The 286,764-nt window shown below is 38.6% G+C and overlaps 8 protein-coding genes and 1 non-coding gene across 13 annotated transcripts; 6 read left to right on the top strand and 3 right to left on the bottom strand.

The window, feature by feature from the left end:
- Positions 1-49,199: 49,199 nt before the first annotated feature.
- On the bottom strand, positions 49,200-56,136 carry RPL3 (ribosomal protein L3). The gene is made up of 10 exons (XM_070946826.1): positions 56,066-56,136; positions 54,730-54,922; positions 54,086-54,254; positions 53,253-53,388; positions 52,526-52,712; positions 52,007-52,167; positions 51,340-51,441; positions 50,953-51,048; positions 50,302-50,421; positions 49,200-49,321 (listed from the first exon to the last, which is right to left on the bottom strand). The coding sequence occupies exons 1-10, from the start codon at positions 56,066-56,068 to the stop codon at positions 49,277-49,279; spliced, it is 1,212 nt and encodes a 403-aa protein (XP_070802927.1). The 5' UTR covers positions 56,069-56,136; the 3' UTR covers positions 49,200-49,276.
- On the bottom strand, positions 52,317-52,410 carry LOC139320002 (small nucleolar RNA U83B). Its single transcript, XR_011600669.1, has one exon. It is a non-coding gene; the product is annotated as a small nucleolar RNA U83B (small nucleolar RNA).
- Positions 56,137-63,602: 7,466 nt separating the features above from the next.
- SYNGR1 (synaptogyrin 1) lies at positions 63,603-88,248 on the top strand. Of its 2 annotated transcripts, none has more exons than XM_070947969.1 (4): positions 63,603-64,142; positions 78,925-79,162; positions 83,690-83,835; positions 87,225-88,248. In XM_070947969.1, the coding sequence occupies exons 1-4, from the start codon at positions 64,044-64,046 to the stop codon at positions 87,438-87,440; spliced, it is 699 nt and encodes a 232-aa protein (XP_070804070.1). In that variant the 5' UTR covers positions 63,603-64,043; the 3' UTR covers positions 87,441-88,248. The 2 variants fall into 2 exon arrangements, with proteins under 2 accessions (XP_070804070.1, XP_070804071.1); XM_070947970.1 differs by having other exon boundaries at positions 85,967-87,308.
- Positions 88,249-96,499: 8,251 nt separating this feature from the next.
- TAB1 (TGF-beta activated kinase 1 (MAP3K7) binding protein 1) lies at positions 96,500-110,500 on the top strand. 2 transcript variants are annotated; one of them, XM_070947968.1, is made up of 11 exons: positions 96,500-96,604; positions 99,480-99,616; positions 100,135-100,288; positions 102,283-102,369; positions 103,216-103,354; positions 103,604-103,717; positions 106,549-106,660; positions 106,772-106,916; positions 107,994-108,216; positions 109,015-109,171; positions 109,865-110,500. In XM_070947968.1, the coding sequence occupies exons 1-11, from the start codon at positions 96,572-96,574 to the stop codon at positions 110,070-110,072; spliced, it is 1,509 nt and encodes a 502-aa protein (XP_070804069.1). In that variant the 5' UTR covers positions 96,500-96,571; the 3' UTR covers positions 110,073-110,500. The 2 variants fall into 2 exon arrangements, with proteins under 2 accessions (XP_070804069.1, XP_070804068.1); XM_070947967.1 differs by having other exon boundaries at positions 96,523-96,604; positions 100,135-100,267.
- Positions 110,501-155,678: 45,178 nt separating this feature from the next.
- On the top strand, positions 155,679-211,357 carry MGAT3 (beta-1,4-mannosyl-glycoprotein 4-beta-N-acetylglucosaminyltransferase). Its single transcript, XM_070947437.1, has 2 exons — positions 155,679-155,687; positions 209,815-211,357. The coding sequence occupies exon 2, from the start codon at positions 209,816-209,818 to the stop codon at positions 211,319-211,321; it is 1,506 nt and encodes a 501-aa protein (XP_070803538.1). The 5' UTR covers positions 155,679-155,687; position 209,815; the 3' UTR covers positions 211,322-211,357.
- A 29,832-nt stretch (positions 211,358-241,189) lies between these two features.
- Positions 241,190-242,498, top strand: MIURF (mitochondrial elongation factor 1 upstream open reading frame). Its single transcript, XM_070947477.1, has 2 exons — positions 241,190-241,282; positions 242,261-242,498. The coding sequence occupies exon 2, from the start codon at positions 242,286-242,288 to the stop codon at positions 242,496-242,498; it is 213 nt and encodes a 70-aa protein (XP_070803578.1). The 5' UTR covers positions 241,190-241,282; positions 242,261-242,285.
- Positions 242,499-242,589: 91 nt separating this feature from the next.
- MIEF1 (mitochondrial elongation factor 1) lies at positions 242,590-249,822 on the top strand. Of its 2 annotated transcripts, XM_070947476.1 has the most exons (5): positions 242,590-242,678; positions 243,934-244,082; positions 244,297-244,477; positions 244,781-245,043; positions 245,625-249,822. In XM_070947476.1, exons 2-5 carry the CDS (start codon positions 243,939-243,941, stop codon positions 246,429-246,431), a joined length of 1,395 nt encoding a protein of 464 aa, XP_070803577.1. In that variant the 5' UTR covers positions 242,590-242,678; positions 243,934-243,938; the 3' UTR covers positions 246,432-249,822. The 2 variants fall into 2 exon arrangements, with proteins under 2 accessions (XP_070803577.1, XP_070803576.1); XM_070947475.1 differs by lacking the exon at positions 242,590-242,678 and having other exon boundaries at positions 243,815-244,082.
- Positions 249,823-259,193: 9,371 nt separating this feature from the next.
- Positions 259,194-262,141, top strand: ATF4 (activating transcription factor 4). The gene is made up of 3 exons (XM_070946701.1): positions 259,194-259,591; positions 260,741-261,055; positions 261,220-262,141. Exons 2-3 carry the CDS (start codon positions 260,839-260,841, stop codon positions 262,056-262,058), a joined length of 1,056 nt encoding a protein of 351 aa, XP_070802802.1. The 5' UTR covers positions 259,194-259,591; positions 260,741-260,838; the 3' UTR covers positions 262,059-262,141.
- RPS19BP1 (ribosomal protein S19 binding protein 1) lies at positions 260,521-271,841 on the bottom strand. 2 transcript variants are annotated; one of them, XM_070946703.1, is made up of 4 exons: positions 271,760-271,841; positions 271,532-271,666; positions 269,686-269,783; positions 260,521-260,604 (listed from the first exon to the last, which is right to left on the bottom strand). In XM_070946703.1, exons 1-4 carry the CDS (start codon positions 271,809-271,811, stop codon positions 260,533-260,535), a joined length of 357 nt encoding a protein of 118 aa, XP_070802804.1. In that variant the 5' UTR covers positions 271,812-271,841; the 3' UTR covers positions 260,521-260,532. The 2 variants fall into 2 exon arrangements, with proteins under 2 accessions (XP_070802804.1, XP_070802803.1); XM_070946702.1 differs by lacking the exon at positions 260,521-260,604 and adding an exon at positions 267,803-269,493.
- Positions 271,842-286,764: the final 14,923 nt, after the last annotated feature.

The following is a 286,764-nucleotide window of genomic DNA, read 5'->3' as shown; positions in this document are numbered from 1 at the left end:
TTGGCCTCCTCATTAGTGAATTAGTTTTAAAACACAATACTGCTCATATGAGGATTTCAGTGAAATTCACTTTTTTGCTGTAAAATATTTATACAATAAATTTTGTATTATCAAATTGAATCAAACTCATGGGAAAAATACATACTAATTCTACTACATGGTAGTAACAATGTAATAGGCCAGATAACTTCCTGAAGCAGTTTTACTTAATGTTATAGTTCCAAATTGGCCGTTGTTGTTGTTGTTGATGTTGTTGTTGTTGTTGTTGTTGTTGTTGTTGTTGTTGTTGTTGTTCTTCTTCTTCTTCTTCTTCTTCTTCTTCTTCTTCTTCTTCTTCTTCTTCTTCTTCTCCTCCTCCTCCTCCTCCTCCTCCTCCTCCTCCTCCTCCACCTCCTCCTCCTTCTCCTTCTCCTTCTCCTTCTCCTTCTCCTTCCTCCTCCACCTCCACCTCCATCTCTACCTCCACTTCCACCATTTTACCATCTAGTAGAAGTCACAGAAAATAATTAGCTTTTTTTTTTACTTCAAAGACTGTCCTGCATAGCTACTGTTCAGATCGAGTTTCATTGCCACATAACATGAACCATAGTGTTCTGTTCAATAAAGTCTGTTCAACCAATATCCATGACCTGGGCATTTCATGAGAAAGCAATCTCCATGCAGAAGACAATTAATGGCTATTAAATTTCTTGAATTCCATTACTTAGGAACTACATACATAGAACTACATCTTACCATCCTACAGTGGTAGGATGACAATAGCAAAAATAGCTTGAGCTCCCCTAGGCCTATGCAGTCCCTCCCTGATAAAAAGGGAAGAGGAAACTATGCATCCCCTTGGGGGTAGTGTGTGTACAATATGTGGGTGAGGGCAGTAAAGTCCAGTCATTCCCTTGTCTTTGTTAATATGCAATAGGAATCACATTATTATATGTAAAAGGCATTCTCTGCATTCCAAGGCTTGCAGCTCATAGTCAAGCTTTATGGTTCATTGGTCAGTCTGCTTCTGAAGAAACATTTCCATCCTAGGAGGAGAAACCTCTCTGCCTGCAATACGAACCTTTAAGACTAAGACTAAAACTTCCTGCTTCTAGCCTGCTGCCATTAACCAAGCACCAAACACCTCTCATTCCTTAGTATTACTTTTCTGCTTCAATAATGTCAGTGCCATGTTATCTTATTCTCACCCATTTGTACCAGAGGTGGGTTTCAACAGGTTCTGACCAGTTCTGGAAAACCAGTAGTGGAAATTTTGAGTAGTTCGGAGAACCAGTAAATATCACTTCTGACTGGCCCCGCCCCCATCTATTCTCTGCTTCCTGAGTCCCAGCTGATTGGGAGGAAATGGGGATTTTGCAGTATCCTTCCCCTGGAGTGGGGAGGAAATGGAGATTTTACAGTATCCTTCCCCTGCCACACCCATCAAGCCGCACCCACAGAACCGGTAGTAAAAAAAATTTGAAACCCACCACTGATTTGTACACCTCTGCATCTCTGTTTGATACTACTTTTCTCAAATTGGAGAAGCAACACCTACTACATTTCTGTTCAATATACAGAGGAGTATGGAAGGGTTGAGGATAATCGCAAGTAACATGTTTTCTACTGTCAATGAAGTTTCTCCATTTGCCTTCCTTTTAATTTCCAAGTCCACCCCCCCCCCGTTACTCCTCTTCCCCTAACCATCTCCAAAAAATAAAATCCATAACAAAAGGCAGAAAATGTGTTTTCTACTCCTCTGTTCTAGCTAAAATACACTAATTAAATTTCAACCATGGATTGTTGTTGAAAGCAGCCAAAACACATAATCGGTTTTGAGAGATAAAATATAAAATTGTGTAGGTTTAAGAAAAGTTGTTAGGGTTCTAATTTCTAACCAATGTAAACATGTTAAATTAATTCATTAAATATGTATATATTTGCATATAGCTAAAACTAAAAATATTTGTTTAAAAATAAGGAAAAAACATGATACATCATAATAGGTGCCACCTTAGAAGAAGCATGTACTTCCCATAAGAAAGATGGAATGCGTCTTCTAAAAGGATAGCTATCATACAAGAATATATTTCCAGACTTTACGAAGGATTAATTTAAGAAGGCAGCTCCAGAATTTTCACAAAAGTATGCTGTTTTGCCATTTTGGGGAAGTTTTTTAGCAAAGGGAGAAATTCTGCTTTCACTGAAATTTCAACTTTTAAATGTATCTGTCCACTCAGGCTTTTGCTTACCCCAGAACTGCTCAGTGGTGTTGCCCTCTGTTGACATCGTCAATTTCCATTGTACCCACCTTAATTGAGTGTTTTTACATTTTTAAAATAGTTTTACTACTTTGACAGTGTTAAAAATGTAGGCTATAATTTTATTAAATAAATAGCTGTACTACAGAAGTGTTGCTTTGTTATAACATCACTTTGTAATAAAATCTTCAATCAAGATTATGTGATACAACCAACCAGTATCATTGCTAATTCAATGCCAGAGAATACATTCCAACCTTCAGATTTCTCTTATTGGGTTCGTAATCACTTATTTTTGCTGCCTCTTAGATTTTCATTGAGAAAGAAAGAAAGAGAAAAGAAAGGAAGAGAAAGAAAGAAAGAAAGAGGAAGGAAGGAAGGAAGGAAGGAAGGAAGGAAAGAAAGAAAGAAAGAAAGAAAGAAAGAAAGAAAGAAAGAAAGAAAGAAAGAAAGAAAGAAAGAAAGAATAACTTTATTATCACTTGTAATGCACACTAATCGGCATACATTAAAATGAAATTTCATTGCATACAGCTCTCAAAGGATCACCTCCATTATACACTACATAGACATGACAAAATAAATACATACATACATACAAATTATGCATATATCCACATATATTATATGACAAAAGAAAGAAAAAAAGGAAGGAAGGAAGGAAGGAAGGAGAAAGAAAGAAAGAAAAATATGTAATCGAGTTCTAGCTGACAAGAGAAAAATATGTAATCGAGTTCTAGCTGGCAAGAGAATGGAAGAATAAGTGGTTGAGTTTTTCTCCAGCATGAAAGATGGTCGCACTATAGTGGAGCAATTCTAGTCTCAGGACAGGAGTCCACCCGACCCCACCCCGCCAATTATAGCTTATGATGTAGACAAATAAGTAGCTAGACCAAATTTCATTTCTTCCATTGGAACCAAATTTGCTAGAGAAGAGAGAATAGCATAACGAAGATGGGTGACATCAGTTTGACCCCAAAATCATTGGCATAAGGAACCGAGAAGCCTGAGAAATTGGGTTCAAATGAAAGGGAAAACTTCCTTTTCTTTTTTTTTTCTCCACACGATCTCCCCCCCACCCCCCGGCTCCCATTTCCCAACTGTATTGAAGCAAAGCAGAACCTCATGGTCTTGTCATGTCCAAGACCAAGATCAATGCCTTTGTCTTGACACTCACATTTGGCATTCCCAATCAATTTCAAAGGGAGCTATTGTCCTTGGGAAAGGTCATCAGTTTTTTCCAGACATTTTGGCTGGGCCCAGAGCTGTAGAAGAAGCTTGTCTGGGAAAGATATTTGACTGGAAAAATATAACTGGAACTAAATATATCATTAATCCTGTTACTCCATATGATAGCCATTCAAATTCCAATCTGCGGTTTTCAAGATTCACTGCATTTAAATTTTTCTTCTTTATTAGTTGTAATATTTACCCTCTGCAAAACAAAAGCTTAGTCCTTTGAGCCACACTGCATAGTTGCCTCCCTATCTCTCTCTCTCTCTCTCTCTCTCTCCCTCCCTCTCTCTCTCTCTCTCTCTCTCTCTCTCTCTCTCTCTCATCTCTCTATCTATCATCTTCTATCTACTTATAAATAAATAAAATTTATTGCTCACCCATCTAACCACCAAGGTAACTCTAAGCAACTTACAATGTTACCTCTACTGTGATCCTCCCCCATTGGAGCCCCAAGCTAACTGGAAGAGCCAGGTCTTTAGGTACTGATGAAAGGTCAGGAGGGTTGGGGCCTATCTCAAATCCAGAGACTAGATCAGGGGTGCTATTCAGCAGGTTCTGACAGGTTCTGGAAAACTGGTAGCAGAAATTTTGAGTAGTTCAGAGAACCGGCTGGCCCCAGAGTGGGGTGAGAATGGGGATTTTGCAGTATCCTTCCCCTGGAGTGGGGTGGGAATGGAGATTTTGCAGTATCCTTCCCCTGCCATGCCCACCAAGCCACACCACCAAGCCACACCACGCCCACCCACAGAACCAGTAGTAAAAAAAAATTGAATTCCACCACTAGGCTAGATCCTCCAGAGGGCAGATTCAACAGCAGAGAAGACCTTTCTTCTGGACCCTGCTAGTCAGAGTAATCGGGCCAACAGGGTCGGTCCACAGCATGCCTCCTCTGCCGGCATGGGTGGGATGGGCCAACCCAGTGGAATGAGATGGTCCTTCAAGTAGCTTGGACCTATGATTGCTTCCAAAAGTCCTGATGTAATATTCATTTGAAGCAATGTTTCACAATGTAATGGTGCTTAGCTCCTCAGAGATACACAGTGGCATCTGAAATCTACTAAAATTGGAGGATATCTCTATAGACCAAGATCAGGACATCACTGTATTGGCAAAAGCAAAGGGAATTTGATTTCTACCTACCCTTCTCCCCCACAAAAACACTTATTTCATGCTGAAAAAATAATATTTAGAAAAATAGTCAAGAATCATATTTTCTCTGCCCCAAAAGGCTTAAAAGAACAAAAAAGACATAGGGAAAGAGATTAATCAGGAAGTGTGCATATATATGTATACGCACATAAACCAGTGGCGTGTTTCAAAATTTTTCACTACCGGTTTGGTGGGTGTGGCTAGGTGGGGGCATGTGACAGAGTGGGCCAACTTGACATCACTCACGCCCACGCCCACTCAGTCACATAACCCACCCCCAGCCATGCCCAGGAAAATTTTTGGAACTTCCACCTATCTACCCCCACACTCCCTTTGCCAGTCACCCCCGTTTCCCCTCCTTTAGCGGCTCCGGCCCTAGCCCCACTTCCTCCCCCACCACTGCCTTTTTGTTCAGGCTGCTTACGTTCCGCAGCGGCTAGTCCAGAGTTTGGAAGGCAAGCTGACCGGAGTTTTTGGTGGCCTCCAGCCAGCCACCACTGCTGGAAAGCGGTTGACAAAGAAACCACCCAGGCCACCGAAAAGTACCAGAGGTCACGGAAAAAGCTGCTGCCGTCGCCGCCATGTTCTTCGCGCATGCACATCCCATTGGATTTGCAAGGCAATGGGATGCATGTGCACAAAGAACATGGCGGCAATGAACATGGTGGGCAGCGAGCGTAGGACTGGTTCAGGGGCGTGGCCAGCTGGCCATCGCTACTGGTTCAGTGACCTCGGCCAAATTTCCGCCATGGCTCACGCAAACCGGTGCAAACCGGCTGAATACCACCTCTGACATAAACATCCATGCCTGTGCCTATTAACACTGACATTTAAACATACATATAGATACAAACCGAAATTTATAATTTTTAAAAGATTTTGAACAAAAAGTAGACATCTGTTTAGAGAATCCATAATAATTAATGGCAATCTTTCAGGCAACTTAAACATGAAGCATACACAGCAATGGTTTTCTTTTAGAGGAGGAAGGATGCATAGAATGAATCTCACTCCTGTATCCTGTGCTGCAGACAAATATATTTGATGCTTACTCAGAAGTCAGCATATCCTGGAGCTGTGCAAAAAGACTCTAAAACATTTAAAAGGCATTATTAAAAAGGGGTAATTTCTGCTTCCCAATACCAAGGAACAATAAGAGGCTTCGAGAGATTTGCAGTTCCCAGGAATTAAATGTATATATCTAATTATTCACATGTCTTTTGCGTATGGATACAAGATCAGGGCTACAAAAATCCTAATGAGTTCTAGTAGCAACAAACAGGGCTGTCCAGATTTTTGCAACCCAGATCTGGTAGACCTGAACTGTATAAATATTGCTGAAACGTTGGATTTCTGTGAAATGTATTTTTAAATACATAACTCTTCTGTTTGGGAGAGGAGAGAAAACGAAATGAAATAACAAGAGCAGTACAAGAAAGTATTTGGGAGGCGTCAAATGCCTTTGATCCAAGCGTGTTTGTTTTGTACTTGTTCTGCTGATATATTTTTCTTTCTTATTCATTCTTTATCTGAAACCCAATTAAGATTCTGGCAAGTCTGTCAACCTGATGGGAAGTCGTTGCATCTCAACCACTTATATCGTAGCCTCTCGCTTAATTTCAGCCCCCTCAACTTTCAAATACTGGATTAATAGCTATGGGTCCCATGCATGCCGTCTACTGCCTGGGAGAGAATGAAGAAAAGATAAGAATAAAGAAAAACAAAATAAAGTATCATGTGCCAGAGAGAAAATGGACATCTCCATTTATTTTTCATTTCTTTCATCCCAGTTTGCCAAGTGGCTCCCAAGGGATTGTCCTAGAGGTAATACAGCTCTCAACACCCATTCTGGCATATGTTCTCTACATCTAGGCTTTGAAAGGGATAGAAAAAGGGATACAAAACACTACTCTGAAAAGGATTGCACTGCAGAGCTAATTAGTAGAAAGCTCACTCACAAACATAAACTGTACATTTAGTTTATTGAGACTCATTTTTCAGTGTTGAAGAGCAATTCATATTGTTCAGTTTTATGCTTGGGTTTTTTTTTTAAAAAAATTATACAGTATATTCAGAAAGTGCACCCTTAACATCTGGTTCTTGGTATCTTGCATAAGGTACCACAAGTCTAAATGTTCACTTCTTGAGTTCAGAGTAGCCTGATACTGGCCCTTGTAAGCTTAGCTAGCAAGGTTTTCATATTTTTCATATTAAAAAAGAAGAGGAACAACAGCAGGGCTGTCTGTTGCTGAATACAGAAATAAAATCAGAAATAGTATGGCTGATCCATATTGCTGTGAAGAAATGTCAAAATGCTGGGGACTTGTTAATTTAGGAAAACAAAAAGAGAGTTTGATACAACATGATGATTTATTTATGCAATGTGTATTATGCCTTTCAGTCTCTAGAGCTCAGAGTATTATGTTTTAGATTAAACTGAACTGTTTAAGCAACTCATCACAGTTGATTTTGCAACCATGCTGTTGCCAGCTATCCACAGTCTGGAACTCTTGATGCACCTTATCCAGCCAAAAAGTACATAACTATCAGCCAAACCCTCTGAGAGGGAAACATCCATTTTCCTGATGACTTATAGCTCATTGTTGGTATCTTTGAGAAATTTTAGTTGAGAATTGTAAATGACAGGCATTCAATTTGCTTCTTTTTCTATCTGTATCTGTTATAGGTATATGCATGCATCTATTTGGGTGATTAATGTATTTTGAAATTTAAATCATTAAGATGTAAATCAGGGTTCAATGAGTCTGCACCAATGTAGCTATATTATAAGGTCTAGATGTAGGCACTTCATATAATCTTCCTCAGGGAAGATTGCAAGCTATTCAGATATATAAACCTGTTTGTATATTTACAGGATATTAGTTGTACAATATTATCCAGAAAATAAACCTGTCACGTGGCCTGGTTGGCTCTGAATGTGCAAACTTTTTTGGACTAGGGACATACTCAGTCTTTGGCTGCGAGAAGGGTACATTCCAAAAAAGAAATAGCTGAATGAAATTTGATTTGCGTTATACTTAATTAGTAGCACAGTAATTAAATAAAGCTAATATGATTGCATCATTGCTCCCTGTATAGAGGTAATCATTTCCCCCTCTGGCCACATTAAAAAGATTGTTTGAAACCCAACACATCTAGAGCCCAGTTGGGGGAGCACCATTGGGTAAAGAAGGAAGGTTTCATTTGAAAGTCAAAGTCACCTAGGGAAAACAGTTCCAGAGCTGAGTTGGTCCCTTACTTTGTAACCCTTCCGCAAAGAGTAAGTGTACATTGTCAAAATTGAACTCTTTAAGAAGCTGAATTATTTCCAGAAACTAGATGCCTATGTGCCTCTAAATTTACTGAAAATGTTTAGCACAGCAGTTAGCCTAGAAGTAATCAAGTAGGATTCGGGAGAACAAGGGAAAGTGCTGTGGGACAAGAACTGTGTGTTGAGCGACAATTGAGTTGCTCAGGTAAAAAGAGAGGGAGGAGGAAGACCTCTTCAAGGAACAACAGCCCACTGAGACTACGGTATCTCTCTGGGGCAAAGGAAACGGAAAATAGATAAGGAACTGTTTTGGATCAAGAATTCCTTCTCACTTTCCACTTTCTGTTTGTCTTTCACCACAGATAAAAACCTGTACAATTTACCTGTATTCAAAGCTGCCAAGTCTAATGTACTTTCTGTTATACTTTCCTTAAGATGAGGGATTGTTGTTTTAATCAAAAGAATAGGCACTCCTAGGCTTTGGAAATAGTGGTTGAGGGTGATGGGAGTTAGAATCCACAATGGTTGGAGGTCACCAGATTGGGGAAAGACAACTGCTGTGTGCCCTGCACTTGCATTTCCTCTCTCAGTGTCCTCTTGAACCCTCCATCATGCCCAACTAATTTATCTTGAGCTGCAGTAACTGGAGGAGTGATTCGGAAAAAAAACAGAAGCAAAGCAAGATAGCAGGCAAGGAAATAGGGAGAACTGGAAAGCCAAAAGCCTCATCCAGAAGGGAGAATATTTGGGTAGAGTTTTATTTGTCACCTGTATTGGCTGTTGCAAGGGGGCATACAAGAAAGGGTACTGTGAAGCTCTACCGAGAGGAAAAGGGGAACTTGATTATTCAGGAGGCCAGGCCAAAGGCTCCTCTCTTTGTTTTGAAATGGGCTGTTCACTGGTTTAAACTCATAATGGGCCACATATTGCTTCTATTTCCACTTTGACTACTGCTCTGAATTTCACAGCTTTATTTTTTGCCATCTCGAGGTGGAAATAATTACTTCCAAGTTGAAATGATAGATTTTCTAACAGTGGATTAAAGAACAGGTAGAAAATTCCTTCTATTCTAAAATGGAATCTTCCATTTTTTCTTAGTTCTCAAACTCTACTAATCTGTAATTTTTTTTTCTTCTGTTCCTGTTATTATAGATAAAGAACTATAGTTTGGACAAGTTTTTTGGACAAGTTTCTTTTACTGTTTGTGGGACAGCTTCTATTCCATCAGTTCAGGTATCCTTTCACTGATGCCATTAACAAAATCTTTTATAAGCTTCTGATTCTGTAACAGCAGAGTTATTTAATGCCAAAAATTCATATGCAGTTTGTAACTTCAATAAAACTTTATCATCGGCATGAAATATGTTTGCTTTGTGCAGCAAATGAACCTGAGCTAGCCCTCTTGAAATGATGTAGGGTAGATAAATATATAATTTTTTTCTAAAAAGCAAATATGAAGGCTTGCTTCACATTATTGTTTCCTCACCCCATAGATAGATGAAAGGATTTAAGCTTGGCAGGGCTCTTATGGAAAAATTCAGTATTTGGTCCTTCTAGAAGCATAAATGCAACTCATAGGAGATTTCTTCATTCAATTTATTTATTACAATGTTGTAACAAACCAATATGTTAATGGTTTTCTTTGAGAACATGCTCCACTAGGAAGTTGATGGACTACTGCATTTTTTGACTTCCACTTAAACTAGAGAAAATGACAGACTTCTCAATTTTATTTTTGGCTTGTTTGCCACTGTTCTAGTTGACGTAGACAGTCTAGAAGTTAAGGGAACACAGGAAGGCAGATGAGTCAGCTCCAATGGCCAGATGGTGGTTCTAGCTAAAGTACACCTGAAGAACTCCAGAGTGACAGGAAAGAGATCGGAAGGGTGAATACTCCTAAGGGATGCATTTGGGAACTCCAAAATAATAAGGATTTCCCTACTTTATTGTTTGCCTTTGCATCTGGAAAACTCATCAAGCCAATGCATTGAACTGAGCTCATAGAAAAGCAGGCAATGGAGGCCTTGTATTGTACAAGGATGTAAAAGGATGAGAATACCCTGATGGAAATACAGACATAGGTTACATGTTCGCATTCTCATTGTTTACTGATCTGCATGAGCTAAGCAAAATCCGTTATTTGGCGTTACGATGCTTTTTTCTTTCTGAAATGCTCTTATGAGATTTGATACACAGAAATGTAGTAAATTGAAATCTCCCTAATTTAACAATGCATCTAATTTCCATGAATTTGTCAGCCTTCCCAAGTTGACCAGAGGGGAAACACAACCAGGTGAGCTAATTCTACTTCTATATTAACAGAATCTTGCAAGATAGAAAGTGCAAATCTCCCACCATCTCCTTTATGCACTTAGGGGTTAGAAAGGATCCCTTCTGAGCATTTCTCCCCACTCCCATTATGCAACTGTGAGTTAACTTATGGCCTCTCTTATCTGACCGTTCCTTAGGCAACATTTCTTAGCCTCATACTCAAGGTCTATCTCACATGCCATTGCAGAATTAAACTAGACAAAGAAAAGTAGGAAACTGACCCAGCTATCTTGTCTTTATTGTGCTACAGAATAATAAAAGTTAGCAAATGGTATTTGGACTCAGCATTCTACCATATATCCGTAGTTCACCCTTGATAAACTCATGCTTTATCTCCAGATATCATCCAATCCAGTTTCCCATATGGCTTTGATAACTCATCTTCCCATGCCTCAAGCAGCTCCTTGTCATATAATGTCAAAACCCTGGGGTGGAGCAATGATTTTCGAATTATCTTCAGGCATCCTAAGTTCTTTGGAAAGTTATCAAAGGTTTTGCCATGAGAAAAGTTTCCATGAAAAACAAAATTGTCCCACTTTATCAATCTCTCCTATAATGAAAAGCCTTGGAGGAATGCTGGGAACATTTTAGCAGGTAGGTGGGGATTTTATGTTTCAGCAAACAGCTCATTCATCCTGGGTGATCTCTTCTGTCTTAAAAAATGCAAGGTAATTTCAACAGACTTTGAATGTCTCTTCATTCAGGCAATCAAGAACTAATTAAATGAAAACCAATTCTCTCTTGAAAAATGTACCAGAAATTCCACATAGCCACCTACTGTATACCGGTATGTACTATTAAAGTTCTGCAAATCAGTTCTAGTGGTATATTTCAAAACTGTCTTTTGGCATCTGACTCTCCGACCTGGCATTTCCCAGTTGTATGCAATAACAGCTATTAGCCTAACCCAAATTGTAGGAGGCTAATATAAATGTGAAGAACTTTCTTTCCAATTATCCGCATTAGTTTGCTGTAAATTCTGTATTTTCTAATAAATGCTTTCAAAATACAGTTTAGCAAGGGATAAGAAGGGGAGATATGCCAGAAGCCAGTGAAAAGAGCATGTCATTTGACTGAAGAATTCTCCTGATGCCCTATATACTATAGAAACAGAAATTTTTCATTTCTTGGCTCAAGAAAGAGATGGGATATCCTTCGCATCTTGTCTAGTATCCGGCCTCTTCTTGCCCTTGCTGAGTTCCTGTGCCCTGGAATGTAGGTGATGATCTAATCTTTCATAATACCACAATGATACCGGAGCTTCGACTGCTGTCCTCGGCAAATCAGTGCCATCCTGAGCCGGAAATAAATCTGCTACTTCAGAGGAGCTTTCTTTTTCTCTGGCTTAGTTTCTTCTAGACTAGCAGCTTCCTGTGATTAAATTATAACTGAACTCTATTTATGCACTGAATTTGACTTTCTTATTTGAAGCAGCAATCTGGCCCTAATCCCAAAGGATACTTACTATGAAAATTGTGATTACTCCAGCATGCAATTGCTAATGTAATTCAGCTGCTCCCACTTGCAAAACTTGTGACCTATGGTTTTGTGGCCTATGGTCTTGGAGATCCTAGATTCTTAAGTGTTTTCTTATATTTCTATAAATTCTATTGCTAATGTATTTCATCTTGCAGTTTTCCTCTTCTCTCTAGTTTTCATGCTACCTGAACAAAAATATATAACCATATAACATTGTGTTGCATATCTTATGTTTTCTTCTATGATTCTGTTTCCTTGTCTGTATACCTCCACTAAAAGTTTTTTTTTTAGTTCTACCTGGAGATTTGGGTACTGAATCTCAAATTTTCTGAATGCAAAGAAAATGCTCCATCATGAGTTGAGGGTTTTTTCCCCCCTACAAAAATAAGAGTGTAGAATATTGCCTACTTTCAAGTTGAACTACTGACACACTAGGCCCAATATTATTGATACTGATTTACAGTGATTCAGCTAATTTCTGAACAAATTTACTCCCACTGTTCAGATTTCATGTTGATGTTCAGGTTCATATTTCAGGTTCAAAGAAAATGCTCCACCATCGAGTTGAGGCTCATTTCTGCAAAAACAGGAATTCAGAGCGTTATCTATTTTTAAGTTAAACTGCAGACACACTAGGCCCAATATTATTGATACTGATTTATTTTGCTGGATTTCTAAACAAAATTACTCTGACCATTCAGATTGCATGCTGGTGTATTTCAGGTTCGCTGCACTTTCTAACTTCCTATTCTTTGTTATGTAGCACCCCACACCCACCAGTAAACAGGCTGTTACATTTTGCATGAACTACAGTTTCTGGGTAGCCTTTAAATACAGTCCCAGATAAAGAACATAGATATACAGTATCTGTCTATGAAGATTCTCAGTCATCCAGGTCATGGTTGTCCCAAAGGTGTTGTTCAAGAGGTAACTGGACTTTCTTGTTTTTCTTTGAAGATGGATTGCTTCTCATCCAAGAAACTTCTTCAGCTCTGACTGGATGGTGGAAATGGAAGGATTTATAGGAAGACAACTGTTCATTTGCATTGTTTTAAAGAGTCCTTGAGGCCTCTTGGAGGTTTGTCTATGTCTTCAGGGTCACCTGTGGAGTGCAAATGGGTGTGGAGCCTTCTTGGAACTGCTGAAAGGACTGTGTTGTGGAGCTGTGTTTTTTGCAGGATATTTTTTATCCTGTGTCCCTTCACTGTTAAACACAGGGGCAGGCTGCTGGTGATGAGTCTGTGTTGTCTGCATTTCAAACTGAAGTGCAAATGGTTCCATTCCCTACAATCTAGCCAGAGCTGAAGAAGCTTCTTGGATGAGAAGTGAAATGTCTTCAAAAATAAGTTCAGTTGCCTCCTGAAAAAGCACCTTTGGGACACATAGATGTATCTTACTAATGCCTTCAAATACTAGTTCCTACTGTTCAACTCTTTGCCATTACAAATTTCAGTCCCTTTAACCTTTTATCACATTTCATTCTCCTTTGTCATGTTTATAACTCAAGCACTGAAGAAAATGTGGTGAGTACCATATAAAGATTGTTATTCTCACTAATTGCTCCTCTAGTAAAGGCAAAAACAGTTTTACAGACTTAGTATGGAACTATGTAGTGCTTTATATCAAGGTTACTGAAGAAAGTAACCTTGGGGCTGTTTGTAGATCTCAATTTCTGATTTGCAATGTCACTAGTAGCTCATTTTGTTTAGCTTTGTACTTCTGTCACCGGATCATGTTCTGAAATCCATGGAACAACCAATTTGATGGTGGCTGTTTGTCAAACATGCAAATGCTCTTCTGGACTCTAGCATGAATATTCTATTCATGAATATAATATAGCAATAAATGCTATGAATGCTTTATAGAGGTATACCTTGCTCACAACAGTTTGAATGGGGTCAAAGAGGGTCAAGGAAGAGGATTGTTAAGTAATTTGGATACTTTTCCTTGTGTTATATATTTCCATATTACATTTCCTGCTCCATATGTGAGTATATATTTAACCGTTTTGTGTTTAATTTACCCATCATATTTGTATTATAATTATTATCCTGGCACTTTAGATCTCATCCTTTCAAATACGGTCACTCGTGCTTGTTTTGACTTTAATAACTAGACACCCACAATGAAATGGCATCTTCTTCTCCTCAATTATGTTTGCTGAAATGAAGAAGCATATCTAACCTGGCAAGGCCAACCCTATTATTAGGCAGGGTGAGGTGGCTGCCTCAGGGTGCAGATGCTGGGTGTCTATATGTAAAACAATGGAAGCTGTTATGGCTGTTCCTTTCCCTTTCCTACTACAGTTCTTTCCCTCTCTTGAAGTAAGGAGTGACGTACTGTACGGTAAGTGGGCTGCCTGGTGCTCACAAAGCTACTTCATTTATTGCTCAATGGACTTGCCTGGTATTACGCTGTCAGTCAGAAAGAGCAGAACCTTTTAATTTACCTAATTTTGTGAGATTTTTATGCATGTAAATGGTTCCCTAACTAAAGCCTTCTGGGTGGGCCTGACTATACATTTCAACACAAACAAACCCATAAATCTTTCTTTGTCATAAAGAGGAGAATATATGAAATGAGCTATTACCAAGTGCCATGGTTCTTCATGCTGCATTAGAACCATTTATTTCTGTTTTCTTCACTCTCCTGTCAATTTTTCAATATATGTCAAAACATCCTAATAATAAATTTATTTTTTTAATGGGGATCCTTATGACCCATCAGTTTCAGGAGGGAGAATTTAAGCAGCTTCAATGTGGAAAAAGAAATGTATCATACAGGTGGTGCTCATGTTTTGGCCAACTAATGAGAAGAGAGGACTCATTGGAAAAGACCCTGTTGTTGGAAAAGTTTGAAGGCAAAAAGAGAAGGAGACGACAAAGGGTGAGATGGTTAGATAATGTCATTGACACAATGAACGTGAATTTGGGCAAATTCTGGGAGACAGTGTAGGATGTGGGGGGCACATGGTGTGCTATGGTCCATTGAGTGACAAAATGTCAGACACAATTTAGCGACTGAACAACAATAAAAAGTGCTCATTTAACAACTGCCCTATTTAGCAACCATTCAAAGTTGCAATGGCACTAAAAAAATATAACTTTACAACCAGACCACACACTTAAAACCATTGCAGCATCTCTGCAGTCACAAGATCACCATTTTCATGCTTTGTTGCTGGCTTCTAACAATGGACAAAGTCAATGGAAAAGACAGCAGTAAAATCATAAATTGCAGTGACATGATTATTTGCTTAACAACTGTTTTCCAATGGAAAAGCTGGTCCCACTTGTAGGGGTTATGTGAGGTCTACCTACATAGAAGTTACTTTGTGTTCAATGATTTTGTAGTCATCTTAGTGTTTATCCCAATTTTTTTAGCACAGTTATGGTCTATCTCTGGTTGGGCCACCTTGGCTCTAGTTACATTCAGTCAAACTCACATAGCAACTTTGACAATCATTCAGCTATAAGCATGAAGATTAAAAAAAAAGATGGACAATGTAGGACATTGGAACAGGACTTAACTTTTGCACCCAGATTTTTTCCCCTCTAGTTTAGGCCTACTTATGACCTTTTTATGAGCTAGCAAAACTGTTTATTTAGTAATGTTTGCATGTGTGCAGGGGGGAAAAAACAGAAAAGATCACACTTTGGTGAAACATGTAATCTGCGCTCTGAACAAATTCTTGGCAAGCTTAGAATCTCAGAGTGGCAAGAAAGTGGGAAGAGCCAGAAACGGTTCTTTAGGCCCCAGGAAACCAGCTGCAGCTGTTATTTATCCCAAGCAGGAGGTAGAAAGGACTCTCTTGAAGGAAGTGATGCAACCCAGCAACTAACGGAAGTCCGTTTAATTGAGTTGCAGCCAAAATGAGGTCAAGGGAGACAACCGGAACAATCCTTGAAGCTGCCAAATTCCCCATATGGTAATTTCTGGCTTTCTTGAAATTGCACAAGAAAGGGCAAAATCTTTCCTATGTTGTCCACATTTTCTGAAACATTGAGATTTCAATTGTAGGCCACCACCAAAGAACAGCGGGAAATTGATAGGAACAGGCATAGGATGAATTGCTCAGTTGTTTCATTGGCAGCCAATGTAACCGGAGTTGTTGCAGAAGCTGCTAAAGATAAGAACTTTGTGAAGCTCAAGGTCAAGTCTACACTACATGATACCTTAGGTAATCCCTCAGTTCAACTTTTGGAGAAGCTTTAGAGACTTGTGATACAGCACATGCTTTCACTTTCTCAAGCCTTGCTTAATTGCAATCAGTCAGTGTAAGTGGATAAGTGAAGAAGATGCTTTACTATCAATTTTCTATACATAGAATTGTTTCTTGGAGATGTAAGATGCTACTAACTGAATGTTGGGAGGTAGAAAAAGAAAGGAAGGAAGGAAGGAAAGGGAGGGAGGGAAGGAAGGAAGGAAGGAAGGAAGGAAGGAAGGAAGGAAAGAAAGAAAGAAAGAAAGAAAGAAAGAAAGAAAGAAAGAAAGAAAGAAAAAAAGGAAAAGAAAAAGAAAAAGAAAAAGAAAAAGAAAGAAAAAAGCCTCAGTTAGCTGAGCCACTGGGTGCTTCCATAAGCAAAGGCTGAACTGGAAATTGAAGGCTGATTTTACTCCTGGCTCAGTTTCTGCACCAGAATAAACTCTTTGCAACATTTCCTCTCCAGCTATGGGGCAAGCAATTAGTGGAAATGCATTGATTGTCCTGTCACTTGGGATTCCTCCCCACACAAGCCTAAGTCCCCCCCCCCCAAAAAAAAAACTTGCTGCCATTTCCCCTGGATTTTCTCTGGCCATTCTGACAAATGGCATAGCCATTCCAATGAGCAGTGACCAATTATTGTTTTAAAAATTGTTCTTCCCATCTGAAAAAGTAAGCATGAAAGAACAATTAGAAGAAGGATGTAGTGTCATTTTATACCCACTCAGTGACCAACAGAAGAGGATACTCATTAACGACTTGGAGGAATTGAACAGAATGATGGGGACAGCAGTAGAAAGTTCCTAACATGAAAATGTTTTGTATCATGAAAACAGAATAGCTCTATATAGATGTATATATCAAAGAGACAGAGACAAGTGAGACTGTTTTCCTAAACGTTTTGTGAGAAAAATTAGTTAGACTTTTTTGTAGCGTTTCTGCTCAAAGTTTTCCTTTGTGCACACAGGACAGAGAACTTGTTGTATGCCTCCGGCTTATGAACAAGATAGCTGTTTTGGCACAGTGAAGTGGAAAGCAGAGCCCTTTGAAATGGCAGAGAGACCTTCGCCCACACCCTAAAGAAGGGCTACGAGTTATTATTCCCATCTCTATTCCAGCTGTGATTGGCCAGTCTGTGGTTTTGTGGTTGGTTTTGTTTTGTTTTGTTTTGTTTTGTTTTTTGTCTCTGGTAACAGCTGCATACAAGCTATAAACTCTTAGGGGTCTCCTGTTCCCAGTCCAAATTTGCAACTGGACCTCTAATAAAATTAGGGAAGTCCAACACTGGAAAATTAATGCTGATCTAATAATTGTATCTATTGGTTAGATGCAAGAAGATATATAAGGATTGATTCCCATGCTCTGTAATTTGCAGAACTTCTGAATATATAGAATGTCTTTCTTGTCTGCAATAAGGTATTGATTTTTGAGACTTGTTAATTGTTTACTGAAAGCGGGTTCAATTTCTGATGCGTTGAAATGCCTGGCATGAGGCCTGAATAGGCTGGAACAGGCTGGCCAAATGGAGTCTGTGATGTTTCTTATCCTGGACAGCTGCTTCTAGACCTCTATTTTTCCTTCTGTCTCACCCACCCTCCCGTCAGATCAGGCAAACATAGAACAGTGTCCTAGGGGGGAATAGTCTGTGATCAATCCATATCACTCTTCAGTATTAGTTTGGCCTAAAAAAAATAGACCTGCTACAGAAATGTCATGGTACATACAAAAATAATGCATTCAAATATTTACAGGTGCATATTTGGATACAACCAAAAGATACAGATATTTGATTTTCAGATTTTTGCAAATATCAGCAGTGTAGCAAATATCACCACATGGTCTTAAACTGGGTTGGTCAACCATGAGGTATTACCTTTTTGCCTTCAATTTCTTCCTTTGGATATTTTTAAAGCATATATATACAGTATGTGTATGTGTATGTGTATGTGTATGTGTATGTGTATGTGTATGTGTATGTGTATGTGTATGTGTATGTGTATGTGTATGTGTATATATATATATATATAATTTTGATGCCTATATCAAAGGTATATATATATATATATATATATAATTTTGATACCTTCATTTAAGCAGAGGATATTTCTACTGTCAGCATCCAACTAGAAAGAATTTGGAGAGGTGGGGGAATCCCATACTAGTATGCCCTAAAAAGGAAAGAGAGTACTGGACATTTTGTGAACAAAATTGTGAATATGATTCAAACCTGCCTAGTTTAGATCTTTCTGAATCACATTGTTTCTTGTTGGCATCTTTGAGCAACAATTCAATTTTTGTCCTGTAACTTCCTGTATTTCCGATTCTCCCCATCTCCTTTAGTACACAAGCAAAACAGTAGCATAAAAACAGGATCTGAGCTTTTTGAGAAGTCTCCTGCTGCTAATCTACTGCCTCAAGGTCATGAATATCAATGATATCACAGCCATCTCTGTGGATACCAGATGTGTGCGGATCCACACGGGCGCACTCAGTAATTTTGCAGAAGAGAAAAGATGGCTGAAATCTAAAGAGTAAATGTCCAAACACTCTTCCTCTTAGCAATGCAATAAATGGACAGAGCTGTGCTGAGAGAATTTTCGTCTCAAGAGTACTGGAAACAGTAGAGCAGCAAGTATAAAGTGTATAATGTTTAACTCTTCTTCATAGCTCAGCCTTATGGAAATACTAAAACTGCAGGAAAATCTATTGTTCAGGCATGAAAGTTTTGTTTCCCTGATATGATGAATATTAACAATAATGCCTAGTGTTCATTTTTCACTAAAATATTAAACACTCGCTGGATACCCATACTTCACTATGAAACTATGTAATTGGGCTTGATAAATTAAACTAACCGGTTCTGGAGTAACACCTGGATAGATTCCACAACAGATGTCCCTCTCATTGTCATCATCACCAACAAAGTATATCTGAAGAAATGAAGGCTGTTGCTGAGGCTCCGCCATGATACTCCCTATCCTGTGGTAGACCTGCCCTGCACTTTGAATGTTGGCCTATTTAGCTATAGCTGCCTGATTAACATAGGGGTTATTAGATGAATATTTTTTTACAGCCTCCCGCCGACTTGAGTTTGGAAGCAGGTCCATAGGTGGAAGGCGTAGACATTTTGGTGAGCTAGGGACATTTATTACTATAAGGAGCCCCAGACTGGTCCTGAGTGAAGGAGTGGAACATCTGCCAGTTTGAACTGAGGTAACGGAATGTGAGGAAGTTGGAACTTTTCAGATGGGGAGGGGGAGTAGAACGTCTAACTCCTTAGCATCAGAGAGTATTAATATACTGTATATGAATATACTGTGTATGAAATACTAATGATCTGATAGTCATTTTGAAAAATCCTTTCTTAGTGAGCACCTAGAAACCAAGAGGAACCTACGTGCCAAATTTCAAGTTTGTAGGCTTTACCATTCTGGAGATTTCATGATGAGTGAGTGGATTTCAGTTTTATATATATATAGATGGACTTATTTTCAACATGCCTAAATTGTTCTTAGCATCCTCCACTCATTTTACCTTATCTGAGCTTCTTGATAGATTCACATATCTTTATGTAGCTCTTCTTTAGTGACTAATCCAGCTTTCTGTCTCCTATTTCTGTCATCTATTGTTTGGGAATCTTCATTAAGATTTTGCTGTAGCCATATTGGTTTCTGCTCTCCTCCTTTTCCCTCTCATTAAAATGTTTGCTGTTGTCATTTTAATTTTTTTTAATTACCTTCTGTTCCAGTGTTGAGCTCCTGCTCCCAATAATTTCTTCTCCATACAATGCAACTTATAACTGTTTTGAGCGTATCAAAACTTGATTTTTTTCTTTAAAATTCAAGATTCAGACATGATAACATGGCTTGATTTTCCTTTAAAAATCAAGAACTTCAGCAGTCATCAGTTTTCTTCAATGTTTCTGCCATGTCAGCTTCCTCAACCATGTAAACCTTCCCCATTAATTCATGTGAAGTCAAGGATAGCTCAGCCTTTATGTTTTTCCCTATCTCTGAAAGCTGTCAGTAAGACAAATCAGAAATGTCTTGAAAATGCTTGACTGCATTTGCCTCCCAACAAATTTTGATTATTAAAGACCCCTCTTTTAAACAAACTCCACTTTGTTTTTGGAAAGCATTATTTACAAGTTGACTAGATGGGCAATAATTAATGAGCCCTGGTGGCGCGGCAGACTAAAGCACTGTTATTAACATCAGCTGCCTGCAATTACTGCAAGTTCAAATCTCACCAGGCTCAAGGTTGACTCAGCCTTCCATCCTTTCTAAGGTAGGTAAAATGAGGACCCGGATTATGGGGGCAATAAACTGACTTTGTATAAATATACAAAAGTATGAAGGCTATTGCTTAATGCTTTGTAAGCCACCCTGAGTCTCCGGAGAAGGGCGGCATATAAATCAAATTAAAAAAAAAAAGCAACATAATACACTTTAATTTGTTTATTCATTTCTTTATTAAGGAGCCCTGGTGGTATAGTGGGTAGAATCCAATATTGCAAGCTAACTCTGCCTACAGCTTGGAATTCGATCCTGATGGGGCTTGAGGTTGACTCAGCCTTCCATCCTTTCTAAGCTAGGTAAAATGAGGACCCGGATTGTGGGGGCAATAAGCTGACTTTGTATAAATATACAAAAGTATGAAGGCTATTGCTCAATGCATTGTAAGCCGCCCTGAGTCTCCGGAGAAGGGCGGCATATAAATCAATTTTTTTTTTAAAAAGCAACATAATACACTTTAATTTGTTTATTCATTTCTTTATTAAGGAGCCCTGGTGGTATAGTGGGTAGAATCCAGTATTGCAAGCTAACTCTGCCTACAGCTTGGAATTCGATCCTGATGGGGCTTGAGGTTGACTCAGCCTTCCATCCTTCAAAGGTCAGTAAAATGAGGACCACGATTGATGGTCACACACACACACACACACACACACACACACACACACACGATCCAGGTCACCATGCTTTGCCCAATCACGTTTCCAATCTTTGCCTATCTTTGTAAGATGTAACCATCTCACATCACAATCCATTATAAAAATACTGTAACTAAGACTGTAGTCCAATATATCTCCTGCGGACCATTTGTATATTCAACCATTCATTTTCAGTATTCTAGTTTCTCTTTCTGATCCTCTTCCATAGGATGGAATAAAGAATGAGAACAACACCTGAGGGTAAAGGTTTGAGCTAGGTGTTCTAGGTGTTCAAACCCATGAGGCTATGTTTGTAAGTATTCTATATCCACATATGAACTGTAAAGAAGGTATAATTATCGGTTGACTTAAGTCCTAAAAGTTGTCCCAAAGGTGCTTTTTGAAAAAAACCATGACATGGATGACTGAGAATTTCCATAGACGTCCTAAAAGTTGTTGTGTCACATTCCCAGTCCTTGCTTTTGGAAGATAATACACTTCATGAGCCAATGGTTTCTGTCTCATGTTCAGTTACAATATTGCTTTTATTTGATTTGATAAGATGAACTGAATACAAACTTCTGATTAGAGAGAGACAATATATTAAGGACTCTCCAAGTCAGGTCCTATTAGCTCTCCCTAGTAGGACTCAGTATGTTCACTCTTTTGGATCTGGCTACCTTATATTCTAATAAGCGCCTATTTAAAAGATTACGTTTTCATTCCTTATAGCTGATAAACTGTTCTTCATGTTCCCTGTCCAGTTCCTCAATGAGCTACTATACTGCCTTAAAGAAACAAAAATGCATTATAATACCTTGATTCACAGATATTATAATAAAGGCCCTGCTCCCTTTCTGAATACATGACCTCTGCTATCACTCCCTGACAATGCTAACCAATATTTGGGGAAGAAAAGGATCTCCAAGAATACAGCAGCAAGTTAGAATTAGAATAACAGAGTTGGAAGGGACCTTGGAGGTTTTCTAGTCCAACCCCTTGTTACAGGCAGGAAACCTTATACTATTTCAGACAAATAGTTGTCCAATCTCTTCTTAAAAATTTCCAGTGTTGGAGCATTCACAACTTCATATCACAAGTTCATATCAGTCTTCTAAGACTTCAGTGTTATGTGTAGCACATTAAGTTGTTTTAATGCCTTAAATAAGTTCACTAAAATATTATTCAACTGCACATCTTAAAAATAGTCTGTTACCTGATACTAGATGCACGAAATTGCACAGAAGAGCAGCTGCTTGAACTGGTCCATTGCAATGATAATTACTTCTTTTTTGATAAAAGGCAAAGGGGTCATGCATGATGCAATCCAAAACCTGGATATAAGCATATCCCACTCCTTCCCCTTAAAAAACAAAATAGCAAAACACATACATGCAGTGTGGAAGAAACTTGGACGTCTTATTTTTATGCACAGATTGTCTCTCACTAGAGTGGATGTGTGACTTATGAGTCAGCTAATAAAGGTGAAAAAACATGTTTCAGTTTTTTAAAATGAAAAATAGGCTAGTCATTTGTCCTACTTAGCAAAGGCCCATCATCTCTATTTAAATAAAGCTCCATAAAAGGAGGGAGAGAATTGCTCCTTACTTTACCCATCAATTCTAAGCACAGGGGCTATAGCTTGAGCTGGCAAAAATGCTACCTGTTTGCAGTCTTTCCCTTTGTTAAGCACACTATATTTTGGTCACATTTCAGAAATGACTTTCAAATGTATGCCAGTATGTATAAATGAACACATGTAAGTTTATGCAAATCAATCTCTAGGGGTGGCTGATCCTTTTTTTTTTTTTACATTGCACTCTTAAGATATATGAAGAGTCTTGGTGGTGCAGCGGACTAAGTACTGTTAAGTGCTAGCACTTAGCTGCCAGCTGCCTGCAATTAGTGCGAGTTCAAATCTCACCAGGCTCAAGGTTGACTCAGCTTCCATCCTTTCGAGGTAGGTAAATTGAGGACCCAGATTGTGGGGGCAATAAACCAGCTTTGTATAGAACAACACCACTTAGGGGGGGCCGAAAGCCCTAATAAGCAGGTATATACATAAAAGTATGCAGGCTATTGCTATAATGCATTGTAAGCCGCCCTGAGTCTACGGAGAAGGGCAGCATATAAATTGGACTAATATATATATTATGAGGGCTCCTGGATTGGAGCTGAAAGGCGAAAGGGAAGCAGTATTCTCCCTCCCATATTGGGGTAGATCATGTGCTTCGACAGAAAAACACCATATAGATAGATAGATAGATAGATAGATAGATAGATAGATAGATAGATAGATAGATTTTCTGAGGTTTTTGCGGGTGTTTGTATGTAGGTCTTTGGTTATTCGGGTTTTCTCCCGCGTAAAATTGGAAGTGTCTTGGTGACGTTTCGATGAAGTCTCATTCGTCATCTTCAGGCTGGTGTTTTCGGCTTCGTGCTTCTAGGAGCAATGTGTGATCGCAGCTGTTTCTTCCTTTTAACTGCCAGTGGGGGTGTGAACTGATTGGGTGGGAGCTTGGCTGTGTTCTGATTGGGTGGAGGTGTGTTCTGATTGCTTGGCGAAACATCACCAAGACACTTCCAATTTTACACGGAAGAAAACCCGAATAACCAAAGACCTACATAAACCAAGATTTTTATGCAGTCCTAGTTCAGTGAAATCACAATCCACTAGTTTCTAGGCTTTTTTCAGGCAGCCAGCAAGCACCCTGTTGCCCATTGGGAGACTAAGGAGACTTATTAGTCCTCATCAGTTAGCCACACCCTCATCCCATGTATCCTCCCTGTAAAGGTACAGTATTTGTTTTCTTTACAGGGAGGATTATGTTATGTTATGTTATGTTATGTTATGTTATGTTATGTTATGTTATGTTATGTTATGTTATGTTATGTTATGTTATGTTATGTTATATTAGTACAAATACTGTAAAGGTACAGTATTTGTACCTTTACAGGGAGGATTATGTTATGTTATGTTATGTTATGTTATGTTATGTTATGTTATGTTATGTTATGTTATGTTATGTTATGTTATATTAGTACAAATACTGTAAAGGTACAGTATTTGTACCTTTACAGGGAGGATACATGGGATGAGGGTGTGGCTAACTGATGAGGACTAATAAGTCCGAAATAGATCTATCTTAGTCTCCTTAGTCTCCCAATGGGCAGCAGAGTGCTTGCTGGCTACCTGAAAAAAGCCTGAAAACTAGTGGATTGTGATTTCACTGGACTAGGGCTGCATAAAAATCTTGGTTTACGTAGGAAGAACCTGGGCAAAGAGAAATACATACATGTATGTATGTATGTATGTATGTATGTATGTATGTATTCGTTCATTCATTTGCTCAAAGTATATAGCCTCCCATTTCTCTTTTGTGACGCTGGGCACCTTACAATTAAAACATAAACAGTACCCAGGAAATAAAATATTCCCAAACATGAAATGGCATGAGAACTGCATTTGTATCTTCTGTATCTGCATTCTGTATCTGTATTCTGTATTTTCTGTATCTGCTTGTTCAGTATTGGCAGAGCTGTTGATAACACCTTGCTCGTGCTGAGAAGGCTAAATTTATCTTTTACTGGAAGTAAATATATACCTCACATTCAGACTGTCCCTCTCTCATGGTTTACTACTGCACTTGAAAGCAAAGTTCAGCGAGCTCAGGACAAGGGCTGGACTGTTCCAGCTATTGCCACAATAAATGAATTGCAACATGATATTTTAAAACTTCTTTCCATTCCCTCCTTCATGCAGCTATCTTTTAGTTTTTGTTGTATCAGATAACCCTTCACTGAATTATCTTGGATGAATTTAATATAGCCAACAAACCAAATGAAATGGAATTGAAAGCAAAATATGCAACTACTTTGCTCCTTCCTTCATGTGAGTTGCTATTAAATTAGTGCAGATTTACACAGGGCTTACATCCCATCATATGTGACAAATGACTCACACAGGGCTTCTTCCAAACTATGGTCTTGGTCCTATTTCCTGAGTGGTTTTGTGGTATATTTTTTAGGCAATCAGAGGTTCCATTTGCTATTAAGTACTATAGAATATGTTTCAGATTAATGATGTTACCAGTGTTGTTTGTGAAAGGCTATTAGAAATGGATGTATACAATTTTTGTATAAGCAGAGTGGAGCTTTTTTTATCAGAATTCCAGAATTGATTAGAAGATGATGAAACTATTTCTAGTTCTCTGATGAGGAATGAAACAACTATAGAATGACCAAATCATCACAAAATAATGTGAGAGCATTTCATTGTTTATTCCAAGGGAGTACTAAGTAGAAACACACTATTGTCTTTAAAGATCTGTATCCAATGTGCAGCAGCAAAATAAGTACAGTTCAAGTGTAAATTCATTCAGAAATGAGATACAGACAAATAAATAAAGCAGTGATTAAAGCCTGCCCTGCAAGGCTGTTGTCATCAAAAACATATTATTTTTGTAGCATATGCTATTTCTCCTATAGTTTTACTATGCATGTTCTTTATCTTAATTATATCTGTTCAACCTTAATATTTTAGATAAATATTTTTCCTCTTTAAGAAAAATCAATAAAGTTTAGAAGCATCCTGATTCCAAATTAGTCTGGGCAGCTCATAATTTAAAAAGAAGGAACAACAAAGCAATAGATCATAAGTGTCTAGAAAGCAAATCACATCTTTAACTAACCAACTGTTCCAATTTCATATCAACTGGGTGAGTATGATTAACAATTCTGGTAGAAATCAGGATATGATATTACAATTTTCTATAAAAAATATAAGTATGAAAAAAGTGTGAGAGGTGTTAGCTAGTGCTTAGCTCACTGAAAAACAAGCATGTATATATCAAAGATACATTGCTAAATGTAGATGCATATATCATGCTTAGCATGTAAAAAAAGACGCTTGCAAAATTATGACATTTCCTCTTGTGTGCAGAACTCTTGATGGAATAACATCCTGGAAAAATGAGGTATCTGGACAAGCCCACTTCCCAAGAGTGCCTCCTCCTGGGAAAACCTAGTGCTACAATACTTCCAAACTCCACCCTTAAAAAGCTCTTTGTTGCCTATCTACCAACACTTTCTCTACAATTTTCCTCCGTGGCAGCCTAGCCTCCCCCAAACAAAGCCATTAACAGCTCAAAGGAGGAGGAAAATAAAGGTGACAAATAAATCAGGTGGGTGAGGTTGATGACATGATCCCACTATAGATACCACTATATGCAATTAGCAATGGGGATGACCAAGTGTCCTGTTATAAATTAGTTATATATTAACCCCAGGAATGTGTCAACAGTATTGAATCTGATAAGGTGCTTAACACTATAGAATAAAAGAAAAGAAAAATGGAAATGCATCCTTAAAGTCATATTAAGATAATAAAATAATGATTAAGATAATAACAGATGCTAACTTGGCTAGGCAGTGTCCAAATCTGATTAAATAAATATATATTCTATGACCACTTTAACTCTGATGTGGAGTTCTATGCCACCATTGTCTGGATGTGCATAAAAGACAGCTACATACTGAGGTTTACAGCAGCTGTGTTTATCTAACACGCTGAGCCAAAATCACCATATAGCACAGCATATTGCGTGATTCAGGTTGTACTTATTTATGTGGTTCAATAGCTTCATAAATGAGTTACAGTTAAGACCAAACTTTATGTTCCTCAAGAAAAGTCTGAAGAGTCTCCCATTGCTTTGGTGTTTCTCTTGAAATAAAAAGCCAGCTTAGAGGTTGTTATTAGGAGTGGTAGAATAGTGATAATACAGGCAAAAAGACCTGTGCTTCTACAAAGAAAATCTAGCTTGGAAGAGCGCACAGTTAGTTAGAAGGGCAAGGCAATAACTAGTCCTTCTCCTACTTTTTTGGCTCATATTAGCAGTGTCATTTTGCTACTTTTGGTCACTAATAGTTTCTATATGAAATTCTTTGAAAAGTTTACTAGGATGGTAAAAGCTTGGGGAGGGGACATAGAATCAGTAGCAATGGGTTTTTGCAGTTGGATAGATGCTTTTTCTGACCTGGGAGCCACCTTTGGCCAAAACATATACTGGTACCTGCAAAATGACCACTGTTTACTACCTCCTTCCATGCCCCATATAATTGTAGGGCTACAGTGATGATTCTTTAATCCAGTCTAACTTGCTTTAAAGAATTGATTAATTTCCCCTTATATGGTAGACCACCTAATTTAAGTTTGAAATTAGAGTTATGTATTACTGATTAAATTTGTTGCATGCATAAACCGAAATGCTGGTCTTTAAAATTCTAAATATCTCCTTGTTTTAGTATATAGAATGTATCGTGCTACCAAGTGAAGACTTACAAATGTAAATCAACTGTCATATAATAGTCACTAAACAGAGCTCACACGTCTTCTAAGATCACTTCAACCTAATATCTGCAAGTTCAATTATTATTATCAAGTAGTATGTCACAGACTGATGTGACTTGTGAATCAGTTTTTAATGTTCTCTTACATATCTCTTTTCAGATTAGTATAGGAGAATTCACATGGTACTGGCAGATTCACATACTTTTCATCTGGAGCTTTTTGGAAGTAAGACAGCCAAGCTACTTTCTTTCCACATATGTGGAATAGAGGTGCTAACATCTAAAGGGGTTTGGTTTTGGATTTTGGCAGCATTATGGTTTCAGCATTATGGTTTATAATTTAGTAGCTGATATTACTTGTGGCTTATTCCGCAAATCCTGATTAAAACAATCCTCAGTAGACAGTGTGAACCCACACCAATAACCACAATGAATAGATTTTACGGCTCTCATTAGGACAAGCTACACTAAACAAAGGGATTCAGTTGGAACTGTGCCAAAAACAATTTTGTCCCTACCTTTGCACACGTTTCTTCCTCATATCTCTTGACAACTCTTTGTCTGAGATCCAAATTTATAAATGTGGCAGGGAGGAGACTGCAGATAGATAATCTAGTCTTGGCAGGCCATGCAGATGACATTTTGAAGGCAAAACTGAGGTGACTGTGCAATCAAAAGCTGCATTGTAGTGAAGTCCCTATCAACATGTGAGACTCTAGGCAATATTGTCTGATGGAAAAAGTATACCTTCTTCATCGTATGAGTCAGGCCTGCCTTGCTGACCTGACTAACACCTGGATAGCAGAGTGAGGCAAGGCTCTTTCAGAAGCAATTTCTCCTGAGGCCATGAAATTGTCTCTTAGGTTTCCTTTTTTGGCTTTGCTAAACTTGTTTAGCCCTCGAGACACTTCCACAGAGACTATGTTAGAAGAAAGCTCCAAGAGAAAAGGCTAGTTTGCTTGATATTATTTAAAATGACATAAGGATTACTTTACTCTTTCAAATTTTTAAAGGAGGTACAGATTGAACATATACGGTAATATTGTGAGTAGCTGAATATTGCTTTCCACTCAAAAACAAATTAATTTTGTGCTACTTTTCAAATCTTTTCTCTCCTGCCATATATTATACAGCTTTAAACATCCATTGTGATTTTACAGATAACTTATAGCGAAAGAGAAACAACTGTCATAAAATCCAGTTTGCAAGCATTCATAGCACACCAATAGCAATTTCACCACTTGTACGGGCCCCTCTGAACCTGCCCTTAGGAATTTAAAGCTTTTTTCAACCCATTCCAAAATGGATACCCTCCAGAATGAATTACAACTCCCATTATTTCCAGACATTTTGAAAGCAAAACTTGGCACAAAGTTGGAGAAGGTTGGTTTATCTAATGCTGCGTTTGGACGTTCATAAGTCTAAGGAAATAGTTGGAGTTGAAGCATTCTTCTATCTGACAGATGTGACTTCAGTTTGTTGTAATAAACTTTAAAAGTTGAATATTGAGATTTGATAATCTATAGTCCTTTCCACCAAGCATTGGATGTTGTATCACCACTCCCTAAGTCCTGGCCAGATTTCAGGATAATTTGATTATTTGCTTTTGATGCACATGGGGCTGAAGTTGTTGAATCTATACATGTATAATTTAGCAGTGCAGGCCAAAAGCCAGAATGTTCTGTCCCTGCAGGGAATAATAGAGAGGGATGGAAGTATATTTTTAGTGAAGTGGGATTGGGCCCAGGCTTGCCTGCTGATGTGGAATAGCTGCAGGCATTAAAAGAGGATGGACCATGGCTATGATGTCACCTAAGCAAGTCCCATCTCATGTTGTCATGGGAGCGGGTGGGACAGCAAAGACAAGAATACTGACAAAACAGGGGGACTCTAAGGCAAGAACAAATCATTTCCAGTAGTCATCACATTCAGTGCATTCATAACTTTGTTTAGAACCCTACTTAGGCCAGAATTATTCTCAGATAACTAGTATAAAGTGGAGTTATTAGACTTTTCAGTAAAGCTACAGGGAAAACTCCTAAGTTCACATATTCTACTCTTATAACATGTCCTTCCAGATATGTGTCAGAATTATGTTTCCTGTGTTCTGTCCTATTAAACAAGCTGATTGCAATGGATACTATATGGGTTGTAGCATAGTAATATCGGAAGGGTCTTAAGTTATGTACCAATCTCCTATTATAATTCAATTAAGGATATAATAAGACTAAGCATATACTGCTGAGACATCCAAAACCATTTTTTCCTTTCTCTGTTGAATTCCAGGTTGTAAGCAAAAAGACAGAGGTAAGACCAGTGGCCTTTAATCTTTAGTGAACAGTTAATAAGTAAACATGACCAAGTCCAAGAAAACGCAACATCATCAAATGGTTTAATTTCAAACAGTTGTAGGACCAGATGTCTATATGGTTGTCTTAAATTAACAAGGAGTTTGAAATAAAAAGTGGCTTCTATCTTACGGCTAGCCTTCTAACCTTTGTTTCAGAGATGAATTAACTCATAGGTCTACTAAAGAGATGTGTTCCAATATGAAAAGCAGAAAGATGACATGAATTGGAAAAAAACATAATGCCTCATTTCCTTGCCTTAAAAAAGAAACAAGGGGGGTAAAAAAACCCTCAGAATTGTAGCCAAGGAGAATTGTACAGTACTTGGATCTTAATCTTTGCAGCACACATTTATTTAATGAGTAATGAAATAGACTCTGCTGTTCTATACCTGCAAGAGGTGCTCAGGAAGCAGAGCAATGACTGAAGCAGACATTAGTAAAGGCTGAGTCATGACAACCTCACCATCTGTGCTCAGAGGCAAGGGGAATTCTGATATTCTGAAACCATAAATCAATCTACCTGCCTGGTGAAAAGGAATATTACATATTCTATTTTACACTATTAAGGGAATTGCTTGAAAGAGGGTAAATCTGCTGCCTGGCTAGCTAGACAGCTAGTCAACCTTTAGTAGAAGGGTATTTCCTTTCTATTGCACATTTATACCTTATGTCACATATCTGGAAAAATGTACACAGCTGTCTGGGAATGTGACTTCACTCCTTCTGATATATCTCTTCTTTCCTTCCTTCCTCTTGGCTAGTTGCTTTATCCTCGTGCTGTGGGCATTTCTAAGATTAGGTAAGGTTGTTTCCAGCCATTCAGAAATGCCAAGGTATCTCTCTGCAATTCTCCATCCGTCCAGAAGAGGAAAAGAACTTTGGTTGAAGTTTGTATTCCTGAATGCCAGTTTCTTTATGTCCAAAAATGTATTTTAACAAAATATAAGACTTCTTTGGCCCCAGGAGGGCATGGAAAATAGGAAAGCAATTTCATCTGACATTGGGACTGATGCCAAAGGCTGTCCTTGATTGTATTGCAATTTTTCCTTCAACAACGATTGTTCAAGCCAAAGAAATGGCAATCTGGTCTAAGTATACTGTACATTTAGAAGAACTTGGAAAAATCTGTCAGCTTTTAATTGGATGCTGGTTTTTTTTTCTTTTTTTTCTTTTGAGATTTGTATTTGTGTTGAGTAGCATTTTGTTTTTAAAAGTTTTAGCAATTCTATTACATAAACTGAAATATAGGTCAGCCTTCCCTGCAACAAGGTTTCAACACCTCTGAAGGCACCGTCTGGCAAAGGCTGATGCACAAAGGGACAGTTGACTAAACAGGTTTCATATTGTGCTGAGTCATATTTTCTTTGAAGCTTGAATAAACCATAATAACTCAGTTAACACATCATACAATGGCATAAATCATGATTTACAAATCACAATAGTTAGATTCACACAGCCCATTAAACCAAAACAAAACCATATTTTGACTTACTGGCAAAACTACACTCTACATTAGGGTAGAATGGTGATACTATATATAGATATTTATTTTTAAAATCTAAAACTTTAACTCTCAGCATCCTTTTTAGTTATAGAAATTGTGGGGGGAGGAAATGGGTTAGTCTAGGGTGGCAAAAAAAAAAACAGGAGTCATCTGATAGCACCTTTTTTCAACTAACAAATTTTATTAAAGGTATAAGTTTTCATCTGATACGTAGATCAATCTGTTTTTTCTTCAATCCCCCACAATCCGCCTGATACCAGTTTAAATCTTATATCAATCTAGAAACTATGTATGAAGAAAGCTGCAGCTGATGAATTCTTCTGCTTTTTCATAAAATCTGGCAATTGGGAAGATGCTGCCAGACTCCTTCTTGTTATAAGTTATGTTTCCTGGGGCTACTGGAAATTGAAGTTTGAAAAAACAGGAGGAGGAGAAAAAAAAAGCACTAAGGATATATATATATTGCATATTAAGTTAAGCAAACTTTTCTTAAAAGAAGAAACTGCTCACCTAGGCTAGATAGGTCCAGATCAAAAATTTCCCAAGCTGTTATTTGCCTCCAACCCAAAAATGTACTTGCAACTAAGTTTGGAGTTCCACGTAAGTAGATGCCATACTCATTGAGTTGTTGGCCACATCGTTCATTCCAGACTGCTCCTCACAAGTCCATTATGGTCCCTAATCAAAAAATAAATTTTATCACAGATATGATCATTTAAAGCCACAACATTCATTCCAGACCACTCCCTGCAAGTTCATTATGGTCCCTTATAAAAAAATAAATTTTGTCACAGACATGTTTGATCAAGTCTTGCCTTTTTATGTTTCCATCCTAGCTAAGACCTTTTTTTCCCCTCATGATCAAGAGGCCTCTTTCAACTCACTGATAGGGTCTATCATTTTCCACTGCTATAGACTCAACCCGTGGTTAAAGGGGAAAATGGTTGAATATGAATGCAGAAATGAGGGAAGTGTGAAAAGTAGCACCTACTTCTTGCACAGGCCTGGTTTCCCCCAAACTTTATCCAAAATAGGAGGGTTCTATGGCAACAAGGTCACCTGGGAAAATCATCTTTCAGCACTTCACATACACTTCTTTGTAAAAAGAGACAAATTTGCAAAGCAGGAGCAGAGCCAATGTGGTTTGTCACAACATGTTCAGAACAGGAGGGTCCCTTTCCTACTACATTTCTAATGCAATTTTTCTTACAAAGGCTCCTAATACCAACGAGAGTGTCCGATGTTCCCTTTTTGGTCTTATAATCTTTTCTAATTGTTATCTCCCTATAGGTGTCTTTTAGACAACTTTTTAATGTAGATTCTAAACTATATGCATGTGAATACAGATAGTATATTCAAAATCCTGTTTCATTGTCAGTAAACGCCATCCCAAGAAAAGATGGATTCCGAAATATTGTAAATTGTGCAACAAAATTGAGAGATTATTATACAGGTGTGTAACTCTACATTTCAGATCTATTTTGACTTTAACAGGATGTCCGTTAACACTACAACTCCTAAGATTCCCTGGGAAGAAGAGAGACATAAACAAAAACAAGTATGGGCAAAGGGGAATAATTTGTAAAATTAATACATAATGCAGCATCAATTTTTTCTTGTTCAGCTATATGCCAGGAGCGTGGTAACTTGTATAACGGTGTAATAGTGTACTGCCTTAGAATAGGGGAGACTCCAGGACAAATCCCTACTCATATACAGAATTCATTAGGTAGCTAATCTCCATCTCTCATAATGAAGATATCCTGCACCTTAAGTTCTCAGAAGTATAGAGGAGATAGCATCTTTTTTCTCCCATGAGCTATTTTAATCACTAGAGAAACAACATAAGTAGATACAGGAAGGGAAGGGATTTTCACACACCATCCTTGTATCTATTTCTTCTCTGGCTTATTGTTAGTTTAATGAGTTTCTGTGTTTAAGAGTCAAAAGAGAACTTCCTATTTTTCTCTCAATTCAAGATGTAACAATATTTTACTGTCCTATGTATTGCCTAATAAATTTAACTGCTTCAAATATAATGGATAACATTCATTAGTAGCTGGATGCAGCCCACACTCAAGGCAATTATAGTATGAACATTTAATTTTTTTAACAGGATGTTCTAAAATTGAATTATTCAGTATCAACCAATCAAATCATTATTATGGTGATATATCAGCATAAGCGATTCAGTATTGTTTTGTACTCTGGATATGCCCAGTTGCCCATCCTATAACAAGAGCTCCTGCTGAATTCCAATTTTTAGCAGAGTAAGAAGATAAGTGCAATTAATAATCTCCCACATCTTTCTGAAATATCACCTCTGATATTATAGAGCTGTACCAGACATGGTGGCAAGCACATTCACACATCTATCTTCCAACCTTCATTTTCCATTGGAGAGAAAGACTCAGCAGATGATGCATTGCAAATTGCATGAGCAATGCAGAGACTCAGTGGCATGAATTTGCTGTTTGTAGGAATAGTTTGCAAACCCAGAGCACTGAGGTTAATAAACATGCCTAAAGGCTCAATGAGTTGGGCTCAAAGACTCACACAACTTCTCACAAGAGAAAGTGGGTGCTAAACGGGTACTAAGAGATCCTTAGTGCTTTCTTGAGCTTGATTGTTTTCTTGCAGATATTTCATTACCCAAACTAGGTAATATCATCAGTGTCAGAATGATGTTACCTATTTTGGATAACAAAACTTCTGCAAGAAAACATGCTCAAACCAGCACCAAGGACCCCTCATTTCAGCAAGGACCTGAACTACAAATATTCTCCTTTATTGGTAAACAGGTCCTCCTGCTCACTGTGGAGTCTCTGACCACATACCAACTCTCTGCGTATGGCATCCTGCAATCTATATTTCTTCGTCTGCTCTCAGGTCTGTCAGTCTATCAGAGCAGACAACCATTTGTTTGAAACACAGGAGAGCCTAAAATGTCCAATTCTTTCAATCCCTTTCTTGCTCTAAGGTTCTTCAGATTTCTCATTTTACTTCTGTCTGTAAGATGGCAGGAAGCCTTTCCGTGATGAGTTTCTGCTATGCATCATTTTCCTGGCTTCTTGAAGATCATTGGGCTTTTGTCCCAGGTCAAATCTCTTGCTGCTGCTTCCCCACCTTCCATCTTCACTCCCTCTTTGGGCCCAGGGAGAATGGGTGTGAAAAATTCCTGGCCCAGCTTCAGAGAAGAAGCCTGTTCAGGCAACAGCAGTCAGGAGTACACGTTGGGGCTGCTCTGAATTCCACTTCCAAGAGGCAGAAATGGGAATAGAGCCAAAAGGGACTTGTCAGCTGGAGAGGGAAGCACCAGACCACCTCCCCTAATTTCTTCAATGTCCATGCAGAGGCCCAGAATTGCAGCAAATGATATTCAAGAAGAAGCCATGGGAAAGGCTGGGAAGAAAATATAGAACAATTTATTGTAGAGAGCAGGCAGGCGTTGAAGTACAAAGATGAGGAATGAAGGGAGAGAAATAGATACATGCCTAGGAGGGGGTCTTCAGTGCATCCAGATGGCAAAGACAGGTGTGAAATGAAGACATCACAGGCAACAAGGTTTGCATAAGATAAATGAATTCCTTATGTTCCATCCCTGGATATGTGTCAATTGGCAGATGATTAAAATTATAGAACTCAGTCTCAATAATATTTACCCGGTTCAGACTGATGCTGCCTATAATCCATGGTAACATCTTAGTCCCATTTCTTTACCTGAACTAGAAGCAGCAGCCAGCTAAGATGCCATTCTGAATATTTTTCTTATTCCTGTCAATAAAATAACTTAATTGGAGATGTAAGGAATAGATTCAGGGATTCCATGACAGAACTGGACAGAATTCAGACTCTATTGATCTGCTCCACAGTGCAAAAGCATTAAAAGCATTCTGAGTTGAAGAATTAGTTTAGTTATCCAAAGTACCAAAACTTTCCATATGAAAATCAATTAGTGGCTAACCTCTATTTTCTTCATTTCAGCATGATTTTTAGGGAGAAACATTATCCTGCTGATCTTCTAATAGCTACTGGCATGAATATGAGTTGCAGATCAGTAGAACACAGTGGCTTTTAATAGCAGGTCTTACCTTGGTCATCAATGCTGATGCAATCGGCCAGTATCCATCACTAAAATGCTGACAATTGCAATATAATATAGAAGGGCCAAAAAGTACATAGAAGAATGTTTTGAGATCAACACTCTAAAGCTCTACTGTAATATAACCATTAAAAGAATTGAGAACATAACACTGTCTATAATCCATTATTGTAGTTTAACTTTCCTGAACCTAATATCCCTGCTGTCTGGGGATAACTACAGTAGCAGTCCAACACATCTGAAGGTCATTAAAAGTTGGAGAAAGCTGATGGAGGTGGAAAGGTGTGGGTCAGAAAATTAGCTATACTATATTTATTCATTATTCTTGACCTCCAATTCCAGATGGTAACAAACCATTCAAACTTTACTCCCTTAGAGGGAAAAAAAAATCCCATGGCATTTCAAGTATTGTGTAATCAGGGGTCTCCAACCTCGGCAACTTTAAGCCTGGAGGACTTCAACTCCCAGAATTCCCCAGCCAGCAAAGCAAAACTGGCTGGAATCCTGGGAGTTGAAGTCCTCCAGGCTTAAAATTGCCAAGGTTGGAGACCCCTGTCTAACTGGCTTTTTCAGATGCTTATAGAAGTTTACATGTCTCTAAGTCATAGAAAAAATAAAACATAATTCAAAAAAGAAGAGAAACTGGAATCAGGTATTTCAACTATGAGGAAATAAACAACTTCTTGTACTATATTGAGTCTTGATTGTTGAGTTTCTTTGTTATCTTTTAGCTTGAAAGAATAAGGGAGGATAGTAAATGTCTTCTCCATCTATCTATATACAACTTCTCTCAGTGGAACTGAATACAGTGTAAACATCCCTCCCTCCTCTTCCCTTTAAAAAAATGGAAAAGACGATGGCATTGTTACATTTGAGAAATTCCCATTGTGGCTAGGAATCAATAAGAATGCCTTCCCTTTTCAAGAATTTTAGAAAGCAGTTTAGATTGTTAACTTATGGGACCAACTGGATGATAGTAGAATACATTCTTTGTCCTGTGAAAGTCCTTGATTCAGTCTCTGATTATCTTCAGTTAAAAATATTGGGTAACAGGAGATGGAAAAGGTCATTCTTTTCCCAGGACTTCCAGAGGTGCTGTCAATTAGAATAGGTAACGTTGGACTACATAAACAAATTAGGAGATGAGTTTACATGAACCTTTCTGCACACCCAGAGTATATGCAATTGATGATTAAACAATCCATGAGATCTAGGCTGAAATCCTTGTTCAAACATGATGCTCCACTGCAGCCTTGGGCAAGCAGATTATTTCAACAATTTTATAACAATTTTAAAGTTATAAGAAGAATATGGGAGAACTCCAACTATGCCACCCAGAACTTCTTTTGGGAAGGAAGATTGAAATGCAAGCAGGATAGAAGTCTCTGTTTAGGTAAAATAGGCAAGAGGCCAGGTAATAATTGTTAAGGAAAAAAAAAATCCCACCCAAGTGTTAAATGTTACATGGCGAAATAACAGGTAGTCCTCGACTTACGACCACAATTGAGCCCAACATTTAAGTTGCTAAGAGAGGCAGTTGTAAAGTAAATTTTGCCCCATTTTATGACCTTTCTTGCCACAGTTGTTAAGTGAATCACTGCAGCTGTTAAATTAGTAACGCGGTTAAGTAAATCTGGCTTCCCCGTTGACTTTGCTTGTCAGAAAGTCACCCAAAAAATGATCGCATGACTCTGGGACATTGCAACCATCATAAATATGATCCAGTTGCCAAGTATCTGAATTTCAATCAAGTGATTATAGGGATGCTGCAACAGTCATAAGTGTGAAAAACAGCCATAAGTCACTTTTTTCAGTGCTATTGTAACTTTGAACAGTCACTAAATGAACTGTTGTTAGGCGAGGACTACCTGTATACCTACATTACACCTATTCAGCCCTGGATGGCCTTCCACAATCTGCGAATTGTAGATGCATTAAACCACAATTGTTATCAGCTCCAGACAATATAGCCATTGTCCAATATAGCTATTGGGAAAAAGAACAAGGGGAGAAGTGAAGAAACAAAACCAAGTGCCAACAATTGATGCAATATAGGGAGCTGTATAATTTTTTTCAGTCTGAGCAATAATTTCTGCTTTTTTGTGAGGTTTCTGGGACTGTACTTTGAACCAGGTAAGGGAATAATAAAGACCAAGGGAAAGAAAATGAAATTCAATGTAGAGAAAAGTAAGATTTTATATTTAGGCAAGAAAACCAAATGCACAAGTATAGGCTTGGGTATGGCTAGTTTAACAAAGAGAAGGATTGGGGTGACATTGGATTAGAGAAATAATAAAAGAAAATTTTGATTTTTTGATTTCGACCCAAAAGCCTTTCTCCTGGGAATTTTGAAAACTGAATATGAAAAAAAGAAAAAGTATTTAATTATACATATTCTGACAGCCGCTAGAATTTCCTTTGCCCAGTATTGGAAAGAAAAACAAATACCACCTCAAGAACATATTATTGGAAAAATATTGGAGTGTGCCGAAATGAACAAATTGACTTCAGAAATTAATGACAGAGAAGATTCGGAATTTTATAGCGTGTGGGACATGTGGTACGAATGGATGGGGAAAAGAAATAAAGAAGGAAATAGAAATTAAATATTAACTAATTAACAAAATCTATATGAATAGTATTATATTTAGTCTTAGAGAGTTGAGCACTATTATCTTTAAGTGTTTTGAAATTAAATCTAGCTTTAAGAAACAATATCAAATAAAAGACAAGTAATAATGCATGTAGATGTATATATGTATATAATTGCACCAATGAACCAAAAATGTACCGATTGTATCACTATATGTTATAATAAAAATCATTTATTTTTTTTTAAAAAGGAAACTAGTCAGGGAGAGAAAAAACCTAGAACTAAAGAGAAATTTCCTGACATTAGAACAATTAATCAGTGGAATGACTTGCCTCCAGAAGTTGTGGGTGCTCCAACACTGGAGTTTTTTAAAGAAGAAATTGGACAACCACTTGTCTGAAATGGTATACTAAAGGATTTCCTGCTTGAGCAGGGATTTGGACTAGAAGACCTCCAAGGTCCCTTCCAATTCTGTTATTCTGTCAACTCTAAGAACGTTTTTTATTTAAATTTTAAATGCTAAATTGCTTAATTCTCATGTGTTTAATATTTGCCATTTATGGTTTAGTGCTATTTTTAGTAGGATGTGGGCTGCTCTCAAAGCTATAAGGATCCACCTGTGCTCTGGGACCTTAAATTGTGCACTTCTACTCTATTATCTCAAGAATCTCAAGAATATCATTTGATCTGAGCAGTTGGGCCTTCCTTTGATGTATATTCTTAGCATCTGAACCCCCAAACTAAGAAGAAACTGGAGTGAAATGTTCTTTCTGGGAAGAAACTGCAACTCTTCAATAACGAATGAATGATCCGGTCGTAGATTGGTCTTCTGCTGGAAGCCTTCCTTTCAGCAGCTTTGAATTCATGGAATGTGTTATTTCATAGCACTTCCAGAAAACCCCCTTCCATCACAAAAACTTAAGTAGGCTGTATCTTGACAGTATTTTGAGGGAAGTTAAGCTTTCAAGACGGGGAGACTATATTAAGTTAGTGTACCTTAAAATCTGTCAATGATGGCAATGAAACTCGTGATAGTTCTTCACTGGGAGGAGACAAACCACTTCCCATAAAATATCACATGAAACAGTGGCTTTTTCTAGGAAGCCCAATGAACTCATAGTTCAACAGTTCTGCTGACAGAGCCCAATGCATGGTCCCATGGTCTCTTCTGTTAAAAGATACAGGAAGTTGTGATCGTGTAGAATGTATTTTGCTTTGATTCCTAACCTCTTTCTAACATCTCTTACTCTTCTGTTATAGTCTTTACTCCTTTGTTACAGTTTATTTTAGGGCAAAATAAACATATAAAATTATAATGGTCACCGTGAATGTAGACTCCACCTGCCAGAACCTACTATACATTAAAAACAGCATTTTGGGATTGTTGCCAGCACATGGAAAAATATTCTCTGCTTTGACCACTCTACTGCATTTCATTGTGGGGAAACATGTCTGTTACAATAGGTTCCTGTGTGAATTTGTTCTCCTATGATCATTGGTGGATGCCCTCCATAAACCTTTTGTGCCAGGCTGCCTGTCTGCTTCTGAAGAAACCTCGGCTCACTGCTGAACCTCTAAGCATTTTCCCTCCATTTTATTAGTGGACCAATATAATAGAGGATTTTATTTTGTTTGCTTACCAGTTCACCAGTGGAAGGATGAATGATAGAACTTCTTTTCAATCAAGTGAAATTAACAGACATTCTGTCAGTTTCCCCTTGTAGTTCAAATGACTGGAATAATAATAAAACTGTGGTCCGTTTGTTTTTAAACCGGTCCACTGTTAGACACATCAGATGTCTGGTGCAAGGGGATGACACCACAGGGGGGTTCATACACAAATTATATCAATGGAAACCACACATCCTCAAGGATCTGCCCACAGGAAGGAAAGCAATTGGTGCTTGCTTTCTCAGCTTGTGTGGGACGGGCAAAATGCAGGGAAATGCACCAATTAGAACCATGGATAGTCCCTCCTGTCACACCATGACTAATGCAGAGATACTGCCAGAAAGCTTAACTTAATCCATCTCAAATCAATACTTGTTATGGGGAAATTATTTTTGTCATAATGTAATTTTGCAACATTATTCCAATTCAGAATACTTCATAGTTTTTTTGAATGAAAATTTTTAATTTTAAAATATTATAGAACTACCCTCCCAAAGGTACCATCTTCCAAATGGGTAGGGAATACTAGGCATCTGTGCTCCCCAACCAACCTCACCCAAGCCAAGAAATGAGTTTTGTGAGTCCCATGAAGAAAGGAGCCCCAGACAAGAGTGTGAGCTGAACATTGGATATATGAGACTCTTTCCCAAGAAATTTGCTCTTTTCACCAATTTATAGAAGCTTAATATAGTTAGTTAGTTAGATAGATAGAAGATATAAAGATAGTACATATATGCCTATAAATATACACATACAAACATATGTATTTTATTACTCCCTGGATTATTTTCTTTGCCATTCCTTTGCCACCCCAGATTATATGTTCCTGAATTGCTGTTGCTTAGGATCCCCATTATAGTCAACAGATCTAAATGGATTCAACAGCTCTGTTTTCTTATATATGCATACAGTAATTCTTTTAAAATAAAAATAGAAACAGAAGTAGAGGAGTACATCATTTTCACTTCTCAAGATTTTTTTTCCTTCTCAGCACTTTTTCAGTACTGTTTAGCTACAAGCCTGATGAATCTCTCTCAATTTTCATTCTAATGGGAAAACAGACAAAATAATGAAGAACTTTAAGAAGAAGGTAATGAGCAAGAGTGAACCTGAGTCTCTGGAGAGGGACGGCATATTAATTAATTAATTAATTAATTAATTAATTAAATAAGAAAGATAAGGAGAGGCCTCTGTCCTGTGCACAGGGACAGGAGAAAAAGCATGAGAATCTTTTTTAAACTTTGCTGCAAACTGGTTGTGAAAGAAAGAATGTGCAAACCTTGAACAAATCATTCAAGTATGTTATGATATAAAACAGGGTCATAATGCCTCTTTTATCCCTACTATTCAGGGATTTTTTTTAAAAAAATCACATTATTACATTTTTATGGTGACTCATCTGAGGCCTCCAATTGCTGCTGTCATAAACCAATAAATAATAGTTAAACTGACTGGGATGCAGCAATTTGAAACTTGCCTGAATCACAAATCAAACCAAGCTACCATTAAAAAAAAAAGAAAGAAAGAGAAAGAAGCAATTTGAAATGTACATTTTCAGGTTCAATTTCCAGCACCAAAATGGCAAAAAGTACAGAATGGAGGCAGGAATAACAAAATGCATTTTAGGAGAATATGAAGTTGAAGCACTGACTCATAGACCTGCAGGATAAATACTACACCTTCACCCCTACTGGGCATATTAATAAACTACTTTCTCATGTTATGCATACTTGAAGTGCCCCCCCCCCTTGTCAACCTGATCAAAGGGAGAGGCCCACTTCTGTGTAGAAGTGTCAGGTGGGTCACTTGTGAAGCTAATTGTGTGCATAGAGAATATCAAAACCCAACCTCCTTCAATGCCTCCGGCAGCTCTGAACATCACTAACTGTTCCATAACTGCTTTCCAGCTCAAATCTGAAAGTTAACAATAAGCAAATTGGGAACACAAAGTTTCTTAGGAAGATCTATTATTGTAATGCTATTACTGGGAAAATACCATTACAACAGAATTTTAGGGCCAGGATCCCACTCAGCAGAATGATCAGGAAGGCATCCAACACAACAGGATGACAAATACTGCTTTTTGAAGTAAGTGAAATCATGTACATCAGCTGAAAATGAACCATTTCTATGTCTCCCTTAATTAATTTTAGAGCCTAAATTTACCTAGTAGCTCTGCAGGTGAAGCAGACTAGAAAGTTGCCTGTTCTCTGAATTTTTAAAAATACTATATATAACTCTCTAGAGCTACAGAGAAGCCAATCTGTCTGCTTTCATTTTTCTCCATGTTTCATTATTGTGAAGAGAAAAGAGAAGAGACTGCTATGCTGTCTCACCAAGATGGAGGGTAGGGTGGGGATGTGGTTCTGGGACAGATGAGTGAAGAACACCAGAAGTATATGCCAAGAATATGTAATCCCAGCAGGATCACCTCCAGCATGAAAATCACCCCTGCTAAAGCAAGCCAGCACCTATATTGGTCAACATGTAAAAGAATCCTGGAGGGAGTTGTTAAAAGGACAAGATCAACTTTGGACACATCAATACATTCTGGAAAATTACAGAAGTGATTTAGTCTGTGGCTCCTAGGCTTTTAAAAAAACTCTCTAAACTTATAGCCTGAAATTTTCTTGTGTTCTCTTACTAACCAGGTTTCTGAGATCAGCCTAGGATAGTTAGATGCTGCCTCCTGCTGCAAATGCAACTATTCTCAATCTGGCAACCTCCAGATCAGTGATTTGGCAATTTTAAGACGTGTGGATTTCAGCATGCTCTCTGGAGAATTATGAGAGTTGAAGTCCACACATCTTCAAGTTGTCAGGTTTGAAAAAGTCTGCTCCAGATGAACTGGGACTGCACCTTCCACAATTTCAAAGGCCGGGGATAAAAGATTGATACTCTGTCATGTACTGTATGAAGCATACTAGGGTGGAGCTGCATCCCTCAACCAACTTTGGAAGGCTGTGGTAAGAAAAATGAAGAGACCCTGCTCCCCTCAAGATTTATTTGAGGAAAACTGGCTCCAGACACAGTGTAAAGAAAAAACAGATGAAGCTCTTGTTTCTGAATAAATATGTAATGTAGGCAAAACCACCAACCATAAAATTTGACCTTCAGATGCTATCCTTTTTTTTCTTACTTAAAAGCATTCATACCATAGAAGCATACAAAGAAAAGAATGCTATATAAAGGTAAGGTCTAAAAGTACTGTATATTTTAAAATGTGCCTTCTGTTTCCTTTGTCTAAAATACTGATCTCAGATACTTCGAAAGAAGTCATTTTTGCTGACAGCCAAGCCTTTTCCAGACTGAGCCCATGGCAAAGGCCAGCCCTGTGACATCACTCAATTGTTACTGGTTGCTTTGGAGATGGTGTCCTAAACACAGGATGCAGCCTTCATTTCTGCAGGAATAGAAAGGCAGAGATATCATTCCATGGATCTGAGCAAGCAAAAAGAGACCACCACCTACTGGTCCACTCACTCAGCAACAGTATTGGTGTCTTCAAGGACATCTTCTGTAGGTACACTGTTAAGTCAACTTTCTCAGCCAATTGATCCTGCCAGACGTGTTGGACAACAGTTTCTCTTAAACTAGCCAGCTTTGCCTTTGGGATTCTGTGTTGCAAATTCTGCAAAAAAGCTAAGACCAGAAACCCATTGAATGTGCAAGGACAAATTTAATCTGTTCAATGGCAGTTCAGATCTTAAGATGGTTAGTTATGTATACATTTCTGATATGCTTCTGTCAAAGATTTCAAGAAAATGTGTTCTACCTTGTGCACTGATTCTGCAGTTCGTTGGCCTGAAGGTCAACCCTCCAACCCATCCTGTGGCTAGAGTGAAACATTGGCCTAGATATACTGTATATTTAATAAACAAATTTCCCTCTTGAGGTGAGAAGAAAGCTTATGTTTGCTCAATCTCATTTTTGAACTGATGCCATAGATCGAAGTAAAAATTAATTGCATAACACATTAGGCTATAAAATTAGGCACAGGGTGCCACATAAACAGAAACAGTGACTATAGTGGTCGAGGAGCTGGGCTGGCATAGCAGAAATCCAAGTTCAAGTCCACCATAGTCATGGAAATTCATTGGGTGATTCTGAGCCAGTCACATACTCCCAAGATATTGATGTGGAGTAAAATGAGAGGAAAGAGCATTATGTATTCCACCTTCAACTTCTGAAGAAAATACAGAATATATATTTAATAAATTACATGGCTCCCTGTTATTTGGTAAAGTCAGTCAGTTTTTTCAGGTGCCAGTTGCTGGGGATGGGGAGACAGTGCAAAGAGGAAGATACCACAATCTGTTTTTTGACAAACCCCTCCCCCCAAGTCAGCTAGCTGCCCAAAGTTAAGGTGGAAAGATTGCACTAATCCTAACAAACACTTGTTTAAAAAGTTGGTTTATGAAGTATAATTGGCATAGGCATATCAATGTAGAATTTTTAAAGTTTTAAATATTTAAATACTTAAATTTATTAATGACTTCCACATCAAACTGCTTTGTTCCATTTTCCCAATGCATTAAGCAATTTTAATTCAAAAGCTCCCCCATTTATCCATAACATTCTGGCCATGCTACTGCCTTACGGTAGCTGAGCAAATGCAAAACTTTCCTCCTGCAGAAATAAAGTATATTGACTAACTTTAAATGATTATTATGAAACTAAGATAATAGATGGGAAATACTTTTTAGCATCCACTGTTATTTTGTACAGATTAGAGGTGATGCCTGAATGCACCACATAGTAGTGCATTATGGGGATATGCTGCAAATTCATAGTAATGCTATTCAAGGACTTTATGAACATGGATGGATGGATGGATGGTAAATTTTTGAAGGGATCAAGATTGCAGTTCAGGCTTTATTGGAAGTTCTCTGCCAGTATGTGGTTCAAGATTATTGATGCCACTGTGTTTTCCATTCACGTCTGCTATATAAAAACAATGTAATGAATGGTTTTTCAGTGATCATCCGATCTCAATTGTAAAATAGTATAACAAATATTTTTATCCACCTCAATTCCTCCTATATCCCTGTAAGTTGAGGATGATAGGACTATTAAGATCTGGTCAATAATTTGCAATATACAGTAACTATTGAATGAGAGCAAATGCTGTTTTGACATTTATGCATTCACTTGCATATTCAACCAGCTTGTCCTTCTGCATCCCTTCTATAGAAAGGGATGTTTATATCACACGTTTCCAGAATCACTGCATCATGCTGGTGGAAATTCCTTTGGTTTATTCATATTTCCCATCCATTGTATATTCCATTATTCCAGCCCTTCAGCATCAGTCTTTCCAATCACAATGAATACAGTAATAATCATACAGTGGTGAAAGTTTGCAAATTCTTTAGAATTATCCATGTTCCTACAGAGTATTGTGACCTCGTGTCATCTGAGCAATATCTAATTCCTGTTAACAAAATGATATGAAGATTCTGGTAAGAGCATAGTCTCCTATCTATGCAGAACATGAGCCAACATTCACTGTCTTTGCTGGAAAAATTATCTGATGCTTTTGACTTACTAATTGATGGCATCTCCTTTAGCAATAAATGACCTAAAACTTATCCTATACGTGTATTTGTTGATCAATCCTCTATATTGACTTGAAGGTATTTTGACTTATTCCTCTTTATAAAACTATTTCACTTTGTTGATATCGTTTTACTATCTTGCATGAACTTCTTGATTCAGACATACCACAAAGATTACTGGTAAATTGGTATGAAGTCAGGGCTTTAATTTAACCAATCATTCTAGAGCAAATTTATGGATTACTGGATTGCACAAATTGTTTTAGCTTTAACCCATAATTGACATCCTACAGAATTTTGCCGGTAGAATTTAGAATTCTTCTTCTCTCAATAATTTATGAGCTGAGGCTACAAAGCTGCTTCAAACCCCATTAACAGTATTCTCATCATCACGCTTCATGGTTGTTGGGATAGGTTTAAATTTCCTCCAATTAGCCAATGCCATAAGGTTCTATTTTAATCTGTCCACAGAACGCTATCATGAAAGCCTACTGAACCATTAAAATGGTCATTAGCAAGCATGAGACAGGCAGCACTAATGACAAGCATGTTTTTTGACCTCCCCCTTATTCCTCCCCCTGCTGTCCCATTTCATTCTTTTGTTCATTCTTCTTAAAATGTTGACTTTAGAAAATGCAAATATGCCTTGCAGATTCTTTGCTGTTATTCTGGAATACTTTGTAACATCCCATTTTTAAAATATTTTTTATTCTTGGATTTTTGTTGGGACTACCATTCCTGAGGAGAATGTGACTGATCATTTTTAGTAATTGTTTTATATCTCTTCCTAGCCTCGCACTGAGCTTTTATGAGATCCTCAAAGAACCTATTGCCAAATTATTATGCCTGTTAAGGGCAGGCTTGGCAAATAAGAAAAGAGGTCTTGTCATGTCACCTCATTGATATGAAACACCTACACCCAATCCAAGAGACCTCCTTATCCAATGGCTTCAGTACTTTTCTCCCCCCAAAAGATGTTGATTTATTGAGCTCAAAGAAGACAGGACACAGCACATTTTATGTAAAAGTTAATAGTTCACATGGTATCAATGAGGCAAGCTCAAATTATCCTACTATGGCCACATTATGCAGACTTAGCTCTCTGGAGAAGGCTGTAATGGGAAAGACAGACATGACCATTATCAAAGCAGAAGAACTCCATTACAAGCAGGAGTAAGTGCACCCTTGAAAGACCTGAAATACTAAGTTAGGGGCATCTATCTAGTTGCTAAGAGTCATGACTTGATGGCACATAATAAATCAAGATAAATGGTAGTTGGTTATTTTCTGTAAAATGCCTATTTTCTACATCTATACCATGCTAGGGATGCGCTGAATGGAAAATGCTTGGTTTCAAGTACAAAACATAGGCTTTAGAAATCCATCAAAAACACGAAGACGGGTTTTTCTGAACTTTGGCTTGAAGAAAATGTAGAAGGGTATTGTAGTTATCTAGCATAAAGCGGCCCACCATCTTTTTTCCAACTGTACTCCCAGCAGCCTCCCTTTTCCTAATGTGACCCCAGTGTTCACCAAGTACAGCCTATTTATTTGTTCATTTGTATCCGGCCTTTATTTTTACAAATACCGTATTTTCCGGCGTATAAGACGACTGGGCGTATAAGACGACCCCTGACTTTTCCTGTTAAAATATAGGGTTTGGGCTATACTCGCCGTATAAGACTGCCCCTCTTCCAACGCACACCAAATAAAAATTAAAAAACATCAACTGGCTCACCCACAATGTAAAAACAGCTGTGCTAGACCCAAAATGGCCCCTGAAACAAGCAGGAACCTCACACAGCCACAAAAAGCCCCCCAAAAAACTACTTTCACACTTTACACACACACAACACAACACAACACAACACAACACAACTGGCTCACCCACAATGTAAAAGCAGCTGTGCTAGACCCAAAATGGCCCCTGCAACAAGCAGGAACCTCACACAGCCACAAAAAGCCCAAAAAAACAACTTTCACACTTTACACACACACAACACAACAGGCTCACCCACAATGTAAAAGCAGCTGTGCTAGACTCAAAATGGCCCCTGCAACAAGCAGGAACCTCACACAGCCACAAAAAGCCCAAAAAACCAACTTTCACACTTTACACACACAAAATTCCACATACAGCTTTGTGAGATTTTGTGTGTTTGTGTAGTTAGAGTGAAACACTACAGAAACACACTAAATCTCAGAAAGCTGCACAAATATTACTTTATTTTATTTTATTTTTATTTTTATATGAAAGCTAAATTTAAAACTTCCTAAACTTTAAATGGCTAGGTCTAAAAAAGAAGAACTAAAAAAACCCCAATTGACTATTTTTTTTAAAGCTCCCAAAGGGGAAAAAAACTTACCCAATAGAACAGGGATCTCCAACCTTGGCAACTTTAAGACTTGTAGACTTCAACTCCCAGAATTCCTCAGCCAGCTTTGTTTTGCTGGCTGAGGAATTCTGGGAGTTGAAGTCCACAACTCCTGCTTGCATGATTGCAGGCAGGGAGTGGCTTGCTGATGGAATGGATTCAGGCAAGCGAAGCAAGGCAAGCGTTGCGATTAGCAGCTAAGGTAAGCAAGCTGGAGGGGGAAAACTTTTCCTTTTACAGGGCTCTGGGCTCTGGCGATCCCAGCTGAGTTGCCTGATTAGCAGGCAACGCAGCTGGGATCGTCAGAGCTTGAATCGATGGCTCTGGCGATCCCAGCTGCGTTGCCTGATCGGCAGGCAACGCAGCTGGGATCGTCAGAGCTTGCAGAGCCACGTAAAAAGAAAAAAGTTTTTTCCTTTAACATGGCTCTGGCATCCCAGCTGAGTTGCCTGATTAGCAAGCAAAGCTGGGATCCTCAGAGCTTCGATCGCCAGAGCCATTTAAGGCTCGTCAGAGTCTTTTGGTTACAGGAGCCTGGTTACAGGAGAACGACACCCGGCGTATAAGACGACCCCCGACTTTTGAGAAGATTTTCATGTGTTAAAAAGTCGTCTTATACGCCGGAAAATACGGTAGCTCAAGGCAGCAAACACGTCCAACACACCTTCCTCCTTCTGTTTTCCCACAACCATCCAGGGCTGAGTGTGATTGGCCAAAAGTCACCCAGCTGGCTTTCATGACTAAGGCAGGATTTGAACTCGGTTGCCTGCTTTCTAGCCCGGTGCCTTAACCACTTGACCAAACTGGTTCTTCTCAATTGGCCACCTATCCCTTCTTTCCCAGATCTTCCTAATATTTTATTCCTTTTTGAACTGCCACCCGCCCCAAAATGTCTGACCATAATATGCATATTTTATTTCAAACATATCCCAATCCACAATCCACCTGAAACTAGTGATCTCATTGTTTCATTTACTAGTTTATATGTGGAAAATTTCACACATTTCCAGTTGCAGAACTTTGGTTGGAAGGGAAAAGCCTCCCTCAACTCAGACAAAGTGCCTACATCCATGTTTTATTTGGCAACAATGCAATAATTATTTGTCCTTTTTATTATTTTTTATCTTTTCCTGAAATGCTATTACTATCCACCCTACAACCTTTGGATTTCCTGGCTATCTCCCTTCAAAGCATCAAGCTTTTAGAGATCAAGGCTGCAAAGCGATTTCTAAGTTATCAACTCTGGCTACACATTCATATCAATCTTTTTAGTTGCTGGATTGTTTTTAAAACGCAAGGAAGCTGCCAAGTGCAAAAATAAGTCACTTCAGGTTTTGACATCTGTTCCAAGGAATCACCAATATTTTGGAACACAAAGTAGAGATCAGCATGCTTCACTCTAATTTGGGCACTGCTGAAGCATAACACGTCACCATTAAAATGTCTTGGTTCGATGAGTCTCAGCTTCTTCAATCACATTAAGAACAAAATATGCCAGGGGGATTGACTTTGCCTCCATTGATTCTTTCTGGAGAACTTCCTTTACAATATCACACATTATATGTCTGTTTCAAATATCTTCCTTAATGAAATGCAGGAGATTGTTTCAGGTACAAAAGCTGTCAAAATCAATTGCAAATATTTCCACTCTCTGAGTGTAGAGAGTCTTTCCTAAACACTGGAAAGCCAAATAATTTTCGATTAATTTAGCTCAATGGCTTCCAGTATCAGGTATCAACTACTCCTTTATTTTTTCCTTGACAGTACAACAACTTAACATATAGATCAATACTTACTGGTATTAAGCAATCTGCTATTAAAGCCTAATTTAACACTGATAAACAGCAACAATTCAATATAAAAAAAAAGGCAAAATAAAGACTTTATTTGTAGTTTTATTATAAACTACAGATGAAAATCACAATACGCCAGATATTAAGCAGTCTCCTCTTTGGCAATACGGTCTTTCTTGAGTGGTCCCTGAAAAGAGAGAGGAAAAAAAAAACCATAGTAGATACCAGTAAGGATACTTTAGGTGGGGTTTTTCCTTTTTGGAAAGACACAAAAAATACTCCATTGAACAGCAATTACTGAGAGCATGTTGCCACCTACTGGACACCTGATGTAGCACTGTCTGAAGTTTAGTTATGTGGTTAGTGAACTACTTCTAATGTATGTTGGTTTTGGAAATTTTTAAACATGCTAGATGGAGTCCTATAAAAACAACTTCAGAAACTATATTTACATAGCAAGTTTAACACCTTTACACCTCCAATAGTTAAAATACTGGAAGTTTAAATATGTTAAACTTGCCAAGGAAGGCAAAGAGAATAAATTTGCTTTGGGATTTGGACCAAATCAACTCCCATTTTAAGATCTCAAACTCATGCAGGTTCCTCTATATAAATCTATGTCAGTTTTAAAGACAAACTCTTAAAAATGTAACTTTTAATTTTGCACATAGCAGAGAATCTTAGTAAGAGAATGGACATGCAAACTGTATGTACAGCTCTAAATTTTTATACTGCTATGAAAACTATAGGAAAAATTCGAAAGCAGCCAACAAATAAGAAAGTAATGTTGTCTACCCCATAATGGCTTGCAAATCTAAAAATGGAAAACCTGAGTCAAGTATAACTGTATTGAGTTAAAAGAGTTTTCAGATATAGAACCACTTCCTTCCTCTTGTCACAATTTAAGTTATGCACTATCATACAGAAATGGTAAGAAAGCCATATGGGCATCTATTCCAGATAATCTTCACTAGAATAACATTATAGCTTCCAATTTATTATCTTTATCAATGGTGAAAGCAGAATTTCACCATTGATGAGTCTCAACTCATCTAGGTAGTAAATTTTACATAAGCCTTTATTATTGTCCAGACCCTCAACAGTTACTTCTCTACACAAAGCAAAACTATTACTTGAGGTAACAAGTTGAAAGGAAATAACTCTTACCATGAAAGCTTTCTTCTCTTCTGCTGTCTGGAAACGGCCATGGCCAAATTTGGAAGTGGTATCAATAAACTTCAGGACAATCTTCTCCAGGGCCCTACGTTTGGTCTGCACAAGCAAGGACTACACAGGAAAGTGGAAAGGATTAGGAAAAAAAACCCCAATTAACAGTCAATTTGAAATCTCATTAGCCCCTATTCAAAACTCAACAGTTAATGTTACAGCAAACCTACAACTTCCACTGAACATATCAGCCCTCTAGATCTTAAGAGCTCTCCAATTCTTGGCTACAAATTTCAGAATTCTAGGTAGCATCCCTCCTGGCTGTACATTACTGAACATGCAGGAGTCCGCATTAGAAAGAGCTGCATTATATGTTACATATGCAAACTGTATAGTAACTGCTTGATGCTATTTGAGTGCTCCACTCAATCCTAGTACAAGAGGGATGAATGCAGATATAAAAGAAATGAGCAGCCTAGGAATGCTTCCATGCTTGAATCAGGGTTTTTTCCCCTTACAGACATGATTAGAATTAGACTATGTAACTAAATCAGTTATTGTCTGTCTAGGAGGTGTTTCTGCAGATGGTAAATGCTTGTTGGAAAACTTTCTGGACAAGGAAGCAGAGGAACTTCACTTTGAAACACTCACCTTGCGCAGAGTGAGAACTCTCTTCTTGGTCCCAACGACACATCCTTTCAACATAATGAAATCATTGGTAACTTCACCATAATGGACAAATCCACCCTGTGTGGTAAAGAAGCAATATTTTAAGTTGTTTCCACTATTTAAGCCAGTTTCCCTTATTCCCAGTGGGATTCTACCAAAAATTCAGTTCCCCCCCCCCAAGGCAAAGAATCCAGAGCAACTAATGATCAAACAAAAGCTACCAAAATACATTCTAAGGCAAAGGGATAATAAAAACTATTATAGTGCAGATCTAACAGTACAGATCACCATTCTGCTCCATTAAACCATGATTACCCGATCTTTACTATTCAAAGGTTGCTTAATTTCCAACATTTAAACACAACTCACCAGAGGGTTAATGCTCTTGTCAGATTGATCATATTCTGTTGAAGCATTGTTTTTGATTAGCTTGCCATCTTTGATCTGGTAACCTTGTCCAATCTTGTAGATCTAAAAAATTAATACATGGCAAAGAAGATTCACCAATACAGAAATACTTCCTAAAGAACAGTACATACTTATTGTTACCCATCTGGGTAAAAGACTTTACTATTTGTTCCAAGTATTGTGTGTGTCTATCAGCAAATATGGAGTGAAAACTGCAAATTAAAATGCAGCTGAAAGTTATTAACATTCATTGGATTTTTTTGTCAATTGCTACCAAAGATTTGATATTAGCCAAACATTTTACACACCTACACATAATTACATTTCATCTACAGCAATTTAACTATGAATATTTTGATCCTTTTTGATACCAACAAGTGACACTGCACTGTAACTCTTCAATTAACAATATAAGTCAATTGTCTTATGCCTTTCAAAAGTATAAATCCAAGCCCACTCAATATGCCAGTATTCTCCCAAACCAAATAGAAGCTTTTAAAGTAGAAGTAATACTTCAACTCATACTAACTGTAATGAGTACAGCCAATGCCAAGAGACTGTGGAAATAATGCTTCAACCTGGGTGGGCACCAACTGAAGGCTGTAAAATGTTAAGCACGCCCACTTACCTTTTTATTTATTTCTGTACGGTGATGGTACCCCTTCTGACCAGCACGAGCCACAGAGAAGGCCACACGAGCAGGATGCCATGCACCAATGCAAGCTACTTTACGTAGTCCCCTATGAGTTTTGCGGGGCAATTTTTTTGTATGCCATCGGCTAGTGACACCTAAGAATAAGAACACAGAACTTGTCAAGTTACTCTGTTAATTACTAGTTCTTTGAGGAAAAAGTACTAAAAATAAAACTAAACTACCCAGGAAGCCTCTGCATTATCTTTTACTGACCACCCTGTTCCCTTCCATCCTTCATTATCATGCTGCTCTCAGAAGGAAGGCAGCATGGAATAAACTCCTCATGGGTCTCAGGCACCGTGCCCAGTGCATATTCCATGTCCTCATCACTGAGCAGTACTTTAGTGCAGATCAGTTTGCTCTTGTTACAAGGGTAACATAAAATCGTTACCCCAGAACCTACATAGGTTTGAAAAACCAGCATCACTAGTTTTACCTAAAAGCAATAGTTACCTTTATATCCCTTGCCCTTTGTGACTCCAATGACATCTATCATTTCATCCTGGCCAAAAACAGTGGATACAGGCACCTGCTGTTCCAGCTTTCCTCGGGCCCATTCCACTTTCTCAGCTATGGTACCACCATTCACCTGGATCTCCATCAGGTGAGATTTCTTTTGCCGGAGTGGAAGCATGCGCATCTAATGGACCAACAGAAGCAATATTATAGTTTGTACAATATGCTTCATTTTTTATTCACCTGTGAATTTTTCCTACCATCAGATTAACATCTTCAATGAAATCATCCAAAGATGAAGAGTGTTTGTTCTCAGAATAGGCCACACTCAAGGAGTGTGCTAAAAAGCAAAAATAAAGTACCAGCAATCCCAACTACTTTTCCTTATCAAAATCGATAGTTTGTTTATAAGTGAGACCCCAGATGAATAACAACTAGAAGAATAAGTAACAAAATAGATCATGTGAAATACTCAACAAAATTGAAATCCTTCAGGGAAATCAAATATTTTACAATGAAATGTCCAATTGGACAATTTAGTTCATATAGAACATATGGCTGTGTTTTACGAAGTGTTTAGTAATATTAGAAGTTAAGCAAATATTAGAAGTTTAGTAAATATTAGAAGTTACAATTTAATAATAGTAATAATAGTAACAATTCCTTGGATAAGACTTCAGTGTCTGTAAATCCACGTGTGGAAGGAAAAAAGATAAGTACTCACCTGAGTATGGGCAATAACCCTGATGACCTGGCAATACTTCTTCATGCTGTTGAAGTCTTTCTCCAGCTGTTTCTTGCCTTCCTCATCCTGCCACTTCTTGCAGTACTTGGTAAAGGCCTTCTTCTTGGACTTATGCCTTCAAGGAGCAGAGCACAGAGGGGGATTGGCACAGTCCTTCATCAGTCCACCCAGGGAGGTGGCTGAGTGGAAGGAACCGCCAGGGGGTTGAATAGGCTCATTGCCAGCTTCTAAGGAGTCTTTTCCACCGGCAAGCGGAGCCTGGAGCTCATCAGACAGTGGCCAACCTGCCAATGCTGAGCGGAGCTGCCACAAATGCCAAAGAACATTAATATGTACAAAAAATAATACTGTCTTACATTACATGTCAGGTTCACTTTAACATGAACTTCTTTACATGTATAGGTAGGAATTGCACTTCATATGCAAGACTCCAAATGTACTAGTGAAAATGATTTCCTGAATCATCATTCATTTGCCAATTATAACATATGGAAGAAATCAGAGAATATGTCAGAAATTCTTAAACTACACCACCCTGAAATCATTCTGATGATGGAAACTACACTCAGTATACTCGACAATCAGCAATAAACGCCAAAGGCGATTCCTTATGTCCGCCCGTCGAGAAAATCATCATGTGTAGTGCAGATAATGAATGCTTCATGTCTAAATCTCAATAGGAACAGACCCTTCAGTATAGTTTTCAGTGCTCTAGTTCCAGACTCAGATTGTGTAATCCCTGCCAGAAGTATCATACAGCCAAATCTTATAAACTTTGTACTTTCCCACATAGGAAAATTCAGTTATCTTACCAGTTCTTGTAGAAACGACGCTTGCACTCATCACTGATGTGTTCTGCAAACACAGTCTTGAAGGTGCGAAGGCCACGGGGAGTTTGCACATAGCCAACAATCCCAACGATGACCATAGGCGGGGTTTCCACCACAGTAACTGCTTCCACAACTTCTTTCTTGTTCACCTCTGTGAATCAGATGTTACAGAAGTCATCTTTAAAGCACCAAGTTTTGTTTTCTTATAATTAATGGAAAATGCAAAAGGCTATACCCAGAAATAATCTAATCTTTCAGTTCTGCACAGTTCAGTTCTGCAAATTATTTTTTATTCATAAAATTTATAGGCTGCCCATCTTAACTTAAAACATCTTAGTGAAAACTACCATAGGAAACTCAAAGGGATTAAAAGATATTTTCTTATACCTATATGAAAGTCAAATCATTACACAATCAGAAAGAGAAGACAGAACATAAGTCAGACTTCCCAACTGTACTCCAACTGCAGTCCAACTGGTTAAGCAACTGTAGTCTAACTAGTCTCCATCAGAAAGATGAGTTGTTTTGATGCTACATCTTAATCATATACATCTTAAGCACTAGTGGCAAATATCAGTTTCACTCCCACCCCAACACCCAAATCCACAGAGTAAAGGAATACTTACTGGATCCAACTCTATCAACTTCTCGAACAATATGGGTCATGCCTGCCTTGTATCCAAGAAATGCAGTGAGATGGATAGGCTGGCTAACATCATCTTTAGGAAAGCTCTTCACTTTTCCTCGATGGCGAGAACTGCGCTTACGTGGCAGAAAGCCCAAAGAGCCATGCCTGGGAGCTGAAAATTTGCGGTGCGACTAGAAAAAAAAATTTTTTTTTCTCATAAGTGTATCTTGAACAAGTTATTTCATATCATAGACCCCATTTAAGCAGAAAACAAGCCTCCACTGAGTAAGAAAGTAGGTTGTATTCCACTCATTAAAATCCTTCCTCTAAAATAATTTTAAGATTTGAGGCATAAAGCAACATAAGCATTATTAGGCTCCCAGGAGCTAATAAACTAACCCATAAAGAAAATTTATACATTTTACTTCAAAAGACTCACTTCTCCTATCAATTCTTATTAGGGATATGTTTTGAGAAAAAGGCCAAGTTGGCTATACTATGTTTTCCCTATACCAATTCTACCCTTTTAAATAGCATTTGGGAATCTGGAAAGGTTTATTTTTGGTAGACAAGAATTGCACCCATACAAATGCTTCTCCGATAGTCTGTTTTTCTCATCCCTATGAACAGAGTATGTGGATAACTTTAGAAAGAATCATAATCACATTCAAAATTGAGACTTTCCCCCCTCATGTGTTAAAATTCTTTTTGGGGAAAAACAGATAATCCTACAAGGGGTTTCACATATTTAATCAATCTAAAGGATAGTAACACTTGGGCAAGTACCTTACTGGGACTTTGGCCATGCAAATGATACCCCATCACGACACAGCATTTTAAATAATATTCATACAACTGGAAGAAAACCTTATTCTATAACTACTAATCCCATCCATTAATGGACAGACTCAGTAAACGCAGAAATCACCTTATTCCAAAGGCTTTATAAAGTGGCCTTGACACTCACTTTCCACGTGGCCTTGACAAATAAACTAAGCCCCAATTTGAATAGCTTTTTGTTGCATTATATCCTGACTAACTAGGCCAGGTTCTTCAAATAATCCAGCCAGCTTCCATAAAGGAACGTCTTAATTTAAATCCTTAATTCTGTGCGTTTCAAGGGAGAAAAAACTAATTATTTCACAGTAGGCCAATCCTTAGAACCTTAACAAGCCCGGGTCTCTCATCTAATGAGAACATAAGAACTCCCAAAATACTTATCCGGGGACCTTTAATCAAATATAAGTAAGGAAAACCTGGCTTTTTACACGTGAGAGACACCCTCGAAGCGATGGCAGTAGATTACATATCGCAGGCCCCGTTCAACCACCTACCATTTTCTCTCCGAGCCGACGCAGAAGGGAAGACAAAGGCCGCGCATGCGCTATTTATCTCCTTTACGCGGGGAGGTACGGCGAAACGCCTTTCTGGACTTTTACGCATGCGCCTTTCAAGTCCTTCGTACGTCAGCATAGGGAATTCGCCAGGTTACAAGGAAGTGATACCATTGCTGGTGGGGCGGGACTACGGGTGCTGATAGAGCTTCAATAATACAGAAAACGGGCTTGCATAGCGAAGGACGGATTAGGAATGTCATTCGTATTAAAGCTGACGTGGAATTGCTTGTGAATGAACGCACCTTCGGAATGAAGCTCTTCGAAAATTATGTCTTGGTCTTAATCGTGCACTGGGCGGGGCTGGTGGCAGCAGTGGCCCTCCAAGACAGTTCCAGTTTCTCATGTGGTTCCTTAAGAAAATGTCCACTCCTGATCTAGCACAACCAAAAGTTCCAAGGTCCAGCCCAAACTTGTAACCTCAGACTTATTTGGAAGGTCTTCTTTGATGGCCTTCTACGTTACCAGCATTTTAGTATTCAAAGATATACAGCTTCTGGACTTGCTTTCATTAAGCTATCTAAGTACACAACTCTCTAAACTTAATCAATTTTTAAAATCTAAAGATCTAAGCTTGTATAAACTCTTGATTATTTCAAAGTCTTATGCTGAAGCGCACTCACCAAAATCTGTGTGAAGCATGCTTTTAAAAATCAAAATGTCAGTTTTATAGTAGGATGTTCCATAGAGATATGTAATATGTAATATGTAATGGATAGGAAAACTACATGTTCTCTGTAATATGTTAAAAAAAGAATATCAATGAAAATTAGCATTCACTTCTCTTGGTAACTTCCATAACTAAATAACAAATGAGATCAAATTTATTTAAGGCAGTTCCATATGTAGACACACCCACATACACAGTGGGACATGATGAATGTAATTTATCATATCCTCATTTTTTAAGATAGTAAATTTTTAAACTTTGTAGTAAAGTTTAAAACTTTGGAAACCAAGATTTCCTGAAGAACTGGGCACAAATATTCACAGGGAACAAGATGGGAGAATGAAAATACTGTTGAGGTGAAAAAGTGTGAATGAGGAAAACTGAGGGATCACCACTTCCTGATTATGTCTACCTGTCCCTAGGTCTGGCAAAAGAGAAATGCTCCGGGTTCTTCCTGCTAAGCAATGTCATCTGGCACAACCCAGGAAAAGAGCCTTTTCTGTTGTAGTGCCTGCCCTTTGGAATATCATTCTCCTAGAATCTAGATTGGCCCTGACCCCATCTGCCTTTCATAAGGCTTTAACAACTTGGTTTGTCCTCAGGACTAGAGTCAGAAGATGAGGTTGAGCCTTTATGCTGACCTGTGATTATTGGGCCTGTTTTTACCTCAGCTGATGTTTCTAAATGTGGGTTTTTTTCTCCCTATTTTTTATGATTTTATAGTTTCTTTTACATTATTAGTTTCCCAGGAACATGACTTTGAGATGGGTAGCCACATAAATTGAAATAATGAATTTATTAAAAAATCAAATACTTCCTGTCAATATTCTGTCCAACTATCACATAACCTAGAGTTCATTTTAATTTTCTACTAGAATAAAGTTTTAAAGTCCCCATTGTATCTTGTATCTTCTTAATTCTCAACTTCCTAGACACCCATATCTTCCCCCTTTACAGAGGTGAAGAAAAACCATGCATCTGAATTGTGTTCAAGTTATTTTTAAGACTGATGTCATAAAATGCCTGGAGTTCAACCTGGCAAGTCTACTTCAGTATGCCCATATTTGGCTCTCTTTCTGATGTAATAGCTTGTTGGTGAGATATCTAGTTACTTAGAAGGAATCTTACAACAGATGCAAAGGGAAGGGAAGACATTTGTGCTGGAATGAATGTGGCCTTACATATCAGGTGCCCAATTTAACAACATGTTGGGCAATAAAGGATGCGCAGTTTACCAGCCATTGGGAAAGCAAATTATGACTCAGAGAGCAGAACAGACCTTACGGCTTCCCCAAGCCCAGCTCATGGTACTTTGCTTCTTGATATATTCTTTTTTTGTAAAACTGTACAAGATGCTGCTGCATCCTTTGGCCACAATAGGGAGGCTGATCTTCTATTGGATCACTGTCCATGTGACTGGGATTCTCATTCTGTGTCACTTCAGCCAAAAGATATCAAGCACAGTGCATTGCATTCTGCTTAGGAAGCTCTGGAAAGATGTGTTAGCCCCAACAGTCCGGATCTTGTGGTGTTTTCAGGCAGTAATAAAGAACTTATGCTTTTATTGGGCCGATACTTTTCAATATTATGCTGCCAAATGGACTCTAGGACTGCTGTTTGTACTTCTGAAACAAAGAATGTTGCCAGGTGCTTCATCTACAGACCGACAACTTTATCACTCTGTGCACAACTGTCCCAAAGAAAACAGTGAATTTTATCAGATAATGCTACGACCAGTCATGAAGCAAATTGTGACCTCTCTCTTCCTGGGATTCTTGGATGGAGTTCAGGAAGCTGCCTGCTTGTCAATAGGAGTATTGAAATATGCACTGACCCAACTTTTTAATTACATCGAGCCCATACAGCATTCAGCCCACAACAAGGACATTTTAGGTGATATTACCTGTGTCCTTCCATGTATCCAAGTTCCCTTGTGCACCCGTTTTAAGGGCCCTGCTACTTCTATTCTTAAAGACATACCCCAGCATTTTTACGTGCTAAAATTTGTTGTGGCCACGGAGCACATAGTCAGTGGACCAGGCAAGTACGGTTTAGATAGCACCAATATTCCTCTGCATGAAAGGTTCCAGAACAACAGAATGAAGAATGGGTTTACTTCGGTGAAAAAAACAGGTACAACCGTGAAGCGAATGAAGGTGGCTTGCATGGTCTTCATTGCACTCTACCTTTCCATGTTCTCCAGTGTTATAAAGATTATCAGATAAAAGAAGTCAAGGTTGTTATATGCTGACATTTTTTAATACCATTGCCTTGGCACTTGCACTGTGGTGTTCCCAGTTATATGGGGATGTATGCGTGCTTTTAGCACACAACTGCAAAAATCCCTCATGTATTTTGCTAATATAGCGTGGTAGGAACAAATAACTATATTTCAGATTTTTCTATGTAAAATTTTCAAGAGGGATCTAAGGACAAAATCGGCGCTTTAAGGATTAAACTTCTAGATGTTTTCCATTCTTGGCATATTAATATGAAGTAATTAAATTCTTCAATAAGAATTGTCTACATGCAAAACTAGTTCACAATACATAAATGAATATGTAGGGGGGGTTTTTGTTTCGGTTTGCTGTATTGTTCAAACTGTTTGAATTGCTTGATACTTTTTATAGTGTGATGTATTGGCTGGCATGAAGTATGAACTTTGTGTTGTGTGGATTGCTAAGTAAACCATAGTTTACTGGCCATACAAGCATAGACCTTGACAGGATTTATATACTGCACTAACCTATAACATAGCTTATTTGCAGTTTACGTGAATTCCAGCTTTTCCACCCTCCAAATCCCAACTGACAATTCATATTTTTTTGTAAGGTTACTGGATATTTAGCATGTTTTAAGTTTAGAGGAGTGCGAGAAAGAAGGGGAAAAACATCAAGTTTAGAATGAAGCAATCAGAGCAACAGGGTATCATCCTCCATTATAAAATAAAATTGCTACAACATCATCACATTTTCCTTATAATAACAAAACTGAGGTGGCATCTATCAACAGTATCCCTAATTGTTATTCAGTATAAAGGTCACTCATTGATTTAAACAGATTCTTTTCTCTATAAGTCATTTCATATTCTGGCTAAGAAGATCGGTGTAAATTTGAACAGGTATTGAGAACAGAACTAGTGATAAATTAATGAAAGACTATTAGGATTTTCAGAACCATTTTTTTCCAGCCTAAGTTCACAATTCCACTACTAATCATTCTTATAGTGCACATTTATATATTTTGTAGTATAGTACTACAGGTTGGCTAGAAATTCAGGAAGATCATAATCATAAGTTTATTTGTCAAGCATATATAAGATAACAGGTAAAAGTATAAACATAATTTGAATACATGAAAAGAATAAGTAAAAAGGAATATTAGGACAGGGACAGTAGGCACTCTGATGCACTTATGCATGCCCCTTAATGTACAATTCATTTGGAGGGTATTAAGATGAGGAACATTGCTTTATAATGAACACAATTTTGATATCTGTTGCTGTACATGGCAAAGATTAAGGATGCTATTTTCATTAATACTCACATACTTGGTGTAATATATTCTTATTTGCCAAATGCAGGTCAGCAACCTTTTTGGGTCAGTATGTACAGCATGGATTTAACAAAATGTACATATTGCATAAAGTCACAGTAGTGTTTTAGAGATTTAACATGTTATGAACCCAGTCTACTGGTACTTTCTGAACAAACAGCAAGGAACTAAATTATGGCTTTTCAATATGAGCGATATCAGACTATTTTGTGGAGACTCTTACAAAATAATTTATGTGAACAAGTTTTCCTATAATAAATGGGCATTATTTCAAAAAAGTATATGCTGATCCACAATTGCTAATTTCTATTGTGTAAGCCTAACAACATAGGCTTATGTCCTGATTCTGTAATTAAATGTTAAATTCACAGCACATGTCTACATTGGAAAAAAACTTATTTAACTCTTTATTTACCTCTTTGTTATTAATAAGACTTGGATCAATGCCTCCATTTGTTAAATAGGAAAATATTTCAGAGTATGGCTCAGCCTTACAGCATGGGCTGATGTTGGAGGACATATCAAGAATAAGTGTGTCACTTTCTATTGCCTCAGATAAAACTTTTCCTGGTGTGGATGTGGCTAAAAGCAATTATAATGAAAAATAGAGGGGCAAAGCATGCACAAATTAACAGTCCTGTTCGACAGGCAGCAATTTCCCCCCCTATAAATAAATATATATATATAACTATAGAATACATTTAGCAGAGTTCATAATCAAAACTATGCTTAAAAAGCTAATCACGGTTTAGGTTGTTCTATATGTGCATTAGTTTTCAGAATGAGATAGGTAAGAGTGATGGACTGTTTCTTGCAAGTTTCTAACACTGCCATTGCTTTGTAAACCAAACAGTGACTGAATGACAAATCAGACTTTTGTTTAGTTTTGCAACTTGGAAAGTTTTGCAACTTTCTCAGCAATTTTATCTGGAAAAATTATCTGGTTTTTAATGAAAAATCATCTAGATAATGTGCTACTCCAAAGTCATCAGGGAGTTTCCTAAAGGTGTACCTTGAATTTATTTGCATTTTCATGGCTGTTCCCAACAATCCTGATGAATATCTTCAGTGTGTGTAAACAGGACACATATTGTCATCTGCAATAATTTATCTTTTCCTTTCCCTAATACTTAAAATTTTCCAGAAATGGGATCTAGATTATTTTATCAAACAAGAGCATGCACAAAAATGTTTTTTCTGATTGTTCCAGAGCTATTGAAATTCCAGGTATCAAAATAATTTTAGCTAATATAAATTCTCATTATTTTAAACATTCTAGAAGGTTGGAAAGGAACTATTTACCTCTAATTGTAAAATATAAGCTCATTTCAGTTTAATGCAGCATGACCAATTGGCTAACTGGTTTTTCAGGGCCATTCTAATTCCTCAGCAAATAATTGCTGAACTGAATGATGAAAGCAAAATTATGCAAAACACTGCTGAGCCAAGTTCTGCTGTTATGTATAATTTACATATTGGCCAGTCTCTGCCATCACTGATGTTGAAAATGAACAAATATATACAGAGGCAGTTATGTTTCTAGAAATGATTTTATTAGTTTTGTTGCCATTGTTATTTTAAATTTGGTAAAAGGCATCTTCTATTTTCCTGACAAATGCTTAGTCGTAATGAGTGCCCCGTCATCTAAAAATTCTGCAAGTAGCAAGAATTAAAAATCTCTTAATGCTGCAATTTTTGGGACTTATCATGAAATAAGCCCGCTGAATTCTGCAGGAGTTATTTTGGATCACCTTATCAGGTAAAGTGATGACAGAAATGAAGAGGCAATTCTTCCCAAAATTCTCACAATAAATATAACCTACAATTGGATATCCCCAAAAGTACTTTTTCAAAAGGCAACTGGACTTTCTTAGTGTTTTCCTTGAAGATGTTTCGCTTCTCATCCAAGAAACTTCAGTTCAGAACTGAAGAAGCTTCTTGGATGAGAAGCGAAACATCTTCAAGGAAAAACAAAGAAAGTCCAGTTGCCTTTTGAAAAAACACCTTTGGGACAACCATGACCTGGATGACGAGAATCTCCATAGACTACAACTGGATACCTTTCTTAGGAATACCTCAAGTGAAACAAAAGGCATCCTTTCAACTTCTCCCAACCTCTCTCATGTTGGAAGGAAAAAGTCACCTTTCCCTTTAAGGATTGTTGGAAGGCAGAGCTTTCCCTTCTTAAATTCAAAACTCCCGGCTGGGAGATTACTTCCCCAATGATTGGAGGTCAGCTGCTTGAGAGCAGAATTAGTTTATTGTTTATAGGAAGGCAGGCAAGAAACAAATAAAAGCACAGCGTTCTGAAGCTAGCCTGTTTGAACTGTAAGAGTAACCCTTTTTTATATCCTAAAACGTCTTTTGATTTTCTATGTGACCCTTTAAAGTCTTTTGAAATTCTTTTAATTTGGCGTGTGAATCCTTTGATTTGTGTGTGTGATTGTTTTATGGTGTTGAAATCCTTTTTTTGTTTGTGATTGGGTTCTTCCGTCCTGGATCTGGCAAATAAATAATTGTTTTATAGTCCACTCTCTGTTTTTCCCAGCCCTTTGTAGTTGTTCGTTCCCTATAATTATTCAGCGTGCTATTTCTGTGTTTTCTCCTTTTTCTCATGTGTTTAAATTACTTTGGCTTGATTTTTTTTCCTTTTTGGGTGTTTGTTTTTCTTTCCTGTGTCCCATATCTGTTTGGATGTTGCAGGCCCCTGTAATTTTGTCCTTCCTTTGTTGTGGAAAATAGGGTGGCTTCAGCTTCTTAATGGCCCATTGATAAAGGTGGGGGCTGAAACTCTGCCTGAGTTTCTGCTTATTTCTTTTAGGGGAATTTCCCTGCTCTTTTAATATTGAATTTCTCATATCTTCCAACACTCACAAGCCAATTGCTGTAAAAAAAATGGTACACAAGGAAAACGTAAGAAAGTTTCATTTAACCCAGGAGGTCTCTACGTCTTGTGTCTTCTGTATCTTGTTTTGGTAAGATATAAGAAGAGCGCATGTTTAATTAACATCTTCACGAAGACCAACGCAGACCTATTTATTCCCCGTCTATCTGGAAAAAATAGCCCGCTGCGTTCACTGGGTTACGTAAACTGTGTAGTGTTTCGAAGGACTGCAGTTCGTTCCTAAAATAGGCCTCCGTCCGGATCCGAAACCGCCTCGTTAAAAGAAGACCGCATTCCCTGGAAAGGCCTTCACGGCCGAGGGAAGCAGAGCTCCGCAGCTCCCTCCTCCCCCCCCCCCTCCAAGTTGCTAGGTGGACGTAAGCGCCTGCCGTCACTAGGACTCGCGGCCGCCCCTCGACTGCTGCGGATCGGGAGCGCGCCTGACTGCCTTTGGCAACCCTGTACCGTATGTAGGTTGCTTTCCCACCCCGGCCTTAGTTGTCGCCCGCGAGTTTTTCTTCCTTCAGCGCGGCAAGTAAGGCCGGGAGCAAGAAGCGAGGGCGGGGCCGTCAGGCAGAACTAATTCCCAACCAGAACCTCCCGGCATCGCACGCAGCTTCGCCGTCCCCTCCGCTGACACCGCTGCCTCCTTTTCTGCGGGCTGCGCTCTCGGATGCTGGACGGCTCAGCCTGCTTTCCGCCCCCTCCGTGAGCATCCATCCCGGGTGCGGTAAACTTTGATCGCCGAGGGAAATAAGCTCAGAGGGAAAGGCAGCTCGGCAGGTCTTGCCAGCGGGCTGCTCCCGAGGATGGAACCGGCCGCGTACGGAGCTGGCAAAGCCGGAGGCGCCTTTGACCCCCAGACCTTCATCCGGCAACCTCACACCATCCTCCGGATAGTTTCTTGGGTAAGGAGGCGCTCCTGGAGGCCGTCAGGTTATGAAGGAAGGCCGAGCTTTCCGGATCGAGGGGGCTTATTAGCCCAGCGCGTTCAAATCCACCTGCAACGCTTGGAAATTCGCCTCCAAAATGTGGCGTAGATGGCTCGCATGCGAAGAGCCGGGCTGGGTGCGAATGTAAGCAAACCTGGCGTTAAGGTTTAAAGAGGGAGCCGCTCGAGCAGCAGCTATTGACACTTGGGCTTTTTTTAAGCCGTGTCCTTTTTCATGTGGGCGGCGCGAAGCACATTATGGAGGCGATTAAGGATGCCCGGTGGGGCTGGCTTGGATTGCAAAGGCCACGGACGGTCTCGAACGCCTTCCTCTTGAAGAGCCTGCAGGGCAAACAGGAGATCTGGGCTTTGGGCGAGCGGCAGAATTAGACGGCACTTGATGACCTTTAAGATGGCAGGGAGGCGGGATCACCTTCCAGCTGGGATTGCTGCCTCTTCTGCTTTCTCTCGTTTCTGCTGTGCAGCCCCTACCTAGCAAGGGTTGTTTTGGCTGGGTGCAATGTATGTAAAGGGATACTATGTGTTATGCAGCAAGTGGTAAGGAGGATGAAAAATAGCACAAGGATTTGGTTCCCCTCTTTCTTCCCGTGCCTAGAAATGGGTCTTAATGATTTTGTATGTGGGAAAGAAAATGGCAAAAGTTTTATTTCTTTTGAATATTGGGATCTGTCCTTTGCCTTTCTCAAAAACTTTTTAAAAGAGGTGATTCAACTGGTTTTCCCCACCCTTCATGCTGACACCACTATTAATTTTGATCAAAATAAGGAAAACAGAGAAGTTTTAAATAAGAAAGAGCTAGCTGTCTTATGAACAAAGAAGGTTGGAGAGGGAATTAAGAGAATAATGGTGAATTTTCCGTCCTCTGTGAATCCCATCTTTAGTGGTTTAGTTTCCTGTTTTATTTCCCCAACATTTGCAAGGAGGATTGGGATAAGGAACTGAGGAGGAGGAATATATGAGGGATGAAAATGTGTGTAATTCTCTAAATCCTCAGTTCCCTTAGCTTCAATTTAAATATTCCTCCCCCCCCATTTATGTATTTATGTATGTATGTATGTATGTATGTATGTATGTATGTATCTATCTATCTATCTATCTATCTATCTATCTATCCTGCACTTTTTATGTTAAGAGCCTGTAAATGTAATGGGGAAAGTGATGGAGATATAGCCAACCAGTCAAAGGAGAAGAATTCCTTCCTGTACATGGTTTTTCCCCCCTTTTGGAACAGCTGAATCAGGGGGAGGTCATTCCATCTTGTGACACTTTGCCATGGCTGCTGTGGACCTATAGTGTTTGCAAGAAGGTCATTTAGATTAGGAGAGCAAACTGCAAACAGAAACCTAGAGAGAGCTTTTATCTCCTGTGAGTGTCACAAGGAGAGAAAAGGAGGACACTGTGACAAGGAAGAAATTACAGAAATGGAATGGTTTCCTCCCCCTCCCCCAACTGATCAAGGAAGGCAGACTGAGCTGAGGATGACACAGATATAGCTTAGGGCCTGGAAACCTGAGAGATGATTTATCTCAGGGATGAAATCCAACAGGTTCTGACAGGTTCTGGAGAACTGGTAGCGGAAATTTTGAGCAGTTCGGAGAACTGGCAAATATCATCTCTGGCTGGCCCCTGAGTGGGGTGGGAATGGGGATTTTGCAGTATTCTTCCCCTGGAGTGGGGTGGGAATGGAGATTTTGCAGTATCCTTCCCAAGCCACGCCCACCAAGCCACACCATGCTCACCAAGCCATGCCCACAGAACTGGAAGTAAAAAAAATTGGATTTCACCACTGATTTATCTCCAATTATTTTTGCCTGCCCAATAGGTTCCACCACAGTGGATGTACTCCAGGTCCCCTCCATTAAACATTGTCATATTGTGGGATCTAGGAAGCATGATTTGTCTGTTGCAGCCTTCACCCTCTGGAACAACAACAACACCCTCCCCCAAGAGAGGAAGGTCTTCTCTCCTAAGATCCAGAAAGCTATAAAAACCTGGCTTTGGTCTCAGGTGAAGGGTTGATGTTTTTCATTGTTAAATGACCCCTGTTTTGTTTTGTAGATTTTGTTAGCATTCTGTTAGTTTAATGTATTTCCTTTTTTAATGTTTTTTTTTTTAGTTTTGTATGTATGCCACCCAGAGTCTACTGGGGTTGGGCAGCCAATGAATATAAATAAACAAACAAACAAATAAATATTAAGCATAGCCTTTTACTTGTTATCCATTCAGATCTTCAGGAGGAAGCCAAAACAGTAAGGACTATGTGTTTTCCGTCTAATCCATTCTTTATTGGAGTTTTCGCATGTTTCCTAGAGAAAACAAGGACTGGGGCCTCTTGTCTAAAAACCTCTCCTCTGTTATTAATTATGAGCCATAGCTTAAAACTGCAGCAACGAAAAAGGCCAGTGCAGTCTTGGGTTAGCATTGCATCTACATCGCAGGAGATAGTAGTTGCTGTCCTCTGTAATGAGTAGATTGCACTTGGAGTGTTGTGTCCAGTTCTGGGTGCTGCATTTTAAAAGGGCAACGGGGAAGCTGGAGTAAGTTCAGAGAACTGAGGGGTGTTTAAGCTCCAAATAAGATGAGTTGGGTGAAATGATAATGTTCTACAACAGGGGTATCAAACTCAAAGCCTGGAGCCCGGATTCGGCCCATGGGGTGCTTAGATCTGGCCCACGGGGCTGCCCCGGGAACAGCAAAGGACCAGCCCACGGTGCATCTGCCAGTGAAAATAGACTCCTGAGCTCCACAGGCGGCCCTCCCAAGCTCCATTTTCTCTGGCAGAGGGTTGCAGGAAGCCGTCGCAGCTGGAAATGGAGCTCAGGAGCCCATTTTCACTGGCAGAGTGCTCAGGTCACCACAGGCACCCTCGACACGAGTGACGTCAAGCTGGCTATGCCGACATGGCCCCTCAAGGTCAAACACAACTGTGATGTGGCCCTCAATGAAATCAATGAAACCCTGTTCTACAATATTCAAAAGCTTGTCATATGCAAGAATGAGTCAACTCTACCCTACTCTATTGAATACCACATCAAGGAGCGATAATTGGATATTTAAAGAAAAACAGTTCATGGTGAACATTATATGGAATTTATGATAAGAACTGTTAAAAGTAATGAAACAGTTTGCCCTAACCCAGAAGTGGGCAACTCTGGCCCTTTTATGACTTGTGGACTTCAATTCCCAGAATTCCTGAGCTAACATGGCTGGCTCAGGAATTCTGGGAGTTGAAGTCCACAAGTCATAAAAGGGCCAGAGTTGCCCACCCCTACCCTAATCAGTACTAAAATCTTCCTCTGGGAATTTTTTTGAAACATTTGCCCCTAATTCCTTCTCTGTCTATGGGATTGGACTAGATGACCTATAAAGTACTTCTCAACTCATGCATTCAATGAAGATTTAAAAAAAAAATTACTTATTTTAATAAGTGAGTGATTGCCACTCATTTCCCCAGAAGCCATGGAAAGTACTGAAAGAAAAGGGGAGTTATGAATGAAAAGCTTAAGAAATCTTAGAAAATTTCTATAGATAATTAATGTGACTAGTAGGAATGTCTGTATCCGGAGAGATTTTACAGTACAGCATGTTTACTGTTCTTATTAGAAGGGGGAAGGCAGTTGGCTCCCAGCTGCTGCTGGAATTCATGAATCCATGAAGTGATAGGAAGAACCTTGTGTTGCATGAAAGCTTGAAACCTGCATGAGGCAAAGTGACAGACAGCCCAGGTGACAACACAGCAGTGGTCAATTACTGTTGACAGAATTGACAGGATGTGTCCTGAGATGGATGTTTTGGTTCTTGAGAATCTAGGACAGAACATTCTCTGCTTTTTTACTTCATTATTACAGGGCTTCACTAAGTCAAGGAGAAGAGTTTTTGCAGCATGTTGGTTTCTGTTCCAGAGTGCTACTTGTTGACTTCTTCATGAAATGAACTCCCAGTTGTAGAAAGATGCTTAGCATCTTTTCTTAAATTTTCCCCTTGGATGTGTCCACGTTTCCCCAGAGTCATTAACTGCATATTGTACCTTGACCTTGGAAGTGACTTTGATACTGTAGGTCTCTAATTCTTGTTAGAATTCTGTTGATAAACAAGTGAATTATAGAATAGCAGTAACATTTCCAGACTATTCTCTGTATGTTTATCTGGGATGAATTCCTCCTGGGTTTGTGGGCTTATCCAATTTACATGCTTGTAGGACAAACATTTCATAAATTGGAGCACAAGCTTAAAGGAACAAATTAGATAAATGGCTACTGAAACACAACTTCTTTTCCTTCTTGTTTGGATTTTCTTTTCTCTTTTGTGGCAATAGAATTCTTCTCCTACCCAGTTCAGCTACCATGCTCTTTGTCACAAATTTATAATCAGTGCAAATTTAAGCATATTTACTGATAATAAGTCTCAATAAGCTTCATGCAACTTGCTTCCAAGCAGATATTTATACCTCTCCACCCCTATTTTAGAATTATATCAATGTTATAAAAAAATACTGATGTAAACATTACATGGCCAAAACAGGTGACAGCTATCCGTTCAGAATTGTTGAACAAATCAAGTGAAAAATATCAACCCTATTATATTTTTATAATAGGCTTTATAATAGTGATGGGCTACACAGAATTTGTAACCTATGTACTGTTTCTAGAGTTTGCAGATTCTTTTATTTATTTCCCTGCATCTCTAGTGTTGCGAATTAAGGCATTTAAAATGAATGAGTGCTAAGAATGAGTTTATTTATAACAGAGTACAAAAAATGTTGCCTGAAATCAACTAGCATTCATTTTATGAGGCCAAACCTAACAGAATGATGGGAACCAAATATTGGGTTCCTTTTTGCCTTGGTGGTAGTTCTGGTGGAGCTGGGAAGGGATTACCTCTTTAATCTTTCAGAAAAATATATCCTAAATTCTATTAGTAACAGATAGACTTGGACTAAATGCAGGAAGCAGAAGAAGACAATCTTGGTTAGTACAACCTAGTCAGTTTTCCAGAGCAGTTCATTATCTTGAATGCAGTTATTGTAGTAATAAGCAGACAGAGGATAAAAATGTTAAGTCTGATGACCAACTTATATGTGGCCTATTAGATGATGGACCTTGAAATTCTATGTATTAAACTGACAACTATATTAAACTGGCAAAACGGTTGTTGTATAGCAGGGCTTTTTCGGAAGACCAATGTACCAAATCTAAATTCAAGAATGCTTTTCTGTGATGTTGGAATTTTGACAGTTATTCAGTTGTGAAACATACACTAGTCCCATAGGAATAACATTGTTGTGCTAAATTAAGTAGCTAAAAGCATCATTGATTTTGATAGGATTACTTTAGGTGTGCTTAGTAAACATAACTAGGAATGGGCAGCAAAATATATAATATAATTACCAGCTTTATTCATGGTGTGAAAAAGTTTAAAAACTGATTTTTGCTCTGCAAGCTATGTATAGAATTTGGCCAGGCTAATGTTATAGTTGGTTTGCAATTTTCATTTCTGCAGATGCAATATCAGATGCTGTTAGGTTGCTGTTAGGAAGCTTCAGTGAAGTATGATTGATAACAGTTCCTTTATGACTTATAACAGTTCCTTTATGACTTATATTCCAATTGAAAGCCATATTTAGAAACTACTGAAATTAGTGGCTCTTCCAAGCATGTATATGTTGAGATGACATTCACTACCAGTATTCATTATTCATGAGGTTTATAGCTATATTCTAGTTACGGAGCAGAAAATAATACTTACCTGCATATAAACCATGGAGATCTCCTTGACCTCTTCTCATTCATTTTAAAGGTACTTTGGAGAATGGTGGAGCCAAGCCTTAATAAGAGCACACCTAGAATACTGCATCCAGTTTTGGTCACCACACTATAAAAAAGATGTTGAGACTCTAGAAAAAGTGCAGAGAAGAGCAACCAGGATGATTAGGAGACTGGAGACTAAACATATGAAGAAAGGTTACAGGAACTGGACATAGCTAGTCTAGTGAAGAGAAGGACCAGGGGCGACATGATAGCAGTGTTCCAATTTTTGAGGGGCTGCCACAGAGAGGAAGGGGTCAAGCTATTTTCCAAGGCACCTGAAGGCCAGACAAAGAATAATGGATGGAAACTGATCAAGGAGAGATTCAACCTAGAAATAAGAAGAAATTTTCTGACAGTGAGAACAATCAACCAATGGAACAGTTTGCCTTCGGAAGTTATGGGAGCTTCATCACTGGAAGAGATTGGGTTGCCATTTGTCAGAAATGGTGTAGTGGCTCCTGCTTGGGTGGGTGGTTGGACTAGATGATCTACCAGGCCCCTTCCAACTCTGTTAATCTGTTAAAGACAATGAATAGAAGTCTCTGTAAAAAGATTGCAAATATATGAGAAACAGAAAATTTTAGAAGGCAAAATAGATCCTGTGCTTTCAAGAATTCACTCTCTCTAAGGAACTCATAAATACTTTTTGCTAGGCGTCTCCATTAAGGTTTAAAGAAAGCTTTGCTGTGTATAATTTAGTCTACTTTATTTACCCTAATATTCTGATTATGATCTAACATGTATTTTTTTTAAATCTAATACATACAGTGTTTGTATTGAGTTTTCTATCATTGGATTCTATGGGTAACAAAGTTTTCTTGATTATTAGCAATTCAATGCTGTCTTAGATTTTGCTTAGGATCTTCAAATTTTAAATATTTTCTGTGCATTTTTCACCCCAGGAAATGGGGTCTATAATTTTATGAGTTTTATCCCTGAATGTTTTAAAGTTTCACTCCTTAAACACCAAAAGAATGTTGGTGTTATTTTTAATTATCTTTGCATGGTTTTTAATATCCTAATAGAGCAATAACAGCTTGATCTCCCTAGTCATGTGCTCTGAAAGATATAAGGCCAAGAATTGGAACTACAAAATTTATTACTGTTATTATTTTGCTGTAAATACTGTAAAGCAGTTGTGAGATCCTTCTCTGTCCCACATACTAGGGTTGGGGGAAAGGATATCAAGTAAAAGGACCAGTAGTGGGCAGTAGTGGGTTTCTACCAGTTCTCCCTGGTTCGGACGAGCCGGTAGTCACGGTGGCGGAAAGCTTCACCCACCCACCCGGACGTCATCACGGACGGTAGTGGGTTCCACTTACCTTCACTACCGGTTTGGAACTGTGCACGTGCGCAGAACCTTCTATCCAATCTGCAGAGTGTCCGTGATGACGTCCGGGCAGGTGGGCAGAGCCTCCCGCCACCGCCACTACCAGTTCACCAAAACTGGGGCGAACCGGTAGAAACCCACCACTGAAAAGGACCTTCCCTGACAGATTGGTGACGGCAGCACAATCTACAAAATGTACCATAGCAGTGGGAGGGAGGGGGACATTCCAGAGGACTTTGGGGAAGGAAGTAGGGACTTCAGACTTTCATCCTATGGGCATAATTCTGTGCTATTACACAATATTCTTTAACTTTTATTTTTAAATTAGTGGTATACCTGTAAAGAGATGCCATAAGAGACAAAACTCTAGTAATGTTCATATCTTTAGGGGAAAGCAAAGCCTGTTTTATATTATTTCAGATCAATTTGAGTATTGAATTTTTTTAATTATCTTTGAATGGTTTTTAATATCCTAATAGAGCAATAACAGCTTGATCTCCCTAGTCATGTGCTCTGAAAGATATAAGGCCAAGGCTGAACCACAACTAAAAACTGGAATCATCCGAACAACTTTTGTATACAATCACTACTTTGTTCACTTTTAATCCCTGAAATAGAATAGCAGTAACTATAGTTTTTGAAAATGACATTCCTGTTTTCCAGACCTTCAATCTACAATATTTAGGTGAGTGTGGAATGCAGCATATTGCTTGGATTCTTTGAGAGATGCATATTAAATATTTGCTGTAATAAGATATGTCTGTGGCATGTTCAGGTTTCCTAGATTCCCTGGAGAGTTGTTCATCTTCCATTTAGAAAGTGAACATGGTCTGCAACTTTTTAAAGCATCTTTATCATCCAGTTCTTGTGTTGTCCTCTGCAAATGCCATGAGATCCCAGGAAAAGATGTCACTGTTTCCCAGGCAGATGCTACTGCATACTTGGTAGTACCTTTTAGGAATCAATTCCAAACTGTTTCACAGCCATACAAAATATTTCTTAGATTAGTATTTAAATGCAAGATACTGGAAAGAGAGTGGAATTGCTTTCACTGTAAGTGACCTTCATGTGGATAAAAGTTTCCAAAGGTTAAATCTGTGCACATTTATTTCTCTATATGTTTTCTACTAGAAACCAGCTGTGTTAAAAAAAGCCTTCAAAACTGCTAATAAAATAATTAAAACAATATTACAGCATTCATCTAAATATTAATTTATACATTTAAAAACAGTATGTATTTATCAAAGAAGATGCCCGTTTTGTGGGAAGAAAGGGAGTGTGTTCCAAAAGGTAAGCTTGATAGCATTTCTTCCAGTAGAAATTTCTCTTCAACATCTTGTGGCATGAAGAAATTCAACAGATTATTGGCACACTACATAATGAGAATTTTTTTTCCTTTCCCTATTGCCAAAAAACAGTTTATATGTCAAATAAATGCCTGTCATGCTGCTGTTAAAGACAAAGGAATGTATTGGGAGGGAGAAGGTTGGCAACCTATCACTTGACATGCCACCTGCCATTACCCACCATCCTTATTTTTTGTCTTTTTTTCCCCTGAGTACTAGGCAAACTATACTGTCTGCCATGCATATACTGTACATTTTATGAAAGCACTTTCCTTGATAATTCTTATTCCTACCATTCATTCAAAAGTTCTTAGACAGGAATTGGGGCATGTGAGAGTAGGAAAATGATTAGCAGGGGGGGGAAAGCATGGTGATTACATTATGATTAAAAATGTAAAAGAAAGTTCTGTTTCTCAAAGATTTGCAGAACAGGATTTCATAGAAGCGGGAAGTAGGAAAGGGCTGTTTAATCTGCTAAATTCAACTCCCTGCTCAGTTGTAAGAATCCAAATTACAGAAAAGTCTGAACAGATGAAAACATGCAGTAAAGGGGAATTCATGAATTCTCTGGGTAACTGACTTTTGCAGGATGGGAGGTGGGGGGTGGGGTTAGGAAGGGTTTTCCAACATTCAGTTTGAATCTACATTCCTGTCACTTTTACTTTGTGTCCTGACTTCTAGAATAAGAAAAAATAAGTCCTAATCTCTTAAATTATATCCTTTCAGATATTTGAAGAATTCCTTCATATGCCCTTCAATTGTCTTTTCTCACAGTTAAACAGTCCAGTCCCTTCAATTTCCCTTCAAGAGCCTTAGCTTCTAGTCCTTTGATCATGTACATTGATCTTTTGTGAATCTTTTCCAATTTCTCTATATATCCTTTTAAAAGTGTAGTTCCAAGAACCAGACAAGATAGAATCTGATCAGTGCAGAATAAAATAGAACAAATACTCCTAATTTGGAAATTATACTTCTATTGATGTAAGCTAAAATTGCATTTGTTTGTTTTACAGTCACTTCACACTGCTGGATCGTATTCAGTTTGCAAGCTACTCTTCTAAAATATTTTTCTTAAGTACCTAAATATGTATCTCTATATCTGAATAGTGTTTGCTTTGAGTTTTATCTTCTGGAATAAAAATTATTCTACCCAATTTTGAATAATACACAAATTTGATAAGCATTCCATCCACTTCTTATCCAAATTATTTATGTTGCCTTGTGACCATAATAAAGATCTGATTGATTGATTGATTGATTGACATCCAAATCAATAAATGAAAATGTGAAATGTAAAGGTAGAGCATCACACAGGAGAAGGTCCTATATAAGAAATAGGCGAGCACGTACAAGCATGATCAGGTAAGGCTTTAGTTAGTTAGACTTTAAGCTGTAATCAGCAACACCTTAAATTGTGCCTAGTAGATAAAAGGCAACCAGTAAAGACCTTTTTGTACAAATATTGTATGATCCTTGTATTTTCTGCTGTCATGTTTTGCACCAACTGCAATTTTTGGACACTTTTTAGGGCAATCCCAGGTTAAGTGAAATGCAATTGTCAAGCCACAATATAAGCAAAGCATGGAGAAAGTCTCTCTCTTATTTAAAAGCACTGAAACATAATATGGGTGAGATATCCAAGTTATATGTTAAATTGTGCAGAACTGAGTATAGTAATAATACAGAGGCATCAATTTTCAAGCAAACAGGCGTGCATTGAATTCATTTTCAGGAATGGCAGAGAAAGCATTTCTGTAGAAAAGCATGAGAATTGCACGTTGCATGAAACTGAAATGTCAAAAAAGACTGGAGCTGGCAGCTGGCAGCATGTAAAATACAAATATATGACAGCAAAGGTACCACTTATTATTCCAAGTTACAAACAATATTAAAAGTGAAAAGTGCCAACAACATGATTCATCTTGACCTTCCTAGGCAGTGGTTCTGTCTATAGTTATCTAGGATTTAGTCCATTGTGAATAGGATTTGCTTATTAATGGGCATGTAGAAGGTTGGTTTTATTAAATTCAGAAGCAGTGTAAGATATTCTGAACATTTTTAAGAATAGGTTAGATGAATAGGTCTTATATGAAAAAGACTCAGAATAATTTGTGCTCCGTTTGAATAACTGCCTCTCACAAAAAAGGTGAAGTTGCAAGTCCAAATGGAAAGAGATTCCTTCAATTATAGGTAGTTCTCAACTTACGACAATAATTGGGACCGGAGTTCTGTTGCTAAGCGAGGCGGTTGTTAAGCACATTCGATTTTATGACTTTTTTTTGCCACAGTTTTAAGTCAATCATTGAATTTGTTAAGTGAATATCATTATTATGTGACAGGCGCAAAAGATCAGGACCACACCTGAAGTTCCAATTAAACTGATGTAGCTCATGCCTGTCTGTGCACAGGAATCTACTCAACTAATGGTTAGCACTATTTTGGTGCCAGATAAGGGTTAATAGAGCTCAAGAGGAAGTCCCCCAGCTGTTTTTGCTTGCAATTGTTCCTCAAATGTAAAGAAAAAAAACCTGCTTTATTCTTTTCTGAGATCAATTCTAGTATAAACCTGGTGAGAAATTTGATGGTTTAGCTGCAGCATTTCTGGGAGGGGAAGGATTCATAATGAGCAAAGTACTAGAAATAAAAAGAATTCAAGGCACAGAGGGTGGTTTCAAAAATTAAATAATACACTGGTTAAGGAGAATGGCAGCTTCCGTTGTCTGGTGCTCAAGTGGCATCTGGGGCCTGAGATGCCAGCACATCACATGATACTTAAGAGAGCTTAATAGACCACTGGAAATGAGTATCATGCTGCAGGCATCACATGGCAGTCAAGAGATCTATTGTGTAAGCTATCTGCTCAATTTACTTTGCAACATTGGGAATAAGGGAGATGAGGGTAATCTTTGATTACTGACTGACTTTATGGAGAAAATATCCAGTGAAAATAACAAGTGAAGCTTTAAAATCACAGGAGTTCTGAGAAAATATTTTTAGTGTTTAATCTAGTGTCTATCAGGTCTCTGTGCCTTGCACTCTCTTATCATTCTTTCTTCATTTTCTTGGAAATGCTTTGCCTAAAGCCATGTTTGTCTGTCCGTCCTCTATATCTATAAATAGAAGTGACCTGAAACATTATAAAACAGTTGTTAATTCCGATTTTCCTGCTATCAATCCTACATGCTATACAATTTATTTCAGATGGAAATGTAATCAGATCCTAGGTTTAAAGAAATGGTCCTAAATTGTGGCACATGCTGATAAGTACATGAAATTTTTCAGAAGCTTCCTAATCACATCTTAACTGGGATTGTTTTCTTCCACCGCTAATAAGGCTCTTTATTGTCCCTAAACTATAATATGAGTTAGACTTCTTTTAGTTTTATTAGTAAGACTTTAGTATGGAAGTGGTTCAAAAGAAAAAGTATACTGATGTTTTAATGAATGCTCCATGGTTAGAGAGGTTGCCTAATGAAGTATCTGTTTAAGATGTGTGACTTCCAGCATGTTTTAAATCTTTTAAAAATATTGATATTTCATATTGATATGAAACATGTGTATCATCATTTTTTATACCATAACAATTTATTTTAAAATATTTTAAATAAAAATAATAAAGGAATTATAAATACTGTTGGTTATGGTAAACAGTTCTGTAAACTGCCATGCACCACCCTTATTCAAGGTAGTCACTATAGAGCATAAACATTACGTGGCATAGGCCAAATTATCTGCAGACCACCTGTTTTTATTCATTTTGTCTTTCAGTCTTAGGTCCAGGTTCTTAATATGTTAAATATCAGCACAAATATGTTTAATATCTACATGCAGGGGTGTCAAACTGGCGGCCCACGGGCCGGATACTTCATGCACAGGCCACACCCACCCCAGTTCAGCGAAGGGGAAAAGCATCATGAAATGTCACGTGACAGCAACGTGATGCGGAGAGTTTGACACCTGTGATTTACAGGAATTTCTGGTTTTTTTTCTGTTACACTCTGTGAAATTAATTGTTACAGGAACTAAAGCTCCTAAATACAATACAATTTAGGAGAGGGCTTAAAATATACTTGTTACAGTTTTAGTACTTTCCATTTTGTTTTTAAATATTTTAAATGTACAGCTATTAGAATGTATTATTTAGAAAAATTATGTGGCTACTCATCTTGAATGCATAACTCTGGGTGGTTCACAGCAAACCACAAAAATAGATTTTAAAAAGCTCATAAAGTGTAAATATAATATACTGCCAATGCAACTATGCTTATGTTGTATGTTATTGATATATTCCTGGAGGTCACCTTGACCTATCCGAATGGACAGTATATAATTTTTTTTTTTAAAAAGGAAAATAATGAATTTGTGCATAAATAAACATCTGATTAAAGTAGAGATAGGTGATTGAGGATGATGATTACTTTTGAAAACATTAGCTTCCACTCAGAAAGAAAAATTTAGCAAACCATCATGCAGATTTAACCATATGTTAGTTTTCAGATTGGAAATATTTGCAATTCTTGATTAATATAATTCTATCCCACAAGAACAACTACAGGATATTTGGAAAATGAGCAGGCTTTCAAAACTTGCTGCCCTTCAGGTATGCTGTTTGGTAGGTCTGTGTGCAAGGTTAAATTCTGCAGTTGAATGCAGAGGTCTGAATGGAATTATCTTACAGTGTGTCTATGGAGATTCTCAATCATCCAGGTCATGGTTCTTGAAAAGTCACCTTTGGGATATCTTACAGTGTATGTTGGAAACATATTTCTCCCTTCCTAGTGATCTTTGGTTTTCTTTTGCTATATCAGTATGTTTACCAAAGGATTTATACATTCTTGTGTTTAGACCATGAAAAACTATTGTGATAGAGCACAGGGTTAGGAAATCAGAAAGGGTTAGGTAATGAAATTCCCTGAATCATTCTGAAGAATAGATTTGAACGCTACCTTTAGCTGGTTCTTATTTTATGACTATCTTGGTATTATGTAAATATTATGTAGCTGCATTAAATAGATTGGGAAAAAGATAAAGAAGTCTGAAGAAATGAATTAATGAATGAACAACGAAGCAAAAATATAATTGAACAAGTAAATGAAAAGTCAAGAATGCTAATGATGGAATATAATTTCTGAATGTTATTCATGTATTTTTTCTTGATTTGAAAAAAATAAGGAATTTAAAAAATGGTATACATATTCAATATTCTAAGTATGGTCTTTATAAAGCTTTAGTAAGACCACACTTAGAATATTGCACCAAATTATAAAAAAGATGTTGAGACTCTGGAAAGAATGCAGAAAAGAGCAACAAAGATGATTAGGGGGCTGGAGGCTAAAACATGAAGAACGGTTGCAGGAACTGGGTATGTCTAGTCAAGTGAAAAGAAGGACTAGGGGTGACATGATAGCAGTGTTCTAATATTTGAGGGGCTGCCACAGAGAAGAGGGAATTAACCTATCTTCCAAAGAACCAGAAAGCAAGACAAGAAGTAATGGATGAGAACTAATGAAGGAGAGAAGCAACCTACAACTAAGGAGAAATGTCCAGCTTGTCTTCAGAAGTTGTGGATGCTTCATCACTGGAAGCTTTCAGGAAGAGACTGGAAAGCCACTTGTCTGAAATGGTATAGGCAGTGGTGGGTTCCTCCCGGTTCAGTCCGGTTCGGTCGAGCCGGTAGCGGTGATGATATGATGTCCTACCCCCAATCTATTGCTGCCTCCTGAGTCCCAGCTGATGACTAGAGGGAAAAAAACTGTTTAAACTCTTGCCGTGGGGCTTCAAAGGGCCGTCCTACAGCTGATCAGTGTTAAAAGCAAACAAATGTGTCGGGTCGTAAGTGCGAGGACTGGTCGTAAGTCTGAGGACCTTCCAGAAATGTCTCTGACCAGCTAGCCACGCCCACCTAGTCACATGACCTCCAAGCCACACCCACAAAATAAGCCACGCCCACAGAACCGGTAGTAAAAAAATTTAGAACCCACCTGTGGGTATAGGGTCTCCTGCTTGAGCAGGGGGTTGGGCTAGAAGATCTCCAACGTCCCTTCCAACTCTGTTATTCTGTTATATGAAAGCCTAAGTGGATGGATGGGTTGCGATAATATAAATCACTAGATCTTGAGTTCTTATGGCTGCTCTGTTGATCTATTTGCTAAGTGCCAACACCAACCTGATGATCCATAACCAGTCTGCCTCATGTGAATTTTGTATTTGTATAATGAATTCTTTTAACTCTTTTCTCACTTTTCTGTATCCCAGCTTTTTTCCATTGTTGTGTTTGGCTGCATTGTGAATGAAGGCTATTTCAACCAACCCAACACACCAGAACAGTTCTGCATCTACAATCGCAACCAGAATGCCTGCAACTATGGTATCACCGTGGGAGTCCTTGCATTTCTCACCTGCCTTCTTTACTTAGCCCTAGATGTCTACTTCCCGCAGATAAGCAGCGTCAAGGATCGCAAGAAAGCTGTGCTTTCAGACATTGGAGTATCTGGTGAGTTTCTGGTGAATGTATATGGGTTTCTATAGGGACAGTGTGTATGCCTGTTGGTGAATATGGATCCAGCCTTACATTTGTATACATGATTTAAATGACTTTTTATTAACCAGAGATGGAATTGCATTGCTTTGGAATCTGCTTTATTAAATAAACTGATCACTGATTCAAATTAAAAGCATTTTTTTGTTCTCTTGCATCATCTTGCTTACCCTTTCTCCTATTCTTAAATTCATCAGTTATACTCTTTTTAGCTTATAAATTAACCCATTTTAATTAATTAACTGTGAATAGAAGGTGTTGCCTTTGCTGTAATGGAGAACAACTGTCATGCAGGGTGTCCTCTGTCTATGATGACTCTCAATGCAAATGAGGACTCTGGAAAACGATGGAGTCACGTGGCTGCTTTTCCTTAACATCATTCAGAAATGCACAAATAAAAGTAACCAGAAGGATTCTTGGCACCACTTTGTAAAAAAGAAAAAATATTCCTAGAAATACCCTGTTGAAGGGAGAGCTGGTGGGTATAATGGAGAAAGGGAACAGAACACCCACTTTCAGATATTATCTATAATATTATGATATGCTAGCTTTACAGCTAGCCAGTCTTTCAAATTACTAACTTTCCACCAAATAAATATTAATACTAAAACAAGCTAATTCCAAATTAAACTAAAAAGATGTCACTGCCATTTGTTTTGGCTCTAAAGGATACAGTAAGACTCAGAATCTTCTCTACTTCTTATGAAACTGAAGACCAAATTAAAAGGAATTGGGGCTGGCTTATGCAGGATGTAATCGGCTTAGGAGAGTGATCTACCCATACAGAGAATATTCTGCAAGAGCACCAGCCAGGAGCTTTGAACCAGCAGCATCCATGGGTGGGTGGGTTTCGAAGCATGCAAGTTGGTGAATAAAGAATCTAAGACCCAACATGGAGATACTGCTGTTCTGAACTATTAGAAATATTTTTTAAAAACCCTCTTGATTTAAACTTTTCTTTAATTGGTCTCATTGTTCTATTCAGCTATTTCAAGACTGGTTCCAAAGCAAATTGATATATAAACCTTAAAGCAATCACAACTTATTTAAGTTACTTTTATTTCAGTGAATTTCTACACTTGAATTACACATCTTTCTTAAAAACGTATTTTTTTCCTGAGATGCTGATTTGTTCCTACAGTTTTTCCAAGCATCATAATTTGCTACTGCTAGTAATTGTCTCCAATTGTTTCTGCCTTTCTGGTATGCTTGGGCATAGTGGGCACAGTAGAGGTCTGCTCAATTAAATGTTGTTATCTCATGGGACCAAAGGGGTCCCATGAACAACATTCCTCCAGAGACACATAAGCCCCAACGCTTCAAGCCGCCTGGAAGCCTCTTAAGACCTGGCCCTTTCCCAGACCTGAAGTTAGGATGTTTGTGGAGCTCCAACAGTTTTTTAGGAGTGTTATTTATGTGGTTTTGTGTGGGCAACTTAATGAAACATTAACCTTTCATTCTAGAATTTTATGGAGTCAGAGAGCCTAGAATCCAATAAATAAATCTGACAAGGCAACGGTTGTCCAGTGGACAGGGTTATTCGGTGAATTATTTGTCACAATTGCGGGGTTTAAATGTTATTTTTATAGTTGAGAAGTGATTCCATACTGATTCTTCCTTCAAGGAAGCCTTCTCTGAAAATTTTCAAGCATGAGCTAATGCAGTCTAACCTAACATTGTATGGCTTTCCCCAGCCGCAACTCTTTAGATAATGTGGAGGCTGGTTTGACTGAGAATCTTGGAAACTGGCACTCTTGCACGTTTGAAAAAAAATGCACTTGTGCTTTCAGAGAAAATAAAGCACATTGCTGTACTGGAGCATCAGGCATCCATTCTCTTCCATTGACGTGCAGATTGTTTCTGTTGAGAGATGTTAGAGGTGGCTTCCTCCTCCCCGCTTCCATTCAATCATGGAAATTACCTGCACAAGTCCCTGCAGTTTTCATTCATTCATCCATTCTTCTTGGAGATTGACAAGTCCCTGCAGTTTTATTGACAGAGTTTTTTTAGAAGCGATTTATCATTGCCTCCTTCCTAGGGCTGAGAGAAAGTGACTAGTTCAAGGTCACCGAGGTAGCTTTGTGCCTAAAGCGAGATTAGAACTCACAATTTCCTCCTTTCTAGACTGATGTTTTAACCACTACACCAAATGGCTCTATAAGATGGCACAATTTGATTATAAATCCATTAAGGTATAATATTTAGATGCATCTGTTAATGATGTCAGGATAGAAAAGAACAGCCAGGGAGATATTTGCATAATGCCTGCTCATTTTTGTTTTGTTTTGCTTTGTTTCTTCTATGTTAGCAAATTCTATAGCAGAGCTAGCTAGTGTCAGCTTTGGAAGCCATATTAAGCCGGAAGCTTCCATGCTGCCACCTTCTCATATGTGGGAAAATAGGAGGGGGGATTTAGTAGAGGGGTTGTCTTTAGACATAATAGCATTCTTCCTGTCGGTCAAGGTCAGGCCGATCCTGCATCTAGAGAAGGAGTGGTCGGAGTGATGTCTCGAGATGGGACGGCAGCTGATTGGCGCATGTGATCGACTGAGGATTGAGGGGATGGTTTGGGGGATTTTGATTTACTGAGGGAAAACTCGGACCTCTCAGATTCAGGTTTTCCCAGATGTGCCAGTTTGCCTATTCTAGTAAATAGAACTTTAAAAAATGCTTGCTTTAGGGTTTTCACTTGGAGTTGGGGTTTTTTTTTCTGGAATGCTGACAGCTAGCTTACTAGCATGGAAATGCTACATAAATAATGGAAGAAAGGAAATACATGTTGGAGTTATTACTCCAGTTCTCTTAGCAATGATTACTTAAAAGCAAAACTTAGTAATTAAAAAACTGTGTTTCAAGGCAGTCAGAGTCAGTTTAACTCTTGGTTCCTGCTTTGACTCAGAATGAGGCCAAAATCACATTGTTCTCTCCAGAGGTGGGTTTCACCAGATTCTGACCAGTTCTGGAAAACTGGTAGTGGAAAATTTGAGTAGTTTGGAGAACCGGTAAATACCACCTGTGACTGGTCTGCCCCCATCTTTTCTTTGCCTCCCAAGTCCCAGCTGATCGGGAGGAAATGGGGATTTTGCCGTAACCTTCCCCTGGATTGGGGAGGGAATGGAGATTTTACAGTAACCTTCCCCTGCCACGCCCAGCAAGCCACGCGCACCAAGCCATGCCATGCCCACTAAGCCACACCCACAGAACCGGTAGTAAAAAAATTAGAAACCCATCACTGGTTCTCTCCCTCACCCCATCTATGCAGGAATAATAACTCTGCCTCTGACTTTCAACAATCCAGCACTTCCTTCAAGATAGGGCTCTTTCTACATCTGTCCTCCTTCTCAGCTGAGCCTGTGTTCCATTGTATGGTTCAGTTCTGAAGAATTGCTACAATTCAAGAATAAGTGAGCAAGTGACTCCACTGTTGTGAGGCCAGGAGATTTCATTTATACAATGGAAATGAACTTACTCTTGATGACTAAGCCTTGCCATTCCACAGCATGTTCCTTGCTTAGGGCAGAACTGAATGCTAACCCAACAAACTTGATTTGCTGGGTAAATATGCTGAATATGTATCCTCTCCCTTCTTCCTCCTTTTCCTAAACGTCCTCTGTGATACAGCTACGTTCCTTACCAGTTGAAAAGAAAAAGATGCTATTGCTGCTGGCTTGCAAAGCATGAAAGAGGAGAAGATTACCAGGATAGAAAATTGCTGTGTGTTTGTGTGTGTAGAACTTGATAATTGTGACCACAATTTTCTTTGCTAACCAAGATGGTTGTTAAGCAAGTCACACCCAATGTTACAATCTTTTTGCCATGGTTGTTAAATGAATCACACGATCATTAAGTGAATCCAACTTCCCTATTGACTTTGCTTGTTGGAAGCCAGCCAGGAAGGGTGCAATTGGCAACCACATGACTCTGGGATGCTGCAATTGTCATAAATATATGCTAATCTCCAAGCACCCAAATTTTGATCCTGTGATGATCGGAATGCTGCAATGGTTGTAAGCTCAAGGATTGATCATAAATCACTTTTTCCACTGCCATTGTAACTTCATATGGCTGCTAAATGAATTGTAGTAAATCAAGGACTACCTGCATGGAGAACAACAAGAGGACTTACTATAATATTTTCACAGCTAGAATTGCATCAGAGTGCCGATCCTGGCCAAATGAAAGATGCTAAAATGACCAATCCCATATTTGCCAGAGATAGATAGCAGAGAGGGAAAGGGCTCTCTTAACCACTAATTCTCTTAAAATTCTTTGAGTCCCTCAAATTTGGGAAATGTAGGACTTGGGAATAATATGTTTGGATTTAACTTGCAATTCCATGCTATAAAGAACTGGAATTTATCCCAACTTGCAAATCACTTTGAGATGTTACAGGGAAAAATTTCTGAACACGTGTGAGAATTAAAATTCTTGGGTGTGTATTCTTTCATCCTTTCTTCTTGTTTTGATGGTGATCTCCTATAGGCTTTTGGGCATTTCTCTGGTTTGTCGGTTTTTGTTTCTTGGCTGACCAATGGCGTGTTTCGAAGGAAGAGGATAGTCCACTGAATGAAGGATCAGATGCAGCCCGAGCAGCCATTGCCTTCTCTTTTTTCTCCATCTTCACCTGGGTAAGTTATGCAGTCTTGAGCCTTGTCTAATAATGAGGAATGTTATTTATAAGCATCTTATTGCCCCAGTTTCCATTTGTAAAAGGGAGAGCTCCTCTGTGGCAGTCTTTAGCCTTAGAAAATCTGCTTATATGATCTGAATAATCAGTGACTTGATTCTAGAGAAAAAAAAAAAGAGTTAGTTGGTCAAAAACATTGTTATTTACATACTATACCTGTTTTCTTTCCATTACTTTCCTACTGGAGATGAAGTTGCAGCAAAGAAAACCGTCTTAACCTGACTTTTACAGCTCTGTATCTCAATGAACTAGGGGAGGCCTTTGAGGCATCTAATCCAACTTGTTTTTCAAATTAAGCTTTGTAATGCAAAATGGTTCCATGACAGTTTTCTCCAACCTGATGCTCATCACATAAGCTGGACTTCCTTTCATGGATTTAATTGCCATTTTCAAAACATTTTAAAGGTTCTCATTGGCTACTTAAGAAAGGAATGCTTATTTCATTTGGCACTAGCACCTTTTAAAAAAGAAAATCACCAAATTTGATGATACAATAGCTAATTCATTGATTTAGCACTACATTTCCCCCCCCCCCCATAAATATGAGAAGCAATGCAGAAATTTTTAGATAAATAAAATCATTGTTGGAATAGTTAGATATAATAACTAAAGCAAACTAGACTTGCCATTTCTACAGTGTGAATGAGAATACATCATATTTTGTTCATCTGTAAATATTCATTTAATGTCTTTAAATTTAAAATTACCCACAGTTTGACTGGTGGATTACAAAAAAGAATATTCTGCCTCTGATAATGGAAGGAACAAAAAGTGCAGAGTGGATTACAATTGACACTGATTACTGGCCTGATACAGACTTATATTACATTTTAGAGATATAGTATCATACGGCATATTTGCCTTATATATTGTCACATGGTGAGAATTTGGAAGAGCTGCAAGAAAGCTATTACCATACAAGATTATTGCTTTTCATAGAGAAGAAGAGAATTCTCTACTACTTATTTTTATTTACATTTAAATATAACCAAATTTTAAGTGTTCCTTCGGAAGAGAACTCCAAAAGAAAATCAAGAAATGAAAGGGTGAGAGACAACCCAGAATAGTACAGAAAATGATTTTATCTAAAAGAAATTCCTCTATTTGTTGATGCAGTTGATTTTTATTTTAGTTAGAAACAAAGCTTCAGGAGTTTTTTGGCATTTTATGAAATCCTTTCCTTTTCCCCCTGGGTTTTGGTATTTGTTTTCTTCCAGATGCTGTTTAAATGTTAGACTGTCGCTCCTAAATGAGGGGCCATGGCTTTTCTCCCCAGCCTTTTGGAGGGATTTTGGAGGTTGCACAGTGATTCTGTCATTTAATTTCCATCAAAACATTTTTGTGGGGATTAGGGTGGGAATGGAAAGACTGGGAGAAGCAAACTGCTCCCTTCCCCCTCACTAATCTTCCCAAGCATTCCAAAATTCTGCCATTTAAATCTGGCCACTTTGTTGGCAAATCTCAATGGTTTTATCTGGGGATGCTGTCCTGGAGGGCTGAGGTTACCCCACCCAGTATAGCTTATTGCTTTTATCATTGGCAGCACTGATAGAAGAGTATCTCCAAGCTCACAGGGTACCAAGGACCCCATCACTGACAGCTTTTAATCAGGGGTGAAATTCACTTACCTTCCATACTGGTTCGCCAATATGCGTGCTCCACTCGTGTGCACTGTCGTCTGCGCATGCACAAAGCCTTCTCCGCATGCGCAGAGGCTTAAAATGTCACCAAAAAAAACGACATCATGACGTCTGTGTGGGTGGGTGGAGCCTCCTGCAGCTGCTGCTACTGGTTCGCCCGAGCCGGATAGAACCAGCTGGATTTCACCCCTGCTTTTAATCTTGGGATGGATTAAGTCCTTTTCTGGTCCAAACAGAAAAAAAAAATCTATCTACAGGAGAAATTTGCTGTCAAATGAAGTCCTTTATTATAAATGCCGCCACTTCACATTTCTCTTCTGCTAAATGGAAGTTAGACATCCAGCTGTTTTTCCATGTTATTTTTAATTTCAATAAGGCCTTGAATTCACATCATGTCTAATGCCCTTTGTCCATCCTATTCTTTTCCTACAGAGCTTCCTGACTTTTCTGGCCTTTCGCAGACTTGGAGAAATTACTTTTCAGGAAGAATACAACACACTGTTTCCTAATTCTTCACCAGTTCTCCCCTAAACTTGGGTGCATAAAATTGACATATCAGAGAGAAAATGTTTAGAGCAAATGTTTCTGATGCTTAAAGTGCAAGGAAGGAAGGATAAAATAGCTGCCCTAGTTTTATCCAGCAAATAAAACAGCATGTTTTGGGGAAAAAGGAAAATTCTGGAAACATTGAGATACTTAAGGAAATATTTGAGGTTGTCTTCTTTTGAAACCTCAAATAGTTGAAAGTAGAATATGTCCTATTCAATTTCTTTTCTTTTGTTTCTTTTTCTACCCTCAGTTCTAGATAACACTATTGTGCCTTTTTGGTTGACTTGGTTAACAATTTTAACACTAATGACAAAATGTGTTTTCTATTTCTAATCACCCTCATATTGCCACAACTTGCTCTTCTGTTGTATAACTTACATGTTGATGGTATCAAAAGGCAGTTTAGTAACTGTGACAGCTTCCCACACTCTTTCTTTAGCATTGTTACTAAAGACTATTTCACAAATAAGAAATTTATGACGGGGCTGGACCTCTTATAACCACTACTTCGATTAATCATGAACATATGGTTCACCTTTATTTCTACTTGTCAGCTTCCATAGATCTTCAGAACTAATAGAGGTGGAGTTGCATGGATATTAGGAAGCTAATATTGTTTCAAACTCTACCTCCATAGCCCAGTCAGCATTGAAAAGCTTGGCTGCACAGCCTTGTGTCATCCTTCTGTTACCTGCCTCAGGTATATGAATATGAAATATTGAATATGAAAGAGGTCCGACTAATGCCTTCCACATATTTGACCTGGCCTTGTTGGGTTTGGATATGCTAAAAAAAGCACTCCAGAACCATATCTTCTACTGTAGCTTTGTTTTCGCCAGTCTTTTACCCAAGTAAATAAGTCATAGGATCTCTCCTAAAAGTTTATTCTTCCCTTGCTTACTCTGCAGTTTCTTTCTTGAACTCGCTTGTCTTGGTGAGCTGTACCAGATCACCTGGTCTTTAGAATGTATTTGCATTTAATTAAGTAATTGCAACATGTCTCTTTCCCTAATTTATGTCTTGTTCACTAACCATTATTAACACAGCTTCTATTTGTTTCTTCCTGGTATGTTTCTCTCTCTTTTTTTTCCCCATCCCATTTTCCAAAATCTCCCCCATGCCACCATATCCTCCTTTAAAGGTGGGCCAGTCTTTTCTGGCATTCCAGCGATATCAACTTGGAGCGGATTCAGCACTCTTCTCCCAGGACTACACAGATCCAAGCCAGGAGGCTGGCATGCCTTATGCACCCTACACAAATGAGGATACCACAGATAGCATGGCGACCTACCAGCAGCCCCTTTCCGCAGATGCTTTTGATGCTGGGACACAGGGGTACCAAACGCAAGACTACTGAAAGCTGTTGGAGACCTCCTATTTCCCTTCCCTTTACCCACTCTCTTCTGCCACTGAGAAGTCAGCGTGCAAAGCAGACCAGAGCAACAGGTGACTCTTGGCCCATTCTGGCCTTCTAGGTTCTCTTTTTTAATTTCTTCTTTACAGAAAATGCCTCCTCCTCCGAAATTCTCCATCATAACTAGATTGCTCATTGCAAAACATTTTATTGTTTGTGTTGCAGTGATAGATTCTTTGTATGGGAAGCTCAAACTGTCTTTCAGAGGGAAAGAGGGAAAGAATCTCAAAATGCTGTTGGTGGAAAGCATAACCACTGGGATGTGAATGAATTCTAGTTAAGATGCCAGTGTGTAAATGTAAGTGCTGAGAAATGAGAATAAGAACTGGACAGATGAGTAGAGCATCCTATAAATGAGTAGTGAAAGTGGGCGAGCAAAGGTGATTGCTATACAAAGCAGCAAGGAAAAATATAGAGATGGCAAACAGAAAAGGATCTCAGGTAGGTGAGAATGGAATCATAAAGTGTTGGATGTGGAATCTACAATAAGACAGATTGGATTTGATAACAGGGAGCTTTAAAAATATCCCGGATTTTCATGAAATACTAAAATGTTTTGTTTTGTGCACTCTATTATTATTATTTTTTATTTTCATTTTATCTGCTTCAGGTTGATAATACATGGTTTCCTTCACAAACTGTTCCACTGTTTGATCACTTGCAATTGGCTTTTTGGAGAATTGAGAAGTATTACATGATTCTCTGATCAAACTCAAAAAGCAAAATGTTAAATACAGGCTGAAAAATGAGACACAGAGTGGTTACATTTGTTTCTGAATATGAGGCAGCTGTTTACAACAGAATCACATCTGTTCATTCTACTGTAGGCTAAACCAAATCTGATGAAGTGGCTTTGTTTAGTTGACAAAATAGCATATGAGAAGAGGCCCAGTCACAATCCACAAAATTTAAACTAACTAAATACTGATAATTTCATTCAATTATTTTTTTTCTCCAAAAATGGTTATGAAGACAAGTGTGCAAATTATGACCATGAAATCTCCTTCAAATTCAGACTCATAGTTAATAGACTGTCATCAGGATTATATTATGCAAATCACAATTCAGTTGGAAAAATAGTGAGTGCCAATAACAGTCTGGAAAATCCTGTGACAACACAACCATATTGAGATGTAATTCAAGTACCACTGAACAAAATTACCTGTATCAGTGGACAATCCTCTTTTCCAGTTTTTTTAAAAAAATAAAGCTGATTTCCAATTGGAGAAATGCCAATGTTGATAAAATTATAGTGAGTAGAGGAACTCTAATGAGGAATGGACATAAAAATAAGCAAAAATAGCTTTGAATAAGACAATACTTCTGCCCAGTATGTTATATGGAATACAGTCAGGATAAACATAAAAATAACTTCAATGCAATGGAAATGAATTACTTAAGAAGTGTATGAGGTAAAGCATGGTCAAGAATGAATAGCTAGAAAATGAATGTGGACTGAATATAAAAGTGAGTCACCAGTATTGTACAAAAGAAATATATTAAAATGGTTTGGTCCTATAAAAAGAACAAATGAAGATTGATTTGCGGACTAAGTACATGAAGAAAGAGTGTGTTGAGAGGTAGGGGAAGACCAAGAAAGTCATGTGGAATGAAACTCAAATTCTCCTAAGGAGAGAAGTTTCTTTTTCTTATCTCATGCCTTAACTTTCTTCAGTATACTATTTCTTGCTTCTTTACTGAACTGTTCAGTATGTTGATTAACCCAAAATGGAATAGTGTGATGGATACATAATATATGTATACTATTCATATATTCATGATTCAAGCAATTAATAGGATAAATAAGGAACAAGTGATACAAGTCTAATCAGACAAAAGATTATTCAGAAGTAAACTCCATCTAGTTCAATGGGACTTGCTCCAGTGAATTGTGTCTAGAAGTTTAAAAATATTTATTCATGAATTTCTAAAGAAAAGTGCTTGGACCAAATGTTGTCTGGAAACCACATTCATTGTATTAAATGATAATGTCTTACAAGAAAACATTAACATTTTGTATAGAGTGTAACAAAACAGAATTCTTCTATCTTTTAAGCTCGTGTACAGTGATCAGAGCTAAGAAAATACCATTGAGTTCTATACCAAGAACATTTGTAAAAAAACTCATCTACTCTTAGTGATATGTTACCCAAAGTAACTCCAAAAGTTAGTGATTTGAAAGTTGCTAGTACAAATACCTGCCTGTCTTTCCTTAACTATCTTTTCATTCAGCAAGCTTTTAATGACCATTTCTCCTCTAAAGGAAACTATAGAATTATTTTCATTTAAGAGGTTTGCCTTAAGTGTACAAAGATCACAACATTTAGTGGAATAAGTCTGTTGCTAAGCAATACAAAACACTAAGCCAAAAGTGAAGATGCAGTATTCAGTCTCAATATTTAGCTAATTTCCAAAATCATATTTTCTTAATTGTATGTCAGGGAGCCAAAGATGGATCTTTTGTCATGAATGATAGGAGCTGTAGCTCAAATTATGCTCCCACATTGCCCTTATTCTGATATACCTACAGATAACCTTCCCAATATCACAGCAGTACATCATCAGGGCCACTGTATAAAATAAGGCTATGCAGCATTTGAAATGCCATTTGACTATGGGCATCTACAAGGGGACGTGTCAAAATCTGCAAGATGGCAGACACAGTATTGCATTTTTTTTTTTTATATGGCAAGTCAGTGGGCATACAAAAGCGTAGGACCTGGATCCCAACATTACACCTGCCTTCTTGCGGATATTGACCTCTTTCCCCAGTGGATATTGCGGCTTTTAACCTTCTCTGTTTTTATTAAATCAAGCTGGTATAAACAGACAGTTCTTGCACAAAGAGGAAAAAAAATCTCCATATAATTAATTCAGGCTTTGAAAGCAGAGAGCAATGAAATGAAAAGAAAACGCACACTGTGGTGTTTGGTCTTCCCCTCGTGTGGCTGGTATGATGTTTTTTGTATGTAGAGTGACTTCAGTAAGTTTTCTATTGTCTATTTTTCTCTCGAAATACACTGTGAAGAAGGTGTGGCTACTAGGCAGAATTAAGAGGATGTGATCATCTGTAGCAGGGGTCTTCAAACCTTGGCAACTTTTAGACTTGTGGACTTCAACTCCCAGATCCTCAGCCAGTGAAGCAACTCTGGGAGTTGAAGTCCACAAGTCTTAAAGTTGCCAAGGTTGGAGACCCCTGATCTGTAACACTGAAGCACAAAGAACTTGGTCCTCTTATGGTTCCAGGTAAAAGCAATATTGTATAGGCTTGAGGGGGGGGGGTTCTCTTTCAAAGCCTCTGTTATTGGAGTAGCCTTATATTTAGGCATATGGGAAAGGGGAGGAGGGGGTTCTTACTAAATCAGGCCAGGGGTGCTTGATTATAGAATTGGACAGGAGGCTAGAAAATCTAGTGGTATAGAATTGCGAAGCTTTGTGAATGTCACTTGCATTCATTCATGTCAAGTTCACCTAGCAAAAACGACAACTGGGTTTTGGCTTGTAGGATAGGCCAAGCTACATTAAACTCTATTTACAAACTGAACTCTACATTCGTGTAGTAATGGACATTAATCCATGCCACTTTTCCTTTCCCACATGGATATAATTTTAAATCCAAATAGGAGCTTACCTCAACCATTCAGTATCTATTACAAAGTCTAGAAAAGGGGCACACCTGACAATGGTGAAAATGTTAGCTCATTTCTGTCATTCTGCAAACCAGGATTGCAGTTAAGGGTATTGAATCTTTCACTTTATAATAAACATTATACTCTCAGATCTGGGCATGGCCAATGCCTGTCTTAAATCTTCTTTCTTACAAAAAGTTCAATAATGATTTCTTTTTTGAAACATTTTCTGTTTCATTCAAAGAGGATCAGATGTCAGTCTGGCTTACTTCCATTTAATTCCATTTAATTGAAGTACCCAAACAGTGACACTGGCTACTGTTTGGGTAATACAAGCCTTTTATTTGAACAATAAAAGGGTTTTCTGTAGAAAAAGTCCACCATCAAGGGAGACATTTTGGCTACTCAGAAGCTATATTATTTATTTATTTATTTAAATATTTATATGGCTGCCCAATTTGCAAAACTGCAACTCCAGGCAACCAATAACCATAATATAAATAGTAATCCTCCCTGACAAAGGCCCAGTAACAAGAACAATTCACACAATTGGGGCATAACAACATATGCTTCCTCCCCCACAGGACGAGTTCACTGTTATCTCACTGAACTCAGCATTGTGATGATTGCTCTTTGATACACCACTGGAATCTTTGCATTAATTTCTGACACAAGATTGCAGCCATTTCATACTGAATTATAAAGCAACTGAATTACCTCAGTGTTTAGCTCAGTTTCCACATAAAGCGTGAGGAATGGATAACACTTATGCATAGAGGTCATGCTCAATGAGTTATCACTTAACTTAGCTTCCTGGCAGATGGCTCTGCCTCTTTAGAACCATACAGAGCCCCTTTACGCTAATGTATTCCTTGCAGGGCAATTGTAGTATAATTTGGCTGCTTGACCTAATGTGAAACAGTTTGGAAATACAATACTGGCCTGGAACATTGCATTATATTTCTGAAGTTGAAGTTGTTATCTTCCTCAGATTTTAATTGTTCAGAGGGAATATAAGCCACATAAAAGTTGACAATTAGATTGATCAGCATATAGGGATTTCCTTGTTTAATGATATCTTTGTTTACATCTACAAAACTTCTGAGCCACTGCAGAGAGAAAGAAAGATGACCTTGACAGAGATGTGCAAGCTCCATTACCAAAGCAATGAGGGGTGAAGCGTATCTTAAATGTACAGTAAATAGTATTTGGCTCAGATAGACACCTCCCTAATTCATTGGAGTGTAAGAAGGAGGAGGTGCAGTACAATCAGACTTGCAAGATTCTGTTATTATAGCCAACCACAATAAAAGTAATTTTAGCCTTCCTGTGGAATTGATTTCCTAATCTGGTCTATCTGGTGAGGTTGAAAGCCCCCAAAGTAAATATCCAGATGAAGAAGATCACTAGGCAATAGTGTAGGTTGTTTACTGAGGTGAGTTGTCTTATATTGTTCTAGAGCTATGTGTAGGCTAATGGTTCATAAAGGTTGACTTTAATTTTTTTGTGCCCAGCAAATAGGGAAGTACTTGCATACATATCTCACCTGAAGACCATTATCATTGATGTCCAAGGAAGAATGGATATACAGTCCAATTATTTATTATTGAATACTGAAATCAAACAAATGTTTCTCTAACCTTTGTTAGAGAAACATTTTTCCCTAGTTTTTTCAATAATAGTGGACAATGGTTCTTGGTATTTGATGCTGCTAGATCTCTGTACATTCCCAAGCATGATTTCAGTTGCAAAGAAAAGACTACTTTTGGTGATTTTATGAAATTAAGCTGGAAGAGAGTAAGAAATCATAGGCCAGTTCATTTTACATCATGCAATACATACAGTTCTGACAATCTCTTTGTCCCAGAATCATTGACTCAGGAGTATATCCTTAATCTATTGCATTACTGCCCGTGTATAGTATATATATATATATTATATATAAAGATGTATAATATAGAACTCTATATACACACATATACACATATCTGGCAATGAAAGAGTGGCTTGCTCCATACAGGATCCCCCAAATGTTCAGTGAATTCTTAGCTCCACTCATTTTATCCTCTTCAGTGTATCTCCTCCTACCAACTAATAGAAGAAACCCTGACCTCTTGGCATCTCTGTTTATGACGTCCTATATGTTTGTGGTTATTTAAAAAAAAAAGTGAAGGTGATAATTACTGATATCTTATCAATAAAATTGTTACATTGAAAATTGTAACAGGAGTGTTCTGAAATTTTCATTCTGTCAAATTTAAGTTATTACATTAGTTCAAATGACTGCACAATTTGTGGTCTCAAGGCCACATGCAGCCCCTGAAAACCTTGAAACAGTCCTCAGAAACCTTTCAAAAACTGTTACAGAATTGTAATCTTTAAGGTGACAGGCAATCATTTTGGCACCAAAATCTAGTTTTAATCATATTTGTTAGATGTATATTCCACCTTTCCTCCAGGAGCTGAAGCTGGCATAAACAGTACTCCTTCCTTTTTATTTTATTTTTCTGTAGAGTAAAGTGGACTGAAAGTAGTGTGCCAAATCAGCGTGCTAGGTGTCACAGCTCAGCTCTGCTCTTACTGTTTCTGAAAATTTAACCAGTGGTTCTTGCAAGCTGGTACAAGCCAGTTCCAGTACACCGCTGGCTTGAATCCAGATCTTCCATATATCAGCTCAACACCGTCATCTCTCTTCACCTAACTGGTTCTACCATCTGTTTTCCCCAACCTTGTCTGATTTTTGAAGCAGGCCTCAAGGAAAGTGCGGCTCTTGATGTGAGAAAAGATGCATAATCTTAATTTATGTAATTTTTAAAATCTCATTTTCCAACCTGAAAGCTTTTCAGGGCAGTTCACACAATACTAAAATGTCCTTTGTTTTCTGAGAAAATGGGGAAAGAACCAAGAGCACCCATCTGCAGGTCTTGCTTTTTTATGTGGCTTATACCAGCCAGCAAGTGACAGAAAAAGGACTTCTCAAGGTAACCTTTCTGGATCGGGACTCCCTACGCACTGTCACTCAAGCACTCGTCACTTTCCGCCTGGACTACTGCAATGCTCTCTACATGGGGCTCCCCTTGGGGTGCACCCAGAGGCTACAGTTAGTCCAGAATGCGGCCGCACGGGGGATTATGGGAGCGACGGGTCGCTCACATATGACACCTCTCCTGCACGAGCTGCACTGGCTTCCTGTGGTCTTCCAGGTGTGCTTCAAGGTGTTGGTGACCACCTTTAAAGCGCTCCATGGCTTAGGGCCGGGTTATCTGCGAGACCGCCTTCTGCTGCCAATAGCCTCCCACCGACCGGTTCGCTCGCACAGAGAGGGCCTGCTCAGGGTGCGGTCGGCCAGACAGTGTCGGCTGGCGACCCCCAGGGGGAGAGCCTTCTCTGTGGCAGCACCCGCCCTCTGGAATGACCTACCCCCTGAGATACGCACGATATCAGACCTCCGGACTTTTCGTCGGGCCCTGAAAACACACCTATTCCATCTAGCTGGGCTGGCTTGATCCCATCCTCTCAGTTTTAATTGAATTTGGTTTTAATTGGGTTGTTTTTAATATCTTGGGCCGAAATTATTTAATTGTTTTTTAAATTGTTTTTAAATTTTATATGCAATGTTTTATCTTGGCTGTACACCGCCCTGAGTCCCGCAGGAGAAGGGCGGTATAGAAATAAAATAAAATAAAATAAAATAAAATAAAATAAAATAAAATAATAATAATAATAATAATAATAATAATAATAATAATAATAATAATAACCTAAAACAGAGGCTCCTCCATTCAAAGGTCTGGCTGCTTGTCTTCACAAGGCAGTTGCTTCTAGTCATTAGCATGGTGAGCTAATACTTTATACCTGCACTAACAAACCTTGTCAGCCCATTGTGTGCAGAATCATTTGGGTACAATCCAGGGGGAAAAGATGACAAACCACTGGATTCATTTCATCATATGATTTTTCCAATGGATAAGATTTCTCAAATACATTCTTGCTGGGACATTAATAGATTTCTATTAGGAAGTGGCTAGTTCTCAATCTACGACCAAAATTAAGCTCAACATTTCTGTTGGTAAATAAGACATTTGTTAAGTGTGTTTCGCTCCATTTTATGACCTTTCTTGCCATAGTTGTCAAATGAATCACTGAAATTTTTAGTAACATGGTTGTTAAATGAATCTGGCTTTTTCGTGGACTTGTCAAAAGGTTGCAAAATGTGATCACATGACCTTGGGACACTACAAGCATCATAACTGAGTCAGTTGCCAAGCATCTGAATTTTGATCATGTGACCATGGGGATGCTACAATGGTCCTAAGTGTGAAAAACAGTCATAATCACTTTTTTCAGTGCCTTTGTAATTTCGAATGGTTACTAAACCAACTGTTGTAAGTTGAGGACTACCTGTACTGTATGACACTGAATAGCTAGGGTACTGTAATGGCAAGAAGCCTTCTCTTACCAATTTTCAAAGCATTTCAGCACAGATCTCAGGTTCACAGTCAGCTGGTCCATCTACTAACCCTTTCCAAGCCATTCAAGAAATAATCCAGTTAATTTACAGTTCTGCAACTTTCACATTGGGGTCTTTTGGGGACAACCCTAAAAGAGAGGCCATCTTGAATGTAAAACCTGGCTTGGCTGTTCTAAGGTCTGTCACATTCATTCATCTCCCTTCTCCAGGAGCTCATGGGGAACTCCCCTCATTTAATCCTTTTATCCTTACAACTTTGGCAGGTGGGTCAGGCTGAAAGTGACTGACCTTAAACCATCTAGGGAGTTCTATGAAAGGCACCTGGAATCGATCTCTCCAGACTAAAGCCAGGACCTTAAACACTAACATTACAAATTGGTGCCACTTTGAAAATGAGTGGTAAACTTAAAACTTTAGCAAAATTGCAGTAAGAGAAGAAGGCACCAAAAGTAACATTCAATTATCACAAGATAATATTTTGCAGGCTACTGAAATTTCTCAAGAGATGATGTAAGATGTGGATTCGCAGGCTTAAAAGCCCCCAATTCTGTCAAAATGTACAATATACAGCCGTTGCCGATCAAATAGTCCGGTTCAGTACAAGGCTTAGAAATATATGATCAATTGAATATAGAAAGCCAGTTGGTGCTGATGTCCGCGGCGCTCCTCCTGTTTTATCTGCAAAATACAGCATTAACCGCTATGGTAGCCGAGGACTACATTGACAAATTTCTTGCTGCAAATAGATAGTGTATATTTAAAAAAACAAAAAACAACCAATACGCAGGACAAAATGTAGAAGAGCAAAGCAACGAGCCTCAATACTTCCTCCCGTCCTCTCGAGGGCGCTGTCGTCCGAGGAAAATCGGACCCAATTCCGCAGGCTAAAACTACATCCGATGGCCGTCCTGCAGCCCGAGCCTACCTCTCTCGCCCGCCGGTGGGTGGGAGGAGGGAATTGCTTCTGCGTAAAGATGGCGGCAGTGAGGAGGAGTCTTTTGCAGAGTGTGAGCGGCTCCCCTTTTTCTATGGGATCACGGGAGGAGCGCGGCGGCTGCGGGTGGGTGGGGGAGAACGGACAGAGGAAAGTACCCCTCCCGGATTTAAGGGAAGAGTCGGGTGGCTCCCGGGCTTCTTCTTCCCCTGCCTTGCCCACGCACGGAGGGATGCTTTCCTGCAACCTTAATGGAAGGGATGGGCGTTGCAGGCAGAGGATGCACGGTGTTCTCCCTTTCAGCCGTGGAAGTAATCGGAGCCAAAGGCATAGAGAGGTTCCCCTTTAATGACGCCGTAATCGAGGCAGCATTTTGGGATGCGTAGTTTTCTATGCGCCAAGTTACCTGCCGCGGTAGGCTGGGCTGATTTGGAAATATAGGCATTGAAGACAACACAGCCGGAAGAGGCACCGTTGCCAAAGGCGGGTGCGCCCTATTCCCATAAAATGCAAAATCTAGGGCGTGTAAATAGGCTACATCAGGGTTGAAATCTAGCAGGTTCTGACAGGTTCTGGAGAACCGGTAGCGGAAATTTTGAGTACCACCTCTGGCTGGCCCCAGAGTGAGGTGGGAACGGAGATTTTGCAATATCCTTCCCCTGAATGGGGTGGGAATGGAGTTTTTGCAGTATCCTTCCCCTGGAGTGGGGTGGGAACGGAGATTTTGCAGTATCCTTCCCCTGGAGTGGGGTGGGAATGGAGATTTTGCAGTATCCTTCCCCTAGAGTGGGGTGGGAATGGAGATTTTGCAGTATCCTTCCCCTGGAGTGGGGTGGGAATGGAGATTTTGCAGTATCCTTCCCCTGGAGTGGGGTGGGAATGGAGATTTTGCAGTATCCTTCCCCTGGAGTGGGGTGGGAACGGAGATTTTGCAGTATCCTTCCCCTGGAGTGGGGTGGGAACGGAGATTTTGCAGTGTCCTTCCCCTGGAGTGGGGTGGGAACGGAGATTTTGCAGTATCCTTCCCCTAGAGTGGGGTGGGAAGCGAGATTTTGCAGTATCCTTCCCCTGGAGTGGGGTGGGAATGGAGATTTTGCAGTATCCTTCCCCTGGAGCGGGGTGGGAATGGAGATTTTGCAATATCCTTTCCCTGGAGTGGGGTGGGAACGGAGATTTTGCAATATCCTTCCCCTAGAGTGGAGTGGGAAGCGAGATTTTGCAGTATCCTTCCCCTAGAGTGGGGTGGGAAGCGAGATTTTGCAGTATCCTTCCCCTGGAGTGGGATGGGAATGGAGATTTTGCAGTATCCTTCCCCTGGAGTGGGGTGGGAATGGAGATTTTGCAGTATCCTTCCCCTGGAGCGGGGTGGGAATGGAGATTTTGCAGTATCCTTCCCCTGGAGTGGGGTGGGAATGGAGATTTTGCAGTATCCTTCCCCTGGAGTGGGTGGGAATGGAGATTTTGCAGTATCCTTCCCCTGCCACACCGACCAAGCCACGCCCATAGAACCAGTAGTAAAAAAAATTGGATTTCACCACTGGACTACATCCTAAACGTCTGTAGAGATTCTCAGTCATCCAGATCATGGTTGTCCCAAAGGTGCTTCCCCCCAAAAGGCAACTGGACATAATCAAAATTCAACAGCCCTCTCTCAACAGAGGGGGAGGGATATGATCTATCTCTAATCTACCACACAGTCCTTTCAACAGTTCCGAGAAGGCTCCACATCCACACTAATTTGCACCACTCAGGTGACCCTAATGTCACAGATAAACATCCAGGTGACCTTAATAACCCGCTGAACGAATGCAAACATCTAGCTGTCTGCAAGGAGTATAAATCCTTCCATTCCCCACCCCCTCCTTTTTTTTTTCTTCTGGATACAGTTGGCAATAAAACTTGCAAATTAGAGACTAACCAAATCGGAGCAACTTCATGCTTATAATTTTCACAAAATATGCATGAGAATGAAAAACTGTGTTTTTTCACTTCAACTATCCCCCGGAATATATAGCTATTTTATTACTTTATCAAGGAAAAAATTAGGTGAAATCAAAACATGGTTGCTCTCATAAGATGCAGCATATGAATAAGATACTCCAGTTGCACTATTCATGTACTTTGTGCATTAATATATTATTCTACAATCCTATTTTGCATCAGCTTTATTGAGATAATTTTTTCAGTATAAAGAGTAAAGGAAAAACACTGATAATAAAATAGCTTCTGGTGCTCTTATGATATTAATAATGTAGCAAGATAATTATATTTCTGGCTCTTGCATCTGTAAACAATATAGTCAAACTCAATTCAGCATTAGTCACGAGTGGCACCTATCAAGATGAATGAAGGATTTTGCAGATTTCAGTTACCGGTAGCTTGCAGCTTCCAACCTGCACTATTTGCACTCTTGCCCTTAGACCCATGTTAAAAAAAAGGAATTGCTTTATAAATACTTATGCAATGTTTCTAGGGAAGATTATTCCAAATGAACATCTTACAATTCTGTGGTGGATAGACAAATATGACCTCTGCAATCCATGTATATACTGGGGGAGAAGAGTTGTGGCTTTCTGAAGGATAAGTGTTTTAGAAATGCAAGAGGAGTATTATTGTCTGAACTATGCATGGAAAAAAACCCTAAATGATGGTAATTAAAATGTATCCCTCTTACTAGTTTTGCAGGACAAGTTATGTATATTCAGACAGTAGATTAGAGCATGCATACATGGGCATTTAATATCTGGAGTTAAGTTTCAAGGAGCAAGAGTAAGTAAGAGTGATGTAATAGCAGAGAAAATATGGTTGAAGTGGCAAGATCTATGTAAGTATGAAAAGGATCTTAAGTGTTTTAACTGCTAGCACTCTGATAAGGCATTCTGATTAGTATGCCATTTATTCCATTTGCTTTTATTGAGAAATGGAGCTTTTTTCTTGTAAATATTTAGGAGCAGCTTTCAAGCTGGACAGATGACTTGCCGCTATGTCAGCTCTCTGGTGTCGGTTCAGCTTCTAATCGTTCCTACACTACTGATGGAAAGGGCACTGAAATTCATCCCTTAGAGGATAACTGGTTAAAATTCAGGTAAGTAGCCACAGATTTGAATGGAACTGTTCAACTGAACAAGTCAGGGGTGTCAAACTCGATTTCATTGAGGGCTGCATCAGGGTTGTGTTTGACCTCTAGGGGCTGGGGTGGGCGTGGCCAGGGTGGGTGTGGTCAGCTCAATGTCACCTGAGTCAGGGGCACCTGTGGTGGCCTGAACACTGCCAGTGAAAATGGGCTCCTGAGCTCAGTTTTTGGCTGCGATGGCCTCCTGCAACCCTCTGCCAGCAAAAACGGAGCTCGGGAGGGCTGCCTGTGGCCCTCCCAAGCTCTGTTTTCTCTGGCAGAGGCACTGCGGGCCGGTTATTCGCTGTTTCCAGGACGGCCCTGCGGGCCAGATCTAAGTACCCCATGGGCTGACCTGGCCTGCAGGTCTTGAGTTTGATACCCCTCGAACAAGGGTACAATTTTCTCATTCTTTCATTTGGTTTTCTCTGGCTGTTACTCTGATTACATAAGAAAGAGCACTGCTTACCTATCCTAACTCATTTTGGCAGAAGTGAGAATAATTGCTACCTCTATGGAGTCTTTAACGGTTATGATGGTAACCGAATCACAAACTTTGTGGGAGAGCGGCTTTCTGCAGAACTCCTGTTGGGCCAGCTGAATGCAGAGCAGGATGAGGCAGAGGTGCGCAGAATCTTGTTACAGGTAATAGAACCTTCTCTCTATGTATAATTGTATTAGAATTTGTAAATGAAAAATAAAAGAATAGGAAAGAAAACAATAATATCCAACAAATTATGAAATTGTATTCTTCCAAAACCAGACATTTTTCTATAACACCAACAATTTATTGCCTATGCTTTCTGATACATACTCTGAGGACTTCAGTAGGCTTGGAATAAAATCTTTTGAAGGTTTGATTTCAACTTTAAAGAAGTTTCAAATTTAAAGAAGTAATATCTAAATATTTTGACCCATTGATAATTCATTATTAAGTATTCAACTCTTTATTCCATAACTTAGAAATATCAGTAAATTCAACTTCAGTTTTTCAATTTCTGATATGGACCTGGTTTAATTTCAATAACAGACAGTATAAAAATGAGATTGAGATGTCTCTGAAGCAGCCGTCTGATCCATACTGAGAAATCAAAACATGCTAAGTTGAATATATTGCTACTGATGTATGTTAGCAAAGAAAAATGTTATCTGCAGTTATTAAAAATCCTTAATTTAAAGAATTATTCCAGGATCTTCCCATGTTTTTTAATAGAACATATTCTCAATTGTTTTTTAATTATTCCACAAATTTATATATTCATGAGACTTAGCATCAAAATCCAATATAACTTCAATGAAGCCCAAATATGTTTTAGTTTCACATAAGCCAGGAAATAAAAAAATGTTTTTGCAATACAAATATAAAAGTAATTGCTGGGTTCTTAAAAGAGATACCTAAATCACTTTCCAATACAATTGTTAGGGGTTTATATTCGGTTCTCATTTCATAAATGAACAAGTAAACGCCCAATCGTGGAAACACTGATAAATTAAAACCTTCAAGAAATAATTTCAAGTTAGCCAATGAAATTCTTTGGTGGCTGTCTCTTCTTTAGAAAAATCATGCTCTTCTTTTCTAGGGTACATCTTTAAATTAAAACTATTCAAGTTCAGCATTCTTTTCATGTAACGAGAATCCTTATTGTATGATACTGTGCTAAGAACTCTAAAATAGTAGTAGTAGCAATAGAAAGTTCCTTAAAATATATAAGTTTTTAAAATGGGGCCAAGTACCATTTAGTAAAGTCACAAAGACCTTAGTAGACATGGATGCCCCATTTCTATCTCTTGATATGTTAAAAATGCAAAATCAGTTTAAAAAGAAATCTATGACAAAACCCACAAATATTCTAAAGGGTTTGATAAAAAAAAGAATTTGTGGGTTTAGAGGATCCCAGAAAATAGATATACTTTTGTGTGATATCAGAAAAGGCAGTAGAAGTGTTCTGGAGGGACCATTTAATAATTGACACTTCTGGATTGGCAGATCCCTCTTCCTGTTCACCTTGTACCTTTTGTCAGAAAGCAAATACGCTCTCAAAAGTTTAAACTAGAGACTGCAGCTTGAACAGTTAGTCAAAATGCTACAGTGGTGCTTAAAAGTTTGTGAACTCTTTTGAATTTTCAATATCTCTGCATAGATATAACTTCAGATGTGATCTGTTTTTCATACAAGTCCTAAAACTAGATAAAGAGAATCCAATTAAATGAGTTGAAAACCTTACGCTTGCTCATTTATTTATTGAAGAAAATGACTGGTTTTGAATCTCTGAAGCCAACCCTCAAACCTTGTAGTTATTTTTTCATGCTCCTACTTTCTTTATCTGTCTGTTTCATTTATTTATACTGGCAATTAGAAATGTCAGTCTATTTGTCCAGTGGAAGAGAAAATAAGTGTAGAATGAAACCGTGCTGATGAGAGTAGTGGCATGTTTTGGCACAAACAAAGATGTAACATGTATTCCCACAGATGTATTCTCTTTGGTATGAACATATCAGTATGAGCACATTTAGGGAATTCCTAGAAAATGATACAATATTTGACAAAAAGAATCATCTGATCATTTCTATATAGCTAGCTATAAATATTTGGGTTCTAATAGGCTATTTCTATTAATCTATTTCTGGTACTTTCTCAGGCCTTTGATGTGGTAGAAAGAAGTTTTTTGGAGTCCATTGATGATGCATTGGCAGAAAAAGCCAGCCTCCAATCCCAGTTACCAGAGGTAACTCCATATCTTACTAGGCAATTCCAGGAATGTTGACTTCACATTTTATTTTTGGAAACTCTAATTGCTTATATGTTATTTTAGAATGTGGGTAGATGAGTGCTATGTGAGTCGAAGCTGGAATAATAGAATATAAATACTGTATGCACAAAACTGGGCCCTTGTAGTCTGTTAAATAATTTAGTAATAATGCAGTCCTTTGAGAGGTGTAGTGGTTAAAGCTCCAAGCTAGAAGCTTGTGAGTTTTAGTATTGCCTTAGATATGAAGCAAACTGGGTGATCTTGAATCAATCATTCTCTCCGAACCCTAAAAAGGAAGCAGTGGCAAATTACTTCTAAAATCTTGTCAAGAGAACTGCAAGGACTTGTCTGGGCAGTCACCAGGAGTCAACACTTACTCAAAAGCACACACAAAAAATCCTTTAATGTCCTATGTTTGTAACGATTATAACTATTAAATTAATTGGAAATTCTGTTTCATGCATAGCACAGGTATTTTGAGAGGGAAATGTTTTAACAATCCTGACCTAATATAGAGATGATTAGCCTAAATATGATTGAATGCCTTTGTTTGTTAGTTTGTTTTGCTACCTAACAGCTGTCAAATGCTGTTATGTGATTGTTCTTTTTATATTAAAAATGTGCTAGCATTTTAGAAGAGTAGTATATTATGACATAAACTTTGTGGACTGGAGTGACTTTTGTCAAATGCATGATGCATTTTCCTTTGACAGGTATATATGTATGTAGGTGAAGAAAAATATAAACACAGCAATTCTTTTGGTACATAGAAGATTCCCAAAGTATATTGCTGATAAGCTTAGTTATGGCTTTGTTTTATAGGGGGTTCCCCATCACCAGCTGCCTCCTCAGTACCAGAAAATTTTGGAGAGGTTGAAGTCTGTAGAAAAGGAAATCTCTGGAGGAGCCATGGCCATTGTGGCAGTGATTCTTAACAACAAACTTTATATCGCTAATGTAGGTGTGTTCCTCTTTTATGCTCTTTTGACGTGGCACTTTCTTGAGTCCAACATTAAGTGATGAGAGTTGGTTGATTGGATTTATCCAAGGAAAATGCTTCTCTGACTTCTCAAATGACCACAAAAAATAGCTTTGTGAAACAGCTTGGAATTGTACAGTTTCCTAGCAAGAAACAAAAAGATTTTTGGTCATAGGGCAGTAGTGGTCAGTTACAGTTTCTGACTTTGCATTGTACATTCTCTCTTTACAGGAACAAACCGTGCACTTTTGTGCAAATCTACCATGGATGGATTGCAAGTGACACAGCTCAATATGGATCACACTACCGAGAATGAAGATGAATTATTCCGCTTTTCACAACTGGGTAAGAAATGTTCCCCTGACAGTTACTAAGAACACCATGACCCACAACAAATCAAGTCAATCAGTCTTGGATCAAATAAAGACTGATTTCATATAATGTGAGGTGAATATATGCTGAACTAGTTAAAATGAGTATGCTTGACAAAGTGGAAAGAAATAAACCATGGATATGGTACATTGGATTACTGGAACTCTCTTGAAAACTATGAGTTGTTATTGGGAACATTAGTAGGTAGCCTTTAAACACCTAGTAACCCAGAGTCATGCGCAAGCCTATGATTCTTAATTAATTAAAAATAATCGCACAAGAAGTTGGCTGAAGCGATGATGCAGAAGTAGGTAAAGCCACGGAGGAAAAAAAAATTATAGAAGAATGTTTTAAAAGCCCCCACCATCCTCAAGAATTGGCATTTTAACTTGAAACAAACTGGATAAAACAAAATATATGAGGGTTTTTTGGAGCAGTTCATACTATCAAAGTATTGTGAGTTTTGTAAGTAGATCCCAGATTACTTCCTGCAGTAGGGGGAAGAGATTCCAAAATAAGATTTTTTATTTTTTTTTTGCTGAGGTTTTTCTTTTTCTTTTGTTTCCCTACAGAGTATCACTGTTTATTGATGGGTTCTCTGGTTAGCAGTGTCAAGCTAAAGCATGCCCAATTGAAGGTGAAGGTAGTAATCTCTCTCCTTCCCACTATAGGAAATATATAATTGAATATCTGAATATCGGAGTAGTTGAAAAAGGGCTTTTGTTGCCACCACAGGTTGCAAAACTAATATTTTATTTAGTCTCAGCTGTAGTATTCCCGGTTACAGAGAATGGATAGTTAAACCAAATACATAAACCAAATATTTAAATTTGTTCCAATATGTGTTATATGTGGTGCAGAAAAACATTCACCAAAGAACCTAGTTGTCTTCAGTAGGTGAGCTGTTATCTATGCAGCCACTAGGAGTGAAAGCCAGGTTAATTAAATGGCTTTCTGTTGTATTCAGAAATTCCCAAGGTCAGGCATTTATTGATCTCTGGAAAAGCAGACATTCAACAATTGGCAAAAAAACCCAAACCCTTGCTGTATTTGCCTTTCCTTTTCCTTTTCCTTTTCCTTTTCCTTTTCCTTTTCCCCTTTCCCCTTTCCCTTCCCCTCTTCCCCTCCCCTCCTGTCCTCTCCTTTCCTTTTCTTGGGCATCCAGAGAACACTATTAAATGGCTGCTCACATCTAAATTGTTAAGAGGATAGCAAGTAAAATTCCTAAATTATTGGTAGAAGAGCTTTCTGCTAAACGTTATTAATCACTATAGGTGTATTTGGAAATCATTTTGTATGATGTGTTCTTTTGAGAGGTAAATTATGGTAACAAATTATTCTCTCCCACTCCCCCTTATCTAGGTATTGTTTTGACCTGTAGAGGTTTTGAGTCAGGTGTCTTTTACCTCCTTTCCTTCCTGAATCTTTCAGTTGAAGATTATAAATATTGAATCCATGGCTTACTCTGTACAAAACCGATGCTCTATAGTTAAGCTTTGGCCTCTCCCAAACATTTTTTTTTTAATTTGATTTATATGCCGCCCTTCTCCGGAGACTCAGGGCGGCTTACAATGCGTTAAGCAATAGCCTTCATTCTTTTGTATATTTTATACAAAGTCAGCTTATTGCCCCCACAAACTGGGTCCTCATTTCACCTATCTTAGAAAGGATGGAAGGCTGAGTTAACCTTGAGCCTTGGAGAGATTTGAACCAGCAGAAATTGCAGGCAGCTGTGTTAATAACAGGGTGCACTAAACCACTGTACTATCAAGGCTGTACATTGTTTTTTCATCTATGTTTGCTTTCTAAGTAAAATAAATAATTCAAAATGAAGATTAGCCCAAGATTAGAGAACATTATCCCATTTTCTTCTGCTTGGCAGGAAGCACACTTGTTTTTATGTTGTGCTGGTTTGCTCTGCTATTCACAGCCTTGGCAGCCTGTTGCTACACCTAGATTTTAACTAATTTTCAGAATTAGTAATTCAGATTTAAAAAATTTCACAAAGAAGTTGTTGGAATTATTTAAAAGAACAATCAGGTGTTGGAAATAAACCTGATTAATTATATCATTGCATTGGACACAGGAAATTTCAATGTTCTGTTCCCCTCAAAACTGATTAGAGTAAGTAAATTATTCTAGATTTTATTTGCATCTCAGTCTAAGATTTCTTAGATAGCTCTCAATTTTTCCTTTGTAGTAATCAAGTCAACATACAGCTCTTACAATGGGGTAGAAAAATGAATGATAAATCTGAAGAAAATCTTATAAATATTTTGATTACATTGCTGTATGAACTGAACTGAGATACGTTTAAAGTATTTTGAAGTATATTAATTTTTTTCCTGAGTTCTCTGATTTATAATTGTTTTAATTTATGAAGGCAATGAAAGCTGATTTATATATTATGTTTTCAGAAAAAATGGTTGACTAACCGTTTATAAATGCAGTGATACTAGATGGTATAAGAACATCCAGGGTAAGAAACAGTGTCTAGAACAGAAGTGTCAAATGAGACTTTTTTCCCCTTCGCTAAACCAGACGTGGGTGTGGCCAGCAAGTGATGCATCCGGTTCGCGGGCCGGGAATTCGACAGCCCTGCTGTAGAATATGAGTCTGCCCTTTCTTTCCAATAAATAACTAAAGATGAAAGTCAGTTCTCTGTCTCCTTAAGTTCATGATCTCTTCCCTCATTGGTTAGCTAATTTTCCAGCTGACATTGCTGTCCCCTGACTTGGAATGCAAATGTAACTTCTTAGCACATGAACCTAAATCAATGAGGCTTTTATTTTATACCCCGGCAGGTTTAGATGCAGCAAAAATAAAGCAAGTAGGAACCATAGGTGGGCAAGAAAGTACTCGGCGTATTGGAGATTATAAGGTCAAATATGGCTACAGTGATATTGAATTTCTTAGGTAAGGGAAAGCTTGTTTGTATCTTACTCTTATTTCCCTATTTGATTTTATTGTATTGCCAAATCCTTTTCCACTGCATTATATAGTACTAATTGAGGTTTCTCTTTGAAGTGCTGCGAAATCTAAGCCAATCATAGCAGAGCCTGAAATCCATGGTGGGCACCCATTAGATGGCGTCACAGGCTTTCTTGTGCTTATGTCAGAAGGACTCTACAAAGCTCTAGAAGCTGCTCATGGACCTGGACAAGCCAATCAGGTAGTGACTCCACAGCAATGAAAAACTGTTCTTTTGCACCACATTATTGTCTTCAGATCTAAACTGAAAGGGGTTTCAATTCTGAGTGCTTATTATTTGTGGATAACAGTACAGCATTATAGATGAGCCATTCTTGTAGATACATAGCCAATAATGTAGAGAGAATTGAACATTCTCTTTAAGATGTGCAGTATATACAGAGCAAAATCTGGTGTTTTATTGTTATATTTAAAATGTAGGAAACAGATTTCATATTCTAAAGTGCAACCACCATTGATTTATTGGTTTATCTTGGGCACGATAAGCTTTTATACGATAAACCAAAAAAAGTATGATGTATGGTTTTGACAACCAAATAGGAAAGATTATAGAAAGAAGAGAGTTGTTATGTAATTTAAGAAGTAAATTTATAATCAAACTTACAGCTGCTCTAAGATTGGAAGCACTTTTTATCTTTTTTTCTATTTTTCTTCTACCATTTTTTCTTTTGCACTTTAGTTTTCTTTTATTTCTTTTTTCTTTCTGATTATGTTTTCGTTTCTATTCATTTTTATTCCTTGTTTTTAAAACTGTCAGTAAGATTATATTAAAAAATGAAAGGGTTATATTGGAAGAGAAAATATATGGGGCAACCTACAAGTAAACCATGTCCATATCACTGCTGATAGAAGGTTTTCTGTATGTACGCACATAATTGCAGGAAGAATGTGCAGTCCTTTCAAGTAATCTGACAAAAAGCTTATTAGGTTTTATACCTTTCCACTTCAGATGGATTACTAGGATGTCCTCCTAGTGTTTATCCAGATCTTTGAGAACTGTTCAGCCATGAGCAGCTTTCCTATAATGCCGCTTTAAGAGCCCAGCCATGATCCGATTCTCAGGGTTTTGATCATAGGATACTTGTTCTGGTTGGTGCCTGTTTTGGGGCAGGATCCCCCACAGTTGTCTAAGCTGCAGCTGCGTTGGGGCTGCTCACAAATAAGTAACTCCCTAAGTGATGGGAGCAACATCTTCAGGGCTTTCCATGAATCACATTTAGTGCCAACATATTTTTTTGTAAACTTCTTCCTTTTCTAGGAAATTGCAGCCATGATTGCCACAGAGTTTGCCAAACAAACGTTATTGGATTCTGTGGCTCAAGCAGTTGTAGATCGAGTTAAGCGTATTCACTGTGATACCTATGCCAGTGGTGGTGAACGGTCCAAATTCTGCTCTCGGCATGAAGACATGACAGTCCTAGTAAGAAATTTTGGGTACCCGCTAGGGGAGATGAGCCAGCCCACACTGACTCCAACACAAGGTATGGGAAAATTAAATATTTCTATGACAGAAATTGTGTGTGAAAGGCAGCAGCAGATTTAGACCTGTACTCTCCCCCAGTTGGTCGTGTAAAAGAGAAGCATATAAAGAAAGAGGTGCACATAAAAAGAAGCATTATAAACATCTTGTGAGATTTTGATTTGGCTTAGGATGGTATGAAGCAGCCATAATGCTATTTTTTTTATTAACAATATAAGCTATTCATCATTGGATTAAAGGGCCATGCTTTTGTTAAGGAATTAGCAGAGCAACCCTTGAGTAGCAAGGGTGTGCACATGAAAGCGATTGAGAGTAGTTATGAATAAACACAGCCAACACACAGATACACTGAGTTGTGTTTACTTTCAGGAAATAGTAATAAGACACAGTCCAATAAACAGTCCAGGTCATACACAGATAAAGCAGTAGATGGTAAAACAATAGTCCAGGGATAATCCAATAACAAAGTCTTCTTACCAGTCGTTGTAGTCATACACAATAAACAGTTGCAAACAGTAGCAAACACAGCAAAGAGCAGTAACGATCAGCAAAGAGAATCAAAGAGAAACAAACCATGTTTCTAGCTCCCTCTTAAGGACATTGGCTACAAAGCTAACCAATCAGGACACAGTATGGTGCAATACAGCAGTCTTAAAGCTATATTGATTGTTTATATATTACCAACCCAACAAGTTAGATAATAATCATTTCCTAACATCTGGGGGGGAAATTTTAGAAGAAAGCTACTGGCATTTCCCAATTTACCCATTCTTTTCATGATATATTTCTGTACCTCTAGGTGGCCGTGTCTATCCTGTGTCAGTGCCATACTCTAGTACTCAGAGCACAAGCAAGACCAGTGTGACTTTATCACTTGTGATGCCTTCTCAAGGTCAGATGGTCAATGGTGCCCACAGTAGCTCTACGCTGGATGAAGCCACGCCCACACTTACCAAGTAAATGTTCCCTGTTAAGTTTTATTCCCTATTACCCTTTATTCCTGTTATCCATGGAATATTGGATGTGTTACATTATTTTTTTCTAGATGCTGCTTAATGTAAACTTCCAAGCCCTGTGCTGTTCAACATTTTTGTTAATGACCTCAGATTGACCTCTTCTCTCAAAGAATTGAGAGAATAATTACATAATTTTCCAGTGACACAAAACTAGAAATGGCTAACACAAAAGAAAAAGAAGATTCCAAAGACAAGCTTAGACAAGCTTGAACAAGTAGCCAAAATGAACAAAGGAGAAATTAGTCCTGCATGGGGGGAAGGGATGAAAGTCACAGGCATGGGATTAGGGAAAACCTGGTTTGCAGTGGTACATATGAAAAGAGCCCAGAGTGTTTCATCAGCTAAAAACTGATAAGGACAGTGACAACGTTAAATCTAAAAAGCCTTTCAGAATCTAAACCTACTCTCCGAGGATCTCCAAACAAGTTAAGTGAGATATCTATGTGATCACCTTCCTCAATTATCACAATCCCAGTTCTCATTGTGGTTGTTAAGTGATTGTGCAGAGGGGCCGGGGGGGGGGGGGCTTTGAGAGGCCCCACTGTAAATTACCTTTGGTATGTCATTTGTGAAGATTGAATGAACGATTGCTTTTCTTTCTTTTCTTTCCTCACTTCACGGCTGTACCTACAGTCAAAGTCCTACTGTGACTCTTCAGTCTACTAACACTCATACCCAGAGTAGCAGCTCAAGCTCAGATGGAGGCCTTTTCCGTTCTCGTCCTTCTCATTCTCTCAGGCCGGATGAAGATGGGCGCGTTGAATCCTATGTAGACTTTGCAGAGTTTTACCGCCTTTGGAATATGGACCACAGTGACCAGGGGACACTCACTGTGCAATAATGCATGGGGAGTAACCCCTGTGAAGTCCCACCAGACAGTAGGTTGCAATTCATCTCTTGGCTGACCAACATTTTTCTACAAAGCATGATCTTTGGGAGACTTCGGGACAAATTGCTAATCTGATTATTCTCATCAACTTGTCAAGCATATTTACTCATATTGAATTCTTTTCTAATGGTCTCTTCCACTGTGAAAACTTGTGGCATTAGAGAGGGTTGCAAACCCTTTTACTGCATGGCTGTAGAAGAAGAATAGTCAGCAGCCAGAATTCTCTTATGGATAAGTCCACAACAAATATCTGTCAAGAGTATGTGTATATGTATATATGTATGTGGGCGCATCTTGTTGAAGGCATAAATCTGGGAATACTTATCATGATATGAAAGATACCTCTGATTTGCAAAATAAATGATAATTTATAGATACTACTATAAGTTTCCTCCTGCTGTGAATCCATCTGGAGGGTGCTGGGTTGGGGAATCACTTTAGAGGCCCGGCAGCCCTACCTTTTGGTTCCGGGGATCCCTTCCCCTTTCTGAATTTTGGGGGTGGGGCTTTTGAGCCCCTTGCCCAACTCCTGGTTGCCACAATGACAAGAGGTTTCCGACAACACAGGGTGGGAGGCAAAATGAGTCACATTCGAAAGTAGTCCGTCGCCTGGCACCGGGGTGCCGGCGGAGTGGTTTCTTGGCTGCAGGCAACGCCTGTCTCCCTCCGTGTCAGGGCCTCGGCATGAGGGAGGCACGTGTGGTTGTGGCGGCTGACAGGCGGCTGGTCCTGACGCACCCCGGCAGAGCAGCCCTGCGGCAACAGAATGTTCAAGAACATGTTCCAGAGTAGCTTCCTGTCCATCCTCTACAGCAAGCCTCTGCAGATCTGGGACAAGAAGGTGCTGGCTGGTGACTGGGCCTAGCAGGGAAGGGCCAGGCCTTTTAATCGATGATCATATGAAGCATACAGTTGCAAGAAAAAGTATGTGAACCCCTTGGGATTATGTGGAGTTTTGCATGAATTGGTCATAAAATGTGCTCTGAACTTCATCTAAGTCACAACAATAGAAAAACACAGTCTGCTTAAAATAATACTTCACAAACATTAGATGTTGCCATGGTTTAATTGAACATAACATGTAAACATTCACAGTGCAGGGAGGAAAAAGTATGTGAGCCCCTAGCCTAATGACTTCTCCAAGAGCTAATTGGAGCCAGGAGTGAGCCAACCTTGACTCCAATCAGTGTGATGATATTGGATGTGTTGCTGACAGCTGTCCTGCCCTTTAAAAACACACACCTGTTTTGGGTTTACTGGTTTCAAGAAGCACTGTCTGATGTGAACCACGCCTCTCAGAAAAGAGCTCTCAGAAGACCTACGATCAAGAATTGTTGACTTGCATGAAGCTGGAAAGAGTTACAAAAGTATCTCCAAAAGCCTTGATGTTCATGTGTCCACGGTAAGACAGACTGTCTACAAATGGAGAAAGTTTAGCACTGTTGCTACTCTCCCTAGGCATGGTCATCCTGTAAAAATGACTGCAAGAGCACAGCGCAGAATGCTTCATGAGGTAAAGAAGAATCCTAGAGAGTCAGCTAAAGACCTACAGAAATCTCTGGCACATGCTAGCATTTTTGTTGACACATCTACAATAAGGAAAACATTAAAGAAGAATGGAAGACATGGGAGGACATCACGGAGGAAGCCATTGCTGTCCAAAAAAAATATTGCAGCACGTTTGAAGTTTGCAGAAGAGCACCTGGATGTTCCACAGCACTACTGGCAAAATATACTGTGGACAGATGAAACCAAAATTGAGTTGTTTGGGAAGAACACACAACACTATGTGTGGAGAAAAAAAAGGCACAGTACACCAACATCAAAACCTCATCCCCACTGTAAAACATGGCGGAGGGAGCATCATGGTTTGGGGCTGCTTTGCTGCCTCAGGGCCTGGACGGATTGTTGTCATTGATGGGAAAATGAATTCCAGAGTTTATCAAGACATTTTGCAGGAAAACGTACGACCATCTGTCCGCCAACTGAAGCTCCGCAGAGGATGAGTGATGCAACAGGACAATGACCCAAAGCATACAAGTAATTCAACAAAAAAAATGCACAGAATACGCCTTCTGGAGTGGCCCAGTCAGAGTCCTGACCTCAACCCAATTGAAATGCTGTGGCATGACCTTAAGAGAGCGATTCACACCAGACATCCCAAGAATATTGCTACACTGAAACAGTTTTGTGAAGAGGAGTGGTCCAAAGTTACTCCAGATCGTTGTGCAGGTCTGATCTGCAACTACAGGAAACGTTTGGTTGAGGTTATTGCTGCCAAAGGAGGGTCAACCAGTTATTAAATCCAAAGGTTCACATACTTTTTCCTCCCTGCACTGTGAATGTTTACATGTTATGTTCAATTAAACCATGGCAACATCTAATGTTTGTGTAGTATTATTTTCAGCAGACTGTGTTTTTCTATTGTTGTGACTTAGATGAAGTTCAGAGCACATTTTATGACCAATTCATGCAAAACTCCACGTAATCCCAAGGGGTTCACATACTTTTTCTTGCAACTGTATATATCTCGGCTCCTGCTGTAGCGCTCCTAAGGTTTTAATCATTTTAGAGCTTCAAAAACAGAAGAATAAACAACATAAATATACATAATCTCAAATACTGATCCACTAATTTTGCTGAAGTGTAATACAAACAAAAGAACCTGCCATTTCAATTTGTGATCCATTGTAAAAAAAAAAAATTGGTTTTGCACATCATGACAATCTAAATATGAGCAAATCACAGGATATTGTGAAGATATATATGAACCAAGCCACTGACTCATCAATAGCTAGCCTAAGAATCATTCTAGTGTTGTTCAGGCAATGGTTTAGAAAAAAACTAACATTTTACCCTGGTGCCAAGCACAACACAGTTCAAATCAAATCAAGTTTATTACAAAGTCCAGAGACAAGAACAAATAAAAACACTCAAGGAATATCCAGTTCAAAATTCTAGAATAAAATAATAACAAATAAAATCTATATTAAAGCCACAATTTGGCATCCAATCTGTGTGATACACATGGTCTAATTATACTATAAAATCAATGCTTAAATTTAATGTCATAGTCATTAAATACTAAAATGCAAAATAGTAGTAATGCAAAAGGGTTTGCTACATCAGTTGTGTAAAATAGCTATGGTGGAATAATCATATTTCCAATGGATCCCCAGTGCTGCTGTGCAGAATTTAGCCATCTGCGGTGTAATCACAGTCTGTTCGTCCTTAAGCAGCCATTGGAGATAATCAGTGGCCAGGATACCTATCGATTATTGGGAGGATATGTTTTTTTTAAATATTTCTATAGAAAGAGCATCGAAGAAGTATGTGTCCAACGGTCTCCGCCTCTCCTGAGCCACCAGAGCAGAGTCTTTCAATGGTATCTTTTTATACTTGCCGTACAGGATGGCCAATGGAAGGACATGGCACCCTGTGAGTGACAATGCTTTCCAGTGGTTCGTTGTCTCCAACCGGCTAAGATAACTGGCAGGAGTAACAACATATCTAATAGAGTCTGAAGCCACAAACAATGGAGCTTTCCCTAAGTCCGCTTGCCTCTTGATGTCCTCTACCCTTTGTCGCAAGGTTTGTTTTGCTTGGTCATAGTCCAACTTGAGTATTGAGGCTGAAGAAAAGCTTAGTTTGGCAAGGTTGGACTCGACGGCCTTGATCCATGAAGAGGAGAATTTGTCTTGGAGGATTAATGGAGCCTTGCAGGAAGAAATTAAGTTTTAGCCAAAGATTTAAAGAAGCTATACAGATTCTTGCTTTGACTTTTGTCAATCCTGTCTCCGGGCGCAGAAGTGCATTTGAGACACGACACAACATGGCATCTGGAGAATTGCTCTAATAAATCTGGATTGAACTCTTTCCAGTGGTGTGAAACATGAAGCTGAGAGTCTGAGCAAGGTCCTGTAAAGAAGCTGTGCTAGCAACTTGGCCAGAAAGAGCTTAATTGCAGCAGGAACATAGTATCCTCCCTTTGTGCAGAAATATTTGAGAATGGCCTTTGCTGATCTTTGGCCAGAGGCAGCCACATATTCACTATGTGCTTTTCTTGAGCCAGTGGCATGGATGACACCCCAGGTACTTAAAGGTGGTTACTTGCTCTATATCAGTGGTTCTCAACCTTCCTAATGCCGCGACCCTTTAATACAGTTCCTCATATTGTGGTGACCCCCAACCAGGGGTGGTTTCTAAATTTTTTTACTATCGGTTCTGTGGGTGTGGCTTATTTTGTGGGCATGGCTTGGAGGTCTTGTGACTGGGTGGGCATGGCTAGCTGGTCATGTGACCGGGTGGCCATGGCTATGTGTATAGGGACTACTCAGAGGGCTGAAAAAAGTCATTTCTGACAGGTCCTCGCACTTTTGACTGGTCCTCACACTTATGACCATCTTCACATTTATGCCCGTGCAGTATTCTTAACAGCCATATTACTCATTTCACAACTGCTTCTTTTCACCATGGTGATAAGATAGGGCAAAAAACATAAAATGTGAGGACAGTCGTAAATTCGAGGACTGGTCAAAAGTGCGAGGACCAGTCAAAAATAACTTTTTCAGCCCTCTGAGTAGTCCATGTGCACAAAAGGACTACCCAGAGGGCTGAAAAAAAGTGATTTCTGACAGGTCCTCGCACTTTTGACCGGTCTTTGCACTTATGACTGGTCATCATTTATGCCCATTGTAGCATTCTTAACAACCGTGTCACTCATTTCACAACTCCTTCTCTTCACCATGGTGACAAGATAGGGCAAAAACGTAAAATGTGAGGACAGTCGTAAGTTCGAGGACTGGTCAAAAGTGCGAGAACCAGTCAAAAATAACTTTTTCAGCCCTCTGAGTAGTCCATATGCATAAAAGGATACAGCAATAGAGAGGGATGAAGGAAGGGAAGGGAAATTAGAATAGGAGTGAGGGTAAGAGAGGGAGGAAGAGAGGAGGAGAAGGAGAAAGGAAGAGGAAGTAGGGAGGAGAAGAAGGGGGGGAAGAGAGAAAAGAAAAGAGAGAGGTGGTAGGTTTGAGGAGAAAGATTGCTGTACAATAAAAAGGATGAAAGGGAAGAAAACCAACCCCAAACAAATATAAAGATATTAAGATAAAGAATGAATTGTTAAACTTTAAAGAATAAAAGAGAACAAATACGAATAAATAGCAATAATTAGAAACACACATACAAACATACAATGTATTTTCTTTGAACAGAATATTTGGCCGGTTCACAAATTTAAACTGTGTTTAGTCATTTCAATTAAATTTACAATTTCTATATTTCCTTTTTGCCATATTTATTCCTCATCTATTTTTTTAAAAAACCAATACTACCCTTCATCCTCATCTCTTATTTTAATCAAATTTAATTTTTCCCTTCTATTCTATATTATACCCCTTCACATTGTCATCTATTTTTATATCCATCCTCACATTGGTTAATTATGTAATTATGTAATACAGTTGTTTAATACAAATTCAACATTTTAATATAAATCAATTAGTTATATAACTATCTTTTTGTATATTAATCAATATGAACATGAATATTCCAATTATTTCCATGCAATCCAATTTCTTACAAATCAATTATATTTACCAATAATAATAAACCAAATAATTTCCCCCATATATTCCTCCAAACCACAACTTAACCATTTCTGCTTTCAATACAATATACAATTAATAGTATTTCAATTATTACAATTCCCTAGTTAAATAGAGCTCTTTTTCTTTTGTGTTTTAAAATCCTGAACCTCCTCTTTTGCCCTAAATTTCCCATTGTTTGCAGTTTTGCACTTACCTTTTTTGGTGAGGAAAAAGAAAAAGAAATCTCTCTCTGCCTCATTTTGTCACGTTGCAACAAAGACCCTGCTTTACTTTCAGTTTCACTTTCTCAGCATAGCTAGGGGGGAAAAAATCTGCTCCAGCTCTCTTTGCAGCTAGCAACAGAGAACAGACCCCATGCGCAAAATAGCTGAGAGCAAATCTGTCAGGGCATTTATTAATCCCATGTTTGGCTCTGGGACTAATTACCCTGGTTTGGAGGAGATGGATCGTGGCTTAATCCTTGTTGCAGGATGTGGGTGGATACGGAAACACGTAGCTTACTGATAAGAAGTTGGCAAAGCTACGGAGAGTCTGACAGTCCAGAAATAATGAGCTCAGCTGGTAAATAAAATAACGCAGTGACAAAATCAGCTGAGAGTCCGGAGGCCGATCTAATCAACTTGTGGTAATTAACCGATGCTGAAGCTAAAAGGGGCTGTTTTTTCTATTTTTGCAGGCACCAGTCTACTCATTTGTTTTCTTTTAACACTGATCAGCTGTAGGGCGGCCCTTTGAAGCCCCGCAGCAAGAATTTAAACAGTTTTTTTCCCTCTAGCCATCAGCTGGGACTCAGGAGGCAGCAATAGATTGGGAGTGGGCGGGGTAAGCGAACAGCGAACGGCGATCCGGCAAAGGGTGAGGGTGAGTGAAGGCATGGGGGGGGGGCGAGAGAGGGCTTTGGCGACCCTGTGAAATGGCCGTTTGACCCCCAAAGGGGTCGCGACCCCCAGGTTGAGAACCGCTGCTCTATATTATAACCATTAACTTATTGACCGTATGACTGTCAGTGGGTGTTGTGCTTTGTAATTCTTGACGAATGTATCTTGTCTTTTTATGTACACTGAGAGCATATGCACCAAAGACAAATTCCTGTGTGTGCAATCACACTTGGCCAATAAAGAATTCTATTCTATTCTATTCTATTCTATTCTATTCTATTCTATTCTATTCTATTCTATTCTATTCTATTCTATTCTATTCTATTCTAAAGATACCATGAGTAGAGTTTTAGCCTTTTTGCAAAGGCCATAACCTTGGTTTTCTGATAATTTATGTCCAGTTTATTGTAAATACAATACTGGATGAGGGCTCGCAAGGCTCTTTTAAGGCCTACAGGTGTCCTGGAGAGGATCACAGCATCATCTGCATAGAACAGCAGGGTGATACTTCGATCACCTATTTTGGGGGGGATGGTAACTTGGTTTATTTACCATTTTACCATGTCATTTATATAAAAGTTGAAAAGCAAGGGGGCCAAAATGCAACCCCCTTTTGAGTTTTGACTGACCTCAAGAAGGACTCTTGCTTGTAACATCTAATCCTGAGGGATGTTTTAGTATGTAAGGCATGTAACAAATGGAGAAGCCTATATCAATTGGCTTCCAGCTTCTCCCATAGTTTAGTCCTGGTAACTATCAAAATCTGCCTTGAAATCTATAAAAGCGGTGTATAATGATACAGATCTCTTTGAGACATATTTTTCAAGCAAATGATGGAGAATTAAGCACTGATTTCATTTTAATGTGAATGTACCATTGTGTACACAGGAAAGTGACAAGTTTCTCTTATCTCTTATAAGTAGTCCTTGGGTTATGACCATGCATTCAGTAACTGTTCAGTTATGATAGTGCTGGACAAATGGTACTTATGATGCAGCATTCCCACAGTAACATGATCACAATTTCCAACATTCCCTGCCAGCTCTCATAAGCACAGTCAAGGGGGAAGCTGGAAGGAAGCTAGTTGTCACATGAGGTCCTTGCTTCATGATTTATGCAGCCCTTTCTAATGACAGCAACCAGGATTGCTGGAATTGCCAGAGCTAAATAATGTGGTCATGTGATGTCACACTTAAAACCACATCACTTTGCAATGGCAATTTCTATCCAAATTACCATCATAATCCAAGGAATATGTAAATGATTTCTTTGCATCTAAATTTAGAGCAGTCTGAGAGTGCATCAGGAAGAATAGATCTGGATATCACTGACTTCCCCATACATATCTGGAAGATTCCTTTGCATTTCTCTAAAGAATTAATATCTAAAATATACTGTAAGAACATTGCTAATAAGGAACAGAGCCTTCTAAATAGACTAAAGTCACTAATCAATTTAAACGTTCATATCTCATTGAGATATGCTAAGGATCTTAGCTTTACATAATTTACTTTCCCAAATTAGTAACTGCCATGAAAAAAAATAATTTTAGGATTATTGGAATAGCTACCAATATTTTTTTTGGATGAAATTTCTTCAAGGGCACTATAATATACAATATGTGGCAATAATAGTAGTCAATCCTTGTGTTAACAAAGCAAGAATAATGAGGCCAAATATATATTATTCCCTATCATAACCAAAGGCACATCTTGCTTAAGAGGTTATATGGACATTAGTGAAACGTGGTAACTCCACCTCACAAAGCAGAGGGATTGGAGAAGAAGGGATTACAAGGGAATAGGTATACAATGAGGAATACCTGGCTATTTACGTAGCACTCCTGTGGCACTAGGGGTTGCTGGTGCTGCTACATTCCTTTCATTGTGTATGTCTGTTCACTTTTGTAATCCCTTTCTTTTTTTTAGTTTTATTAAAGTTTTAGTTTTACTAAATTTATTATAGCATAAATTTCAATGAAAGGTTTTAAAAAAGGGAAGGGGGAAATACAGGATGAGGAAAGAAAAGAAAAGAAAAGAAAAGAAAAGAAAAGAAAAGAAAAGAAAAGAAAAGAAAAGAAAAGAAAGACTTCTAACACTTTCTAACACAGTAAAATACTAATATATTTACAACCTCAAATTTTTACATTACTTATAATTATAACAAGCGAGTTCTGTAAGTTCACAATTATTAAATCTTCAAACTAAATTCTAAATTTCATTCTTTTTCCATTTCATGCAATATCCTAATAGAAACAAGACCAAATAAAATATCTTTGTTTAAAATAGTTTACATCACCATCTTAACCAAATCTATTTTTCTCTATTGTGGGAAATGATAATGTATTTCTATTTATAATTTTTCTTAACTATCATATTTATTAACGAAAATCCCTCTGCTTTTTCAAATTCTTTAACCTTAAAAGGAAACCTCATTCATTTTAAGACTAAACATTTCTTAAGAAAATTCATCTTTATGACTAAAATCAACTAATGCATCTTTTTAAACTTCTTTTTAACATTCATACTTTCCAATTCACTTTCAATAATATTTTGCCAATTTTAACAATTACTCAAGCGCTATATATATATATATATATATATATATATATATATATAAAAAGAAAAGACCAAAATTTTTCTTTCCCTCTTCCTCTTGAACATAAATACTTCCCAAATTTAATTTCACTAATAATTTTCAAACCCACTTTATGAGAAAACAATCCATTGGAACTATATTTTAATTGCATATATCAAACCAATATAAAATGGTTTGATATATGCCAATTAATTTACTAAATTAATTACTAATTTAAAATCTAAATTAAATTTACTAAATTAATTTACTAATGCCAATTAATTTACTAATGCCAACTAATTTACTAAATTTAAGTCATTCCCTCCAGCTTGTCTTAATAAAATAAAATGTTTATTAAGCAAATATTAATTTTTCTCACGAGATTCTCCAACATGACTTTTAAAACAAATATGTCAACATTGTCTATTTCCACGTTAATTTTGAAGAGGAGATTCAAAACTTATTTTCTTGACTGACTAGTGAGATTCTCGGTCTTCAAAGGAACAAAGTCCAATTGCCTTTTGAAAAAGCATCTTTAGGTTGTTCTCTTGAGGACTGCAGATTTACTACAACTCTTCTATCAATTGCACTGGGAACTTGTAATTAAATCATTTTCATAATAAGCACTGTTGGTGTCAATTTGAGATCCCATAATTACAGCTATGTCCTTTGTATTGTCAAATACTGTGCAGTAGCCCCTGTGGTTTGATAACTATCTGCACTTAATTGCAACTCTGAATTACTCATCTTTCTTCCAATTACTTGAGTAGTTTGTTCCTCTTGCTCCTCTTTCACAACATCTTTGGAATGTTTCAATCTCTGTCTGGCTTAAATGCCTTCGATATTTCTTTAGTTCTTATTGTGGTCAAAGAATAATCTCTTTAAAAAAAGGGGGGGGGTTCTGTAAAGCAGTGTAGAAAGTACAGAAAGACTTCTGTAAAGTCTCCTGGCTAATCAGAATCTATTAAAATCAGAAGATTTCAGCTTCCTGATTGGTGGTGTTCTATGATTTGAAAGCTAATGTAATTGAGTCTATAATTAACTGATGAGTTAACCAAATAATGTGTCTATAGTGCCACTTTTGCAATTGCTAGTTTGAGACATTAGGTGTGGCTATTAGGTCATTGAAGAACTTTGGCAGACAAGTAATCTATTGATGATTGTATGCTGGAAGTTTGATAAGCAGGTACTATCATTAAATTATTTTTTAGCTAGTCAATGTCACTTAAAAGTTTAGTGCTAAACTAATCTCAACAATTTTGAGACTGTGACTCTTCATAGACAGATATTGTTGAATTAGTTGAGCTTTCAATCATTCACTAAATGTATGCAATCGTGGAAATGCCCATCTCAGTACAGTGGCTTTCTAATAAAACCACTGAGCTCTTAATAGGGGACAATGAAAGGAGGAGAATTGAAGCAGTGGAGAAAGAGAAATCTCAATGTCCTTCAGGTTCCGAATACTCATTGCCTAGCTAGCTACCACTTGTGTAGATGGATAATTTACCAATCATCATAATTACATGCTATACAATGCTGAACAAAGGGGACCCAGGCTTCTAATGTTATTTCTCAATGGTGACAATTCAAAGTTTCATGTTCCACCACTGAATACAAACATTCATGACTGGGGATACTAAGAACAATTTAGCATTTTTTTAAACAGACTCTTGTTTTTAGTTATAACAATATCACTGATTAATCTAAGAATATGAGAAGCCAAAGTGATTGTTTAAAAAAAGTGATACCTGCTTAATATCAGTGCATGATTTACTTTGGCAAAAGCTGTAATATTGTAATTTCTCCGTTCTCAGATAATGTGCCACACACTTTTGTGCAAAGTTACTGTAATCTGTCTGCTCCACTATCAAAAGATAGCTTTTCACCATAGGGAAAATGATATCCATGTGGTTTTTACTGAATTATGGAAGTTTATTTTTCACTGTGAAACTTCTTGAAATTGGTGTTATATAGGTTCCAGATGTTTTTACAGATGCATGTTTAATTCACAGTGATAAATCACAGGACAACATGCTTTTTGTTGACTCCATGCATTCCCAGGTACTGTAATAGTTCTCACATATACAAAAGCAAGCATGAAATTCCCAGAGGCTACCATATAAAACCTATGATTGCATTTAACGCAGGGAGTGTACAAAAATAGCTGCATGTTGTCAAAGATAGAAAGCGCAACAGAACAGAGACCAGGCAGAGTCTGTGGGAAGGCATACAGAAAATGGCAAGCTTTCCCTTCCTATTCTAATAAGATGTTTTCAGGCAAAAAATAATAAAAAAATAATAATAATCTTAATTTTTCAGCATTCCCAGTGGTGGGATTCAGCCAGTTCGCACCACTTCAGGAGAACCGTTTGTTAACTTTCTGAGCAGTTTGGCAAACTGGTTGCTGAAAGAAATCATTAGGGCAGAGAACCGGTTGTTAAATTACTTGAATCCCACCATTGAGCATTCCTATATCTTTACCTGACCCATGTTAAATTTGCCAAATATTCTTTGAAATTTTATTCAGATCAAAAGTTTGGCACAATTTGTTTTGAGCACAGATTTGATTTTTTTATATTAAAAAAATATTACTTTTACATCAAAGGTAGAAAACTAAAGGGAATCATCCAGGACCAGAGGATGCTTACACAGGAAAAATGTGTACATTTTTCATGCAAGGTACAGTTTAACCCCACACCAGTGATCCTTTAGATGCCTTACTAAAACCTTTTTTAAAAACATGTTTTCATTTTACTCCACCTGGTTAATCAGGAAATAAGGTGGATAGCAAGGTAACAGTTGTAAAGATAGGCATAAGAGCTGCTAAGGCACAGAATAAATATAGGTAGAGCTACATTCACTTTTTTGGCATAATTACAGTACCTGTTTGGTAAATATAGAGGTTAACATGGCTACAATAACCATAGAAGGGCTTTAAGGAAACATTTGTTCATTTTCACCATATGAAAAATAGCACTTAAAAGCTATACAGAAATCTAAATAACGGTACCAAAGAAGGGGATGAAAGAACTGCAGTAAGTGGAATTTCAGATGGGATGTATGATGCAATACTTTTTATTAAAGAGGCTTTCACATTTCCAAGTAGAATTCTAATAAGCATCACATATATGACAGAGTGGATCTTAACAATATGATCCTTTGAAGACCCATGCAGTCCATAGGTCCAACAAGCACGAAGATGGAGTTAAATCCCACTAAAAGATGGGATACTGTAGAAAGGGAGTTGAGTGGTTCTTGGTTCTTTTCTTGCAGATGTTTCATTACCCAAACTAGCTAACATCATTAGTTCTAGTAAGGACTGGGATTTACTCTTAATTTTTATGCTAATGATTTGTCTTGTCAGTGTTGGTGGGAGTGGTCTTGGAGGTTCTTTGGTTGGGCTGTTTACTACTAGCTTGTTTGGTAGTTCCTTGATTGGGGTATTTGTTTATTTCTTGATTGTTGGTCTGATATTAATCTTGGTATTAATCTATGTTCATTTGGGTGTTGATTGCTGGTATGGAGGTGTTTTGGTCTTTTTGTTCCCTTTTTGTCTTGTTGATTATCTCTTTTGCACAGTATGTAGATGTTGTTTATGTCTATGTTGTCTATTAATAGCCAGTTTGTCAGAGTGTCAGATTTCCAGAAATTCTCTACCATTTTTGGACTTGGCTTTGTCTATGATTGTCACAGTTTCCCAGTTGAAACTATGGTTAAGTCTGTTTATATGCTGTTAAAATTAAGGGATTTTTATCATGTCTTCTGATTGCTTATTGATGTTCATGAATGGGAAAGAGAGTTGTTAGGTGTGAAAGATCAGATCCACACATGAAAGTCCAATTACTGATTTATTGCTAATCATGCCTATAAGAGTAAAAGAAACAAGGCACAACTTCAAGGAGGAGGACACCTTGAACTTAAGGATACTCTTCTCTAATTGGGTAATATCAATATGTTTTGGACTGCAACACCCACTATCCCCTTGCTGGCTGGAAGTGGTAGACCTCAAGAGTCCAATTCAAACTGGTCAGACAGGGGAAAGTTGGTTTCAAGAGTAAGGGAGGCACACAATGCAACCAAGTTGACAGACAGACGGAATTCTTTCCTCTTTCAAACTGTTTCAGACAGAGCAAAGGTAGACCTATCCAGATTCTCAGGATGGTGAGGGTGAGAGAGAAGAGAGGAGGTGGGAGAAAGGCAAGTATAATTCTGCTCAGCAGAATAAGGCCACGAGAGGAAATTACAGATGGATATAAAGTTCAGAGATGGAAGATCTACATGTCTCTAATTTAAACCAGATGCTGAGAAAAGAGCAACACAGCAATAAATGCAATATCTGAACACCTTGAGGGGATGATGGTATAAATCAAGAAAAGCCAATGTTTCTCGGCCCCACTTTGGAACAGGAGGCCAAAAGAGTAATGAGCCCAAAGGGGGAAAAAAACAATTATGGGAATAAAAGATATGAAGATGGATTACTTATGAGGCCAGCAGCCATGCTAAGTTCCTGGGGGAAACGATGTTGCAGATAGTGTCTGTGAGAGCATGTCTCTTGCTGCAGGGACTTCATCTCCAGAGCACCTGCCTGCATCCAGATCAAGCGAAGGTTTGAAGTATAAGCTTCGAAAATATGGATTTTCTGCAGTTGGCAGCTAAGAAAGCAAACTCATTACTAAATTAGAGTTGTGCAGCTCCCCTTGGTATTTTTATATCTTACTTTCCCTGCAAGGCAGTGGTGGGTTGCCCCCGGTTCACACCAGTTCTATAGAACCGGTAGTAAAACCGGCGAGAGGTTCCGCCCACTGACCCCGAGGTCATCAAAATGCTTCTGCACTTGCGCAGAAGAGCGTGGGCATGCGCGAGCGAAGCTACCGTTGCGAACCAGTAGTAAAGGTAAGTAGAACCCGCCCCTGCTGCAAGGGTATATCAGCAAAGACTAGAGACTTGCAGTATTTGCCAGTTTTATTAAGTACAAACTTCCTGATTCTGATACCCCTAAAATGCCACTAGCTTAATTTAGTAAAAGGCTCATAGTCATAGATCAACTGGACCAAAAAAAAAAAAAAAAGTATGCAAGAGACAAAGACCCATAAACAGCAAGGGCTCTAGGACTCTGTATTGGAGTCCAACATGGGAGAAACCATGTTTCATCTGAGTGCTCCAACTCAACAATTCTATGTCCAGAATAAATTCAGAAATAAACAATAGAAAGAAAAGCATATCCCTTGCCTTTTAGAAGGGATTATCTTTTTCAGAAGGGATTTGAGTTCAGTAGTTCACATATTATGGAAGTCTCCCACTTAATCTGATTTCAATGTCTATGTCGTTTGCTTCCTTCACTTTCATTTCTAGGAAGAGAAAAAGATACATTTCAATCTTTAGGCCAAAGGGTTTATGAACTTCTTACTCTTAATGGAAAATTGGCAAATACTACATCTAGAACAGCCTCCTACACCAGCTGTTGGGCTCTCTCCAAGCATAGTCATGCTGGCTAGTAATTCTAGGATTTTTCACCCAAGCATATTAGGAGGCTTTCAGGTTGACCTACATCAATATGTCTTTCCAGATTTTGGAGTATAATCTCTTTTAATGTTGTCAGTAAAATGGGAAATCCTGCTGGCCTGATGCCATCAACTCAGTCCAAATTATTATTATTGTTATTGCCACATCTCTAGACCAATGGGACTCATCTAACAGGTAAAGTACCTTCAACTTTAGATGATTCAAAGCTTTTTTGTTTGGGGTGGGGTTTGGCAATATTATTGAAATTATTTGCCATTGCTTTCTCCTGGGATGTTTTTCTGACTGTAGGCCAGCCTTGCTTATCTTCAAAGATCAGCCAGATACCTTGTAATAACATGCTAGCACAGCCCATCCTGAATTTCATAATTTCTAGACAATGCTCAGATTTTCATGTGCTGAAATGAAGGTGTTGTGTCAAGGAAAAGTGAACGCCCTCCCCTTATATGTATGACCTTAATATGATATCCCTGTTGCTCCGTTGGCAAAGATGGCAGTGTTCGATTCTACACAACCTCCATATTCCAAAGAACAGGAAGGTAACCAATGTTGTATCTTCAATATTCCAAGGAATGTCTTGTCTTAAAGCCAAAGCTGGGAATCACTGCAAGATATGGTCTCTCTATGTTCTTAGAATGAAGAAATTGGTTGGACTCATTATTTAGTTAATGTTGCTATCAACTGCAGTTTTAATTTTTTTTTTTTTTCATTTTGTACTGGATGTTTTGTGTTTTCTCTCTCATTTTTGTGCATTACATTGCTTTCCAAATTGCCATCTGCCTTTTTTAAAAGGTAGGCTATAAATAAATAATATTAATAGCTTCATAGCTATTTTGATATACAATATTTTGAACAATTTCTTTTTAATAACTCCTTGCCGAGTCTGACTTTGTATTCATCCATTCAAGAGAGAAAATTATTATAGATTTGACCTATCCTGACAGTACACTTCATCCTGTTAAGAATACATTTTTGTGGTTTGACGTCTTGCCAAAATATTTGCTGCAAGAAGCAGATTACTGGAATGAGTAACCAGAGTAAATACAAGCTTGAGAAGGTAACAAGAAAGAAAAACACTGCTAAATGCTTTAAGTAACCAACATTGCAGTGCCATTGAAAATTTAGCTGCCCTATTTTTTTGGCCATGAATTCATAAAGATTAGTTCCATAAAAGATACAGGCATACACCATCCAGAGAATCTGTCATCAACTAAACACCCTCTTTAACCTTATCGTGAGAGTCCACTATGTATGGGGATGCCTGTCAGAATACCAGCCAATATGGCCAAAGCAATGGCTCTTGAAACATGTCAGCTTGGAACTTAATATTCCACTGTGTATGAAGAATATTTGCTGGAGAAGTCTGAATTAGAGTGAACAACATTCAAGCTTCATTTACATCAGTGCCGTAAATTACAAACACACTGGATGCTCTTGTACTGAAATCAACAAATTGAAATGCTTCCCTTTGGATGGCTTGCTTCTAAGGTCTGCAAGTTCTGCTCAGGGGCCAAAATGACAGTAATTATAAGCCATTTATTAACAACATGTAGAAGAGATGTTCCTTTCAGAGATGTTCAGAATTATTGCAAATAAAGGCTTGGTGGTCATATCATTTTCAACAGAAAGGCCAGTAGAATGCAATTATTAGAGCTATTGTTAATTGCCACATAAAAATAGAACATTGTACATGGATATTCAAGAAGAAGCAAAGTCTAACAGTTTGCCTGATACACTGAAAAATATAAAAGGAAATTCCTGAAACAGGACAACATGCTATCAGTTCAACTATCCCTTATCATTGTCTCCCAATAAATGACAGAGTTATAGTGCCTTCAAACATAGGAGCTCCATTTGTAGCCCTCATAACTCAAGCTACCAACAGTGAATCCATCTATTTGTACAATGGAGAAATGAAAAGAACCTACAAACATTCTTCTCAAGAGTTCAGCCTGTGGGCTCAGCTGCTCTTAGTTTGTTTTTCGGATTATGCTACTTGACCCATTACAGGGATTATGGAGTGGATAACTAGTGGCTTTCTAGTAGGAGTTAAAATGAGAGTTTTCACCTTTTTCCCTTTCCCAGGTGTGTGCTTGTCTTTATAATGATAGACCCAACAAACAGAAATGTTATCACATTTCTAAATTGGGGTTATTCCAAGACAGGGCCTTCTAACTCAATCCTTTTCTTGTTACTTGAATTCTGAAATAGTATCCTCAAATAAATGTCAATCCTCTGCCTGAAGGAATTCTTCTGAGGGAAGAATCCAGGCAGTGGTCAATTTGTTTTGGTTTTTAGGGGAGCTGCACTTTTATCATGCTTGTCTGGGAGCAGCAGTATGCTGTTATGATATCAGTGGATTGGGTACAGCCAAAATTTTGAGACCTGTTCCTTCCCCCTGCACCCTCAATTGTTTTGGACTTTGTCAGTTTAATGATTGAAATAGGGCCTTAAAGCACCCATTTTGCTTTTTAAAACCTTCAACCCCCACCCTCCAGTCCAAAATATTTAATCTCACCAACTCTGTGTGGGTACAAGGGCTCTATATGGGGACTGGTTTCAGATGATCTATCTCTGATGCAGATAACTCCAAGTTTTCTTAATGTCAAGAAACTTCTAATGAAAATCTAATCTTGTGCATTATATAATATTAGATTACAGTTACAAGCTTCTTGACATTAGATCAGTTTATTCTCCAAGGTAAACATATCTTTGCCTTCACATTTTCTCTTAAGCCATTTACCTGGAGATGAAATAAGAAAAACCCCAAGGGAACAAAAGAAGAAAAAAATGGCCAGGGCTGTTTTGTGCTATTGTTAGAGGCTGGTAAAGAGAGAAAAAAACCCTTATATGTTGTTGAAAAGAATGAATAATATTCCCTTTTCACATTTCTACAGATGACAGGTTGAACTTTTTAAAAGTTCCTACAGTATCTTTTTGTTCTGTCTGGAGGAATGCCTCACCATATCTCTCTGTCAGCATTCAAAGTTCCAGTGCTGTCAGTTGAAAAGGTGCAATTCAACATTCTCTTATTTCATTATAAGCTGGATATTTTTGCTTTGACCTTCAGCAGTTTTAAGTTCTTACATTTTTGGTTGTAATGTCAGGGATCCATATCTTTCAAAATGTTTCATTACTTCTGAATAAACCATAATCTAGTTGTAGCTGGAACTAGACTTACAAAATGAACGTTGCTAGATAAACAATTTCATCTGGAATCATTCTTTACACACTTAATGCAGGGCTATTTTCATCAGCTTTGTAGCAGAAGTACAACAAGATGGAACAACAACATACAAATAACATGGTAAAGATTATTTAAGCAGCATGGTAAGTCCAGATAGAATAGAGTTGGAAGAGACCTTGGAGCAGGGGTGAAATACAGCAGATTCTGACAGGTTCTGGAGAACTGGCAGTGGAAATTTTGAGTAGTTCGGAGAACCGGCAAATACCACCTCTGGCTGGCCCCAGGAGTGGGGTGGGAATGAGGATTTTGCAACATCCTTCCCCTGGAGTGGGGTGGGAATGAGGATTTTGCAACATCCTTCCCCTGGAGTGGGGTGGGAATGGAGATTTTGCAGTATCCTTCCCCTGCCATGCCCACTAAGCCACACCACGCCTACCAAGCCATGCCCTCAGAACCGGTAGTAAAAAAATTTGGATTTCACCACTGCCTTGGAAGTCTTCTAGTCCAACCCCCTGCTTAGGCAGGATAGATGGACTGAAAGGATTATCTCTCTAGAGATAATAATCTCTCTCTCTCTCTCTCTCTCAATATGGCATGCCCTCTCATACTTCTTAGGAAAAAAATATTTATATAGAGGTAATATTACAATTGCCACATTTCTACACCATCCCTATCTTATCTCCCACTGGTCATAAAAAATTATGATCAATTAATAGCATACAAATTACAAGAGATTGTTGAATATTCTTGAAAAGGAAGTCATCACTGCATGGGATATATTCTTTTTGCCTTACAAGGCTGCATGATGTATTAAACGTTTTTCAAAAAGAAAAGAAAAAGGACTATTTCTCAGATGAAAAAGAAGAGGCATTTCAGTTTGAAATTGACCTAAGATCTCTTGAGGAACAAAAGAAAAGGCCATACCTGTTCCTATTGCTGAAATCTCTCTACAAAGCCAATATCAAAGAAAAATACAGAAGAATGTGCATCTCTCTCTTCTGCCTAAGCTTTGTTCAATCTAAATAGTCATCTGTATTTGGTGCCTTCCAGATGGGTTGAGACTGTCTGGGTATGTTTGTAGCCCCCACCATACGCAGATGATTGATCTACAAAGGCTGATGTACAAAAGTTAGATTATCATAGTAACATGTTATGCCTACTGGGCAAACATATGTAGCATTTGCATTGACACATTCATATTATAAATTGTATGATTTATATATGTTTAAATGCCACAGTCTGCTGCAAAAAAGCTGAAGATCTTAAGTTTGGCAGAGGGGTTGGAGAGCTAAACACCATTCTGCATTTCTACATTCCACTCCTAGAAGGATTATAATTTCCCCAGGGTAAGGGAATGAAACTATCATAAACTTTTTACAGAGGCTCCATCCTCTGTTTATTTTTTTCTTTCCATTCTCTTGATGTTTGAACTGTTCACAAGCATGTGAATAATTCTTGTGAGAGTGGGGTGGAGGGCATATTTTCCACAAGTCTAAAGTTCTTTCATATTTGCCTTTGAACTGTTTAGCGGCTAATTCCAGCAGCTCCTTTTTGTTGATTGGATAGAGGGTTGGAATTTTTTTTTTTTTTTTGAGAAAAAGAACATGTTTTTGCTCCTACTGGAAACCACAGGAATTTTGCCATAGGGTTATATGGAAATAACACCTGCCTCCCTTGATGTAGAAACCAAAAACCAAGAAAGATGATGTAAGTTTAAAAATACAACAAAACATGTAATATGCATATCTTTTCAACCAAAGTTCACAAATATTAAAGACTTGCTTATGTAAGTAAGGTTCAGATCTGATTTATAATGAAGTACAACTCTCTTGCACACAAACAAGGGATTATGGGGTGTTTCATTCTTTACTCGCTGGCTATTCAAAGATCCCTTGTAGAGAACTGTGATCTGCACAAAGCCATGATAAAAATCCTTGCAGTCTTTATGTGATCAAAAGAGATAGATCAGGAATCTTTGATCCTTCAGTTAGACGGAGGCACAGTTTTCTGTTCATTTTTTAATTTTCAAATCAATGTTCATGATTTCAGCAGCCATAACATAAAAGTACAAATGCTCTTATGCACTGGTAACTCGCTAAAAAATAGAAAAGGAAACGAGAAATCAGTGGACAATGTTCAAATTGTAGAGATGCACACAATAAGAGTCAGGCTTCCCACTTGGACCTGGCAGTAAATCATAGAACCTCTGACATTTCATAGAATAACACAGTTTTGTTGGTTGCCTTGGCTTAAAATTTTCAGACTTGGTATGGTTAGATTAGAGCCCTTATTGCAAGAACAGAGAATAAAGAATAAAGGACAAAGACATACGAAGTACAGTAATTCTGTATTGCTGTATTGCTATTGTAAAAATGTAAAAGTCTTTCATGCTCAAAGGTTTAAACTCAAGGCTTCTTCCTCTTGTTCTTCCAATTAATAAACAATTGGCAGAATTATTGATGGCATTGAAATTGAACAATTGTATGTTTATACAACAGCCTTCTTTGGCCTGGAAACCATTGGTTCCCATTTTATCTCCCCTTGCCAAACCCTCACATCTGGCTCCCACCTCTGTGATTGATTTGAGACCAATTTATATAGAACTCAAGTATGAGGGCTTGAAGGGGAGAAATGGGAACCAATGGGGTGTGTACGTGTCATGAACATATTGGTCATCATGCTATTACTTTTCAGGGTAAACAAAATTATATAAAGCATAGAAAAAGAGTAAGAAGTAGTAAGGAAGGAAAATTAGGAAAAAGGAGAAAATGCAAACCTAACTACATTTACTTTACATCAACACTATTTACTAAATTTCCTATAGGAAGTCCTCAACTTACAACCACAAGCAATGCAGTCATAAAGTGAGATATCATATGATTGTATTGTGTAGTGATGGCAATCTTGACTATCATTAACTAAGAATTGTAGGTCATTAACCAACTACTTATCTGAATTCAAGTCATATTGGGCTTGGTGCCTCCTAGCCCTGTGGCTGAGTAAGGTAAGGGTCTACTTCCAATTTCCACTCCACCTATTTCCCCTCCCATCTCTGCCCTATATCCTGCCTTGTGAGGTGGCAAGCAGTACCAGAGCTGCAGTGTGCCAAAATGCCATCTCAACCCCATCCATAGACTGGAATTGCCTGCGAATTGCAAGGAAAGGATCCAGCGGTACTGAGCCAAATTAAGGTCTAATTTTCCCACCCGGTCCTCCCTACACTTCCTCGCTCCTCTCCCCAACCCTATTTACCTGTTGGGTTTTTCCAGAATAACATGACTCTAAACTGATGACATGCTTAATTCTGCCCCCGACCCCCAGCTTCACCTGCTCTTCTCCTATACAATTACAGTATAATGGGAGGGGAAAAAAACTGAATAAAATTTATCCTATTATTTTTCTTATAATTTAAGAGAAAATTGATACAAAATGTTTGTAAATGGTATATAACTTTAGAAAGAATTGGAAATTATTTTCTGCAAAAACAGAAAAATCATATGCTGGAGATGTGATGCAGAAGCAGGAGTGAAATCCAGCAGGTTCTGACAGGTTCTGGAGAACCGGTAGCAGAAATTTTGAGTAGTTCGGAGAACCGGCAAATACCACCTCTGGCTGGTTCCAGAGTGGGGTGGGAATGGAGATTTTGCAATATCCTTCCCCCAGGAGTAGGGAGGGAATGGAGATTTTGCAGTATCCTTCCCCTGCCACGCCCACCAAGCCACGCCCACAGAACCGGTAGTAAAAAATTTTGGATTTCACCCCTGTGCAGAAGGAATATGTTATCATAAATAGTGCACATAAAAACTTCAAGATTATTCAAAAGCCTTGGTAGTACAGTGATCTAAAGCACCCTGTTATTAAGACCAGCTGCCTGCAATTACTGCAGGTTCGAATCTCGCCAGGCTCAAGGTTGACTCAGCCTTCCATCCTTTCTAAGGTAGGTAAATTGAGGACCCAGTTGTGGGGGCAATAAGCTGAATATACAAAAGGATGAAGGCTATTGCTTAGCACATTGTAAGCCGCCCTGAGTCTCCGGAGAAAGGGGGCATATAAATCAAATAAAAAAAAAAAGAAAAAAAGAAATGCATAGCATTATTTAAAAAAAACAAAATTGAAAAACTTATTTTTTTTCTACCAGGAATTTCTTCAGAATAAGTAAATAAAAATACTATAATTTATTCCAATTAATGCGGATGACTGTGAGGATAAATTTAGCTCAACATTGAACAAGAGTCACTTTGCCAATATCAAATTGGAAAAACAAACACAGGACATATGGTTCAATGACATAATTCACAGTATATATTTAGAACAGTAGTTTGATGAAAGTAAGAACAGGTCCCCCCTATGTCATATATCCCACAGCCAGATAAATGCAGACTCTTATGGGATTTTTAAGAGGAAAATAATTGACATAAAAAGTGTAATTAGAAGTAATTTTAGTATTTTAAAATAAATTGATGTAACTCTCAGCCTGATATATTGGGGCGGAGCTTACTCTGTAGTTTCCTAAAAGCTTTTAAAATTGTTTTTCTTCCTTCTTTTTAATAATTTTTAAAAATTATTCCCCCTTTCTCTTTCCCCCTTTTACATGTGCATTTACCTTTTGAACAATGACAAACAATGGTGTATCAATATTAATAATTAAATGTATAGAAATTTCTAGATATTTCTTAAGATGACAATGATTTAATTAATATTTAATTATATTTGCATCAATTATTTTTAATTAACCAATTAATGAAATACTGAATTTTAAATTTTATTGTAATTGTTTCCTTACTACTGTTTTATTTTATTTTTATTTTTTATTTTTATTAGTTTTTATTTTATTTGTTAAATTTATATGCCACTGATCTTTCAGGTGATTCTATTTTATTCTTATCCACCATATGACTTTTAATCTTATTTTTTTCTTTTGTGCAGCTGTTTTTTCTATTCCTTTATATGTTTTAATGCATTTTCTGTTCCTATGAATGTTTTAATACATTTAATGTGTAATGCATTAGTTAAAAGTAAATAAAAAACAAGCAGTTCCAATTTCCCTGAAAGATTCCCATCATCCCTTGTGCGTGATAAAACTCAATAATATTTCATTTTTAGCATCTTACATATAGAAATGTAGTTTTGTAACTATTCTGGCAGGCTCCTTGGCACCCTATCAGTAACCAAAAGCAATGGTGAAATCCAAATTTTTTTACTACCAGTTCTGTGGGTGTGGCTTGGTGGGCATAGTGTGGCTTGGTGGGCATAGCTTGGTGGGCGTGGCAGGGGAAGGATATTGCAAAATCACCATTCCCACCCCACTCTGGGGCCAGCCAGAGGTGGTATTTGCCGGTTCTCTGACTTATTCAAAATTTCTGCTACCAGTTCTCCGAACTACTCAAACTTTCTGCTATCGGTTCTCCAGAACCTGTCAGAACCTGTTGGATTTCACCCCTGATCAAAAGTAATAATTTTCAAGAAAGATGTTCATAGTGTTTATGATGAAAGAGATGAGCGATGGGATTTGGCACCTGCCCCTGTTCTACACCACATTAAGCAAAAAAAAAAAAATGTATTTCAGACAACGAGGAAATATCAGCTGATGTTGGAAAAGAAAATAGCTCTGCAATTAGGACCCAAGAATCTCGGAGATATTTGATGCCTGAATGTGTGAATCAGAGCCATTGTCGGTTATTTATTTCAGTGGACTCTGGAATGCTCTCAGGTTCCTTGCCAACAGCTGCCAATCTGCCAAAATCTTCTGATGAAAACAAAATCCAGCATGGGATAAGGAGAATTTAGAGATACCTGTCACACAGTAACAGTTCTGCAAACAAAGGGAGGAGCAAATGAAACTCAAATGTTTTGCCTGAATCCACAAAAAAGAGATGCTGAAAGAATGATCAGCAAGAGTAGAGAAAAGAAATACTCCATAAGGGGTTGGATAAAGTTGTTAATATAGATATTGACAATATAGATATAGAAAAGGAGTGACATAAAAGAAGAAATAATCTATCTGACAACATGCAGCAGTAGGTGAATAGAAGCTGAAAGAATAGCACAAAGATTCACAAATAATGCTAGGCCACAATTTTACATCACAATAAAATGGTTCATTTATAATGCTAAGTGATCATTAGTAGGTTTATATACAGTGGTGGGATTCAAGTAATTTAACAACTGGTTCTCTGCCCTAATGATTTCTTCCAACAACCAGTTTGCCAAACTGCTCAGAAAATTAACAACTGGTTCTCCTGAAGTGGTGCGAACTGGCTGAATCCCACCACTGTTTATAGATCATGTAAAGCTTAAAGCAGGTGAGTCACATGATATGGGCAATCTGTAACATTCAGATTGTAACATTACCACTTCCAGCAGACTCACCCATCTTGGTCAATGATACGAGATTCTGGAACTACAGCTTAGCAAATTTCTAGGATGACACAGGGAATGGTGACTTATAGCAATATAAACAATGCTTGCATGAGTCCACTGAACTGTGTAATATGCAAGTACTTCAGTCATGGTGTATTCTTGAATTGTGAGACTTTTGGATGTATGAAGACGACTGTCCTTTTTATTCTACTAGCCCTTATCGTGGACACAGGCTGAAGAAAGAGGTCTTTAAAAAGCCATCCATCATTAAAAGTTAGAACAAGTTGGTGATACAGAAGACACGTAAACAAGAACAATATGTCCCAAATTTGTGATATGCAAACTTTAAAAAATGTTCACAAATTTTGATAGTTGAAGGAAATCATTTATAGAACCCGGGGTAGTCTTTTCATGAGAAATTAAATAAGGGAAATAATGTTATTATATAAGCAATAATGCCATGAAATATTCAAGATTGTATTCGTAAGAAATTACAAAATACGTGTGTGTTAGCAAATCAATACTTCATTGCAGCCAGTATGGCATTGAAAAAAAGTCATTTCGGAGCTATATAAATGTTTTTTTAGTGCATCATCCGAATTCAAGGACAAAATTAATGCATCTGAGAAGATGGATTACTGGATTTCCAGTAATACTGATCTATCATATGAATGTCCTTTTCTATAATGTCACATTCATAACCTTTAAATACACAGCTTTACTAGTATAACATTCATGCTTTTTCTGTGAAATTTCAGCAGTAATTCCAAGCATGCCAGTAAAGCCACTATTCAAGAGTCTCTGTGGGCTGTCACAATTTCCAAGGAGCTTGTTTTGTTCTGTCAAGCTGAAATAGTTTTTTCCAATGTAGCACTGGAAAGAACTTCTTCTCCTTTCTTTTTCTGGTCACCCTCCTTCCAATTATACATCAAACAAGAAGCCCATTCATAGTTACATTAAAGTGGAACAAAGTGTTCTGATCCACCCCTAACAGACAGCACCATGGACAACTCCAAATGAACAACTTGCTCTGTCTACAGCTGGATCAGACCCTATAACAGTGATGGCTAACCTTTTTGCCATCGTGTGCCAAAAGTGGGGGGAGTCCAGGGGGGCGTGCACACATGCCCACACCCATAATTCAATGCCCCCCATGCCCCCCACCCATGTGCATGCGACCCCCCCATGCGACCCCCACTTTTGGCACACGACAGCAAAAAGGTGGGCCCAGTAGGCTCATTTTTTGCCCTCCCCAAGCTCCAGAGGCTCTTTTGGAGCCTGGGAGGGTGAAACAGCCTCCCCCACCCTCCTGGAGGCCCTCCGGAGGCTGAAAATGCCCTCCCAGAGCCTCCATGCAAACCCTGTATTTACCTGGCATCCAAAACGGGCTGTGTGGGGACTCCTAGGAGGGGAGGGGCAGCGTGGGCATGCTGGAGCTGAGCTAGGGCTCCAATATGGCTGAGCTGAGATATGGCTCCACATGCCACCTGTGGCATGTGTGCCATAGGTTCGCCATCACAGCCCTATAAGGTCATTCCTCCATCCATCCTTCTTCTCCAAGTCACACTTTCTTGAAGAATCTGAATACAAAAAGACAATTCCTTGGTTTGCAGAAGAGCACTTATTTCAATTTCTATGGAAGGGGAACTTCAGATTCAGCTGGCTATCTCTCTTGAAGGTTGGGATTATGGAGATGAAACTCAGATAGGAAAGTCCTAATACTAAAGTTAGTATACAGTGATGTTCCGATACAGCTGGTCCATGAACAAATATCCTAGACTGCACAACTGGAATGTCATCAAATTCAGAAATACACTTTTTAAAACAGTAATATCAGAAATCCTATTCTATGCCCTTCTCATTTTCCTTCCCTAGATGTTCTCCAGAGAAACAAATTTGGTGAGCATAACTGTAGCTTTGCTTTGTAGTACAAGTAGTCCTCGACTTACAACCACAATTAAGCCCAACATTTCTGTTGGTAAGCAAGACAGTTGTTAAGTGAATTTTGCCCCATTTTACAACCTTTCTCGCCACAGTTGTTAAGTGAATCACTGCAGTTGTTAAATTAGTAACACGGATGTTTAAGTGAATCTGTTTTCCCCATTGACTTTGCTTGTCAGAAGGCCACAAAAGGTGATCATGTGACCCTGGAACACTGCAAACATCATAAATATGAGTCAGTGCCAAGAGTCTGATTTTTAATCACATGACCATGAGAATGCTGCAATTGTTGTATATAAATTGTATATAGTTGTATGTAAAAATAAACAGAAAATAACCAAGATACAGTACTGCTACCCATTAAGGGGTTAGGGTGGAGTGCAAAAAAATGGGAAAAGTAAGCACACTGAGTAAAAGACAAAAAGAAAGAAACAGGAAGGGAATTTGTGAGGGAAAAAAAAGGTAGAAAGCTAAGAGAATATATGAGTGGCTCCAAAATGGCTTCTTGCCCAAAGCTTCTGGAACATTGGTAGTGTCACATAAATGTGAGTACATAAAGAAGTAAGATGAAGATATATGTAAAAAAGTAGCACTTCCAAACTGCCAAACATCATGCCACAGAAGCCTAAAATGTATGGGGATGGGGGAGACTACTGGACACTTTAGGAACGTTGTGCTTATCAAAGTAATATCCCAGAATTGGGAGAGGCACTGAATATATTCTGTAGAAATAGCAGAATTATATCCACAAAATGGAGAATCATCAGAATCACATACATCCACAGACCCATTGCTACACAAGGAGGATTCCCAGTCTCCAGATGTCCATGTTTCCACACATTGACATATGCTTTTAAAATAAATTTTAAAACAAATAGGGCAATTCAATGTTCAGGATAAGAGAGGAAATGATAGAACTCTAAGCAATTGCTTCTTCCTTCTGACACTTCTTGATAACATAAAAGTATAACAAATTAAAACAGCCGGTGACTTCTTCTCAGACTGACCCATGGATATATGACTACATTGCTCAAGTATGCTTTTCTTTCAGCTAAGAAGTGAAAATCATTTAAGTCATTACTGCTGTTATTGCTAACCAAGATGCCAGTGCTGGCTGAAAATGATGAGAATTGTGATTTGGTGGGCAACAGTTTGGTGGAGGTTTATTTATTTTATTTATTTATTTATTTATTAAATTTATATACCGCCCTATTCCTAAGGGACTCAGGGCGGTGAACAGCGAACGATAAAAATACATGTAATACAAACGTTAATAATAAAAAAAAAACCAATTAAAATATACTAAACATTCTGGTCCTAGATAATTCAAGACATCCCAGTTTAAAATAAAATCAAAAAGCAATATAAAGGGAAAGTTAGGCCAGGCCGGCCTGCTGAAACAGGAATGTTTTGAGGGCACGGCGGAAAGTGCGCAGATCCGGAATCTTCTGTATCTCTGGGGGGAGCTCGTTCCAGATGGTGGGTGCCCTCACAGAAAAGGCTCTCCCCCTGGGGGCTGCCAGTCGACATTGTTTGGCTGACGGCACCCTGAGAAGCTCCTCTCTATGGGAGCGTACTGGGCGGTGAGAGGCTATTGGTGGCAGAAGGCGGTCTCGTAAGTACCCCGGTCCTAAGCCATGGAGCGCTCTAAAGGTGGTAACTAAGACCTTGAAGCGCACCCGGAAGACCACAGGGAGCCAGTGCAGCTCGCGCAGGAGGGGAGCCACATGGGAGCGCCATGCTGCTCCCGTAACTACCCGCGCGGCCGCATTCTGGACCAGCTGGAGCCTCCGGGTGCTCCTCAAGGGGAGCCCCATGTAGAGAGCATTACAGTAGTCCAGGCGTGAAGTGACGAGGGCATGAGTGACCGTTTTTAACGAGTCCTGATCCAGAAAGGGACGCAACTGGCGAATCAGGCGAACCTGATAAAAAGACCTCCCGGCCACAGCCGTCAAGTGTTCTTCTAAAGACAGCCGTGAGTCCAAGAGGACGCCTAAGTTGCGAACCCTCTCCGTGGGGGGCAATGACTCATCCTCAATAGTCAGTGATGGCACCAATTGACTATATCGGGACGTCGGAAACCACAGCCACTCGGTCTTGGATGGGTTGAGCCTGAGTCTGTTCCTCCCCATCCAGATGCGTACAGCCTCCAGGCACTGGGACATCACTTTAAGGGCATCATTGGGGTGGTCCGGGGTGGAGATGTATAGCTGAGTATCATCAGCATACTGATGATACTTCACCCCAAAACCATGGTTGATCTCACCCAGCGGCTTCACATAAATGTTGAACAGAAGGGGTGAGAGAACCGACCCCTGCGGCACCCCACATACAAGGGGCCTCGGGGTCGACCTCTGCCCCCCTGTCAACACAGACTGCGACCGATCAGAGAGAAAGGAGGAGAACCACCGCAACACGGTGCCCCCCACCCCTAACTCTTCCAACCGGTGCAGCATGATACCATGGTCGATGGTATCAAAAGCTGCTGAGAGGTCTAATAGGACCAGGATAGAGGAGCAACCCCTGTCCCGGGCCCTCCAGAGATCATCTACCAATGCGACCAATGCCGTTTCCGTGCTGTATCCAGGCCTGAAGCCCGACTGGAACGGATCTAGATAAGCCGATTCATCCAAGTACTGAGGAAGCTGTCGCGCTACCACACTCTCAACAACCTTCGCAACGAAGCGAAGGTTGGAGACTGGACGGTAATTAGCCAACACTGCTGGGTCCAGGGAAGGCTTCTTGAGGAGAGGCCTCACCACCGCCTCCTTCAAGGCGGCAGGGAAGACACCCTCTCTCAAGGAAGCATTTATAATCCCCTGGAGCCAACCTCGTGTAACCTCCCGAGAGGCCAGCACCAGCCAGGAGGGACACGGGTCCAATAAACATGTGGCCGCGCTTAGTCTGCCCAGTATCTTGTCCACGTTTTCCGGAGTCACAGAATCAAACTCTTCCCAGGTAATATTCTCAAGACTTGCCTCCATCCTGCCTCCCGAATCTACCCAGTCAGAGTCCAAATTTTCCCGAATCTGAGCGATTTTGTCATACAGATATTGTACAAAGTCCTCGGCTCTACCCTCCAAGGGGTCCTCCCGCGCTTCCTGGTGGAGCAGGGAGCGGGTCACCCTAAACAGGGCGGCCGGGCGATTATCTGATGACGCAATAAGAGCGGAAAAATAGTTACACTTTGCCGCTTTTATTGCCACCAGGTAGGTCTTAATATGAGACCTTACCAGTGTTCGGTCAGATTCAGAATGGCTGGCCCTCCAACTGCTCTCCAGGCATCTTTTCCGGCGTTTCATCTCCCTCAGCTCCTCGGTGAACCAGGGAGCCAGATGAGATCGACGCCGGGTCAGAGGCCGCAAAGGCACGACCCGGTCCAAAGCTCCAGCGGCCGCCCTATCCCAGACAGCCACTAGGTCTTCAGTCGAGCCGTGTGCCAGAGCCTCAGGAAATGGCCCAAGCTCCGTCTGGAACCTATCCGGGTCCATCAGGCGCCTGGGGCGGAACCACCTCATCGGTTCCGCCTCCCTGCGGCGGGGTGTGGCGGTTCGAAGGTCAAAGCGAAGGAGGGAGTGATCTGACCATGACAAGGGCTCGATCGCTATATCCCCTATCTCGAGACCACTCAGCCACTGACCAGAGACAAAAACCAGGTCCAGCGTGTTTCCCCCCCGTGTGAGTAGGGCCATGAACTAATTGGGTCAGGTCCATGGCCGTCATGGAAGCCATGAACTCCTGAGCCACCTCAGACGCCTCACCGACGGATGGCAGGTTGAAGTCCCCCATGACCATAAGTCTAGGGGTATCAATCGCCACCGCGGCTATAACGTTGAGTAGTTCAGGCAAGGCCGCTGCCACGTGGCAGGGAGCCAGGTACGTAACCAGCAGGCCCATCTGCACCCCATGACCCCACTTCACAAGGAGGGACTCACATCCGGCCGTCTGAGGAACAGTGGCCTCCCTCGGACTAAGACCCTCTTTAATGATAACTGCCACCCCCCCGCCCCTTCCCTGTGACCTTGGCTGATGAAATGCCCGGAAACTGGGTGGGCACATCTCTATGAGAGGGACTCCCCCCTCCTGGCCCAACCAGGTCTCCGTAATACCCACCAGGTCCACTCAGGTTAATATGTAGCTTGCAATATTCTTTCACTACATGCCTGAATCCATATGGGATATCTGTTCTGAGCTTTTCATAATTGAGGGAAAAAAGTTGCTGGGATTTTTCTTTCTTGGACCAGAGTAACCCTGATAGTAATCTTCCAATGGAGATGGAGCTGTAAGTTTCCAGGTTAGAATAAGTAGCTTTCCAGATATCTCACATGGTGTGCTGCACAATCATGATACTTACAATGCTATAGTGTAGTGTTTCTCAACCTTGGCAGCTTGAAGATGTGCGATCTTCAACTTCCAGAATTCTTTGCTGGCTGGGGAATTCTGGAAGTTGAAGTCCACACATCTTCAAATGGCCAAGGTTGAAAAACATGGCTGTAATGAATTCTCCAGAAGCAGAAACTGAAATCTTTGGATCTATTTCTGAGTATTTCCATTAGAGAGAGAGAATGATAATCTTTGCTCTCCACAGCAGGGGTCTCCAACCTTGGAGCAAAGCTGGCTGAGGAATTCTGGGAGTTGAAGTCCACAGGTCTTAAAGTTGCCAAGGTTGGAGACCCCTGTTCCACAGCACTAAGGTAGGCAGCCCTTAATCTGCAAGAAGAGGAAAATGCCTCTCAGGGTTTAGAAACAGCAAATTTCTGAGTGCTGAGTTTCTTGTCTGATCAGCTGATCTCTAATATCAGGGATAAGAAACTGAAGTTATTATCAATGAAGTGTTTTCTCAAGGTATAATAAAAGAAAGAGAAAAGGTGTAGCAAGGGAATGAGAAAAAACACCACCACCACCATGCAGGCCAGAGGAATCACTGCTATGGGGGGCAAAGTAATGTATACATCTAGAAAGTTGTTCTATAATTTAAACCCCCACCCTTTCTGCTTATGTAAACCAGCTTATTGAAGCCAGTTTAAAATAAAATCAAAATAAAAACTTTAAATTTAAAAAAGTATAAAACATTATATATAGGGCATTTAATACATTCTTGCAACATATCTGGTTGTGCTCTCTTAGAGAAAAATGCCAGTGTAAATGAACCTTCAAATTTATTCCACAGTGATGTTTCTACGAGCGTAGTGAAACTGGATAATGGCTAGTTCCCAGATGGATAAAGATTCAGGAGACAATTATATAAACAGCCACTGCAAGTTTTTTCCATTATCTATTTATCCAGCCCATCATGAATACTTTGGTATGTTTCTTTTTTCAATTCTTGCTGATCATTCTTTCAGTATCTTTTTGGGGGGTTTCAGGCAAAACATTTGGGTTTCATTTACTCATCCCTTTGTTCGCAGAACTGTTACTATATGACGGGTGTCTCTAAATTCTCCTTATCCCTATGCTGGATTTTGTTTTCATTAGAAGCTTTTGGCAGATTGGCAGCTGTTGGCAAGGAACCTGAGAGCATTCCAGAGCCCACTGAAATAAATAACTGACAATGGCTCTGATTCACACATTCAGGCATCAAATATCTCTGAAATTCTTTGGGTCCTAATTGCAGAGCTATTTTCTTTTCTACCATCAGCTGATATTTCCTCCTTTTTTTGAAATACATTTTCATTCTTAATGTAACAAGGTAATTTTTTTCTTTAAAAAGAGAAGTATTTACAATGCAGTCTTATCATCCAGTTTAGAATATACAGATGTTGTTAAAATCAAGTTGACAAATGCCAAAAATATTTTCCTTCTTACTTCAGAAGGCTAGTTAGAAATCAGGCACTTGTGAATTATTCTTAATTTGTACAGTTTAATGTACTATATCCCTACTCTTTGTGATCTCAAGTCATGTTATACATTGGAGCACTACAGAAATTATCTGTATTTATTTTTCAAAGAGTGCAGTCTAATAATTATGAATGAATAAAATATTCTAACAATTTAGCCATGCAATTGATCATTCCAGTTTTTTTACCAAAATCATGTAGCTAAGAGGCACAACAAAATCTTACATAAACAGAATTCCATTGCATTTCTATACATGGCTGTGTGGACACTGTTGTTTTATCATCAAAGTAATTTATGTAGCCGTAACATTTTGAAATCCAAATAAGAACTCTCATAAAATCTGTTCATTGATGTGACTACATGAATTTTAAAGGTCTTACTGAAACTGGGACATTCCTTTCCTTACAAACATTGCTAGAGCAGATCAGATTTATGTTTTGATGCAAATTTTATCAAACAAATAAGTTTGACATCTTTTACTGAAAACATACTGGTTGCTAGATTGCCACTATTTGTTTTAACCAATTTTCACATAGCCTGGCAAAAATCAGTTTAAAGAAGTTGGCAAAAATAACATGTTTGCACACTTGCACTAATACAGAAAATAATCATCTTCTATGTCTGTAGAGAAGATGATCTTGATAGAGGTATGGAAGATTCATAACTAGGGTGATAGAGGGGTAAAACATTTTGAATTCACAACAGACAATATTCAGAAGTGGCCCAGACAAACATCTGCCTAATTCACTGAACTATAAGAAGGAGGAGGAGACACAGCACAATCAGACTTACAAGTTTCTGTTATTATAACTTCTGGGGTGTGTGTGACTGGGTGTAATATTAAAATGTAATAGATAAACAACATAGTTAAGTTAAAATAATATTCGTATGCCAGATTTAAAAAAAAAAATTAAAAAAAAGTTTTTAAAAGTTTTAGAAGTTTCTCCTATAGTCTTGTCCCTTTTTATAGTGGGATTCCTGATCTGAATTTCAAAGGGTGGTGCAGGTCTCTTTCAAATGAAACTTGTTCATCTTTTGCACAAAGGATGGCCAGGTTGGAACTAGAGCCAGGATAGACCCAAGGTCTCAACCATTGAAAAGCAAGGTTCTTGAGGACTTTTATGAATAGAAGAATGTGGCAGTTTAGTCCAAGTGATCATATATCCTCTAATATAGGGGTCTCCAACCTTGGCAACTTTAAGACTTTGCTCTCCACAGCAGGGGTCTCCAACCTTGGAGCAAAGCTGGCTGAGGAATTCTGGGAGTTGAAGTCCACAAGTCTTAAAGTTGCCAAGGTTGGAGACCCCTGCTCTAATGTCGCATCCAGGTCAGAGTGCATAATATCACAGCTACCTGAGTCAGAATATTTCGCAAGTACATTTCTTCTTTCCCAGAACTAAAAATACAATAAAAATGCCATACTGAGCCATTTTCTGAATTTTTGTAACAATTGTGCATAATGGTAAGGCCAGTCCTGGGCATGAATTAAGTAACATACCAAGGACTCTTCCAGATCTTTCATTGACTTTTTCCATTGTAATTGTAAAGCCAAAGGTGAATTAATGAATTGGCACACTGGTCCTTTTTATTTAATAAGCATCCACTGTAGTGATGGTTGAAAGCTCCCATAACTGGCCAACTCGTGTCTAGTACTGACACCTATTCTGTGAAAACAACTCAGAGAATACATCTTACCTGGGTACAAACACTATTACTACAGCTTATAATTGTGCTATTCCAGCAGTCAATGTCAGCTCTGGACTGCTTTACTGAAATAATGTGAAAAAATTTTCATATTCCCATGAGCTACTGGCTGTCTTTTTGAATAATGATCCATGGTTTTAATATAAACATAGATTTTTTTTAAAAAGTGCGTATAGTCAAGGCTATGGTTTTCCCAGTTGCAATGTATGGCTGTGAAAGTTGGACCATAAGAAAGGCTGAGCGCCAAAGAATTGAAGCCTTTAAACTATGGTGCTGGAGAAGACTCCTGAGAGTCCCTTGGACTGCAAGGCGATCAAACCAGTCAGTCCTAGAGGAGATCAACCCTGACTGCTCTTTAGAAGGCCAGATCCTGAAGATGAAACTGAAATACTTTGGCCACCTAATGAGAAGGAAGGAGTCACTGGAGAAGAGCTTAATGCTGGGAAAGATTGAGGGCAAAAGAAGAAGAGGACGACAGAGAACGAGGTGGCTGGATGGAGTCACAAGCAGTTGGTGTGAGCTTAAATGGACTCCAGAGTATGGTAGAGGACAGGAAGGCCTGGAGGAACATTGTCCATGGGATCGCGATGGGTCAGACACGACCTCGCAACTAACAACAACAAGATTTTTAAAAGTTCAGATTTTTTTTCATGCTCTCCACAACTTTATACTAGGAGAAAATAAATTATGAATTTGGTATGCACATTTTACACTTCTTAAAGACTCAGAATCTCTGTTAATAATAAATAGGACAGAACTACCTGAGAGTGACATGGAACCTGCCATTTGATGGCTGTTCACTGGCCTGTGTGAAATCAACTAGTAGACTTTGCTCATTGCCTAATGGAATTCGTGTTTGCATAACGGTAACTGCTAAGACATTTATACCTAAATCAGCCTCCTTTAACCAGCAGTTCCAGAAGAGTGGTCAATGATTCCTGTTTAAAGACAGAACTTTTTGCTCCCTCATAGTTTCCCTTCTGTATCAAAGTGGAAGTTAGTGGTAGGGCTCACACAGCATTTACAGCTGAACTGAACCTGCAAAAACTGGTCCCTCCCTCTCAGGGGTGAAATCCATTTTTTTTCTACCGGTTCTGGCTTGGTGGGTGTGGTGTGTCTTGGTGGGCATGGCAGGGGAAGGATACTGCAAAATCTCCATTCCCACCCAACTCCAGGGGAAGGATACTGCAAAATCCCCATTCCCTCCCCACTCTGGGGCGAGCCAGAGGTGGTATTTGCCGGTTCCCCAAACTGCTCAAAATTTCCACTATCGGTTCTCCAGAACCTGCTGAATTTCACCCCTACTCCCTCTGCCTGTTGCTGTTTTTGGACTTTTGCCCTTGCTTGATTCCAAGTTCCACCAGCAATTATGCACAATTTTATCTCTGTTTCTGTACAATCTGAATGCATGAGCTAGGCATCAGAAGAGCAGTCAGGCAGGAGGTTGTGAGTTTTAGTGAAGGTTGCTGTAGACTGAAACCTGCCACAGACAAGCAACCTACTCTGGCAGCCATCACCAAGGCACAACAAGGAGGCATGCTGTCTTCTTGCTGGACGCACTGGATGTCCATAGTTAAGCCTACCTACCCTGTGACAATCACTCCACTGCCCAGGCCAGGCACCCCTTCCAACTGTCAGGATTGAAGGGGAACTGGGAGAATGGACTAAGAGACATGCTACTCTGCTCCCCCAGCTGCCTCCCCCCTCCTCCGTCCCACTTACTTGGGACTGGCATGTGCCAAGGGGAATGGCACTCTCATGAGTCCAGCAGGTGCAGTTGAGATGTTCCTCATCCCATTTAGTACCTAAAACGCCTAAGAAGGGAGCTAGGGAAAGAGAAAGGTGTATTATTTGAAGAGTAGAACAGGTATTTAAAGACGCAACCCAGATCCATAAATACTGGTATGTTTGGACTTTCAAAAGTGTTTAGCAAAGCTCCTCCCCAAAGGCTTTTGAGTAAGTTTAATGGTTGCAGTTTAAAAGAACAGGGAAACAGGGAATACACAAGTAGGACGGCTCTGTGGTGGGGCCTTGATATTTTGCTGTTCCCTTTTCTTTGTATGATTGAAATGGAAGCAATTGCTACATCCCTTTTGTAGTACTGTGTAAGAATATGGGCAGGAAATATTTATTTGATGCGCATTCAGAAAAGGTAAAAGAGGAAGGAACAACATAGCATGAAGAAAACAGCACAAAGCTTTGAGTATACTTTTTAAAAGCTCAAGTTTAGAGCAGTGGCGGGTTGCCCCCGGTTCGGACCGGTTCTATAGAACCGGTAGTAAAACCGGAGGGAAGCTCCACCCACCGACCCCGACGTCATCAACACGCAGCCCCGTTGCGAACTGGTAGTAAAGGTAAGTAGAACCCACCCCTGGCTTAGAGCCCATGAGCAAAGGCAAAAGAAGAGCCTTCTCTATCAATTTTTGAGAAAGGCATTGTATCACTGGAAGGGCATAATAGCTGTGACTCTCATCCCACAGGTTTTATTACCTAATACTGGATTCTGATAACCCATCATAGGGCCGGTAGAAAAGGAAGTATCATTTCAAAAACAAAAGCAGTTTCTCTTTGTCTGCCAATTAAAGTTTTCCTCCCTCTCTCTCTCTCTCTCTCTCTCTCTCTCTCTCTTATTTTCCCTGAAAATAAGACCCTGTCTTATATTTTCTTCAACCCTGAAATAAGCGCTTGGCCTTATTGCCATGTACTCAAAAGCCCGATTCGGCTTATTATGAGGGGATGTCTTATTTTGGGGGAAACAGGGCAGGTAGAGCTATATTCTTTAGTATAGGTTCTGCGACTATTCCATTTTGAATAATTACTTTGCCTCATTTTGCAGGAATTTATCTGCAATGTTAATCTGAGATTTTGTGAATTGTATTGTGCTCCCAAATACCTGACTCTGGCCTTGGGATTTATCTTTTCTAGGAAACTTTATTTCACCTTGTTTTTCCAATACTTTGTCAGCATTTTGCAGCTACTTAGATGTCTAATCCTTATTGAATTATACTTATGATGTCCTTTAATTTAAACTGTTCAGCAAAGGGTTTTTGTATGTTCTACATAACATACTCCCTCTTTAGCTTTTTTGATAACTTCATTTTTCCTGTAAAGGAGCTGCCAGTTTGGCAACATATCTTCGCTAACAATATGAAGGTTTAGTCTACCTTTCCTCTAATGCAGGGATGTCAAATTCAATTTCATTGAGGGCCGCATCAGGATTTTGTTTGACCTTGGAGGGGCCAGGGGGGGCATGGCTGGGGTGGGTGTGGCCAGTTTGACGTCACTCGTGTCGGGGGGAGGGGGGGCTGTGGCAGCCCGAGCGCTCTGCCAGTAAAAATGGGCTCCCAAGCTCTGTTTTCAGCTGGGACAGCCTCCTGCAACCCTCTGCCAGTAAAAATGAAGCTCGGAGGAGCCACATGTGGCCCTCTTGAGCTTTGTTTTCAGCTAGGACAGCCTCCTGCAACCCTCTGCCAGTGAAAATGGAGCACGTTTTCCTGAGCTCTGTTTTTGCTGGCACTGTGGGCCGGTCCTTCACTGTTTCCAGGGCGGCCCTGTGGGCCAGATTTAAGCACCCTGCAGGCTGGATCCAGCCCTCAGGATCAGCCCCAGCTTTGTGTTTGACACCCCTGCTCTAATGTAATTGAGGTAAATGTCATACTGTTCTGACAAAAATCCTACAAATTCTAAAAGACTTTGCTATTTCATTGATTGTTGCTGCCGAGAAATGTTTAAAGTGTTGATCAGCTCTGGTAGGACACATGCTCCATTAGCATATAGTACATGTATCAGACTTTGATTAAAGAATCTTCCTCACTTCTACTTCCAAGGCTATTTAGCACAACAAATTGATACTGTTGGTGAAGTGATACTGTCAATAAAAGCCAGAGGGAGACCTTATCACAAGGTCCTTATTATGAACAATCCTATTTCAAAAATGTCACTTTTATTTATTTTATTTATTTATTTTATTTTATTTATATACCGCCCTTCTCCCGAAGGACTCAGGGCGGTGAACAGCCATAATAAAAACAATGTACAAAATAGAATTTAAAAGCAGATTAAAATAATTAAATCATAGGCCAAATTTAAAACTCTCATTTTAAAACCAATTTTAAAACCCCATTAAAACCAAATTAAAATCATTTATCCCATCATCTTGCCATATGTGAACTGTAGGAGATCAAATGATAGTAAAAAGAATATTGTATTGTTTGGTAGATTCTGTGCATGTATGCACACTTCTCTGTCAGTTGTTCATTATGGGTGAATTGTAAGGGTAATTGAAGCCTGGCAATTAGTAACAACATTATTAGAACTTGGTACAAGGAAAAGTCTAAATTACACTCAGGAAGCAATAGCTGAAGAGGGAACAAGTAGGTAACAGTAATATATAGCTAAGTTTAATTGTGCAAGAAGCAAGCAAATAAAACTCTTTTAAGATCATTCTAAAAATCTTTAAGCATGAGCTGTCTTTAGGCTCAGCTACTTGACAACTAGAGCACCCTTAATTCAGCAACACACCAAAGCTATAACATCATCAACAAACAAGCAATATTGCCTTCATTCGAAAAATGTTACAAAATGTTAACCAAAAGCACCAATCTCCCTAAACCAAAAACAAATGATATCCATTCAAATCATTGTTAAAAACATTGGGGGGAAATGTCAAACAATTCAGATTTTGGCGAAGTACAGTACAGTAGAATAGAATGCTGTGGAAAATGGTTAGCTCTCTTTCATTACAGTAAAAGATAACATTTCTTGTTAAGGAGGTTGTATATTCAGTTTGGTATGGCAGATCGTGCATTAAACAAAGGGTTGAACAGATCACAATTGTAAGCCTCAGGGCTGTGTGTAGCTGCTGGAAATCCTGAGTGCAGTCCTCAAGATTTTTATAAAATGGCCTTTCAGTTAGACAACAACAACAAAAATGATTTATTTAGAATGATAAGTATATAAATATGCATCTTTTTATGCTTTTCCCAGAAGAGCTTATTCCTCAGCTACCATCTGCTTCTATTCTTTGTGTTGCTATAAAAGGCACGGTGCCCCCTTCTCCTATTTATTGATTATGATTACATTTCATTGCTTTTCTCTTCATGTCATAAACTATAAGTAATCCTCGAATACAAAGAAAACAACATTGAATTGTCAATTTTCTATTTTTGAAGTACTGAGTACACCATTAATCACCCCGCAGAGCATCTGGGGTGGGGTTGGGGTGTGCTCGATTATTCTTTGTGACCTGGGGGTTATTTTGCTTGAACAAATCATTGCCTTTTCTACTTACACAAACTATCAGATCAGATCATTCTGCTTTCTGAACATCAAGTCCAACAGTAGTCGCTGGATGCTGCTCTCCTTTTGTTGTACCTCAGTCCCATAATTTTGGTTTATTGGCAAGCTTATCTCCTTAGCCCTGTTGCTAGAAGTTCCTGTGAATTTTGAATTCCAACAAATTCCTAAAGCTCACCACAAGCATGTTCTGCTCTCATTGCTTGCGCCCTTGTGGTCTTGATCATTTAAAATCAGGACATTTAATACTTCTGCACCGTTCTTGGTCCCGACTATTGTTTCTTAACACCTAATACAAATAATACAAAGCAATGCAATTTTAGAAAGACAAGCATTCCATGATGATTATGAAAATGCAATTTATATCCTGCTTTTGCAATCAATGTAAATTTAACAGATTAACAGGGTTGGAAGGAACTTTCCATGAAAGCATGCCAGGGAGACCCAAAGGTGCTTTCCAAAAGGCAACTGGACTTCCTTGTTTTTTTCAGTTGCCTTTTGAAAAGCACCTGTGGGACAACCATGACCTGGATGACTGAGAATCTCCATAGACATGTCCAGAGAGTACAAGTTTCCAAGGCTGAAACTGTAAATTATTTATTGGCAAGGATAGGAATTGCTCTATAACATATATAGCTCAGCATGGATATTCCTCTTCCTCATTGGCTTGTGGATTGTGGAGTTGTTTTTCACAAAGACAATACAATAAATGTTACAAATATTTTATGGTTAAACTGGGAGTCACTGGATAATCTCCTTTAATTCTGCATTTACTGGTGAAACAGAAGTACTGAATATGAAATGATTCCATCTTTAAAGAATTGAGGAAGAATTTTTCTTTAAAACTCCTGTTTCTTTGTGAGACCTAGGTGCATTGTAGCATATGCTTCTTAGCAGTGGTAAAATGTAAAATTTATTACTACTGGTTCTGTGGGCATGGCTTGGTGGTGGTGGGGGTAATGTGACTGGGAGGGCATGGCCAACTTTTTTTTTTTTTTAACTTTTAAAAACATTTTTTCTACAACTTCTTCGGCCGAAAAGGTTGTAAAAGATGCTTTTAAAAGCCCCTGACGATCAGGCAACTCAGCTGGGATCGTCAGAGGCTTTTAAAAGCAATTTGCAGGAAAAAAAATGCTTTTAAAAGCCTCTGAGAGAAAATTTTTATAAAATGTTTTATAGATGGCATTTAGATCCCAAAAAGTTGTCATGTATGTACCCTAATGTTCAGCCAAAATGTTGGAGATGTGAATGTTTAGATGCCACGTATTATCATGTTTGGTGGACCTGTAGGAAAGTTAAGGCTTTTTGGATAAAAATTTGGTGGGTCATGCAGAATGTTTTGAGGAAAAAAATTCAATTTTCTCCACAGTTGTTTTTATTGGGTATAGTTAAGGGTTTTACACGGGGTGAGATAAAACTGATATTGTATATGATAACAGCAGCAAGATTGTTGATAGGTAAATATTGGAAGAATGAAGCTTTACCCACTATCGAGGAATGGACTTTGAAGATGGCTAGTTTTGCTGAGATGGCGAAGATTTCAGCATATTTAAAAGACTGTTCACAAGAGACTTATGAATGGGAATGGAAAAGGTGGATAGAATATGTTCAGAACAAATACCAAACTAGAAAGTATCAAATAGCTTTTATTTGAAAATAATGTATTAGAAATATTTTAATGTATTAGAAATATTTTAATGTAAAGAGATAAAGAGGAAAAATTATACAGGGGGAGGGATGGGTTTAAGTTTGTTTACTAGTGTTATTAGTTATGAGTATATAATAGGGAAGTCTGGGGGGGGAGGGTTAGGGAGGGTTAGGGAGGGTTTGGGGAGGGAGGTGGGGGGGGGGTGAAAAAAGGGGTGAAAATCTAATTGTAAAACTTTTGCAATTAAAAAAAGCCTCTGACAATCCCAGCTGAGCCGCGCGATCATCAGAGGCTTTTTTTTTTACTTTTAAAAGCATTTTTTCGGCTGAAGAGGTTGTAGAAAAAATGCTTTTTAAAGTAAAAAAAAAGCCTCTGATGATCGCGCAGCTCAGCTGGGCATGGTGGGGGGGTGCAGGGATTTTTGCTACCGGTTCTTCGAACCACCCACCGCCATTGCTACCGGATCGGGCGATCAGGTCCGAACCGGGAGCATTTCACCCCTGCTTCTTAGCCCAGGAGTTTATTTATCTAACCAATTAGTGTATGTATGCATGCATGTATATAAATAAGTATTTAATCTTCTTTATTGTTCCAAGTTATAAAGTGCCCTAAACCATGTAAAATTTACTAACACTAGCACTGATTATGTTACCTAGCTGGGTAATGAAACATCTGGAAGAAAACAAACAAGCTCAGAGAGCACCAAAGACCTTTCATTTCAACCCTGAGCTACAAATATTCTCCCTTACTGGCATTCACTGCAAGGGATACATTGGAGAGGAAGCCGAATCTGTAGACAGATTTTGAAATCATTATTTTATTAGCTTCTGTATCAAGTTACATAATGCTTTCCATATTTTCGCAGACTCATCAGGGTTAATTTCCCTACCCCTACCCCATGTTCGTTTATATTAGTATGTTTTGCAACTTTTTACACTTCCTGAATACAAAAGAAAACTGCAGATTGAGCTATTTCTTCACACTGGCAGCATTCAGCCCTGTTAAGAAAACATTCTGCCTTGCCACCTATCCTTTCTTGTAGCAAATACCTCTAAAACAGTAATTCTGAACTTTGGCAACTTTAAAATATCTGGACTTTAATTCCCAGGGTTCCCCAGTCTGACACATTTCTTTGCCATGGATACAAGCTAGAATCCTTCATGGATGGCCTAATTGCTTGACATGGTTGAGGATACGATCTGGCCAGCTCCTACTGGCCACTTTAGGCAATTGTGGGTATACCTCTCCCTTCTCTTTGCTAGGATTTGACCACTATGACCAATTTGGTGTGGGTTGCTGGAAAGATTGTGTTGATGAGGAACCTAATAATTGGCTTGAGGGAACATATATTCAGATGGTGCAATAATTACAGTACCTCAGGGCAGTGGTGAATCCAAATTTCTTTTACTACCGGTTCTGTGGGCATGGCTTGGTGGGCATGGCAGGGAAAGGATACTGCAAAATCTCCATTCCCACTCCACTCCAGAGGGAAGGATATTGCAAAATCACCCTTCCCACTCCACTCTGGGGCCAGCCAGAGGTGGTATTTGCCGGTTCTCTGAACTGCTCAAAATTTCCGCTACCAGTTCTCCAGAACCTGTCAAAACCTGCTGGATTTCACCCCTGCCTCAGGGATCCTTTAGGGCCCTGGAAAATCCCTGAGGAACCTCCCAAAGCCACAAAGGGCATTCTTGGCTATTTCTATTCTTCTTTATCTTATCTACTGGGTGCCCACTTGTCTTATGTAACAAAGTGATAGCAACGAAAATGTATAAATATACGTCTCATCTTCTGTTCAGGGTTCCCTTTTGCTTAGATGTCTTTATTCAGCTGAGTAAGCACATACTGTATAGCTTATGGAAGCAAACACTAGGATTCTTTATTTTACTGAGCCACACCTGAAAACTGGCAGATGAACTGGACACTTGATATCTGTAGAGCCACCTATCTGTCTATCCTACGTAGGTTCCTTACCAACAGAGGCTTAGCTATTTGTTTTTTGGGTTTTTTTTTTTTTTTTTGAGAAAGCACTATACCTTTGAGGCTTGATATTCTTTTGGAAGACCACTAGACTTGTGTTTAAAAAACAAGTCTATGCTTCACAGATGGTTGATTTAAACTTGGAAAGAGAACTGCATTCTGCCAGCTGTGTGTTGTTGGTACTGTCACTGTTGTGCGCGTCAAAAGTTTTCCACTGCTTTTGCTGACACGTGGTTGCATATGGCTGTAGCTGTCACTGTTTTTATTACATGCCAGTGGGTGGGGAAGCATTTTGCCTACTGCATTCTGGCTGTCTATAGCCTGCTTCTGGGTGCTGCCAACCATGGGGATCAAACTGGATTCATTGCCAGCACTGCCACTCACTTGCAGCAGTTGTGGAGGATAGAGCTCATTTGTCATTATCATTGATTTTAAAAGAACTAGCGAGTGACAAATAAACATCATCTGGAGTCATCCTGTTATTTGTACTTCTTAACTTCTGCTGACTGAACACTGACATTTCCTGAATCCCAGGAACAGGAGGAAATGGCATCTCAGGAAGGATCCACCTGCAGTTCAGGGACACTCTGTCCACGTATTTCAAAGGACAGTTGAAGATAGAGTAGAGATGCTTCTAAAAGGAAATTAGAATAGAGTAGAGTAGAGTAGAGTAGAGTAGAGTAGAATAGAATAGAATAGAATAGAATAGAATAGAATAGAATAGAATAGAATAGAATAGAATAGAATTCTTTATTGGCCAAGTATGATTGGACACACAAGGAATTTGTCTTTGGTGCATATGCTCTCAGGGTACATAAAAAGACAAGATACATTTGTCAAGAATCATAAGGTGCAACACTTAATGATGGTCATAGGGTACAAATAAGCAATCAAATCATACTAGGAAACAATCAATATAAATCGTAGGGATACAGCAACAGTCATACAGTCATAAGTGGGAGGAGATGGGTGATAGGAACAATGAGAAGATTAATAAGTAATAGTAATGCAGCCTTAGTGAATAGTTTGAGTGTTGAGGGAATTATTTGTTTAGCAGAGTGATGACATTTGGGAAAAAACTGTTCTTGTGTCTAGTTGTTTTGGTGTGCAGTGCTCTATAGTGTTGTTTTGAGGATAGGAATTGCATCAAATCTGCATCAAAAACAAAAGCACATGTGGAACAGCCCTGTGGGAAAGGAGTTGTTTTCTCTCCAGGGATGTCCCAAGCATTGCCCCAAGGGTTCCACCCTAAGACTTTCCCATTGCCTTTTCACACTGCATTCTTATGTGGGATCATCCACAACAACTGGGTCAGAGGGTTATTTTCATAATGATGTAAAGTTATGCAAGTTTGAGAATATGTGTGTGCATGTGGAGGGTGCAGCGTTTACGTTACATTCCTAAATTTTAAAAAAATATATTTTGTAGAGAAAACATTTGGATTTTCAGCTTAGAAGATGCAGGTTTATCACCCTGAGAAATAGAAATGGCCTGTTGGGGAAATCCCTCAAATATGTTCACAGTTTGTTGTTTCAGGGATGCCAGGAATCTGAACTGGAGAGGGGAACCATGCCCTGATTTGACATTCAGATGAGTCCCTGTTCTGCCCATTGTATGGTACACGAATGTCTTGAGATCAACAGGAATTCAGATCTATGCATTTCTGAATTTGGTCCCAGGAAGCCTCTCCTGCATTGCACCTTTCAGGTGTTTGGGGGAAGGAAGAATCTTGACCTCCTTCCTTTGCTTCCTCCACACTATTGGTTTTTTTTTTTTTAAAAAAATTCTTCCAAAGTGGTTGCCCACTTCAGACGCTCTCAGAGCCCACCAGTCAGTCTCCTCCTTCTACCCCCCGTTCCCCCCCCCTCGCCGGCGTCTGACCACAAGGCGTTCCTTTGTATTCCTTTCCATTGCGGAGGTAGAGCAGGAGCGCGGAGAGCAGGGAAAGAGGGCTGGTCTCCAGGAGCAAAGCCTCGAGTTTTTTTTACACCGAGCTCCAAGATCCGTCCATTTGCGATGTTCGTTCTTGGGAACTGGGAGGGGGCGCTTTCAAGATTGAAGGCGGCGGTGGGGGTGGGGGGAGAGGAGAGAGGGGAGACACGCGCTCGCACTAACCTGCCCGTCTCTCTCTCTCTCTCTCTGATGGCCAGAATGATGCTCGGATGACTTAATCCCCCTCCCTCCCTCCCTCCGCTCCCCCTTCCCCGGGCTGTTCGAGAAGCTCATTCCCTCGCCCCCGCCCCCTCACTCGCTGCGTTGCGTCTGGGGGGGGGGGGAGATCGGGGACAATCGGGATATTTTTAAACCGGAGAAGGGCGGGAGGTGGTGGGAAAGCTAGCCGGGGACTGGGAAGGCGCCTCGGGGGCCGAGCGAGAGATGGGCAGCGGGGGGCGGAAGAGAGAGAGAGAGAGAGGGAGGGAGGGCTCCGCTCGCACGCACGGCTTTGAATGACTGCCGCAGTTTAGGCAGCCGGGCTGACCTGCCAGGCGCGCCACAGCTAAAGGGGGGGGGGGGTGGAAATCGAAGCTCTCCCGATCGCCGATTTCTCTATCCCGTTAGCATCGGGCTCCCACTTTGGATGGTGCAGGAGGAGGAGGAGGAGGAGGAGGGGGAGGAGCTTTGATCATATTATTATCAGCAATATCAGCATCAGCATCATCAGCGTTAGCATTAGAAGATTTCGTTATTTTTCTGCGGGAAGTGATTCCCCCCCCCCCCGCGGCTGGCATCCCCAGCAGCCCTGGGCGCTCGCTTGCTCTGCCGCCGCCGCTACCTTCCGCAGCCCCGTTTGTTGCTGGCTCGCCCCCTCCCACCCCTGCAGAGACTGCGCTGCTGCTGCTGCTGCTGGGGCGGAGGGCGGGAGGTGGCGGGCTCTCACCCGGGCTGAGCCATGCCGGGGGGCGGCCGTGGTTGCCAGAATCAGGAATGGGGCGAGACGTCGCTGAGGATCCCCACAGCTCTCCACCGGGGGCCCAGGAGGCAGAGGAGTCGCCGCCGCCGCCGCCGCTGCTGAAAGACAACGGGCGATGGGTGAGTGCGAGAAGGCTCGGTACCCCCCCCCCCACACACACACACATACACACCGGGGGAAGGGACCCTCCGCTTCACTTCCCTCCCCACGGCTAATCCCAGCCTTACCCCTTTTTTTCCTCTGACCCCTTTTCTGACTCCTCCTGCCCCCCCGTCTCCCCTTCTGTCACCTTTGCCGACCTCCTTTCCATCCATTTTCCCTTTTGTCTTCTATTTCCATCTCATGCCTTGCACCCCCCCCCCCTCGGGCCTTCCCTCGCCCCCCTCCCCCACTTACTGGCTCCCTTCCCTTGCCCTCTTCCTACCGATGCAATCCCAGCTCCCCTTCCCCGCCTTCTTTGTGTTTGATTGGGAAAGGGATGGAGAACAGAAGGCTTCCTGGGAGAAGAGTCTTGGAGATGTTGAGATACTGGGCAGGAAAGTGGAAAGGGATTGCTCCAAATTGGCCAGTTCCTTGAAGCGTAGGCATTTGGAGGATGGGTGCTCCTAGCCTGGCTTTCTTCTACTTGGGACTTTCCATAATCAACGACAGCCTTTGTGGCCTTGTTGGCCAAGGATAGTGGTGTTTTCACCCCAATTCATTCGAAAGATGCCAAGTGGAGGAAGCTCTTCTAGAGATCTAGTGAAAAATCTCCCCCCCCATGCTTTCTCTTTCTTATCGGTATTTAACAACCAAAGCAGTTGTGTGTGCATGTGCCTGTGATAACATCTCTAAATCTCCAGATGATCCCTGATTTCCCTGCAGCTGCCTGGCTAGTCAAAGCAGGCTGAATTTGGGAACTTCATGAACTGGAAAGCCAAGGTTGATTACAAACCTCCTCTGCTTTGCCTTCCCCCTCTAGAAAGACACAAACTCCAAGGAAGGTTGCCATCAGTGCTGCAGAAAGGGCCTGTTTGGTCCTAGCTTCCCTGTGCCAGGATGCCACTCATGGTGCATTTGTGTCCAGTCTGCAGTCTTTGGTAGGCGGCAAATGAGTGTTCAGAGTCCATTCAATCCCAGAAATGGTACAGAATAAAGAGGAATGGAGACTGTCCTCTCCTTCCCACTTTCCCCTTTCTTATCTTAATTTTTAAAAACCAGGAACAGTATTTAATAGCCAGGCTTATGTGTCTTTCTTGGGCTATAGGGTCATTGGTAATTCTTTAGGGTTGGCTTGCTTGATCAATCTGTCTACTTTTTGATTCTGCCAAAGTACCTGTCATATTGTGCAGCTTCTGCCTGGGATATGTGATTGTCTGCACTAGCACAGCAAAGGTGTTGCAGTCAGGAAGCTGAGTGTGTACTGCAGCTATAGACTTATTTAGACAGCATGGAGAAAGAGAGGCCAAACAAGGAGGAGGGATGGAAAGGGAGAAAAAATGGACTACTTGTTTTCTTCTGGGACTTTCTGTGGAAGTAATTTGAGTCACATTGAAAATAGCCTTTTATCATCTCATGAAGGCCTAGCAAAACTTTTAAGAAGTGAATAGCTCAAAAAATAAAGCTCAAATGATTAGCAGAGTCGTCCAGATAATTTGTACTATATGTTCCTAGTACTTCACATAGTTCTCTCAGTTGTCTTAAAAGCAGCTCCAGGAACTAGATTACTATTATTTCCTTATAATAGATGAGAGTTGAGGTTGGTGGTGACAAGCCTAAGGGAGCTAATGAGTTCATGACAGTTTTGTATACCAGGATTCTGCTTGACAAATGTCTGACAGCTTTTGCCAATCAGTCCCTTTTCAGACGTGCTAGGCTAGCAATTTACAGAATAACCTACAGATCTGGAAAGCTTTATGCTGAAGAAGGCCTATTTCTGGGTTGGTTTCATCAATCAGTTATTAATGACTAGGACACAACTATTCAAACATTTAAAAAGCATGAGTGAGAGTGATAATAGCAAATGAAATAAATTTATTTCTGATGATGTTAGATTGAAACATATGCCAATTATCACTTGATAGTTCAATCATCACATGATGACTGTATAAATGAACCAGAACTTAACCAAAACTTCCTCGAGTCAGCTGTGATTCCTTGTAATCTAATGGCCATATTCATTACATTTTCTTGACAATGTCTACAGTGACCTTTACTTTCTAAGAAAATTTGCTTTTCTTTCTTTCTTTCTTTCTTTCTTTCTTTCTTTCTTTCTTTCTTTCTTTCTTTCTTTCTTTCTTTCTTTCATTTGTTCTTTCTTTCCTTCCTTCCTTCCTTCCTTCCTTCCTTCCTTCCTTCCTTCCTTCCTTCCTTCCTTCCTTCCTTTCCTTCTTCTTCTTCTTCTTCTTAATCTATTTTACAGATTTGGGATTGCTGGTGTTTTCCCACCCAGGTACAGAATATATCTAAACTTGCACAACATTTTTGAGATCAGCCAAGGTGAATTAAGTGTTTCCATTTAGTTTACTTTTATGTAATTTCAATTTTAATTAACAATGGAGGGAACATAGTTATTTGGAAAGTCTACCCTAGCATTACTATATTTGTATATAGGAGCAAACTGACTCAGCCACCAATACTAATCACTTACCTAACAGTGAACTCAGGATCACAGGGACCTGGCACCAAACTGCTTTCTAGTCACACCCTCATTCCATGAACTGTCCATGCCACACCCTTAGCATTTATTTTGAGGCATGATCTCATGTTACCTGGAACTTCCTCATGAAAGTATTTCCATTGTTACCGCTTTTCCTATTTGGGAACAACAACATTTTAGTTATCATACCAATTCTGCCTGATGTACGGGAAGATTTATATTGGCCAAAAATCTAGGACCAGATTTGAAAATAAATAGTATATTGCACACCCCTTCCTCCTTGACTTGTCAGATATGGAAATAGGAAAGCAAGAATATCATTTGCCTGAATGCACATTTTCTTTTTTATTCTAGTAATCTTGGGACAAGCAGGTCTTGCATTGCTTCAAAAACTTGCAAAACTTGTTCCAGAGTTCATAATGAATTAAAACATAACAATCAAAATCATAGGTTTATTAGCATCATCTACACATCTCTAAACAACTAGAGCTGGGGAAGAACAGTGTAGTAGGATCTTATTGCCAATTTATTGTGGTGAGACAGTCAAGGTGGAAAAGTCCATGCTTTTCTCCTTCTTGATGCCCTCTGAGAATCCTTGAGTTTCTGCAGTGAAAGCTGATGAACAGTAGATTTGGAATAGTGCCTAAGACTGTCACAGGCCATAGGAACTGAATTACTATCTGTATTTCTTTATTCAAGGTGATTTGCTTGCGAAGTAGAGTATCCTTTCCAGGTGGGATGCTCTTATACTGTACATCCCTAATGTGGATTCTTTAAATATAAAGGAAACATGACAGAGGCCAGTTGTTCTGCTAGTGCCATCTCTGCTTGTGGGCAAGTCAGATTTTTCTCAGATTGTATTAGAAGCAGCTGCTTGGACATCAATCATGTTTCACTGAGTCGACAGGAACCTGGCCTACTTTAAATGCTATGGTCTCCTTTGAGCACTCTTCATTTACTTTACAGCCTTCCTGGAAGAAAATGTCAAAAATATTTTTTTAAAGGCTGCATGATATAGCCTACGATGGATATGAGGAAGATTTGAGATCAGATAATTTAGATGTGCATATGCATACCTTATCAAGTATAAGATCAAAAGCCACATCAAATTTGTCAAGAATTGGGGTCTCCAAGTAGCTGCATAATTTTTCTGGTTAGAAGATCAGCAAATTGTTGCCTTGTGCATGCCTAACAATTGTTTTTTTCTAAACATGTTTATGTTGTATGTAATTATACAATTCTATGTATATACAAGAATTTCTAAATATATCCTTGTCTAATAAGTTGCAATATATTCCTATGCCGTGCTATATACATAAAGCACCCATAAAGCACCAAGAGAGAAATGCTGATTAAAATGGCTGGTGATTGCAGAAGACGTACTGAATGATGTGAGCAGCTTCTTTTGACAGGATATCTATTCTTTCTGCAATTATGGGACAAACAAAATCTTGTTCATTTAATTTTTTTCCAGCTTTGCTCTGTTTTGAGCAAAGCTTCAGCTGCTGAATTTCTGTTTGTCTTGTAGCTAAAGTTCTGTCCTAGTACAAAATGCAGAAGGCTCAGTGTGGGGGAAAAAAAGCAATCCTAAAATAACTTGAAACAAAACTGCTCATGGAATTACAGTAGTGTTTTGACTTCAGAAGATAGATTTGAGAAAGGAAGATTAAAACATTGGAAGTCTTTCTCTACTCCTATATTGATCCTTGTAGGCATTTTCTTGTCTGGCTATTCTGTTGCAAAGTATGGGATATACCCAACTTAAGACTCCTCATCAGTGTTGGACTTATGTCCTGACCAGTGAGTATGATAGCTAATTGCAAGTTGAAGGCCAAAAATATATGGAAGGCATCCAATTGGACAAGTTGGCATTTGTCTGATGGACATACCATACTCATCTGGGGAACATCAACATACTTTTAATCCTAAAGTTACCTCTCCCGCATTGTTGTAATTATCCAAGGGTTGTATTTTTATATCTTCAAAATATAGTTTTGAGCCAGTGGTGAAATCCTCTGTGGATTGCCACCGGTTCCCTGTCCGTGCATGCACAGTGCGTGCCAAAAGCATGCTGCATGCACACACATGCAAAGTGCATGCCAAACGCACGCTGTACACACGTGCATGTGAGGTGCACGCCAAACGCGTGCTTCATGTGGAAAAAGAAGCCTTAACAAGATAAGTAGAACAGCGAGGGGGAGGGAAACAGCTGTGCCGCATGATTTAGATTCGCTAGAAAGCAGGATTTCCTGCTTTCTAGCGAAATCGTGCGGCACAACTGATTGCCAGAAATACCAGTTCAGACGAACTGGTAGCTTTTTTTTTTACTACCAGTTCGCCCGAACCGGTGCGAACCGGTAGCATTTCACCCCTGGTTTTGAGGAAATAATGAGCAGGCACATAATCTGATAGCAACGTCTTTCACTTCTATGAAGCTGAACATTAAGTGGCAAACAAGGAGATTGAACAATCAGTGCCCAATAGAATTTTGGTTTTACACTTCCTGGAGAATAGTATGCATTACATTTAAAGTATTTCTTCAGCTTCCTTCCCAATTTTATGTTGGATTATATATAATCAGAGGCTGAAGGGAGATATGAGTAGGGTTGACTAGGATGAGACCAAGCTAAACATCAATAAGCTCCAAGCACTCAAATAGTTTCCATTGAAATCAAATGGAGCAGCGTTGCTAATTAATGCTTACTCAAGTTACCAAGACTTGAGGCTAGATTGTTTACTCTAAAGCAAGTTTTTTTGGTACATTGTTGCAATTGTGATCCAGCTAGCATAGAAACACTGTTTGAGGAAGAGGTAGAGCCTATAAAAGCTTCACATAGCTATGGTAAAACCATAGTGGGGGATTATTGAGAAAGCTAAGGGTGAGGAGCTATCTCCGGGTTAGATCAAATGCACTAAAGTCAGATTTCCTTCGCAATGTATCTTCTGTCTTTGTACATTTGATAGTAGGGACTGCATGATTCTCTTCCAATTCTGTTTCTTGTGTCTGCAGCCAAAGGTAAGCACAAAACAGGAACAAAAGTACCTTCAGGTGTATGTATGGGAATAATCATGTTAGTAGGGATCTGGCTGTGGGATCATATCCCAGCTGGTTTGAAGCCACTTCTTTTTATCATTAATTTTAAAGCTGTGTTTGTCATGGAGGGTTTTTTTCTTAATCATGTGTCCCTATTATAAGGTATGGTAACTCCATAGGTGCATAGCCATTACTGTAGCCATGTCTCACTTGGAGAAATCCTTACTAAGCAAACTCACTTGGTGCCCATTTTGCAAGTTCTTTATTTCCCCAGGCATTTGACTATTTATAACTTGGAATATCTGTAACTCTTTAAGTGACTGTCAGTTTTGTATTGATTGTAGTCCAAAACTATGCTATGAAGCTCTTTTTAGCTTTTAAAGCCCCCCCTCTTTTTGGGTCTTCATTATTAAAGGCTAGTTTCAGAAATTAATAAATAGTAGTGGTTTCTGCAGGACCTATGAAGCAAGGCAATAAAAATATCCTGTTCCTTTAAGACTGATACTTCTGAAACAACCTACTTTTGTGGGGAAAAATCTAATGGATGCAAGCTTATGATTATGCTGTATGTCTGCACCTGGGGTGGGTTCACACAAGACATTAAGTCATAACCAAAAGTACCACTGTACGATTTAGCATGATGTGTGGCCCCAATAGATACTGCATTCAGTAGGATTTGCTCTGAGATAAGTATATATAGAATTGCAGCCTAAATTCATTAAGAAGCACATAAGATGTTATAAGACAATGGTCAAAGTAAGTCATTGTCTCCTACTCGTATCCCTGTACTAGGAAATACTTATATTGATTAATTTCAGATTATAATGAAGCAGTGAAGAAATAATGTGATGTAATAAATGGAAGGCTTGTATTTTGAATGGGTAGATCACTTGGTTTTAATCATTGGCCATGTTCTTACGATCATTAGCTACAAACATGCTCAATGAAACTATGGTTTATTCAATATCATTGTCTTAAGTTTTCCTGACACAGAAGCATAACCTTACTAAACTGGCTGTGTTTGCATATTATGTAATTAGTAGGCTAGATTGTATTGTTTGAACCAGGCATTCATTAGATATTGCTCACTCTCTCTGCATTTTGGTTTAATACAGGAAAGTTTTGATAATTAAATCAGGAAAAGTTGATATTTATTTTCCATAATTCATAGGACAAGGCAGACATAAAATGCGACATTAAATATAATGGGGAAATCAGAAGTTTTTGAGCTTTATAAAAACCTTTTTATAGGTATTATGGGAGGAATAGCTGCTGCTAAGCAGAGCAAGTAGGAATTTGTGAGGTAGATCAAAAGCCTGACTTCATAGAAGACATTTATTATAAAATTATCTCACCTCCTTATTGGAATTGTCTGTAGATGCAGATAACCTTCATCACAGAAAAGGGAGAATTATTGCACAATAATTACACAATATCTTTGGTATTGCTACGAACCCGTCTGGAAGCACTTTAGTACTACTTCCTGCTCTGCTAGGGATTCACTGACTAGCATTACTTTTTAATCTCCTATCCCAGTGATGGCTAACCTTTTTGCGGTCGCGTGCCAAAAGCGGGGGTGGGGGTGGGGGTGGGGGTGGGGGATTTGTGAGCACGGGGGGGGGGTTGAGTGCACGTGTGCCCACGCCCATAATTCACTGTGTCCCACCCCCATGCATGCATGTGCGACCCCCCCATGCTCCCCCCACTTTTGGCACGCGATGGCCCGGTGGGCCCAGTAGACCTCTTTTTTGCCCTCCCCAGGCTCCAAAGGCTTTCTAGGAACCTGGGGAGGGAAAAAATGGCCTCCCCCCCCGGAAGTCAGAAATGACCCATTTCCCGATTTCTGTTGGGCCCGAAAGGTCTGAAAATCAGCTGGCTGGCATACGCATCCACGCTGGAGCTGAGCTAGGGCAACACTTGTGTACCCACAGATATGGCTCTGCGTGCCACCTGTGGCATGCGTGCCACAGGTTCGCCATCACGGTCCTATCCCTTCATGAGTTTAGCATGGCTTACAACAACAACAGCACATTCATTTTAAAAATCCATGAAGTTCTATTGAGCATATCAGTGCCATCTCTTCATGGGTTTCTCCTGTATTTTTAATAGGTCTCTAGCATGAAAATGCAGAGCAGGTGAAACATTGCCTTAGTGATACATGAAACAAATAAATTTAAAGCATTTAATGAAAATGTTCTGTTGTGACTTAACATAGAGAGCCCTAGATTCATTTTTACTCTAGTCATTCTTAAACATCTTTTTGTGCTACAGGGGACTACTTGAAGGACTAGGTTAAGAAGACTACTTTTTAAAAGTGAGAATGCAAATGCTTCTCCTGTTAATCAGAGTCTCTAGAAAGCTCTCCGAAAATGGGTCTGCCTTTCTGCATGATTTACTACATGATTTTCTCTTTTTCTGAATTAATGGCCTGACCTTGATACTTTCTGGTCAGAAATGATACTCAGAACAGTGACTCATTTGGAAATATAATTAGTGGGACAAAAGTAATTGTCTCTTTAAATCTCAAGAGTGATGTAAAAATTATGAGAATGATCTCCAGTGTTGATGCAGAAAACCAAAATAAAAAATTATGAGAAGTCTAGGAAACACTGGCCTCTTAACTAACTGAAAGAATTGTTTCCATCTTACCTTTTTCTGTGAATAACCAATCAAAACAATAGTTATGAAATAAAGATTAAAAATTTTAAAGTAGGAATTGGAACACAACAGAATAATATTTTTGGTTTTTAGTTTTGCCCAGTTTGGGGCCCTTGTTTTCATTCTTGAAAACAAAAGATGAAGTAGTAAATCTGAAGTTAGCCATATCTACCTTAGATTGCAGATCAAGTAACAGAATGGAAAGTTTTTTCATCCCAGGAAGTCTTCATATATAGCAAAATAACTACACAAAAGAGCCTAGCCTTTTGCCTAGAATGTTCATTTCCTGTATGGATACACATGTGTGGGGATTTTTAAATGAAGAATTTGATCGTGAGTTCCTTATTGCAATCCATGCAATCCAAGAAATACTAGACTTCAATTAGTTGTGAAAAACAGCCATAATTTGAATTATGTATCTGAACAACTGTTTTTATCTTTATGGCCTTTTTAAAATATGTTACTTTAGCACTGATATCAAAAACATTTGGTATCCCAATGTTTAGGCTCATTGAAAGCTACGCTACTATTGATTCAATATTTATTGATCATATTTATATGGCCACCCATCTCACAGAACATGATTCTGGGTGATGTACAATAAAAAATATTTATATTAAATAGATTTTAGAAAGGAGCCTGCAATATAAATCTGATATCCAAAGTGTCTTTTTAGTATAAACCTTGTAATATTTTTATGGCAATTGTTATGATTTCAGCTACATTCAGAGAACAAACAAGCATATCCAACCCACAATTCCCTTTCAGGTTGAATAACATTTGCTAAGCACAAACACACCGAGAGAAAAGAAGTTTACAAAATGAAGATAATAATTTTTTAAAGCAGGAAATCTAGCACCATTTACTATGCTTCTCCCTATCTTTCTATCCTTAACAATCATTACTTGCACCATTTCCATATATAACTTCATACATTACTTTTGATTCTTTAAATTTCTCTTTTTGATGAGATCATAAGCTCCTTCTCATCATGAATTTTTAGTCTTCCCCTTCTCCTCAGCCATTCATTCTTCCAACATATATCTTCTTTTGTGATTTCATCTGTTTCATTATTTAAATGATCAAGCCATCTCAATCAATGCATTTTGTTCTGCTCACTCACCTTTGTAATCAAGCCACTCAACACCCATTTATTCTTGACCTGCTCCTTTCTTGTTTCATCACACATATTTTTTAAGTAACCCATTCCCACTGCATCTGGATTTGAGAGCAATCTATCACCCCCATTGGTCATTCAAGTTAATTTGACTGATCCCATTGCATCCAACTTTACATTTTCCTGCCATACCTAACATTGACTTTCATACTATAAAATTGGCAGGAACATGGTTTTATATGCAACCATTTTTGCTCCTCTGACATTCATTTCTTGAAGCAAACTACATACTACTATATTTCCATGAATATTGCCATATCCTACAATTTCTCCATCAATTTCCCATCTTCAGTAGTAATTTCAGGAAGCATCCCATTTATTCTCATCCATGCTTTTATCATAAGGAGCAATTCTTTCAACTCCATAGTCATACAAAGCATTCTATAATTCATGCCTATTCACTATCATACACTTTCCCCAAATCAATGTATAATAAATTTTTCCATTTGTACTTAATCAAAATTTTAATAACCATCCCAGACACATTTAACTCATAGGATACTTAATATTCTAAAATAAATTGTATATAAATAAAACAGTTTGTCCAAGCAATGAAGCCCATATTGCTATATTCACACTAATTCTAAAACTGGCTCTCTTCATTCTTCCTAAGTGTATACTATGAATGGAATTCGGGATTGCATTCTCAATACATCTGTAAAATCCCAGACTGGTTTAGAGTCAGTAGATAATTATTTTATATAGGCAAAGAAAATGAGAATAGAAGAAAGGGGTTATTCCTTGTCACATCTGGAAGTATATACTTTTCTCTAATAAATGCAAAGCAATTAACAAGCATTCACTAAAGAAACATAATTAATAAAGATGCCTTACATTTTTGTCCAGTTTAAGTGAATCAAACTCATGAGGAAAAGCAGTTGCACTTCTATAATTCTATCAAATAGATAATAGGGATCTGTGAAATGATATTGCTAACTTGAAGAGTATCCAGGTTCAAAATACAGGATATTGCTGTGAGTTAAGGCTCCATTAGAGAAATAAAAAGAATGGCTGTTCGGTGGGTAAGAATAAAAATGTTAACTTGTTGCAGCCTAACAGACTATTTAGTGAGAATTTCTTTTGTTCCCTAGAAAAGTTTTCATGTTGAATCCTTTCAGTTTTGTTCCCATAATCAATACATTTTTGGTGTTCTTAAAAAACATTAATTATGAAACACATGGATTACTAGAGAAAATCTGTAAGTAAGTATTTAATAACTGTAATTTTGATTGTTTGAATCGTTTCCCTTTTGAGATTATTGAGAAGTAATAAATTCAACAGTGCCATTTAAAAGAGAATGAAATTGATACGTGCTATTTGCATCAATTAATTGCCATTGTCTTGACTAACAGTGCAGTGAGGCATAACTACATTTTGTACATTCACAAAAATCTAGATAGTTTAGGAAAGGTCGTGCAGAATTTATTCATGATAGATCTGCAAAAAATGTGAGACCTGGATCTTCAAGGGAAGGGAAACTAATAGATTTGGAGTCTGGAATATGCTTCTCAAAATTCTTTTAGGAAAAACAAGAGTTCCACTAGGAAAAACTTAGAAATATATATTGTTCAGTTTTAAGAAGCTCTTGTGTGAAAATATTTTCTCAGCCTTTTGGAACGAAGGTTATATATATTCCTCCATCTCTGCTAATTCTTGCAATAGCAGGTTCTGTTGTGTTTCATGGAAGTTCAAATAATAACTCAAAAGGAATTAAATATGCTTGTATAATTTGCTCCTATGCAGAGTTTGATGCACCCAAACCTATTAATCTAAATATACTACCTAATTCTCAATTTGCTGGATGGATAGATAGATGCATAAACTGTTGAAATGAGTGAGACCAACTAGTCCATAACTCTGTTTGGCACCGAAGTTCATTTGAAATGCACCTGTTGTTAATTATTATTAAGTTCCACTTTAGTATTTGAGACCCCCTCCCCTAAAATGTCCACGCTGCATAAAATCTCTTGCTAGTCAGCAGTCTTTTTTATGAAATTGCTATGTTGGTTTAGCTGCAGTAGAATACTTATTATAGAATTAAGAATAATTAGAACCAAACTACAAGTGGGAATAGATGTCTTGTAAATTGTTGGTGTCTTGAAAAACCAGTTCAACTCCTCAGTTATCTTTATACACTATGCTGATAAGGGAATTGGGATTCCCCCCACCCCTATGAGTGTTAAGTCAGATCCCTTTTAGGCATACATTTTTATATCTTTTCCCCAAGACCCTAAAAAGTGTACTCCAAGGTGTTGATAAGAGTTAGGAAAAGTTAATGACTTTTAAGGTTTACATAGTATTGGCATTACCCCAACTATCTCTAATTTGTAATATATTTTAGGCACATGTAAAACCACCCAGATGCTGAGATCAATTTTCTTCATTCAGATGCTGTAATAAATTAGTACACATTCAGGCTCATATAGATCAGTGGTTCTCAACCTTTTCTTCACTATGGACCTTTTGTGGCCACAGACTATGGCTACGGACCATTCAGACGTATGTAACTCAAGATTTAAATCATAACATTTCTTCAACCCTTGTGGACCCCCTGTGACAACATCGTGCCCCCCCCCCAGAAGTCTGCGGACAGCAGGTTGAGAACCACTGATATAGATATTTTGCATTAACATGAATAAGCCATACTAATTATCATGTGGGGTTTTTTTCCTCCACTCTGCTATTCAGACATCAATGAGAAAATCAAGTGTCTGGTTCTTGAAGCTTAGGAAAAGAAGATTGTAGTTATTATAGGAAAGGCAGTGGTGGTAATAACAAATTTTATTACCGGTTCTGTAGGCATGGCTTGGTGGGCGTGGCATGGCTTGGTGGGTGTGGCTTGGTGGGCGTGGCAGGGGAAGGATACTGTAAAATCTCCATTCCCTCCCCATTCCAAGGGAAGGTTACTGCAAAATCCCCATTTTCTCCCAATCAGCTGGGACTCAGGAGGCAGAGAATAGATGGGGGCGGGGCCAGTCAGAGGTGGTATTTACCAGTTCTCCAAACTACTCAAAATTTCTGCTACTGGTTCTCCAGAACTGGTCAGAACCTGCTGAATACCACCTCTGAGGGAAGGGTAAAAAAGTTTGGTGACTGAAGAAACTGACATTAATTGAATATTTGAACAAAGCAAATAGCAAAAGCTTGTAGAAAACTGGAGGGAAAGACCAAGTGTCCTGGTCTTAGTCCTTCACACTTCGAAAGAAGCTAAAATGAGCCATGAAGAAGCTGCTGCTTGTATGACTAGCAAAGTGGAACAATGGAGGAATCATCATTACCATCATCATCATCACCACCACTACCATCATCATTCTAACCATTGTCAATCCACTGAGGGATGAAGGGCTCTTCTGAATGTTTCCAACCAAATGGTCTTGAGCATTCCTGCTTTTTATCAAGTGGAATCCATTCTATGACTGCCTTAGTCCACCTGCCATCAGTTTTTCTTGCTATGTGACCAACCATTTCCATTTCAATTCTTTTATTTTTTTTGATGATTTCGTATATTTTTGTTTGTTCTCTAATCCATGTATAGGTCTTTCCATCTTGTCTTGTGTTGCTGAGCGTGTATCTTTCTATGATTCTTTGTACCACTCGTAGCTTTTGTATTGATGGTGAGGTTAGTGTCCATGTTTCACTGGCATACAGTATGTTAGAACAGATAGCACACACTGATTGAAAACTTTTCAGGCATAAGGGGAGGTTCAACAGAAACATGATGGTTGTTGGGAGGAATACAGCATCTCTTGCTCACCATAAAGGAGACTAATATCAAGTAGTTTGATGCTGTAACAGTAATATTTATATTATAGTAAAGGTATATAAATAATATTTTTTTTAATTTATTAAATTTATATCCCGCCCTTCTCCCCGAAGGGACTCAGGGCGGTGAAAAGCCGAGAATTAAAATAACATGCAATATAAAAGTTAAAATAATTAAGAATAAATTAAATTAAACGGCCACCCCAATTTAAAACCCCTAGCAATACAATTAAAAACCCTTAAAACCTATTCAGGCCAGGCCGGCTTGCTGAAATAAAAACGTCTTCAGGGCCTTACGGAAAGTGCGGAGATCCGGAATCAGCCGTATTCCGGGAGGTAGCTCGTTCCAGAGGGCAGGTGCTCCCACAGAGAAGGCCCTCCCCCTGGGGGCCGCCAGCCGACATTGCTTGACCGATGGCACCCTGAGGAGGCCCTCTCTGTGAGAGTGTATTGGCTGGTGGGAGGTTATCGGTAGCAGCAGGCGGTCTCGTAAATACCCTGGCCCTAAGCCATGGAGCGCTTTAAAGGTGAGAACCAACACCTTGAAGTGCACCCGGAAGACCACCGGGAGCCAGTGCAGCTCACGCAGGAGAGGTGTTATATGGGAGCGCCATGTCGCTCCCGTAATCACCCGCACGGCCGCATTCTGGACCAGTTGGAGCCTCCAGGTGCTCCTCAAGGGGAGCCCCATGTAGAGAGCGTTAGCGTAGTCCAGGCGAGAAGTGACGAGAGCATGAGTGATTGTGCATAAGGAATCCCTTATGCACAATATGTTGTCTATATAAGCATTTGTATAGTTGCCCATCTTAAAACTGACTCTGGAGAGCTTACAACCAATAGAACAATATATACAATCATAAAACAAACAAAACCACCCTATATACGTATATTATATGAAATCAAAGAAATCCAAGAAACTCTGAAGATAAATTAGTAAGCCTTTCAACAGCAGAATAGCTATGATTTCAGGCATGTTTTGAATCCCACACCTGCAACTAGCAATATTGTTTTGAAGCAAAAAGTTCCAATAGTTGGGAGGATAAAACTGGGTGTACTCTCTCATCATACTCCTTTTCTAGTTTTTGATTGCAAATAATTGCCTTGGTGTATGCAATCTCAAATCAAAATCAACCCTCCTCTTTACAAATTCCTGCAGTTGCTCAATGGTGTTCCTCAATTTGTCACAGCCAGGAGAACTATAGGGTTTCTTTTGCATAATAAAAGCATTATTGCATAATATATTCATCATTCTTACGTATAACAGCATCTTCTGACTTACTGTAAATTGTTGGTCACAGTGGAGTTCCAATGTATTTGCACATGTTTTTTGTTTTCTTGTCCTGTGATGCAAATGGTGAAAATCCATTATTGAAGAAGGTTTTCACTGTAATCCTTTGAAAATATTTTTCAGTCTTGGAGAAAATGAGGACTCAAGCTGGGTCGTTTGTCTCTACCTGATGTCTTTCATGTGCATTGGATTTCAGTTCCAATTATTCCCATCAATTACAGCCTCTAGTTGGGAATTTACAAGTGTCATCCAATACTCCTAGAGCACTCTTTCCCAAAATTACACCAAATTGGGCAAAAATGGTTTTTCTTTGGGTAATGACCCACAAGCTCCATTATCCAATTATAACAGGAACATTTAAATTGACTTAAAAGTGTTTTACTTACTTTTGATAAAAAGGACTTTCTGATAAGCAGTTTTGGATAACGAAAGAAAACGTTTTAGAAGCATTGTGCTAGGGTATATGATCCTAGGAAAGGCTACATTACAGAAATTGTATACATATAATAGCATTAATGAAAATAAATCAGAATTAATGTGATCAATGCCTTTTATTTAATATAGATTATTGTAATAACCTGTATATTTTTTTTAAGAAGTAAAAAAGGATGCTTTTTCTTTGCTGCTAATAACCACATCTGTTTTCCTCCTAAACTTTGCTTTTTAATATAGTACAACAACTTTTTCTTATGTTTAACAATTACAGACATTTTGAGGTTTGTTGTGAACAGTGGAATCATTTTGTAAAAAAACCTCTTAATTCTATAACATTTTTTTAACCTGGTGTCTTGCTGGAGCTGCATGTGTATTATGGAAACCACAGTCTAACACATCTGGAAAACACCAGATTTTTTTTGGGGGGGGGGAAATGGGCATTTGCAGGCAGCAAATTTCTGCCAAGTAGAAGCACTGCTGGAGTTGTCAAGCTAGGGTTTATGGATTTTGTATGTAGCATTCTATGGTATATATCATGTTAAGGCTGAAGTAATTGTCAGATTTTCCCAGAATTTAAAATCAGGAAATAGAGAACAACAGTCTGAGAAAATAAATAAAGCCACTATTTGGAACAAGTAAAGCTCCCTTGAGCAAAAGTCCTTGCTTTCTAGAGTGAGCTCTGTTTCCTACTGCAGCTGGGTTATGATTGGAGGAAAAGTGAGGGGGGGGAGGGGGAGGAAGACCCCCCCCCCTCCACCCCCCATGAAAGTATGAAGTCGAGTTTCCTTCTTGCTATGTCATGAATGGGGGAAGCCAGGGAAGGAGTGCTTTTTGGATGGGGTTGGCTTGTCACCAAATGTTTACGGAAGGAAAGGAAGAGTTGCTGGCTGCCAAGGAGGGACCCCTGCAGACTGAAATGAAGGGGAAACAAGGGGGTGGGGGAGTGAGAGGCTCTACTCTGTTCCAAAACAGCAATAGAGCTGCTACTGTGGGAAAGAAAGCATGCTGCCAAACCTCAAATGAAGGGGTGACCACGTGTGTGTCTGAGAATAGGGTTTAGTCCCCCCTCTTGAGCTCTTACCCTATTTCTCAACCATAGTCCTGCCAGGAGAGTTTTGCTGAACCACCAACTTCCCCTTTCCAAACCCTGTTTCTAGAACAGGGGTTCCCAAAACTATGCTGGCTGAGAATTATGGGAGTTGAAGTCCACAAGTCTTAAAGCTGCCAAGTTTGAAGACCTCTGTTTTAGAAGGTCGTTTCCCTCCCCGCCCCCCCCCCCGGGAAAAAAACAACAACACAGGAAAAATAGGTTGTTTTCTGAAGCTTTTTTAAAACATGAACCATTTTTCTATCCTAAAGTTTGTAACAACTTGACAGAATTACGAGAACTATTTCACATTGCATGCCTCTAGTCCAGGGGGGGAGACCTTTAGATCAGAGAAGAGAAGTGTGTGAACGTCCAGATGTGGTTGACCTACAACTCCCATGATCCTGTTCCACTAGACATTCTAGCAAGGGCCCTGAAAGGAATAAGAATTCAGTGTCATATGGTGGAGGAACTATTGTTTTCCTAGGAAATCAACCTTTCAGCAGAGATATTTATTTTTCAATTCTGTACGAAGATGGATTTATATGTTTTATTTTTTCATTCAGAATCTTTTATACTTTGGGGACAACTTGGTACTGAAAAGCAGGGGTGGGCTTCAAAAATTTTAGCAAGGGGTTCTTTGCTCAGTTGCTGGGTGGGCATGGCCATGGTGGGCATGGCCTAGTCAGCCTCCTGCACCACAACGGTGGCGGGGGGGCATTTTTACCCTCCTCGGGCTCCGGTGGCTATTCGTGAGCCTCTGGGAGGGCGAAAACGGCCTCCCCAGGCTCCGGAGACCCTCGGGAGGCCGGAAATGGGCCTGTTTCTAGCCTTCCCGAACTTCTGGTAGGCCCATTTTTCGCCTTCCCCAAGCCTCCACGTGCCCCCTGCACTTACCTGCATCCAAAACGGGTTGCGTGGGGACTCCTGGGAGGGGCAGGGTGGGCGGGGCCAGCCAGGAATGGGATTTGGGGGTTCTCCGAACTGCACAGAATCATAGCTAGGTTCTCCCGAACCCCTGTGAATCCCCAGCAGCCCACCTCTGCTGAAAAGGCTGTGCGTAGCATAAAACCATTAAAGATAAAGCTGGTAATTAAAAAAACCAAACCCATATACTAATTATGTTTCTGGACATTCATTTAGAAGTCTAGTTTAAACAAGTAGCTTTGTGGTAAGAAATGCTTTTCAAAAATTATTTAAGAATAATTTTTGAAATACATCTGAATATTCTGTACCAATATAAAGCTATATGGCTTTCTTAAACTCATAGACTTATTCATAAAGTGAAGATCTTTCCCAGTTCTTCAAAAGAAATAGTAAAATAAGGAGCTACTTTCAGCTGGAAATATAAATTTCCAGAACTATATGATCCAACAGGAGACAAATTCTTCAACTAATGTGACAGTGATGAAGGAGAAATTTTTATGGGCAAAATAATTTTTGTTCCAATGTCTGGAATGCAGACAGAAGTGAATAGAAAGAATGCAATCTCCAAGTACATTCACAAACAAAAAAACAATCCAAATCATTCTAAGAATGGGCAACTTGCACAAAGAACAAAGCAAATGTAATCAGACTTGGGGAGTATTGCAAGAGAAACACAATGCAGGGGATGGGTTAAAAGTACATTTTCCTTCTAATTTTCATACCCCTTCCCAAAATATGTTTTTCATATAATCAGTAACTACTAAAATTTGTTTTTGTACATAAGCTTATATACTTGCAAAGTGTAGTCTGGCATTCACAAAGGCTTCTCTAGGAAAAAGAAAATTGTCACTGCTGGGTAGAATTTCTGTGATTAAAAATGAATGTTTTGCCAAGAATAATGTTTTTGTTTCAGACAATACTTGTTTTGACAACGGATATACCATTTAAACAATGGCAAAAAGCTATATCTAAATTTTTATGGCAAGGGAAAAAACCCCAAGAGTTAAATATAAAGTGTAATAACATATAAAGGAAAGAGGAGGATTGGGTTTACCAGATTTAAAATTGTATTTTTCTGTCTGTGGTTTGGTCTGGGTAAAAGAAAGGACACTGCTGAGAAATAAGAGACTTTTACAGCGAGGAAGTCACAGTGAGGTTTGGATTGCATGAGTATTTATGGTATGATAAGGATGAAGTTGGATTTTAAAATCATTTTATTAGATGGGCCATATTGAGAATATGGAATACAAGTAGTCCTTGACTTACAACCATTCATTTAATGATTGTTCAATGTTGTAATGGCACTGAAAAAAATGAGTTACAACTGGTCCATGCACTTACATTGATCTGTGTCCTCATGGTCACATGATAAAAATTTGAGCGCTTGGCAACTGGCATGTATTTACAGTGGTTGCAGTATTCTGAGATCATGTGATCACTATTTGCGACTTTTCTAACTCCCTTCTGTCAATGGGGGAAGCCAGATTCACTTAACAACCATGTGATTCAGTTAACAAGCAGAACATAAAAGGTTGTAAAATTAGGTGTGCCTCAGTTAACCATCTTGCATAGTGACAGACGTTCTAGTCCCAATTGTGGTCATAAGTCGAGGACTATCTTTAGATATAAACTCAGGTTGTGCCTGAAAACACCTTTATGAATCTCACCTCAAGAAGCTTAGGTAATCCTTGATTTAAAACCATTTGTTTAACAACTGTTCAAAGTTACAATGGCACTAAAGAAGGAATTTACAACTGGTCCTCACACTTATGACTGATGCAGTGACCCCATTAAAATCATGTGCTTGGCAACCGACATGTTCTTACAACAATTGTAGAATCCCGGCATCATGACTTCATCTTGTACAACCTTTCTAGGGGGCTTCCACCAAGCATGTTAATGACTGTGATTCGCTTAACAGCTGTGGCAAAAATATAAAATTGTGTGCAACTCACTTAATGACTACTTAATCACTTAGTAATGAAAATTCTGGCCCCGATTATGATCTTAAGTTGAGATCTACCTGTATAGAAGAAAAATAGCAGATAAAGATAAATGGTGGATGTATCAGGACCACTTGAAAAATTAACAAGATGAATTTAAAATCAAATCAGGAGAACAATTAATAGTAGAAGGATATTGTTGTCAATGGTTTTCCCATTTACAGTTATCTTAAACATATAAAATGTGTTGCGATATTTTCAGGATCAGACTCAATAAATAATTTGAGAATTAAGAGTTCAAATATATCTCTCTTTATTTACATAAGACATTCTATATTCACTGAATATTCACAGATAGAAGCAAAGAAGGGATGTATGCAGCTCCTTATATATACAATGGGTGGAGCTAGATATGGGAGTGGTGAAATATGAATACATTAAGAAGTGAAGAATAAGTTAACCCCTGATACCCTGTTCATGTACTATTTACATAATGGAGAATAAGGCATTTACTTGTGACAAATCCCCCTCTAAATGCCGATTCGATATATTACACCAATTACATTCAGATTCAGAACAATATAAAACATGTAACTTAGAAGTCAAGTATTTATGTTGCTTAGACGGCAAAGGCTTTGTTAATATGTCAGCTATTTGCTCTGATGTTTCGCAATGAACTGCTTTGATAAATCCATCCTGAAATAACTGTCTCACATGTTTAAATTTTATATCTATATGTCTGGACCTTTGTCCAATAGCATCAGATCTAGATATTTTGATAGCAGCTTTGTTATCTTCATGCATGATAAATGGCAAAGTGGGTTTTTTCCAAATGTCAGAAAGTAAATCATTAAACCATACAAGGTTATTTGCTGCTTTAGATAGACAAACATATTCTGCCTCTGTTGTTGAAGTGGCTACTAAATCTTGTTTGCCAGTGTACCAGTAAACTGGACAACCGTTAAGGAGGAATATATAACCAGATGTACTTTTTCTACATGAAGTATCGCCAGCCCAATCCGCATCGGCGTAACACGTGAGGATGGGCTCCTTGACATTATTAGGTTCCAATAACAAACAAAAGTCTAAACTATTCTTCAAATATCTTAATATCCTTTTGACAGCTTCCCAATGGTATAGCGTTGGTTTGCTGACATGTCTGGACAATAAGTTGAGAGGCAAAGCAATATCAGGTCTAGTCCAATTGGAAATGTAAAGAAGGGAACCTATGATTGACCTATAAAATGTATTATCTTTGAATTCAGGGGATGATTCGTCTGCATTCTTTAGAAAATCAGTTTGCATGGGAGTGTCACAGGGCTTAGCATCACTTAAATTACATTTATTCAAGAGCTCTATGATTTTATCTCTTTGAGAAAGTTTGAATCCCCTTCTGGTTTTACTGATTTGAACACCAAGATACTTATTTACTTTACCCAAAGATTTCAGTGAAAAATGTTCATTTAGTTTTGTTACAAATGTTTCTCTCCTCTCTTTATGTTTACCTATGTACAAAATATCATCCACATAGATCAATACAAATTCTATGGAATCATCATCCTTTTTTACAAAGAAACAATTATCAGCAGTAGTGGCACTGAAATCCATAGTTTTAAGTACTTTTACTAAACAATCATACCATCGTTTACCAGATTGTTTCAACCCGTATAAACTTTTGTTTAATAACCAAGTCTCATTTTTGTTTGTGTATTGACTGTGAGGTGCTCTTACATATATTTCTTTATCCAATTCTGCGTGTAAATACGCAGTCTGTATGTCATATTGGAACACGTCGAGATTGAGTGCTGATGCTATAACTAGAGCTGTTTTGACACTCTCTGTTCTTACTGTGGGAGAGTATGTGTCTGTATAATCCTCGGGATATTTCTGTGCATAACCTTGTGCAACTAATCTAGCTTTGTATAGAGTATTGCCTCCCTCTAAATTTTTAATTTTATATATCCACCTAGTGCCAATGATGGTTTTGTCCTTTGGTGCAATTGCAGGTGTAAATACATTTAGCCCTCGTAAACTATCCATCTCTTTAGTCATTGCTGATTCCCATTTTTCTTTTTCTTCAGGAGGAAGTTTTAACACTTCCTCATATGTATTAGGTGTTGTTGATTCTCCATCCATATACATTACATAATCCTTGTATTTGTTTGGCACTTGATTTCTGCTACTTCTGATTGCTCTTTCAGGCTTACTATCATTGTCATGTAAATACCTTGCTTCCTTTTTTGTTAATGAGTCTGTCTTTATTTTGTGTTGACTGTTTGTCCATGTTTTGGTTTTGTTTCTATGCATGTTGTTACTGTGTTCTTCTATAGTCCTTTTTCCTTGGAGTTTGGTATCTGTGTTGGTGTTTGGGAATATTTCATTAAGATGTATTTTAGACCAGTTGGCCTGTTCATGGAACACAGCCGTTCTGGAAACTATAAATTTATTATTATTATCGATGAATCTGTATCCTTTTGTACCTGTCTCGTATCCCATAAATCTAAGTCTTCTGGATACGTTTTCTCCTTTTCGCCTCAATTGTTTAGGTATGTGTACGTCTGCAGTGACTCCAAATATGTGCATGTGTGCTAATTTTGGTTTCCTATTATACATTACTTCATATGGTGTCTTATTTACAATGCTGGACCAAGTTCTATTTTGTGTGTAATTGGAATATTGTAGGGCTTCTGACCAGAATTGTTTGCCTAAGCCAACATCTTCTAATGTGCATCTAATCATGGTTTGTAATGTTGAGTTCTTTCTCTCTGCCACTCCGTTCTGGAATGCGGAAAATGGGCTAGATGTGTAATGTAACATTCCTTTGTCCTTTAGCCATTGGGAGAATTCCTTAGACATGAATTCACATCCCCTATCTGTCATGATTTGCTTTATTTTAATATTGTGCTGTGTTTCTATACATTTGTAAAACTCTTTAAATTTCTGAAAGGTTTCATCTTTATGTTTTAATGTGTAAACAAATCCATAACGACTATAATCATCCACAATGGTTAGAAAGTAATGTTTTTTATAAGTAATTGATGGTGTTAGTGGACCAACTAGGTCCATGTGTACCAAATCAAAAATTTTGTTGGTTGACCTTGTTGATTTTCTAGGTCTGGGACTAGTTTTTAGCTTTGTAGACTTACATACTGAGCATTCCAAATAGTTTTCACAATTTTTTATTTTAACACCTTCTGCGTGTTCAGTCATCTTTTGTACTACAGGAAAACTGGCATGTCCTAACTTCCTATGTAAAACATGAGCACACTCATCGTGAATTGGCTTACCTATTTTAGGTTTTTTTTCATTATGTGTATCTTTGTGATTATGAGTTACTTCACATTCATCATTGTCACTGTTACTATTGTTTCCATTATCTATTTCAATGCCATCTTCCATATTTGAATCAATGTTGTGTAACCATTTCTCCTTTGTCATTAAATAAGGTAGGCCTCCTTTGATTATTACTGTACCTATATCTATTCTATTTTTCTCTAATGTTGCTTTTCCCTTTGAGAACACAATGTTAATGTCAGAATCTCTGCTTAGTTTTATGGCACTAAGTATGTTATGAGGTATTTCAGGTATTAGTAATACCCCCTCTATTTTTCCTAGGCCAGGTAAGGTTACATTCCCTCTACCTATTACTTGGACTTTATCTTGATTAGCTACTTTGATTACAAATTTATCCTCTACAAAAGAAGACAATATATTTCTATTATTTGTAGTGTGATTAGTTGCTCCAGAATCAATAAGCCAATTATTGTTCTCTGGTTGTTGTATGTTAGTGTTGTCTTGTTTGTTTAGTCCATTCAGTGAACCAGATTTTCTATCCTTTGAATTATCTCTGCCCCCTCTATGTTCTTTATAATTGGGTGGACTTCTATACCTATGTCTATCAATGGAAGACTGTCTGTTGTTGTACTTATTTCTATATTCTGACCTATGTCTTTCTCTTGGAATTTTAGGGCAATCCCTCCTATTATGTTCTTTGGACCCACAATTGTGGCATCTAAATGTTTTATGATATCTTTCTTGAAATGCTACCTTTCTATATAGTTTGTGTTCTATGTGGTTGTTAGAGCGACTCCTTGAATTGTCTTCAGCTATTAACTTATTGGATAGACATTCTATGGATAAGTATCCTAGATTGATTGTGTCTAAATGTGACATATAATTATCCCATGATGGGTCAAGTGAGTTGATGATAACACTTTTCATCGTTTGATCTGAAATCACCTCCCCCCTTAAATGCAGTTCTGCTCTAATTTTGTTTAAAGATATTAAATGCTCACTTATGGTAACCCCTGGCTTTAGCCTAGAAGAGAAGAAATCTTTAGACATTCTTGTGGTAGTGGCTACACTATCACTGTGAAACAAATTGAACATGCATTGAATAATTTCTGAGACAGTCAGATTTTGCTTAACGCTGTGATACATGGCAGGAGACACACTGGAAATTAATAAGAAAAATGCTCTATGGTGTAGGCAATCTAACTTTAGAGTCCAGGGTCTTTTTGGGGGGTTAGTGATAAAAAACAGTAAGTTTTCTTTCATAAAGACAACCTGGAGCTGCTGATACCATTCTTGCAAATTAATGCCATCTATTCTCAGCTTTGGGAAGTCACTGGGTAAATTTCCAACATTGTTGGGTCCATTACTTACAACCGGGGGTAGTCCGTGGTCTCGTAAATGCTGGAAGTTACAAAACGGCGTGGGAATGCTCGCAACGAGTCTGCATGATTCTCTCCGCATCTCATGTCTTCCTGGGTCGTCCGCGTAGTCTTGCGCATGCGCGTTGCTCATTTCGTTCCTGGAGTCGTCGTGAGAGGTTCTCGTTGCTGCAGCTCGTTCGCTTTGTTCTTCTTCCGATGAATCAGTCTCCGGCTCGATCTTGGGAGTCCTGGTGATAGCGGGTGCTCGTTTTCTTCTGCTGAAGGCACTGGTCCTTGGATCAGTCTGCGGCGTGGGGTGGTATCTGTAGGGCTCTCTGGGCTCAGGTGTCGGTGCTCTCGTCGTCTGGATAGGAGCGGGTAGATTTTGAGGCGTTGGCTTGCTTGCTTGTTTTTTGGTTGATTTTTTAGTAATCTTCAGTTTCGGTCCAAATGCAGCAAAAAGCGTTTTCATTGCTGACTTTATTTGCATGTCTGTTGAATCTTCTTCGTTCTCTGATTCTGATTCTTCTGAGGTATATATTTTTTCTTTTTCATTTTCTTTATCGAGTAAGGCCTTTCGCGCCAGAAATTTTGAATCATGCTTTCTGATTGGCTCTGCTTCGCTCACCTTGGGGGTCTGTTGAAACCAAGATGGCTGCCATTCGAAATTTTGCGCGGGATCGTTGTTTTTCTTCTTCACTGCGTTTTTGTCTGTAAGCATATCACTCACTATTTTTGAGTCTTTTGGCTTTTCAGTAGCGATGTGCTTCTCTCTCGCTGCTCCGTTGTTTTTTAGTATATCTTGGAGGTTCATGATGAGACTTTCATCGCTCTTTTGGCTTTTTAAAAGTTTTAGTATCTCTGACCTGAGTTCGTTGTTTTCTATTTCATTTTCCTCTTGGTCATCATCTTCATTTATTATTTCTTCGTCTTCTGTGGTGTATTCTTCAGATTCTCTCGAAATTGCATTCGTGGACTCATCGATTATTTCTTGATCCGTTTCCATTTCTTTGCTGTATGCCCTGGTGTTGGGCCTATCTCTTTTAGACATATTTAAGTTTTTATTGAGTCAATTCAACCATCCTCTGCTACCAGATTGTTGCGATATTTTCAGGATCAGACTCAATAAATAATTTGAGAATTAAGAGTTCAAATATATCTCTCTTTATTTACATAAGGCATTCTATATTCACTGAATATTCACAGATAGAAGCAAAGAAGGGATGTATGCAGCTCCTTATATATATAATGGGTGGAGCTAGATATGGGAGTGGTGAAATATGAATACATTAAGAAGTGAAGAATAAGTTAACCCCTGATACCCTGTTCATGTACTATTTACATAATGGAGAATAAGGCATTTACTTGTGACAAAATGGAAAAAAAGCCTTATGGTATGGAGCAAAGTAAGTCAAAAATTTGAAAGAGAGGAAGAATAGGTTAAAGAATGTATGATAAAGTGGGTTAAGAATTTTGGCTATGATATACAGATGGATCAAGGGGAAATATGTCATTAAAAGAGTTGAAATTTACATTGTTATCATTTTAAAGAAAATCTTTATAAATAAAAAAAAATAAAAATGATGTATCATTTATAAATGAAGCCATAGAAATTATTTAGAATGTATAAAGGCATTTCAAATTTATGTTTGAAATGTGAACAACATGAAGGGATATTTTATCAGGTTTGGTGGACAAAACTAAAAAAATCTAGATTAGTCAGAAAAAAGCCATAGAAGATCATTTCAATGTATGATCACAGCATCAAGATTATTATATGCCCAGTGATGGAAATATATAATACTACCAACTATGGAGGTATGATTGGTGAAGTTGATAGATTTTGCTGAAATGGATAAATTAACTTCTTAAATTAGAGATATTATCTACATCTATTTGATGACTAGAATCCTCTCATGGACATTTTGCATAAAATGAAAAAAATAAACTTATCCAACAAGATGCAGTTAAGAAAAGTAAGGTTGTGCAGAAAAAACCAAATTGATAGATACAGAATAGGCAGTACAGTACCTGGCTCAACCGTAATGCCTGTGAAAGGGATCTAGGTATCCTGATGGACACCTTTTAAATATGAGCCAGCAGTGTACTGCAACTGCCAAAAAAGCCAATGCAATTCTAGGTTGCATCAATAGAGAAACAGCATCAAGATCACGGAAAGTGATAATACTGTCTTATAGAGCACTAGTGAGACCACATCTGGAATATTGTGTCTGGTTGTGGTCACCTTGATGCAAAAAAGATACTGAGAATCTAGAAAGAGTGCAGAGAAAAACAACAAAGATGATATGGCTTCTGGAAGGTAAATTGTATGAAAAATGACTAAGAGAAGTAGAAACGTTTAGCTTAATAAAAGGAAAGATTAGGGGAGACTTAATAGCAGTCTTCCAATACTTGAAGGGCTTTCACAAGGCAAAATTTGTTGATTTACTCTCCATAGCACCCGAGGACAAAAAGCAACGAATGGAAGCTCATCAGAGAGATGCAACCTAGAAGTAAGGAGATATTTTCTAATAGCGACAACAATCAATCAATAGAATAGCTTTCCTCCGGAGTTGTGGGTGCTCCATCACTGGAGGCTTTCAAGAAAAGAGATTGAACAACCATTTATCCAACATAGTATAGGATAGTTTAAGGATTCCTGCCTTGGACAGAGGACTTCCAAGGTCCCTTTCACCTTATAATTCTATCACTTAGGATGATTAGGCAGGATAAATGATAGAAAGAAGAGTAATATGATCTAACTTTAGAAAGAGAAGTCAAAGTATATTTTTCCTGATGTGAAGAATATTTGAAGGTTCACTCTTTTATACTTTTTTTCTCTTTTACACTTTTCTTAACTTATTTCTTGTCTTGCTTTTTTTTTTTTTGCTTTTTCTCTGCTTTTTTCTTGTTTATTGTCTGTTAGTTTGTGTTAGATTTTATCTTTATGTTTAAAAGTTTTAATAAAAATTATACTTGAGTTTAACTTGGTAAATTGGAAGCTGAAATTTTAGTATTGGATTTAGCCTGATATGGAGTAGATCTAGATTTTGTAACAATAGTTAGATTAGTCATGATTAAAATATAAATACTTAAAATGTGAATGGTGGATTTTGGAGCCAACTGAGAGTACAATGTTTTCAGACAACTTCAGAAGGAACTGTATGTTCCAGGATTGCACAAGAAGCTCCAGTGCTGATATTTACAGTACTAGTATGGTATGTACCAGGGGTGGGTTCTACTTACCTTTACTACCGGTTTGCAACGGGACCGCGCACGTGTGCTTCTGTGCATGTGCAGATCACCCATGATGATGTCATGGGTGGACGGAGCCTCCCGCCGGTTTTACTACTGGTTCTATAGAACTGGACTGAACCGGGCGCAACCCACCACTGGTATGTACATTCTCCCTGGACCTTATATCTTCTGATTGAATACCAGAAAGACGGATAAAAGTTTCGCAATTAGGGTACTTCTTGCCAGCCTTTCAAAGTAAGCCTACTCAAGAAATAGCCACTGCAAGGATTTCCTGCATGCCTCTTTATTGTTGTATGGTAGGGTAAAAGAATCTTGAAAGCCTGACCAGGTTTCTTTCTGTCCCATTCAAGGTAAGGTTATTTTGAGTTTCTTTATCATCCTTACTTCAGTCTCTGGACTATGTAATCTCTTCTAATGTCCCCATTTAACGGTTCTTTCCTACTTTCCCTAAGTTGATGTCTAAATTTCTTAGACTTCTACATACAGTTCTGATGCTTGTTTCATAACGGAACTTCATCTTTTTGATCCCATTCCAATATCAGCACTGAGAAGCTGAACCAAATTATTTCTATCTCGGTTGCAGTTCCAGAATTGCAAATGTTACTTATTGAAATGAGAAATCCTTGGAGGGGTTTGGCATGGCCATATTGCCATGGGCAGAAACTTTCATCTCACCCAATTTTCATTTTCTTAACCATCTTTGTGAGATGTAAATGCCTTATTCCCTAATGTGTAAATAATGTATATATGGGACATCGGGGGTTAACTTATTCTTTGGTTCCTAATGTATTCATAATTCACCACTCCCATTCTTGGCTCCACCCCTTGTATATATAAGGAGCCACCTTCACCATTTTCCTTGCTTCTATCTGTGAATATTCAGTGAATATAGAATGCCTGTTATAATTAAAGAGAAATATATTTAAACCTCTAACTCTTATTATCATTATTGAGTCTGATCCTGAAAATATTGCAACAAGCTGGTAGCAGAGGATGGTTAATTGACTCAATAAATACTTAAAGATGTCTAAGAAAGATAGGCCCAACACCAGGGCCTACAGCAAAGAAATAGAAACTGAACAAGAAATAATCAACGAATCCACAAACGCGATTTCGAGAGAATCCGAAGAATACACCACTGAAGAAGAAGAACTAATAAATGAAAATAATGACCAGGAGGAAATCGAAATAGAAAATAACGAACTCAGGTCAGAGATATTAAAACTATTAAAAAGCCAGAAGAATGATGAAAGCCTCATCGCGAATCTCCAAGAAATGCTGAAAAACAGCGGAGCAGCGAGAGAGAAAAACATTGCTAAAGAGAAACCCAAAGACCAAAAAACTGTGAGTGATATGACTACAGAGAAAGTCGTTATGAAAAAGAAAAGATGTGATCCAGCGCGAAATTTTGAATGGCAGCCATCTTGGTTCCAACAAGCCTCCAAAGTGAGCGAAGCAGAGCCAATCAAAATGCTCAGTTCAAAATTTCTGGCGCGAAAAACGTTATCAGACAACGAAAGCGAAAAGGAAGATTCAAACTCTTCAGAAGAACCAGAATCAGAAAGTGAAGACGACTTAACGAAATCCCAAGTAAAGTCAGCAATGAAGACGCTTTTTGCTGCATTTGGGCCAAAATTAAAAATTTCCAAAGCGACAACGAAGAAGCTAGAGAACAAGCCGATACCTCAAGACCTGCACGCTCCCATCCTGACTTCGAGAGCGACGACGCCCGAGCCCAGAGAGCCATGTCGATTCCGCCCTACACCGCAGACCGGATCAAGTACCAACGCACACAAAAGAAAGAAAAGAGCAGTCGCCGCCATCAAAACTCCTAAAACCGAGCCAGAAACCGACTCGTCTGAAGAGGAGCGGAGCGAGCGAGCTGCAATGGAGAGAACCTTCCACGACGACGCCAAAGAAGAAATGAGCAACGCGCATGTGCGAAACTACGTAGGCGGTCCGGAAAGACTTGAACTGGCCAGAGAACCGCGCAGACTCGTTGCGAGCATCCCCATGCCGTTTTGCAATTTCCTGCACTTGCGAGACCACGGACTACCTCAGGTTGTAAGTAATGGACAAAATAATGTGGGAAACTTACCCAGTGACTTCCCAAAACTTAGAGTTGATGGCATTAATTTGCAAGAATGGTATCAACAGCTCCAGGTTGTCTTTATGAAAGAAAATTTACTATTCTTTATCACTAGTCCTCCAAGAAGACCTTGGACTTTAAAAATAGATTGTTTACATCATAGAGCATTTTTCTTAATAATATCTAGCGTGTCTCCTGCAATGTATCATAGCATCAAACCAAACCTAACTGTTTCAGAAATAATTCAATGCATGTTTAATCTGTTTCACAGCGATAGTGTAGCTACCACTACAAGAATGTCTAAGGATTTCTTTTCTTCCAGAGTAAAACCAGGGGTTTCCATAAGTGAGCATTTGATATCTCTAAACAAAATAAGAGCTGAGCTGCATTTGAGGGGGGAAGTGATTTCAGATCAAACAATGAAAAGTGTTATTATCAATTCACTTGATTCATCATGGGATAGTTTTATGTCACACTTAGACACCATCAATCTAGGATATTTATCCATAGAAAGTCTATCTAACAAATTGATAGCAGAAGACAATTCAAGAAAAAATCGTTCCAGCAATCACACAGAACACAAATCTTTTAGGAAAGTAGCTTTCCAGGAAAAATACAATGAAGCTTTTAAATGCCATAATTGTGGGTCCAGGGAACACAATAGAAGAGACTGTCCCAAAATCCCAAAGGAGAGACATAGGTCAGAGTATAGGAGCAAATACAATTATAAACAGTCTTCCACAGATAGACATAAATATAGAAGCCCACCAAATTACAGAGATAGTAGAGGGAGTAGAGAAAATTCAAAAGAGAGAAAATCTGGTTCACTGAATGGACTAAATAAACAAGACAGCACTAAAACACAACAAAATGAGAACAATAATTGGCTTATTGATTCTGGGGCAACCAACCACACCACTAATAACAAAAATATATTGTCTTCATTTACAGAAGATAAATTTGTAATAAAGGTAGCTAATCAAGAAAAGGTTCAAGTATTAGGCAGAGGAAATGTGACCTTGCCTGGCCTAGGAAAAATAGAGGGGGTATTGTTAATTCCAGAAATACCTCATAACATACTAAGTGCCATAAAACTAAGCAGAGATTCTGACATCAATATAGTTTTCTCAAAGGGGAAAGCAACTTTAGAGAAGGACAAAACAAATGTAGGCACTGTGATGATTAAAGGAGGCCTACCCTATCTAATAACAAAAGAAAGATGGTTACATAACATTGATTCAAATATGGAAGATTGTATTGAGGCAGATGATGAAAATGTTAGTAACAGTGACAATGATGAATGTAAAATATCTCATGATCACGCAAATACACACAATGAGAAGAAACCAAGAATAGGTAAACCAATTCATGATGAGTGTGCTCACATCTTGCATAGGAAGTTAGGACATGCAAGTTTTCCTGTAGTACAAAAAATGACTGAACACGCAGAAGGTGTCAAAATAAAAAATTGTGAAAATTATTTGGAATGCTCAGTATGTAAATCCACTAAACTAAAAACTAGTCCCAGACCAAAAAAATCCAACAGATCAACTAACAAAATTTTTGACTTAGTACATATGGACCTAGTTGGTCCATTAACTCCATCAATCACTTATAGAAAACGTTACTTCCTAACAATAGTAGACGATTACAGTCGCTATGGTTTTGTTTACACATTAAAACACAAGGATGAAACCTTTCAGAAATTTAAGGAATTCTACAAACGCATAGAAACACAACATAATATCAGAATAAAACAAATTATGACAGATAGGGGATGTGAATTCATGTCTAAAGAATTCTCCCAATGGTTAAAGGATAGAGGAATGCTACATTTCACGTCTAGTCCATTTTCTGCGTTCCAAAACGGGATTGCAGAGAGAAAGAATTCCACACTACAAACCATGATTAGGTGCACATTAGAGGATGCTGGTTTAGGCAAACAATTTTGGTCAGAGGCCTTACATTACTCAAATTACACTCAAAATAGAACCTGGTCCAGTATTGTGAATAAAACACCATATGAGGTGATGTATAATAGGAAACCCAAATTAGCACACATGCACATATTTGGAGTCACTGCAGACGTACACATACCTAAGCAGTTGAGAAGAAAGGGAGAAAACGTATCCAGAAGATTAAGATTTATGGGATATGAAACTGGCACCAAAGGGTACAGATTCATTGATAATAATAACAAATTTATAGTCTCCAGAACAGCTGTGTTCCATGAACAGGCCAATTGGTCTAAATTACATCTTAATGAAATATTTCCAAATAAATGCAAAGATACAAAATCTTGTGAGGAAGGGACAATAGAAAATCAAAATATCAACAAAAATAAAAACAAAACCAAAACTTGGACAAATAGTCAGCACAAAATAAAGACAGACACATTAACAAAAAAGGAAGCAAGATATTTGCATGATAACCATAGCAAACCCGAAAGAGCTATTAGAAACAATAGAAATCAAGTACCAAATAAATACAGAGATTACATAATGCATATGGATGGTGAACAAATGACACCTAATACATATGAGGAAGTATTAAAACTCCCTCGTGAAGAAAAGGAAAAATGGGAACTAGCTATGAAAAAAGAGATGGAAAGTTTGCAAGGATTAAATGTGTTTACACCTGCAATTGCACCTAAAGATAAAACGATTATAGGTACCAGGTGGATTTATAAAATTAAGAATCTAGAAGGAGGCAATACTCTATACAAAGCTAGATTGGTTGCACAAGGTTATGCACAAAAATATCCGGAGGACTACACTGACACATACTCCCCCACAGTGAGAACAGAGAGTGTTAAAACAGCTCTAGTAGTGGCATCTGCACTCAACCTTGATGTATTTCAATATGACATACAGACTGCGTATTTACACGCAAAACTAGATAAGGAAATATATGTAAGAGCACCACACAGTCAATACACTAATAAGAATGAAATTTGGCTATTGAACAAGAGTCTATACGGATTAAAGCAATCTGGCAAAAGATGGTACGATTGCTTGGTAAAAGTACTTAAGACCATGGATTTCAACGCTACCACTGCTGATAACTGTTTCTTTGTAAAAAAGAGTGATGATCATATTGAATTTGTATTAATTTATGTAGATGATATTTTATATATAGGAAAACACAAGGAGAGAAGAGAAACCTTTGTAAATAAGCTAAACGAACATTTCTCGTTGAAATCTCTAGGTAAAGTAAACAAATACCTTGGTGTACAAATTAACAAAACTAGAAGGGGATTCAAACTTACTCAGAAAGATAAAATCATTGAACTTCTGAACAAATGCAATTTAAACAATGCCAAACCCTGTGACACTCCTATGCAAACTGATTTCCTTAGAAACACTGATGAATCTTCCCCTGAATTCAAGGATAATACATTTTATAGATCAGTCATAGGTTCACTTCTTTATATATCTAATTGGACCAGGCCAGATATTGCATTACCACTCAACTTATTGTCAAGATATGTTAGCAAACCAACAATGTATCATTGGGAAGCAGTCAAAAGAATTCTAAGATATCTGAAAAGTACATTAGACTTTTGCTTAGTATTAGAACCTAGTAATGGTAAAGAACCGAAACTTACATGTTACGCAGATGCGGATTGGGCTGGAGATATATCATGCAGAAAGAGCACTTCTGGTTATATTTTTCTATTAAATGACTGTCCAGTTTACTGGTACACTGGTAAACAAGAACTGGTAGCCACTTCGACCACAGAAGCGGAATATGTTTGTTTGTCCAAAGCTGCAAATAACCTTGTATGGTTTAATGATTTGATTTCAGATGTTTGGAAAAAACCTGCTTTGCCTTTTGTTATGCATGAAGATAATAAAGCAGCCATTGAAATATCCAGATCCGATGCCATTGGACAAAGGTCCAGGCATATAGATATAAAATTTAAGCATGTGAGACAATTGTCTCAAGATGGATTTATCAAAGCAGTGCATTGTGATACCTCTGAACAATTAGCTGACATATTGACGAAGCCTTTACCTTCTAAACAGCACAAATATTTAACATCAAAATTATATGTCTTATATTGTCCTGAATCTGAATGTAATTGGTGTTGTATAGCGAACCGGCATTTAGAGGGGGATTTGTGAGATGTAAATGCCTTATTCCCTAATGTGTAAATAATGTATATATGGGACATCGGGGGTTAACTTATTCTTTGGTTCCTAATGTATTCATAATTCACCACTCCCATTCTTGGCTCCACCCCTTGTATATATAAGGAGCCACCTTCACCATTTTCCTTGCTTCTATCTGTGAATATTCAGTGAATATAGAATGCCTGTTATAATTAAAGAGAAATATATTTAAACCTCTAACTCTTATTATCATTATTGAGTCTGATCCTGAAAATATTGCAACAATCTTCTTTTCCCTTCAGTGAGTTTTTTTAATCCAGTTTCTTTAATAAAGGGCTAGCTTGGAGCTGTTATGATTTTCCCCCTCACAAATATGCAATGCATAGTTTACTCCCACCCACCAACCCCAGTTCTAAACACAGTGAAGCAAAGATAGGGATGGAGTATATGTGGGCTGCTTGTTTTTTCGTTCTTCCTTATTTGTGAGTTGAGGGAAGCAAAAAGACAATCATGCCCTCTCTAACTGTTAAATTCTAAGTAATCCTTGCACAATCCCTCTTAATGTTCTGGAAGCTTCTTAGTATTTATTTATTTATTTATTAGTTCGATTTATATGCCACCCTTCTCTGGAGACTCAGGGTGGCTTACAATGCGTTAAGCAATAGCCTTCATACTTTTGTATGAAGAGTATGGAACTCTTCTATGAATCATTTGGCAATTAGTTACTTATCATTTTCTAATTTCAATTTAACTACTAACTTCCATTTTGACTTGTATTTGGTTGCATGTCTTCTGCCTCCTTCTTATTGTTTACCATTTTGATTTTAATTATGTTTACTGTGGGCATTTTAAATGGGTATACATTTGTAATGGATTTTTCTAAATCTGGAATTCTTGGAAGCTGCAATGAGGACAATTGGACATGACAAAACTGGTTCATAAACTCTAGGGGAGTGATGTTAATAATATATAGAAGAGCTGAGCTATATAGATGGTACTTAGCACCATCTAGAATTGCTAAGATCTATCCAAATGCAAGCCCCAAGTGTTGGAAATGCGGCCACCACCAAGGTACCTTCTATCACATGTGGTAGACGTGTCCGGAAGCAAGGAAGTTTTGGAAAAAAATACAAAAATGGATCCAAGAAATATTACATGAGGATATTAATTTTCTGCTGGAAATCTATCTCCTGGGAGTGCTAAAACGAACATTTGGTAAGGACAAGAAATATTTGATTATTCATATTGTCACAACTGCTAGACTCTCCTATGCTAGATATTGGAAAGAGAAAAGAGGACCAACTGAGGAACAGATAGTCAATAAGATACTTGATTGCGCAGAAATGTGCAGATTAACGTATGTATTAAATGGAAAGGAGGATTCAGAATTTTACACGATCTGGGATTTGTGGTATAGGTGGTTGGAAATTAAATGCAAAAGTTAATACTCATGAGGAACAATGCACAACTATTAGTTAATCCTATATATTATTATTATATCTTAATTAAACAGTAAGTAATTTCATATATAAGAATTTCTGTATAAACTGTATAATTAATTAGACAATTGATTAGACACCGCACTTGTAAATATACAATATGACTACACGTTGCCGAACCGTATAGTTTGAATTGTAATATATTCTTAATTCAATAAAATTTCATTTAAAAAAAATAAAAAATAAAAAAAAATATATAGAAGAGCTGAATAATTAACCAAAATATGTTTAGCATGGCATTTAATCTTGGAAATTATTTATTTTGCCTCATATGAGAAGCAGAACACTTTCTATTTTCAAAGGCCATAGATAGTACTAAATGTTTAGTATTAGGACCTGCACGTGGAAACACACTGATGTTAACTAGGGCTGGGCAGCACTTTAGAGTCAATTGCTAGAAAGTGCTTCAGAGTGCAAATCTAAGTCTCTTTTGCAACCTCTTAAAGAAGCTGCCTTGTCCTGGCATTACATGCAATCCCAAGAAAAACTTGGCTGTTGTAAAATGTTGCAAGCATTACTCTATGCTATCTTTTGAAGAGAAAACTGCACACACACCATTTGCATTTACACACACACACACACCAACCTCTTGGACAGGCAGGGATGGCCTGTTTGGTTGAGTTAGCATATTACGTTTTTCAGGGTTTATGACATAGCATATTATATGCAACCAGCCAATTGTGATAGCTAAACAAACCGTTAGTATAATATGTGAATGCAGTCACAGAATTGCTTGAGTTGAAAGAGGTTTTAATTTCCTTCATATATAGGCTTAGCGGTCAGGTTTGATATTCTATCATATCCCTGTAGCAGTAAGGAAACATTTCTTCCAGTTTTTTTCCTCCCCCTGCCTCATTTGGCTCATTCATTGCAGTTTTAAAAATGTGATTAATAATAGGCCTTGAAGGTATTGGCAGTCACTCCACCCCCTAATTATAGACTTATTAACAGAGATCTTTTACAGCTGAACCAGAGTGGCAGTTGGACATCAGTCTTTCACTAAAACTGGCAATATTTTTAAAGCTCCTTATCTGGATTTTGTGCTGGTTGATGCCAGTAGGATAAAGCAGCAGGGGAAGGAAGAGAAGAGGATTGAGTTCACCCATGATGTGACACAATGGCCTAGTTCAGCATCCCCCAATCCAGCATCTGCCAGATATTTTGATTTACAATTCTCGATGTTTCCAGCCAGCAGGGTGATTAGCAGTACATACTAAGAATTATTATAGTTGTTGCATTTTAGGATCACCAGGTTTGACCTGGAAAAGGCTGTTAGAATTTTGTTATTGTGCTTAATGAATTATTGCACCATCAGAAACTCCAAAAGTGTTTTATATCATGTAGCCTTAAAGTAGAAAAATGTTATACCGGTAAAAGGAAACATGTTAGAAGGAATTCCAGCTGCCCTTTTGTTACAATTCATGAATATTGTAGAGTAACAAGAAAAACAACAAACTCCGGTATAGAATTAGCCTCTGTAATCCCAACTTCCTCTCTCGCTTTTCTGTCTTCCCACATTAAGTTGTAGCTCAGCTGTTCTTCCTATACAAGAAAACAAAATGGATGGAATCCCTTTTTGGTTACCATTTAATTTTGTCTACAACAGCAGATTCTCTTGACTGATCATCTGGCATGCAATCTAAGGTGAAGGTCTGGACTTCAGTCCAGGCAAAGGAATCTCTGCTAATATGTAATATCACAAGAGAACCCTGATGGTTGTATTTGTAGCGAAGAATAAATTAACTGTTTACTTCTGAGCTCCTAAGAATTTTTGCACATTAAGAGTAATTCTCAAGTAGTATTTAACTGCAATTGAAAGAATAACTTGTTCTTTGCTTGTAGCACATTAAAAGAACAGAGGTGGAACTTTCAAAAATAGTGCTTCCATTACAAGAAAATCTCACAACACGGTTACTATGTTTGTATGTGTGCATGTGAGAGTGATAAGACCAGAAGATAATTTCATTACATTTAATTAAAACTGCATTGAGGATGTCTGCATCCTTAAGAACATTGATGTGTGGGCTAATGAAAAACCTTGGATGACACTGAGATACGCGAAATGCTGAAACCACACGGGATGTGCTTAAATCGAATGATATGCTGGTGCTTAGAACAGCTAAAGCCAATTTGAAAAGCGCCAGAAAAACAGCAAAGCAAGTCCATTGTCAAAAAAGGTTCAAAGCTTTTTTAGGACTGTAGGAACACCACACGTGTATGTGGCAAGGCATCCAGGCCATTGCAGACTATAAGGTGGCACTATCATGGTGTAAGAGTGACACAGACATCTTAAATGAGATCTTCCACATTTTTGCATGATTCCAGGGATCAAATAGCACCCTTGCAATGAAAGCTGTGCCTCATCCTGATGAGCAAGTGCTTAGTTTTGATGTTACCTCTGTCTGGAGGACATTGCGGAAAGTAAAGATTCGGAAAGCAGTAGACCCGGATAATATCCCTGGGCGAGTTTTTAGGGACTGTGCAGATGGGCTGGCCTATGTTCCTAAATGTATTTTCAATTTTTCATTGCTGCAGGCAGTGGTCCCATCATGTTTTAAAATTACTATTATTTTGCCAGTGCCTTAAAAGTCTTCAGAAGTGCATTCTGAAGTCTTAATTTGCCAGTGCATTAAAAGTCTTAATGATTATCATCTGGTTATGTCCATCATGATGAAATATCTTGAAAGACTGATAAAAGATTTTATTTTATCCAGCCTCCCTCAAGCATTTAACTCACTCCAGTTTGCTTACCAGGCAAATTGCACCACAGAGGATGTTATTTCCTTTGTCCTCCATCTGAGCTTGGTGTACTTAGAGGAAAGAAATGCTCACATGCGAATGCTATTTGTTGACTTTAGTCCGGCATTTAATATGATCATTCCTCAGCATTTAGTAGACAAACTGTACCTTTTAGGTTTAAACCTCCTTTGTGCAACTGGATTCTTGACTTTCTCTCCAATAGGCCCCAGTATGTGCACGTTGGGATTAAAGTTTCTAACACCATTTTTTTTGAGCACAGGTTGTCCTCAAGACTGTCTCCTAAGTCCACTGTTGTTCACTCTGTTAACCCATGACTGTTGTGCAAGGTTGGTTATCAACCATATTGTGAAGTATGTGGATGATACAACAGTGGTGGGCCTTTTTTGGGATAGCAGTGATGGTGCTTACAGGGAGAAGGTAGAGGATTTGGTGGACTGGTATAATAAGAACAGCTTGGTTCTAAATGTAGGAAAATCTAAAGAGATCATAGTTGACTTCAGGAAAGGCAGGCATAGCCATACACCTCTGTGTATTAATGATTCAACTGTGGAGGTGGTTAATAATATTAAGTTTCTGGGGATAAGTTAGCTTGGTTGTTCAACTGTAAGATGAAGCGGACACCACAACACCTGCATTTTCTGCATCATATGAGAAGAGTGCATCTTCCTTCTTCTATCCTTACCATTTTCTACAGAGGAATAATTGATAGTATGCTGTCATATTGTATTACTGTTTGATTTGGAAGTATTACTGCTTTGGACTGGAAGCTGCAGAGAGCGTGGTGAGGATGGTGGAAACAATTATTGTAAGTTCACTTCCTTCTATCCGGGACATGGCTTATAAGTGCTCCTTGACCAGGGTCTGCAATATTGTCAGGGACTTTGCAGATCCTCTCCACGACTGGTTTTCATTGTTGCCTTCTGGAAGGAGGTTTCATGGCATCTGAAGCAGAACAACTAGATTCTGTAATAGCTTTATACCATATATATCAACCTTGTTAACTCTCAAGACTTTTCCCCCCGTTACGTATAAAACATTGGCTATGATTAATATTTATATTTATGTGTGAATGTGAGTGTGTGAGTGTGTGTTTGTGTGTGTGTGAGTAAGCGCCATGATGGCACAGTGGTTAAAATGCTGACTGCCAGCAGTTCAATCCTGAGTGGCTCAAGGTTGTTTCAGCCTTCCAAGGTTGGTAAAATGAGGGCCCAGATTGTTGGGGGCAATATGTGAACCATAAACTGCTTCTAAGAGTGAGCTGTAAAGCAGTATGTGTGTGTGTGTGTGTTTTACTGTCATTTTGTATAAGTTGGCACTTCAGGTTGCTACTGCTGTTATTATATTATTGTTATCCTTGGGATGGTGACATTGTTTGGGGGGTTTGAGCATTGGAATTTCTTTTTAATATGTGCCATTGTGTACACAAAAAAATGACAATAAAGGTTATTTTTCTTATCTTATATTTCATTACTCTTATTTACCATTTGTTTTTTGCATGTAAGTTGAGACCTTATGCACCGGAGACTAATTTCTTGTGTGGCTAATCATATTTGGCCAATAAATTATTCTATTCTATTCTATTTAAAAAAGTTAAATGAACATTGCAAGAGCTTGTTGGCTAATATCCATGACATTGCTGGAGATGACACTCATGTTTAAAAACAAACATTAACATCATTATGTTATGGATGCTTATTAGAAAGTAGCCCTTATTGTATTGGATTCATCTTTAGTAACAGACAAAGTACATCTGAAGTCAGTGGAACCAATTGTCTCACTGGTTTCAATGGTTCTGTTGTATGCTTGACTATTTTAGATTCAGCTGAGTTTGTTCAATAGGGCTTGTTCTCAGAAAACAATGTACAGAATTGCAGCCTTCATGTTTTTATTCACATGTGTGTTCAATTTTTTTAATTGCCACAGCTATTTGTGGAAAGTAGTCGTTGGATATCTATATATCATATAGTGTGATATAGCATCTGATATAAGCTGGTTTGAGATAAGACTTTTCAATAGCATTTCCATATTTGTGGAATGCTTTCCCCAGGGAGGCATAAATGTTGTGGTCTTTATCAGAGCCATGTAAAAGAAGCTGGAAAATATGTTTTACTATTTTTTAAAAAAATTACCGATAAAGGAGATAATATTCTTCCTGTATATTCTTCCTCAAAAATGTCAAATAGTCTTGGTCAAATTATTGCTCTAAATTCAGTTCATCTGGTGCTTGAAACTGTTGCGGTTCCTGTTATTGTATATAGCAAGCCTAAGACATAAAACAGTAACTAAGAGAGCTATTAAGGCAATTATTGATTAAAAATAATACTTTACATTGTTTCTATTTGTTCTCTAATTATTTGATTTCAAGATACTACAATGCCAGTAAGTAACTCCCAACTTTTTTTTTAATCTTAGATCCTTTATATTTTGAATATAAATGAAGGGTGATGTAGATCATTTGATAATTCTATAAAAAGGAGTAGAGCTGATGGAGGGGGCAATGTCAATTTTTACATGGCTATCTTTCCTTTCTGCTTAACAAAATAACTATAAATACAGAGTTCTAATAATTTAGCACAAATGAGGCAGATTTCAAACTTCTTGCTCCTTTGAGGAATAGATCATAGTTTTAATATTAAAAGCAAATTAAGTCCAGGGGATCATTGGAAAATACTATTTTTCTACTGTAAAAGATTCTTAGAGAAAAAGAACTAGGAAAGTAAAGTACTTATTATTAAAATGGCTAGAAAGCATAATTCTTCTTTATAGGACTTAATATTTAAAATTGATGGAGGACAGGCTTTGCCTTACTTCCACAGGTTTCAAGAATAACATGTAGAAATCAATAGAAACATTTGCTTATATAGGAAAAGACCCAAACCAAACTATGCAATCAGAGATATCACTGGGTTGGGAAGTAAATCAGCTCATTGCCATTAGAGATCCCAGTTCCTTTTGAGTGAATGAGTTTGCCTATTCCCCAATCTTTCTGTCTCGAGGTTGCTTTAATAGTAACATAGCTAATCGAAACTGGAAAAAAATATTTCTTAGGCATTAAGTGGCAGTATACTGAACTATGAGATAGGCCATGATATTAATAATAAATATTCCAAGTATCATATTGGAAAATGCTCATTAATTTGATGATTAAAAAGCAATGGGACTGCAATATTTTGAATTTGTAATTTAGAATGTACAGAGATGAAAATGAAGCACCTGTTGGCAGTTCTCCAAAGCCATCACCTATTTATGGGAAAGATGAGGCTGGCTTAAACACCCTAGAAAGGTGTTATATTTTTGAGTAGCCCAAAGCACTTTTTTGAAATAGAATTTGAAGTAGCTTTAGAAATTTCCTAATTAGCTCAGTTCTTAAATGTTGAAGTCAACAGAAGTTACAATAGAGGAGAAGCTGATATGGTACATAAATTGTTTGAAATGGTCAGATGTCATGGTCCCATCGGAGTCCAATTTGGAGGAGGAGGAGTTGGAACTGAGCTCTGATGTGGTCATGGCACCTGGCATGGAACATCTCTCTTGGCATGTTGGGGAGAAACCAGGGGCTGAGGACAATGCTGTCCCAGGCCCCACAGGCATTGGGGGAGATGGTTGACCAAACTGAGAACTGCCTGCCTTCACACACACAGGGGAGGATCAGCTGCTGACAGGCAGCGGTGCTGATAGGCAGCAGATCTCCTCTGATGAAGAACAGCTGCCTCCTCCACTTGATCCAAGGACACAGAGAGCTGAGTGTAGGCAAGTCCAGAGAAGGCTGCAAAGCTACTCGGGAGAAGGTTGCCCCACCCCTCCTCACAAGAAACACTGGGAGTGAAGTGACTTAAGGAGAAGCCTTTGGGAATTAAACTTTTGACAGGAACAATTGTTCGTCTTGGTTTATACTCCCTTGGCTTTGAGTGCCTTTTGCTGTTTGCCTTGCCTTGCTTTGAAGACTGCTTTTTGTCTTTTGTCTTAGATTTTGCCTTTCTCTGGTGGACTACTTCTGGCCCTTTGCTTCACTTTTCCTTTAGAACTGCCTCTTGTCTTGTACCTTGTCTTTGCCCGAAGAACTGCCATTTGTCTTGCGCCTGGACTCACTTAGCCGGGTGGACTGGACTTGGAACTCTGGACCTTGCCCTGTGAGCGTGTTCTTATTCCGTGGGCTTTATTTGTACTATAGGGGCTGTTGTTTTGTGGGACTGAGGGTGGCTGCCTTCAAGGTAGCGTGGAGGTGGAGCCTTATAGGTTGTTGGAGGGCCGTTTGCTGGAACATTTATTGAGAGTGATAAAGAACTCTCTAGAGGCCTGTCTTGCCTTGACCCCCTGGGTCAAAACATCAGGCATGAAAGAACACTGTTTATTAATTAGATTTTTATCCTGCCCTTATTACTTTATAAGTAACTCAAAGTGCCGAACATGCCTAATACTCCTCGCTCCTTCTATTTTCCCCACAACAACAGCCCTGTGAGAGACTGGCCCAAAGTCCCCTAGAAGGCTTTCATAACTAACGCAGGACTAGAACTGGTATCTAGGCAGCACCTTAATTACTGCACCAACTTAGCAGGCATTGTCTGCTTGTCATGCAAACCCATACCAACTGATATTGCTAGGAAGTTGCTAAAACGTGCTTCTCCAATAGCAGAGATTGTGAAATGGTTTGAGAAGAGTGGTTTTTTGAGTAATTTCCCCTTCCCATAAGCTTTCAGATATATATCCTTATACTGTATATGGAACCTGTTTTTAGTTGTCCTAAGAACCTTTGTTTTGTTATGTAGCAGGCAATAGGTAGTTTTTGATTTACAACAGTTCATTTAGTGATCGTTCAAAGTTACAACAATGTTGAAATAGTGAATTATCACCATTTTTCACACTTATGTCCCTTGCAGCATCTCCACGGTCATGTGATCAAAATTTGGGTGTTTGGCAACTGACTCATATTTATGACGGTTGCAGTGTCCTATGGGTCATGTGATCAGCTTTTGCAACCTTCTTACAAGCAAAGTCAATGGGGAAGCCTGATTTCCTTAACAACCGTGATACTAATTTAACACGTGCAATGATTCACTTAACGAATGTGGCAAGAAAGGTTGTAAAATGCGACAAAATTCACTTAACAAATGTTTTGCTTAGCAACAGAAATTTTGGGCTCAATTTGGTTGTAAATCGAGGACTTCCTGTACAAATGTGTAGTACTTCCTAAAAAAAGAATATTCTTTCTCTGATCTTAAATGGATGCACTGATGTGCTGAATAAACACTGTCCTGTCAGAATGATGTCTTTAGTGCCTTGGTTAGGCTGTATTAATACATGAACATAATTAATCAGTTCTGGCAAGAAATCAAAAGGTATATTAAGGATTCAGTGATTTAACAGAAATGATGTAATGCTGAAGCAATCTGGTCAATAGGAGGGGTGGCAAGAGAAATTGTTATTTGGGCAGAAATTTGTTTTATTTAGAGAAACAGACCTATATACAGCTACATGTCTACAATCTGGTGTGCATATGGATAAGTGTGCTCTCTTTTTAGTTCTGCTGCTGTCTGCTTCAGGTCCTAAATGGGAGATTTTAAGAGTAGCATTACTTTACTAGATCAAATTCATAATATCTGAGAGGCTTTTCTTGATCTATAAACTTCATTTGCTCATTTTCTTTGAAATTGCATCACACTTAATAAGTAATAATCTCACTAAATTGAATAAACATTAGATTGTATTGATGACCTCAAATTTTTTTGCTGAGAGATGTAGACCACAATAATAAAAATCAGAGTATCTCTACAGTAAAAACATAACTTTCTGGGCAACATAGCAGACATTTCCTAATCTATTAATTGTAAGGAGAAGTTTCCTTTTCCTGAATTTAATCTGTTCCTAATTTACAGTGCTGTAACAATGGATGTCCCTATAGAATTCAGCGCACCTAGTTAGTTAATCAGTGAATCAGCAACCATTGTAAGATATTTTTAAAGCTTGATTGTCCACATTTTTGTGTTTTATAACCAGTTCCTTGACTTTATGAGGACAAGTTCAAGTTTATACTCAAGGTGTTCTGTTTTATTAAGTTGACATGGACTGTAGTGCAAATATTTTATGTAGCCCACACAAATGACTGTGTCAGTGCATTCTATGTGCTTCATGAGTTACAATAATTTAATATTGAAGTCATCTTTTTCTGAATAACTACATCTCAATTTGATAATAATCTTCCATAATTATTTTTATCCAACATTGCATCTAAACCACAACAATATTTTACATAATGAAAATGTGACAAAACTAACAGATGTTTCTTTAAAAAGTGGACAAAAATAAATAACCAAATGTTTATTTAAATCTTAACATAAGGGAGAAGAAAAATCTAATAATACATTATACATTATATAACTCCTAAAATAATTTTTTTTAAAAATAAAATAAAAGTGTTGGTTTAATAAAGTGATTTGTCTTAATACTCCACATTATCTTAAGTTTATTTGGTGAATTCATAAAAAAAATAAATTTGGTTAAAGATGTATGGTTTTATTTTTGATTATTTAATTATATTTGAATATTTCAACTCAAAATATTTGGTCATCTTTATTACAAATGCTTTATAAAGAAAATTTCTTGACATCAGATTCCAGTCTCAGATACAATTGTTATTATGTCACCAGGAATCAGCTGTGAATCAATGGAAGCACTCCACCAGTTTTTGTTTCATGATCCTTGTTTCCATTTGGAATTCTGGCTTGATGTTCTCTAGTGTTGAACTTTTGATTCTTTTGGCTGTCCATGAAATATGAAGCAGACTTGAGAATGATAGCTCAAAGAAATTAATCTTTTCCAACATTATCCTATCCCATCCCATCCCATCCCATCCCATCCCATCCCATCCCATCCCATCCCATCCCACCCCACCCTTCTTTGAATCGTGATGGAAATTATTCTCTGAACTTAGTAGTTTCCCGTTATATATGGGAATATATTTTAGAACAAAAATTCCTACTCCATTCTTTCTCCAAGTTTGATTTCCAGAATAGAAAATTTTGAATTCATCTGGTTGGAAATGTCCCATTCCTAAACATTTTAATTAACTTACTCCTAGAATACTTGTCCTAATCTATGAGGCCCCCAAGGACTAAGGACCATGTATGTCCACTTTAATGATATACAGCCTTCCTTAATTCATACTGCAGATGTTCTATGATCCCATCCTAGTGTTTCCAAAAAGCTCTGAGCTTTTCTTTCAATTCTGCCTACTGTATATCGGCATTTGGACCTTCCTCATAGTGCCTCAACCAACCGAGTTAGACTTTTAAAGTTGTCCATGTTTGCCTTGTCATAAAGCCATCTTTAGATTTCTGTGACATTTTGTGGAACTTTGTTCTTACAGGATCCAATATGGGTCAATCACCAGAACCAGAGATGCTCCAGCATGAGTCTGAAAGCTTGGAAGACTAAACTTCTGGTCCTGGTGACTGACCCAAATTGGGTCCTGCAACATTATCCTGGGGCAGGTACATTTGACTTCATTTGAAAACAGTGTTCCTCTCCATAATCCTGCACATCCTACTTGTAATATCTTTCATGATCTATGACTGCTTATTTGTAGGGTACATGCCATTTATATCTCTGAGGAACTGACAACTAAGGGTGAGGGAAGTGAGTCTGTAGTTGGTTCCCATAGTAACTTGCCAGTATTATCTTTGTTGGTGAGAGGGGAGACTGAGTCCAACAAGGGAGATGTTGTGGAGGACTCTGGAGATAAACCCGAAGAAAGACTGCAAGAATCATTATGTAAGCATCAATTTATTTCTGAGAAGGAAGAAGAAATGAAAAGAATCTCAGATAACTTCACCTTGATTTGGCTTAATATAAGAGGAGATATACCCAGGTATAGGGAAACAGATTTACAAGATTCTGTTATTATATTCTACAAAAATAGTTCCAGTACTCCTTGTGCAGTCTATTTCCTGAACTGGTCTACCTTGAAGGGCTGACACCAATAGTCACATAAGACATATGATATGTATTAGTAATGGGGACAGGGCTACATTTTTCCAACCTTTTAAAATGCTTTTGTAAAGTGACTGTACTAAGATTAATAGGTGCATTAAAACAAACAAGAGATTTGCCTGCTGAAAACTGACAAACTCATAATGATGTAAGTCACAGTACAATCTTGGAGAACTTGAAAGCACCAAAAAATGGGACTGTAGGCCAAAATCAGTTGTCCCCAGCAATTAGATTTATATCTGTCACTTAGGAATGTTTATAGATCTTAATTGGCTCTGAATTGTATAAAAGCAAGGAGCGTTCAAGAACAGAAACAATTCAAACTGTTTAATTTTCCGATGATTGAATGCAGTGAACTAGGATGCAAAATGGAAGGTCATGCTGTAATACACAATGTGCCCCTTCATTTAAACACTAACTTGGCAGCCGGAGTGGTATTAGCAAAGGGAGCGTTGATGGGTTAGAAATGCAGTAGTTGATTGCTGGAAGGAGAGGTACACTACTAAAGTGAAGTTCCCCTTTCCCATCTGTAGTTTGAAATAATACTTGGTAGCCCACTGAGAAAATCAGACCACAGTCCCAAAGCTTGTACATAAGTAAACTTAAAGCCACAAGAATAATACAAACAAAGGAGAGGAAATCATAGAAATAAAGACAGAGGGAATTTCCTGATGTACTTTAGCGATCAGGAGGTTCAGCTATTAACAGTACTCAAAATAGCACTAGATATGATTCATAATATTTAATAGTTGTAGACCCTCAACAAGCAGGGTAAAATGGAAGAATGTAAAGCAAAGTATGTTTATGTTCAGGAAAAGCAATATTAGAGATTTAAAGAGATTCAAGTCTCTAATCTCTAAGAGATTTAGTTTCTTCATTTAGGGGTAAGATTCAGGGGTGCTGAGGATGCATTAGAATAATAATGAAAAAGCATGGAGGAGAATTCAAGGGTAGAGGAACAAGAAAGAAAAAGGAGGTATGCTTGCCGTTTTCTAAAACTTAAGATAGCCATAAGTAAAACAATGGAAAAGAAGACTTTTTCCTTTTAAAGCTACAGTAAGAAAACTAAAATGGAACAAAATCTAACAAAAAACACCTGTATAAAATATGGTCACAGTGTTGAAGAAATATGGATTGAATACAAAAGTGAGTGGCCAATATGAAAGAAGTACCATGACGTGGTTTTGTCCAACAATGCTGAATGGATATTGAACTGTAAAACAAATATATGATGGAGTGGGTGGCTTGATTGAGAAAATCAGGGTTGGAGATGAGAAATTTAAAAACAAAAAGCATGGCCTGAAGCTAAATTTGGATATGGCAGAAGTGAGGTTGATTTGCAAGGAAAGAAAGGTATGGAGAGGTATAGTAAAAAGAGGATTTAGTAGATGTGGATGACCTCCAACTTGGGACTTCCTGTTTCACTTTTTGGCATCTCTTCATGAAGAGGAAGACAGACAATATTTAAATAGACTAAGTAGAAGGGGAAATATAAAAAACATGCTTGACTTTATCAGATTTTGTTCTGCTCCTTGAACTCATCAGATTTGTTCTTCCATGGTTCAGAAAGATACGATGAAAGATTTCCTTAGTGCTGATTGGTTAGTTTAGTATTGTAACTGGTTTCTTTTGATACTGATGAGAAGGAAGTGTAAAGCAAAGGAACTTAAAGCAGCATCCCAAGCAAGCAGTACAAATTAACTGCTTGATATTACAACAAGTTGCAATGCTTTAAATAAACATTGGAGAACCAGGTAGATGACACTTATCTTTTGAGGGAAAATTGAAACAGATGAAGCTATTTCATGTAGAACAGTTTTTCTCAACTCTGGCAATTTTTAAGATGCATGGACTTCAATTCCCAGAATTTTCTAATCAGCATGGCTATCTGGGGAATTCTGGGAGTTGAAGTCCATGCATCTTAAAGTTATCAAGGTTGAGAAACACTAATGCAGAGAAACCATAATCTCAATTCTCTCGATGAAGAGCTATCATGAAGAAAATGGAGCAAACGTCTTTATTATTCAAAGACAGATAAGGATGAAGAATCTAAAATTTCAGGGAAATTATTTATGTTAACAGTTGTGATAATGTCACAGACTGTTTTGGGAAATGATAGGTTTTCTGAGATATTTAAGCAGAGGCTGGACAATCATAATTTGTAGGTTCTGTAATTAAGGGATATATGGGTGTTCTTTTTTTTAATTTTAATAATTTTATTCATAAACATTTTTGAATACAGTGTACTGCCAGGGTATACCATTTACAAGAAAAAAAAGACCAGATAGAAAATAGTAATAAATATTAACACATGAACTAATAACAGTAATAATAATATAACACATGTACTGAGAATAATAGTAATAATATAACCAAATAATTTTAACTAAGTTTCTTTTTATATTGGCTTATTTACATTTTTGTTAATTATAATGATTGTAGTTATAAACATCTCTATTTTTAATACAAACATTCATAGTCTTTCTTCCTCTAATTTCTACCTCTTGTCTCTAACCACTCATAAAATATATTCCATATCAAATAATATTCTGTGTTTTCTTTATCTTTTATTTTTAAAGTTAGACTGTCCATTTCAGCACAGTCTAAAATTTTTCAAATTACTTCATCATCTAACAGGGATATAGGCCTGTTCTATGCATTTATGTTGAAAGTTTCATTGTTTTAACAATTCTTTTAACAATTGGCCCCATCCTCTCCCAGATTTTTAATAAAACACTGGAGATGTGTTGTGTCCCTTCTTGCTTTAAATGCTCTACCATCATCCTGAGTCCTAAGAAATCCATCAGGGATCTGAATGAATACAAGCCAGTTGCTCTGACATCTGTAGTTATGAAGACCTTTGAGAGCCTACCTGAAAGTCATCATGGATCTGCTGTTAGACCCCTAGTAGTTTGCCTACTGAGCAAATAAGTTGGCAGATGATGCTATCAATATGACATTGCATTACATCTTGCAACATCTTGAATCCCTGGGGACTTATGAAGGGTCCTTTTTGCGGACTTCAGCTCAGTGTTCAATATTATCATTCCAGAAATTCCTCACTCTAAACTGATCCAGGTCACTGTGCCTATTCATACTTGTAGGTGGATAATCAGCTTTTGGCAGATAGAAAGCAACAAGTGAGGCTAGGGAAAATTACATCTAGTAACCAGCAATTAGCACAGGTGCCGCTCAAGGCTGTGTGCTGTCTCTGTTGCTCTTCTCCCTCTATACCAATGAGTGCACCTCAAGGGAACCCATGGTTAAAGTTCGGAAATCTGCAGTTAATACAATGATAATTGGCCTTATTTGATAGACAGTGATGAATCTGCTTATAGATGGGAGGTTGAACAACTAGCCCTGTGGTGGTGCAGCTGTAACAATATGGAGCTGGAGATGTTTAAAACTGTAGAGATGAGAGTAGATTTTAGGAGGAGTCCTTCTATTTTACTTCCTCTTACTATATTCGACAACATAGTATCAGCAATAGAGTCCTTCATGTTTTAGGATTCTATAATCTCCCAGGACTTCAAATGTATGCTTAATATTTGTTTGCTTATAAAATTTATTGGCTGCCCATCTTACCATAGAGTAATTACAAAGATAGATAGATAGATAGATAGATAGATAGATAGATAGATAGATAATGTCAGAGGTGTACTCACTTTTGTTGTCAGCAGTTTAGACATTAATGGTTGTGTGTTGTGTTATTTTGAGGGGACAGCACATTTACACTGTTATACAAGCTGTATACTCACTACTATACATTGTAGCCAAGTGTCATTCCTTCAGTGTTGTCAAATGAAAAGATATACTTAAATATTTACAAAATGTGAGGGAGTGTACTCACTTCTGTGACATACTGTAGATGATAGATAGATAGATAGATAGATAGATAGATAGATAAGATAGATAGATAGATAGATAGGTCTATGAAAGCTCCTTACGAAAGATCAGGAGAATTGAGTCTGACCTCACATCGGGGGAGGGGGGAGGGGGGAGGGGGAAGAGAGAAGAGAGAAGTTCCAGGGGGCAGGTACAACAGCAGAGAAGGCCTTTCTCCTGGAGCCTGCCAACTGGAATAATTGGGCTGATGAGACCAACAGCATGCCTTCTCTACTGGCATGGGTGGTACAGGCCAATTGAAGTGGGATGAGTAATAGTAGAACCATCATTAAAAAAGCACAACAAAGAATGTTCTCCCTGAGTCAACTTAGGAAGTTCAGACTCCCCCAGGAACTGCCGATATAGTTTTACAGATAAATTATTGAGTCTGTTACTTGTACTTCTATAACTGTCTGGTTTGGTACAGCAACCAAATAGGACAGGTGCAGACTCCAATAGATAGTCAAGGCTGTAGAAAGAATAATTGTAACCAGCTTGCTTTCCGCAGAAATCCTGTATATTGTGTGGGTCAGAAGGAGGGCTAAGAATATATCTGCAGACTCCTCACATCACTCATAAACTGTTTCAACTCCTTCCTTCGGGATGGCACTATAGGGCATTCCAAAACTACTAGACACAGAAGTGGTCTTTTCCCCTTGTGCCATCACTGCTGAATTCTGTCTAATGTGTATTTATATTAACCCATACAGGGTGGTGTAGTATTATTTATCCTTTCTATTATAGAGCCGTGGTGGTGCAGTGGTCAGAATGCAGTACTGCAAGATACTTCTGCTGATCACCGGCTGCCAGCAGTTTGGCAGATCGAATCTCACCAGGCTCAAGGTTGACTCAGCCTTCCATCCTTCCGAGGTCGGTAAAATGAGGACGCAGATTGTTGGGGGCAATATACTGTAAACTGCTTAGAGCGGGCTGTAAAGCACTGAAGTGGTATATAAATCTAAGTACTATTGCTGCTATTATCTTCTTTACTTCCCCCCTTTATTGGTATTTTTCTAAGGTTATTCTCTGTATTGCTTTGCAGGTATACTGAGTATTTCTGTACTGTATACAAATTTCTTGTAGGTTCAATCACACCTGGCCAAATAAAGTATGCAATCCAATCCAATCCAACCCAACCCAATTCTTCTAATTGCTTTAATTTTTAACTAGCTTTAATTGTTTCTAGTACTTTTTTTACTTTTTATTATATTGTACAGTGCCCAGAGTCATTGTATCAGTGAGTTGGGAGGCATAGAATTTTAATCAATCAATCAATCAATCAATCAATTAATCAATAATAAAGCTGGATTCTAAACAGCAATGAGGAGAACAAACTAAATTTGATTTAATTTATTTTAACTTCAAATGAAATTAAATATTCTTTAATTTGATAGAAGCCTGGAAAAATAAATACGTAGCAACTTTGGAGGAAATATGGGGGTTGCATCTAAAGATGGACTATTTATCCTGTTTTAGTTGGATTCTATATTGTAGATCCTTTAATGAGCAAGATGATCTCCAATGTATATTCCAAGCATTGAATTATATGATCTTATCTTCAGAAAGAAGTGATGAAAACTGAAGACCTTTTAGCTTAATTTCTGTCCACCTGGGAAGTTGGCTTCCCTAATAGAGAATATAAGTAGTCCTCAACGTATGACCACAATTGAGCCCAAGATTTATGTTGCTGTGAGAAATTTTTTAAGTAAATTTTGCTCTGTTTTATGACTTTTCTTCCCAGATAAGTGAATCATTGCAGTTGTTAAGTTAGTAACATGGTTGTCAGGTGAATCTGGTTTCCCCATTGACTTTGCTTGTCAGAAGGTTGCAAAAGGGGATCACATGACTTTGGGACTACCGCCATCATAAATGTGAGTCAGTTGTCAAGCATCTGAATTTTGATCAGGTGACCATGGGGATGCTGCAACGGTCGTAAATGTGAAAAACGGTCCTAAGTTACTTTTTTCAGTACCGTTGTAACTTCAGTCACTAAACGAATTGTTTTAAGTTCTGTATCTTTATATAACTCTTTGTATAACTGTTCCTGTATCTTTACTGCATTTGCGGGGGATAGTGAAGTTTTAGATGATGCAGTAGAGAGTAAGATGAAATTCAAGGTTTTTTTTTTTTTGTCAGTCAGCCCATTAGTAATAATTAATTTAAGCAATGATTAATTCTAAAATGTTGCACTTCCATTTTTTAGAGCACAGTAATGGGCTGGTTCAATCATCTCTTGAGGCAAAATTACACATTAGAAAATAGAAAAGGTTGTCACCACCCTTTTCTTAATTTTTTTTTACCCTTTTTTGACAGCATGAATTTTATCACAATGTATTACTTTGCTTTCTATTTTTCTGCTGGATAATACCCTGTTTTCCCCAAAATAAGACATCCCCTGATAATAAGCTCAATTGGGCTTTTGAGTGCATGGCAATACGGCCATGCACTTATTTTGGGGTTCAAAAAAAATAAGGGTCTTATTTTCAGGGAAAACACGGTAGTCAGATGTGAGAATCTGGAAAAATACATATAATAGTGGTGATGTCAGTCCTTAAATTGCTATAAAAATGCATTAAAAGAGGGAGAAATAAAATGACAGCATCGAAGAAATACAGTATATGTTTCCCAAGTGGCGAAATACTAGCCCTAATGCATGATAAGATCCAAAGAATTGACAAATTTAAATTGTTGTTTTAGATGCATGAACCACTGGAAGATGATTTCCTCCATGGGACATTAATTCCCTCTATTTCTGTCTCTGTAAGTGTATTTAGTACTTTTAGAAGGGCAATATATTTCTCAATGCATCTCACATGGAAGATACAGCTGAAAGATACAAAAAAAAAAAAAAAATTCACAAGCATCCTTGAAAGCATGAACCCATCCTTCACTTAGTGAACAAAGGATGCTGGGAAGCAATTATTACAGAAGTGTCCTGCATTTTCATGAGTGAATACTGCCCATGATTCTGATGAAATACCCCAATCCCTCTCTGCCCCTCTGTAAGTGTGTGTATGTATCTATGTTTGTATGTAGCCTCTTATTTTGGGGGAAACCCGGTATGTGTATGAATATGTCTGTGTGTGTAAGTGCCTATATAGGTATTAGATTAGCCTGCACTATTAAACAGACATGCATATTACACAATATTCCTCTTATGATATTTTCTATATTATTTCACTGGGAAATTCATACAGACATATATTGTGCTTTCTTGCTGATGCTAGATGACATTAGCTCTGGAATGGAATTTCTAGTTAGAAATATAGCAGCTGAATAAAAATATTAAAGTTTCAATATTTTTATGGTTAATTCATCTACTTTGAATTTGGGAATTTTCTAAAGTTATCTAAACCATTTTTGAGGTTTCAGTCTGTCTTAGCTGTATAATGAAACATGTAAATTAAATCCCAAAAAGTGCTTTTTCAATAGGCAACTGGACTTGCTGTTTTTTTTTCTTCTTTGAAGACATTTGCTTTTCATCCAAGAAGCTTCTTCAAAGAAAAAAAACCCGAAAGTCCAGTTGCCTCTTGAAAAAGCACCTTTAGGACAACCATTACCTGGATGACTGAGAATCTCTATAGACATGAAAATCAAAAAAGAAGTTAATTCTAAGTGAGATATATCAATGTTGATCCTTAATATGAATTGTCTTTTCAATTTGCACCTGACTTAAAGTCCTGTAATTAGCCATTTCTGGCCACATCTGAAACTGTTCCCCTTTTCTATAAATTTTTCTTGTCATCTTGAAGACAGACAAAAAGAGTCTTAAAAACCACAAGACTGTATTTATATTTTCATCTGCATTAGTTCTTCATTTCTGTTTCAATATCTAAAGCAATACCTTCCCCCATAATTTAAACTTTCGTTTTGCTTTCTTTAAAAAAATCAAGTTGCTCGCAGATAGAAAGGGGGAAAAAATTCCAAACAGCATTCTAATTAAATTAAACATATTTGTTCAGTATAAGGGAATCCATGCCCCTCCTAATATTGCAAAACTATAGCAGAGTCAAAAATGAAGAATGCAGGGCTTTACATATGAAAACACCTTGTGAGCCAGTGGCTTCTTAACCCTGAATTAATAGCAACATTAGCAACTAAATAAAAAAAAAAATCTAACCTATTAATGGGGTTGGACTGAGATCACTTCTCAAATCCATATGACTCATAGTGTCCATAAAAGACAATGACTTCCTTGCCATCTCTAAAATTTTCTTCCTTTTGAGAATAAGAAAACTGTGTAGGAAACTTGGGTAGCCAATCATTCTCTCGAAACCTTCATCTTAGGGTTGCCATTGTGGAGAATAACTGGAGATTTCATGTAAGCTCTTTTAAGTTGATGGAAAGCCAAGATGTAAAATTTTAGGATTTCAGCTAACATTAATTACTTAAATGAATATTGCCATTTTTGCATGACTGAAAGGGTTTTTATTTTTTTTATTTTTTTTATTGAAAAAGTTTTAAAACAAACACAATTTCCCCACAACCCTCCCACCCAACCCCCCACCCCCTCCCCGACTTCCCAGAGCAGATCACAAGGTATTTCTATTGACTTTTAACAATAAACTAAATTGCTTAGCCAATCATTAAACTAACACCCCCTAAAAAAAAATTCTTAACCCCCCATATATAAAATCCTACTTCTTAGACATAAAACTTCTAATATCACTTATATAGTGCTTATACAGATAAAAGAAATCATTCATAAGCTATTTGATATTTTTTGGTCTACTGAAAGGGTTTTTATATAGTTATGTAAAATGGTAGCAGAGGTACCTCTATGTGTAATTTAACTGCCTAGTTAGTTTAGTGCTTTTACAGGTCATCATTCAGAGCAAAACTCCTAATGCAACTGACAATTATATACATAGCACTGGTTTTATTTTCCTCTATTATTTATGTACTATTTCTAAAGATCTTTTGCTAGTGTCCTATGTCAATGATCGATTGTACTGAGAAAAGAGAAATTTGAAAGTGTTTAAGCATTCTTGCAAGCTAGTGAAAAAAAAATGACCAAATGTTCCCTCTCTTCCCTTTCTCTCCATCACAGGATGAAGATGAGACGTCACAAGCTCTTTTTGACTCTGTGCATGGCTGGTCTCTGCCTCATCTCCTTCCTTCATTTCTTGAAGGCCCTCTCCTATGTCACATTCCCCAGGGAGCTGGCATCGCTTAGCCCTAACCTCGTGTCTAACTTATTCTGGAACAATGTACCGGTCACACCTCAGGCTAGCCCTGACTCTGGGGGTCCAGAAATTCTCCGTACCCCATTATATTCCCATTCACCACTGCTTCAGCCTCTCTCCCCAAGCAAAGCTGGTGAGGAGCTGCACAAAGCTGAGTTTGTGCTGCCGGAAGACACCACAGAATACTTTGTACGCACCAAAGCTGGTGGTGTCTGCTTCAAGCCAGGGACTAAGATATTGGAAAAGCCACTAGCAGGACGTCCAGAGGAGAAGATAGAGGGAGTTATATCGGGGCGCACAGGCCGTAAACCTCTGAGTGCCAGTGGGACAAAACGACGTAAATGGGTGGAGTGCATGTGCCTGACAGGCTGGCATGGACCCAGCTGTGGTGTTCCCACTGTGGTTCAGTATTCAAATCTCCCCACAAAAGACCGTCTGACACCACGGGAGGTGCCCAGGAGAGTCATTAATGCCATCAATGTGAATCATGAATTTGACCTCTTGGATGTGCGTTTTCATGAACTAGGTGATGTGGTGGATGCCTTTGTGGTTTGTGAATCAAACTTCACAGCATATGGTGAACCACGCCCTCTCAAGTTCCGTGAGATGCTACTCAATGGCTCCTTTGATTACATCCGCCACAAGGTGCTCTATGTCTTCCTGGATCACTTCCCCCCTGGTGGCCGTCAGGATGGCTGGATTGCTGATGATTACCTGCGTACTTTCCTAACTCGAGATGGCATCTCTCGCTTCCGCAATTTGCATCCTGATGATGTTTTCATTATTGATGATGCGGATGAAATCCCAGCCCGTGATGGTGTGCTTTTCCTCAAACTCTATGACGGTTGGACAGAGCCTTTTGCCTTCCACATGCGCAAATCTCTCTATGGATTTTTCTGGAAGCAGCCTGGCACTCTAGAAGTGGTTTCTGGTTGTACAGTTGGAATGCTCCAGGCTGTTTATGCCACCGATGGAATTCGCCTACGCCGGAGAGAATATTATACCATGCCAGGCTTTCGGCAGTATGAAAACAGCACAGGTCACATCCTAGTACAGTGGTCACTGGGCAGTCCACTCCACTTTGCTGGCTGGCATTGCTCCTGGTGCTTTACACCTGAAGGAATTTATTTTAAACTGGTTTCAGCTCAAAATGGAGACTTTCCCCGTTGGGGTGACTATGAGGACAAGCGAGACCTTAACTATATTCGGGAGTTAATTCGGACTGGTGGGTGGTTTGATGGTACCACCCAGGAGTATCCACCTGCAGACCCCAAAGAACAAATGTATGCCCCCAAATACCTTTTGAAGAATTATCAACGGTTTTGTTACTTGTTGGAAAATCCCTATCAGAAGGCAAAGGGAACAGGGTGAGGGGAGTGGGTTTGCATGAGAAAACAGGATCTTTTGGAAAAAAGGGAAAGTCAACTGTGTCTTTTGTTTTTTCCCCCTGCCCCGTTCTGCTGGGATTTGTACATTCTCTCTAACCTGTCAGTCCCACTGCAGACAAGAGACTTAGGGTATGTGTGTGTGTGTGGAAAGGGACTCCTAGTTATGTTAATAACTAGGAACATTCCTGTCCCCTGGAACTAGCTTTTTGTAGGATTGAAGAAAAACCTGATGCAGGAAGCATGGGATTTGGGGAGCATGCAGTGGATGTGTGAGGGTATGAATGTGCCAAAGCCTCTACAGCCTTTGTAGTATAGCTAAGGATAACATTCAATTCCATTTTTAAAACCCAGTTTCTCCTAAGTACTTTGGCATCAATGGCTTTTTCTGCTTTCCTAATATATGGCCACTAAGAGAGATTTTGTCAGTGAAAATGGACATTGAGCTCATCTAGGATCTTTATATTTTGCCATGTGCGTCTGTTATATGAGGATATAAAGATGGGAGCACACACAAACTGGAAGCATAGTAGCACCAAAGAATTCTGCTTTCCATCTCATGATTATGGACATTCAGGGAAACTTTACAAACTGGCAGGGTATGAAGGTTGAAAAGCTGTCTGATTTTGGATATATTTTGGATAGCTAGCCTTTACTATAAGAATAAGATGACAGCACAACCCGTAGCCCACAGATCTGAAAAGAGTATAGCGATCACAGATACACTTCCCTCTTCTTCAGCAACACAATGTGATGTTTACATTTTCAACTAAAACAGGGTGTGTCTAATGCTTCAGAGGAAAGGAGAGGTCAGCTCCAGTGCCCGTCTTTCTACTTCTGAAACAGAAGAAGTGCAAAGGTACTTGGCTCTATGATGCCATCGTTTTGAGGACAAGATAATATTGTTGCTATACCAATACCAATCATTTGGTTTGCAAAGGCAGAGACGGGAAAGGAGGGTGTCTATCTGATGGAAATGAAATGAGAAGCCAACTATTATAATCCAGATGCCAAGCATTTCTATGTTCCATTTTTTTTGCAGCTTTCAATGAAATATATCAGTGCCACCCGCAATCACTTATGCATCTATGGCGCTAAGTCAGGATGAAAAATAGGTCAAGGTTTACATTTTGCTAGCTGCTAGGAAAATATACGAAGCAATGAGTTAAAAAAGAGTTTCTTTGTCATAGTGTGTTATTCTGGCATGCAGAATTTGATCCACCCAGCATTTCACACTCTTTGCTGCCTTTACAATATCTGAAGTCCTCCATTCTAGAGACTGCAAGCCATGTTGTATGTGATTTGTCTTTTGCACATTTTGCCTGTGCAGTGTACTCTGCCAGTTCATCCTCTAACTTTTTTTTATGTGGTGAATATCTAAATACAGACTCTTTTCCAATAGCAAAGTTTCAGGAAAGAGGATTTGAGTAGGGAGAAGATGAGTAGGATTTTTTGGTTTGTGCTTCAAGGGTGGCTTCTTTACCAGCGAAGAAATATTCTGTTGGTCGAGTGAATTCATCAACAGTTTTAAAAGAAATTATTTTATGATAAGTACAAAAGAGCCCTGAGCTTGCTTAAAATCTGTCTTGTTACCAAGAAGAGATCTGTACTACTTTTTATCTTTTGTGATCAGCATAAGGATGAAGTCAATGTTAAATTATGTTAAACTTTCCCTTTATAGATGTTGTTACTTGCTCTTTCATAAAATTAAACTGAGCCAGAGAAGATTCATTTGCCTTATATTGTGAGAAAGATTTGTCATGTCAAAAGAGAACGGAAAAGAGTATTTCAAGGGTCATGTGGCTATGCTAAAGCAAATGTGTAGCAATAGCAAAAGAATCACTAGTGAGGAACTGAAGGTAGTGAAACACCAAGTTTCTTAGTGTTTCTTCACTGCCAATGCAGGAAGTGTTTTGCCTTCACCTTGTGACAAAATGAGAATCTAGGCCACAACTCCATTGCTCCCTAGTTCTAATTAAACAGGAAGTCTATCCACACACTCAGTTATAAGAAGTGACAGGAGTTGATATCCAACCTCAGAAAGCTTGCAAGTTGTCCACTTTAGCTTAGGGTCAACTTTTTCCACTTCAGTGTTCTCTAAATATGTTGGACTTCACATTTGGAAAGCTGAGGAAGGCTACTCTAGAGGCTATAGCTTTTAGTGCTTATAATTCCATTAAAAAGCAGTAATTGGGAGATGCTTCTTCAGTATTGATAGGAACAAAGCAAATGGAGGAGATGCTTCCAAACTACTGTAACAGGGGGAAAAACTGCACTTTTATAGTCGGTGAGACATGAACTGAGAGGTTGAAGCATATCTGGCCATTGGGTTCAAGTCAATCAACTTTACTTAAAGAGACAAACAAGATGTTTTTCTATACTATTACTGTGGAGTTTCTTAGAAGAATGCACCCTTCCCTTCAGCTCAGTCAACGTTGATTGTGATACACATATAATTTACCACTTTCATTTTGCGACTGTGATCGACTTTTACAATGAATGCCCATGAATTCTTAATTCACCCATTAGCACAAATTCTTGGCTCCACCTGTCATCAAAATGCAGCCAAAATGTTTCTGAGTTCTTCTTTTATCGTTCTACAATTTTTTTGCCACCTTTTTCTTTCCCACATCTCTTTTTCTCCCTTTATTTTCTTTCCCTTCCACTGTTGTTTCCAAGGAACAGATCCCATTCTAAATGGATAAGTTAGCACTAAATTCCTCTGGGACGCTGAAAGGACTCTTTGTTCTGGTCTCCTCCTCCAATTGCACCAAAGTGAAACTTGAAACTGACCTCTAATGGGAGAGAAAAGGAGAATTTACAGTAAAATCTTTGCTTTAATAATAGTAACAACAAACTTTTGCACAGGGTAGCCTGAACTTCTAGTGTATGAACCATCTATTTATTTATTATATAGCTACTAGCATTCAGTTTCATAGAGCAGACTGTAAGGAACTTTGCACTAATAACAATTGTTTGAGCATCTGTTGTGAGGTTAGGTATGGGAGACTTAGTTTTGGGAAATGGCTCTTTTCTTTCTTTTTTCCTTCTCAGCCATCATGAGTAACTGGAGCTAATAGGATAATACCTCTTAACGGTTGTTAATCAAAAATATGTATTTTCTTTACAGCCTTTACCTTATTCTACTGTACTCTTCCAAACAAATCTGTAGATGAGTTTAAGCATAACTGCCACAGTAAATGGCAGCCATACTGACTAGTTGGTAAGTGGTGCCTACTTTGCAGTCTGCTTTGGGATCTTAGCTTCTCATTTGTATAGTGTTCAGAGAACGCCTTACTCCTACGATATTCTACTCCTTTTTCAATCTTACAGCCCGGTTTAATATTCATCCTAGGGCTAGACTATGCCTCTCTTCAATTGCAAGTGGGGGAATTCAATGACCTTTATAAAACATAACTTTCTCTCAATATAGAGAAGTACATAAGGAGAGAGAAGATTTTTATCTTATCAGCTTCTATGATGTGCTAATTTTGTGACTGCAATTGGGATGTGCTCTGTCTTCTAGTCCATTTTTTGCAGCATTTTTTGCATAGCAAAGGCCAGGAACAGTTCTATTACTTACTTCTTATATGAACTAGGCTAATCATGGCTTTAATTTATTCTTATCTTCTTATCTTTTAATCTCTTATACAATACAGGCAGCAACTTAGGAGACTTCTGCAATTATGCTACCGCCTTTGTCCATTTGTTCTAATTCCGGTTTTTTTATGTTTACTACAATTCTGGCACATCTTATTTTAGCTTTCCACAACCTGCTCTTAGAATGGAAGTCAAATCAGCTTAAGCAAAGTCTGTGGTGGCTGAATATTAATGCAATTGCTGTCTCAATATCTAGGAAAATAGCAGGTTAAGAAAACCTTTTCTAGTTAAGTAAGATATCTGGCATTAACTAAAGGATTGTATACGTTCATCATTTGTTTCTCTGTGGGGTTCTTTTCTTACTTTCCCTCTTTCTCTTACTATATATCTCCTTAATATCTTCCAATATCTGTATTACAAAAATAGGAAGCTCTTTTTATTTTCTTTAGCAGGCATGCTGTTCAAGGAGATTCTGAATCATTCAAAAGTGTTATAATTTTTTAAAACTGCAGCTGAATAGACCTTGAAACTGAATTGATATTTATTTTGATTCATTGTTTGCTCCTGGCCAATCACTATGTTTTTCTCTTTTTTATCCCTGGTTTCAAAAGTGATGGCTGTCTGACCTATACTCACAATCTGGCATAGATTGTAAGGGACAAGATATTATGTCTGGTAAATCTATTAAAAGCTAGCTGCTTTAATAAAGGAAGGGACTGCTCTCGCCTTCATTTATGTCTACTTCCAAGGTGCTTTTCCACCTTTGGAGAAACTTTAAAAGGGAAAATGTGTTTCTGGTAAGTCTAGTTGTGTGGGTATAGGAGGAAATAGAGGCCTTAATAGCACTACAGTATTAAGACATAGAGGTAATTGTGATACATCATCATTGAAGTTACGAGGCTTGGTACATTGGCTTAAAAAGAGAATTTGGCAACAAGGATGCACCACTGTCCTGTGTAATTACCACAGAGAGAAGTTCTGAAAATAGGACTTCTGTTTCTCAAGGAAAGGATGTGGGATATCTTATACTAGCAAACTGAAATAGCTTTTGTGGCCCGTGTTGGCTAAAATTTATGTGGGACTCGCCAAAATACGTAGAAGTCCTCTAAAGTCTAATTTATAATACCTATATTAATAATTTTGTAAGGGTAAATCAGTGTGTACATACTGAAATCATTTTCTCTGTAAATGGTTGGATTTCATTTCACCCTTAAAGGGATGTTTAAAGGAAAAAATAAAACAAATTACACAATGAAAGGGAACCTGGGACGCCTGCTTGTTTTTATTTCAAACTGGGACAGGAAGACGCTCAAGGAAGAGGGTAAGCGAGCCTGTTTCTTTCAGCTCTGAATAAACACACATACATATATGGAAAAGTATGCAGTGTTAAAATATTTGTGTTCTTTTTAATGGGGTGTAGAGTATGCAAGCACTTTTTCTCACAGTTGTGACAGCTTGATTCAGCCATCTATCCTGGTTGTTTAAACAAACTGCATGACAATGTAAGACTATGAATTAACTTCATGCCCACTGGATTCTGAAAAGGGCTCCAGTTAGTGTTATAATCCGGACACAGAAGAATGCAGAAATATTATATTAAATATTATAATTAAATTGCTTAATATTGCTGTCAATTCATAATTATCAAGATAATTTAGAAAGGATATGAGCTGGATATTGATGTAAATTGACAAAGTGTTTTTTCCCATTGCAAATAAAGTTCTGGACCGAGTTGAAAAAGTCACTGGGAGGTCATCTTACACTAAAGTTTCTGCTTCAGAAGTGGGAAGAAGCACTGCTACTTTACCTAGGTCAGGGGTCTCCAACCTTGGCAACTTTAAGCCTGGCGGACTTCAACTCCCAGAATTCCCCAGCCAGCGTTGCTGCATTCCATGTCAATTGTTTCCCAAGGAATAAAACCTGAATCATCTCTGTTCCATGTCCATGTCCTATGGGACTGCAAAAAATAAGCTTGTTTCTACTTTATTTTACTAGGAACTATTGTCCGCTTTACGTAAAAGGGAATGATTCTTCAAAACAAAAGTTTGTGGAAACATTTTTAAAATGCCTATGAGATTGTTTAAGTACATTAAGTACATTTTCCCAACCTGGCCCACAGAAAGAGCTATAGAAGCCTAGCAAGGAACAATCCACAGGTGTAGGGTTTCCTGTCTGGGCAGGGGGTTGGACTAGAAGACCTCCAAGGTTCCTTCCAACTCTGTTATTCTATTCTATTCTATATACCATGATTCATTCAACTGAGCCCTAAACAAGAAGAGGAACAAATATATATATATGTCCTTGTAAAAACAAAGAGACTCTTAGAATACTTGAAACAATACTGTTCAAAATGGCTGTTTGATTCACGTTTGCAACAAACCAGTGCATTTTATTCAAAGATAAGGACAAAGCTGTTTGAACATGATTCCATCCCAACCTCAACATGCTCAGAATATCTGTTTCAAGCTTGAAATCTTTTATACATCCATTGTGAAATGTATATCCAATGTATTAAAATAGAATTCCACATAATTTAACCGGTGGACAGTTATTAATTTGAAGCGTAAGCATTATAAATCATGGATCCACTTCATGTATTTTGTTTGCAATTTGAGATTAGAACAGAGATTAACCGGTGACAGTTGGCATTATCATTTATAAACATATCTCCATCTCTTCAATCATTAGAACAGTTAATACAGATTTTGGTTTTATATTTTATAAAGTTAAGATGAACAAACACACCCACAATGAGTCCTTCTGATACAGATAATGATCTCAGACTGTACAGAAAATTCAATTTGTCAACTAAGATCAGCGTTATCATTCACTCATTTGCACTTGCACTGTATCAGGTTTTCCAAATGTTGGAAGGGAAAGATTATTGGATCATTTAAAATAGCAATAATTGATTTAATAACAATAATTAGTGCCTCATTAATTAAATAAAATGTATAAAAACATCTTCAACATTAACCAATTTAAAATCTTCAGTTAATGGAGAATAAACAAACAATATAAGCTTTGGTCCATATTCCATATTATAAGGACTTGTCACAGGAAAAAAAAAAGTCATATTCTTCCAACTCATTATCTGAACTGCTTAGTGCTTTCTCATTTAAAACAAATAAATAGCCAAATGATATCTGTGAAACTCGGACCCAGAGGAGAGCCCTTACCTGAGGCTGTATTCTCGTCTCAGTGTCCAGCTTGGTGTCATCTGCTCCCAATTTTGTCCGGTGATTGAGCAAGATGTATGGTCTCAGCTGGCCCCCACGTTCATGAAAGAGGGAGGATAAAGCATGGTGGCAGTACCAAGCAACATCAGGAGGAGTTCACTGGTGGTCTTTGTGAAAGCTCATCCATTGCCTGCTTGACCTAGCGCAGCTGTCTAGAAGTTGGAAGAAGGATGGTGAGTGGGTGGAGGCACGTTATGAGATAGCATGGTTGAGGAATGGCTGGGGCTTGAGCCATCTATCCCACCCACCCCCGCCCCCAACATACCTCAGGTAGGAGTCAGAACAGGGAATAGGGCCCTGCATTATAAGATTGTGTGTTTTGCCCTCCACCTCTGGTGAAAATGAGTTGGATTTTTTAGAGAGAGTATGCAGGGGGATTGGCTCACCAGTGCTATGTGCCTCATCTGATGCTCCCTACCAACTTACTTAGATACTTAGATACAAATACTTTGGCCACCTAATGAGAAGGAAGGACTCACTGGAGAAGAGCCTAATGCTGGGAAAGATTGCGGGCAAAAGAAGAAGAGGACAACAGAGAATGAGGTGGCTGGATGGAGTCACTGAAGCAGTAGGTGGGAGCTTAAATGAACTCCAGAGGATGGCAGAGGACAGGAAGGCCTGGAGGAACATTGTCCATGGGGTCGCGATGAGTCAGACACGACTTCGCAACTAACAACAACCACCAACTTAGAGGAAGTGAGTTTAAGATTCAAGTGTGATTTGGACCTTTTAATGCTGGGGAAAAGGAGTAGGTGGTCAGTGAGAGATTGGTCAGTGGTCAGATTCAGGGGAGAATATTGAGATAATGACAGGCAATGGAAGATATGGCAGAAGTCGGGATGAGATGCACACAGGGAGCAATGTCTTGTATCTATCTCACATTACAACCCTCTGCCTTTATCTTCAGTTACAGATTACTGAACCTTGTGCAAGCAAAGTGTTTTAAATGTCAGGTTGGCCTCTAATAATGTTCCTTATGAGATCTGGAATCAGGAGATCAGGAGCCCTGATAGCACAGCGGTTAGAATGCAGTATTGCAAGCTAACTCTGCCCATAGCCGGGAATTTGATCCAGACAGGCTCAAAGTTGACTCAGCTGTCCATCCTTTTGAGTTTGGTAAAATAAGGACCTAGACCCATGATGGCGAACCTATGGCATGAGTGCCACAGGTGGCACGTGGAGCCATATCTGTGGGCACGCGAGCATTGCCCTAGCTCAGCTCCAGAGCGTATGCGTGCGCTGGCCAGCTGATTTTCGAGCCTTCTGGGCCCACCGGAAGTTGGGAAATGGGCCGTTTCCAGCTTCCAGGGGGATGGGGAAGGCTGTTTTCGCCCTCCCCAAGCTCCAAGAAACCCTCTGGAGCCTGGGGAGGGCGAAAAAACAGGCCTATCGTGCCCACCATGCCATCGCATGCCAAAAGCAGGGGTCACACAGGGAGGGGGTGTCACATGTGCATGCACGGGGGCGGGGCACATTGAATTATGGGTGTGGGCACGCGTGAACGCGACACCCCTGCGCTCCCCTCACTTTTGGCACGCGATGGCAAAAAGGTTAGCCATCACTGACCTAGACTGTTGGGGTAATATGCTGATATTTATAAACTGCTCAGAGAGTTCTATTGCTTATTTCATCCTACATAAGATGACTGACCTAGCATATATTATCAAGACCTGGCTGGGCAAAGAGTAGTGGGTGGCTTACTCTGAAACATGCCTAAGGGGTACCAAACTGCAACTCTAAGCCAGAGTGGAGAATGCCTATTTTTTTCTTAAGATCTGCAGGAGCTGATCTGCAAACAACTGTGTTTGAGTCACAATGGTGAGACTGGGTCTTAAGACTGACTTCTGATACTTTACACACAGTGGTGGGATTTTGCCGGTTCTAGGCGGTTCGGCCAAACCGTTTGTTAAATTGCTGGTTCACCCCGCCCCTTGCCCCACCCCTCCGCACCACTATTTATTGCCAATAAATAGTGATGGGTGAGGGGCGGGTGAGCCAGCAAATTAACAAACGGTTCGGTGTTTTTTTGCAATTTTATTGGCCCACGGAGCTTCAGCATAGGCTAATTAGCCCATTGATTAGATCGGCCTCCCGACTCTCAGCTGATTTGCTCTCAGCTGTTTTGCGGAGGGCTCTGCTGCTTGCTTGCAAAGAGTGCTGGAGCAGATTTTTTTCCCCCTAGCTATGCTGAAAAACGAAACTGAAAGTAAAGCAGGCTGTTGGCTTTGCTGTTGCTGCAACGTTGGAAAATTAGGCAGGCAGATTTCTTTTCTTTTTCCTCACCAAAAAAAGGTAGGTGCAAACAATGGGAAATTTAGGGAAAAAGAGGAGAGTTCAAGATTTTAAAACACAAAAGAAAAAAAGCTCTATTTAACTAGGGAATTGTAATAATTGAGATACTATTAATTGTATATTGTGTTGAAAGCAGAAATGGTTAAGTTGTGGTTTGGAGGAATATATGGGGCAAATTATTTGGTTTATTATTATTGGTAAATATAATTAATTGATTTGTAAGAAATTGGATTGCATGGAAATAATTGGAATATTCATGTTCATATTGATTAATATACAAAAAAGATAGTTATATAACTAATTGATTTATATTAAAATGTTGAATTTATATTAAACAACTGTAATATTACATAATTAACCAGTGTGAGGATGAATATAAAAATAGATGACAATGGGAAGGGATATAATATAGAATAGAAGGGAAAAATTGAATTTGATTAAGATTAGAGATGAGGATGAAGGTTAATATTGTTTTTTTTTAAAAAATAGATGAGGAATAAATATGGCAAAAAGGAAATATAGAAAATGTAAATTTAATTGAAATGACTAAACACTGTTTAAATTTGTGAACCGGGCAAATACACTGTTCAAAGAAAATAAATTGTATGTTTGTATGTGTGTTTCTAATTATTGCTATTTATTCATATTTGTTCTCTTTTATTCTTTAAAGTTTAACAATTCATTCTTTATCTTAATATCGTTATATTTGTTTGGGGTTGCCTTTCTTCCATTTCATCTTTTTTACTGTACAGCAATTTTTCTCCTCAAACCTACCACCTCTCTCTTTTCTTTCCTTCTTACTTTCTTTCCCCCCCCGCTTCTTCTCCTCCCTACTTCCTCTTCCTTTCTCCTTCTCCTTCTCTCTTCCTCCCTCTCTTACCCTCACTCCTACTCTAATTTCCCTTCCTTTCCTTCCTCCCTTCTCTTCCTTCCCTCTCCTTCTTTCTTCTATCTCTCTTCTCCTTCCTTCATCCCTCTCTATTGCTGTATCCTTTTGTGCATATGGATTACTCAGAGGGCTGAAAAAGTTATTTTTGACTGGTCCTCACACTTTTGACCATTCCTCTAACTTACGACTGTCCTCACATTTTACGTTTTTCGCCCTATCTTGTCACCATGGTGAAGTGAAGCAGTTGTGAAATGAGTGACACGGTTGTTAAGAATGCTATAATGGGCATAAATGATGACCAGTCATAAGGGTGAGGACTGGTGAAAAGTGCGAAGACCTGTCAGAAATCACTTTTTTCAGCCCTCTGGGTAGTCCTTTTGTACATATGGACTACTCAGAGGGCTGAAAAAGTTATTTTTGACTGGTCCTCGCACTTTTGACCAGTCCTCGAACTTACGACTGTCCTCACATTTTACGTTTTGCGCCCTATCTTGTCACCATGGTGAAGACAAGTAGTTTTGAAATGACTGACACAATTGTTAAGAATGCCGCAACGGGCTTAAATGTGAGAAAGGTCATAAGTGCGAGGACCGGTCAAAAATGTGAGGACCAGTCAGAAATGACTTTTTTCAGCCTTTTGAATAGTCCCTATGTGCATATGGACTGGTCAGAAGGCTGAAAAGTTATTTTTGACCGGTCCTCGCACTTTTGACCAGTCCTTGAACTTACGACTGTCCTCACATTTTACGTTTTACGCCCTATCTTGTCACCGTGGTGAAGAGAAGTAGTGGTGAAATGACTGACATGGTTGTTAAGAATGCCGCAACGGGCATAAATGTGAGGATGGTCATAAGTGCGAGGACCAGTCAGAAATGACTTTTTTCAGCCCTCTGAGTAGTCCCTATGCACATAGCCACGCCTACCCGGTCACATGACCAGCTAGCCATGCCCACCCTGTCACATGACCACCAAGCCACACCCCCAACTAAGCCACGCCCACAGAACCGGTTGTTAAAAAAATTGAATCCCACCACTGTTTACAAACCTCCCTGCTACTTGGCTGCCTCCCTGCCTGCTCTGCTCAGTGCCACCTCTGGATTTGTAATGAAGTCCCTCAGATCTATGATTTGGGAGGACTTTAATCTTTGGGGACAGACTTAAGAGGCAGTGTAGGAGTTCGGGATCACCTGGGATTTGACCAGCGGTGAAATCCACTTACCTTTGCTACTGGTTCAGGAATGGGAGCTCATGGGAGCATGAGCGCACTATGCGCACGTGCGCCTCTTCTGCACATGTGCAGAACCTGCAGATAATAAAAACACAGGGTGTAATGATATCCCGGTGGGTGGGCAGAGCAAGGTTCAGCAAGCCGGATAGAACCAGAGGGATTTCACCGCTGGATTTGACTCAGTTTATTGCAGGGACAATCCCCAGGACAGGTCATAGGTTAGACTCAGTTTTTATTTTTGGGTAAACACATCACTCCTTGGTGAGCTTGGACTTCATTTTTTGATGATGTATGGTTATTTCTTTTTTGTTAATGCTTATTCTTGTTGTAGGTTGCCCAGTCATATTATTTGAGTTAGGCTTAAAATGAATAAACTTTCTGCGAGGAATACTGTGCACTGTACAGGAAGAACATCAGCTTATATTTATAAGAAATGCCTCAACTTTTCATATAAGGCCTTAGATTTGGAAATATCATTACTATGGTCACAAGTTTCCAATATCATGTATAAATAGAAAACTAGTGAGACAGAGGCATACTCCCTCATTTTTAGTTTCAAATAATTAAAAAGAAACTAGCCCATATTTGATAACTTACTGAAAATAATCTAGACAAATTAAAATAAGTAGGTAAATTTTATATATCAAGAGGTCTGTGGGATGTTCAGAGCTATCTTAGGACTTACCTGAGTAGTCAATAAAGTGCAAACTGAAAATGATCTTGTGCATTGGTAATGCTTAAAGATTTGAGACCCAGCAATAGGATTATTCAAGCTTCTACCCAAATGCTTTGCTTAATAGGAGTGAAACACTGTCTGGAATATTATGTTCTGTGAAACTAAATATAGAAATCTAAAGAGGTTAAAGGTTTGTGCCAGTAAAGTTTATGGAGTTTCCATGTCTCTCCACTCAGCAAAAAGGGTAGAAAAATTGTATTTGAAAAATTTGCCTCACCTACCAATTTTCTTTCAAGAACTGAAAACTATTTATACATTTAGAATTCAACTGTATAGCTCCAGCTATACATATTTCTTGACAGAAGTGATTTTCTGGCTGCTAATTTTACTAGAGTATTTTTCCCTACACGCATTTTGCTTTTGAAAATGAAACCAGAATGTGTCAGTCACAAGTGATCCTTATACAATTCCAGCTGGCTTCAAGAGGGTGAATAAAAATTCAAACACAGCTGCAATCCTATGCAACCTGGCCTTCTGAATAAACTGGTACAATATAAGACTGGAATGGGTGTGCTACATTTTCAATGGGCATATACTGTATAATCACAATTTTAAATATCTCTTTCATTTCTGTCATATCCTCTCCTAGTTCTGTAAGGAAATTGATGATACTTTTGACCAGCCAGTGAATTGTGTTTTACTTACCAGAAGATGATGTAAGATTTTAAAGAGAAAAATATGGTCTGCACGACTTTTTGAAGAAGCTACTATTTGTGGCGAAAACATAAGAGTTTACTGTAGTGGGAAGAAGGAGAAAGTATCTGAAATTATGACTCATTAATTCAGGGCCAAACTGTGGTTGTACCCCACCCCATCTGAATTTGCTCTCCTGATGAGTTTGTACCTGTCAGGTTCAGAAATATTTAGATAATGGTATATACCTCACATGTAACGCTAAAGTTTGTTTGGCTTACCGTTTATTTATTCTTGCTCTTAGTTACAGAAAACCTCAATGCAATATATATTTGCTGAAAGTGTATTGCATTCATGGCCCATTCATCAAGGCACAAAGAACACAACACAATGAAGGATTAAGCAGAACCAACATATGAAATAAATCTTTTTCCTTGTAATGCAGATGCGTCCAGAATATTCTCGGAATATCTCAACTGAATGGAATAGAAGCAGACTTGCCCTCATAACAACAGTGCAGTTTAGAATCCGATCTGAAGGACCTGATATGGTAGTGTGCTTTTAGGGTGTGTCATTTAATGCGGTGAAAATTAATTTTTGCAATTTTTTTCAGTGAGGATTCTAAAAATATGTGTTTTTACACGAAGAATTCAAACCTGCTGTTATTTTTGCAATTGTACAATATTTAGGTTGGTATGGTAAATCCACACCTGATCATATAACCCATAAAAGTCTCTTATAATGCAAATACTGTTAACTTTATCTTCTCAAAATTACACCTTGTGCTACAAAAAATAAAGTTTTTTTCTGCATGAATCTTATCTAGCTAAGCAAAAAATAATCCATTCAATGATAAATTAACATCAGAAAGTAATTATCTGAGTTTCATAAAGTTTTGTTTTGAATCGTTCTTTGATATCAGTCACTGACTTACTTCTTGGCCTTTGATATAACCTTCACATTTCTCATGTATATACTCTGCTTCCTGCCTCTGTGATCTGTTTTACACATCTCTCTATTGATTGGGTATGACAGGGCCACTGTGGTACTTACATTGGTTCATCAATGAACTTCTTTATTTCTGCTGTAGTCAGTTTGCACATCAAAGGTGGCTCATATAAACCTTCAGACCAGTCAATCAGCTCCACCAGAGTGGATGCTCTGGCATTGATTAAAGGCTTTTTTCTTGCACGTACAGAAAAATCTCCCAGTGCGTCATCATCTGCACTGCTCAACTCAATGATCTTTTGCGCACCAGCTCTCCTCTCTTTAATTTCATCTGAACACAAGAGTGTCTGGATTATCATTTCACTGAAAGCATACCATACTGAATGGTTGGCAAAATGTACTACAGCCTTCTTTTGCAGTCTGACTTATTGCAGCTGGAATAACACATGACACGGGACTTCAATCCAGTCATATTTTACTTTGATGTTGAACCAACAAGGGTATACACCAACGATGTATTCCAAAGCCATGTTTTGAAACCTATATTTAACAAAGCTTATTTGCAGTTATCAATGCATGAATGGCTTATGGGGCCAATTTCCAGAACAGCCAGTTTTGTGGGAAGTTCTCCTGTTCTTATTGCCTGCGTGATCCTATATCCATACGTTTGATCAGTAGAGAAAGCCTTTACAACACTGTTGCTCAGTGAAATGAGAGGCTCACCATTTGAAACTCTGGTGAATGAAGGATCAATGTCAAGTCCTGTTGCAGTGTCTAGCATGTTGCCAATTTTACATGCCCAATTGTTGTTAGACAAGGTCTTCCCATACAATTTTGTGATTAAGTGTTCTGGGGTAACTCATTCGTGTAGAGTGTACACACCAACCAGATCAACGTCCGGTCAAGCTTGACCTCTATCCAGTGTATGGCACCACTTTCACAACCAGTATTAACATTTGTAGAATCTCCTCCAATGGCCTCCAATGAATTTCTTCTTCATGAAATACACCAGATTATCTGCAATCACTTTAACAGGTTTTCCTGTTTCTGAGCCATTCTCTGGAGTGAAATGATAAAGATATCTTCCACCTGGCTCACTGCACACAGAATAATATTCTTTGATGGTACTGGGGAATTGCTGCTCTGAATTGTTTGCTTTCAGCATAACTTTAGTTCAGTGGTGAAATCCAAATTTTTTTTACTACCGGTTCTGTGGGCATGGCTAGGTGGGCTTGGTGTGGCTTGTTGGGCATGGCTTGTTGGGCATGGCAGGGGAAGGATACTGCAAAATCTCCATTCCTTCCCCACTTCTGGGGGAAAGATATTGCAAAATCTCCATTCCCACCCCCCTCTGGAGCCAGCCAGAGGTGGTATTTGCCGGTTCTCCAAACTACTCAAAATTTTCGCTACTGGTTCTCCAGAACCTGTCAGAACCTGTTGGATTTCACCCCTGCTTTAGTTGCAACCATATGTCCGTCAAATAAGATGCATTCTATTTTGTCCTTCTTACAGAGTCTATCAAATTCTTGATCTAGGGACTTCAGAATTTTTTCCTGGGCTCTCTTGACTTTATTGTTGTCAACTACAAGTCTCTTGTCTTCTTTGGTAATCAAACCAGCATCTATGAAGGCGGGTGTGGCACATAGACCAACGCTGTATCTTATGCTCTACTCTGCATAGTGAGATACAGAGTAGTTATTTCTAATCTATTGCATTTTGTCTTTTCTTTTGAAGTAGACGGCACGTGTGTTTGGTCTAAAGCATCTTCATAACTTCCATCACATTCTTCTTCATCCTCATCATCTATTGTCTGTTCTCCATTTTCATCATAAGAGATAATTATTTCATTTGTCAGTATTGAAATGTCTGGAATACTTCTCTGCTTATATTTAGCGAGCCTTTGTCTCTCATTGTCTTATCACTTTTGCCTTTTGACTAGTTGTTTCTGCTCGGGCACATCTGGCAAATCAATCTGGTGCGATCCAAAAGAACCATTCTTGTCTCTCTGACCTTTAACGAAAGCAAGTTCCTTTAATGGTATCTTTGTTTTCTCAGGGCAGGTACAGTTAATGTGAGCTTCTTTTTTGCAGCCAGCAGGGCAGCCGAATTTGGCACACAGAACAATTTGACACTTGCAGTTGTGGAAGCCAAACAGTTTGTCAAGTTACACAGTGAAAATCTCTTTGACATCTAGCTTTCCTCTACCAAGAGATATGTTTTTGATCCCAGCTCTCTTGGATCTTTTTCAAGATTGTCACTCATGAATTTACAACAGGAGTAACAAAAGAACTGTTCGCTCATTCCCACTTTTCAAGCACTTTTGGATATATGTCTCTTGTTAGACTGGTTGCTGGATAGTTTCTAGCATTATCACTACTTTGTTCTTTTAACAGTCGGCCATATCTTAAAATGTCTCGCAATGTTGGGAATTCAGACAGCAACAAGTCTCTGCCAACCCCAATTAGGTTGCTCATATGAATGAATGTTCCCAGTCTTGTTCTTTTTTTAGAATCCATTACAGATCAGTTATCACTCTCACAGGAAATGAGGCCAGCAGTATTAACACTCTCAGACAAAATAACGTTTAACAAAAAGAGAAAGATAGTTGAACCTGTGAAATGAAATAAACAAAATGTTAAAAAGTTATATTTATGTAGTTATTTATCAAGCACATCGAAATTATATTAAAATAACCAAAATATATTTACAAACTCCAAGGTATGTCAAAACCTTTGAGTACCCCTAATGTTTGAAAATTGAAAGTTGAAAAATTTGATATGTCCTATAAAATTGCAACAAGCTCTGCCAGAACCAGAATAAATTAAGCAAGCTAAGGAAATAATAATGGTTTCTGAATGTAATTTTTGTAGTGTGGGTTTGACCAGGGTTTTGTATTTTAGCTCCTTCAAGAGACTTAGTCTGGAATGCCTTAGTCACGGACTAGACACTAGAAGGAAGATGACACTATTTCTGTGGCAGGAGGAAAAGAATGAACAATATACAGCTGGCAGCAAAGGTGCACTTAATCATAGCCCCAAGATTTGGGTGGAGTTCAAGACCACAGTCTCATTACTATGGGAAAAAAACTGGGACTAAATTGCTTCTTATGCTTGAGGGGCTTTTCTAGAAGATTCTTAACATCTATTTGACTGTGGCCTGGATCTTGTAGATTTGCACTATCCAAACAAAAGCAGCATTAGAGGAAAACAACATTCAGTCCAGTAAGTAGCTAGTGCAGACCCTTCTTTAGCACAAAGAATGTGTGTTTACAGAGGTAAAAAACAAGATAGAAATCCTTTTACTAGACTGAATTTCTTATGAATAACTAAGTGGAATGGACATCAATCCCAGTGACTCTAGGAACCTTGCTGTTGGAAAAAAGTCTGAAATATATCTGCACAAATATCTTTTTAACATACAGACTTCATCACACTCCAGCATCTTTTTAAAGACCCTCTTCTGTACTTGCTAGTTTATTAGATAGCAGATGAAAAAAGAGTGTATGAAGGGAGAAATATTAACATTATGATAATTATTTTTGTAAAAAAAAGACTCCTGAGGTTGATACTTTTTAAAAGAGGTTTTGAATTATGAATGTAATTATTGGTTATGTGTCTTGCTTTGGTTTGTGACATTATATGGTCATTTTAATAACCATTTTTTTATTTCTTACTCTGATTTAATATATAGAACTATGAACGTTTTAAAATAAATTGATTTTAATCCACTGTCGTTTGATTGCGGTGAGAGTAAATTGAATAAACAAATAAAAATAAACAACATAACTAAAATCTAAGTTTTTCCACAATTCTAGTAAATTACCCTTCTTTGCCCATCAATACTGAATCATTGTCACTGTCTTTTTAAGGCCCTTCTGAAACCTGGTGATGTGTGGGGGGTTGTTATATAACTGACCATCCCCTTTGTCCTATTTCCAGATTACATAAAAAGTGGGGAACTAAATTGGTTTAACAATAAGCTATGCAGTTTCCTTTCCTCTTTTTCTGAACAAGTCTGAACTCTGCTCTAAGTAACTCCAATACCAACAACACTTCCTCTTCACAATCTATGTGTTTTATATACTGAAAAGAACAGGAGCAGGGGTGGAATTCAAAAATTTTAGCAACCGGTTCTGTGCCTGGTTGCTGGGTGGCTGTGGCCATGGTGGGCGTGGCCTATCTCGAGCCTCCAGGAGGGCAACAATAGCCTCCCCTGGGCTCCGGAAGCCCTCCAGAGGCTGGAAACGGACCCATTTCCAGACTTCCGGAGCTTCCAGGAGGCCCGTTTTTTGCCCTCCCCAGGCTCCGGAGGCTTTCCTCGAGCCTCCAAGAGGGCAAAACGGCCTCCCCTGGGCTCCAAAAGTCCTCCGGGGGGGGGTTGTTTCCGGACTTCCGGCACTTCCAGGAGGCCTGTTTTTCACCTTCACAGAGCCTCTGTGTAGGCCCTGCACTTACCTGGCATCCAAAGTGGGTTGTGTGGAGACTCCTGAGGGGAGGGGTGGGCGGGACCATCCAGTCCTTGCAACTACCAGTTCAGCGAACCAGATGTAAAATTAGCATCCAGTTGGTCCGAACCAGCTGAATCCCATCCCTGAACAGGAGGTAGTAAGCATGATATTTTACCAACTGCAGATTCATTTCTTAGACAGTAGACGAAGTATGCAGAAAAAAAATAAGTGTCCCAGGGAACACTTATCATGAGCTGAAAAAGAAAGAGAGAGGAAAGGAAATAACAATTTTGCCCCGTCATCATACCAGTACAGAAAAGATTTTGGTACACCCAACCAAAGTAAGTTACGTTTTATTTATCTTAAAATATTAAAGACCAGGTCAATCAAAACTTTATATTGGCTCTAGCCCATTGAATCATCTTGTAAACCCAAATGTAAATATAATCCATCTCTGATCTTTTCATGCCCAGACTTTCAAAGCTGAATTGCATGCCCTAGAACAGACAGACCAATCCCAATTAATGAATGATATAAAAACTACCATTTCAAATTGTGAACTGACTCATAGGAACTTGTGGCATGGAAAAAGCATGTTCTTGCTAAATATACAATTTAGAACTGAAATAACTGGTTTTATGCATGTGTAGAAAAAAAAGCCAGAATCACCTTTGTTCCCCTAGTGCTTTGAAACATTGAAGCATTTAACTTGGTTTATTGTACCAAGTTAATTGGTACAATATTATAGGCTAATATTGTGTTAGCCTATAAAATTCCAAGAGCGTTTGAGTTCATACAACAGATTAGGATACAATGTGGTTGGCTAGTTTGTATCTCAATGTCTTATATGAACCTATTTTATGAAGCTCAGGGCATTGTGCAAACCAAGCCATTACATATATCATTACACATACAGCTTGGGAATCTCCTACAGTAACTTTCTTAAAAGTCAAGCTTTCACCAAAGCAAAAAGTAATTATAAGTCTGAAATACCAACAGGCACAAAGTATTTAGGTAAGCTGAGAAAAATCTTGCTGAAACAGTCCAGAAAGAACTTGGCAATTCAATTTAGTATTGATAGTGATGCAATACTTTTACTACACGGTTTTCCACAACTTTATGAAGTCCACTAAGAGTATTGACCAGAGGTGGGATTCAGACGATTCGGACCGGTTCAGGCGAACTAGTTGTTAAAACTCTGCCCAGTTCGGTGAACCGGCTAATCCCATCACTGGCTGGCCGTGCCCCCACCCGTTTTTCAGGCCATTTTTTGGACCTTTTTCAGGCCGCTTTTCTACCATTTTTAGCCGTTTTGGATGTTCGGTAGTAGTAAATAAATAGAGAGGGAAATTGAGTCAAAGGCCTCAACAAGGTACAATTTTCCTATTTATTTACTACTACCAAACATCCAAAACGGCCTAAATGCTGGCTGAAAATGCCCAAAAAATGGACTGAAAAAGGTCCAAAAACCAGCTGAAAAATGAAGATTTCAAATCTTCAATTACCTCTCTTGAAGCTGTACAACAATCTGGATTTGAAAGGGGAAGAGGAATTCATAGCATGTGTGGGCATACACTTCAGACCTCTCAATACCTCACATCCATTGTGCTTTTTCCTGCCCTGCTGCACAAATCTTTTAAACATTTGCTGGCAAACACAAAGTGAGCCTTTACCCTAAAGCATATTTCCCCTTCTGAATTTGGATTATTACACAACCATACAAAATAGTATAAAATTACACTATAAGGACAGTAACACCTGGACTATAGCAAAACTTTGTGAAAAAAATATATCATTTTTTCTCATACCCCATATATAGATTATGTTGAACAAATGTAATGTCTTTGGGTTGATTTAAAGCCAAGATATGAAAATAAGGAAAACAAGAAAATTTCATCAAAAACTTAAATTGCCAGAATGTTGTCTTCCTAAAGTCCCCTGCTTCCTTCTGTTCCAATTACAATTTCTGTACTAATAAACTTTACGTCCAGTTTTAGAACCAATTCTGAGAAAATAAGCTTGAAAGAGGATCAAAAATCCTTCCACCCACTTGGACCTTTCTCTCATATCAGTACATCAGTAATGAGGTGGGGTAGGGAAGGAATCTTAAGTATCAGTGTAAAAATCCCTTTTTTCCAGTGATAACAGTTCTAGGATAAATCAGATCAATAATAATGTCTGTCCATGTATCTCTCCTGCTCAGCTTTTCCTCATTATCTGAGTATTCCAGAATATAATTAAAGACAGAGGTGGATAGTTTTATGATTGGAAGAACTTTGTGTCTATTTTTAGGACCAGAATGATCACAGCTCAATGACAGAGCATAGATATTGCATATTCAGGCAAAGCAGAGCTGAGGAAAACATTTGTTGAGATCATTGCAAACTTCTCATAAATTATGGTCCATGAAGGTAGGGAGATTAGTGATCCTTAGATGCCTTTCTATATTTTTATGCATAAAGCATGTTTCTATTAGAGTTCTCCTTCATAGATATGCTGCTCAGGATAATCTGTAATATATTTTTTTAAAAGGAGAGATCCCTAAAAAGGATCTTAATTTGTCCATTTTTGACAGGGTTTTTCAAACTTGCAATCCTAAAATGTGTGGACTTCCAGAATTGCCGGGACAGCATTCTGGAACTTGAAGTCTACACATCTTAAAAGTTGCCAAATTTGAAAAACACTCATCTACCAGAACATCTAGCTCAGAGGTATCCAACCTTGGCAATTTTAAGACTTGTGGACTTCAAAATGGGCCAAAAAATGGGCAGGGGCGGGGCCAGCCAGTGATGGGATTAGCCTGAATTGGTCCGAACTGGCTGAATCCCACCTCTGCCTTTGAGGCGAGTGGCTGGGAATCAAGGCTGGGTGTGATGAGTGACATCAAGTTGGCCACACCCACCTAGTCACATGACCACCCAGCCACGACTACCCAGCCAGTCATTAAGGCAGAGAACCGATAATTAAATTTGTCAGATGTAAATGCCTTATTCTCTAATATGTAAATAATGTATATATGGAACATCAGGGGTTAACTTATTCTTTGGACTTTAATGTATTCATAATTTACCACTCCCATTCCTGGCTCCACCCCTTGTATATATAAGGAGCCATCCTCCCCATTTTCCTTGCTTCTATCTTGAATATTCAGCGAATATAGAATGCCTATTATGATTAAAGAGAAATATATTTAAATCTCTAACTTCTATTATCTTTATTGAGTCTGATCCTGAAAATATTGCAACAAGCTGGTAGCAGAGGATGGTTAATTGACTCAATAAGTAATTAAAAATGTCCAAGAAAGATAGGCCCAACACCAGGGCCTACAGCAAAGAAATAGAAACTGATCAAGAGATGATCAACGAATCCACTAATGCGATTTCGAGAGAATCCGAAGAATACACCACTGAAGAAGAAGAACTGATGAGTGAAAATAACGACCAGGAAGAAATTGAGATAGAAAATAACGAACTCAGGTCAGAGATATTAAAGATACTAAAAAGCCAAAAGAATGATGAAAGCCTCATCGCGGACCTCCAGGAGATGCTGAGGAACAGCGGAGCAGCGAGAGAGAAAAACGTCATTAAAGAAAAACCCAAAGATCAAAAAACTGTGAGTGAAATGACTACTGAGAAAATAGTTGTAAAAAAGAAAAGATGTGACCTCGCGCGAAATTTTGAATGGCAGCCATCTTGGTTTCAACGAACTTCAAAAGAGAGTGAAGCAGAGCCAATCAAAACGCTCAGTTCAAAATTTCTGGCGCGAAAAACGCTATCAGACGAAGAAAGTGAAAAAGAAGTCTCAAACTCTTCAGATGAACCAAAATCAGAAAGTGAAGACGATTTAACAAAGTCTCAAGTAAAGTCAGCAATGAAAACGCTTTTTGCTGCTTTTGGGCCAAGATTGAAAATTTCCAAGACATCAACGAAGAAGCAAGAAATCAAACCGACAACTCAAGACCTGCACGCTCCCATCCTGACTTCGAAAACGACGACACCCGAGCCCAGAGAGCCATGCCGATTCCGTCCTACACCGCAGACAGAATCGAGTGCCAGCGCACACAAGAGAAAGAGAAGAACCGTCGCCATCACCAAAGCCCCAAAAACCGAGCCAGAGACCGACTCATCTGAAGAGGAGCAGATCGAGAGAGCTGAAATGGAGAGAACCTTCCACAACGGCGCCAAGGAAGAAATGAGCAACGCGCATGTGCAAAACTACGTAGACGGCCCCGAAAGACTTGAACTGGCCAGAGAACCGCGCAGACTCGTTACAAGCATCCCAATGCCGTTCTGTAATTTCCTGCACTTGAGAGACCACGGACTGCCTCAGGTTGTAAGTAATGGACAAAATAATGTGGGGAACTTACCCAGTGACTTCCCAAAACTTAGAGTTGATGGCATTAATTTACAAGAGTGGTACCAACAGCTTCAGGTTATTTACATGAAAGAAAATTTACTATTCTTTATAACTAGTCCTCCAAGAAGACCTTGGACTTTAAAAATAGATTGTTTACATCATAGAGCATTTTTCATAATAATTTCTAGCGTGTCTCCTGCAATGTATCATAGCATCAAACCAAACCTAACTGTATCAGAAATAATTCAATGCATGTTTAATCTATTTCACAGCGATAGCGTAGCCACAACCACAAGAATGTCTAAGGATTTCTTTTCTTCTAGAGTGAAACCAGGGGTTTCTATAAGTGAGCATTTGATAAATCTAAACAAAATAAGAGCTGAGCTGCAATTGAGGGGGGAAGTGATTTCAGATCAAACAATGAAAAGTGTTATTATCAATTCACTTGATCCATCATGGGATAGCTTTATGTCACACTTAGATACCATTAATTTGGGATATTTATCAATAGAAAGTCTATCTAACAAATTGATAGCAGAAGACAATTCAAGAAAAAATCGTTCCAGTAACCAAACAGAACACAAATCTTTTAGGAAAGTAGTCTTTCAAGATAAATATAATGAGGCCTTTAGATGCCACAATTGTGGATCCAGGGAACACAGTAGAAGAGACTGTCCCAAAGTCCCAAGGGAGAGACATAGGCCAGAATATAGGAGCAAATACAATTACAGACAATCTTCCACAGATAGACACAAATATAGAAGTCCACCAAATTACAGAGAAAGTAGAGGGGGTAGAGAAAATTCAAAAGAGAGAAAATCTGGGTCACTAAATGGGCTAAATAAACAAGACAGCACCAGAACACAACAAGATGAGAACAATAATTGGCTTATTGATTCTGGTGCAACAAATCACACCACTAACAACAAAAGTATATTATCTTCATTTACAGAAGATAAGTTTGTGATAAAGGTAGCTAATCAAGAAAAGGTTCAAGTATTAGGCAGAGGAAATGTGACCTTGCCTGGTTTAGGGAAAATAGAGGGGGTATTATTAATCCCAGAAATACCTCACAACATACTGAGTGCTATAAAACTAAGCAGAGAATCTGACATCAATATAGTTTTCTCAAAGGGGAAAGCAACTATAGAAAAGAACAAAACAAATGTAGGTACTGTGATGATAAAAGGGGGTCTACCCTATCTGATAACCAAAGAAAGATGGTTACATAACATTGATTCAAATATGGAAGATTGTATTGAAGCAGATGATGAAAATGTCAGTAACAGTGACAATGATGAATGTAAAATAACTCATGATAACAAAAATACACACAATGAGAAGAAACCAAAAATAGGTAAACCAATTCATGATGAGTGTGCTCACATCTTACATAGGAAGTTAGGACATGCAAGCTTTCCCGTAGTACAAAAAATGACTGAACACGCAGAAGGTGTCAAAATAAAAAATTGTGAAAATTATTTGGAATGCTCAGTATGTAAATCCACCAAACTAAAAACCAGTCCCAGACCAAAAAAATCTAACAGATCAACTAACAATATTTTTGATTTGGTACATATGGACTTAGTTGGTCCATTAACTCCATCAATTACCTATAGAAAACGTTACTTCCTAACAATAGTGGATGATTATAGTCGCTATGGTTTTGTTTACACATTAAAGCACAAGGATGAAACCTTTCAGAAATTTAAGGAATTCTACAAACGCATAGAAACACAGCATAATATCAGAATAAAACAAATTATGACAGATAGGGGATGTGAATTCATGTCTAAAGAATTCTCCCAATGGTTAAAGGATAGAGGGATGCTACATTTCACGTCCAATCCATTTTCTGCATTTCAAAATGGGATTGCAGAGAGAAAGAATTCCACACTACAAACCATGATTAGATGCACATTAGAGGATGCTGGTTTAGGCAAACAATTTTGGTCAGAAGCCTTACATTATTCAAATTACACTCAAAATAGAACATGGTCCAGTATTGTGAATAAGACACCATATGAGGTGATGTACAATAGAAAACCCAAATTAGCACACATGCACATATTTGGAGTTACTGCAGACGTACACATACCTAAACAATTGAGGAGAAAGGGAGAAAACGTATCCAGGAGATTAAGATTCATGGGATACGAAACTGGAACCAAAGGGTACAGATTCATTGATAATAATAACAAATTTATAGTATCCAGAACAGCTGTGTTCCATGAGCAGGCCAATTGGTCTAAATTGCACCTTAATGAAATATTTCCTAATAAAAGCAAAGATAATATATCTTGCGAGGAAGGAACAACAGAAAATCAAAATATTAACAAAAGTAAGAACAAAACCAAAACTTGGACAAATAGTCAGCATAAAATAAAGACAGACACATTAACAAAAAAGGAAGCCAGATATTTGCATGACAACCATAGCAAACCTGAAAGAAATATTAGAAACAATAGAAACCAAATACCAAATAAATACAAAGATTACATAATGCATATGGATGGAGAACAAATAACACCTAATACATATGAGGAAGTATTGAAACTTCCCCGTGAAGAAAGAGAAAAATGGGAACTAGCTATGGAAAAAGAGATGGAAAGTTTACAAGGATTAAATGTATTCACACCTGCGATCGCACCTAAGGATAAAACAATTATAGGTACCAGGTGGATTTATAAAATTAAGAATTTAGAAGGAGGTAATACCTTATACAAGGCCAGACTAGTTGCACAAGGTTATGCACAAAAATATCCAGAAGACTATACTGACACTTATTCACCAACAGTGAGAACAGAGAGTGTCAAAACAGCTCTTGTAGTAGCATCTGCACTCAATCTGGACGTGTTTCAATATGACATACAGACTGCATACTTACACGCAAAATTAGATAAGGAAATATATGTAAGAGCACCACACAGTCAATACACTAATAAGAACGAAATTTGGTTATTAAATAAGAGTCTGTACGGATTGAAGCAATCTGGCAAAAGATGGTACGATTGTTTGGTAAAAGTACTTAAGACCATGGATTTCAACGCCACCACTGCTGATAACTGTTTCTTTGTAAAAAAGAGTAATGATCATATTGAATTTGTATTAATTTATGTGGATGATATTTTATATATTGGAAAGCATAAAGAGAGCAGGGAAATCTTTGTAAATAAGTTAAACGAACATTTCTCATTGAAATCACTAGGTAGAGTGAATAAATACCTTGGTGTACAAATTAACAAAACTAAAAGGGGATTCAAACTTACTCAGAAAGATAAAATCATTGAACTCCTAAACAAATGTAACTTAAATAATGCCAAAACATGTGACACACCTATGCAAACTGATTTTCTTAGAAACACTGATGAATCTTCCCCTGAGTTTAAAGACAACACATTTTACAGATCAGTTATAGGTTCACTCCTTTATATATCTAATTGGACTAGGCCAGATATTGCATTACCTCTCAATTTATTGTCAAGATATGTTAGCAAACCAACCTTGTATCATTGGGAAGCTGTCAAAAGAATTTTAAGATATCTGAAAAGTACATTAGATTTTTGTTTAATATTGGAACCAAATAATGACAAAGAACCAAAAATTACTTGTTATGCTGATGCAGATTGGGCTGGTGATACATCATGCAGAAAGAGTACCTCTGGTTATGTTTTTCTATTGAACGATTGTCCAGTTTACTGGTATACTGGTAAACAAGAACTGGTAGCCACTTCTACCACAGAAGCGGAATATGTTTGCTTGTCTAAAGCTGCAAATAACCTTGTATGGTTCAATGATTTGATCACAGATGTTTGGAAGAAACCTACTTTACCATTTATTATGCATGAAGACAATAAAGCGGCCATTGAAATATCTAGATCCGATGCAATTGGACAAAGGTCCAGGCATATTGATATAAAATTTAAGCACGTGAGACAACTATCTCAAGACGGATTCATCAAAGCAATACATTGTGATACTTCTGAACAATTAGCTGATATATTAACAAAACCCTTACCTTCTAAACAACACAAATATTTAACTTCTAAATTATATGTATTATATTGTCCTGAATCTGAATGTAACTGGTGTTGTATAACGAACCGGCATTTAGAGGGGGATTTGTCAGATGTAAATGCCTTATTCTCTAATATGTAAATAATGTATATATGGAACATCAGGGGTTAACTTATTCTTTGGACTTTAATGTATTCATAATTTACCACTCCCATTCCTGGCTCCACCCCTTGTATATATAAGGAGCCATCCTCCCCATTTTCCTTGCTTCTATCTTGAATATTCAGCGAATATAGAATGCCTATTATGATTAAAGAGAAATATATTTAAATCTCTAACTTCTATTATCTTTATTGAGTCTGATCCTGAAAATATTGCAACAAAATTATTTGAATCCCACCAGTGACGGAGACCCTCCAAAAATTGCAACAAAATTTATGCTTGTAAATTATCCAATGCACAAAGGTTAATATTAACTGTATTTAATAGTTTTAGATAAATTTACACAAATTAAATAACATGCAATTTTGTTCTAGTCCAAACTATTTCTTTCAGTAAGACCTCTGGCATGCCACTCAATGGGAAAGTGCCTATTCCTGCTTTAAGATTACCTAAAATAGCACGAGTATTCATCTTCCATATTTTTGAGTACTTTTAACCCAGCATACATTTATAAGACACTGTCTTATTCTTTGTCTCTTTTACTAATGAATTCATTTTAGAGTTTTGAAACTGTCTTTGAACTTTAGAACACCTGGCAGCAAACTCTGGTTAAAGTTTGCTAAATTTGTTCCCTATTTCCCTTCCCCTTTTGAGGATAACACGAACAGAATTCTGGTGGTCTATGAAGCTTATACTCTCTTTTCTGACATTTTGGTTGGTCTTTACAAAAATTCTGCCCCACAGAAGGTTTTCATATTTATAGATTTGGAAGCTGTTCAAAATTTTCCATAGGTATGTTCTCTAGTAAAAGTAAGCAATTCTCTAGGCCTTGGCATCATTTCTCACTCTGGTGCCTTCTGCGTCTGTTTAATGTCCAGCACCCCTTATGCAGAGACATCTTGGGAAGGAATGTGTTGCACTCTATTTAAATAAAATTCACATGATGGACATTTTCAGAAAGAAGTTCACATTCTTAATTTTGGAAAGAAAAAACTATATATCCTACTTTTGCTGCATTTTAGTCCTAATGAGAATAGAATTAAAGTATGCTCAATTAAAGTCTTTGTCATTTCCACAAGGAGTAAAACTAAATGGGAAAATCTTTCCTTCTTAGTACCAGGGAAGGTCTAGTTCTATAAAATCCTATATTCCCAATGTTGTAAGATACCCTTAATATTTTGTCAGTTTCTGCACCAAAAAGCAAGTGGAGTACATGCCTCTTTCTACTGCATGTTTATGTTCTCTTAATTTGTTCTGAAAATGTTTTGTCCATAAATCAGCCAAAAGGTGGCGCTGTTGATTTGATTCAAGCAAGCTCCCTAATCTACCACCAGCAAAAAAAGTGCTTCATGTGTACCTCAGAAATCCTCCTACTGACTCTCTACAAAGCAAACTTGAGTTTCATTCCAATACAAATTTTTGATCTATAAACATTCTTTCTTCGAATTCCTATGCGTATGCTCTCCCAACATTCAACTTATTGATGATTATTATAAAAAGAAATAAGACTTCCTTGTTGACTTTTTGTGCTGACTAGTTTTCTCAAAGGTTGAATATGTACCGGTATTACTAATACTGAACGCCCTAACGAATTTCCTGGTAACATTTGCACTTCATAGTGTGAGTATAGTTATGTCAGATTGCAGGTATTAGGTACATGGCTGACAATTCAGTCCTATAGGCAGTGAATTCAAAGGAGTTACTCCAGGGGTGAAATCCAGCAGGTTCTGACAGGTTCTGGAGAACCGTAGGAGAAATTTTGAGCAGTTTGGAGAACTGGCAGCAGAAATTTTGAGTAGTTCGGAGAACCGGCAAATACCACTTCTGGCTGGCTCCAGAGTGGGGTGGGAATGGAGATTTTGCAATATCCTTCCCCCAGGAATGGGGAGGGAATGGAGATTTTGCAGCATCCTTCCCCTGCCACGCCCACCAAGCCACGCCCACAGAACCGGTAGTAAAAAAATTTAGATTTTACTGAGTTACTCCCAGACAAGTTGGATTCAGAATCTATTTGATTACTGCTTAAATTGTGAAGAAAAAGAAACTTTTGGCCAATTCCAATGTTTCTCAGTTTGCAGAGGCTGAGCTTACATAGCTAAAATGCAATTGTCAAGAATTAGAAAAGAATCCCATAGGCCAGTGGTTCTGGGGGTCCTCGAGACCCTTTCATGGGGTCAGTGAAGACTAATAAATGTTCTAAAATGTCTGTTTTAAATTATTAAATAAAATATCAACAGATATATCCCACAGAAGCAAAAGCTGTCTGGAGTCCTCAAATGTTTTTAAGAATGTAAAGGTGACCTGATGGACTTTAGCTGCAGAGACCAAAATATTTGAGAACTGCTAATGTAGACCACTGAATCCACTTTTTACCCAATAAAATAAATCCAGACCTACAATATTTTTTATATACTGAACCTACTAAAGCAGATAATTGGCTCCAATTACAAATCAATAGAAACGTTCCTAAGAAATTCATCGTAATGTTCACCTTGTTTTTATTCCTCTGCAGCTTAAGTCCATCAGATCTATGTTTTTTTGTCCTGTGTGACAACAAACATTAAACCGGACGAACCAACAGTAAACCTGGGAAAGTCCATTTGACTTGGAAAACTCCAGACGACCCCAAGCCATGGCATCAAAGAGGGAAATCCTTGTTATTATTTGAGTAATGTCTGGGTTTGGGGCGTTCAAAAATGGGAATTCCAAGAAGGCGATGCAAAGTCAACTTTGTAAGGTAGAAAACCCTGGTCGGGCAGCTGGGAATGCGGGCGGTTGTATTTTTTACGCCTCTCGAGGGAGAAGTTGAGTGAAATTTCGAACTATCCGGACGACCGCTAGACCAGGGGCCTCCAATCTTAGCAACTTTTAAGACTTGTGGACTTCAACTCCCAGAATTCCTGAGCCAGCGTTTCTGGCTGAGGAACTCTGGGAGTTGAAGTCCACAAGTCTTAAAGTTGCCAAGGTTGGAGGCCCCTGCGCTAGACTGCAGCAAAGACAGAAAAACGCAACCCTTCGCCCGGGTTTTTGCCTCCTTGACCCGGTCATCTGAAACGGACATTCTTCCAGAGGTCTGAGGCATTCCTCCCTCCCTCCCGTCCCAATTGCACACCACCCACACACCGCCTCCCGCTTCTCGCACATCGACGGAGTAGCCGCGGAGACTTTTTTTTGCGGAACCGTTCCTTCCCTTCGGAAGGCAAGATTTCTATGGTAAAAACACCCATGCCCCGGAAGCAAAGGGGCCATATTGTTGCTTGACCCTGGGAACTCTGCCGGTTACGGGAAGAGGCGGGGTTGAGAGCTCTGAAGCGCGGCGGATTCGCTCCGAGGGATCGAAAGTCGAGTCCGTTTCTTTTATTGTCGCCGCCGATTTGACGGATTTCCCGCCCTCTCACGGGTGAGTCGCAGCGCCTCCGAAATCCTTCCACTGGCCCCTCCGCGGCCCTCCTTAGGTTTCCCCCGTGCGTGAGACCCAGTTCGGAGTAGTGAAGAGGGTATTGGTGAAGGAGGAAATGTTTGCTCTCTTTCTAGATTCCCCTGATGGCCTTTCAGCTTCTTTATGAGGCACCTGCCGCTCTTTTTCTTGAGCTCCCTCCTCCTCCTCCTCCTCCTCCTATGGAAGGAGATTTCTACCACAGGATGCTTTGTCATATTACTCGTTTTTGGGGTCTCGCTTGAGGAGTTCATAACCGACTTTGTGGGAAACGTCCGTATATTTTTACAAAGAGGCATCTTATTTCCTTACCGTTGTGGGGAGGTTTAAGTGGAGCCTAGATACTTCTTTAATTGAGGATGGCCCTTCCTCTATGATGGCTAAATTACTACGCATAACACAGGTGTAAAAAAATAAAAAAAACTTTGGGGAGCAAGTCAATGAAACAAAATAGGATTCTGCCCAATGTTGAGCAGTAAAATGCAATACACCACAAGCTTGAGAAGTTGTGATATCTGAGAAAGGAATTGGGACGCATATAAAGACTTGAAACACTTGACTTCACCACTTGAAGTCAAGTGTTTCCTATTAACTAGGTAAAAGCTAAATAGGTCAAGTGTTTACCTATTAAATAGGTAAAAACTAAACTGGTGAACGAAAGATCCTTGTGGGTTTGAAATGAAAGCATTGCAGATTGTGCTGTTGGTCATGTATAAAATTAATCTCCCTATTGTGTACATGAAGGTAATATTTTGTAATGACCACTATTTTCTTTATTAGTTACTACTGTGCTAGTAATAGTACTAGTGCTATGAATTACTGGATTTATTTTAATGACTAGATTTATTTTATTCATTCTTTTAGAATTAATGAAATAACTTAAGTATAAATTCTTTAAAAAAAAAGAGATTACTTCATTTTCTCTGTTTTGTGTGTCTTTAGTTCACTGTTCTTCAACTCGTCCTCCATGGCAACGTGGAGCCGTGAAGCTGTGCTAAATCTTTATCGTGCCCTGTTGCGTCAGGGACGTGGCTTGCGCTACACTGATCGTGATTTCTATCTCAGCTCGATCCGGAAAGAATTTCGCAAGAACCAGCACCTTACGTCCCCAGAAGATAAAGAGCGACATCTTAAAAAGGGCCAGGCTTTTTTGCACAGCCAACTTGGAGGCCTTATTTAGAAAAAAAATTTTTTTTCTTGTCATATATTTCTTTGCTTCCCTTTATTTATTTAGTAATTTGAACTGGACTTCAATATCAGAAGTTTGCTGCAAATCTGTAAAAAACAAATCTCCCAAAGTATCCTACATATATCCCTGGGAGCATTTCTCCTTTCTTTTTGCAGATGCATTAAGCCTCAGGTAAAATATATAGAGAGAATGTAGTTTGCTATTTTAATTATTCATTATTCAGATAAAAAGCTAGCCTGAGTAATTAGAATACTGAGTACTAATCTGAGTAATTGGAAGTTAATTTTTATTTATAGTAATAAAAAAATTCTAGCATGCTTGAAATTGGAATGAAGAATGTACTATGTATGCTAATAATAACTATAAAATTAATGTTTACACTACAGAGGATGGAGAAATTTATATCCAAATTTTATTTCTGTACTGGCAACTCTTACTTTGACTCCCCTTAAATTCTGGAAATCAGTTTGTGCAAGGGGCATCCATTGAAATATCGTTTCATAATTCTACAGTTCTAGTCTACCTGTGTGTGTGTGTTTCATCTAAATGTATTATTTTTTTCTCAGATCTTCACAAACCTTTTTGTGCAAGTATAACTTCTGCATCTACATTTTTTCCTCCTTGACTGTTTGCAATTATGTTTTAGCCACTCCTTTTTCAGAAATTCCCTTTCACCATGAAATCCTTTTTTTTAAATTAGTCTTTGCTACTGGGGAATTCTATTCATAATAGCTCTTAAATTTATTAATGTGAAAGGGTCTTATTCACATGTCAGATATTAACTAATGTGAGTTTTAGTGCTTGGTCTTGAACAAATCTCACTTCAAGTCAACCTTACCCAGCCTGGTATTTTCCAAAGGTGGTTGTTTTGGCTGAACATTTTGGGAAGGTCCCAGGTTAAAACTCTGGTTGTTTATAGTGAACAACCTTTGAATATATTAATGACTGCAATGATCTTATATGCTTCCTTCTTAGATTGCTTCTTTGGAAGAATGACTAATTAAATTGAGGAAGTTGCTTTAATGTTTAGAATAATTTCATATTTAAAAAGCAAACCTGATATAGAATTCAGTTCTAATTGGAGACCATTCTTGGACTATAACCTTATACATGGATTTGTACCACACCCCCAATTTGGCCTTTTCTATATTTTTCTATATACAGTTTGCATTTTAATTTTACGGAAAGTGAAATTTTTAGTATTAGAGTTTGGTTTTAGTTACTGATTTATATTGTATTAAATAGCATTGTGATTATGGTTTTTACAATTGGAATTACAAAACATGTTTTAAGGTGATATATTTAAAATAAATTTAGCTTCAAATATATAATCTTAGTAAAAGTCCATGGAATTAAAACCAAATAAGCACTGAATGGCGATCTAACATTTTGAACAGTATGCTGTTTGGGTTTTTTTCCTATGTAGGAGCAATGGCAGGCGCTGGAGAGCGCAAAGGAAAGAAGGATGACAATGGGATTGGCACGGCTATTGATTTTGTGTTGTCCAATGCTCGACTTGTACTGGGAGTGGGAGGTGCTGCTATGCTGGGGATTGCTACCTTGGCTGTCAAACGGGTAAGAAATGTTTATTTCTGTCAGAAGCATCACAATTAAAATAAGACATACTATATGACATAACATTTAAAATACAAAATACAAGTTTAAAAGAAATAATATAGTTGGTAAAGGAATATCAAGATTTATTGAGGTTGGAAAAAATTCAGTAGGGAATAGAGAAATTAAGTCTTATTAGGTCATATAATCAATATTCTACTTTCACTCTCTGCAGATGTATGACAGAGCAATCAGTGCTCCAGCCAGCCCCACCCATTTAAGCCAGTCAGGAAAGAGAAGCTGGGAGGAACCAAGCTGGCTTGGGTCGTCATCACGATTACTGAACCAAGACATGAAGACAAATCTTAGCCGTTCTCTGCAGACTCTGCCCACAGATGCTTCAGATTTTGAAATAGGTGAGAAATAGTCTAAAGAAAGAATATGCACATTGAACTGACTTTATGCTATATTTAATGTATTAGCATGGCTTTGTAGTTTGTCTCATTTGATTTTTTTTTTTAAATAACAAAAGATGTCTGCTTCTGGATTGTCCCATGGATTTATACTTTCTCCCTTAAACCTTATGCTAAGGCTATTTTGTTTTGTTAAAAAATACATGTTCAGAACAGAATAATTTCAGTGCAGGCAATTTACACAAGCAGTTTGCAGTGAAATATTTGGCTCTTTTTGAGTTTTTCTCTGTTGTATTACTCAAACAGATTCCATCAAATCTATGAAGCATAAATCACCTGCTAAAAGAAGCCAGGTGGAATTGAAAAAATCCCGCCTTCGGATGTCCTTGCAAGAAAAACTGTTTGCTTATTATCGGAGAAAGGTGGCTATCTCTGTAGAAGAACAAATCAAAGCCAAGCAAGCTGCTGTGGATATCTGTGCTGAATTACGCAGTTTCCTCCGTACCAAGTTGCCAGACATGCCTCTGCGCGAGATGTATCTGAGTGGTAGCCTCTGTGATGACTTACAGGTAAATTGAATGGATGAAAAGTTTTAAATGTTCTTCAGCAAGAATAATGTTGGTAGAGATAATTTATCCCACTATCATATTCTTAGGGTTATCTCTTGATTTTTGTGTGTGTCTAACCTGATCTTGTGTAAGAAAAAGAGCCCCTTTTGGGGCCAATATCCACATTTTTGTATTCTGTGTCTTTTCTACATCTGTTCAGCAAAATATATTTTCAAATTATTTAACTACAGTATAGCATATTATTTTTAGACTAGCATATGGTGTCCATATGTGCTACTTTTCTATTGTCATTCAAAATAATACCTATTTATTTTGTAAGTTTGCTGTAGCTGCCTCTATGACTTTAGTATAGCTAAAGAGGATACTGTATTGAACATCACTGATACTACAACTGAAGTGTTCTTAGTATTCCCAGCCTTCCTTCTGGCCTAGCTTTTCCCAACTTGGTGGCCACATTAGTTGGATTATACTCTTTAATTATGAGAATGCAAATGCAAACATTTGGAGAGAGGCAAGTAAGCTAGTTGATAGGACCAGTCCTCCGATGTTTAATGCTTTCTTTTATTTCTCTCTGCTGCTAGGTTGTGACAGCTGATCACATTCAACTTATTGTTCCTCTTGTGCTAGAACAGAATTTATGGTCATGCATTCCGGGTGAAGAAACCATTATGAACATCCCTGGCTTCTGCCTAGTACGTCGGGAAAACCCAGAGTATTTTCCTCGTGGTAGCAGTTATTGGGACCGCTGTGTAGTGGGAGGTTATCTCTCACCTAAGTCTGTTTGTGGTACCTTTGAGAAAGTAGTGGCTGGCTCCATCAATTGGCCAGCAATTGGATCCCTCCTAGATTATGTGATTCGTCCAGTCGCACCCTTAGAATCTCTAACTTTGGAGGTGCAGTATGAACGGGATCGGCACCTTCTGATAGACTTTTTACCATCTGTGACACTAGGTGATTCTGTATTGGTAACCAAGCCACATCGACTGGCCCAATATGATAATCTATGGCGACTCAGCCTTCGGCCAGCAGAAACAGCTCGCCTGCGGGCCTTGGACCAAGATGACTCTGGTTGCCGTTCTTTGTGCCTTAAGATCCTCAAGGCCATATGTAAACTGAACCCAGTTCTGCGTCGTCTTTCTGCCAGCCAGCTTACCAATGTAATATTACACCTGACTCAAGAAGAAACTGATTGGTCACAAGATGCAATAGCTGACCGTTTTCTTCAGGCATTGAGAAAACTGATTGGCTATTTGGAAGAAGGAATTCTTCCGAGTGCTTTAAATCCCAAGGTGAACTTGTTTTCAGAGCTTACTACTGAAGAAGTAGATGAGTTAGGCTATACTCTGTACTGTTCACTTTCAGAACCAGAACTTCTGCTGCAAATGTAATCGCTGCCTTAAGTATGAGTTAGTGTTAGAACTACTTGCCATGATAATTTGACTTCTGAGTGACCTATGCACATCTTGCCCTGGTTATTTTGCAAGTCTGCCTCTGCATTTTTATTGTTATTAACAATAAAAGTGGGGGGCTTTAGATTTCTTGGTGCTACTGGTCTAGTTCCACTACACTCAAGGAATTGAAGGAAGAAGCAACTTTGAAGATCTGCTCAATTTGCCATAATGTTCTTGTTGATGTATCCGCTGCTGGAGTCCCAACATATGCTCTATTTCCTGTAATACTTAATACTTAATACTTTGCTGCAGTGAAAATTCTTACCTCCTATTTCAAAAGTGTAGAATTGTCACTAACAATTTTAAGAACCCCCAAAATATAATAAGGTTTGTTCCTATTGATTGGTGACTATTTCCCCCCTTTTTATTCTGAAAGTTCTTGACAGAAAAGCTTCAAGAAAACTATTCGTAGCAGGATATATATTTGTGAATTCTGTACATTGACTGTATATTGTCTAGAGGAGGGTTTAAAAAAAAAATAGCATGCTGCTTTAATTTATGTGACACTCAGAGAGATGATAACCCCATATTTTGAAAACTGTGCATATTGTCTAGGACTTGCTGCTTTGGAGTCCTTCACTACACAAGCACATACAAGGTCCTCAATACACTCGTTTGAAAAACTGGTAGCAGATTGGTAATTGATGCAGAGGAATGTAAGAAGAGAAATTTCATATTCACTTCTTTTGAAATTGTCCATGTGTTAATTGTTTGAGAAATTAGGAAATATCACTAAGGCACAGATGAGGACACTTGAAATAAAAATTCTTGAATAAGTGCTATGACACTTCAAAAATGTTGTGCCTTAAAATTATAACAAAGAGTAGATAAGGGGTGACTATATGCAAAACTGAAGAGAGCAAATATGCTATACTTGTTATTGATGGTCAGAGATGCCCAGTTTGAATTTGAAGCACCTTTGCCCTCTTCAATTCTGAATACTGCATATCGTTAGTGCTTGAGCTTCAAATTATTGGCTAGCTGGCAAATGTATGGATACTTCCTGAAGGTTTTGTCTATAAACTATTGGGCACAGGCAATTAGAAGAAATGACACTACTGGAGGAACGCAAAATAGTTTTAAGTGAAAAATATATATTATGCTGTTTATATTTAAAGGAGATGGCATATTATATATTTAACCAGTTTGATCCAATTGTATTCAAGAAACTATAAAGCACATTTTCTCCTATGTGGTCTTCCGTACCTAACCTATATAACCCTCTTCTTAATCTCTACTCATTCTTTGAAATGATACAACATTTAGGGAGGAGCTTCAGTAGCTGTATCTCTTGCTTTGCAGATACAAGCATGGCATGGTGAATGTGTAATCTCTTGGGAATATATGGTTTGTTAATGCTGCTATCATCTGGTACTTCTTCCATCTTCCCCCAAGGGAAAAAACAGGAAGTACTCTTAAGAGATGAAACTGTCAAACCTCCATAACAAGTATTGCTACAATACATATGTAATTCTGAGGGTTGCCTTGTTTCACATATCCACTCTCAACATTAAATGGTAGAGTGGATAATGAGATAATTTGCAGATCTTGGGAATTGAACATAAAACTTCCATATTCTTTCTGTTGAAAGTGGTGCTTACTAAGGCTACATATGCTTCAGAACATTTTTGAAAGAAGAGGTTTGGTCCTTGTTTGCACAGAATCACCTGATACTCATTAAAGTAGCCAGTTCTTTTTCAGGATGCTACTTAAAAAGGTGTGTTAATTTTAATGAATGGAATCTGTAAAGCAGTGGCATATTTTGGAAGCCTGGAAAAATGAATTTAATAACACAGAGCTGCTAGTTTTGTTGTGCAAGGCCCAAAATGCTCCTTTAAAGTCACTGTCAAAATATAGCTCTAGGGCTTATGTTAAGATACTCTTCGTAGGCTCCAATTCTGTAGCTATGGAGAGTGCAAAAACTCATATTTTGAGATCAGATTGTCTTTTACAGATGGCATATACTGTGGCAATGGAATCAGTATTAGCCTAATTTAAGTTTGTGTTATAGCCAAAGATGAAGTTGGGTGCCTGGCAATTGTAACCTGGGAAATATTTGTTTTTGGCTTTTTTTAGTGAATAATATAGTTTCCATAATACATTCTTCTCCATTCTCAACCTTCCTACTACATGAGTTGATGAACACCTAGAGCAGGGTGGGTTCTACTTACCTTTACTACCGGTTTCCAATGAGCCTGTGCGTTCTTCGGCACATGCACAGATCACCTATGACGACGTCTGGGTCAGTGGGCAGAGCCTCCCGCTGGTTTTACTACTGGTTCTTGTGAACCGGTCCGAACCAGGGGCAACCCACCACTGCTTCAGAGACATTAAGCAGTTAGAGACTTTGCTATGAGGCCTATTGTTTGCCATCTTTGCTCCATTTTTCCTTTTGTCTCTTAGTCTGCTGTTTGTTTAGAGCAGGAAAGCAAATCATGAGGCAAGAATTAGAAGAATCCAGTATCTTGCATTCCCATTTATCTTACTTTTAAAAATTGCAAAAACCTTTTATTAAATTTTTAAAAATTGTTATAAGGTTGAATATATATTGTATGTAGCTTTAAGCAATTATCCCTGTGACAGTAAGATGCCATTTTGATTTTTATTTCACTTTCATGTCTTTTAACTGTTATTTCCTACAAAGCAATGATGAATTGGGATTTTTTTTCTCTCTGAAATATGTAAAAAAGATTTAAGTCTATTTCATGAAAAGGCTCATAACACAACAAATTGCCACTGCCATCTGTGCAAAATCCAAGCTGAAATAAATGTGTTTACTCTTCCTTTCTGTTGAGGATAATATACCTTGCATTCTATGTGAATGATATTGTGTGAGGCAGCTGTATTTCCTTGGAAAATTCAATTTGAAAACTTAGTATTCTTAAACTTACAAGTATTCACTTAAATTGTATGTGTTAACTTCCTACTGGCAGGTTTAGTTTTCAGCTCTCAGTCTGTAAAACAATCAGAACAAAGATATTGATTCAGTAGTATGAAGTACAACACATGGCCGTTGTTTTAAATCACTGGGAAGTGGGAAGCCAACAACAGCAGCTGATGGTGTCAAGCCAATAGCCCAAGTCTGCTCATCCTGGAATATACCTTAGGTGTCAAACCAATCAGTAGAAACTGCAATTATGATCAGCTAGCTGAATAATAAATTTGTCTTCACTTGGCACTGTTGACTTCCCAGGTTTGATGAAATATTTGGGACATTTGCCCAGGCTGAAATGTATAAGGGTTGGAGGAGAAAATTCTAATGGTCTGTAACAGTGTATAAAAGTTGTAAAATAAAATCCTCCACAACCAATGTGGCTCTTTTTAAATATATGCTGGGGTTTTTTCTATATTATTTATATGAAGAGAAAATACAATCAATCATGTAATTACCTTCTTCATTTACAACACTTAATGATACTAAGAAGAATGTTCTCAAAGTGAACCTTAACCTTTATAATATGTCTAGAACTAAGGATAGAACTGCATCTCTGTACAGTAGTCGTTGACTTACTAACCATTTGTCTAGTGACCATTTGAAGTTATAAAAAGTGGCATAACTTCTTTTCTTATGACTGTTGCAGCATCCCCATGGTCATATGATCAAAATTCAGACAGTTATCAACTGATTCATATTTATGACAGCTGCAGTGTACCAGGGTCATGTGATCACTTTTTCAGCTGTGTGTTGCCGACAGCCGAACTAGACTTTGGGATCCTGTTTCAAATTTATCATGAATATAAAAATTATTTACATCCATCCACATTAATCCTCCTGTAATATTCAATAGAAGAGAATATATGTAGTTGTGGATTCCTCCCAGCATTGGTGGCAACACTACCAATGTTTTCTCTTTTTATTTATTTTATTACTTGATTTAAAGGAAAAATTCAAATCCAGGAACTACCAAGGGGAAAACCACACCTTTACCAACATTGGCAGAGTAAGCTACAATATATATAAACAGGAAGCAAACTTCACACTAACAATGATGATATTACCTAGTCTGGTAATAAAGCATTTGCAAGAAAACAAGCTCACAAAGCACCAAGAACTCAGCTGTAGTGTAGAAGTATATAGACAGTAACAGCACATACAAAATTCAAAGCAGGAAATTTAAAATTGACTAATGTTAAGTGAAGTTCTTTAGCATACAAGCTAAGGCTCTATTTTTTCTGTAATACCAAGCTAAATCAATCCATGTATCTTTATATCTTTTGCTGAAATTCAGAATGAGCTGTTTCATATACATTTACTATCTCTTCAATAAGAGGTAAAAAAGAATTTTCAATCATTCTATTTTCATTTAAAAGAAAGGGCAACGAGTGGGTGAATGTTGAGGAACCTTTTATACTGGCTACTCACTATAAATACCCACTCAGCCACACATGCAATTGCATAGATGCATTTTCTTACTGTTTGAAAAAAATGGTTTTGTTTGTAGTGAGGGTAAATGAATTTTCTCTACATCACTGATGTGCTTTTGTAGATTCTTTTTTTGGAGCACAAATGATAAAACTGAAATAGAATTTGTTAGACTTTTTAATATTTTATTCTAGCACACTTATTGTACAAATCTTTTTTAAATCTGAACACTGCAGACAACTTGTACTGTGTTTCCCCGAAACAAAGACCTTTCCAGATAATATGCCCAATTGGCCTTTTGAGTGCATGTGCTGAAATAAGCCCTCCCCCGAAAATAAGGCCTTTGAAGCACCTGTGTAGCTAGTCCCCGCCATTTCCTTGGGGGGGGGAAACATGCCCCATGTGCCCCACATGCACCTGCCATCCACACGGAACGGCCTTACAGAGGCTGCTCCCACAAACCCTAGCTACCGCATCCCTTCTCTCTTTTTTTTATTTCTTTCTTTATAAACAAAGTATTTATTCACATACAGATCGCGATGGGAGCTTTACACAATATATTAACTTCAGACAAAATATACAAATAAGATATAAAATTATCTTCTTTTTATTCTGTTATTCAACCAAGCATACCATTGGTCCCAGCATTGAAAATATGCGGAGTCCTTTTGATCTCTCAAAATTTTTGTTAACCTATCAGCTTCCGCATATTTAATAATTTTTCCCAAAATCAAATCTTCAGCCGGTAGGTCTTTCCCCTTCCAATATTGAGCAAAACATATTCTTGCTGCAGTTGTGATATATACAATCAGACACCATATATTCGTACCTATCTTATCTGGCCTGATATTTAATAGATAGTATTCTGGTTTCAATTGTAATTTATATCCAGTGATTTCTAATATCCATCCCTGTATAAGTCTCCAAAACTCAATTACCTTGGGGCAGGTCCACCATACGTGAAAATAAGTACCTATCTCCCCACATTTCCAACGGTTTGGAGAGAGTCCTGGAAACATTTTGGATAGTCGGGCAGGAGGGAGATGCCATCTATACACCATCTTATACAAGTTTTCTTTATAAGTGGTTGCCATCAGGAGTTTCAATTGTTTCGTCCATATTTCTTCCCATTTTACCAACTCAATTGAGTAACCAATATTTCTCCCCCAGGCAATCATTGAATCTTTAACAATCTCATCCCCTATCCAGTAATTTATTAAGAGTTTATAAATCTTGGATAACATTCTTTCCTCCTTTCCTAATATAATATTGTCTATTTCTTGCTGGGTCATATCTGCCACCTTGTTCCTTGTCTTTCTTATGTTTAGAGCTGATCTGGGCATAAGACCACCAGTCCAATTCTATTCCCTGAAGGTCTAACTCAGTTCTTGTTTTTAAACGGCCTTGGGCATCCAACAGCTCCCGGTAAGATAGGTGTTTTTCTTTATTATAAAGTGAGCTATTTGTTATAGCTTCTAGTGGGACCAACCAAGACGGGGTCAAGGAGTAGAATTTACCTTTGTTTCAATTAAGATATTCCTTACATAATGGCCTGCAAAGCTCATATATTTTTTAATCTTATCTTGCCAAAGAAAATAGTGCCAACCCTGTTGTAATCCCGAACCTTCCAGAATCAACAACCGTCTTCTTCTCAGCAGGATCCATTCCATTATCCAAACTAAATTTGCAGTCTGATAATAATATTCCCATTTTGGTAAGCCAAATCCCCCTCTTTCTTTCACCTCTTGAAGCATTTTAAGTTTAATTCTGGGCTTTTTATTTTGCCAGATAAATTTAAGGACACATTGATTTAGCTTTTTAAAGAAATTGTTGTCTAGTCTAGCTGGTGCTGTATAAAATAAATATGTCCATTTTGGGAGGATATAGGACCCCTTTTCTTAGTGGCAGCCGCAAAGAGCAGCAGGCCCAGCGATGCGCCTCGCACCTCCCTCCTTACCTCCCGGTAATGGTGTAATGGTCAGAGCAGGCCATCCCACTGTTCACAAAGCAGCTGTTTCGCCGGTGCCGCTCAGGCTGCCACCTCCAACAACTGTGACCACTTTTGCAGCAATAGGTCCAGAGACGCACCCCATGTGTCGCTGGGCCTCCTCATTGCTTCCCATGCAAACAGCACGAGGTGAGGAGGTGAGACGGGGGAAAGGAACATGCCCCTGCCATCCACGTGGAACAGCCTCGAGGAGGCTGCTCCCGCAAACCCTAGCTCCCGCACCTTACTCTTAGTGGCGGATGCAAAAACAGTGGCAGGCCCAGCGACGTGTAAGGCGCACCGCTCTCTTGCCAGCCCTAGCCCTGTCAACCTGGAACTAGAGGGAGGGGGACACCGCTTCGAGCAGTAGCCGATGCAGGCTCTGTCTGCACAACCATGAAGTGGGATCAGCGTGGCTGGTTCTTGCCCGCAGCATTGCTGGCCAGGATTGGGTCAGAGCCACTGCCAGCCTAGATCAGCAGACCAGATTCGATGAGCTGGATGCACCACCACCACTCGGGAGGAAAAGAGAGAGAAGAGGCACTGTGAGAGAGCCCATTTTTCACGTTCTTCTCCTCCTGGGCGGCGGCAGCGCATTCAACTCACTGAATCTGGTCTGATCTCGGCCGGCAAAGGGGAGTGGCAGGTGGGGGTGGCAGGTGGGGCAGGGGAAAAGCAAGATGTGTATTTTACCTGACTTCCAGCTCCGTTGCATTTCTCGCTATTGTGTGCAGGGAAACAAGTTGTACCGTAAAAAAACCCTGATGAGTTCAATTAATTCCAACTTCTTGAACTCGCGAGAATTTTTTTTTTTACGGTACAACTTGTTTCCCTGCACACAATGGTGAGAAACACGATGGATTTGGAAGTCAAGTAATATGCGTGTCTTTCTTCTCCCCCACCCCACCCCTCTCCACCTGCCACCTCCAAATTGCATCCATAAAGGGGGTGGGTGGCTAAGCGAGGGGCAGGAAGCCCTGCCATGCCCGGCGAGGAGGGAGAAGAGACGGCAAGAAGTCCCATCTCGCTCGATGCATCTCGCTTCTCCCCCACCCCACCTTCCACCCCCTCGATAAAGAGACGGTGGGGAAGGGAAGCAGCCAGGCTGCTGTTGCCATTGGGACGCGTGGAGCAAGACGGGCCTCCTCTTGCTGTCTTACTTGACTGCCAGCTCAGTCATGTTTCTCGCTGTTGTGTGCAGGGAAACAACTTGTACCGTAAAAAAACCTCACAAGTTTAATCGATTAATTCCAACTTCTTGAACTTATGAGAAGTTTTTTTTAAGGGTGCAACGTGTTTCCCTGCACCCAACGGTGAGAAATGTGATGGAGCTGGAAATCAGGTAAGATGGCAAGAGGAGGCCCGTCTTGCTCCATGCGCCCCAAAAGAAGACCTCCCCGAAAATAAGACCAAGCGCTTATTTCGGGGTTCAAAAAATATCAGACAGGGTCTTATTTTCGGGGAAACACGGTATTAGCATTTGTTTTTTCAAAACCTGCCCTGATAAAATAAATTGGATATTCAATGCACACCTGTGACTTCTTTAATACATTCTTTATTCTTTTAAGAATCTACTTGATCATAAGTGCCAAATATTTAAAAAATTGCTTCCAAGCATATGAAATATAGATACATACTCTCTCAAACTCAAAATAAAATTTGTTTAAAAAGCTATAGGAATATAATTAAAACTGTTCAGCAACATATATAATAAAACAAACTCATAAATACATTTGGTTACATAACCAGTTGTGTAATATAAACTGCCCCTTCATCACAAAGACACAGCTTTAAAGAGTAAATGTCCCCCCCCCCCTAAATCTCTCTTCTAGGATGGCTGTTCCTAGTCTTTAAAATGTTTGAGGGTTAGTGCTGTCTTAAATTTAGAGATAGGTATTTGGTTTAATTGTATTAGTAGTATAAAACAGCAAAGACTGACTACTGAAAATCATACCTAGGAAGGCCAGCAAATCTAATTGCCATTCTACCTCCATAATCATAAGCACTATATCAAATGAAAAGCCATAACACAGCAATTTCCAATGAATTAGTCAATTAAATAATCATTTTAAACTACTTTCTCTGCCGCAATCTGGGCTGAAGCAGAATTAAACCTGCTCCTTTGTGTTTTCTGAAAGGATTTTATAGGAAGGCTTAATTTCACACCCACACACACCAGCCACTCGATCTACCTCATTTAGGAAACATGGAGGAGGTAGTCAGCAGCAGCAAAACTCAGTATCTTCCAAATGGGATAGGTGAAGGGGAGGGGGGATTCTTGCTCCAGGCTACTTTAAAATAATTTAAAGCCCAGCCATTCAACTCCAGCAAAGGTGGCTTCCTGGAACTTCTTCTCCTTGGCTTTTATTTTGAAATCCAGCACTCCTGGATTTCAAGAGTGCTGGGGAGAAGCAGTGCTGGATTTAAAAAGGCAAGCAGCTTAGTGCTAACAAGAAGTGCCGCTGTGGCTGGGAGGGGCAAGGGGCATGGCCAGGTGTGCAGAGCTGAATCCCAGCACTGAGAGTTGAGTTTCTGAGTTTGTTTCAAAATAACTAAGGTAAAAGGTTGCCCTATTTCAACAAATAAAATTAAGTCTGACCTTTTAAGCAAACAGGGAATTGCTTTTTTGTTAATGAAAAACACAGATACTGGTTTGTCTACCTACTGAATGTTTTCCCCCTTTCTCGTTTTGAGCAATTTATTTCTTCTTTCTATGTCCTATGAAAATGTCACTGTATTAAGGGGAACAAAGAATTTTGTTCTTATTAGTTGTAAAGTCGTGTCCGACCCATCGTGACCCCATGGACAATGTTCCTCCAGGCCTTCCTGTCCTCTACCATCCTCTGCATTAAGCTCACGCCTACTGCTTCAGTGACACCATCCAGCCACCATATTCTCTGTCGTCCCCTTCTTCTTTTGCCCTCAATCTTACCCAGCATTAGGTTCTTCTCCAGTGAGTCCTTCCTTCTCATTAGGTGTCCAGAAATTTGAGTTTCATCTTCAGGATCTGGCCTTCTAAAGTACAGTCAGGGTTGATCTCCTCTAGGACTGACTTGTTTGTTCACCTTACAGTCCAAGGAGGAGGAGTCTCAATTCTTTGGGGCTCAGCCTTTAACAAAGAATTACCAGATGAGAAATACTGGAAACATTACAAATAGGTTTAGCATTTTTTTGACTAGTAATGTAGGTACCAGTATTATCTGGATAAGCAAACTTTTAACCATTTAAAATAACATTTAGCTATTTTTGTATTTCACTTGGATTCTGGGACTAACTAAATTAGGTTTAAAACAGCTCAAGAAAAGCAGATCAAAAACTGAAAAACAAAAGTATTCCTTGGGCATATGCTCAGTTTAGGATTTTATTTCTGGAAACAGAAACAGAATTTATAAACTTTTGTTATGAACAAATATACTTAAATTTTCCCTGATCCTGATCCTGAATGCATTTGTGCAGTCCCATTTTTAGTTTTAGCATAGGGCTTGTAGCCTGGCACGAATGTATGTCACAGCAAAGCTGGGGATGCCAATGGCACATTTCAAATAAGGCACCACCAGAAACAACCAGAAATTTCAGAGGAAAAGCCAGTTCCTTATTATCTCTTCCCATTTTTTAAGTTCCGCTTCAAAAACACAGTGTTGCCCATCTCCTTTCCTACTTAAGTTTATTTTTATTGTTTTTGAACTTCACTATCACTCTTTTCAGCCATCAATTCTTCAATCACTGATCCAGTTAACTCCCTCGAAGACTTGTGAATTTTATTACAAATTAAATATATGGAAATGACAAAGAATTACTCCAGAGGTCATTAGGAAGTTTATTTTGAAGCAGTATCTGGGAAGAATCAGGAAACAAAAGTGGAGGTACATTTGGACATATCTATTTTGAAATTAATATTTTCATTTTAGTGCCATTTTTTTTTACTGATTTTAGGTGCCTGTGTGATAACACAGTACAAAAATATTTTTTTTTCCCACAAGCATTGCAGTCTTATTTTAAGAGGAACATCTGATTTGTGATTTTAAGGTTTGGAAAAATAACTGATTTGGCATGATTTGGATCAGATACTATCTGGAAAACTTTTAAGAGGAAACTTCAAAAAGATCTCAGTAGTTAGTAGTTGGGCATGGAACCACTGATTGGTTCAAATATGGGAAAGGAGTCCTGCAAGGCTGTATACTGTCACCCTGCCTATTTAACTTATATGCAGAGCACATCATGAGAAAGGTGGGGCTAGATGAATCAAAAGTTGGAATTAAGATTGCTGGGAGAAGTATCAACAACCTCAGATATGCAGATGATACCACTCTATGGCAGAAAGCAAAGAGGAACTAAAGAGCCTTTTGATGCAGGTGAAGGAGAGTGCAAAAGTTGGCTTGAAACTCAATATTAAGAAAATGGCAGCCGGCCCTCTCAATCCTGGCAAATAGATGGGGAAAGAAATGGAGGTAGTGACAGATTTTATTTCCCTGGGCTCCAAGATCACTGCAGATGGGAACAGCAGCCAAGAAATTAAAAGACGCTTGCTCCTGGGGAAGAAAGCTATGGCAAACCTAGACAGCATTCTAAAAAGCAGAGACATCACCCTGCCAACAAAAGTGCATATAGTCAAGGGTACGGTTTTCCCAGTTGCAATGTATGGCTGTGAAAGTTGGACCCTAAGGAAGGCTGAGTGTCAAAGAATGGAGGCCTTTGAACTATGGTGCTGGAGAAGGCTCCTGCGAGTCCCTTGGACTGCAAGGCGATCAAACCGGGACAGTCCTAGAGGAGATCAACTGCTCTTTAGAAGCCAGATCCTGAAGATGAAATACAAATACTTTGGCCACCTAATGAGACGGAAGGACTCACTGGAGAAGAGCCTAATGCTGGGAAAGAGTGAGGGCAAAAGAAGGGGACGACAGAAAACAAGGTGCTGGATGGCGTCACCGAAGCAGTCCGCGTGAGCTTAAATGGACTGGGGGGGGATGGTAGAGGACAGGAAGGCCTGGAGGAACGTTGTCCATAGGGTCGCGATGGGTCGGACACAAACAACAACTATCTGAAAAACTTCGAAGAGGAAACTTCAAAAAGATCTCAGTAGTTGGTAGCATATGCTTAATTAATTAGGCACCTGCCCTTTACCAATACGCAGGGAGCAAGGTGCGCCCACTTCTTCTAGCAAACCGCGTCATTTCTCGAGCTCGTAAAGTCCAGGACATTAGGTCCTTTCTAGGTGACGCTGTTCCGCGAAGAAGCCCCTCCCGCCCGGAATAGGCCGTGCCTCCGCCTTTTCCTCAACAGCAGGGCCAGAAAAGCTGCAGACGCTACCCCGCCCTTAAGACAGCCATGAGACATCCGCGAGTGAAAGGGCGGTGGCTGTTCCAATGAGGCACTTGCCTCAATGAGGCGTTTTTCCCCCAGCAGGCTGGGGGGAGGGGATGGAGTTCCCGCGCCTATCACATCAGCCGAAGAGCGTGAAAACGGATGCTGTGGTAAACTCTTTCCCCGACTAAACCCTCTTGGGCGGTGCGTCACAAACGGCTTCCAGCGTAGGATCTCCATGTATGGTGATTCGACCCAGACCAGGCCTGAGGAGTGGTTACTACTTCCAGAACCGATGCTTAGCCTTGCTGCCTTTAGGCGGTTACGCAAAGCTTCCAGCCACCATCTTGCCCCCCACACCCACCCCCTTGAGCGCGGCGGTTAGGGATTAGCGAAGGGCGCAACTCCTCTGCAATCGACACCTCCCCACCAGACTTGGGGGCAATCGGGCATCAATGGCCGCTAATCCCAAATGGCGAAGACAACACGGAGGAAAGACTAAAGAAGGGAGTCTGGCAAAAAGGACGAAGAAGGCTGATCTCCCATTGACATCTAGACAGAAAATGTGGGTAGGAAGAGCAGCATTTTAAGAGAAAACAGCAGAAGCCCCACCCCCACCCCGCGACTCTATTTTTAGTGATCCTGGCCGACCCTGCAAGAGCATTTCCCTTCCCCTCCCCTCAACAATTAAGCACAATCCTTGACGTGCTTTCTTCCCTCGGCCAACAATACTTCACAGGACACGCGAAGCTAACGTTGCCGACCAATCAGGTGCTTCGTGTTCACGTGCTTTCTCAAACTACTGGAATGCAGAATCGGACACCCCCCCCCCGCCCTTGGGCAGCCAATAGGAAAACTAAGCTAGAATTCATTTTTTCACCGTCATGTGTCTGACCTTAATTGAAGCGGCGGCGGTATCCGACGTTATGATTCAACCACTTAGAATAGTCCCTGTAATCCTTCCGCAAATTGTTGAGTAGTATTAATAGAATGCGGGTACGAACCCTCGCGGAGAGTTCGCTTCAACCCCGGCGTCACGGAGAGGGCTCTGTGAGGTCTACTTTTTTTCAAAAGTCACATTCAATTTTGAAGATATTGGGCGGAAGGATTTTCTGGAACCGTTGCTTACTGAAAGGAGGTTCTACCGGATCTCATTGACTATATAAAGAGAAAACGCGCAAACTCTCGCTCCTATTGTCTCTCTGGAAAAAGATCTGTGTCCTATTTTGTCATTTCCGAAAAAAAAAAAAAATAGTAGCGCCTGTCCTCCTTACTTTTTTTCGGAGTGTGACAGTGACCAATCGAGCAATCGAGGAGGGGTTTTAATTTACGCGGCCGCCACCATGGCATGGTAGGGGCGGCAGCGCAAGCGACGGCATCGGCCATTGCAGAAGCGCAGCAGCGGCGGCCGCGGCCTCGGCACCTCCAAGCATCTGCAACCATGGCGTGAGTATCCTGGGTGGGGGAGGTGGAAATCCACTAAAGGTGTGGAGGCTTTGGCTTTTATTAAATAATGTAGAGGGTAAGACAAACTGTACGATCGGGTTAAGGAATTGAGACTTTAGGGAGCGAAGATCTATGTATGGATTTAAAACAGCTGGAGTTTGCGAATATATGGGAAGAAATTGGAAATCTCAGCCAAGGAATACCATTTGTTCGTGACCGAAAAATACGGGGGAGGGGGTGGGACGGTATCAAGAAATATGGTAGGTTAGCGCAAAAAATTCCAGACTATTGAATTAGGCTATTTATGAAAAAGAGGAGGTAGTTTAATGAGCCCTTGAGTTTCCCAGACTAATTAGAAGGCAGAAATAATTTCCTTTGTTGTCGGGGAAAATCCCCCGAGATTTAAGCAATTGGTATACTAATAGTTTTTTCTGGACCAAAATAGAACTTTGACAAGTTAAAATTGTCCTATTTAAGAGGAAGAGAGAGTAATCTAAAGAGCTTTTCACAACAGAAATACCACGAATTAAAATTTTTATCTACAGATACACTGACAGGACTCTTTCCAAAAACATTTTGCTGAAATAACTAATGGCGTTAGGGTGGAATGCAGGCTTGAATTGACTAATAAGGTTAAGAGGTAGTGAATCTGTAACTTTAAAATAAGCTTTTTCTGTGGAAACTGACAATTTTTAAATAAGTGGATATAAACAAATGTATTATGTGGCTGTTAACATCTTAATCATTAAGATTCTCAGTGACCTAAATGTAAACGTGGCAGGATACAAAATGGCGGCCTATTCATAGATTATAGACATGCACAGCAAGCAGATCATGAAATGGCTGCAGCTGTTGTCAGTAATGAATTCATGAATCAGACCAAGATGGGTGGAGATTGAATTGAAGCTGTGTAGTTAGGAGGAAATAGAGGGCTGACTTGCTCAACAAATTCTAGTTGGCGCTGTTGTACTGTAGTTCCAGTTGACATCTAAGACAGATAGTTCAGATGAAGTCTAGAGAGGAAAAAAACTGGAATTGTAGGAGTCATTGCTGCAGTATTACTTTGCACAATTTGCCCTATGTGATTTTTACCTTGAAATTCAAATCTAAAAGCTCTTTTTATTATAATTGTTACCTTGTTTCTTCCAGGTTTTTCAAATCATCACACAGCAGCTTTGCTGTAATTGATAAAGACACCATCTATTTGTCTAGACAAATTGACAACAAAGTACTAAAACTTGACCAAAATGAGCTGCTCAAACACAGAGATGTTGTTGGGGGACTTTCTGTCCCCATTCAGCCAGCAGTGTCTGGTGGCTGATGAAGGTCTGGGGCTCTTAGATGACTATCTGGAGGTGGCCAAGAACTTCAGTTCACATGGGTTCTCCAGCGCTAAGGCTAAAGTGGGCTCCTCCGATTGGCTGGATGTGGGCAGTTGGAATAATGCCACAGACAGCAACCAGGGTAAGATAAATTATATTCTGCCAATATTGGGTAACCTTTTGAAGTTTTTGATGCATCTATTTAAATGTTTATAGTAGTTTAATGGATCTAAAGCAGAGGGAGAACTTTTTTTGTATTTATTGAGATCATCTTTGGAATAACTTTTTGTTTTGTTTGTTTTACAGAGGATGCCTTTTCTGGCATGGATTGGATGGTGGAGAAGATGGACCTGAAGGAGTTTGACTTTGATGCGCTGTTAGGTATTGATCTGGAAGCCACCGTCTCCCCAGATGAGCTCATGGCCACGTTGGAAGACACGTGTGACCTGCTTGACCCGCCCATTGAAGAAATTCCCAGCAAAGAAAGTTTATTAATGCCAGAACCAATTAATCAATCCCCCAGGTCTCCTGAAGCAGACCAGGTGGCCCCATTGACTACATTGTTGCCATTTCCAGTACCCCAAAAGCCACTAATTTCTACTGTTGATCATTCATTCAGTTTAGAGCTAGGTAGTGAAGTAGACATTCTTGAAGGAGACAAGAAAACAGAAACCCCCACTACTTTAGTAATTCCCAAGAGTGAAAAAGAGGATGAAGCACATTCTGACAATGATAGTGGAATATGTATGAGCCCAGAGTCTTACCTAGAGTCACCTCAACAAAGTCCTGCCACTTCTACTAGTTCCCTCAGTGATAACCAATCAGTTACAACCCAACTTCATGTTTCTATGAGGCCCAAGCCTTATGATCGCCCTCCAGGAATCATAATATTAAAGATTAAAGAAGAAAAGAGAATAGATAAGAAACTGAAGAAGATGGAGCAGAATAAGACAGCTGCTACACGATATAGACAGAAGAAAAGGGCACAGCAAGAAGCTTTATCAGGAGAGTGTAGAGAACTAGAGCAAAAAAATGAAGCCCTGACATCGAAAGTTGAGTCCCTAAGCAAAGAAATTAAATATTTAAAAGATCTGATTCAAGAAGTCCGCAAAGCTAAGGGCAAAAAGGTTAAAGCCCCAGAATAGAATAGTGGAGTAGGAGTTACATGCATGTATATTGCTTACTGCAAACAACTGTTTTAATGCTTAATAAATTATTTTCTAATTTGGATATGTGTATATTGTTCAGTGAAATTTGCTTTGAATTTATTTGGCTCCCTCAAAACCCCCAATTTTTACATTAAAACTGAACAGCAAAAGGTAGCAATTGCAGTTTAATCTATTTTAAGATGCCTTTTTAAATTTCATTCCATGTCTTACAATTTTGGAATAACACTTCGTATTTGTCAAATTAACAAATGTTACTTTTCTTCCTCAATCTTAAAACCATTCTACTCAATTCTACTTGAATCTGTGCCTTCATACTTTTTGTTAACTTTGGACTTGGTTGATTAGCCAGTGTACCAAATGTTCTAGCTTTCTCATCAACACTGTCCCTTTAAATGGATCTTACATTAATACATCGGGCTCTCAATTTATGTCTCTACCATATCCCTCGTTTTACCTTAATCGCTTCAAAACTTCCAAGACCAGTATAAACAATAGGGATAATGTGCATTTTTTGTTCATAAATCATAGTAAGGTTCTTTCATGTGCCCATGACTAAAACAGCACTTGAGCTGGAATCTATATACAGTTTAAACATACTTGGCATGTTAATTGGCTAGCATAATTTGAGTCAAAGAGCATGCCCATCAGCTATGTTCCATGTAACAATTCATAGCATCCATAATATTAGCATGATCCTATTAATGACTAACTGGATTTTCAAGAGGTGCAATTTTTACATTATAGTGAGTTTTTTTAGTTATTAAATGAGTTCACTTTTATATACAATTCTGGTGTGCACTACTCGGGGAAAAATTCCACCTGAGGATTCTGCTGCTTATTTGAAAGAAATTAGAAACAAACAAAGATATTCCTTATTACTGAATACACTACCTTAGGTCCTTTTCTGGCTTAGGTTTTCATCAAAATCAACTAGAATGTTAAACGGGCTAATTTAAGGTGATGAAAAACTATCAGGAAAATTCCTCTTGCTTGTTTCGTGTGTTCTATAATATCCAAAACATTTGGGTAAGAATTTATATTGGTTTTGTTAATTCTTGTAGGACTGTTTTCAGTCTTAGCCAATACTAGACATTCAGTAGCAATAGAAGGATAGTTTTTAGTTAAAAATTTTAGAGGCGATTCTTTTTTGGGTAGTAATGTAATGATGGTTTCCTTGATACTTTGAAAGATCTGGTTATGTCATCAGGCTTGGGCTCTTAGACTCATTGGCATCCTTCAGTGTCAAGAGACTGGTATCATGCTCTGGAAAGAGGTCCTAAAACAGCATCTAGTGTGACAAAAAAGGCCAATTCGAGAGTGGCAATCCCTTCCACACTGAGGGCAGATACATTCTGGCCCTGGCCCTGATGCTATACCCCCGATTTGCTAAAATCTAATCCCGAATGGTGGATTCCTCTTTTAGCAACACTCTTCACTCATAAAACATATCTGTTTTAAATGTATTTTAATTGTTTATATTGTATGTTTTTAATTTTGGCTGTTCACCGCCCCGAGTCCTTCGGGAGAGGGGGCGGTATAAAAATCTAATAAATAAATAAACAAATAAATAAATATTAATACCTCTGGCAGGATCCCTACCTCCTGGAGTCTAGCAATCGTTCCTGCTTTTAAACGAAATAGGAACGACCCAGCTGATTATCGTCCTATAAGTCTGCTCTCCATCATTGGAAAATTGTATGCTAAATATCTCCCAACGCAGACTCCTCACCTGGGTCGAGGAATCCAACATCATTGGTGTTGAACAGATTGGGTTTAAAGTGGGCTGTGCCACATTGGACCACTGCTTTGTCCTAGCGGACCTGGTTGATAAATACGCCACCATACCAGGTGGTAAACTTTACTGCTTTTATTGATCTAAAGGCAGCGTTTGATTCAATCCCAAGGGAATTGTGGTCAAAATTGGTCAAAAGTTCCATTGATAGACGTCTTCTGTTCTTAATTAGATCCCTACATAATCAGACTTTTAGTCAGGTCAGGTGCGATTTGCAGGGAGAACTCTCAAAGAGCGGAGTAAGGCAGGGCTGTGTCCTGGTTCCTCTTCTGTTTAACTTATTCTTACCTGACCTCTTACATTGGACGTACTGAGTCCCACGCCCCAAAGTTGTCAACTACGAAGATCCTGCTTCTCCTTTATGCTGACAATGCGGTCCTCCTATTACTGTCAAGGCTTGGTATGAAAAGGCTACTTTCTGCATTTGGATCCTACTGTGCTGAGAACCACTTGTCCATTAATTATGCTAAATCAAAAGTATTAGTGTTCTCTAGAGTCCAGAAGCTTTACAACTGGGCTATTAAGGGTAATGCTGTTAAGCAGGTTCTCCATTTTAAGTATTTAGGTATCCATTTTCAGAACACCGGTGCTTGGACTAGATATCGAACTCGTGCTGAATTCGGCCTGTAGCCATCAGCAAATTCTAAGATTTTTCTATACTCAAGGAGGCCAGTTTATTCCTTCTGCTCTGTGTATTTACAAAGCCAAAACCCTGGCCCAAACTCTACGGAATTCCTATATGGATACGGGGCTTCAAGGAGTGTATTGAAAGAACTCAAAGCTGTTTTTTTAAGGAAACTTTTAGGTCTCCCTCCCTGTGTTGGCTTTGCTTCGATGTACCTGGAATTGGGCATTCAATCAGTCAAATGCATGGCATGGATTAACACCTTTAAATGGTGGTTTCAGGCGCTCTTTTTGGCAGCCCCTGGTAGCGACCTCTCCCTGGTGTTAGCTGACTCCTATACTTCTCGATGGGAGAGGGAGCTGCCGAAGAAACTCCACCTGCTAGGTTTTTCGGGGGATGCATTGGGAGACTATGGCCTTAAGGACGCCCAATCTAGGGTAATCCAACGGCTTGTGGACATAGACTTGCAATATCTAAAAGCTAGAGCTAATAAAACCTGCTCCCCTCTGATCTTCAGCCAATTTAACAATTCTGGACTGAGGATGGCCTCATATTTTTACACTTTAACCATCCCTAAGTATAGAAGAGTCTTCTTCCTTGCTCGTTTCAACGTCTTGTCCTCAGCATTGCTGGACGGATGATTTAAGAGGCTCCCGATAAGTGAGCGGTTATGCCCCTGTGATAGAGCTGAGGTTGAAACTGTGGAGCATGTTCTTTTATACTGCCCTATGTATAACGCAGGCAGGACTAAATTACTGTGTCTCTTAGAAACAGATCTCTCTGGATCCAATGCTAGTAATTTGACCTTATATTGTTTAGGGGATGGCTCCTCACACATTACTTTTCAGGTTTCTAAATTTTTTTTAAGAGCTGTAACTATTAGAGGAGAACGCTGTAATTCTTCTCAGCCAAGGCTTCTGGTAGCCAACTGTTTATGATGTTACTTTCCCCACATTCTTTTGCAATTATTTTTGTATTTTGGTCTGTGACCGCAAATAAAAAGTTATTATTATTACATTCTGTCCCCTGCCCAGTCCCCAGATTTCGCTGGTTCTGGGACTGCCACTTTGCCTCAGCCTACTGAACAAGTGTCTCTTTGAATTGGAGAAGGCCATACTGCGTCTTTAGGAGACTGGCGACATGCTTATATAGTTCCATTACTTAAGGTAACCATTCTCCCATCACCTAGAGCGGTGATGGTGAACCTATGGCACACGGAGCCATATTGGTGGGCATGCGAGCATTGCCCTTGCTCAGCTCCAGCATGCATGCGCACGCTGGGCAGCTGATTTTCGGGCCTTCTAGGCCCACCAGAAGTCGGCAAATGGGCTGTTTCCAGCCTCTAGAGGGCCTTGGGGGGGGATGCTGTTTTCGCCTTCCCCAGGCTCCTAGAAAGCCTCTGGAGCCTGGGGAGGGCAAAAAACGGACCTACCGGGTCCTCCGTGCCAAAAACGGGGTCACGCGCACAGGGTGCAGGGCACATAGTTATGGGTGTGGGCACACACGTGATCACCCCGCACTCCCCGCTTTTGGTATGCGATGGCAAAAAGGTTAGCCATCATTGACTAACTCTGACTAATCTTTTTTTTTTTTACAGAATTCATACACATTTTTATGCTTTTATCTGTTGCAGTGTCCCAACTATTGTGTGCCACCCAGAGTTGCCTTTGATGAGATGAGTGGCTATATACGTTTTGTAAGTAAAAAATATATGCCAGGACAAAACACATTTTTTTGTAGTTAACAGGTTTTGGCTGCAATAATCCGATTGCGCTCCACAATGATATATAGGACAATTAGAACAAGTATGTACTTAGCGCATTTTTCCCCTGAGCAATTCCAGCATGAAGTACACAGTGGCCCATTCTTGATCTTTCAGCACCTGTCTGTTGCTGTCACTAATAAAAGATTAGTTCAAATGTCTTAATGGTATCTTGGCAATATAGAACAAGCCCCCAGTGTAACATTTGCTTCCCATTCAGCTTCTGCTTTTAAAATATGTGCTTTATTTCACTTTGGTTTCTGCTAAAGTACAAGTTTGTAAGCTTTAAATGTTTAAACATTAAGGAATAGGCTTCCAGTGAGACATATTCTACCTGTTCCCTACCTTATCTCAATCATGATCACTGTTACTGCTTTTTTTCTGCACTCCCCCAAAACTACTACTTCATGCTACAGTATAAGTGGAACAAAATGTTTTTCTGCAAATGGATCAAAATATAAAAAATGCAGATTAACAGGACAAGCTTTATATGCTCAGGATGCCTAGAACATTTTGTACAACCTTATCCAATATTTAACATCAAAGTTAGAAATTCAGTATGGTTTAAAGCACAGGTTGAACTTATCAGTTATTTTGATCCACAAGCAAATGTGGAATGTCATTCTTTCTAACCACAGTAAACTTTAATCAGTTTATGAACAACATAAATTGACTACCATTTAAGCAATTTTGTATTTGTTAAGTTTTAATGTATAAATGATTGATAGTTGATTGATAATAATTTATTTAACCAATAATTTTGAGATGGTTTTAAGTCTTTCAAACAATTCAGACTGTTCCTACAGCTGTCTTGTTAACAATTTAGCTTCACTACATTGTAATCACTAAATGCTAATGCTAATTGTAGATAACAGCTAATTGTGTAATTAAATAAAAAGCTATAAAAATAAAAAATTAAATGAAAAGCTAACTGTTAATATTTGTTAAATATTAAAATATCCAACTAAGTTCTGTTCCTTTACAGTGTATTAGGCAGCAACTGAGAAACAGTGCCTCCTGGCCTGTTTTTCAGATGTTTGAAGCTGGGGCTATTTTGTTCCAAACATGAACTGAATTGAAATTGATTCTGGCAGAGCTGGCTTAGGAGGTGGGGTGAGAGTGGGCAAAGGGTATTGGCAGTGGTTGGGGGAAGAAGAGACTTCTTATGAATCATAACTTGTGGCTGACTAATGGTTAAAATATACCAGCATCTTTCATGCACATGCTCAGCTACAAACTAATCACTGTAGCCTAACTGATCGAATAATTTACCTATCTGGATAACGTAGGATAGTACGTTAGGGAAACCTATACAATTAGGTTAATTTTACCACAGAAATGCACGTTCAGCTAATAAAATATGAAAATGTGCTCCTTCCGGCAAAATGGAATAATTTCAGCCACCCAGTGTCACTGAGTTGGGCAGCTTTATTATTTTTTAAAATAAATAAAAGTTAAAGACTTGCTTTATATGATTTGAAAAGTAGAATAGTTTATTCCACAATTACACTCTTTTGAAAAGAATAAATAGGAGACACCATTCTTACAGCTTTTTTCAGGATTATAACTTCAAATATGAGTATGTTTGCCCAACATACTAACCGTTAACAGTAACCTTGTCAACTACTGTGGTCTGCTTAATGTATATAGTTGCCTCGATTAATCCAGTACACTGAACTACAAATTAACTAAACTGGTTGGGTTTCGCAAGACACATGCCACTGTGTAGCCAACTCTATGTAAATCTGGAGTATCGTGCACTTTCAGGCAGAAGTATTTTCAAACATGACTTTATTCTGAGTTATGACTTTGGGCTGGCCACTTTCTCTCAGCCCAGACTACATCACACAATTGTAGTGGGGAAAACAGAAGGAGGAAGGTGTGGATATGTTCACCATCTTGAATTATTCGTAAAAATATTAAAGGTGTGGTGCAAACAAATAACTGATACCCACATCCTACTAGTGAAAAAGAAGTACAATGGATGATACATATTATAATTAGCTTAATGCTAGTAATGAGTAAGGGATGAAAAAAAAATCATGTTTCAGTGTGTTTGCATGATTTTAGTAAATGCACAAATTACTGTTCTTATGTAGTAACTGCAGTTATGAAATCATGCATAATTTTACCACTATAAATATTGCATCAATATGAATTTTCCAACCACTGATTAACATTTGATTATCTCTCTGACCCACTCTTGTTCCTGTATAGAATTCTTTTAATTTTTCTTATCGTTATCTGCTTGGTTCTAATAATGATATAATATTCTTAGGCTATTTATTTCTGGTACTTCACAAACGATTTTTTCCTGAGCAGTCTGGTGTAATTGGTCATTATATTTCTATAAAAGTTTTTTACATTTATTAAAGAAATGACAAGTGATACATTGAATAAACTCAAAAACACTTGTACAGTAGCTAACAATATGGTAGGAAATTATACAAACTACATTTTGAGAAGATAAGAGTGTTGCAGGGGTATCCTTTTCCTAAAAGGTATCACAAAAAAGTGACTTATTATACTTGCATCTTAAGTATAGCAAAAATAACTCTAGATATCTTTGTGGAAGCACTTCAAATGACTATAACTGACTGTTTATACGTTGTAAATGACCTAAAAATATTTGGCTATGAATTAAATCAAGTTTTCACATTACTACTCAGAAGTATAATTGTTAGTTTGTTGCAGCAAAACTTTGTACAATAAAGCACATACTTTCAGCTCTGATATTGCAATATGAAATCCAAATTCGCTGTTCCATATGTATAGAAATAACTTTTTAAACTTAATTTACTCCTAACAAATGTGGCAAAAAGACTGTTTTGTCTGGTTCAAGGTATATTTTTTCTAGCAAAGAGTCAAAAGATAATCTTGAGAGTCATATGTCCAAACTCAGCATCAAAGATCTGGATTCTCCACTCTGGGCACAAACCGTCATTCCATATGAAGTGCAACAACTGAGCAGATCATATGTAGAAATACTGTAATCTTATAATAGACATAATTCCCAACCACAATAATACTGGCAAGCATTTGCTCACTGATGCTGATATTTTTAGCAACGATGGACAGGTTATTTTTGTCAAATTGTTCCAACTCTTCCAAAATACTCTCTCTCAAATCTCTGGAAGTCTTTCTCCGTGAAGACAGTTCCTTCTGGCTTCTTCTTCTTCACTTTTTCTACAGGGTGGTCTTTAGCTTTCCTCCCTCTATTTTGGTTTAAAATCTACAGAAATAATGCAAAGGAAAATAGTGTCTCAATATCTTTTTATATATATATATATATATATATATATATATATATATGTATGTATGTATGTATGTATGTATGTATGTATGTATGTATGTATATATATATATATATAAAAATGTAATTTATATAAAATTTATAAAATAAACAAGTGACATACAAACTGACCTTTTCAGTAATTGTACTGTCTGCCACAAAATGAGTACCCATCATATACTGCATGTTCTTCTTAAAGTGGTCAGCTGCTTGATGTTTCTGATATTCCTCTGGAAAAAACAAAATAATAAGAAAGCATGTAGATAAAATTCAGGAGGAAATAAATTCATATTTGTCTTTAGGGAGTTAGTACTGCAATTGTAAGCCTGATTCATCCTGCTTGCCTCATGTTTTAATTTGATTTTTTGAAGCCACTATTTTGGAGATGTCAAATTGCATCAAGGTATATGTGAATTTTCACATGCAGTAAATGAGATGATAAAGCAAAAAACAAAACAAAACAAAACCTTTTTTCCTAAGTGAGTTTGTTGACATGACAAAATCAGTGGAAGGTTTTATACTTATCTTCTTTTTGAGACAACAGAAAATATGACCATAGAATAGTCATCAATGTATTTTATTATTGTCTTCAGTTATAGGGAAAAGCTGTGTACAGCATAAGACTTCAAGGAGTTTTGTATGCAATAGTCTGCAACCTGGTTGTCTCTAAGTAAGCTCAAATATAAATCACAAAATATAGCTCTGTTGGCTGAGGAACACGAGAGCTATAATCAAAAACATGACCGCCAAGTTGTGGATAACTACTCCAAAACATGCTTTCAGCTTATGTGGAATGTAGGTCAAACTTTGGGGTTTTCTTGTTGAATTACCGTAAATGAATAAAGAATGCACTTTGGAGCATGGTCAAACCTATTATGGTACATTTGTGGGAGAGCAGGAAATAATTGAATCAGCAAATGGGGTGATAAGATAAAAGCATGAGAAAATCAGCAACTGCTCAGGGAATAGCAGGAAAAGAAGGAACTGGAAGTTCAGAGAGCAGGAAGTTTGGTACTATGTCCCACACTTGGGCACTGATACTTCTGAAAGGAAGAAGAAATGAAATGCAAAGATTGGGCATGGGCAGATGAATAGACCATATCACACTGGTGGATCCTGAACGGAGAATAGAAGGAAGCATCTTCACTGTTCCTGCCACTTCCTCATTCTCTTCTCCCTTGCATCTATCTACACCATGTTCAATTACTCCTGTCTGGAATAGATCTATTTTGTTCTGTGCCTCGACCAATACATATAACACATACAAGTTTCAGCTTGGGCACAGACCACACCACTTCAATTATAAAAAGATAAGATGAAAATATCATCATCATCACCATCAAGCTATGACATGCAGGGGCTCTGCCTTTAGAACACATTTTTTTCAACACAATAATGCATGAGTTTATTATTTATTTTTAATCACTTGGGAAGAAGCATATATTGTCATTTTTTAAAGCATGTATATTGTTTGAAATTATAAGTTATCTTGAATGGGATATGAAAGGACATATATAAAGTAGGTAAAAATATAGTTACACTAATAGGAAAAAATAATGTTATGCTACAACTCTCATGCATGTCACTCATATGTCTCTGTGCATAAGACTGTATACAAAGGTTTTAAATTGACATCAGTTGAGTAAAGAGGTTTCTGTTTCGCTTAAATATAGAATGGAAATTTCCATGAAACTTCCATGCAATGTTATGCATTTATTGTTTAACTGCAAAATGCAAGTAGAGCTCAAAAATTTGCACTAGTTAGGCGCAACCAAAAGCAATAGCACTTAGACATATATACAGGACAGGTTCACAGTGCCTTACAGCCCTCTCTCAGCGGTTTCCAGAGTCAGCATATTACCCCCAACCATCTGGGTCATTTTACTTTCCCCTCGGAAGGATGGAAGGCTTGACTCAACCAATAAATTCGATGAGGGTCGCCCACTTGGTCGTCATTCTCCATCTTCCCCCTACTCACCTAATGCAGATTTGATAATTCTTCCTTTGATTGTGGCCTTGTCTCTTTTGGACCTTGAACGCTTGTTCTTCTTCTTTTTCAATAGATTATTGGGTCGGGCGGCGGTCCCTGATCTTTGAGAGGAGGAGTCGGACACTATTTATCAGAAGAAAAAAATAGAAGGATTATTTATCTTAAAGAGATTATTTAGCCTTTTTCTCCTTTGGCCACCCTGCAGCCCTCGGTTACCTCCCGCCGTCTCCAGTAGTTCCAGTCCCTTTCTTAGCAGGGAAGCCGACATTTCCCCCCCTCTCCAGACACGTGAATCATCTCGAACTTCCTTTCTGTTTCAGCTCTATGATCTTTTCATGATTATGCTACTTCCGAGTGCAGGTTTTTTTTGCCACTCTTCCTTTGACCCACTTCGCTTTACCTTGCTTAAAATCGCCACACTTCCGGTGTCATTCATTCCCAGTGGACGGGTTAGTCGTTTTTTAGGTCTTCAAACTTGGCAGCTTTAAGACTTGTGGACTTCAACTCCCAGAATTCTCAAACGCTGCCAAGTTTGAAGACCTCTGGGTTAGTGTCTACAGCGGTTTGAAAAAAGGAAGAAGAAAATGATGTATTTGTAAGAAGGCGAAGGAAAGAGAAATTGTATCTCCCTTCGGAAGCTAGCAATGTGTTCTGATCTTTCATTCTGATCTACAAATTTTGTTGCTATGTAATCGCTTCGGTTCTAAGTAACGTAAGACAACTACTAGCAATCAACAACTTTTATAAAATATAAAATATAAAGCCTACTAAACATTTAATAGGTTATTAAAATGTATCTCTTTAAACGTGTGCACTCTGAAAGCAAAAATATAAGGAGACCAGGACCTGAACTGCAGTATCATCTGAATTTAAAGTGTCAGTAACACATGCTATAGAATTAAATGGGATTTACTAGAAACAGCTGAGGGCAGATACTAGGAATTCAGCTCTATCGAACATAAAGGATTTTGTTCCGAATAGTGTTACTTTCAGGGGTAATTTTTAAAAATCCATTAACATATGAAGGACTGTTAAAGATGAGTTTTGCCATTCATTAAATGTATTCCTGAAATGAAGTTTTATGGATTTGTTTAAGATAAGAGATGGGATATAAAGATCATTTCATTTTAAGAGATGGTGAATTCTTTGAGAAAGTTATTAAAATTGTTGCTTGCTATGATAAAGAGGAAAATTATTTTACATATTTATTTTTTTTCAACACCTAGTTTGTTCTTTTATTATTATTTTGTATTAGTTTTTACTGCTGTAATCTTTAATTAAAATACTACAAAAAATGAAGCATAAAGGCACCTTGGTGCCGATTCTCATTCTACCCTATTATATTTCACATTACAGACTGGGTCCTTCTTTCTATTCCTGGTAGACTTCAATTATCCTCTCATTCTTATTGTCACTCTTGATTCCTCATACAGCATGAAATTAATCAAGATAAAAAATAGAAACATCTAGTTTCATGGCATATATTTATTTATTTGGAATTTATATAGCTGACCAACTTGAATAATTGCAATTCTGGATAGTATGCAATCAATAACAATGAAATAAACAGCAAAGAAGCCATATGGTTAAAAATAGCAGCAGAAATTGGTAAGAAACCTGGAACACCAAATTTACTTTAGATCCTCCAGGTGAGGATGCTAATCAATTTGGCCTCAGTGCCCAAGAAAAAAAGACACTGTTTTTCTGAAGGCAACATATATTGGTTAAAGGGGAGGCCGTTCTAAAGGCTAGGTAGTGTCTAGTGGTTAAGGCACCTGGCTAGAAAGCAGGAGGCTATGAGTTCCTGCCTTAGCTGTGAAAACCAGCTAGGTGACCAGTCACTGTCAGCCCAACCCACTTCACAGGGTGGTGGTTGTGGGGAAAATAGGAGGAAGATGTATTGTATATGTTTGCCGCCTTGAGTAATTTGTTAAAACAAAGCCAGATGCAAATAAAAAAGACATACCATATGAAGGCAAGGGGCCACTGCAGCATTGCTATACTACTAGAATGAGCAGAGAGGCTCCCACAAATAACCCTGTTTCTGTCATGTGTAGCTTTATAGGGTATAAACAGCACCTTGAATTGCACCTGGAAAGCTTATTGGGAATAAATGCAAATTGCAGAGTAGTGGTCTACAAGGTGTGCCCTTAATTGGCCATGCTGCTGCATTCTATTTTTTTTTAAATAAAACAACCTTTATTAAATACAAAAAGATAAAATATCACATCAACCACATACATTGTAAAATATGAAATAAAGAAAGATAAAGGAACAGCAAGAAAGAGAAAAAAAGGGAGGGAGATAAAGGAGAGAAGGGAATACAAAAGAGAAAAAAGAAAAGAAAAGAAAGAAGAAAATACACACAATATAACAATACAAACTACAGTGTGTGTATATATATATATATATATATATATATACACACACACATACATACATACATACATACATACATACATACATACACATATATGTTATTGACGGTGTCTATTTGTTAATTTTGTTATACAAATTTTGTTTTTGATTTATCCATTCATGCCATTTGTTCCATACCATATAATATTTCGAGTCTACCTTGTCTTTTAATTTCAGTGTTAATCTATCCATTTCAACGCAATTGTAGATTTTTTGAATTACCAGTTGTTCTGTTGGAATTTGGTCCGTTTTCCAAAGCTGAGTGAATGCCAGTCTGGCTGCCGTAATTATATGCAGTATTATATATTTTATTTCTTTCCTAATATTTTCTCTAATCATACTCAATAAAAAAAGTTCTGGCTTGAATTCTATTTCTTCTGCCGTTATTTCCATTAACCAAATTTTTATTTTTTCCCAATACTTTTTTGTTTTGGGGCAAAGCTACCAGACATGGAAGAATGTCCCCTGTATCTGTTTACGTTTCCAGAAAATTGGGCTGAGGTTGGGATACATCTTCGCCAATCTAGAAGGGGCCAAGTATGTCATGTGTAGCTTTATAGGGGATAAACAGCACCTTGAATTGCACCTGGAAAGCTTATTGGGAATAAATGCAAATTGCAGAGTAGTGGTATATAAGGTGTGCCCTTAATTGGCCATGCTGCTGCATTCTAGATAGTTAACAATTTATGGATTATCTTCAAAGGCACCCGTGCAATTGGTACAAAAGATAAAGTTGTGCAAAGACCTTCCTAGCCATAGCTGCAACCTGCTTTTTGAGCAGGAATTGTGACTCTCAAATTGCATATTAGATCTCTGTGAAGGTGTGCTCCCCACCCAGGCCAAAGATGGATAGTCTGCAGTCTTAAAGTTGGAAATGAGTTATTATTTAGATATACGATAGCTGCCAACTCCATAGTAATCCTAATAAAGTTATAATAAAGTATTCTTTGGAAACATTCTCTTTGGAGAAGCAGATTTAAATGATTGCTTCAACAGAAAAGTTTTAAAATTAGTTTCAATTTTTAATCTTTACTATCTTTCTATAAAAACATGTTACACATTGAAACAGTAATTTACTGTAGAGGACAGGTAATGGATATAGCAAATTAATGCAATTTAAATTCATACAAGTTACAACCAGGACGCTTTCATAGACAGTTAAAGCCAGTCACCATCACCCTCCTTATTTCAGTCTCTACTTCCTTCTCAGGCCAATTGGCACTCTTGACATGAAATTTGCACTAAATTGATAATTTCAATAGCCCTTGTCTTTATAATAGGAATGCTGGCATGATTGAGATATTTTTCCATTACATTTTCTATTCTTGAAGGAATCAAATTTATCTCAGCCTTGCCAACAGCAGACAGATCCATTTGTGCCAGCTCTTTTATTGACCAATGACTTTAAATTAACTTGTTATATAGTAGGTACTACATTTTTAGATATCGTGTAATTTTATCTGAATCAGCAGTTTTTTAATAACATTCTTGAAATTAAATTCAGTACTTGGAATTGCTGGCAAGTTCAATACTCTACTTATTTAGTTAAAAATCTTCATGTGAAAAGAACCTTATGTGAAAAGATTCTTGAGTTTGCATTAGATTCTTTTAGGGGCCTTCCTCCTGGCATTGCTTTCCTCTGTTTCATGAGGTAGAACAAAAATTTGCCAGTATACTTTGTGCTAACCTCATTGCTAAATCCTATTCTGCTTCAGCTGTGGGGCCAGTGATTGGTGCTGCCCTCAGAGACTAAATATGAGACAACTGAGGGAACAAGACTGAGGAATTCCCCCAACTACCAGCTGTTCTCCGTAAGGGAAGTGTCATATCCTGGGGGGCGGGGGGGGGGGGGCGGGAAGAAGGTGAAATTGCTTATGATGCCCTATTGCTTACTAGGGAGCATCCCTCTCTGTTCCCTCTTTTCTTACCAGACTCTGAGCCCTAGCAGTGTTCAGGGAGAGGTAACTGTTAATCACTACAGGTAGCCCTCAACTTATGACCATAGTTGAAATTGGAATTTTGGTTGCTATTGTTAAGTAAGTTATCACATGATCGATCAGACCTGATTATTTGCTTTTCACATCTACCCTCCTATTTCACCCCATGACCCTCATATGACTGCAAGGTATGGAAAACCTGCCTGTTTTCCTCAGGCATTTGGACCAGATGGGTTAATTAGTTATTATTGATGGAGAGTGGGGTTATTGTTAATCTTTGGACATTAAGGGTTATGTGTGGTGGGCTTTTGAATTTCAATGTTGCAAGCCACCCAGAGTGACTTGTTAGATTGGCATCTATATAAATCAAATAAATGAAATAAAATTGGCATTGGCAGTCTTCCTGTAAATTGATATTCACAAATTAACTCTTGACCGACAGGTTGGTAGGATGGAACAGGCTGCAGTGTGGGTCGGGAGGTGGGAAACTCACAAGCCTTGATATCTATTCACTGTCAGATCTTCGATCACAAAAATCCACTAGGCATTGTTGCAGAAATGGCAGGGAAAAAAATCTAGCTGTTTGTGTTGCCATCCTAACATGGTGGGGGAAAAAAATCCCCTTCTGCTTAATTGCCATCCTAAATCCAGACTGCCAAAAAAAGTGTCAAGTGGCTAAATAGCTGCTGTGTTTCCCTTTTCTCTTGTCATAACTCTGTATTGGCAGCCTGGCCAGGTATATCATGGAAAGCAGGAGTTGGGGAGAGGCAGCTTGGTTTCAAAGATCTGGCCACTCCTGCTGCCAGGAGTGACCTTGAAGAAAATGTCTAGGGATCAAAAAGATGTGTTTCTGGCTGCCCATATCAGCCTCAAGGGGCCAACTGTAACTGAGCTAAACCTATCATCAGGAGCCCTGTTGTGTGTAGGCATTGCAGTCAATTCAAACTGCGAGAATTGTTTTGGGACAAGAGAAAAAAAAAATCACTTTAAAACTACACTCCGGTACATTCAGATGTAGATGCCTTCAGAGTTATCTGGCTATGAGTGGAAGATGACATCATGAAGATGCAGCTAGTGAGGCATGTTCATCCCATTGTTAGCATGATGGGAAGAAGCATTCTCAGTTTTTCTATTCAGATTTGGATCAGTGACCACAGAGCGGTCTTTTTTTTTTGTTTCTCCCAGGTGATTTGTCTCAAACATGGAAGTCAGTCAGTTTCTCATTACCTATGGTGACCAGATAGCCACATTTAACTAACTTTATCTGATACTGAGAAAAATAAGCAATGTCAAATCTTGTTATTATCTCAATAGGAGACTATTAGGAAATTCCAAATCTGTAGTCTAGAGTACAACTGTATTGTCACAAACACTGCACAGACCCAGCCATATAATCACTAAGCGCTTTGCTAGGGTTGAGAGAAAGGTTATCTTTTTTTCATCATCAATTAGCCAAATCATTGGGTTTAACAATAATATGTCAGCTTTTTCAGAAGAAGTTGAAATACATATTTAAAGATTTTTGTGTATTCTTAGTGTAATATAAATAATGATGCATGCAATTAATCTACTTCAGAAGGATAGACTTAAAGAAATTAAGAAAATGTTTGCAAAGTTACTTTTTCATCACTGTTGTAACTGCAAGTGGTTGCTGAATGAGGCAGTTGCTTAATGAGGACTATCTGTTGTCCTTAAGAGAGACTTCTTCTGTAGCCCTATCAAAATGGATGGGAAGCAAGTAAGCATTCAGAGAAACTAGTCACATACTGCACTAAGCCATAATGATTGTTTGTTTGTGGAATGGTACGTTAGAGCAGGGGTGTCAAACTCACGTCATCACGGCATCATCACGTGACATATTGGGACTTTTCCCCCTTCGCTAAACCAGGAGTGGGCACGGCCAGCATGTGACGCATCTGACCCGTGGGCCAGAAGTTTGACAGCCCTGTGTAAGAGAAACTCAGCCACTATATTGCAATTGGTAAGCCATTGTTTAGGGCTTAGTGTGTTGTGTGAATTTGGCTATTTGTGGTTTATTCAGAAAATCATATGTAACAAAATTATAGCTTAGCATGATGTTTTAATCAGATCATAGTTTGTCTTCTTTTAGATTTTAGGAGTTCAAGTTCTAACACAATCTGTTTGCTTTCTTTTGTATTTGAGTCAAATGTAATACATTTCCCCCTATAATTTACATTAACCATCTTATTTTAATGGAACCAATTCATTTTCTAGTCCCTCCTGTATGTGGCTTGAACATGAAAATATGATATCTTCTCAAATGTATACAGTATTATATATTTTCAGTTGAAATTATATATTATATGCCAACATCCACTCTGCTGTTGTTCATGCATACCTGTATTTGCCAATCTGAGGCAATTTTCTCTACAGTTGCTCTACTTAGACACAGATATAGTCTTGCTGTCCTGCAGGTGCATGATATAGCCGCTTTTAACTGTTGACTTTCCTTTGAAAAATGATGTTTTCTTCCTGTACATTTCTAACTGACTGAATCCAGGCAAATGGGAGGCAGTTATATGCCTTTTGCTCTTGAACATATCTTTTTGAACTCTGATGTTCCAAGACATACCTCACTGGGATATTTTCTAGTACTATTTCTGTTGAAAGAACTGGGGATACTTCCTGAAGAATTTTGTCTATATTTTCATAGTCCTACTTTTTCAACAACTTAAGAACAAATGAAGAACTCCAATATTTGAGGGGCTGTCACAAAAAAGAGGGGGTCAACCTACTTACCAAAGCACCAGAAGGCAAGACAAGAAACAATGGATGGAAGCTAATCAAGGAGAGAAGCAACCTACAACTAAGGAGACATTTCCTAATAGTGAGAACTGTTTCCAATCAGCTTGTCTCCAGAAGTTGTGGGTGCTCCATCACTGGAGGTTTTGAAGAAGAGATTGGACAACAATTTGTCTGAAATAGTATAGGGTCTCCTGCTTGAGCAGGGGATTGAACTTGAAGACCTCAAGGTCCCTTCCAACTCTTGTTATTCTGTTCTGGATTGAGTAGAGCATATATATGCTAAAACAGTATTCACTTCTTAGCAATTCCCACAAAACAGATATGAGAGCACTATGAGTATATAATTATACTTCATATAAATGAAGTAAACATTTATTGCACAGAGACATAGAATGTTTTCTCCAAGCATCATATCTGCCCACTGTGCACTTGGAGAGTAACTGCAGATGTCATCAATTCCTGTTAGATATTTCTTGTTAACATTTATAGAATATAGAGTAACAGAGTTGAAAGGGACTTTGGAGGTTTTTTAGTCCAATATGCTGCTCAAGCAGGAGACCCTATACAATTATGGACAAATGCCTGTCCAATCTCTTCTTTAAAATCCTCCAGTAATATATTTACTGTTTCCTAATATGATTTGATTGCTTATTTGTTCCCTAGGACTATCATTAAGTGTACCTTATGATTCTTGATGAATGTAGCTTTTCTTTTATGTACACTGAGAGTGTATGTACCAAGACAAATTCCTTGTGTGTCCAATCACACTTGGCCAATAAAGAATTCTATTCTGTTCTGTTCTGTTCTGTTCTGTTCTATTCTATTCTATTCTATTCTATTCTATTCTATTCTATTCTATTCTATTCTATTCTATTCTATTCTATTCTATTCTATTCTATTCTATTCTATTCTATTCTATTCTATTCGAACCCCACAGTTTCTGGAGGCAAATCATTCCACTGATTAATTGTTCTCCTTGACAAAACAAATTCTTCTTAATTCTAGGTTGGATCTCTCCTTGGTAAGATCCCATCCATTACTTCTTATCCTTTCCTTAGGTGCTTTGGAGAATTGGACGATTCCCTCTTCTCAGTGACAACCCCTCAAATATTGGAAGGCTACTATCATGTCAACCCTACTCCTTCTCTTTATTAGACTAGACATATCTAGTTCCATTCATCATATATTTTAGCCACCATTTAATGAACTTTGTGGCCCTTCTCTGCACTCTTTCTAGAATCTCAACATCTTTTTGGTATTGTGGTGACCAAAACTGAATGCAATATTCCAAGTGTGGGCTTACTAAATCAGTATAAAGCGGTACTAACACTTCACATGACCATGATACCATCCCTCTATTGATGCAGAGTTTAGGATTGCATTGGCTTTTTTAGCAGCTGCAGGACACAGCTGGCTCTTATTTAAATGGTTGTCCACTAAGACTCCTAGATCCCTCTCACTGTTACTACTGTTCAGCCACATACCACCTATTCTGTACCTGTGCATTTGGTTTGTCTTGCATAAGTGTAAAACCTTACTTTTCTCACTACTGAATTGCATTTTGTTGAATAAGGTTCAGGTCTTCATTTTGTATCTTGAGCCTATATTCTAAATTGTTGGGTATTCCCCCCAGCTTGATATTGTTTCAAATTTGATGAGTTTCCCTTCCATCCCTCATCTAAATCATCTATGAAGATGTTGAAGAGTGCTGGGCCTAAAACAGAATGGAATGTATTGATATAGATGAAAGTTCTTCATGTAATGCTTTCAGAACATCAGCTGATTGGCATTAAGCCAATTTAATTTCCAAGCCAGGTCTAGGTTTGCAGATGTATACAAACATAAATGGTAATAAATTATAAATTCAGAAGAGTTATTTTTGAATAGTTGTACAGCAGGATACTGCTATAAATCTTTAACAATCAGTTAAGAAGAGATCCTGGTTTAATGGGAGACTTGCAGTGTTTTATTTATTTAAAATATTTATAAACCATTTGTTTAAAGGACAGTATGTTAATTTCTATTAAAAAATAGTTGCAATCAGGTAAACATTTTGCAGAAATGAAAACCTGTTAAATCCCCCCCCCTGTTAACTTATGGCAGCGTTATCTAACTTCCAGAAGTTTGAGATTGATGAGGAAGAAATATGGGTTCAGTACAAGTATACAATGAACTAGACCCTTTAACAGCAAAAGAGCACAAATTCATATTTAACTATTCAAGAGGGGGCTTGAACTAAGCTCTCACATTCAGCAGTGAAAAGCAATTGATCATAGCTCTTAATTTTTAACACTATTAACCACCTATTCTTTCTTTTATTGTGCTGCAGTCATGCTTTCTTGAGCTGTTTCCTTTGGGTTTGAAGCATAACCTAGTATGGAAATGAGTTTCTTGTTTGTAGGGGCTTAAAACATTACATATTGGATGTGTCTAGGCTGCCATTACTTTTTTTCATCACAAGATGTCACCCTCCCATGCCAAACTTCTTTAAATATTTTGTTTTAGAAAACAAGAAAATATGGATGGGAGAAAATGCCTAGTATTATTAACTTGTGCTAGATTTTGTGCATATCACACATTTATCTCTGTGTTATCTTTGTATGTGACCTGAGTCTATCTTTCTCTGGTATATGTGTTATTTTTTTGAACAAGCAGAAATTTGCACAGTAAATTATTGCTTTCATCTTATACAACATTAGATAATTGTCACTAGTATTTCTATTACAGTGGCAAAAACTGGCTGTGGGAGTGTAAATTATCTCTCAGCCAAAGAGAACCACCCATTGTTGATCAGAGTTCTGAATTTGACTTTAGCACTACATGGTGCTAAAGTCATTTAGCACTACACAGTAGTACTTTTTGCTGATGTTTTTATCTACCAATGAGACTACTGCATCTTTATTTATTCAGTTTTATTACCATCCAATGCCAAGTGATTCTGGACAACTCACAGACCAAAGAACATCCACAAATTACAAATAAGTATGACTATAATAAAGTTAATTGCAAAAGATTACAAGATTATTACAAAATGGCAATCCAACAACACATCAATCTCAAACGGGGTATATGCACATGGCTCCAAGGCCTGGGAGAATAGCCAGGTGTAATAAGGGGTTATCAAAATATGCAGCCCAGCTATCATAGATGTAAAAGGTGACACAATTTCTCTGTCTTCCTTTGCCCCTGTCAAATTTTCTCTCTTCTGATGGATTGAATTTGATCCTGACTGGAGATTTTGAGACTTGAAATCCATGATAGTTGGAGACGCCCATGCAACTGAAGGATATTCTATATATTTCTGATCAACAATACTTTTTATAACAAATGTGTAACATTGGCTGAGAATTGCCTGCATCATTCCAAATTTCTTGTGCTCCATTCTGAAAGTTATACTGTGTAATTGTTAACTTGTCTAGACTTTTTGATGGCAAGTTTTCCATAGCAGCTATTCAATCAATTCTCAGAATGAGTTAATTTATTGTATTAAGCTTCAGTATACTTTCTTGAATAAACCAGAAAAATGGGATTCACACAATGTGCTAAGCCAAAACCAAATTAAAAACATTATACTTAGAATCATGTGTGAACCCAGTCAGAATTATTAGGTGATGTTTCTCCTCACAGTTATATAATTCAGCCTTGCTAATGGCACATCCAGGCTTTCTTCCTTTCTCTGCTGCACTGTTGGTATTCATTGCTTTATCTCTAGTTTCATTTACTTATTTAAGTGAAAGCTTTATTGTCATGACAATATAGTTTCATGGTGATGTGCGCAAAGTACTGTACGCCCACAATAGCACTCTGTGATCTCAGGACTAGGTTTGTTGTTTCTCTGGATGTGGCATAATTCTATTGTCTTCATACATAAATGATAATTTGAAGTGGCATTGGATGGTAGAAAATGCAGTAAGCTTCAGGTCCTATCCTGCTCCCAAAATATGGGATAAGATCAATAATAATAATAAAAAAACCACAGAGTTGTAAATGTACAAATGGCACACTTTGGAGTATTGTGATTCTTTGGAATCCTAGAAAGATATAATTTGATCAGGATTCTAGAAAATTAATGAGGTCACCCTACAGAGATAAACTGAAGTAACATTTTGATCAAGAGGACCCTAGCAATTTGGAACTCAACACTTTGCACTTCTGTGTCCTCATTTGTGATCTAAGGATGCTTCCATACCATTTCACTTGCCCACTCCAACTACTAGCAGCAATTTTCTGCTGCTGTGTGACATAGCAGACATGTCACCAGCTCCTTGAGCCACCTAATTCTTTCTCCAGAAGTGCTCAAAATAGCAAGTGGCCAGCACTCCATCCTACCTTGTTCATGCACTGCTGCATTAACTTTTCATATGAAGGACAGAAAATGAAACAACTGCTACAGAACAAGTCACTATATGGGAACATGATAAATGAGAAGGACATGTAGAAAGTGACATGTTCAAATTGTACCCAGAGGAAGGCTCTTCAAATGTGAAGATGATGGTAATGAAGGAACAGTGGGAAGGAACATGGCATCTTCTCTTTTGGAGGATATGGAACCCATAGAAGACATGAATACTTGCTAATGGAGAACCATCCACCCTACAACTACAAACAAACGAATGCTAAATTTGTCTTCACTATGGTTCTTTAGAACAGCAGCTACTGTAAGTTGATTGAGGTGATGTACAGATGCTGCTAGAAGCTCCACAGTTTATAGAGACAAGCTTTTGGAAAAGCTCTAACATAGGAGCTGGGAAAAGAGAATAAAGGATCACGAGGCAAAGGAAAGAAAAGATGACTGTATATATATTTTGGCTCCTTGCTGTCCAGTCCAGCTGCAGTGCTGAAATGAAACTCCAGGAAGAAATGAGAAACTCTATCTTTATTAGCAAACAAATAGTATACAATCATAAGGATGCCGCCTGCCAACCCAAACATCCATTTGTATTCCACCTTATAGACAAACACAGAGGGGTTGCTATCCAATTAAAAGGACACTCATGTCTGTTTGGGACTGGCTAAGGGGGAGGGCAGATAATCTATATTGCATATGTGCACAACTGTTTTCTCTAGCACAGCCAGAAATTCAGCAACTGTCCCCTTGACTTACTTTCATTGTTCCTCTCTCAGTGTTTTCTTTCATGCTCTATCCTCATCTTGGCTGGTCTTCTTTTTCTGTTCTTTTCTACTCATTCCGCCTCTTTTCTGAAGTCAGCTGCTAGTAAATATTGTGTAAAATCCAAGAGTTTTGTAAAAGAAGCCATTTAATTTGTCTGAAGAAAATTGTACAAATGTAATTATTTACTGTATTTATCTTCCATATTTTCCTTAGAAGATCAAGGCAATGTACGTGGCAGTCCGCTCCCATTTTACCTCCACAGCTACATCCCTTTGAAGAAGGTTGGCCTAAGAGACAATGATTGGTTCAAAGTCACTCACGAAGCTCAATGATTACCTGGAGAGTGGAACTATTGCTCTCAATCTGGAACTTTTATCTATAGCCTTTCACAGTTTTTTCCATTTTTGAGTTCCCTAGCTTTCTTTTCCATTAATTCCCATTTATTGTTTCCCTCCATTTCCATTATGGAATCTATTTTGGACAGTACTATAGAGGCGAATATGTAAGTGTAGCTATCAATATTTTTGCAAGTATAGTCCTATCCTCACACATTGAAATGACAACAGTCCTCTTCCTGTTAGATTTCTGCTTCTTTCCTGTTCCAGGTCTTGTTCGTCCCTTCATATTGCAAGGAGACTGATAGAAGCCAAGGTCTCCAAGCAGGCAGCTTGAACATCTGGAGCTAAAGGGAATGTGGGGAAAATAGCGCTGGGTTTATGCAGGAATGGAGAAAGTGCTCACATATGTCAGGAGCCTGGGTTTTTTTTTAAGAGAGGCAAGTCAGAAATCCTAATGGTTCTGCAAAGCATATTGGACTCTTAACCTCTGTTGCTTTATTGTACTTTTAATACCATCCGACTTTCCCTATGCTTGCTGTTTTCGTCTGCCTTCTAAAAGAGAGAGAGAGAGATTATATTCTGTTCTTTTTGGAGGTGAGGTGGGAGTAGACTAAGGAGGAAATGCAAAATATTTTAAATTTTAAGTCCTCAGATCAAAAGCCCATTGCTGTGTAATTGTGTAGCTGAGTGCTCTCTCTCTCTCCCCCTCTCTCTCAAATTTTCCATGCAAACGATATTAGAAAGCAGGGGGGACATATTAAAGGGGTGGTAGATGTAGCTTTTCCAAGGTTTCATTTTAAGTTTGCAAATAATCTGTTACTATCCCCTGTTATAGGTCTCCTGCGTGAGCAGGGGGTTGGACTAGATGACCTCCAAGGTCCCTTACAACTCTGTTACTGTTACTTGCAAATGGGGGAGTCAAGGGGATGGAAACATCCCCCCAAACAGCTGCTTTTTCCACAGTCCAGGACTGCAGTCATTTTGGCTTTAGTGGGCAGGAGGCCTACACACAACTTACTGTATAAAGTGCCAGGATACATTAATTTCTGCTTCATCACATTGCTGTGTAATTAATATTTGATTCCAGCAAATAAAGGAGGGCAATGGGGTTAAATGGGGTTAGCTAAGAAAGAAAGAGAAGTTATTTCATCAGAATGCTTATTCTTCCTAAAGGGAACTTCTAGCTCTGTTCTCTTTCCTTCTCCCCTCACCTAGTAATCGGCGTCGCCATAGAAACAGCCCTAAATGGTCCGTACAACTATTTCTACTGGTGAAAACACAGTAAGAAGTGGGCAACTATGGATCATCAGGAGAAATCCTAGATGACTAAACAATAAGCAGTCAACATTTTGGAACCTTTCTATCCACTCATCCATCAAAGTCCCAGGAGAAGATATCAGAGGGAACTATTTCATTTGTTCATGATATTCTAAAAACTTCCAGCGCTTCTAGTTGTAAATGTTGGTCTTCTGCCTGTCTTGGAATAATTTGCCAAATTTCCCAGTAGTAAGGAACAGGGCTAGAAATGCAGGCCAATATACACCCTACGTATATATTTTAGCTTCTTCTCTACAGTGGCAAGATATTTATTTATTTATTTATTTATTTATTTATTTATTTATTTATTTATTTATTTATTTATTTATTTATTTATTTGATTTATATGCCGCCCTTCTCCCGAAGGACTCAGGGTGGCTCACAACAATAAGAAACAGAAAATACAAAAGTTAAAAGACAAATTAAAACAGAGTATCCAATAAATAAAGTTAAACGTGAGAATACCAATTCAAATTTAAGATTTAAGAATATATAAAGCTACAAAATCAGTAAAGAATCAACCCAGGCCTGCCCGTTGGAAGAGCCAGGTCTTCAACGCTCGGCGGAAGGTTCGGAGGTCGGGGATTATCCGGAGCTCCAGGGGTAATGTATTCCAGAGGGTATGGGCTCCCACAGAGAAGGCTCTCTGTGATCCCCTAGGGGTCACCAGTTGACATTGTCTAGCCGAAGCTACCCTGAGGAGGCCAACTCTGTGGGAGCGAACCGGGCAATGGGAGGCCGGCAAGAGGTGGTCTCGCAAGTACTCTGGTCCTAGGCCACGTCGGACTTTAAATGTGATCACCAGCACCTTGAATTGCACTAGGAAGACAATCAGGAACCAATGCAGACCGCAAAGGAGTGGTGTAACATGGGAGTACTGCAGCACCCTCATGACAACCCGCATGGCCGTATTCTGCACCAGTTGAAGTCTCTGAGTGCTCCTCAAAGGCAGCCTCATGTAAAGTGCGTTGCAGTAGTCCAAACAAGAGGTGATGAGGGCATGAATAACTGTGAGTAGGGCCTTGTGGCTCAATAGACTGATAGCATTGTGATTAACACCAGCTGTCTGCAATTACTGTAAGTTCGAATCTCACCAGGCTCAAAGTTGATTCAGCCTTCCATCCTTTCTAAGGTAGGTAAATTGAGGACCCAGTTTGTGGGGAAAGGGCAGCATATAAATCAAATTAAAAAAAAAAAATCCCGTTCCAGAAAGGAGCGCAATTGGTGAATCAGGTGCACCTGGACAAAGGTCCCCCTGGCTACGGCAGTCAAATGATCTTCCAAGCTAAGCCATGGGTCCAGGAGGACTCCCAAATTGTGTACCTTCTCCGA

The sequence above is a fragment of the Pituophis catenifer genome, unplaced genomic scaffold, assembly GCF_029215685.1.
Source record: "Pituophis catenifer annectens isolate HBS135680 unplaced genomic scaffold, rPitCat1.0.hap2 SCAF_7, whole genome shotgun sequence".
Taxonomy (NCBI): domain Eukaryota; kingdom Metazoa; phylum Chordata; class Lepidosauria; order Squamata; family Colubridae; genus Pituophis; species Pituophis catenifer.
Note: the sequence above shows the minus strand (reverse complement) of the source record. Positions and strands in the feature narration are given on the sequence as shown.

What these genes read in the sequence shown, in the direction of transcription:
- RPL3 (XM_070946826.1), bottom strand. An exon ending in AGTTGATAGAGTTGGATCCA is followed by an intron (nt 54,255 to 54,729) that starts GTAAGTATTCCT and finishes TCTGATTCACAG; the next exon opens with AGGTGAACAAGAAAGAAGTT. An exon ending in AAAGGGCAAGGGATATAAAG is followed by an intron (nt 52,168 to 52,525) that starts GTAACTATTGCT and finishes TCTTATTCTTAG; the next exon opens with GTGTCACTAGCCGATGGCAT.
- SYNGR1 (XM_070947969.1), top strand. Translation starts at nt 64,044, where the DNA reads ATGGAACCGGCCGCGTACGGAGCTGGCAAAGCCGGAGGCGCCTTTGAC. An exon ending in TCCTCCGGATAGTTTCTTGG is followed by an intron (nt 64,143 to 78,924) that starts GTAAGGAGGCGC and finishes TCTGTATCCCAG; the next exon opens with CTTTTTTCCATTGTTGTGTT. An exon ending in TTCAGACATTGGAGTATCTG is followed by an intron (nt 79,163 to 83,689) that starts GTGAGTTTCTGG and finishes GATCTCCTATAG; the next exon opens with GCTTTTGGGCATTTCTCTGG.
- TAB1 (XM_070947968.1), top strand. Translation starts at nt 96,572, where the DNA reads ATGGCGGCAGTGAGGAGGAGTCTTTTGCAGAGT. An exon ending in GGAGGAGTCTTTTGCAGAGT is followed by an intron (nt 96,605 to 99,479) that starts GTGAGCGGCTCC and finishes GTAAATATTTAG; the next exon opens with GAGCAGCTTTCAAGCTGGAC. An exon ending in GACCTGGACAAGCCAATCAG is followed by an intron (nt 106,917 to 107,993) that starts GTAGTGACTCCA and finishes TTCCTTTTCTAG; the next exon opens with GAAATTGCAGCCATGATTGC.
- MGAT3 (XM_070947437.1), top strand. Translation starts at nt 209,816, where the DNA reads ATGAAGATGAGACGTCACAAGCTCTTTTTGACTCTGTGCATGGCTGGT.
- MIURF (XM_070947477.1), top strand. Translation starts at nt 242,286, where the DNA reads ATGGCAACGTGGAGCCGTGAAGCTGTGCTAAATCTTTATCGTGCCCTG.
- MIEF1 (XM_070947475.1), top strand. Translation starts at nt 243,906, where the DNA reads ATGCTGTTTGGGTTTTTTTCCTATGTAGGAGCAATGGCAGGCGCTGGA. An exon ending in CTACCTTGGCTGTCAAACGG is followed by an intron (nt 244,083 to 244,296) that starts GTAAGAAATGTT and finishes CACTCTCTGCAG; the next exon opens with ATGTATGACAGAGCAATCAG. An exon ending in GCCTCTGTGATGACTTACAG is followed by an intron (nt 245,044 to 245,624) that starts GTAAATTGAATG and finishes CTCTGCTGCTAG; the next exon opens with GTTGTGACAGCTGATCACAT.
- ATF4 (XM_070946701.1), top strand. Translation starts at nt 260,839, where the DNA reads ATGAGCTGCTCAAACACAGAGATGTTGTTGGGGGACTTTCTGTCCCCA. An exon ending in TGCCACAGACAGCAACCAGG is followed by an intron (nt 261,056 to 261,219) that starts GTAAGATAAATT and finishes TTTGTTTTACAG; the next exon opens with AGGATGCCTTTTCTGGCATG.
- RPS19BP1 (XM_070946702.1), bottom strand. Translation starts at nt 271,811, where the DNA reads ATGTCGGCTTCCCTGCTAAGAAAGGGACTGGAACTACTGGAGACGGCG. An exon ending in AATTATCAAATCTGCATTAG is followed by an intron (nt 269,784 to 271,531) that starts GTGAGTAGGGGG and finishes TGTTTTTTCCAG; the next exon opens with AGGAATATCAGAAACATCAA. An exon ending in ACAGTACAATTACTGAAAAG is followed by an intron (nt 269,494 to 269,685) that starts GTCAGTTTGTAT and finishes TTATTTCTGTAG; the next exon opens with ATTTTAAACCAAAATAGAGG.